This window comes from Triplophysa rosa, linkage group LG25 (genome assembly GCF_024868665.1).
Source record: "Triplophysa rosa linkage group LG25, Trosa_1v2, whole genome shotgun sequence".
Taxonomy (NCBI): domain Eukaryota; kingdom Metazoa; phylum Chordata; class Actinopteri; order Cypriniformes; family Nemacheilidae; genus Triplophysa; species Triplophysa rosa.
Window position 1 is genome coordinate 9717577 of NC_079914.1, and position 288358 is coordinate 10005934.

At 38.8% G+C, this 288358-nt stretch overlaps 17 protein-coding genes and 2 long non-coding RNA genes across 32 annotated transcripts in view; 8 read left to right on the top strand and 11 right to left on the bottom strand.

The window, feature by feature from the left end:
* Positions 1-2391: 2391 nt before the first annotated feature.
* Positions 2392-20016, top strand: LOC130549173 (uncharacterized). Its single transcript, XR_008962145.1, has 3 exons — positions 2392-2652; positions 3664-3700; positions 19904-20016. It is a non-coding gene; the product is annotated as an uncharacterized LOC130549173 (long non-coding RNA).
* An 11671-nt stretch (positions 20017-31687) lies between these two features.
* Positions 31688-39264, top strand: cirbpb (cold inducible RNA binding protein b). Of its 5 annotated transcripts, XM_057325480.1 has the most exons (8): positions 31688-31788; positions 33212-33320; positions 33397-33503; positions 33596-33713; positions 33927-34143; positions 34242-34300; positions 36655-36744; positions 38569-39264. In XM_057325480.1, the coding sequence occupies exons 2-7, from the start codon at positions 33221-33223 to the stop codon at positions 36657-36659; spliced, it is 606 nt and encodes a 201-aa protein (XP_057181463.1). In that variant the 5' UTR covers positions 31688-31788; positions 33212-33220; the 3' UTR covers positions 36660-36744; positions 38569-39264. The 5 variants fall into 5 exon arrangements, with proteins under 5 accessions (XP_057181463.1, XP_057181465.1, XP_057181464.1 ...); XM_057325482.1 differs by lacking the exon at positions 38569-39264 and having other exon boundaries at positions 34218-34300; positions 36655-36719; XM_057325481.1 differs by lacking the exons at positions 36655-36744; positions 38569-39264 and adding an exon at positions 34664-35581 and having other exon boundaries at positions 34218-34300.
* Positions 38734-41515, bottom strand: LOC130548611 (granzyme G-like). The gene is made up of 6 exons (XM_057325474.1): positions 41063-41515; positions 40665-40809; positions 40225-40345; positions 39872-40099; positions 39628-39787; positions 38734-39307 (listed from the first exon to the last, which is right to left on the bottom strand). Exons 1-6 carry the CDS (start codon positions 41115-41117, stop codon positions 39243-39245), a joined length of 774 nt encoding a protein of 257 aa, XP_057181457.1. The 5' UTR covers positions 41118-41515; the 3' UTR covers positions 38734-39242.
* Positions 41516-41709: 194 nt separating this feature from the next.
* LOC130548612 (granzyme B-like) lies at positions 41710-43253 on the bottom strand. The gene is made up of 5 exons (XM_057325476.1): positions 43076-43253; positions 42737-42893; positions 42413-42542; positions 42067-42294; positions 41710-41962 (listed from the first exon to the last, which is right to left on the bottom strand). Exons 1-5 carry the CDS (start codon positions 43128-43130, stop codon positions 41792-41794), a joined length of 741 nt encoding a protein of 246 aa, XP_057181459.1. The 5' UTR covers positions 43131-43253; the 3' UTR covers positions 41710-41791.
* A 162-nt stretch (positions 43254-43415) lies between these two features.
* LOC130548613 (granzyme-like protein 1) lies at positions 43416-48520 on the bottom strand. The gene is made up of 6 exons (XM_057325477.1): positions 48331-48520; positions 47492-47648; positions 46705-46825; positions 46352-46579; positions 45081-46267; positions 43416-44957 (listed from the first exon to the last, which is right to left on the bottom strand). Exons 1-5 carry the CDS (start codon positions 48383-48385, stop codon positions 46115-46117), a joined length of 714 nt encoding a protein of 237 aa, XP_057181460.1. The 5' UTR covers positions 48386-48520; the 3' UTR covers positions 43416-44957; positions 45081-46114.
* Positions 48521-50044: 1524 nt separating this feature from the next.
* Positions 50045-52525, bottom strand: LOC130549131 (chymase-like). The gene is made up of 5 exons (XM_057326302.1): positions 52451-52525; positions 52138-52297; positions 50737-50863; positions 50376-50603; positions 50045-50297 (listed from the first exon to the last, which is right to left on the bottom strand). The coding sequence occupies exons 1-5, from the start codon at positions 52503-52505 to the stop codon at positions 50145-50147; spliced, it is 723 nt and encodes a 240-aa protein (XP_057182285.1). The 5' UTR covers positions 52506-52525; the 3' UTR covers positions 50045-50144.
* A 15923-nt stretch (positions 52526-68448) lies between these two features.
* On the top strand, positions 68449-71569 carry si:ch211-212d10.2 (uncharacterized protein LOC557710 homolog). The gene is made up of 3 exons (XM_057325167.1): positions 68449-68866; positions 69303-69415; positions 70195-71569. The coding sequence occupies exons 1-3, from the start codon at positions 68695-68697 to the stop codon at positions 70291-70293; spliced, it is 384 nt and encodes a 127-aa protein (XP_057181150.1). The 5' UTR covers positions 68449-68694; the 3' UTR covers positions 70294-71569.
* A 975-nt stretch (positions 71570-72544) lies between these two features.
* Positions 72545-87955, bottom strand: cilp2 (cartilage intermediate layer protein 2). Its single transcript, XM_057325164.1, has 10 exons — positions 85144-87955; positions 81039-81134; positions 80265-80534; positions 79960-80142; positions 79208-79360; positions 78808-79125; positions 78521-78629; positions 78281-78438; positions 74702-77130; positions 72545-74613 (listed from the first exon to the last, which is right to left on the bottom strand). The coding sequence occupies exons 1-9, from the start codon at positions 85205-85207 to the stop codon at positions 74714-74716; spliced, it is 3768 nt and encodes a 1255-aa protein (XP_057181147.1). The 5' UTR covers positions 85208-87955; the 3' UTR covers positions 72545-74613; positions 74702-74713.
* Positions 87956-88079: 124 nt separating this feature from the next.
* Positions 88080-119792, bottom strand: yjefn3 (YjeF N-terminal domain containing 3). The gene is made up of 6 exons (XM_057325166.1): positions 119595-119792; positions 99320-99428; positions 94804-94914; positions 92762-92875; positions 92490-92640; positions 88080-88309 (listed from the first exon to the last, which is right to left on the bottom strand). The coding sequence occupies exons 1-6, from the start codon at positions 119651-119653 to the stop codon at positions 88113-88115; spliced, it is 741 nt and encodes a 246-aa protein (XP_057181149.1). The 5' UTR covers positions 119654-119792; the 3' UTR covers positions 88080-88112.
* An 871-nt stretch (positions 119793-120663) lies between these two features.
* tssk6 (testis-specific serine kinase 6) lies at positions 120664-122176 on the top strand. Its single transcript, XM_057325165.1, has one exon. It carries the CDS (start codon positions 121104-121106, stop codon positions 121923-121925), a length of 822 nt encoding a protein of 273 aa, XP_057181148.1. The 5' UTR covers positions 120664-121103; the 3' UTR covers positions 121926-122176.
* Positions 122177-122611: 435 nt separating this feature from the next.
* gatad2ab (GATA zinc finger domain containing 2Ab) lies at positions 122612-148113 on the bottom strand. 3 transcript variants are annotated; one of them, XM_057326108.1, is made up of 11 exons: positions 147733-148113; positions 132020-132278; positions 128772-128898; positions 128484-128612; positions 128257-128328; positions 128027-128140; positions 127600-127794; positions 127235-127490; positions 125557-125972; positions 125270-125468; positions 122612-124449 (listed from the first exon to the last, which is right to left on the bottom strand). In XM_057326108.1, the coding sequence occupies exons 1-11, from the start codon at positions 148073-148075 to the stop codon at positions 124316-124318; spliced, it is 2244 nt and encodes a 747-aa protein (XP_057182091.1). In that variant the 5' UTR covers positions 148076-148113; the 3' UTR covers positions 122612-124315. The 3 variants fall into 3 exon arrangements, with proteins under 3 accessions (XP_057182091.1, XP_057182092.1, XP_057182093.1); XM_057326109.1 differs by lacking the exon at positions 147733-148113 and adding an exon at positions 146308-146479; XM_057326110.1 differs by lacking the exon at positions 147733-148113 and adding an exon at positions 132967-133111.
* Positions 148114-153542: 5429 nt separating this feature from the next.
* On the bottom strand, positions 153543-189385 carry LOC130548634 (uncharacterized). Of its 2 annotated transcripts, XR_008962065.1 has the most exons (6): positions 189018-189385; positions 187849-187886; positions 178192-178255; positions 165826-166867; positions 165514-165735; positions 153543-154573 (listed from the first exon to the last, which is right to left on the bottom strand). It is a non-coding gene; the product is annotated as an uncharacterized LOC130548634 (long non-coding RNA). The 2 variants fall into 2 exon arrangements; XR_008962064.1 differs by lacking the exon at positions 165514-165735 and having other exon boundaries at positions 189018-189382.
* Positions 189386-194319: 4934 nt separating this feature from the next.
* tmem161a (transmembrane protein 161A) lies at positions 194320-199358 on the top strand. 2 transcript variants are annotated; one of them, XM_057325776.1, is made up of 12 exons: positions 194320-194427; positions 195570-195673; positions 195757-195840; positions 195963-196060; positions 196258-196414; positions 196560-196711; positions 196818-196878; positions 196974-197117; positions 197214-197327; positions 197486-197660; positions 197829-197925; positions 198260-199358. In XM_057325776.1, exons 1-12 carry the CDS (start codon positions 194425-194427, stop codon positions 198553-198555), a joined length of 1485 nt encoding a protein of 494 aa, XP_057181759.1. In that variant the 5' UTR covers positions 194320-194424; the 3' UTR covers positions 198556-199358. The 2 variants fall into 2 exon arrangements, with proteins under 2 accessions (XP_057181759.1, XP_057181758.1); XM_057325775.1 differs by lacking the exon at positions 194320-194427 and adding an exon at positions 194446-194842.
* Positions 199359-201735: 2377 nt separating this feature from the next.
* Positions 201736-213129, bottom strand: mef2b (myocyte enhancer factor 2b). Of its 2 annotated transcripts, none has more exons than XM_057326014.1 (9): positions 213035-213129; positions 208369-208456; positions 207765-207968; positions 207215-207343; positions 206511-206691; positions 204968-205113; positions 204503-204599; positions 204268-204370; positions 201736-203490 (listed from the first exon to the last, which is right to left on the bottom strand). In XM_057326014.1, exons 2-9 carry the CDS (start codon positions 208420-208422, stop codon positions 203166-203168), a joined length of 1239 nt encoding a protein of 412 aa, XP_057181997.1. In that variant the 5' UTR covers positions 208423-208456; positions 213035-213129; the 3' UTR covers positions 201736-203165. The 2 variants fall into 2 exon arrangements, with proteins under 2 accessions (XP_057181997.1, XP_057181996.1); XM_057326013.1 differs by having other exon boundaries at positions 204950-205113.
* Positions 213130-216855: 3726 nt separating this feature from the next.
* Positions 216856-220135, top strand: tmem221 (transmembrane protein 221). The gene is made up of 3 exons (XM_057326160.1): positions 216856-217564; positions 218283-218368; positions 218904-220135. The coding sequence occupies exons 1-3, from the start codon at positions 217275-217277 to the stop codon at positions 219386-219388; spliced, it is 861 nt and encodes a 286-aa protein (XP_057182143.1). The 5' UTR covers positions 216856-217274; the 3' UTR covers positions 219389-220135.
* borcs8 (BLOC-1 related complex subunit 8) lies at positions 217802-222198 on the bottom strand. Of its 2 annotated transcripts, XM_057326165.1 has the most exons (6): positions 222050-222198; positions 221560-221672; positions 221047-221111; positions 220838-220942; positions 220118-220203; positions 217802-218795 (listed from the first exon to the last, which is right to left on the bottom strand). In XM_057326165.1, the coding sequence occupies exons 1-5, from the start codon at positions 222084-222086 to the stop codon at positions 220140-220142; spliced, it is 384 nt and encodes a 127-aa protein (XP_057182148.1). In that variant the 5' UTR covers positions 222087-222198; the 3' UTR covers positions 217802-218795; positions 220118-220139. The 2 variants fall into 2 exon arrangements, with proteins under 2 accessions (XP_057182148.1, XP_057182149.1); XM_057326166.1 differs by lacking the exon at positions 220118-220203.
* A 180-nt stretch (positions 222199-222378) lies between these two features.
* On the top strand, positions 222379-224276 carry rfxank (regulatory factor X-associated ankyrin-containing protein). Of its 3 annotated transcripts, XR_008962123.1 has the most exons (9): positions 222379-222509; positions 222618-222735; positions 222982-223047; positions 223127-223227; positions 223315-223440; positions 223542-223608; positions 223676-223756; positions 223877-224045; positions 224164-224276. XR_008962123.1 is itself a non-coding variant. In XM_057326162.1 (8 exons), the coding sequence occupies exons 2-8, from the start codon at positions 222636-222638 to the stop codon at positions 224118-224120; spliced, it is 546 nt and encodes a 181-aa protein (XP_057182145.1). In that variant the 5' UTR covers positions 222379-222509; positions 222618-222635; the 3' UTR covers positions 224121-224214. The 3 variants fall into 3 exon arrangements, 2 of the variants coding, with proteins under 2 accessions (XP_057182145.1, XP_057182144.1); XM_057326162.1 differs by lacking the exon at positions 223877-224045 and having other exon boundaries at positions 224116-224214; XM_057326161.1 differs by lacking the exon at positions 223877-224045 and having other exon boundaries at positions 222380-222509.
* Positions 224277-224563: 287 nt separating this feature from the next.
* nr2c2ap (nuclear receptor 2C2-associated protein) lies at positions 224564-226490 on the bottom strand. Of its 2 annotated transcripts, none has more exons than XM_057326164.1 (5): positions 226411-226490; positions 226229-226319; positions 226017-226122; positions 225114-225182; positions 224564-224685 (listed from the first exon to the last, which is right to left on the bottom strand). In XM_057326164.1, exons 1-5 carry the CDS (start codon positions 226482-226484, stop codon positions 224564-224566), a joined length of 462 nt encoding a protein of 153 aa, XP_057182147.1. In that variant the 5' UTR covers positions 226485-226490. The 2 variants fall into 2 exon arrangements, with proteins under 2 accessions (XP_057182147.1, XP_057182146.1); XM_057326163.1 differs by having other exon boundaries at positions 226005-226122.
* A 28075-nt stretch (positions 226491-254565) lies between these two features.
* The window catches only part of ncanb (neurocan b), a 97098-nt gene continuing 63305 nt past the window's right edge, over positions 254566-288358 (top strand). Inside the window, exons 1-5 of the mRNA XM_057326154.1 lie at positions 254566-254931; positions 276585-276658; positions 284579-284971; positions 286649-286823; positions 287684-287811. Of these exons, the coding sequence (XP_057182137.1) occupies positions 276586-276658; positions 284579-284971; positions 286649-286823; positions 287684-287811 (769 nt within the window). The 5' untranslated portion in view covers positions 254566-254931; position 276585. The remainder of the gene's footprint in view (positions 254932-276584; positions 276659-284578; positions 284972-286648; positions 286824-287683; positions 287812-288358) is intronic.

The following is a 288358-nucleotide window of genomic DNA, read 5'->3' on the forward strand; positions in this document are numbered from 1 at the left end:
TACAGTGCTTTGGTACTGTTATTCAAACACGTGGATACTTAAAATGACTACCACAAATATGAAATACATTTAACATTTGACTAAGAATAACACTATTTCATCTATTCTAGACAAAAATTGGTGTCAAGGAACACAAGGTTTCGGTGAATAAGAGAATGTGTAATGTTTGTATAATAAATGGACAGAATGCTTAATTCTAAAAGGGAGGGGATTACTTTGTAGGTTTCATTGTGGAGTGCAGGCATCTCAAGCGAGATCCCAGTTTTTGTGTTTCGGGGGAAAGAAATACTTCGTCATACGTGTGTGTAACCTCTATCACAGAGAGAAAGAGCACAATTGAATTTTGCGGGAAGGGGCAAGTGAAGAAAGACATTTTTGTTTACGTAAATCATGGTGCACCAAGACTTAATAGTTCATAACAAAGACCTTTGCATCTTAAATTACAGGCTCGGTGCGTGCGCTATATGCTTAGCTACGTTGTGCATTATTCATAGAGACTTGAAAATCTCAATTATTAATGAAAATAAAAAATGAGAGGAAAGGGAAAGAACTGTGTGAGGAAACATGAAAGAGCAATGATGCAACATGGGGGAAATGAGAAACTCAGTAAACTCAAGGTCAGAGGAGGGTATGGCTGTGAATATCATACTAATATCCTACTTCTACTATGTCTGTGTAGATATTGTTTCTGCTTGTCTTGACCTTTCATTCGCAGTGTGACGAATAAACGGGAAGTAGGGGTGAGTGGGGTAAGATGAGCCAGTGGATAAGTTGATCCACCCACCGTATCTCAGCGACCGAACACTTTTGTTGTCATTTGACCACACATTTTGGAATCGCCCATTATTTCTGCCAAAATGTGAAGCACATGGGAGAATTGGACAGCATAAATTGACTTTAAATGCTGTTTTTGGCATGTCAAAGTAAATGTTTTGCATATCAGCTGTAATGGCTGGTACGTCAAAGCAAATGTAACGAGGTCTAAAACTATATATGATGCATGTTGGTGATTTACCAACTTATAAAACCATGAAAATAATAATTATTATAAATAGTCGCCTGAATTTGTAATCTAGCTAGTTTTTCATAAGTGGCAGCCAGCTATGGGGTAAAGTGATCCAGTGTCGACACTTAAGTTAACTTCAATTTCAAATGTTTAAACCTGTGTCATAATTTCTATGAAACTTAAGTCACTAATGGCCTAACATGTTTGGCATTAAAAAGCACTTTATAATGCCAAGAATCTACAAAAACAGACATAGTGAGAGCAGAAATTCACAAGACAAGTTATTTCAGAAATGCATACCGAAAGTATTTGCAATTGCAATTTAAAGTAAATTGAAATGTAAAGTTTATTTAGTTATTTTTTGTTTAAGTAAAAAATAACTATTAGTATTTGTAAGGGAGAATAATGATTGAATTACTTTTTGAGAAGGTAAATCTTTAAAAACATGGTCTTTATTCAAATTCCGTTGCATGCTCAGTATATCCCCATATGGTTCAACTTACACCCTGACTCGGATCAACTTACCACTATCATGGGGCAAACTGAGCCACAGGAGCACTTTTTTATAAGAAGCCATATTTTTAAAACCATATGTCATAGATGTGTTCTTATCATTTAGATTGATAGGAAACATACTGAAACTAGATACTTTTATTGCACTTATGCCTCATTTTCTTTCATCTTGAGGACCACATAAGTAAAAAAGGGCTCATCTTACCCGGCTGTCCCCTAATATTAGCTGCGATTTGTGATCCTGTCTGTGAAAACCCAAGTCTTTTTTGGTGTGATTTACAGTTTTCTACAAAAAATCATTCTAGATAATGTAAAGAACATTGTGTGGAAATATAATCTTGATACATATTGACTGAGTAAGGCCATGTCGAAGATTAAAATGATAGTGAAATTAATGGTTAAAATCAAATTTTGACGCTTGTTATCTCATAACTAGACTATGAGACTTGATACATTTTTTGATCAGATTGCCAAAAGTGAAAGCATTTTAGCGCAAAATACATAACCAAATAAAAGTTTCACTTACTAAATTGCACATATAGGTCATGTGACAGACAATATTCACATCCTCGAGAGATCAAGGTTTGGCAAGAATTATAAAATCTGGTCATTTTTCCCATTAAAATGCTTTGTTCCAAGAAAAACAAACCAAAATATTGATGACTCATCCTGCACTCCCTTGATTTTATTCGAATACCCCCGCAACCGACTACCAAATCACTGTTATGTCAATTAAAGAAGGGACAGTGTGTGGCGGGACAGTGTGTGGCAAAGCATTGTGGGAAATGGGGTTAATACGTTGTAAAGCCTTTGAGGACCTATTTTTTATTAAAGCTTTATGTGCGTATGTGTGTGTACGTCTGTTCGAAGAGGCTCAGGGCCCAGACACTTGGAATCATTTAGAGAGTATGTCGAGTGTGGGTGGAAAGGAATGCGTGCCCAGATGAAAAATAAAAGAAAGTGAAAGAAAAACAGAGGGGAGAGAAGATCTGGAGTACGTGTGTGATAGACGGAAAAGGGCAAACAAGTGTTTCCAGCCACCTGAGATAGAGGAGCGTTTTAAGTGGCGGAACGCGGAGAGCCTCGACGGAGTAGAGAAGGTGAAAAAAAGGACATCGAAATAAAGAAAAGAGGTGGGTGAGGGGGAACCGACGGGAACAACAGACAGGGGAGGGGAGTGTTCGGGGGGGGCGAGAGAGATAAATAGAGAGCAAAAGAGAGAGAGTGTAAAAAAGCAAGCAGCCCACACTCTTACCTACTGTTCTCCATCAAGCAGATTTCAAATGGCTTTTGCAGGTCTCGCTTAGGGGAACATCTATTCCTATCACAATGCTGCCCACACACCTCTCTCTGACAGCCGTAGGGAGGGGTAGAGCGAGTAGGAGAGAGGGGGAGAGAAGGAAAAAAGAGAAAGTATAACACAACACACGCTCGTTCGGGCCTTAATGGTGCACAAGTCGAAGCTTGAGGCTGTCCTAATCTCGGCAACAACATCACCGACGAAAATTTTGTTTACAAAGGATTTGGGGATTCTGTCAACGTTAATGTTAAAATAAGGCATATATGCATAATGATGATAATTAAGAGATTTGAAAACCCCTACGAAGTAAAGACATTTAAGACTTTTAGTGAATTAGTTTTTAAATGTTGACCAAATTCACCTTTAGCTGATAAGCATTTAAAACATGCAGTCTTTGAGAACGAACCAAAAATGTTGATGACTCATCCTGCACTTGCGCAGACGCTTGTCTAATAAAAAGCATTCTAGAAGGAAAATATCTATTTTCCACCAGCAATCGACTAGAAAGCTGCAAATTATTAGTTCATGTCTGTTTAAAAATGTCAGAACTCAGTGTACAAATGTACAAATCTCAGTAACTTCTTAAAAAGTAGCTACTACTTCAATGCATGCATTGCGTATTATATCAGAAGCTTCAAGGGATAGTTCGCCCTAGATAAAGATGCTGTCATCCTTTATTCAACCTCATGTAGTTTAAAACCTGTATATGACTCTTTTTTTCTGTGAAACACAAAAGTTATTTTGAGTAATGTCTTAGTGGTTTTGTGTCCATACAATAGAAGTCAATGGGAGTGGTGTTGTTTGGATACCAATGTTCTTCACAATCTTCTTTTGTGTTCTGCAGAAAAACGAAAGTCATACAGGTTTGGAATGACATGAGGGTGAGTAAATGATGACAGAATTTTCATTTTTCTGTGTACTATCCCTTTAACTGCATTGTATCAAGCCTATCATGCAATGCCATTCAATTCAAGCTAGACCCCACTGCCCATGAGGGCCAAACATGAATTGCAATTCATGTTCCTTCCCACTAAGCTATCCATCTACTCTCAACCATTTTTTTACACTATCCCTTTCTCAGGGCTTGACATTAAGCATTGTCATGTGGTTGTCCTTCGGACAAGTAAATTTGTCATTCACTTGTCAGAGTACAAATATTACTTGTCCAAAGATAAAAAATTAGATGTCATTTGATTTCTCAATATAACTGTTTCGGATTTAGATGTTTGCATCTAAGCATTTTAACTAGTGTCCGCTTTGGCCGCCTGAATTCAGTTATAGGCCTATTTTTAGTTTACCTAAATTTATTAAAATTTAAAAAATTTAATTTGTTAAAAAATTCGGTGTTTTTCATTTTTTACTATACAATAGTGGTATATTTGTCCACATAAATTACTGTAGTATACTATAGTATTTACTATAGTAAACGGCAATAAAATAGTGTAACTATAGTATACAGTGTTTATCAATTTACTACAAGGGCACTAAAATTTTCTCAAGTAAAATTCTCTCTCACTTGCCCATACAAAACATTCACTTGTCCCGGACAAGCGTTAACGTCGAGCCCTGCCTTTCTATTCCGTTTCGAGCAACCCGTTCCCTTCTCCATCCCTCCCCCAGCCCATGTGACCATGAGAGTGACTGAACCACTGGGGCTGCCTCCACTGCCAACAAATTCCATCGGAATACCAATGAGAACCCAGCTTTTACGAGAAGTGCAGTCACAAACTGGGAGGACAATCCACATTCAAACACGCATTGATGTGGTCTGATGGACCACTTTGACCGATTGACAAATACTCCAAGCACTGAAAGCAGGAATAATTGTACAAGGAATAGATTTTAAACAGAGATGGTAGATGCTTGAATACCCTGAGGGTCTTAATAGCCTGTGTATTTGATGCCACTGCGCATTTTCTTTATGTGATGGTTTAATATTGACCGTCTGATCAATAATAAAGATTGCATTCATACGGCGAGCCCGATCTGAAATTGATATAGACACAGATGCTGAACTTGGATATCTATTGAAAAATATTTAAACCTCACATGTTACATGATAAACAAGTACCGTATCGATTTGTGAAAGGAGAAATGGAGCTCCAAACCAAGGACGACCGCAGAACATTCGAACCCCATGGAGTTAATCTATACCATATATAAAATATTTCACAATGTTGAAAGAATCCAGTAAAAACACAGGCCACGGCAAAAATATTTTTTTTCTTTCTGAATTTACTATTTACAGTCTAGGTACGTTTAAGTAAAATGATCTTTTTTTGTTTCATTCTGTGAATTAGTAACAAGATTTATCCCAAATTATTATTATTTTTTATTTGCAAGGGACAAACTGGTTAAAATAACAAAAAGTGCAATGTTTGCCGATCTTAAATACAGCAAAGAAAACAAGTATTCACATTTAAACAACACAAAACCCTTTTAATACATGTATTTTAGTAGGATCAGTAAAAAAATGAATATATAATGGTAAAAGCCAGTTTTTTTATGTTTGATGCTATTTTGTTTTTAAGAGGTTGAATTTAGTGTCCACAAGCTAAATCATCACAATCTCAATTTTATGAGATAACTAACTATTATATGAGGTGGCTAATTCGTATACAAACTCCCTTTGTCCAAATTCAATTTCATGCGAATGAAAAACATTTTTCATGGGATAAAGCTGGCTAAATCACACACGTTGGCTGTTGTGGACCTCATCTGGCATCTCCAGATTTCACAGCGCTCTTTATGAACCGACCCCAACCCCCATCATCCCTCATCTCCAGGCCTCAGACCATCCAGCGGCACTGGATAATTAGCAGATGTTCAACCGAGTCTGATCTTCACATCAGTCTATCTGCAGTCTGCTCAAGAGCACGCCGAATCTTGCTGGAGCATTCACGGCCAGCTGCTCCTCCGAGGTGCCCGAGGCGTCGCGAGGGCCGATGCCCATGCCCTTTCTCTTTTTCTCTGATCTCACTTAGTCACGACACCGGGCGCCACAGGACTGCGTTTGAGTCACGAGAGGGCTAGGGTCAGTCACGCTACCTCTATGATGCAGAACACGTCATTTAGGGTTCCGACTCATGCGAGGTCGAGTTTCGAGGTTTGTGTAAACACGACGAAGGAGCTTCGCCAGGGGGATTTGTTTGAGTCTCCGAGTTATTGTCTGTGCGTGGAACGTGGTTTGTCTTGTGTACTGGCTCATAATCTGTGCCTCAGTGTCTTGTTGAAAGGGTGGGAGTGTTTGTTTTCGCCGTCTACTGAGAAAGCGCGTTTTTGTGTGAGAACAAGGGTCTTCTGTGTCCTGATCTTGTTTCTACTGCTGTAAAGACGGTGGAGGATGCTACTTCATCCTGACGTCAGGCTGCGTTTGAGATTACCTTCACAATGATCTCATTAGGCTTCGTCTGGAGAGGCCGGTCTTGGATCAGCGTAGGAGAGAGGAGCTTTCATTGCGGCCATGGAAACAGATGTGACATTCTGGATTAACAATGAGTAAACACGCACGAGCCATGTGGCGAATGAGCCAACAAGACCACACAAGAATTCGAAAAGCCTCAGATACTATGCAAAATTTTCGTTTGTACAGCATCCTGTTGTATAAGCACTATTTTTTCCGTATTTTAGTTTGTGATTGTGACATTTCGTTTAAGAATTAGAGGAGAATTATTAGTATTAGTGTTACTATTAATTTAATTTTATGATTTTATTTGTAAACTGTTTTAACATAAACGTATCAAAATTCGTTCACATATATTAATGTACTCATTTACCAACCCTCATGTTATTCCAAACCTGTATGACTTTATTTCTTCTGCAGAACACAGAAGAAGATATTTTGAAGAACTTTGTTAACCAAATAACATTGACCCTCATTGACTTCCATTGTATGGACACAAAACCACCAAGACATTTCTCAAATTAAATAAAAGATGAAAGAATTTTTCCCTTTAACATGTACTTGACCAATATTATATACCCCAAGAATAATAATTTTCCAGTAATATTGTTTCATAATACAATGAAATGCCAAATCCGATATCACCCTACATTAGTCATTACTAAAGAATCTGCCACACATAAAAACATGTCACATTACATATTCCGCTTCATGTTGCCTTTAAACAAACAGAATCATCCCAAGCTAAATGTCTAGAATTCTCTATGACGACAGCGATGTGAAAAACATCACAGTGACCCCCTCGGATCTCACTCCCCCTCCTCTCCATCTCTCTCTCTCTATGCCCACCTTAGCAAAGACAAACTCATTTCCATATAAATGGAGTGTAGGCCTGCAGCCCAGGGACCAGGCAGAATTGCAAATATTTCATCTCCTGCCTGGAGAGCCCACCGCAGTGTCTCGGTCGCTATGAGCCTTTGCTTCATTCGGGCTCCCTCTCTCTCATCAACCACTTCATCCTGTTGCTGTTATGCACACCTGACTACATCACTCATACACCTGCAGGGGTCAATGAAGGCTTTCTGGCTCTGATCACCCAGCAGCTGGACACTTGAATGTACAATGCCAGGTTTGAACACAGGGGAACCAGGCGAGGTTTGGCACACCGTGTGGCGGAGCAAAAATCTCTTTCCTCTTTCTTGTCCAAATGTTGCCCTCTTATAGTTTGGGAGATATAATGGAGTTCTCATTGAAGGTCCAGTGTCCAAATTTAGCAGCATCTAGTGGTGAGGTTGCAAATTGCAACCAACGGCTCACTCCACCCCTCCCTTTCGAAGCACTACGGTGGCTGACACAGCACTAAGATGTCGTCACATTTTCGCTTCTTTGCCGAAGGAGATAACGTATTTACGAAATGCTCTCTGTAGAGCAGTTTGTCCGTTTAGGGCTTCTGTAGAAACAACATGGCCATTTCACGACTTCGCCTTGCAGCTAATGAACTGGGACGGATAAGTATGCGTGTTTGGCGTGCTGTCCCAGGCCGAGGGCTCCGAGCTCGGTAATCCTCCTCGAACTCGGAGCACCTGCCCCTTGACCGGGGAGAGGGCCCCGTGCTTGGTGTGTGCCCGGAGCTGAGGTAAAAACCGGGCTCGTGGTGTGGAGGAGGGATGTTGCGAAACATCCGAGAGAATGGAGGCTTGACTACTTATAGGCTGTTAGGATGATTGCTGTGATTGTTTATCGAAAGCCAGCCGAGTTAATTATCTGCACGTGCTCCTCCCGAACCTTGTTAATAAAACATCATTCCATGTAAGGAGACCCGCGGTGTATGTAGATAGAAATAGTTCATTCAAAGGTAATAAAAACATGAGACATGAAGACAGTTATGTATAGTGTATTGCATTTCTGTCAAAAGATCCTCCAAAAATGACACACTGGACCTTTAAGAGAGCTTTCTACTCATTTTTGTTGTTACCTTGGAGAAAATACTGTTTTCTTGAAGAGATTGTTTTTGATTTTTCTCTCCCTACCCTTCACCAACCACCCACAATGCCTTGCTGTTTTCATTCTACCCCCTCTTCCTCAAGGCACCTGCCATCCTGATTTAAATCTTTTTGTTTATGGCCCAAAACCTACGAATCTCCCCACACCAGCATTTGTCTTTTCCCTGCAGATGTTACTCCAATGTCATCCGCTAGAATGTAATCGGCACAGACTGTCGGTGTGTAATACAGTTAGCTATAGTTACGCGAATGGCAGCGGTTCAGATTACATGATCTAATTTCCTTCTCGGTGTGCGCCTCTTTGTCACACTCCGTGAATTGCAGTGCTCAGCGACACACTGTCCACATTCACTCGCCTAGAGGAGAACTGAAGAACGAGACCGCAGAAGGAAGTGTGAAGCCAGCAAGGTTGCAGTGAGTGAGTGGGGGAGAAAGACAGCGTCTAATTGAGGAAGCGTTATTTTTCTACCAGGCGAGTGCAATAAAAATTGAATGAGGAAATAAATAATTCAGTTTTAGTTTCCAGCGAGAAAGCGGCTTTTCTCAGACTGATAGTGGAGAAATCGATGCCGGTGTAGTTCTTGTGTGCTCAGAGCAAAGATTAGGGGGTGCGGGGGTGCAAGTGTGCAAGCAGCAGAAACTGTTATTAAATATTTTAGTGTGTCTCAGTGATGAGCGATGACAACTAAGACAGAACTGGAGAAAGAGCAATTGATTTCATATGAATATGACAATACAGGGAGAACTGAATCTGAAAGGAACTACATGTTGGATCGAATTTGAATACTAGAGTTTAGATAGGAGAAAGGAAGTACATCTCATCATCATCATACTTGTATATCCAAATTTCAGGAAATGGAAAAACACTGTACTTCTTAAACGATTAATACTGTGTTGTCAAAGTTAACAAGCACATGTTTATACTTTTTTTTGGTTAGATATTTGCAAAACCCAGTGACAAACATAAAGAGCGAGTAATAATAATGAATTATGGCAAAAAAATTAAATCACGAAATATGGAGATACAAGGTTTCAAAAGGACAGCAGCGAAATTCAGGTGCCACTTCACAAGGTTATATTTGTTAACATTAGTTAATGCATTACATTAACTAACAATGAAGAATACTTCTACAGCATTCATTCATCTTCATGTTAATTTTAGCATTTAACATTCAACATTAGTTAATGCACAATGTACCAAAATGAATAATTGTAGTAACTACGGGGGCAGTCGTGGCCTAATGGTTAGAGAGTCGGACTCGTGACCAGAAGGTTGCCGGTTGGATTCCCAGGGCCGGCGGGTAACGACTGAGGTGCCCTTGAGCAAGGCACTCCCCGGGCGCTGCAGTGATAGCTGCCCACTGCTCCAGGTGTACGTGTGTTCACCACTTGCTGTGCGTGTGTTCACTATTCTCTGGATGGGTTAAAAGCAGAGGTCACATTTCGGGTATGGGTCACCATATCTGACTAATAGGTCACTTTCACACTTCACACTTCACTAACATTACGAATTAAGATATGCTGAAAAACTATATTGCACATTGTTGGTTCATTTTAGTTAATGCATTTGGTTGTGTTAACAAACACAACCTTATTGTAAAGTGTTACTGATATTTGTGAGCAGAGAAAGCAATGTATAAAAACAATTTCAAAAGAATTCAAGCCTTCATAATATGAGACTTTGGATTCCAGACTAAGAAAAGCTGCTTTCACTGCTATACTTTCTAAGTTTTTTTTCTTTTTGAGATCCTACGTTTGCAGGTTTTCGGCAGAACGGAGATACGCAGTCAAATGAGCTGCGGTGGAATTCGTTTTGCTTAGTTTTCTCACAGGCGTTTCGTTATTTGTCAGCTGTCATACTCAGAGAGTCATTCATGCAAGTGGATACACATGACAGACTGACTGCAAATGAAATTACAAAGAAATTACTATATACAGTAAATCAGAATGGTTAAGATATATAACATAAATGAAAAGCAAAAAAAGACTTGGTGAAAGTTGTGAATAAGCTTGTTTTAATGCCATCAAAATGTGTGTGTTAATTTTTTACAGTGTCTGTATTACTATTTAATCTGCAGACAAAGTATTTATTCTCATCGTTTTTTCAAATCCCTCTGTTTGTCTTCTTTACTGGATTTCTGTCATTTTACTGTAAAAACCCGTTACCTGTAAACCGACGATAAATATCACGTGTTTTATGCACAGCTTTTGAGTGAAGTACAGGAAAATGCTGCTGCATCCGAAAGCCAGAGGGCGCTCTCGTGCGGAAACTCCAAATACGCACTGCAGAAGAAGACCATAACACGTTCTAGAATCTAGGAAATGCCTATGGACATCTTTTTATCACTGTTTCTCAAGCCTCATCAGGTATTTTTATGATATAAAGTATATTTATAATGATCATGTTTGACGGGTGTTGCTTTTTCAAATGCACATTATAAGCGACTCAAACTCGCACTGCTTTTAGATCGAGCAGCATTTCTACTGATCCCAGAGACGTGCTTCACGGACAAGCTACTCATGAAAAAAAATCGACACATTGCATATTGCAGCCAGTTTGATTACAATAGGATTTGGTGGTATCGCGATAAATTATCGTGCAGCCTTACAAAAAGGGAACTAATGAAACTTTCCTATTTTAAATCTGTTATTCATAGAGTAAGTATTCTGTAAATCAGTGGTCTCCAACGTGGTGCCCGCGGGCACCTGGTGGCCCGCATTAACGCTGTAAGGTGCCTGCCAAACACAGGGCTCAACAATAATGCTCAGGACAGTTGACGATTCTGTGACTATACCGATCAACCAAGTGCTACATCGTCATGAAATGTTATAAATATGTTATTATAAGCACGTGTTTTAAGCTTTAACATATTCAAGTGCAAAAATATGTGAACGAAAACTCAATTTGATCCTGTGAGCCAAAAAATAATGCATCACATGTTTAAAGTAGTTTGAAAGTATTTTATCAACAAGTAGCCCTCGAGATGATTTTATCACTTCAGGTAGCCCTCGCTTACAAAAAGGTTGGATACCCCTGCTGTAAATTGATCCTTACCTTAAAATCCAGTTTTGAGGAAACTAATGCAAATGACCAATCTTTGATCTGTTTTCCCCCCTATAATTATAGTGAATATGTCGGCATATTGTACATTTTTAGAGAATGTTCTGAGTCCGGTTTTGAGAGAACTGATGCAAATCCTGATGTTCGATTTACTGTCATTTTACTGTACATTTTAGCATACTGCAAGATCCAGTTTTAGGGGAAACTGATGCTGCTGCAATCTTTGACAGGTTCAGGGTGTCATTATGAGTCATGAACTTCCAGAACAATATTACATAATCCCAGCACCAAACAGTCAGATCATTCATTTAGCTATCACAGTCTTCATTACCACACAGATGGTATGACTTATATATAACTTGAATTATAAGAATTATGTAAGTTTTACACCTCCAAAAAACAATTGTGACAGCCGAAGCCATTTGATCTTACACATTATTGAGGCTGTACGTATGTGAGCTGCGAGCGTGGGGTTGAATTTACCCTTTTCAGACACATGCCGAATCCACAGGCTACAATCTTGTTTAACAGTCTGGGTAACCCAAGCAAAGACAATGCAAGCTTAATGAACTGCTCCTTCGTCTCGCTGGCGTCACTTCTGTTTATTTAAAATATAAATTCTCCTAAGAGAGACTAAGCAGGACGGAGGCATATGGGCAAAAGAGTGGGAGCGCCTGGAGAGCAAGAGAGAGTACAAAAGAAAACAAATGGATGATGCGCTAATCCTACTCTAGCACCCACTCGTCCTGCTGAGCCATCATTCCATTCTTGGAAAGAAAGTCGAATCTGTTGTCCTACCTCTGTCAGCCATTTCTGTTCGTCGTGCGTTGTGTTGTTTCTCTCTCCCACTTTACTTCCTACTCGGAGGTTCGGAGGTCACATTTATGTTCCACAATGTTGATTGGACTGATCATGGGGAAAAAGGGATAGTTCACCCAAAAATTTACTCGCCCTTATGTCATTACAAACCTGCATGACTTTCTTTCTTCTGCAGAACACAGAAGAATATATTTAGAAGAACGTTCGTAACCAAACAACATTGGGGCCCATTGACTTCCATTGTATAGACACAAAACCACTGAGACATTTTTGTGCACAGAACAAAGTGTCACATACAGGTTTTGAATGACATGAGAGTGAATAAATGATGGCAAATTTTTCTTTTGGGTGAACTATCCTTTTAAACGTAGACCACGCAGTATATATTTATAATGCGAATGGGCTGTCAGATGCTGCAACACAAGCCACAAAATTCACATAATATGTATCGTAAATGTTTCCAAGAACATCGCATTAGAGATACATTGCTCATCCTGTATAAGATTCAGCAATGAGTAAGTCCCATGATGCATCTGGATGAATCATGCCCACCAGGTGGTTGGTATGCCTGAACGTAGGTGTCTTGCCTGACGTTCCTCTCCAGTCTCACGTGGTTTCGGGTGATCTCAGAGAAAGTCGACCAGACCAATATCATTAGACGCAGCACGTGTACGGTGCAACTCTGAACATTATTCACTCCTGGAGACTATTAACGAATCTACAGAACGGTGGGTTACTGCCGTTTTCAAGGTTGAAAGAATACGCTGATCAGCGGATTTTTGCCTAAAAGAGTGTCAAACTCAAAAAAGTTATTGAACTTCAAAGAGGAAAGTTGCGTCTTCCCAAAAGAACGCCAAACCTCTTACAATAGTTGGGAATTAGCTAGGCTAAGGTTGGGAAACTGACATGACGCAAGGCAACGGTGGACAACAACGCCCTTTCGCCACACTAAAAGTAGAATGAGGAAACTGAGCAAATAAATACCAGCCTGTGCATTCAATAACTGTAACCTCATATTCCTTTGACTTCAAGAAAGTTCCTGGAAAACAAATCAACCTTTTCTCCATGTCTTTCCACGGTATAGACGTACAACGTGGGGCACATCCCAGCATGCCATACATGCAAAGCACACGGGAAGCAGGAAACAGCCAAGCGACTCAGTCAGAAAGAACTTGCATTCAGACCACAGTCTTGATGTGACTCAAGTAGAACATGCGTCACTCATCGTGTACCCTAAGCCTGCCTAAGATGACCCAAGACAAGGGCCATCTTGTGCCTTTCACGACAAGTCCCATCATGACCAAACATCTTCCAGTAAGACGTGACCACATGGGACGCTGAATCAAGAACGGTTTGGAAATAGACCCCTAAAAAAATGAAGCATGAACTTTATGGAATCTGTGTAGCCAGCTGTTGTGTGTCAGTGAGTTCTCAAAGGATGGCAAATTACACTCAAAATACACACATGCTTGTAGAGACATATTCCGTATGACAAAGTGGTGACTGTGTCCTGTGTTCTTTGGCGACGCAGGTGCTGTGATGAAAAAGCAATTTTCTACTGAAACAAGCATGCAGATCACAAGCCTATACACTTCACCTAGGTCAATACAACACATTTCAGATGTTTGTGTATGCCTCACGGCTCCAAATATGGACTGTTTTATGGCCTCAAATAGACATCGGTAGGTGTGGCTGCATTTGTCCCTTGACACAAGTTGACGTCACTTCTCGATTACAGGTGTTTCAAAACTACCGGAAACAAAAGAGACGTGTAGCGAATACAAATAGACGACCTTGCAGAGTATCACTGGTCTGTATAAACTATAAACATGTGAATGACACATATTATAAATATATGAATAATGGACCAAGCTGACAGTGTATAAAGTTAAAATAAGCTTTTAAAGATACTTTAAAGAGAAATTCTTGGTCAGGTTAAATAAATGGTCAAACAGAAAGAAAGAAAGAAAGAAAGAAAGAAAGAAAGAAAGAAAAAGAAAGAAAGAAAATAAATACTCAGTTACTGCTATGGAACATGGGGTATATTTAATATGTATTTAATAAACAATTACAATAAATAAAACAATATATAAGAATATAAAACCATAAATTGACATCTAAGGACACTTTTACAATGTCGATTCAATGCTTTGTCTGAAACAATGATGCAATGTCTATAAATTGGGACGTTTGGGAGCTCAGCCTTATCAGCAAATATTGATTTACATGAAGAATTGCAATTAATGTAATTCATTGCATCATTAATTCAATTAAAAAGTTAATTAATTGACTATTTGAAATTTATTAATTTGACTAATTTAAAGTGATGGGGCCATAAGTCCAGCTTCCCCACAATTCAAAGCTAGAAATCTGGACATATCCTACTGAATCATATTAGTCTTCCTCTCATATATAGTTTCTACATTTATTAGATGAAAAAACTTGACTGTTCATGTAAACATTCATTTCATTTGTTCAAAAGGTGTTGCATTGTGGGTGTGTTTGGCATGAGTAAAAGCTCCATCGGGGGAATTTACAAAAGTGGACACCTCCAATTCAGCGTTTCCACACCAAACCACTTAGACGTGCCTCATCTTCTAACATATGAACTATCATGAATGGGGGAATTAAAAATGTATGTGTGCGTATTAGTGTGAGAGAAAGGCATGTTTCTATCAGGCTGATCGCATCTGCTGCGCGTCGGTTTGTTGTTGTTGTGTCAGACTGGAGTGCTGCGAGTTCTTGGCACAACAGGCCTGTAATCACAACCCACGCCCATAACCCACACAGTACAGAGTAACACCCACCCACGCACACACACCAGTCACATGCACATCCTGTCATCCCCCTGAACAGGACTGGACAGACCGCAGGCATTTACACCCTCTGACACACTCAAATGCTCGCATACTTAGTGTGCCTGTTGTAAAAACCGAAGAACATGCCGTGGACATGAACACGACACAGAAGTGACATTATTACCCTCCTCATGTATTCACTAACTATCCCACCTAAATGTAAAGGAACAATTCACCCAAAAATAATCTGCCATTAATAAACCTTTGTTATTTTTTATTTGAAAGAAACAAAAGTCGTATTTTCTTTTTGTAGCTCTTGCCATTGAACAACAGGTCATGGTGATTGTAAAGCTTAAAAAATAAAATAAATATCTACTTATAAATAAACAGTACTTACGAAACAAATAAATACATTAAACACCATAAAAGTATCACGCAGTATCGTGTCTCATGGATTTTGGCAACATATACAGTACGTTAGTGTTGTGTGAAACTATGTTGTTGTCATGTTGTTGATTCCCATAAAAATGAATCACGGAAAAATCACATCTCTTTAATATCTCAGTTATTACTCCTAGACATTAATGAGAATAGTAAATGGAAACTTTTGCTTTTGTCTCCTGTGTCTCAGATATTTCTCATGAGTAAAAAGACCCAGAAACCTCTTAAGAAGAGATCTTAAAAATCTATAAAAATAAAACATAAGAATGTCATTAAATCTCATGAGCTCTTCAACTCCACTGAACTAAGTAAATTAAAACAAATGTTTACACATTGAACTTTTTTTTTTTTACAGATTTATTCAGGCATTTTTGAATTCTATTTAAAAAAAATAAAATTGCAGAAAAACGTGGCAAATTCACAACCATGAAAAACATGTGATTTTACATGACAAAACTGATTTACAGTATTTTCCTGGCACCCCAACTGCCAGCAAATGAAAAAGATGTACAGGATTTTTTTACAGTGTACTTTTTTAGCGTCGCTGAGCTTCGTTTTTGTGAGCTTTGAATGGCAAGAGCTGTTTTACGATTCTTTGTAAATGAATGAGGTGACCAATGACAGAATTTGCATTTACTGGCGCACTATTCCTTTAAGCTGCATGTTTTGATTTCCTCCTTGCCTGCTGCAAAACTCCCCCTCGCATCTTCCTGTCACGGGACGGCGGGAGGAAAGGTGATTGAGTTGTATCCTTTCTTTCCATACGTTTCCTCCTCCTCCCCAGATCGGGCGAGCCAACAAATCAAGGTCAGTCTTTGACGGTGACTAATGCTCTAGCTCGACAACTTTCACAACGTATGACTCACAAACACGCCACAATCGGATCTGTTGCAGTCGAGGGCGTGCTGACCCTCTCGCTCACTTTCTGTTCTTTTTTGATGCTCACGTTTTCCTGATTTGCTTTTTATGAGCTGGCCCGCTCTGCATATGACTCGCGGCAGACGAATTTTGGAATTAAACCGTCCAACCGAAAGTGAGCTCATCCGAGAGATTTATGATAAGGCTGGATTTTATTTCTGCTTTGATAATGACAATGTGGCAGTACAGTAAACGGTAAAGTCAGAACAAATTCCAAGGTTGGCATACCAAATCAGATCGACTCCAAAAGTATACATTTGGGTGTCACTAAAATAGGGCTTGAGAAATCACACCTGTCTCTGTGTCAATAAAAGAGTGAGCAGGTGACAATGGCCCAGTTAGTCATTGCTGGTAGATACCGTAACTGCACTTTCCTTTTCCATTAACCGTCATTTAACAAATATAATCTGTAAACTCAGGCAAAGCTCATGAACCTGAACTTTCCGACCAAAAACTGTTTGTCTGTGCTGCATCTGGACGCAACCAGAGGCAGCTGGACAGCGTCATATACTTTTGCAGGACGCTGTCCGGAGTTTCCCAGGCTCCAGCAGTCCTGCTCTTCATCCCGGGCAACTTCACAGGGCCTGACCTGGAATCTGCTGAAGGTCTTCTTAAATTGTTTTCAGCAGCACACCGCAACTGAATAATTTAAGCGACGCAACCCCTCCTGGCTCTTGAAAGCAAAGGGTCTCTTCTTCAACCTTCTCTCGGAAACTTTTCTTTCGAGGCTACCTCTTCACTCCTTCACGTTCCTCCCCCCTTCGCGCACTCTTTCTGCCCACGGGCGCTACACCCCCTTTTCTGTTAGACAGACTTCCTCCTACTCTTTTGCCCCCTGGCCCCGTCCCCGGGGCCCCGCGCACCCCTGCATTCTTTAACGCTGACATGCCGTGTTTACATGGATGTCGAACTGGAAGCGCGCTTCCATCCCTTACCAAGTTCAAGAATGACATTCACGCAACTCGGAATTCCTTCAGCGCTGCTTATTATTCCCATTTAAGGTTTTAAACTTGGAAATTGAATTCGGGGAGTTAAAGATAGAAAGGGAGTCTAAGGGGGGATACAGCACAATAACAGTCTTTGTGAACTGACATTTTGAAGTCTGCTATTATGCATCTTATTATTTTGTTTTGCTTCACTGTAAGTTCTCAGAATATCCAAGTTTGGTGTTTTTGAGAAGTCGGAGTACATGCTATTCATACAAAACACACTGTAGTTTAAAAAGAGCACCTTTACCTTTTTTTAAAACTTGGCATTTGTGACTAATTAATACGGTATACTTGTTTAAAGAGACACATTTGGCAGACGTGTTTTTGGCAGACAGGGGCAGGAATGCACAACGTGCGTTTGCAGTGCCCCTATCGAGAAGGTCATCTTTTTCCATCACATACACATGCATGTTGCCACAAGACAGTCAGCACATTCAAATGTCATTACCTGCCGACTTGTTGCGTAATTCGTTTTGAATAGAAGGGTCACAGAGTTCTTAGTGATCCTGGCTCCTTCCCATTGTGCAATGCCTTACCTCCAATTTCTTTGAAATATGTTATCGGGGTGTCATTTTGTAAAGTACAGTGATTTAAAAAACTAAATCCAGACATCTTGTACTATAAGGCCAGTGGGCCATCTTTAAACATGCGCAAACCACACCATGACCTTCTCGAATGCGTAACCACATGCTATACACGTGAGAGTTTCCTTGTTTAAAGGCTGAAATCTACCAACAATAAAAGTGCAAATGTTCTGATCCAACATTTTTGTGCAAATAATAAAAGAAAATGACGACATTTTGGGTTTGTTGCCCACACTACAGTGCATCAGTACTGACTACTGTCATGATGTCCGTCCAAACTAAAAAAAACCTCCTTTTGTGTTCTAACTTTTTTTGGTACGCTGTTCCTTTAAGCTCAAGTTCAAGAAGATATTTCAAACGTTCTGCTTTCTCTTTTCCAACCAGACATACATACTCATTCCAGCAGCGTCTCTGGAGGCGGTTAAGTACAGACGCGCACATTCAAAGACCGAGTTGGAGTGTGAAAAATGGGGAGGGGGGATTGCGAATGGGGAGTGGGAGGCAGCCACAGTAAGCGTCCAGCTCAAAGGTGACAAGGCTCAGGGCCACCGAATCGGCTCCGCACAGACGTTGCCCTTTGCACAGAAACGCCCATGCACCACCATCCCGCCTACACCCAGCTCTCTCCGCTCTAAACGGAACGCTGCACCCTCTCTCTCTCCTCGTTAACCGGCGTCGCCTGTTTTGGGTCTGGCTGAGGCGTCCGGCCTTCGTCGAAGAGAAGCGCGCGTGGTCCTCAAAGGCACTTTCGGTTTGAGTAGTCATGAAGTGAGTGGGAAAAATAGGCCCTCGCGAAACATGGATTTATGTGCTTGATGTTAATCAAGGGCTCAGCCTGTGTTTTTCCAGCTTAGCTTTGACTCATCGTTATGTCGTATTAAAGTAGCCGTAAAAATTCATCTTGGCAGAGAAAAGATGGGTAGGGATACAACGGTGAACTTAGATGTAGGAACTTAGATGTAGGCCTACTACATGTTAGTGCTATTCAAACCAAACAAATGAGAATTTTTAGTTATACTACTAAGTTCAAATATGTAAATTACAATGTAAAAAAAGTACATGCATGTGTAGGCTAAAGTAAAAATGTAATTTTGTGCTAAAAAAAACAACTATTAACAAGTACTATTCGCAATTTTTGGGAACGCCGTTCGTTTAAGTCACTCACTTATACTTTATACATATTATTGCTGTTCAAACCAACCAAACATGAAATGTTATAGTTATTTCAATTAAACAAAGTTTCACATGTGACATGAAAATACAATTCCTTCACTAAAATACATGAACTATTAAAGGGATAGTTCACCTAAAAATGAAAATTCTGTCATCATTCATACTGCTGAAGAAAGGAAGTCATACACATCTGGGATAGCATGAGGGTGAGTCAGTTATGAGAGAATTTTCAATTTTGGGTGAACTCTCCCTTTAACATGTTTCTTTTGCTGTTCAGACACAACTTCCATACTTTCTCCTGTCACAGCTTAATGAAAGCCATATACAAAGGTTAATTTATTCAAAAAAATAAAAGAATTGTTCCATATCACCATCAAGTTTTAAGATGAACTAAAGAGCTATTCATAAAGAATATGAAAAACAATTCAAAACCAAATTTTCTTTTTTTTTAAATGACTAAATAAGCTCATAATATCACTACTTTCTCTCACAAACCAGTTAATTTCAGAACACATTTTTTAACACTTAGTAACACATTGAGTGTTAATACACATTTGGAGTCCCATATGAAAAAATAACATCACCATTTTAATATCAAGTATTTCGTTTGTGTTCTGCTGAAGAAAGGAAGTCATACACATCTGGGATAGCATGAGGGTGAGTCAGTTATGAGAGAACTATTTCTTTATTACAGCTCTCTTTGCATAAATACAAATGAATGGGCTGACTCGTATACAAAAATGTGGGAACAACCTTACTCAGCCCACTGCATAGATACAAGTAGCACGGAATGACACTCACATTCCTAGGAATCTAAAGAACAGTACATATGATATCCTAGGTTGACCTGTGCTTTGCCTAGAATAAATCTTTAACGTCCCACCCTTTTTTGTAGGATACCTCAAAGAGGAGAGGCCATGCAGAAGGCCACCTGTGCCTAAGGAGGGGTCATTATGTCATCTGTCAACACCACCTGCCCTGGCTTGTGTGGACTGAGTTGAACCCTTATGCCTCATTCGTAGTTGTGTTTGTCAAGGTTCTTTGCATCCCGTTTGGAAATTACCAGTCTTGCATCCCAAATTCCTTAGCATTTCTGATAGCAAATCGTTCACGCCCAGTGCAGGCTGGACGCTAATTATTACAGACATTCCCCAGAGTTCCTTAAGCTTTACGGTTGCACATGCAAAGAGGTCAGAAATGCAATAATTTCGATAGAAGCGCTGCGAAAAAATGCTTGTTGACACAGATGAACTAAAGAATAAACGTGCTTATCTTTTTTGCTATTTAAAAGTATTTTCTATTTACAATTAATCATTTAGTGTCATTTACCGAATTTCAAAAGTACAAAATCTACAGCAGAAGTGTAAAACAGAGAAAAGAAAGAAAGAAATATATTTTATGTTATCAAGTTACAATGTTCTTATTTATCTTAATAGAGTTTTCCGAATTTTAAGTTTGCAAAGTTAGATCAAGTTGAAACATTCATCTAAAGCGTAATATATTGCTCGGCTTTGAAATGATTCATGGCTCTCCTGACATCAAAGGAATGTTCTGAATGCATACATCGGCCTTCGCGAGCATATTGTTCGAGATGAACTCTCGCTCTCCAGATATTGTCTGCACTGATGCGATTTTCCATCTGCAGACAAAAGCCCATGTGTGTGCGGAGTAAAGGCATGCAGCATGACCTGCGGGTCCATTTTGGTGCATGACAAAACAAGCTCGAGTGTAGAATGAGGCACTGATCGGGGACATACGAAGAACCGCGGTTTGCTCTGAGAATCCCTGTTCCCCTTTTCAGCTCAAACTTTTCTCATTTTCGTACTATTCCTCTCTGCCCCCTTGCGTGGTCTTCTCAGATCCCCCCTCCCCAGCATTCCTTTGTGTGTGGGTGGAAGGTTCAATGGGCATGTGTGAGCCCAAAGGGGGCAGACGAGGGAGTCACCAGCATGCGGAGAAGTGGGCTTTGGGGGGAGGGCAGCTGTTCTATTTCCCGCGAAGAGGGCTACCGTGCAGGGATCCGGATTGCTGCGAAGTCCCTTCAGTAGAAATAATAAAGAACAGTGCCTTAGACAGCCGTTTTCCACCAGATCGGTTCACAAACCAGATACCCTAGTAATTCCTTTTCCGGGACCATGGGGGTGAGGTGGTTGGTGAGAGACCCCTTCTGGTGTGTTTGCGCTACTGCAACATCATCAGAGAACATCTGTGGTCCACTGCACAGTAGTCTGTCTTGTGAGTCATGAAAAATGAAATGGAAAATAGAACGGAAAAACAAATACTTGTCAGATTAATGCAAATCATGTATTTAGAAGACGGCTTTGGACTTGTACCACAGGACGCTCTTGCACTTTACAAATATTTACTGTTCTTGCCATAATATGAATGAGGAAGTACAGCAAGGATTCATATGTACATACTGTCTACTAAAACAGACAAAACGTTGGAACATATATTGACGTTACTGAGCGAATCCATTAGGAAAAACAGACACAAATATCAATTTATACACAATTTATAACAATGTCAGGCCATTTCGATTAATCTACATAGGCCTCATTAAATTTCTGAAGCCTGCACCTAACCCAGGTTATATGTACATATATGTACATATACAATGACGAGCTCCGCCTCCCAACGAGAAGTGGTTCATCAGGTCAAATGAACAGCATTGTTACGTTGTGTAAATAAGGGCACCGACTCAAGCACCTTATCTCAGAACAATGGCAAATGATGCAGAAAAATAAATGAATTCTAGATTGTTAGGCAATACAGGGGGGGGGGGTTGCATGTCAATGCGATGTGTCACCTGCACCTCCCTGTCTGCCTTGCATTCTCCATCATCTCCAATTGTGATCCGTGGCGAGCCACTCTGTAGCCTTCAATCTGTTTGTTTCATCGCATATTTGTTTGGTTTCATTTCCTCGGCCACAATCAAGCAGGTTTTTTAGAGGCCGAGCCAGTCTGTGGGCTGCGATGGGGGGGCGGGACAGGAAGAGGTGGGCGACCAGAGAATTGCATTTCCTTGTGTATCTCCACTCCCTGCCCTCGGGTTATCGATTCAGCTCCTACTAAAACAGCACACACCCACGTGGGCTGGCGCAATACACACGCGTTTGTTTGGCGGCGGACTCTCTCGCACATAGAAGAAATACACATGTACGTAACGCACTTGATCCTCCGAGCTCTACAAATAAAAAGCTTTTTGCGTTTTGGCTTGTTATGCAGTTGTTCATTTTACACCATTTTCTCTCCCCCACCTCACACATTAGAGCCCACACAGATATGATACACGCGTACGTGCACACACACACACACACGTTCACATGCCTGTTCATTCAGACAGCTGATCCTAAGGGACAGTGCATGGAGTGAAACATTATGACTCATACAGCCTAATTATCTAAACCAGAGAAAAGGTGTTGGATCAAATCAGGACAGCATCTATTTATACTTCTCTATCCATTTATATTTCTCTCAAACTGTTGTACATGCAATTAGACTTTAGCAGAACATGTTCCTGATGTCTTTGTTTGCCAAATATGGTCAGTAAGTCGGTTGTGGTATGCGGTAAATACTGTTTACGGTTGCAACTGTTGTAACCGTTTGAAGGGACAACCCTCATTTCAAACAAAGAGATAATTGCATGTTTGTGTGTGAAGATGCAAGTTGACTGAATCTCAGGAAAACATTTGGTCATCACCCAATAAATAAATAAATAATAATAATAAATACATGAAAGAATGAATAAATCAGAAGTAAAAATGCACATTTTTGAACCATTAAGATTTTTATATTAGGCCATTTTCATCATTGCGATATTCACCATTTTTTCCAAATTTGTAAAATGTTGGGGCTTTTTATTTAAAAGTAATCCTTTATTTTCAATTAAACCTTTTTTGAAAATTTACAATTTAATGAGCCCACATTAAGGTAGAAATATCAAATCTATAACATGTATTTATAGGCCTACTGTACAAATTTAAATAATAAAACTAGTGTGCTACATACTACCACGGTATGTATAAAAAAGAAATCTTAGCGATCAAAAACAGACTTTTATAAAATTAGTTCTATTTTATATAAAAAACAGATTTTTATATTTTACATAAAAAAAGACTTATATTTTATTATATTTTATAAAAACTACCCAATTGTATATGGGTAGTTGACAAAAAAAACATGACAGCAAAAATGTAGAAAAAACTAACAATGAAGATAAATCTCTCTTATGCTATTTTATATTATGCATATAAATATTAATAATGTAAAATAATATATTATTAACAGTTTGTTTTCTAAATTTTGCTGTCACACCATGGGACACGTGGTACGGTTTATTTGTCAACTACCCATATTTCTTTTGATCCTGTAGTAAAATAGGACCATGGCATGTTTTCTGAGATTCACCCAAGTAGGTTAGAAATAATATGAATCATTAAAGGAGCTCTCAACCTGTCAGGGTTGAAATGTTCCTTTCCCCCACCCCCAGGTAAATTATCAACCATCTCTGACATCAAAGTAGCTTTTTATCACATTAGCATACTGTGGGGCACAAGCACACATCTTGAAAGGCTTTCCGTAAATTCTTGATTAATATTGCGTCCATCAACCTAATGATGAGGACTCTCGCAATGATGAGGAACTTTCGCAATGCTGAGAGAGATGAGGGCAAACGTGAAAACAGGAATGTTTCATTGGCATCAGCTAGTGTATAATTGGCTTGTAAAAGTCTAATTAGTCTTACAACCTGCAGAAAGGCAATGAACACAAACAAAATTATAATATGCAATGTGCTAGCTGTCAGGCAAGTGTTTTTCAATCAGCAAGTGTCAATCATGCACGTATGCTTACATTGACTCCGAGCAAATTATGTTTGACAGGAGAATTTAAATAAGCTCTGTCTATCTTTCCCTTCATTATTTCATATTTGTTTAGCATTTTTAGCATTGCTTAATTCCCGTGTGCCACATTTGCTGTAAAATTGGTTTGGCACAGCAAACTGGAGTGGGAGACCTGGGTTAGTTGTCACTGGGGCTGTAACGTTATGGTTTTGAATAAAACATCTAACAGTTAATTTCACAAGTGCTTTTCTCTAGCAGTACAGCATATTTTTGTAATACCAAAGTCTGTTTGTTTACATTTATATATGGACTATTGCTTTGACTACAATACATCCATAATAAAATATTATATACGTGTATTATATCTATATGGTGTTTCCTGTTATAGAAAGAAACCTAACGTTAAAGGTTAACGTTACCTGTATTTTAAACAAAATGCCACAAAGAATCCGATTAACTCCCGTGATCGTCTCATCGGCAGGCTGATAGTCCCAAAAGTGTCCACGTATGAAGAAATGTTTACGTATTCTCATATATTTACTTCACGTTTCCTAAAAAAAAAGTTAATTTTCTACTAAACCAAGTAATCGGTCGAGATGTTACGTTTATACTTAAATACAGGGGGCGACCACGAGCTGTTTTGAATAGCATATGAACAATAGAAGAAGTAGTCAACCGTTCACAAATACGTCATATCCTGTGAGAGCCTTTTATGGGTATCCGACAGGTAGATGTACATCGAAAAGACGAAAATTGCGATAGTATACGTTTGTGTATCTTCCTCGGCAAAGCGCTTTCTAGTTTTATATATGTTGTTAAACAAAAGGAATGATATGTTTCAAATATACCGCATTTTAAATACACACGCTCCACAAATAATATATTGTTATTCATTCAATAATGATGTTTGAAGTTCTTCATTCCAAACTACCATAAAGCTTTGATGTTCATTATAACATGTCTGTAATAAAACATATACCTTTTATATCTGTTGGTTGCCATGGCAGCGGCGTTTGCCGTAAGCCGCAACTCACGTTGTATGAATGGAGACCTGCGAAGCTCGAGTAACAGAGGGTGGAGTGGAAGTGCGTCAATCACCAAGCGCTGGTACACGCCCACGGCAACGAGCGTTGTTTGTGTCTGGCCCAGGATACAGAAAGACACAGCTGCCTTTTTCCCAGATTTCACCCCACAGCGTACAACAACAAGCCAACACCCTTCAGTGTTCACATCCTGTCGATACTACCCCCTCCTTAATTTATTGCTTATTTATTTGCAGTGCCAATGTTCAATCCATATGAAGTGTAGGCCTATTTATGTAAGCAGAAGTAATGTGCATTATCACCACAGAGAGACGATTATGGCAGAGGCTACTTTTGTTGAGTTTTTTGTGTCATTTAGTGTTAAAGGGATAGTTCACCCAAAAATAAAAGATTATTTCATTTATGCACTCTAATGTCATTCAAAACCTGTATATGACTTTCTTCTGTGGAACAAAAAAGAAGATATTTTGAGAAATGGCTCAGAAATGTTTTGTGTCCAAACAATGGAAGTCAATGGGGGCCAATGCCGTTTAGTTACTAACATTCTTCAAAATATCTTCTTTTGTGTTCTGAAGAAGAAACTAAGTCATACAGGTTTGGAATGACATGAGGGTACGTTATGATGAAATAATTTTTGTTTTTGGGTGAATATAGACATAAAACAGACGTAGGCAAATTTAACTTAATAGTATTAAAGTTAATCCAATTATTTAAGTTTTTATTAAATTTCATAATTTGGTGCACATTTGAGCACAATTTTAAGCTTTAAAAATGAAAATTCTGTCATCATTTACTCACCTTCGATTTGTTCAAAATCTGTATAAATGTATTTGTCCTGATAAACACAGAGAAAGATATTTGGAAGAATGCTTATAACCAAACACATCTTGCCCCCGATTGACTCCCATAGTAGGAAAAATTACTTAATCGTTTTTTTTCTTTTTTCTGTTGAACACAAAAGAAGACATTTTGAAGAATGTAGGACAGCAAACAGTTCTAGGGCACTTTTGACTATCATTGTATTTTTTTTCTTACAATGGTAGTCAACGGGGGGCAAAATCTGTTATAAGCATTCTTCCGAATATCTTTCTCTGTATTCATCAGAACAAATAAATGTATACAGATTTGGAAAAACTCGAAGGTGAGTAAATGATGACAGAATTTTAATTTTTGGGTGAAGTATCCCTTTAAGAATTACACAAGAAATATGCCTGGTTCATCCTGTTATGCCCTATATATTATATCGCATGACAATCCGCTCTTCAGGACTGGCAGGTATGACCAGTTGCTATGACAACATGCCAGCATGTACTCTTCTTCAGTGGTGGCGTGGTGCTATCGAGGGTCTCTAGCATGATCATGCGAGACACAGACAGGACGTACAGTTGGAGAGGGATACAACAGCCTGTGCCCACTCAGAACAGCGTGTACTCTCGGTGGATGGCAGGATATTTAGGGCTTGGCTGAGAGACTGATACACAACTGCTGCTTACACCTGCACAAGAGAGTAATCGAAAGACAAAGAGTCTATCAAGGCATTGTCCATCAAGGACATTTTGCAGAGGCGAGTGTGATTGTTAACTGCTTTTGCTAAAAGCTTATTACTGAGACGGTGGTTACGTCATCACTAAGCAATCGGGTCAAACCAGGTCGCTTCTTTAAACTAAAAGTCTATCACCAGCCTTAGACAATGATGTCTGATATGGGACCGCAGTGTTACAGTAGGACAATAGTCTGGACTGAAAAGCAACTGAGTCATAGGTGTTTGAATATATATATATATCTACAAACACACTTTGTCATCATGAGTCTTATGCACCCGATAACAGAGGTGTAAAGAGTACCTGAAAACCATACTTAAGTAAAAGTACAGATACTTTGCAGTGAAAATTACTCCATTACAAGTTACAAGTCACCAATTCCAAAACGACTTGAGTAAAAGTCTTTGAGTATCTGATTTTAACAGTACTTGAGTATTTTACTCATACTGAATGTAGGCTCAAAGCAGCACTAGTCCTCAACACTTAAGAGACACATCAGTGAAAAACTAGAAACAGTTGATTTGTGAGGTGAGCAATCGCATTTATTTTCTTAAATCATAATAAGACTGAACACCTCAAAATTGCAACAAATCATGGTCGACACCATAACCTACGTCATTACAAACACCCTAAGTCTCATTTAAGCTCAAGTGCTCATAAGTAAACCAAACTCCTTCAAAAAGGTCTCTTCAATATAACAGATAAATAAAATAATGTTAAGTAGAATTAAAAAGTCAAAGCCTTTTTGCACTGGACATGCTGGTTTGGGCCTCATCGCCAGCTGCAGTCATGTCCTCATTTCACATACACTGTTAGCCCTTACCTGCCATTTCTACAGTAATACATTGGCAACACTGTTGCCTGCTAGTTACTGTAGGTGTTTTACAGTAAACTACTGCAATGGCTGTTTGAAGATACATTATTAAAGAATCTATTAACGCACTTAAGTCACACAGTCTTAGATGAACAAGTGTAAATAACAGATGAACACAATAAATCTGTCAACATTTCACCAGAGGAGAATTCAACACAAACATCAATAACATCTTCACATATTACAGACACCACTTTCACTTTATTTCTGTCATCTGTGTAAGATCTTATTGAGATTTAACTCTAGTTCATAGTGGTTCAATTATGTTTTAAGTCACCATTATGGCGATCAGTGTTTGCTTTGGTTGGACTCTTTGACTTTCTTGTAGCTTTAAAATGTACACTTATACAATAACACTGAAAGGGACTTTACAGGAACCGCAACTTTATGTTTGCTTAGTAACTGAAGATACATCTGAAAGAATTCAATCATTAAATAATAATAATATAGCATTTAAGATTTATTAAGATATGTTTGGTAAAGTGATTACATGTTATAATGGAAAGATCTCTGTCAGAAAATCTTTCTTTGCAATTGAGACACAGTTAGACACTTGACATACAAACCTCATCAATGGTGACAAACAATCATGAATGAGTTTTGTACTATGTACCCAGCATGCATTGCAGCATGAAGCTGTTCAGTTGATTGTCACCATTGTTGAGATTCATATGTGAATTGTTCATTTCTCTGTGTCCGACTCATTCTATAGGTTAATATTTTGTCTATATAGTGTGAGAGCACTTTTGAAAATTGAAATACTATACATTCTTTTTACTGGTTTACATCACTTCATGGCAATAGTCCCACCATATGGTCAAATTTTGAGCAAACATGTTTAGAGCACATTTAGGAAGAGTTAGTTTTAAAAATATGAGCTTTTGTAGATGTGTGACCTACAGTAACTAGCTGGCAACAGTGTTGCCAATATATTACTGTAGAAATAGCGGGTAAGGGCTAACCGTGTATAAACCGCCAGCGATTGACATCTACCTGATACTGCACTCATATTCATATAAAGAAGCCATGTTGACAAGTTTTTGTAAGTTATGGCAAAATCCACAAGATTGTAGTACCTTCAATGCCCTGTGAATGGCAATATTAATTATAAGATAGGTGGCATGCAAAATGTAATGTGTAATTGCATTAGTCATTACAAATGTAGTGGAGTAAAGAGTACATATACTTGTTCAAAAATGTAGTTAAGTAGAGAGTAAAAGTTGCTAATATCTTTAATACTCAGTACAACTACAAAGTAGCCAAAAAGATACTTAAGTAAAGTAACTAAGTACATTTACTCCAATACTTTACACCACTGCCCGATAATAATAATCATGTGAGAATGAATAATGTCTTGCCTCTGCATGCTGACAGAATCAAAGTGTCCCATTTTGAAATATAGTCACACCTGATTCAGCCATGAGTCATCTTTTCCCATCACTGATAAGTCTGTGCAACAAACCTGTTGTAAATGTTAAAATGTCTTCACTTTTCTCAAAATAGGTACAATGGCTGAATTCTAAGTTAATGGATGTGTTTTGTGTTATGAGTTTAATGCGAAGAGCCGTGATGCACATAAATGTGATTCTCGGAGTGTTATGTAACAAGTTTTCGATGTGAATGAAGATACGTCCCGTACGCATATGCCAGCACAGCACAGTCTCTACTGTGCAACCAACAAAGGCAGTAACCACGGTTCATCCACCCCCGCAGTGAGCTTGTAAACAAAACAAGAGCTCACTCCTTACCTCTTAAATATACAAGCTGTAAAATGTGAGCTTATGCAAAATCCAATAAGTACGGCCCTATGTAAGTGATATGAGCATTTTCAAGTGATGATAGTAAAGTGGAATGGATTATAGCTCTGTGCAGTCTCTCAAGCGACTTTATATGGTGCATCCTGTGATGCTTCTTAAACAGGATTAGGCTGTTTTTTTACTGAGATTTTCAATCCAGTCTAACCCTAACTAATTAAAAATAGTTTAAAAGATGACGTAAATAATAAAACAAACAAAAATGCAATGGCACAATGTTTTATTTTGTCTACATACTAATGGTATTTAATTATAAGCCTTTAGGTCTGATATGTTTCAAATATCATGGAAAACAAATTCAAAATGTGTTTCAAAATGATTGATTTTTAGAATCATTGCAGAATAATATATTAGAGTCATTCTCGCTGTGAATATCATCTCATGTTTAAACTTGATATTAATCTTCAAGGTAACAATATATGATATGAGACAGTCAACATGCTGACCATGCTTGATAAACGATGGCAATACTTCTGAGTATGAATGCACGTGTTCTGAGACACGTGCATTTACTGCCCTCCACTGGCTAAATAGCAAATTACAATGTTGAAAATGAAGATTTCAGACATCTACAATGGCAACTGAGTGCCAATATAATGGCATTAGTACTGTGGTTCGGTGAAAAATAAATACTAAAAAAAAATATTATTCTATTATTATTGTTGTTGTTAAATATTTAAGCAAATTATATCATATTGATCAGGCTGTGTAGTGGTGGGAGTGTATGTTCGAGAAATGGAAAGTTGTGGTGAGGTACAGGAAGAGCATGTGTGGGTGGTTTAAGCACAGGACCGCTCTTAAGGTCCTGAGGCTACGATATTTATAACCCGACTGGTTCACCCCTGTTCTAGCATGCTTTCGCTTGCCTTGTAGAAGCAGCATCTTTATCCAGGTCACCGCACAACTCTGAGTGATGATATTTATAGCCCCTTGCAAGAGCAGATAAGTATTTTTGTGCATTTGAGTCAGGGCCACAAACATACCATGCACAGTAATTTAAAATATGAATTTGATATGATGCTACGAATATTTGGTAACTACAGAATATAAAAGATTTGATTTATCTTACAGTTTTAGCAAAATAGGTGCAAGCTGTTTGCTTGGCAAAGCTCTTGATGTGTCCTCTTTCAAGGGTCATGGCAATGTAAAACAAAAGGATGATTATGCATCAAGCTAGCCCCATCTATTTGACTGTTGCAGGATGGTACAATGAGTGGCAAATGTTCACATTCACACTTTTGGGTGGGGTCATTGCTGCCCTGCAGGGGTCCTCAGTCTGCCACATTGTTCAGGATGCTAAAGAGATGCATGAGAAGTGGCTGATTCCATTGATGTGATAATGTTATGGAAGAGCAGTGATTTTCTGTTGTGGGCCATTACTTAGTGATATCAAGGCTGGTCTCCTGATGAATTAAATTAGCAAATTAAATTAGCAGTACTTCTTGAGAATACTTCAATACTTCTTTTTCAGCATAGAATCTGCAATCAAGTTTTTTAGACTCTTAAAAAATAAGTATCGAGGTCTATACTAGTAATAGGTAAATTGCAAGGAACCTTATCTTTTTTTATCTTTCATCATCAATTCCTAACAGCCTAGAAACCAAAACAAATCTTACTCTAACAAACAAACTCTGTTTTTCTTGATGGTTTTATTTAAAAAGCAAGAACTTTTACGTTTTTCATTCCCTTTGATTTTTTGCAGATGGTAAAGCAGGATTTGTTGCTTGGACATTTTCCTCGAATTATGATTTTGCTGAAGAGAGGTTTAAAAGAGAGTTTTCAACTAACTAAATAAGGCCCGGTTTCACAGACAATGGTTAAGGCTAGTCGTAGCCTAAAACGAATGTTTGACCTTTCTTAACTGAATATAACTTGCCCTGAAATTTCTTAAAATATATCAGTGCTATTGTTTTGTCTCAAGATGCAGACCAGTAATGTATTTTTCTATAAGGCATTTTTATAAAAGCGACATAAATATCTTAATTCCACTAAGGCATAGTCCTGGCTTAAGATAAAGCTTTGAAACCGGGCCTAAATCTTTTTATTCTTACCCAATCTAAACACTTTAAATCTAATGGCTTGCGACACTTTTAATGCTAATGGCTTGCAACACTATAGGCCCTGCCAACCCCCCATTTGCGGTGCTTCTAGGCATCTGGGGCTAAAAATGGAAACAATAGTGGTTTCTGTAGGCCTATAGAAAGTGAAAATAATGATTTAAAAAAGAATCATATGCTTCATACATTTATATGCAAACATTTAAGATAGTGGAATCTAACTTCTGAATCGTACACAAGGTTAGTTTAATGATCTTTATTTATATCAACGATTAAAGCTAGCACTTCAAAAAAAACTAACATTTAAAATATTAAAAGGTTACAAAAGAACATTTTAGTTTATAAAACTAAAATATTTTCAAGACTGTGTGTGATATGAACGGAAAAGTTAATTCAGTTCCTGTAGTTGAATTAAAAGTAACTGTTTTACCATACAATGACCGTCCTTTTTCATGTTAATCAATGAAGGCTGGCGACGTGATCACGCCCACCGTGATTTGCATCACGTGATGCCTTTAAACTCGCGCCATTTTCTCAACACGTTCTCATTCTGTCGCAGTCTGCGTCACGTTCAGCACCCGTTCTTTGGTCCCGAGAAAACTCTGAGGTAAAAACTCTTTTTAACGATCTTGTATAGGACAAATAAGCACAGTTTTGCATTATGCGTGTGCCTTTTATGGTTTTATTTTAACGAATTTATCGAATAATTTTGGCGTATTTATCGTGTTTTAACGTTAGGAATTTCCGACTCTTAAAACCACAAGTCTTTTTGTATGCTTCTGTAAATATTTTGTTTCTCAATTGCTGCTTTCTTTCAAAGTTTACAAACGCAGTACATTCGATTTTGTGACACCTGTAATCTTTGTAACGTTAGGTTTCTTTGTTAGCAACGGGCTGTAAGCCCAACAATGTCTAACCTAGTTCCGCTGACCTATATTTAACTAAAACGGAATATGCATGATCTAGGTATGTAATGTTTGTTTTTTGCGTTTTCCAAGATAAATGGCGTTAGATTACTTGCACAATACAGCCCGGGAGGTTTTCGGTAAAAATGGTTTCTTTGTGGTAAAATGGCTGCTGCACGTTGTGAGGGTGAGATGAAGATGGGGAAAAATGGCGATTCGTTGTGGCGTATTTTCAAACACGCGTTGCGCCTAAAATACGCAGTTTCTTTCATAAGGGTTCCACGATAAACAACGTTAGATTAACTTACACGATACAGCCCGGGAGGTTTTCGGTTAAGGTCGTTTCTTTGTGGTAAAATGGCTGCTGCACGTTGTGAGGATGAGATGAAGACGAGGGAGAAAATGGCGTTTCGTTGTGGCGTATTTTCAAACACGCGTTGCGCCTAAAATACGCAGTTTCTTTCATAAGGGTTCCACGATAAACAACGTTAGATTAACTTACACGATACAGCCCGGGAGGTTTTCGGTTAAAATGGTTTCTTTGTGGTAAAATGGCGCCTGCACGTTGCGAGTATGAGATGAAGATGGGGGGGGGGAAATGGCGTTTATTTGTGGCGCATTTTCAAACACGCGTTGCGCCTTAAAGACCGATGCTTTCACGCGTTTTCCACGATAAATAACGTTAGATTTACCCACACAAAACAGCCCGGGAGGTTTTAGGTTAGTTTCTTTGTGGTAAAATGGCTGCTGCACGTTGTGAGGATGGGGGAGAAAATGGCGTTGCGTTGCATTTTCAAACACGCGCTGTGCTTAAGTTGCAGTTGCTTTCATGCGTCTTCCACGACGAATAACGTTAGATTAATTTACACAATACTGTCCGGGAGGTTTTCGGTTAAGGTCGTTTCTTTGTGGTAAAATGGCTGCTGCACGTTGTGAGGATGAGAAGATGGGGGAGAAAATGGCGTTTCATTGTGGCGCATTTTCAAACACGCGTTGCACTGCAAAGACGCAGCTGCTTTGACAAGATTTACATTTTAAGCTTGGGTTTGCGGTCACATTTTTATTCACTTTGCTTTAACTTTATATAGCTTTAATGACATTTTTCCTTTAATTTTTTGTTAATAGATTTTCAACATGTCTGACGAGGGAAAGCTATTCATTGGTGGCCTGAGTTATGATACCACCGAGCAGTCTTTGGAAGACGCCTTTTCCAAATATGGAACAATTGCCAAAGGTTCGTGACTTATTTTGAGCTTTTTTAATTTTAAAATCCCCCAAATTCAGTTTTTAACCATGCATTTTTTTTTTAGTCGATGTCATCAGGGACCGAGAAACTGACCGTTCCAGAGGTTTTGGCTTTGTAACATTCGAGAATCCCGAGGATGCTAAAGATGCCATGGCTGCAATGAATGGGAAGGTAAAGGGACAAGTCTTAACTTTTTTTTTTCTAAGCAGCATGGCAGCTCTTAAGATGTGTATGTTTCTCACAATGGTCTGTTCTTTTTGTAGTCTGTCGATGGCCGTATGATCAGAGTTGATGAAGCTGGCAAGTCTGGTGGAAGATCTGGTGGCTTCAGAGGTGGTTCTGGAGGTGGCAGAGGCTTCTTCAGGGGTGGCAGAGGTAGAGGTGAGTTTTTATTCTTAAATGCAGAAAGGTTTCTTTGTCTTAATGTGAGGTTATTATAAAGACCACTGAGGCTTGCTGCACAGTGAGTGAAAATTAAGATAATACAAAAGACACGATTGACAATGGAATTTAGAAAGATTAAACCTGTTATGTTAACCTTATATTACTGGCTGTTTAAGACTCCACATTGACTTTGCTTAATTTTTTAAACAGGTGGTGGAAGCTATGGTGGGGACAGAAGTTTTGGTGGTGAGAGGAGCTATGGTGGTGACAGGAGCTATGGTGGTGACAGGAGCTACAGCGGTGGTGATAGAGGCTATGGTGGTGGTGGTGACAGGAGCTACGGCGGAGGTGAACGATCCTACGGTGGTGGCGGATACTCCTCCAACAGGAGTGGAGGCTACTCCAGTGGCGGATACAGAGACAACAGGTGAGTTATTTCAACATGCAATAGCTCTACATGTACTAGTATTTTACATATTGTTACTCTAACACTAATGTTAGTTCTTAATCTCGCTTGAATTGTAGGAACCAGGGAGGTTACGACCGTTCCGGTGGCTCCTACAGAGATAACTATGACAGCTACGGTATGTATTGATTTGACCGAATAGCCACGGGAATATATTCCTTTGGTTTTAGTTGCTTTATTTTTTAAGAATAACCTGGACCTCTCCCAGTCCACTGAGTTGCCGTAGAATACAAGACTGCCATTTTTGAACGTTTTGAGATCTGGTCTACTTAGTTGCCTTTATCTCGGAATAGCAGGCCAAAGTTCAAAGCGTAAAACATTTCTCTATGCGAGTCCAGTTGGTTCTATGATCAAGTAAAATCAAAAAGACCTTGTTCGAAAGAATCGTGAAAATGGGTTGTCTTGATGTCAGTTCACTGTTTGGAAAGGATGTTGAAAATGCTCCAGTGCCTTTACACTCTTGCCTACTTCTTGTCCTCAGCTTCACAGTAAAAAATTCCTGATTGCAAGATCATCACTTCGCTGGCTGTATTTAAAAAGATGTGCTCTTCGAAGACCTTTTATTTTTTGCTTTTTTTTGTTTTCTGGTTCAAGTGTTCTATTAAAAAGACTCCTTTTTTACTGTGTTAAGTATCCGCAGGATGTTCCTCTCACTGAGGCACTACCTAAAAATCCTTGAGCAATTACTGTAAAAGCCTGTTGAGGTTCCTGTACCCATCATTTTACCTTGCGATGCGTTATGGATGCTCGCAGGGGCTTGAAATTGTCTTTGTTTTTCCATTTTAGTATGTGTTTGAGAAACTGTCTCTGAACCATGCGTGAAAATTTGACCTGTCCAACACAGCCTGATAGCTTCTAAGACCAATTGTTTTAAAAAGATCTTTTGGACCATTCTTTAGTCGCTCACTAAAAGCGCCAAGGGTCATTAATGTTAAAGGAACTGAGTTTTAAAGCGGCAGTTTCGCCACAAAATATTCTAATCCGATCCTCAATAGAAGCTTGATAAGCTGTGATGTGTTCTTTATGGCTCCTTGCCACCTCCATTTTGTGATGCATTCCTTTAGTGAAGCAAGGCAGGCATATTGCAAACCTTGACATTGCTAAAGATTTGTAAATATTCATCATCCAAAGAGTAAACTACACAAATGGCTTATTTGGCCCCTTTTGGGGGCTTTGTTGTATTCCTCTTCATGTCCCGGGGTACTTTGCTCTTTGGGTAGTCTAAATTTTTTTTAAGTATGCTCTACTGTGGACTGAAATTATCCTCTTAAATGTCAAGATTTTGTTCCTTCTGGGGGAAGAAATGTGCTCTTTTCTGTATATCAACACTTCAACAATTCCTTTTCTTTTTTGTATTAATCTGGCTTCATGAAGCCCATTAAAAAGTGGATGGAAAATGCTCTGATTTCTTGTGCCTCTTATCAAAATTCTTAAAATGACCTGATGAATGTGTTATTAGGCTTGCGGGGAATTGGTTAGGACTTCAATTACTTTTTTGGGTGTTTTAGGCCCGGTTTCACAGGCCTGGCTCTGCTTAAGCCATGGCTATGCCTTTATTAAATTATATGAAAGTCGCTGTTAATGTCTTGGATACAAACATTACTTGAAATAAAACGATGGCAATGACATGTTTTAAGATGGGTTTGGGCAGGCTGTTTTCAGTAGACGGCTCACTTTGATTTTAGTCTGGGACTAGTTTTAAGTCTTGTCTGTGAAATCGGGCATACAAATATTAAATTAGGCTAATAAAAAGCTTAAGCATTTAAAATCAGCGTGAAAGCCTTGCTATTATGATAAAGCAAACAATGGTTCTGTATAATGCTTCATTGAATCCAAGCGTGCTCTGCTATCAAATTTGGAAATCAACAATGTCCTTGGAGAATGAAGTGTTGTGCCTTCCGACTCAAGAATCCTGAGATGAAAGCTGCTCTCTTGGCTAGGTCAATTGTGGAAATAGGCCTGTAATGTGAGGTAAACATTTTGCTCTCCTGTACGCATCCAACAGTTCTCATTGTCCATGTTTTCTTCCACTAATGTCTTGGCCAGTCGATCTATTAGACCTCCAGACTTTGTTCCACAACCCCTCCATAAAAGCTGCATGATAGTATTGGTAGCCTAATTGTGTTGGTGGTAAATTCTTCATGTGGCCCTTGAAATGAGAATAAAGTACATACCTGTTCTGGTGAATATTATATGCACCCGTTTGAAGGCTCTTGTCAGTTGAGTAAATAACTCGAAATGAAATTAGAAGAATTTGAAGAAATGTAGTCTGCATCATTTGCCCTTTGAGTGCATCTCTATGGAGCCCTGTTTAAAAAAAAATCTGCCTTTCAAATTTGTGCTGATTTGTCTTAAACACATTTGGATTTATAAAATCTGAACAGTACTTTAAAACTGGGTTAATCACTTGTAAATGCATGAGTTTTCAATTCTTTAGTTTTCTGTTTAATAATAGACATTCTTATTTTTCAGGCTGAAATCCTGATGCTGGAATAGATGGGAAACTAAACTTGTGAAGTGCTCTGATGTAAAGCGCTCTTCTTTCGTGGCATTGATGGACAGGTATGTATTTGCTGACATTAAATTAGTTCATGACCGAAGTAAAATTTCCTAATAATTTAGTCGCCCATGTCATTCTTCAGTCGAAAAGAAATGAGTTTAATGAGGAAAACATGACAGGAATTTTCTCCATAAAAAGGAAGTTAATGTTAAGGGCAAATCATGCTTTATGTAAGAAATATTCATTGTGGTCAAATTTAAGACTGTGTTTACACTAGGGTTGTGTAGCAATCTGCTACAGGAAAAATACCAGTGCACATTAATTGACCCTGCCTGTGAAAACCTAGCTTTTGTGCACAATCCTACATCATCTACAGTGTATTCTGTGAAAATGTGAGCTTTATATCTTTAATATTGACCAAGTAATGCTGGGGCCACACCAAAAGATAATCGGGCTGATTTCTCCCCTTCCGACAGTCCTAGGTAAAGTCCCGATGATCTTAAATGGCTCTAAAGATTATCTTGTCAGATTTCCCTGTGGTGTGTGTTAAGAGTGAATGAACCTGATCGGAAGAACATCGGAGCCGCCCCGATCGCGAATCTTAAATATTCAACATGTTGAATATTTACGATCAGAAATCCTGATGTGTGGGGGAAACCCCGAGGACAAACGCACAAGAACTCTGTTGATTGTCATGTGGAACAAAACAATATCCTATTAGAAAGCCAGCTGACAGAAGTATAACAGACGTAGTTATTACTTAAACAAACCCTTTTCTTTATTCTGTCAATTTTCTGTCAAAAGCATAACAAACACTATCATTGCAATATTCTAATAATTTCAATTAAAACCAGGCTATGTGGTAGTCCGAGTGTGCGGATGCAGAAAAAATGGGTCCAGCGGAGCCAGTACACTCTTTCGGGTGATAACGTCAGCAGCTATTTTTTACAAAACGTAATATTATTTTTAATTACTGTGAAGACATAAATACAACAATATTTGAGTTGCAATAAAATTATATCTAGTGCTGTGCCACCTTAAAGGCTTTAGGCGACGCTGCTTGAGCAAGTTCTCCATTTTAAATTTTAGTATTGACTGTTTCATCGGACGCATGCGCGCCTGACCCCCGTTAACTTCCCGTTTGTGTTTGGCTAGTGTCTAATAAAATAACTTTTATAACGCAATAAATATTAATTCAAATTAACAAATTATTAATAAATTGTATTAAACGATTTGTTGAAGGGTCCTGTAATTTGGTTGCATTTAAAGAAACATTGACATCTAGCGGTTGAGCTTGGTCTAAATAAAAAATCTTGGAGAGACAAGTTTAGCCAAGTAACTGTTATTCTCGGATTCTTTTGATTGCTATCAGAAATAATCTACAGGCGTGATGTGTACAAACCGGAAGTAGGGTAAACGCTTGTCTGGTCAATGCTCTAGCTCCATTCACTACACAGAACAGTTGCGGGGACCAGAAGAAGTTAGGCATGTAGCGCTCCCTTTATGCTGATTTGTCTAACGTATTGACAATAAATAAATCGCTCAAAAAACAATGTTTTTGTTCCCTATTTTTACATCTCCCAGTAAAACATGATTAAGTCGGACAACATATGCTACTTTTGATTTTGGTGAATAAAAGGAATGCATGTGAGATAACAAGCTGAATGAATGGCTATGACCGCAGGGCCGGAAAAACTTTTCCCCATGTCGCCATTTTGTGAAATAGGTGAATTGTTTGTGAATGTGTACCGGAAGTTAAGGTGGAGTCACAAAAGTGCTCATGGGCAGTAATGTTTGTTTATGTTGTTAAGATGAAACCGTCTATAAGCACTGTATTACAAATACTTACGCAGGACCTAACTGAACTGCATTTTTCCATTACACAGGTAATTATGATGGGTTTATGCTTTGGGACGGGCCGTATTAATGCTCCAAACCCTCAGCCCAAGTACCCTTGGATCAACCTAGTGGCAGAGCGGCAAGGAAGAGAATTGTGCAACACCATTTCGATTACTCATCTTGAATAAAAGGCAAACCAAACAAGCTTGGGCCATGCTTTTTATTTGTAACCATCTTGGATAACAGGCAGTATTCAGTATTTTACCTGCAGCAAGATATATTTTTATACACTGTAAACGATGTTACTCTGTGTCCAATAGTGGGTTAGCACTCTAAATTTCCATTTGTAGCAGCCTTATCTCCAGTCAATGTCTTGGTGGTTTTAGGCATATATTCAATCTTTGATGACTCTGTTTAGACAAGAAATGAGTGTTACTCTGTGCCCCTTTTTCTAGAAATCAAATTCACAATATATTAAAAAAGCAAAAGAAAAATAACCCAATGAGGTCAAATTAAAAACCCTCACCTCTGTACAAGTTTTCTCTGCTGACTCTGTAGTAGGCCTTTCCGTTGATGTGGACTCCTACAACAGTTATTACCGTCAGTAAAAAGTTGAGTAAGTGAATTTATAGTTAAGTAAAGGACAATCATCTGAGGGAGTTGCTTCAGTGTCCTATGTAATGAATGTAAATGGCTATCAAAAACAGGTGCGCTTTATACTTTAATAAAAAAATTCACTTACTGCTTTTTCCACTTGCTTGGTTACTGGTGTGCAAGTTGTAGTACCTGCAATTGCACAAAGGGTGGGAAACACAATCTCATTAAAATAAACTAAGGAAAAAGCTATGGAGCTGCCTCTGCAATCCGTCAGTTCACATTAAGCCTCGTGCAAGCTCTTCTGCCAGGGTATAAGGGAGTGTAGTGATGTAGTATTGCCACTTTGTTTAATGTTCTTGTAATGAACACTTGTTATACAAATAGATCATGTAGATTATAAAAAGCAACACTTTAAAGGAGTGCTTTTGAAAGCTACATTACATATCAGATGTAGTTTCCTTAAATGGCTCTAATACTAAATGTATTGACTATATCAAGCTTTGCCTTACCGCGTTCTATCCGATGAGGTGCTGACATGATTTCATTAATCCATTGAAGGTGCTGAGAAACACGGGTGTATCCTGTAAGGTAGCCTTCGGTCTTCTTCATGTGAAAAGACACGATACCCATTGCGATACCGCCACAGATAAGAGGACCTCCAGAGTCTCCCTGTTATTGACGTTCAATGAGCCGTTATTATACTATTAAAATACAGCAATACAACTTCAATGTAAAAGCTTATGAAATGCATACCTGTGAAGGGCCGAATGGGTCTTCATTGCATATGACGTCAGGTTCAAAACAATTTGTGAGGTCTTTCAGAGTGACCTTTAATTCTCTCAGGACTGTCGATGGAGAATAATGATCATATTTCGTCGAGCCCCATCCCATGACCAAACAGTCCTTTAAGATTTTGTCATTCCAAGGATTTGGCAGGTCAATGATAGTCACAGTCTTGTTCAAAGTTGCTCGAGTTTTAAGCTAAATGGGAAGATGGGATGTTCTTGGGTGAGCAGTTAACTCGTATAAGTTTATTAAAAAGGTTATGAATTAACAACCTGAAGGAAGTTTTGGTTAAAAAATATCTGTAGACGTTAAAGACATACCTTCAAAAGCATGATGTCATTACCGGGCTTGTTCTCGAAACATGGATGTGGAAAGGAATCAACCTCTATACCAGTGGGTAACAAAGTTGTGTCACTGACGCCCAAATACACCTTAAGATGACTAAAAAATAGCAAATGAATGTTACTATTGAACGCCTAAAAAAAGTTTAACAAAATAGTTTTTTGACAATAATTTGGTTTCATAATTAACATATGTCCAACATCTAATAGTGTATAAGTGTAGTCATTAAATAATTCTTATGTGAAAATGTATTGGTTATAAAGTATCTGTAGTCAGGACCATTTCAATTTCATTGTCCACATAATAGAAAAATCATACATTTCAATTAAGTACTTAAGCATATTTAGTTAGTTCCAGTGAATTCAACACACAGATCTTTTTACGGTAAAGGTGTCTTATAGTACTTTTTTTTATTCACCTCATTTTGCAGTTGGCGGTTGTCATCACAATATCTTCTCTTACCAAAACACCACAACACGCTGATTTAGTTCTTGAGTCTTGAATGTAGACCAGGTAAGGTCGGCTGTGTGGAACGGACACATGACCCCCGACAATACAGTCACCTTAAGAGAGATTGTTTTAAAGCCAAACCATTTCCTGTTTATATTAATTCATGTGGTAATTTATTGAATATTATTCGAATTAATTCATTATCATTCATAATAAGCAACATCAAACATATTAACAAAACCAAGGATTGAGAAAAAAACTGATCTGCTATATTTTCAAAAATTCTTGGAACTTGTTATGAACTTGCAATTTGGAAGGTTATAAAAAATCTTCTGGGTGTAAAAACTTGTGATATGAAGTGTTTACCTGGATTGCAGGAATGCAGCAGTAGCAAGATAGTTATAAACCAACAGATGTTCATTGCAGTAATGCTACGTGTAAACCACACTAAAGTATAAATGTTTTCTGCTTTTATACGGAGACAGAGGACACGTAGCAGGAAGATACATGGTAGAAACTTGACCACATTAAATTCAGATCATTTTATCTAGATATCCTTTGCTGATGTCTCGTAACGTAACCACAGCTAAAAAATGCATACACGGGAGGAAAAAGTGTTGCGTAGTAGGTTATTTAGGCATTATTCACATTTTTCCTAAATATGTTGTCTCCAAAACAGTTTTGTTAATGTGGCTGCATGGTGCTAAACAGCCATGCAAACCACCATGTAAAATGCTTCATATAAAAACTCTTGTAAGACGTTACATAGTAATTCATATTATTATGTGGGGAATATAATAATGAGTCATAATAATAAAGCTTTAATTTCATTACATTAGTGTCGTTGCATTTTATTCCAAACCCTTTTTTATTTTCAATTGTAATTTCTTAAATGCAGGGGTTATACCCAGTGCTTATTTCGCAGTTATTTGAAACTGACCACAAAATGGCGTTGACGGTTGTAATGAGGTTGTATTACAAATGGAACACGTGGAAAAGAAAAAAAACATCAATAGACTTTCAAAGGAATGCTAAAAGGTAACTTTTATTTGAATCTAGTACATTTAATTGCAGGTACACATATTTTTAAATGGCTCAAATGTTGACTTTATCAGCTTTGTTTGCCTTAGTCATGACTGCATTAATCCATAGTAGGTGCTGAGATATACGAGTGTATCCTGTAATGTAGTCTTCAGATCTCTTGAAGTAGAAAGACACAATGCCTTGTGCAACACCTCCACAAATAAAAGGGCCTCCAGAGTCTCCCTGTGAATGACATTAAGTTAGTTGTAAATATATAATCATTAAACAATGATACAAATAAAGTGTTCCCATTCAACATAAAAAGTAACATTTTATCAAATGCATACCAGTGATGGCCCAACTTTGCCTTTATGGCATATAATATCAGGCGTAGCACAGTTTACGTCACTTGTAAGAGTCACGTTTAATTCTCTCAGGACTGTCGATTGAGAATAATGATCATACATCGTCGAGCCCCATCCCATGACCAAACAGTCCTTTGAGATTTTCTCGTTCCAAGGATTTGGCAGGTCAATGATAGTCACAGTCTTGTTCAAAGTTGCTGGAGTTTTAAGCTAAATGGGAAGAAGTGCGATGTTCTTGGGTGAGCAGTTACCTCAGGTTTTTTAAGGTAATGAATTGTACACACACATTGAAAGTTTTTGATGCCAAATAAAGACAACAAAGACATACCTTTAGAAGCATGATGTCGTTACCGATCATATTGTTCTTAAAATATGGATGTGGAAAGGAAACTACCTCTATGCCATGGGGTAAAAACTTTGTGTCGCTCACGCCCAAATACACCTTGGGATGTCTAAAACTAACAGAAAAGTCAGTGTATTTTGTAGTTCATTAAATAATTCTTATGTATAAAAATGGAGTCAATTACACATAATGTCCACATAATACAAAAATCATTAGTGTCAAGTCGCAACCATGCGTCTATGCAGTGAAATATCAACACACAGATCTTATCTTTTAACGTCATGGGTCACTTGTAGCATGTTATATTACTTTTTTTTGCAGTGGGCGGCTGTCATCACAAAATCTTCTCTCACCAAAAAACCGTCACAATTTGAGTGAGTTGTTAAGTCAAGAATGTAGACCATGTAAGGTCGGCTGTGTGGAACGGACGCATGACCTCCGACGATACCATGATCCATGCCGTCCCCTAAAAGAAATTGTTTTGATGATACTCGTTGTCCTGTTTAGTTAATGCTTATAGGCAACATTAAACATATTAATGTGACCATTAACAATCAGATCTACTGAATTCCCCCCCTTTCTATAATTTCCTCCAAGTCTAAGAAACGATTTAAAAGATAGAAATCCAGAAATGTATAAAGTGTTTACCTGGAGTGCAGGAATGCAGCAGTAGCAGAATAGTTACAAACCAACAGATGTTCATTGCAGTAATACTACGTGAACCACACTAAAGTATAAATGTTTTCTGCTTTTACATCGAGTCAGACGACACCTAGCAGGAAGATAGATGGCAAGAACTTAACCACACATTAAATTCAGGTCAGTTTATCTAACATGGCATCGCGTCTTTTGCTGATGTGTCGTAACATAACCACAGGATGGTGACACAAAGCAATACGCACTGGGAGGACATTTTTTTACTCATCTGATTTGTGTTGTCAGTAATAGGCATTACTTACATTTTCCCAAAATATGTTGTCCCCTAAAAAACGGAAATTTTCAAAACCTGGCTTGATATAGTAGTTATCCTGTAGTTAGGGACTACCTGTTATTTATGAAAACGTAAGAATGATTTTTTTAAAACCCAGTGTGGGGTAAAAATCCCGCTGCCATTTTATTACTGCATTACCACCTTTTGAACATCACATCTTTTGGTTTTCCATCAAATCTAATCTAACCAAGTGGTGTAGTAAAAAATATTGATTGATTTATTCTGTTTTCTCGTTTATTTACTATTTGACTGATTTTCAGCATGGTTCATTAATTCATGTTCATTCGTGTTTATTTACTGTTAATTTGGGTTTGATTTTTTTAAGCTAAAACTGCTTGTACTGTAAATGTATTATGCAAATCGTGTTGCCAGAGTTGGGGCATTTTACCCCACCTGTGGTACATTTTGCAACTTGGCACAAATCTAAAAGCATGAAAACTACCAAACCATTCTAGAAACATTTAACTTACACAATCCTTAAGGGGATACTGAAAACAAAGGTTTTGAAAGAACTTTAGAACTTTAATAAATCAGTATTTTATTAACTTGGTGGGACGGAATTTTATTTCAGGCCTCTTTCTTTTAATTGGACATTTTGTCTATTTGCTTACTTGGCAGTTCTTGGATGTCTTAAACTTCGACCACAAGGTGCCAGTGGTGGCCAGCTGTAGTTTTTGTATTATCTAGCTACGTTTTATCATGTGGAAAAGAAAAACATCAACAGACCTTTGAAGGAATGCTAAAAGTGAACCTTTATTTTAATCTACAACATTGCAGATACAGATCTTTTTTAAATGGCTCAAATGTTAAACATATTGGGGCAGTTTCCCAGACAGGGATTAGTTTAAAACAGGACTAGGCCTTAGTTAAATTAGGATGTTTAAGTCTTTTTAAAAACATACTTTACAAAAAAACATTACTGGTGTGCATCTTGAGACAAAACAATCGCGCTGATATATTTTAAGATATGTCAGTACAAGTTGTTTTCGACACCTCTAACATTTAAATTAGTCTGGCCCCATAGAGTTTATCAGGTTTTGCCTGTTCACTTATGGTTACTCATGACCCTTTGAATCCATAGGAGGTGCTGAGATATACGAGTATATCCTGTAACGTATAGTCTTCAGATGTCTTCTTCACGTTGAAAGACACGATGCCATGTGCAAGTCCTCCACAAATACGAGGACCTCCAGTCTCCCTGTGAATGACATTCAACGAGCCATTATTATACATCAGTGTGCAATAACAATAGGCCTATACCTTAAAAAATCCCATTCAACAGAAAAAGTAAGAGCGTATAAAATGCATACCCTTGATGGCCCGACTCTTCCGTCTTGGCATATAATATCAGGTGGAAAACAGTTTTTTATCATTTTTTAGAGTCACGTTTCCTTCTTTCAGCACTTCTGATGGAGATACCTTATCGTATTTCTTCAAGCCCCAACCCATAACCAAACAGTCCTTTAGGATGTCGTCATTCCAAGGTTTTGGCAGTGCAATGATACTCACGGTTTTGTTCAAAGTTGCTGGAGTTTTAAGCTAAATAGGAAGACGTTCATATGTGAGAAGTTACCTTACACGTTTGTTAAAACGATTTAAAAATGAAACCAAAAGAAAATGACAGTAAATATAGTTTAAGATATGCAGACATCAAAGACATACCTTCATAAGCATGATGTCATTACCAGGCTTGTCCCTGAAATTTGGATGAGAAAAGGAATCCACCTCTATTCCATGGGGTAAAAAATGTGTCGCTGACGCCCAAATACACTTTCAGATGACTAAAACAAATAGGAAAAAACAAATGCATAGTCATGTGTTTCTTATAGGCTATGTAAAAATGTGTTGAGTCAATAACATTTTCAATGACATTTTCCACGTAATACAACAGTCATTGTTTTCAAGTTGCAACTAAGGTTTAATGTGACTTATCCACACAGAGATCTTTTGATATCATAAGTCACTTATAGCATACATGAAGTGTTTACCTGGAGTGCAGGAATGCAACAGTAGCAGGATAGTTATAAACCGACAAATGTTCATTGCAGGCTTTGCAAAAAGACCCATACCAGGAATACAGATTGTAACTTTACCACACTTTAAATTCTGGTCAGTTTATCTGGCATCGCATCTTTTGCTGATGTCGTAACGTAACCACACTTTCGTGATGAGGAAACTGTACACCCGTGGGGAGAAACAAGTTTTTCTAGTCAATAGGCTCTATAGACATTATTTACGTTTTCCCAAAATACGTTGTCCTCCAAACAACCTTACTATGATGCAATGACAAATCGTGACCTCTGGATTGAGGTTGCTGAAGGAGTTGTATCAGGGCTTCATATCAAAAGTCTATGAACGTTAGACCTGAAAAATATAATATAGCTTCTTCAAGTTTAAGTTACAACTTCTTTACTTCGGTGTCATTTTACTACTTCCGTTGAATATTGAAGAATACGCTCAATTCTCCACTCACTGTATTTGAATCTGTGTTATAAACATTCACCAGTAGGTGGCAGTATGACCAGCTGTAACGTGAATACTCGTGATACAGATCATGTAGGTTGTAGCCACAGAAAGTCAACAGACTTTGATAAGATGAAGTTTTATTTGAATCTAGTACATTACATTGCAGATGAAGAGCTTCTTTTTTAAACGACGTTAATGTTAAACATATTGTGTTTATCTGGCTTAGCCTTTCATATGTTGTTTTTCTTCATGATTTCATTAATCCATTGAAGGTGCTGAGAAACACGGGTGTATGCTGTAAGGTATCCTTCGGTCTTCTTCATGTGAAAAGACACGATACCCATTGCGATACCGCCACAGATAAGAGGACCTCCAGAGTCTCCCTGTTATTGACGTTCAATGAGCCGTTATTATACTATTAAAATACAGCAATACAACTTCAATGTAAAAGCTTATGAAATGCATACCTGTGAAGGGCCGAATGGGTCTTCATTGCATATGACGTCAGGTTCAAAACAATTTGTGAGGTCTTTCAGAGTCACGTTTAATTCTCTCAGGACTGTCGATGGAGAATAATGATCATATTTCGTCGAGCCCCATCCCATTACCAAACAGTCCTTTAAGATTTTGTCATTCCAAGGATTTGGCAGGTCAATGATAGTCACAGTCTTGTTCAAAGTTGCTCGAGTTTTAAGCTAAATGGGAAGATGGGATGTTCTTGGGTGAGCAGTTAACTCGTATACGTTTATTAAAAAGGTTATGAATTAACAACCTGAAGGAAGTTTTGGTTAAAAAATATCTGTAGACGTTAAAGACATACCTTCAAAAGCATGATGTCATTACCGGGCTTGTTCTCGAAACTTGAATGTGGAAAGGAATCAACCTCTATACCAGTGGGTAACAAAGTTGTGTCACTGACGCCCAAATACACCTTGAGATGACTAAACAAATAGGAAGAAACAATCTAAAGCAACTAATCTAATGGCAACTACTCATGCCCTAAAGAAAAGGTTTACAAGATAAATTGAAAATGCTCAGGTTTCACCTTTTATATGCGTTAAACACACCGACCATTTTATTAGTAAGTGTAGGTTGTAGTTAGGGATGCACCAGTATCGGTATCGGGCCCGATACTAAGCACATGTACTCGTAAAAATGCACCGATACCAAAGACCGATACCTCATGTGACATAACTGACAGAAATTTGTTGTGAAATTACTTTGAAAGTTTGTGAAAAGCGCGTAAAATTATATTTTTAAAAAAGTATTTTTTCATAATGTGTTTGAGGTGGAGTTGTTTGTAACTATGAAGCTATTTTATTAGTCTCACTGTGTTTTGAAAGGGTACAGGCATCAGTATCGGCGAGTACCAGAAAAAATTATTGTAGTACTCGAGCTTTAAAAATTGGTATCGGTGCATCCCTAGTTGTAGTTTATTGTCATTAAATAGTTCATATATGTGAAAATGTATTGATTAAATGTTTTGCAAAGTTTTTGCAATTTTAAGAAAGTTTGTCCGCATATTACAAAACTTAGCTTTAGTTACTTAAAGTGAATTATCAAAACAGATCTTTTTTGACGTCAAAAGTCACATCTATTTTACTCACCTTTTTTTGCAGTGGGCGGCTGTCATCACAAAATCTTCTCTTACCAAAAAACCGTCACACGCTGATTTAGTTCTTGAGTCTTGAATGTAGACCATGTAAGGTCGGCTGTGTGGAACGGACACATGACCCCCGACAATACCGTGATCCATGCCGTCCCCTAAAAGAGTTTATGGATGTGACATTTTGCATTATGGATGTGACATAAAAACGCTCACACCAGTATACTGAATCGTTTGTTAATATTATACTAAACCCATGCTGATAGAGTTTAAACATCAGAAAAATATCACTTTATGGACGAGTTTTCTATTTTAAAAAAGGGAAATACAAACATTTGTTTAATGGATGTGACAAAAAAAGGACACGACAAACTTTGTAGGATTTCTGTCAATTGAAATGCACAAATCTGAAGCAATTATACCCAACCAGTGGAGAAGAGATGCCTCGTTATAGATAGTTACTTTATTTTAATGTTCATGTGCCCCTTTAGGAATATGTGCCGTTATGGATGTGGCAATCCTGAAAATGGCACTTACCTGACTATGCGCATTCACTAAAAATAAAACAAATGCTTTAAAAACGTGAAGAGAGACATGGGTATGTGAACCATCATGTTATATCTGTGCTATTAGTATAGTAAAACCCTTTGGTTCAAACTTTTCATAAGGTTGACATTTTCACGGAATTGCCCAATTGTTTTGATGATACTCAAGCAACATTAAACATATTAATGTGACTGTTAAAAAAACAGATCTACTGAATTTCCTCCCTATCTATACCAACTTAATGTAGACAGTTCTACGAAACAATGAGAAACTTTTGTGATATGAAGTGTTTACCTGGATTGCAGGAATGCAGAAGTAGCAGAATAGTTATAAACCAACAGATGTTCATTGCAGTCACTGTTCAGTCACGCTACCTGTGAACCACAATGAAGTACCCTTCTGCTTTTATACTGTGACTGAGGACCCGTACCAAGAAGATGATGAAATGATAGAAATGTAACCACACAATGAATTCAGTTTAGATTTTTGGCATCTTTTGTTGATGTAATCTAACATATAACCACACTTTAGAGATAAGACAAAACCACACTGGTGAGAAGAAATATGTTTTACCTATTATGTGTTATCTAATTGACTCTTTAGGCATTATTCACACTTTCCTAAAATACGTTGTCCCCAAAACAGGCTGACATTTTCAAAACCTGGATTCAGCAATGCTGAAAATACACAAAAAATCAATGATAAGATATCTTTTTCATGGCAATGTTGGACAGGTATCTATTTGATGGTAGAAATCAAAAGGCTGATTTCTATTAGATCAAAGCTTTGCAAATGCAAGCACAACCAGCCATATAAGTGCAACGTATTGCCTCTTACAAACAAGACATATATGGGAATATACTGTGCTGCATATTCTATATATGTTATTATATTTTATATCGCTGTCCTTCCGAAACCTCGGATGTCCAAATTCACTGTTTTTCAGAAAATGAAAGAAAAAAACACTGTAGGCCTACTTTTTAAACAATTAAATACTGTGTTGTCAAAGTTGACAAGCACGTTATAAATCATTTTTATTGGTTAGATATGCAAAATCTAGTGACAAACATAACTGTGACTAATAATAATTAGATCTTTGATCTTTGATCTTCTTTGATCTGCTGCCCTCTGGCCGGCGCTTTAGAGCACCAAACACCAGGACTTCCAGACACAGAAGCAGCTTCTTCCCCCAGGCAATCTCCCTCCTAAACAGATAACTGCTCCTTAAGAGCAATATTCCACTTCCACTACTCCTATAGTGTGCACTATAGTGCCTTATTATATCTACATCTTATGTATACATGCATATAACACTACCTCTACTTACAACATTATCCATTTGCACAAGTGTACATACAATCTGTTAATATGTTTATTCTACTATATACTACCCTGTACAATGTCTCTTATATGTTATTATCCCCCATTTTCTGTAAAATAGTCTTTATTTTATATATGCACAATTTAGAATCTTTCAGACTGTAAATCGTATTATATTGTATTGTCATTGTGTTGAATGTCTGTACTAGAAGCTTCCAACACCAAAGAAAATTCCTTGTGTGTGCAAGCACACTTGGCAATAAAGCTCTTCTGATTCTGATTCTAATAATGATTTATGGCAAAAAATATGGAGATACGAGGTTTCAGAATGACAGCAGTCTTGTTGTAATGTATAAACAATGTATTATACGTATTTTCAAATGTATATTTTGATATTAATATTTTGACAGGAAAATATATTTACTTTACAGAAGGGGTAGTAAATCGGGTGATTAAGGTGGTTTATTTTTATTGACTTGGTGCATTATATTCCAATATCTTCATTTAAACTGTCATTTATTGGATATTTAAATTAACCCTCAATGTTTATGCTCCACTTGATTCATTGCTATCAACATTTACAACTAGGTGGCAGTAATGGGCAGCTGTGGCATGAACGAGTTCGATACAAATGAATCATTTAGGTTGTAGCCACAGAAAGTAAACAATTCGACAGACGTTAATAAGATGAACCTTTATTTTAATCTAGTACATTGAATTGCAGATGAAGAGCTTCCTTTTTAAATGGCTCTAATGTTAAACATATTGTGTTTATCTGACTTTGGCTTTCATGGTTTGTGTTGCTTCATGACTTTATTAATCCATAGGAGGTGCTGAGAAACACGTGTATATCCTGTAACATAGCCTTTAGACTGCTTCGTGTTAAAGGACACAATACCCTGTGCGATACCTCCACAGATAAGAGGACCTCCAGAGTCTCCCTAAAAATGACATTCACAAAAATAATACAAGTTAAGTTTCCATTTAACAGAGAAAGTAAAAGCTTATGAAATGCATACCTTTGATGGGCCGAATGGGTCTTCATTGCATATAACGTCAGGTTCAAAACAATTTGTGAGGTCTTTCAGAGTCACGTTTAATTCTCTCAGGACTGTCGATGGAGAATAATAATCATATTTCGTCGAGCCCCATCCCATAACCAAACAGTCCTTTGAGATGTCCTCATTCCAAGGATTTGGCAGGGCAATGATACTCACAGTCTTGTTCAAAGTTGCTGGAGTTTTAAGCTAAATGGAAAGATTTGGTGTTCTTTGGTGAATATTTACTGCATGCGTTTTCTAAAAAGGTTATGAATTGCATAATGACATAGACAAAACGTTTTTGGTGGCAAATGAAAATCTCTAGACATGAAAGACATACCTTCATAAGCATGATGTCATTTCCAGGCCTGTTCTCGAAATTTGGATGTGGAAAGGAATCCGCCTCCATACCATGGGGTAAAAACTGTGTGTCGTTGACGCCCAAGTACACCTTGGGATGTGTAAAGCTAAGAAAAAAGAACAATTTCGGTTTACAAAATTTATGTCGAAAGTACTTTGGTTTTACCTTTTATATACATGTATGTTAAACACACAGTGTTTGTTATATAGTTTATAGTCATACTGTAAGTTATATGTAACAATGCCTCAATACCATTTTATTCTATACTTACAGTGAAATATCAACATACAGAGTCAAGTCAAGTCACTTTTATTTCTATAGCAAATTTAAAAGCAGCAGAGTTGCGCCAAAGTGCTGTACATTTTTAAAACAGAGCATACAACACTTCTTACATCAAAACAACGAATCTTAATCAAACGCTAAAGAAAATAAATAAAACTTGCTAGTGAAGGGGCTAGCCTCACATTAATAGGAAAGCTATTCCAGAGCCTGGGAGCTGTAGCAGAGAATGCACGACCACCTTTTGTTTTGCAGCGACAATGAGGGACGGTTAAAAGAGACTGATTACCAGATCTTGAGAGCCCTTTGAGGAGAGTAGGGAATCAGAAGATCAGAGATATATTTTGGTGCCTTACCCGTCAAAGCCTTGTATACAAGAACAGCAATTTTAAAATCGACCCTGAACTGTGGTAGCCAATGTAAGGATGCTAAAATTGGAGTGATATGATCCCTCTTATTTGTATCAGTGAGAAGCCTCGCTGCAGCATATTGAACAATTTGCAGACGTGAGATCGCTGTTTTAGGCAAGCCGCTATAAAGGGAGTTGCAGTAGTCCAAGCGTGATGTTATGAAGGTGTGGATTACAGTCTCCAAATCTTTATGGGACAGGAGCTGTTTTAATTTCGCAATTGATCTCAAATGGAAGAAACTTCACTACGGCACTAATCTGTTTCTCAAAATTCAACAACGAATCAAATACAAACCCGAGATTTCTTACATGAGTTTGAACACTAGCAGAGAGAGAACCCAAACCATAAACAGTCATAGGCCTAGGTTGGCCTAAAATCAGAATTTCACTTTTGCCTTCATTTAATTGCAAGAAATTATTAGCCATCCAGCATTTTATCTCTTCAAAACAGTCAGAAAGCGTGTCCCAGGAATCACTATTATCGATCTTTGCTGGAAGATAAAACTGCGTATCATCAGCATAGCAGTGGTATGAGAGCTTATATTTCTTAAAAATGGCACCCAGTGGCAACATATACAGTGAGAATAGTAAAGGGCCTAAAATGGATCCTTGGGGAACACCGCATGACAAGGGAACTGGCCGAGAAGAGATCTTCACAATGTAGATCACTTACAGCATGCAACATTACTCACCTTTCATGGCAGTGGGCGGCTGTCATCACAAAATCTTCTCTCACCAAAACACCGTCACAATTTAAGTGAGTTTTAATTGAGTCTTGGATGTAGACCATGTACGGTCGGCTGTGTGGAACGGACACATGACCGCCGACGATACCATGATCCATGCCGTCCCCTAAAAATATTTTGATAATGTTAATTATGTTAATCTGACTGCTAGCATGGAAAACATCAGATCTACTGTATTGCCTTCTGTTCTAAGAACTTATGGGCAAGTTTATGAAACTGTTCAAAAGGTAATGAGACAAGTGTGATATGAAGTGTTTACCTGGAGTGCAGGAATGCAGCAATAGCAGGATAGACATAAACCAACAGATGTTCATTGCAGTCACTGTTCAGTCACATTACCTGAACCAAACTGAAGTATAAAACACTTCTGCTTTTATACTGTGACAAAAGGAAAGGAAACTGATAATCTTTTGCTGATGCTTCAAAATGGAACCACACTTTCAGTCTTTTTTCTACTGAACCTATAAGCATGCAGATATGATTTATTGTATTGGCATCATTGTTGAATGCTCTAGTAGACTATTATAGTCAACTAGATGTGTTTATTGCTCAAGATGTTTCACCACTCATCCATGTGGCTACATAAACCGTCGAATGATGATAGAGATGGGGATTTACCATGGGGATTTATCACACGCAATGACATATCAAGACATGTTAATGTTAATTGTTAATGTTAATTATTGAGTTGTCGCAGAGATAAAGATTACAGTTGTTCATTGATATGAAACTGCAGGGGTGAAGATGAAAGGACGGTGTTGTGAGGAGCTGACAAATGGTGTCACATCCTTTCTGGCCTGCTGTGTTGTGATATCTGCTTGCACAGCGATGTACAGTTTCTGTATATTCCTCATTACGCTGTATCCACCTTATTTTTGGACGCGGAAGTAAATGACGTGACGTACTTCCGTTTTGTGTTAAGACCTCCATATTATTAGCCGGCCAGTGGAAAACAATGGAAGTGTGTCGCTGCGGGAGCACGCTCAAAGCGCTTTTAAAACAGCTATGATGAATATTTTTCACACCCGCGATGTATTACACAGTGGGAAGATGAAGTGGCCTGATATATCTTATGAGGATTTATTCAATTACTTCGTATTTTCTCTCGGAGTTGACGGGTCTTCGATGTGCAAGCATACAAGCACAGACATACCAGTAACGTTACATGCACAGTGGGAAAGTCTGTCGAATTTTGTACATGACGAACCACGAATTCGTGTTTTTAAAAGCAGATGTGAATACCAGTCAAAGTGGCAGTCAAACTAATAACATAAGAACGGAGGCGGCAGGTCTCCACCGAGCTGCAGCATCCATCACAACTTTTTAAAAACAACTCAAAACATACTAACCAATAACTGTCTGTTTTTATGTCTATTAAATAAAGACAATGATTCATGCTATTCATTCTCTCCCTTGCTTGCTTCAGCTTTAACCCTCCTAGTAACATGGTCTGGTAAAGGCTAGCAGCAGTAGCCTACTGTATAGCGTGTTGACAAAATGTTAAATGTTCTTTGGATAAAAGCGTCTGCTAAATGAATGAAAATGTAATGTAATGACAGGCAAGTCCTGTAACTGTTACTCATGCAGCTGCGATCCTCTGGCAGGTACTGTAGGTTTGCTTTAGCCTATTAAGTTTTTAACTGATAAATACATATACAAATGCTAACAGCTACATTTTAGCTACTGCTAATATTATTATACCACTATACTGTTTTAGTTGTGCTAACTCTCCCCGTAAACTCCTGCCTTTTAACGTTTATTAATAAAGGTTAGTAATAGTTTATTAGTAATTGTAGTCAAGTAGGTCATTTGTCCAGGAGAAAGGGAATCCAGTAGGCTAATGAATAAGTGATGCAGATCATAGGGTGCGCGACATCCAGATTCAGCTCTGGTGCGTGTATTATGGTCAAAGCAAATGTTTTGTAGACTTTTTTTGCGTTTGTACCGGCTATTATGGCAACCTCTAACTGCACACATTACGCTTGTACCTTTGGGTTCCATAATAAATATTAACTTGCCAGTCAAAACAGCACACTTGTCTCACTCGCAATACGACTGTCATTAGCTATAGTGGCTCACCGGAAGTCTAAACACAAACAGCTCAAAGATGGCGGCGCCCACATTTACGCCAAAAATAAGGTGGATACCATACTATTTTATTAGGAGCTTGTGACTGGTTTGGAGTTATTTCATCTGCTTTTCCCTCGGTATTTTAATCGGACATTTAGGGGTGTCACAGTGTACTGGTTTTGCCAATAACTGTGATATTAAAATCCATACAGTAGTTATCGTAAATAATTCAACACCTATTCGAAAATTGGCTTTAAGAGCCACAATATTTACAAACTGTCTATCCACCTCTCTAGACTCTCTAAGTATGATTCATTAAAAATATAAAACAAAATAAATTTGATGATTTTGATTGATAGCATTATTTATTAGAATTTAACAAAAAAATATCTGCTATATTATATAGATATCACGATAATATCACCACCAAAATAGTTAGCAAAAATAATTGTGTAGTGAAAAATACAATATCGTGACATGACAGCACTACTCGTACTGTTATGTAACAACTAGTGGTGTAACAAAGCACTCAGCTAATGATTTGATACAAAACGCCTGCAATAGTATCACAATATTCAAACAATAAAAAAACCTGAAATTCAGATAACAGATTAATTTCTTAAACATTATCAATTTTCAATAACATTTTAAAAATAATTTATCATAAAATTTGGAAAAGAATTAAGAAAGCTAGACCTGAAGAGAAAACATTTCAAAGCATTAAATGCATTACATGCACATAATAAAATAAATAAAACATTGTGTTGATGCAGGTCAGGTTTTGGAAGGTCAACCAAAATGATTAGACAGACTGACGCCATATCGTTAAAAACCACCATCGCTCTACGATACATATGAAAAAATTGATCGTATTACAATTTGGCGCAATATATCACGGTGTATCGTTAGCATCGTAGTGGCTACTGCGATGGACTGGAATGATACAGAAATTGTATAGTACAGCAAAGCAACATCAATTAAATTACATTTGCCTGTCAAAATAAATGACTAAATAGTATGTAAACCAACAGGCTGCCCTTGAAGATTTGCAGCATTTTCTCACCTCAGATTACTCTTGTGTAAAGTCTTTGTTGTTCGACAGATTGAAATACTAGCAATCGTAAATTCAGCGGGCCAAATTTTGGAGGTTTTGTAGCTCCTTGTAGAGTCTTTCTAAATAGGAAATCCATTTTCGTGGCCTTCATTACACGTCTTTGGTGAATGCAGTAAAATGCAAAATCAACAAAAATGCTGTTCTAAATAGCCCTTAAATTAGCGATGCGGTCGCATAGTTCCTAAATGCTGTAATGCTATATGCTTGCTTTAGACATGCAAATGCGCCAAGCAGCAGCACAGGAATGCCCATTAAGAAACTTGCTACGTCTAGACGGAGGTATGTTCTTCTCATACCTGAACCACAGGATGTTATTATAATTATTGTGAATGAAGCACAACCAAGGTTCGGTGAGAGCGAGATGTTGGGGAATGGTCTGCCCGCAGAAGGCCGGGTCTTCAACAGTAATGGGTATTACAGGAGGAGGCTTGGAGAGGCCGATCAGAAGACACAGGAGGGAGCAGGGGGTGTTCAAAAGAAGGTTTACCATCAGACTGTCAGCTTTATAAGAAGCAGGGGGTTGACTGAAGGATGGTGAAGCAATTAGACGTCACGATGACAGTTGTAAAAAGTCCATCAATCACGGCGCAAATCGCGATTAATACAAGGAAAAGGGAAATGACAACAGCGTGGTTTCAAATAAGAAAAATCAATCTTCGCGTACCACGTGACACACTTCTGGCCCCTCTTAACAGAAAACACGTACGAGAGGCCGGGGGTTTAGCCAAGTGTTTGGTTTGTGTGACACAAAATGGTCCACGTCTTTTGCTTTGTAAGGATTTCAAATGATTTATGTTGTCTGACAAGAGTTTCTGACTTCACTTCATAAATGTTCAAGCTATCTGCCGTATCGACATCAACGCTCACTCTATCATCTACCCAAATGTGGGAGCTGTCCACTTTGTTTCAAAATGTTTCGAAGATGACCACCAGATAAAGCTTCCGCAGAGTGTTTCCACACAGTGTTTGCTGTCGCGTGTTTGTGGTTTCAAACGAGTCTTGTCTTTGACTTGTCTGTGACCCTTATATGTAGGTTTCTGGTCTCTGTACTGTCAAGAAGACGATATTAAGAAAGAGCAACATAGCTTTCCAGACGCTGTGCTTACATCATTTTTTCTACAATATTATTCATAATGATCAGATGATTCTATCCCACTGTAAACATTTTATATAATAAACTAATGTTAGTCCGTTTAATATAATGAAAAATGAAAATGAAAAATCAGCCATCATTTCCTCACTTTCTTGTCATTTCAAAAGTGAAAATTTTGTCAGCTTTTACACTAAAGTTAACTAGGTGAAATTTTTCACAGTGTAGTATAAAAGCAGACACTTCAGTGTTGAGGAAATCATACTTCCTTAAGACATTAAAAATCAGTCAAGCTAAGTTATAAAAGCATATCGAGTTCGTTTGGGCCCTGTTTCTTCCAATGTTATATAAACTTGGACTTTGGTTAATTCGTTTAGGCTTTTCTTTCACTTAAATAGGACCCAAATTTAATTCTGTACTGTCTATTAAACTTGACCTACAGTCAAGGCCCCAAAGTTTCAAGCCCCATTCATACGATTCATTTCTCCACCATCGTAATATGACTTAGCTGTTTATTTAACGGCCTCGATTTAATGAATCACATTTCATTTGTGTGCCTTGCAGACCGACGGTTCTCATTGTTCATGAGATGGATATGCAAGGTGGGAATACATTCTATGCCAATAAAATTATGGCCATTATTTTGACAGGAATTGAAATGAACATTTAGTCTTAAATCTAAAAGGCCGTGCATGTCTAAAAGAAGTTTAACAAAAACCAAAGGTACACCGTGGTTTCCTACATACCCAAAATACGCTGACCAATCAAACTTTCGTTGGCCTAGTTAGTAAATACCTGGTGAAAAAACAGCATATGCTGGTTAGTTGAAGAATGGTAGCTGGTTTGTGCTTGTGTAAACTGGTCATGTGCTGGTTTAAGCTGGTCCTGAGCTGGTTTAGGACCAACTATGGACCAGCTCAGAACCAGCTTAAACCAGCACATGACCAGCTACCATGCTTCAAAATCTACCTTACCAGCATGCTGGTTTTTTTAAACAGGGATATGACCTTTACATGCACGTTTACAAAAGGCTATTTAACCCTTGTGTCCTGTTTTCAGTTGTGTACTAAAAAAAGATGCACAAATCGTTTTTTCAACCTCAGACATTTATTTGTGCAGTTTTTAAGATCATTTTATTTTTAATTCTTTTTACTTTTTTAAAAATGTGATTTAACAGAGGTATATATAGGTATAAATAAAAACCATATATACTGTTTTGTAGTCATGATGTGAACATAGTGGGTCTGCTAAACAAAAACATGAACACCATATAAGAGTTTTGTGTTGTTTACTGTCACTAAAGCCAAATGACATACATCACATTTTTGTACAACAGCCCAGTCATACATACCAAACCAGAAGATAGGATTTTTATTTTTAATATATTTCTCAATACCCAGGATTAGCTATTCAGAAGCTATGACAGAGATTGAGCAATATGTGGGCCGAGCTATCAGCCAAAGCGCACCGGGGCGATTTTTGTAATGTTTTGTACAGTTTTATTACTTTCCCCTGGAAGACGGACCACGACACACTTTCTCACATGCACCCGGCTGTCTCCTTCTCTTCCTCTCAGACCGATAAGACATCCATCACAAACTGCGGTTCAGGGTCTGATGTTACAAAATGAGTACATCAACTGCGTTTTTATAGCTCTGGCAAGGATCAAATGTGGAACCGTAAGTGGATGATCTCATTCGGTAATGATGCTGTAAACAGAGAACCTGCTTCATCTGTTTTTATGTAGTTACAAAGTCAGGTTGGCTTTGTTTCTACTCAAAACAGAGAAAGAGGGTTCGCTTCAAGTGTAGCATCCGCCATTGAACTAATCATAAGGTACCAATGGTTAAAACAGTAAGGAAGCCATGCTTTACATTGCAACTGCAATGGTGACGCTCGATTAAAAAACATTTCCAAACTAAAGCTTCTCTAACAAACCCAAGTGACCACGAACAAAACGGTCGATGACACTGAGCGAAGTAGAGGGGTATAAATGATCAAACTCTTGGATGGTCCTTCCACATTTGATCTGTAAAACATATGGTGTCTGTCCACTTCAAAGAAAGTCATAAACCAATCAAATGAGGACCAAAAAACACATCGCAGAACTTTTCACATTGATAGTCCCGAGGCCAAATGAATGACCAGAATTCAAAGGCTTGTTCTATGAAACATCTCCATCTTTTTGCAGATGTTAAAGGTTTGGGTTGATGAGAAAAGACTGAACTTTGAGAAAGATGAGATAAATGTCTAAACCGCCAAAGCTTCGAGCACTGCGCTTATGTTTCAGTTTAAAGTGATAGAAATGTAATGAAACGGACTCATTTTGCAACCACGAGATAAAGGAAAGTTCAAAAGCAACGTGCAACCCAATTCCTCGTATTCATAACTTTCGGAATTAACACTCTAGAGTGTTAAGCTTTAGCTCATAAAACTTTTTATAGTTGCATAGACGCATTTATCTTGTGGCCTGGATTCGCTGTAGACTTGTTTTTAATGCTTATCTACAGACCAGACAGACATGAGCTCGTGCTGGAGGCGTGAGAATGGAGTGCCGTATTTTTAGCAAATCTCCTAAATGTCATTGGCAATTATCTGGTGATGCAAACCGATACCTATATTTAGGCAGTTCTTTCATCATTGTTCAGACCAGGAGGGTAATGGTTTGTCCAGATGCGGTCTGGACCAAAAGAATGCAATCGGTTAGGGATTTATATATACATGGAAGATAAAGAAGGATAAAAGCTGTCGGTACAGAAGCCAGTATACAGTAACTATAAGAACATCAGATGACATATTCAAACACTGAAAGCATCATGGCTGTCAAATGAGCTTTTCTTAAATTAAATTTAATAACAGATGCTTTTTAACAGTTGAGCAAACTCAGTCCCCAACCCACAATGCTGCATTTATCATTTGTCTGTTTTGAGAAACTCCTGGAATTTGTTTCTCTTATGGTTTTTAAAAAACTCATTTTGTGAATTAAGTGTTTCGTAAAATCCAACATTTAGAAAGTGTTTTTTAGCATCTGGGCTCATTTTTGAGTCTCTAAGTGAACGTTAACCCAAGAACTTTCTTCGGAATTGCTTCTTTTGTGTTTCGCAGACGAAAGAAATTGTCATGCGGGTTTAAAATGACGAGATGGCGAGTAAATGATGACAGAATTTTCGTGTTTGGGTGAACTATTGCTTTAAAAATGGACGCTTCATGCACCAGGTATTCTGTGAATTTGAAAGAGAAGTGATGCTAAAAGGAATGAGAGAAACAAAGAAGAATGGATCGTGTGGTATTGTTGGGGGCGGTGGGAGGAGTCTAACGGAGCAGACAGTCTGTATTGGTCATTAGTATGGAGAGGATCGAGAAAACATCCTTCAGTGGACAATCCTCAAAGTCTGTAGTAATGAGAAGAACATTATGTGCTTCAGTTCCTCAGATATTCTATCATTTCTTTTATTGTTGTTATGATGGACAAACACGACTTTTATGCATTTGTCCTTTTATCCAAAGTGACTTGCAGTCAAAGTATAATATTTTTATTGGTATGTGTGCTTCCTGGAAACCCTCTGAGCTAAGAACACGGTGTATGACTCATGTCCACTTTAGTTCAACCAAACATAAATTCTGTCATCCTTTATTCACCCTCATGTCATTTAAAACCTGCGTGACTCTTTTTTTTCTGTGAAACACAAAAGAAGATATTTTTTAAGAAATGTCTCAGTGGTTTTGTCTCCACACAATGGAAGTCAATGGGGACAATGTTGTTTGGTTATCAACATTCTTCAAAATATCTTCTTTTGTGTTCTTCAGAAGAAAGAAAGTCATACGGGTTTAAAATAACACGGGGTGAGTAATTGATAAAAGAATTTCTCCTTCATCCTTTTTGATGCTCTGTTTGAACTGTTTTATATTTTTTAAGTTCCTCTCTCTTGCATCATTTATTACCTTTTGCATTATGCTGAAGTAAAAGTACAAAAATGAGTCAACGCGAAACCATCTAGATCAGTATCAACCAAACACTAATCACCACAAACCAGCCAAGACATGCAAATATACAGTAGCCAAAACTGATCTTCATGGTAGGGTACTTAAATAAAAGCAAGGTTTAACAAAAATAATCTGATATTATTTATGGAAGCCAATCTACAGTAGTGTGGCTAGACAATGTTTAGGTCTGACAAGCCTTGACCAGCTTTAAGTACATCTGTATTCAATTTCAAGGAGACGGTTCTACCTCATTTCAGCACTCCAAACCTTTGACCAAAATAACAATTCCTGTCCAAATGGTAGGACAACGGAGAATCCATTATTTAATACTGCTCTTAAGAGACTAATGCCCCAAGACTATAAAATGCTTTGCATAACCTCAAAAAGCAACCGTGACTGAGGAGCGGTGTGTATTTGCACTCATTTCTTCGGTGGTATTGTATTAGTTTGACATTTTCAATGTGAATCAGTATCCTGTTTGATGATTCATACCTCAGATGTTTGAAAGTTGGCTGGCTTTTCATTTTTATATTGATTCGAAGTTGTCATTGCATTCAGATGCTGGTGGCCTAGCACAGAGACTTGATTTAATGTTTAACCAATGTTGTGAATGAGGTATCCTCAACATTGATTCAACAATAAATAAATTACCCATTCACCAGACAGACACGTGCCCTGGTCTTTGTGCACCAACCTTCAGATTGTAGATCTAAGGGTTGGTGCACAAAGACATGGCCTGATGGACACGTGTCTGTCTGAATGGGTATAACTTGTGGTAAAAAGCTCTGATTGAAAAACTGTCAAAACTAAGACATGGGCAACTGTAAAATAACCCTGGAAACAGCAGCATTTAAGGTTTCATACACATGATAAAATGCTCTCAGAACCTGAGAAGGCAGCCAGCCCTAAAATGCTTTGGCTTTCACCTCCACACCGTCCCGATGTTGTCGGTGTGGATTACTTAGTACTGAGAACTTCTGCGTAAGTTCAGGTAAATTTGCGGGTGTAATGATTCAGCTGCGGTACGAATACTTTCTTATAATATACAAAAATCAAAATTTACGGCTTTAAATTAATGGAGAGAATGGGGAAAGAAGAAATTCGACACAGGCGTTTGCGCGAGTCATTTATGGCCTTTGGTTCGGGTTTTCCACTGTCCAGAACTGCTGAATGATGGAACAACTAAGGCTGCCAAAGTTAACACTGAGATTAATGGAATACGTCTAAAGTTGTTGGATATTTTTGCAATTTAGCACATTTACCCAATTTTAGGTGCTGACATTAAAGAGAAGGCAACCAGAGGACAGCATTAGTATTTGTTATTTAACTTAAAAAAAAAACATGTCATGTGTTAAAACCTAATGCACAACATTTGATGGAAAAAAAACAAATTTAACAACTGCCATGAATTTAACTGTGAGACTTTTTTAAGCTATTGAGCGCTCTAATGATAATAGGATGTGATGTTTCATGTATTATCTCAGTTCATCTTGAGCAACTTCTGATGCAGTTTTATCAGCATATCCTGTAATGTAGATGCAGATAAAGTACTGAGAAAACTTCCTGTGTAGCAAATATCATCAGCACCTTTTACAAACCTAAAACGTAGATACAGTGTTACCCACATATAAAACAACTTCAATAAGATTTAGATATAATACAATTGAAAATGTAATTTACTAAAATTTAACATAAATACACGAAAAACAAATTGGCCAAACTCATTAAGTACCAACCTTAGGATTTAAAGGTTTGTAAAACCATCTATACATCAAAATGACGGATTTTATATGTTAAAGAAATGTTATCGAGGAATGACTGTCTGGAAAGCGGATCCAGTGTATTTCAAGGCCTGTTTCACCCCCAGCAGAGATGGACCGCCATTAGGCTCCATCATTTGTCCACAGGCTGGCTACAAGCATTTGTCATTCCCATAATTTTTAGCTGTTTTACACTTTTAGGTTCCTTAAAGTATGCGAGATCCAGGTCGAGCGCATTGTTCATCCCATGTCTCTGGGGTTTAGCGTGATGAGCTGCGGCTGCATGCAAGTTTAAAATGAACTGAGGGGGAAAAAACCCCTGACACAAGCCTTAGCCGAAGATTTATCGACCTAACTGACTTCAGCTGAGAAAGACGTGTTTTGACATCTGTCTGAGGGCTGAGAAAAATGAGCTTGGCAGGACTGCTGGAATCGAATGAAGAAGTGAAATAAACTTTTGAGGCTAATGTCCTGTCACTCTCAATTAACAGTAAACCATGTTATGTCATAATAGAAAATGATTCTGATTGACAGAGGGCTGTCCCCTCAGGTTTACTTTGTGTTTGGTCCACAGCCGAGAGCAACAAGTTACATTTGTATTTTTCAACAGTATTTTTCACATTGTGTTTTAACTGGTCTACTTGAGATCTGCTTAGTTTTTGTATGGTTTTATTGGGTTATGGAGTATGGAGGTGACTAACCTACAGTACATTTTTCAGTAGTGTGACTCAACTCTTTTCACAATACTGTAACTTTTCAGTAGCAAGCCAGTGACAAATCTTATCGGCTGGTGCCACCACAAGTCTTTGTAGCAACAACAGCTTAACCGACAAGGTTTCTTTAGTCAACCAGTTTGACTAAAAAGCCACAATGGATTATGAGCTTCACTGACGGTGAATTTAGCTAAAGAGCATGATCTAGGCAAGTCTACATGTCATACTATCAAGAAATTAAGCTTCTTACCGTGTTGAATATAACCCATGCTGGGATGTTTTAACTCATTGTTGGGTCAAATATAAATTTTGGGGAGGTTAATTTAATTCAACGGCTGGGTTTGTCCCTTTTTGACCCAACGCTGAGTTGAAAATAACCCAGAATATTTAGAGTTGTCAAGCTATAGCTTACCCAGCATTGTGTGGTGGATAGACCACATTCTACACAATAATGGGTTATTTTCAACCCAGCGTTGTGTCAAAAAGGGATAACCCAACAACTGGGTAAAATGAACCGTGCTGGGTTGTTTAACCCATTGTTGGTTAAAATATAAACATTTGGGTAAATTTAACCCAATGGCTTTTTTTTACTGTATACAGTACATTGGCTTAATTGCAACCAATAGAATTACAATTTGGTTGACATGGACTAGGGCTCTTCAGATTAGACCATAAACACAGCTGATTGCACATGGGCTGTTTGCCGAGGTTTTTGTGCAAGGACCAGAAAAACAATCATGAATTATGCATGCAGAGATGAAAGATGTGGTCCGTATGAGAAGGGGCACTTGCAAAGTATTACTCTCATGATGCTGTTTGACCAAAGAAATTTTACTGATTACTATTTACAAAATCCTGCTGAAACCTGAACACTATTATTCTTTACTGAAGACCAGCAGCCAAATTATATATTGGTGACCAATAGAAAATGTGTATTGATTCCTCTCTTCCTCTTTTGATAACAGCCTTTTCCAGATAAACAGACTGCAAAACTGTATCTGGATATAATTATGAGTGAGGAAAGGATGAATCGGGGATGTACTGATCATTTCAGCAGACACAGAGGCAGAGAAACAGAGGTCAGCAGAGGCCGGCGAATGAATATCTTCCACGCTCGCGTTCATGATCTCCCTTAACGACATTCATCAAGATCCAGGCTTGGTCCTTTCTCCAGGGTCATTTCCACACCAAGGTCCTGTCAATATCTCCCAGCGAAAGCACTGCAGGCGCTAGCAGCTGGGCCTCATCATTCATGCCTTATGGGGTACAAAAAGTTGGCACGCTTTGACGCTCGGAACGTACAAAGTCTGGTTTCACGGTTCGAGAGCCGTCTCGCTATTGCGTTACCCGCAACGTTCCCCAGAAGAACCATGTATCGGTTTGTGGTTCAGACTAAAAAGAAAGTCTCCGCAAGGCCACTTCCCATCCAAAACCCCACTTAGCATCGGAAGGTTATCGAGAGGTGGCAACTCACAAACAGGACACTTATTTCTTTCATTTTAATTTTGGATAAACACACTTGTACCGAGGTTGAACCCCAATCAGCTGGTTCTCAAAGGAACGGTTTTGTTTCTCGCAAAGCAGTAAACCAAGTTTTCGTTTCCTGTGGAATTCACCCAGCATCTCGCTCACGTCTGGATAAGAAAACTAATGGCAGCAGAGGAGAATGAACATCACTATAATTCTCCGGCCCCTCAGGGGTATCGCAGAATTTAACCTCTTTAAACACCAGACAGGTGTTCTCGAAAATTATTGATATGTTTTTCAATCCATCTTATACCCGGCGGGTATAAGGCGCACTAATTGCAAACGACAAATTTTTGGAGGTGAACAAATCATGCCGTTGACTGATTTTTGTTGGTGTAATGCAAGCCTTTAGCAGGTCTTAGAGTTCTGTGTATGAAAACCATATTTTTGGGAAAGCGTCTACGCTAAGTCAGTACGTTAAGAGACTTATATGAGACGACCATATTTTTGGGGCACACGTGCACGTGGTACATGATCGCAGTTTGTACAAGAAAGAAAAGCATTTTGCCTGAGCCTTCATTGACGTTGTTGCCAAATTATATCTCATCAGTCACGAGCTTGTGGCAATTACTGATGAGCTTTTCTGGCCAAAAGTCATTTTATCTGTCTGGCACTTTTGCGTTGTTACACAAGCAGGTTCTAAATATCACCTTACTATTAATTTTCAGTTCTGCCAAAATTGTGTCCTGGCATGATATCAGTTCTATGATATCATCATAGTCCACACTCCTCATAAAATAATGTAATTGTAATAATGCAGAATGCATGCAATGATGTCATTCAAAAAAAAAGAAGCAAAAAGGTCATATTGTTTTGCAGAATCATTACATAATAAAGTAGGAGTAGCTTATGTAAATATAAATGAGGTAATAGGTTAAAATGCCAAAATATACGCATTGGGAAGTTATCAATATTAACATTAGAGATTATCTGGTTATAAAAAATCATTAGCTTCAAGCTGTGTGAGTTCATCTGCAAAAACAGATAACGTTTTGTTCAAGAATCATGTTTTAATCTTGTTATGTTTTATTGTGTTAGTTAGCCATATTTTTTGAGGTATTAATACTTCATACTAAAACAATCCAACAGATATTACTTTGAATGCACATACAAAAAACATGATTTGGGGCCAAAAATAAAAATCACAAAATATGGAGATACGAGGTTTCAGAAGGACAGGAGCAATATGAGAAATATTTATAGATTCGCATGCCAAAACCCACAGAATTCTGATGATATGAGTGTGATGCCTGAAGGGTAAGTGAGCAGGGAGTCGCTGCGTGAAACTGCACCAAGCCTGAAAAACTCTGAAACTACTTGCGTGCCAAAAGGCTGGTACGCGTTCACTGCCTGGCTTGTTTCAAGCAACGGAAAGTCTGTGCAACAATTATTAAATACAATCAAAGCAACAAGAGTCCTCATTTAATGCAATAAACTGCATTTTTGCAAGCTCGCGCAATCTGAGAAATGTTAGCAAATGGGAAGATGACAAATGAAGTTTGGCTTTTATGCCAGCTTGTTTGCTGGTTAGAAACTCGTTCGAAAAAGCGGGTCGAGCAGAACCGTTACAGTAGTGCTTTGAATCGAATCGGAGTGAAGTGATCTCCAATATAAATTTCACACCCTGATAGATGCATCAGCAATTGACGCTAGGGGTCTTTATCCATGAGCAGTGTCCCCAACTCCCATGCTTTGAGTCGGTTTAAAGCATCCAACAATTGTAATTCAATTACAATTAAAAAAGATTCATTTTTGAAAAAGCATAGCACAGCATGACACCTATTGAGTTATTCTGACACATTACTTCTAACAGTTAAACTGCGTAAGTGCTGTAGCTTATGTAAGTAAGTACGTTTATTTATAAAGCACATTTAAATTCAGCCTTCGCTGACCAAAGTGCTGTACAGAGACCACAATAAAATTACACAATCTGTCTAAAAATAAATATAAAACACAATATTGAAAAAAAAACTAGGCTGGGAAAGCCAGTGAGTAAAAATGTGATTTGAGCCTTGATTTTAAAACAGAACTGGAAGGATCACATTTAATATCAAGGGGGAGCTGGTTCCAAAGGTGAGGAGCGGCTACTACAAAAGCTCTATCACCTTTAGATTTTAGACGAGACCGTGGGATATGTAGGAGAGCTTGATTTGAAGACCTAAGAGGCCTAGGTGCTGAGTTTAATCTGATAAGATCGGCTATATAGGAAGGTGTCTGTCCATTTAAAGCTTTAAACACAATTAAAAGGATTTTAAAATGAATTCTAAACTATACAGGGAGCCAGTGAAGAGAAGCCAAGACTTGGAGTGATATGGTCATGGTTTTTTATCTTGTGTGTATTTAATCGTAGGAACTTAAACTCTTTAGATTCTCAAACATTTTCATTGGCATAAGAAGGATCTCCAAGAGTTTGTCTTGTAGAAATGAGTTCTAGTTGAATACAAATGATTGTAATTAGATTAGGTCTGTCAAATCGATTAATCACGATTAACACATTTATTATATAAACACATTATACAGTATATAACATTTATTATGGAATTTTATAGCCCTATATTGTAACTTTAATATTGTACCTTTTGTGTTTTAAATGACTTATGTTTTAAACAGTATAAATAGATCATTTTATGGACAATATATATACAGTATATACTGTATATATATATATATATATATATATATATATATATAATCTCTGTGGGGACAGTATAGGCGTAATGATTTTTATACTGTACAAACTATATTTTATCCCCTACCCCTATATGTAAAGATAGAAAACTTTTTGCACTTTTAGATTTTCAAAAACTATGGTGCTGTACGATTTATAATTTTTTTTGCCCATGGGGACCTCAATTTTGGTCCCCACTGTGATACGAGTCCCCATGAGTTGGTGTGCATTCAGGTTTACGTCCCCACCGGGATATAAAAACAAAGCCACATACACACATATATAAACAACTACGCCTAATATTAATAAACACTTGACATACATCAACTGGCCAAATACAGAAATACACAAAAATACTTATTAATAACTGTTTTTAAAGAAAAGAATGTGAAATTATGCTTATAGTGATAAATAGGCCTAAGGTGTTTGTCTATAGCTTGGATGTATTTTTAGTGTTTAATATATTCCATCCAGTAAGAAAGCTCATTATAGGCTAAATGCTAGACAACATCAATTTAAAAAATGAATTATTGGCACTGTATAAAGTCAATTCAGTTGGTAGAATGAAATATGAAATTGCACTGTGGTCTATCTGCGCTTTGGTCGTGCACTGGAATGGCTCATGTTTATGAAACAGATCGTTTTGTTCCTGAAGAATTCATAAGATGGCGAAATGAAAAAGTTGATTACGAAACACACAGGTGGAAATCAAAGAAATCTTTGAAAAACACCACATCTGCTTTGGTTATTTTCATTGTTTGCTGTTTGAATCACTGAAAGCATTTTTCTTAGATTTCCAGTTCTCTGTATTGCAATATGTGACTTAATCTGCCAGATCAGATTTCCTAAATTTAGTACTGTTTTAATTTAATTTTACATCTCAATATTTGGAGTGCTTTCATAATTGTTACCAGAATCGCTTGTTTTTTTTTAGTCAGGCTACTTCTTTCCTAATTTTGTTTTCATTCAAAACAGCTTCCAAAAAACAGCCATTCTTTTAAACAAATATATTCTGATGTTTTGTCCCATAAGTGTGTTGTAATAAATTGAATACTACCAGAACCCTCAAAATATGACCAATTTTTCAGATTCAGTGGCGATCAATATGTCAAGAACATGCTTACTATATAATTTTACTATAATGACTTCATGGTAAATTGTATAAGGGTTTCACCAGAAGGCACTTTATCATTCTTCCCACAACTGTAGCAAATTAATTTTATACCAGATTACAACTGTACTTAAACTAAAAGATTTTAATGCTGGGAACAGAATTCCCTCTCCAAATTATCTTAAATTAGCCCAAAATTGTGGTCGGTATGCTTTTACTACAAATACCTTGCTAGTTACTATACTATAATATGTATGTTACCGTTAATTTCCTAAGGGCACAGTTTAGGAGTTCAGAGTCTTTGGAGACCCCCATTCGGTGGCAATGTGCAGTACAGCATCCAGGAAGCAACATCCCGGTCCATGGGAGTCGAGCCAGACATCACCAATCCGAACTGAATTATATCGCGTTTCCACAAAAAAGGAAAGAAATAAAACGCATTAATGACCACGCTTAGCCCACCTTTATGACTTCCCCAGATGACAAGAGTTTTTCCTGGAGGCAGATAGGCCCGTTGTCTGAGCTGTCTAGGAAAAAATGCCGACTGATGTATTCATCTGATGGACGCGACGCGGATGTTTGTCTCTTCTACGTGAGCGGCGAATTCTTCGCGATGGACGCGCGCTGTGCGCATTCAGGTATGATGTGACATCACTTATTTTATTCGTTTGTATGTTACTCTGTTGGTATGTAAAGCTAATTTAGCTAGCCAGCTAGCTGTCAACGATGACACACATGGTAAACATGAATAGACGTTTTGTACTGTACTGTGGTGTTGTGTCAGTCACGCGCTTAATTCTTTTGGTCCTTCAAAAAATACTGCATTAATATTGAACAACTCGTCATTGTTCTGTCCATTTGTAAAAAAAATTGAATGGCTTTTTTAAAGTAAAATGACAGTGGTGCCCACCAAGCCTATATGTACATGAAGTCCAACAAGCAGTTTGGCCATGTTTTTGGTGGACTGCATGGTTACCTTGCGTATTTCCATAGTTTTACAACAAATATCATGGTATAACTATAATTATTGTTGTGAGACAATGCTAAGTTTGTGGTTAACTATGGTTTTACCAGGTGGTCCTCTCTGTGATGGAGATATTGAGGAGGCTGATGTTCTTCAGGTTTTCTGTCCTTGGCATGACTATGACTTCAACCTCAGGACAGGGAAATCAAGCACAGGTTTACAGGTAAACACTTAAAAATGTAACTCATAACTCAAAATTTGATCTTTACATATCATAATTTGTACTTTAAATGTATATAAAATACATAACTTACAACAGTCTCCTGAGTCCAGTTATGTTGCATTGTCTTGAATCAACGTGATGCCCTCATTGGCAGAAGATGATCATTCCATTGCTCCAAAACCTTTACTTGCCAGTTAAGGGAAACCAGCCATTTAAACATTATTAGTTTGGACTGAGAGAGCAATAGTCTGTAATTCAGCGTTCCCGGCAATGTTTTTGCATTCAAACCACATTTGTTGTTCCATCACTTTAATTACGTGCTACACTAAACATTATCTCACACAGTAGTGGATTACACATCAACAGAATCGTACAGAAATGAGCACCGCCAAACAGGCATGTGGAAAGTCTCATTTCTACGAATCGAGCCGCTCTCATTTTGGCATTCTTTTCAATATAGTCGAACATCTGCTCTTTCACTAAATGAAAAACTCTCACATTGGGAACGTAAATAATCGGCTGGTTAGATGTTACGGTGACCTCAGTCCAATCAATATAAAGAAAAGATTTGGTAAAACAATCCTCGCTGGGGGGCTCGGTGCCTTGAAATCTTCAGATTTTAGACAACGGTCCCAGTTCCCACCACTACTTACCATAAGCCATGCTTGTATATCACTTTTTTAGCATCAGGATTTCATCTACATCTGCAGAAATAACGCCGTGCAGGCATCCTCAGTGTTTTTCATCAATCTCTATTTTTTACTTTTCCTTTGTTTTAGCAACAGGTTTATGAAGTGAAATTGGAGGACGGTACTGTGTACGTCAAGCACGCCAGTGATCTGTCATTGCAGCCTTTCAGCCTGGTCAAAGAGAACTAAAGAACCATCAGTTTGTATGTATCACTTGCGAAACATTCAAAAATGAAAAAGTGGCTCATTTGACTAAACGTCTTTAATGCAGTTAACTTTTATTTGACAAATATAGTATTCATTTGTTAAATGGTTCCCAATACAAATGACTTGAAATGCCACTTTGATAAACGACACAATTCATTTTCTGATAATACTGTATTTTTTTAATATGAATATCTTCAAAGTTGTAAGATGTTTAGTGAACTCAGGGATAATGTGCTCAATGTGGTTATCGCAACTTAGTCAAAATTTGAACTAAATTAGCCTTGATTCAGATGCATAATTGTAAACACTCATTTATTATAAAATATCATTATAATATTACATTCCATGAATGCTTTAACAATAATGCAAAATGAAATACATTTAAGCTGCTGAACACCGAAACAAGCTTGCATACATCAAACAGTGCTTAAAAGCTGCCATTTTGCTAAGTCTTACACTATAGACATAGTAGCCTAGTTTTTGGTCAGGAATCTAATATATTTAGTTATAAAAATTCTAAATGTTTCCATTATAAAAACGGTGGATTAACATGTCATGCGCGCTTTGGTTTAAGTGAGGAAAGAGACTTGGATGATGATTTTTTTAAAACTACACTGTAAATGGATAGAATGTGTTTATTTATGTAAGATTAAAATAAATAGGGCTGTCAAACGAATAATAGTGATTTATCGCATCCAGAATAAAAGTTTGTGTTTACATAATGTATGTCTGTGTACTGTGCATATTAATTTTGTATTTATAAACACATACACATACATGCGAGCTGTATATTTAAGAAAAATATAAAAATTAACAAACGTTTATATAAATACATCTAAATAAATACAAAATACATATAAATACAAAATGAATAGGCACAGTAAACAGACATATACAGTATTATGTAAACACAAACTTTTATTCTGGATGCCATTAATTGTTTGACAGCCCTAAAAATAAATAAATAAACAAACAATTACAAAGTAATGACTATTGGGCCCCCTAGTGTTCTGGTACCTGACATACTCTGCACCCACCGAAATTGCATCTTTGATTCGACCTTTGCAATGTTTAGTCATTGGCTTTCAGGAAAGGACAGCCATTAACATCTGTTGAGAATGCAAATATAATCCCCTTTCACAATTTAATTAGATTTTTTCGTTTCAATTATTTTAAAATGTTTACATGTCTTACAAACTTGTGTTGATGCCTTCATATAATTTCTAGTCTTCTTTAATTTATTATCTTCACCATGTCATAAGTTATATTATGTTGTATTTATGTTTAATATAATAAAAACAATGTGAACAGAACGTGTTTGGAAGAGATCTTTATTTACATTCCAGAAAAATGGACATACACATTGTATTCCACAATGGGGTATATGCACACGAACCGATGACGACCTTCCGCTAAAATCTCTGCCAGCTCTGTTACATCCGGCGTCATAGGGAACAATGGCGTTTCACTTCAGGATGCACATAGGATTACGATCAACAACGTGAGTCTAATTATTCAAACACGCCATACGTCGACAACCAAAAAGGAGAAGCACTTCAGGCTATCCGTTTCAAGGTACATCAACAAATATGACAAAAAAGGAAAGTGAACTTTTGCGCTTACTAGAGGCATGATCACAGAGGCACTTAAAAATGCTCACCCGTAGTGCTGTCTGTTCGCCGAAATTTGAACGTTTTCTTACATTGTTATCACTTGGTGAAAAATTCCCTTAGTGCTATGCGAGCGGAAGTGACCTAGCTGGCAGCGATTTTAGCGGAAGTACGTCATCGTCCCGTGTGCATATACCCTATTTACACATAAAACTGGCTTTTGAGAATGCAAGACGGGTAATTTCAGGCACTTTCATTTACATTCTTATGGATTTTTCAGGAATTGATTTATGTAACATGTTCAAGAAGCAGGCATCTATTCAACTTTCGGATCGCAATGGAGACAACGGTAGTGTTAGCAACACATTTTGCCAAAGGAGATTCCTGGAAAAGTTATACTCTCCCTGAGACCATCCCGACAGTTGAACAGAGGACAAACACTCTTTTGACAGAAAACTGCGGAGGCCAACTAAGTTTTAGCACCATTTTCATTCAGTATCCTCCCACTGATCTCTAGCTTGCCTATGAAGAAAAAGCAGTACAGATTGTAGACCAAAGATGCTGTAATTGGATATATTACAAAATTACAAAGGTTTAGATAAAGTTATTCAAGTTACATTTGTATGACTCAGAATCAGGTGAGACTGTCTGGGACGGAAACATTATTAACTTGTTTAAAGATATGTGCTTTGGTTATAGCAAAAAACTGGAAAGAATGTAGATGAACATGATGTCCACGGCACCACTCGACTTATGGGTAAAAATGCTTTTTATGATACATTATATATACTTTTCACATGAAAAATCTTTTACAATTACGTCTGGACTAAGCATTACAACTTTGCACTTTTTGGTACAATTTTGTTTTTATATTTCATAGAATATTTAATTTGATTTTACTCCATAGTGTTGTTTAAACTTGACCCACATTAAGCTACCCATCTCTTGATACACAGGAAATTAACTTTTGCACCATTATTTATTCAAACGTGCCTTTAATCCCACAATGCAATTTGAAGCCTTAAAATCTCTTGCTAGCCTGTGTTGGTGCAAACCATAAAGGGATTAGAGATGAATTACAATAATGAAATCCAATTTGCAACGCTACCCACAAAAAGTATTTCAATAAATACAGTTGACCAGCGGCTTCTCTGATTCGTTAAATGTTTAAAAGACGCAGTTGGATTTTTAAAACAGTTTTCGAACAATCCCAGGGATACTTCATAAACTGCAACTGTGTTTGTTGCATTGTCAGCTGGCTGAATATGAGAAGAGGTTGCTTTTGCTTGGCAAGATACTCAGATTCCCACGCATGGAGTAATTTGAAAATCAGATATACACTTACTAAGGGATTGCCCAACGTTTTAAACAGACCTATGGTTGATTGGCTCATAACATAGACTATTTTTGTTAGGGCTCTCAAGTCATTGGAACAAAATATTGCACTAGAAAAAAACAAGACAGAGACCCACAAAAAACTATATACAATCAGTTTTATCATACGAGTAGAACACCTGCACTGTGTTTTCATAACAAAAGAAGACTTTTAATTAGGCCAGCCATAACAGTTTTGCCATATTGTAGTTTGTGTTTGAAGTTATGCTGTAGGACCATAATATCATTGATTACGTCTCACCGCAGATTTGTTTAGTTTGAAAATCCGTTTTGCTAAAGGATGCTGTTTTTGGCTGGGGTCAGTGGTGGTTTGGTCAGACTGAAGGGTGGCTAAATCGTAACTGGAATGTCTTTGCGGCCTCAAGTTTGCTTTATTGCATCCAGTTTTTTTAACATACAATGTCAACGACAACAAAAGTTAGCAGCCATCACATCTGACCTCAACCCCTTGTTTGGCTTACTGTCAGACACTGGTAGAAACTGGTAAAGGGTTGTCTACATAAAGATTGATGTTGACTGTACTGCTGTCACAAACTTTGAAATAATTAAAATAAATAAAATCATCCAGGATGAGCCTTTTAACCGGTTTGCACTGATCATACAAGAAAAATCAGTAACACTTTATTTGAAGGGAGGTTCATAAGACTGACACGACACCTTCATAATCTAAAGGAGATTTTATGCACGTCTATGACAACTGTCATTAAGTGTCATTCGCTGATTTATGTCATTTTTAATGCAAAGATGACATTGTTTGAGTTGTCTTTGTTATGACAACTTGACATAAAGCAATACATCATAACCTGTCAGTGTCTTTGTCATGACAACTTGACATTACCAAGACAACATAACCTGTCATAAACATGTTAATTCGTACCACTGTAGTTGAGGTCAAGAAAAGTATTCATGACACTGTTATAAAACCATTTTTTCATACCAAACCATACCAAACAATGTCATCTTTGCATTAAAAATGACACAAATCAGCGAATGACACTTAATGACAGTTGTCAGAAACATGCATAAAATCTTCATATTCATGACATGTGTCATGTCATGATTATGAAGGTGTCATGTCAGTCTTATGAACACACCTTCAAGTAAAGTGTTACCGAAACATCTTAATGCAGTAAACTTTGAGTAGGGAACTGTGAGACGACAGTTCTCCATACTCAAGAAGCAAGAGTTTAAATGTGTTCAGATAAATCAAGTCTGAATTCACCAGGCTGACCAAGTTGTGGATTTCGATAGCAGGTTTTGTAAACCTTTCTTCTTTGTTCTCTTAAACCCGAAAGACCTAAACGAAAATAACAAACATAAACGTGATTGTGGTTAAAGTTGTAATGTTTAATATTTCCTGTGTATACAAAGTTTAGAAAACTCACCTAGAGGAAGATCTACTTTCTTGGTTGTGTCCTTGAAATGGGTCGTCTTCTGTTAGTGTTCGTGGCTCTGCGGTTCTGGCTCCTGCCCTGTTGGCCGAACGGATAGGCCACCATTTGGGTTGACCCTCGTCTGACTTGAAGTCCTTGGGACTCCCTCATCTCCCGGGCCATCTGTGTTAGTGTTAGGCCAGGATTTGTTTGCAAGCGCTGAAATAAACTCTCACGATTCACAGTTCTTTTGGGGCAGCTGAAAGTAAGTGCCACTCCAGTATTTGACTTCATCTCCCTGGAAAAACCATCTGAGGTGCCATCAAAGCAACGGCCTATGGCGATCTCTTTTGCAACGCGTGGGTTCTGGTCTGTGACGGTGTATATTCCGTAATTGTGTCCTAGGGGATCAACAGGAGCTAACATATTAAATGCGTGAGACTCATTGTTTTGAAGAGCAGGTGGGTGCTTTATGAGATACTCTTGCAGGAGGTTGTTGATGCCTATCCGACGGCAATTGGCTTGCGGGATGATGGAAATGACTGTCCTGTCGACAGTATCTAGATCAAAAAGCATCCCGCTACACTTAAATTCAAGACAAGCGGCGGAGGTGTTCGGTTGGTGTAAGTCACGGGTGCTTCGAATGTCTCTAATGCCATACATCTGACCTCTGGTCTGAGGGTGAGTGCCACCAAGGTTCCTTGACCTCACCATGATTTCTGAAGCTCCTTGAATTTTAACTTTGATGTAGCAAGCCCTGAACTCCTGCGGGTTTGGCCACCAGGAAAGATAATCCCCAGTCCATGACGTGAGGTCGCTCTCTTCAAAAGGCACCACGTTATACTCGTATTTATCTTTTTCAACACGGAAAAAGCGAAAGTGGTTGGCAGCAACAGGTGCATTTTCACATGTAATTAAATTCTGGTAGGGATATATTGGCCCGTTCGTTTCATCAAAATTATTAGGGTTGGGTTTGGCTAGGTTAATTTGGAATGCCGTTTTTTTAAGTGCCGGATCTTCGTGATCCGATCTCTGGTAATCCAATTTCCCCAAGTATGGCTGAGACACACCAATAATGTTTGGGTTCATTTTTGGTGATGAGGGAGCTGCTTCCAGTTCCTCACCCCCCATTAAGGCTGTGATGTAAGCGGTGTATGCGTCAGCTCTCTGAGCATCGCAGAAGGCTGGCAGACAAGCACCATTTGGTCCTGTTATCACACTGTCAAAGCGACCCCAGGCCCTCGGATTTGATGAGTAGCCAGGCTTGGGCTCCAGGTTTATCAGGTTTATAACCACTCCTTCTAGTTGCTCAGAGGGTAGGAACTTGTCGCTCATATATGCCCGCACCTTGACATAACATCTGCGATTTTCAGGTACATCCAGGTTGAACATCCTACGTTCCCTGATTTCCATATTTCCTATCAGGAATGTGCGCTCCTCTCTTTTGTTCCTCCCATTACCAGTGATTGTAGTTTGTTTGGGCTGAAAGCCACTCTCCTCCTCCCAAATGCCTGTGTCCGGATGAAGGGACCAGAGTTTCATAGCAGGGATATGCTCCTGCATTTTGACATGCTCTGTATCAAGGAGGACCTGGACTCCGCCGGCACCTAGAACCTCCTGGTTTTTCTCATCTCGGAAATCAACCGAAAACATTCCATATGTCCTGAGAGGAAGCATTTCTCCCTCATCGTCAACAAAGTTGAGGTCACCCGGGGTTGCAGCGGCCGTGGTGATGTTGCGCGGGTCAAGGAACGTGACGCTGGCCTTGACCGTTCCTTCGTACACCTCCCCTGTGTTTTTGTGAAAAGAGTTTGGAGGTATAATCAGCTGACCGATGGGGTCCTCTCCTTCAATTTCTCCTAGATAAATTGTATTAGTTTCTGCAGCGTTGATATCAACAGGTTCCTGCTTTCTCATCACTTTTACATCGTGATAGACCGACCCTCCTCTCTTGTCAAAGATGAAGACTTTAATTGTATCGATGAACTTCTGAGAGGGGTCCACAAAGTTTACCACAAGTCGCTGCGTGTCTGGAGAAACCTGAATTGTGAACCCACCCTGATATCCTGTCGTGCCTACCCGTTCTTTACCCAAGTAAATGTGTCCGAAACGCAAGGGTTCGTCATCATCCGCTGCAACCACCCTTCCACGTACAAGCACTTTGGGCTCCACGCAAGTCTGACACCCACACTCCTTCACAACCTTGATAGGCAGGTTGTACCGGCCACACTTGATCTCTCGAGGCTCCATTTGTTTAACCCCACAGCAGAAGCCGGATCCGTCTTTGCAGCGCATGTCAAAGTCCAATGACCCAGGACATTTGTTGTGTGGACAGCGACCTGCATTGTAAAACTTGGAGTCTGTTCTAGGCTGCCTGCAGTCGGAGGGCAATTTGATCAGGTGAGTTTCAGGTGTAGCATTGCATGCTGGTGTCCCTTTAGCTGTGAAACATGAAATTTGAGGTTAGGGCGCTACATTTTCCAGGCATACAGAACATTTATGGAAGTGTACAAAAACATAGGGGTGGTTAATTTCATAATTTCTTTTTAATTTCATGAAAGTGTTTACAGAGGAATAAACCATTGTATAAAGATGATCAATCAAAACATGTTGGCTCACTTAACTACAAAAAAAAGTAATGTGACTGAAAGGTTTTGAAAAGCCAAAAAAACTTCTTGAAGAGGGTCTTAGTGTGTTTACTGCAAGAATGTAACTCTTGGACAGATGCTGTGTTTCTTTATTATGTAAGAATTGCAAAAAATATTAAACACAGCAGTTGATCTCACTAATCAACTATTAGGTTATGGGGCGGTTGCCATGTCATATTGCTATTATGACATATACTTATGATGTCATTGTGGAGTTTAATGTCTCCATGTTACTGACTTGAGTTATTATTGCAACATTACTACTGTACTGTAAATGTGGTTCATTTATTCATAAGAACTTTGTTTTTCCTTGTAAACCGACGCTTATTCGAGACCGCAGCCATGTAATTTCATTTGAGGTTGTGAAATCTAATTTACGGAAAACTTTCCCACTGTAACAGTTGTTTAGAAGCAGGAGCAAATACAAAATACATTAATCAACCTCCATTAAGTATCCTGCTGTGACAGGTGGTAGAATTTCATATGCCACAATGATTAAGAAGTGGAGAAGATTCCTCAGACGAAACCTAGCGCTGATTGCTTTAGCACAGTTCTTGGCAGAATCTTCCTGACAATCTATGTCTCGGGTAACAAGCATCATGGGAATTTACATTTTGTGTAGTGGTTTGCGTGAATCTGAAAATGCATACTTGTCTGAGAGTAAAACACAGGATTTATTGTCAAGCTTGGATTTCACTTTCATAGGAGAGAACTCTAAATGGCTGAGATTTAATGATTTTAGAGTCGGCCCACTGTGACCTTTTGGCAGTTGTACCTCGTTTAGAAATCAGTCTTTCTACCAGCTTAAACATTATGAAAGACTGTACTCTACATTAGAAGCTGTAATAGTATTTAATGGGGTTATTTTTCGTCTTCAAAAACATTTAGCAAAAACGCTATATTGACCTTTCCATGTTCACCAATAAAATGGTTCTGCACTTACCAAAAACAGTGAGAAGGGCTGATGTAGACTTGATGCTTCCTGCTGGACTGGTTGCTTTGCAGTGATACCGTCCTGACTGTTCTTGTTTCAGGTCCCGCAATATTATTTTTTCATCATACTTGTATATGGCACGATCCAGTAAAGTTCCATTGTGGTACCTTGAAATCAAACAAAGTGATATCTTCAATAAACTAAGACAATACTGGGAAAAAATGTAATGAAATGCCATTGTTTCTCTACCAGTAATATTTGTCAGGTTTAGGCATTCCAGTTGCTGTACAGCAAAGACTTGCACGCTGTCCCTTGTACCGTACTTTGTCCTCTGGATGCTTCACAATATAAGGTTTCTCTGATAGGTGAAAAACAGAGGAACCACTAATGCAATATCTTTGATACACTCTTTGGAAAAAAGCTTATTAAATCAAAGTGGCATTCCCATGTAACATACATGAAAATTAAAATTAAAATTTAAGCATCACTAATGCAAATGTTATTTGCATTTTGGTTAATTCTTTCAATATACGTACCTGAGGATCGTAAGATGGCCCGTACCCAGAATGTATCAGTGCTGTTACTGAAAACAGGGACCGTGACAGGAGCAAACTTCTCTTTGCTGACAATTACTTTGGTCTCCAGGGTGGAACATAGCTCATCAATCTTAAACTGACCCTGGGCATCAGTTTGAGCACGGATGATTTTGGCTTGGTTGGCTAGAGCCACTGTAGCATTAGCCACTGGTACACCTGTGACACTGAAGACCTCCCCGTGTAATGTCGGTCCTTGACAGATACAGTAGCTGCAGTCATTACTGGGACGCCCCACAGTACAGTCAAGTTTACACGCCACTGTAAAACACACAACACGGCTTTTTAACAGTAAAAGATACAACGGGTTTTCAGAGTTTGTGACTTTTGTCATACACGATACCTGGACATGCGTTTCCACACTTCTGGACCTCTGTGGGTCGTCCTGTGCACTGGATCTTGGTTGAAGATCTGTGACAGTTTCTTCGTCTTGTCCTGCGACCTTTCCCACAGGTCACCGAGCAAGCGCTCCAGGAACCCCAGTTGCTCCACATGGCTGTTTATTCAAAGGACAATAGTGGTGAATTAAAGAGACAGTTTAGCTTTAGCAGAACAACAAAATGTATACATATTTGGAACAACTTGAGGATGAGTAAATGATGACAGAATTTCCCTACCCCTTAAACATACGTGATAGCAAATTGTGTCAGATAGGTAAACTGCATTCTAAAGCAGCTTTGCCAGTGTGGTTGCATTGATTTTCTGATCAAAGAAAATGAGGCAATACACACACAGGACCATGTTTCGGTTAAGCGAGCTAATTTGGGCACCATATGTGTCATGTAAATGTCAGTGGGATGTGATTGCGCTCGAGAAAATAAAGCTCATATTTGAGTCAAGTGCTGCCAGCTGATTTAGCCGTATGACATGTGGACACATCTGATGTCATAAGCAAACAATGAGCTTGCAACATCACACTGCTGTCTATTAATACTGTATCCAATCCTGCTGAATACAACTGAGAGAAATGAAGGCCTGGGAATTCATGTTATGAGAAGTTTATCCTAAAAATGTGCTTTTATCCAAAGTGAGCGGCGTTATGAAGAACATATTCCAATAACCATCAAGCTACAGGAAAACTGTTAAGACTTATACCTTGGCATGGCGGGGTCGAACACTCTCTCCGCTCTACTTGAGGACCCACGCAGATGGGAGAAAGCAGTAACGGAAGAGGCTGCGTGCTCATGCATTTCCTCTGACGAACTTGGATTCCGACATCATTACAGGCGGTGGCAGAGCAAGGCGTCCACCCGCCCCATTCGGTCCAGAAGGAGTGAACTTAAGTGACAAAAAGCAACAGTCATCCAACCTCATCTCTCCAACAGACAAATGCACACTCATATGCCTCCATATGGAATACACTTTACTGCGTTGATGGATTGTGTCTTGACTAATTGTACCTGGCGGACACTGGAATCGCACATGGTAGTTGGAGCAACTGCGGCCATATGGCTGCTCCTTATTGATGCACCAGAAGCCTTTCTCCAGACTGGAATGTACCACCTCCCCTGTATCCGCAGCTGCGACCCAGTCTGTGGTACGGGCCTCCATGGCTACAGGTCGTGCACATACCCTTTCCCGATAGTAGAAGCGAATGGCCTCCAACCTCTCGTAGTCCCCATTTCCTCCTGGATGATCGATGTTAAACCAGGATGTCCACTCGGTCACGCCTGCGTTAACCAGAACAGACAACAGTAAGACATTTATGAGAACGATCTGGCGTTGCCAATGACCCAGTGATGGGCACTTGAGTGATTTCCGTCAAATTTCTGCATCGCTTTTGTCTGCTCGTTTTACTTTGTCCCAAAAAATCTGACACAAGTGCTTATTGCTTCGTGTCACGATCTCCTGTGAGAAATAGGAACTGGATGAGGTTATTCAAGTCAAATCTTTCTGAATTGTCTCAATACAGGCAACTTATTCTCTCGGTCAAATGAAGAGCATGTGTAAACTCATTTGTACTTCAAACAGTCAATGTTTTGTTTTAGCAATAAAGTGGCGAACAGTTTACATCATGATGGTTCGTTTAATGAAGACGGATTACTCCAGAAATCCAGATTATTTCATTGCTTACATCACTTTTTAAAATCCAACTTTTCGTATCATCAAAAAGATCCGAAGTGTGGTTTGGATGGAGTCGAACACTGCAAATGAGTTGATTTAACCATAACTACCTGTGGTCTGTGGTTCTAAGAAGCTGTTGTACGCCAGTTTTCTGTTCCTGTCTGTTTGGTTTAATCTTCGAAGATGTGAGCTGTCCCAGATAGGCCCTGTGAGAAAGCAACATTTATTACATCGTACTCGACACAAAAAGGTGCTACCAAAGGAAAACTGGCTGCTTATTGAATTACCGAAATCTGCAACCCTTTAGGGACTAATAAAATCTGCTCTTAAAATGTGTTGAGAATTGGTTGATCTATTACAGTCCGATATCATTTCAGTGTTAAAGATCGGAACAACGTATTCTCTGCAAGTTCCTTAGACTGCAGACATGTCTGTAAATGTGATTGGAAAATCTTGCTTGGCTTTGCAGTAACTGGAATCTGTGCAAAAGACATTCAATATTAAAGCACTGCCCCAAGGGTGTCTGATTTTATTGTGTGTGTGTGTGTGTGCGCTCTCGGTATTGGTGCCACTGGAGTCCAAGTGGAACGACTGGCCTACTTTTATCAGCTTAGCATTCAGCCGTTTCCTCAGTCTAGTGACCGGCCTGAGCAGGACACACGGTGTCTTGCTGCACCTCTCGAGGTGACACGCCAGAAACTTTGAAACTCACACTGTCACATCTGGAAAGCACAATCGTCTACACAAAAGTAAAACACACAGTGTGCTTCACAAGCGGATTCCCTTCATTCAGAATCAAGCTGGAGACACTTACAAACCAAAGCCCCAAAGAAGAAAAGGCAGGGACAAACACGTTTTCTCATGCTTTCTAGATGAGAAATGATCAGAAAATCTCGCTTCCAAAAGGAAGACAGAAAACCTCCAGTGCTGCATGCGAAGCTCACCGTCCCGTGTGCCGACAGTAAATCCCTGAATTAATTTCCAGAACCTGTTTATAAATGAACAAGTGTAATGTGATAAGGAGATTTGGTCATTGGATGAGGGTTTCATTCAACGTTTTTTTCCCCCAGGGGTGACGTGTCTAGACGTGTAGCCAAGCCTAACATCCTCAAGTAAAAACAGCACAGTGTCTTGACACTGGATCATTACTGGCATTACTCGAAGTACACACACTGAAGCACTTATCTGCAACAGATATGTCAATCAGAAGCTATGCACAACATCACAAGTCTATTTAAAAAGTCTCTCCTGTTGAGTTAGCAGCCATATTTGCAATGAGATGCAATGCAGAAAACAAATAAAAGCATCTATGTTCGCGTAGCTGTGTAGAATACTTACTTAAACAGTATTTAACAGTTAAACAGCACCTGACCCCATAAAGTAGCCATCAATATAACTGCAACAATCATCGGGCCACTCTACTCTAAGACAGAAGAAGTACCGACTTATAATAGAGCGGTGTCTGACCTCAATGGAACCTTGTAATATTCCCACCCAGTTACACTGAGTTATTGGGATCAGGTGGGTGAAACCTATTTGCTTTACAGTGGAAACAATTAGTTAACTGTACCTAAAAATACGCAACAGTCTATTTGGAGCACATCAGTGAACTCCCAACATAGACTGACTCTCTGCCCTCCCATAACAAACAACTCATGACGAGTTTATTTTGGAAGCTGGCTCGCGCACAAGATGCTGCTTATAATTCGGTTCAGCAATTGGATGATTACTTTGTACCAATATTTGTGCCAGGAGTTTTATCCCACAATATAAAGTTCCGTATCATTACTCTTTTAAGACATCTCGCGCCACCTCATAAAGCTTACGGCACTATCCAAGTCATACACAATTAATCCATTCACGCAAGTGTGCCCTTTTATTAAGACATTCCCACTTTTTAATGTGCATTTGGAGTATTGCAGTCCGAGCCAGAAGCGAATCAAGACATTATAAGGTTGGGTTTTATTAAAAGCTCTACGTCAAAGTTGCGGCACAGTGGTTAGCGCGCATGGCCTATATACAGTGAACTATGTTGCTTACGCAGGCAACGTGGGTTTCGATCCCATTTCCACTTGCTGTCGTCTTAATACTTTTCTTTCTTTTTTCTCCTGTCTGAATAAAATCATACAAAGAAACAAAACAATGAAAACATTGTCAAACTTTAACCGTCATTAGTGCTTTATGCAAATCTCCGAATTTTCCAGGCTCTTCCTAAAAGGACATTTCGGCACGTTATGTAATTCCTCACTGACTCTCCCATGCACTTACATGCAGAAAGCACGAAAATGTCTTTAACAGGTCACTGTCTTTGACATCGGCAACAAGCAGGCATTTGTTTGAAATCAAAGGCATTTCATTTAAACAGGCACCGTGCCCGGGTGGTGGTCATGGAAGCGCATTCCACATCCCATCATGCTTTAATGGATGCAAATGAGCGCACTAAAGTGGTTTTGTGAGTGTGTGTGTTTATCCTGGATCGGGAAACATGTGGTAGTAGTTTTGCGCATCTGGCGCGTGTACTGACTGAGGTGTGCTCTAATGGAAGACTCGGATGGTGATCTCTGTCTGACTGGGTTGAGGACAAGATTAAGAGCCATTGACTGTTCCATAGACCCTGAAGTGAATCTCCATTATTCTCAACTAAACCCTTTCATTGTCTCCCTTGTTGTAAATGTTTTAGGTTGTTTAGTTTAGCCGTTAAACAGTTTTTTTTCTATCGTATTGCATGTGTAGAAAAAAAGTGAAGATATCAATAATCTTTATACAGAATTACAGATAAACAGACAAACAAGTTTCGCGCGAACCTAGAAGCGCGTTCAGTCAGGTGTCACGTGACCGCAACATCGCGACGGAGCGCAAGACGTCGCGCATATCGACTTTGATCACTATTTCCCTTTTTCACACCAAAGCAACAGAGATCGACGTTGCTGGGCATCAGGACTTCAGAGCAAAGCGAAGCATCTGGTGAATGAATCGTTAAGAGATTAGAAAGCGGTAATATTTACTTTGGAGCGCTGAAAATGACTCCGCCGTGCCCTGGACGAAACTGGCACAGATACGCGGGTTAGAAGCTCATTACTGGTGACATCTGGTTATTTTAACCCAGATTTTGAGATCCTTAAGGTTTCATATCCTTTAAAGCCTCCAAAGACGTCGCGCGCGATATTTTCCGTGCCACGGGCGCGCGCGCGGAGGCAGAGTCTGTCTGCTCGCGTTGGGAAACAGGTAATAAATTCCAACGAGCGCGAGGTGGACAGGAGGCGAGAGTGAGAGAGAGAGAGAAGGTAAATAAGGAGCAAAGATTAATAAAACCCCGGCGACTTTCCAGTGTTTTGCGACTGTCAGTCTGAAAATAATAAATTCCTCCAGTGTCGTCGCTACATGGTTTCCACAGCAGAGGTTCTTGGGGAGATGCTGGGACAGGATTCAGAATCTGAATGAGTTTACACAAACACTTTTGCGGGAGGAACCAAAGGCTGCTGCACATTTGCCATTAAATATTACATAACAGTGAACTGTGAATGATTTTTCTTTCATAAATGTCAGAATGTACGCCTGTCCTGCCATTTAAAATTCATGCCAGAGTTGTTTTTGAAACTGTGTAAAATCACTTGGAAAATCAACTGTATTATAGTAAAAGTGTAGTAACCATGTTTTGGGGGTAAAAAACATTTGAATTACCATAGTTTTCCCACAAACATCATGGTCTTGCCACAATAAATTGGTTTTACTACAAATAAAACCCCAGTACTATGGTAACTAGCCTTACTATGTTAAACCATGGTAAATTTAGTAAGAGCAATAGAACAAGGTGCCATTTCGACTTGTTTGGGTCTTTGAGATTGAAATCAGTGAAAGTTTGTCAATGTTTGTAAAAAAAACAAATTTGATCACAATTCACATCATCATCACCAGCATCATCTTTCATCAGCATCTTTTTAAATTTACAGCAATAGTTCAAATCTTCCCCTCTAGCTGTATTACATAATATCCCATGTTTTTACAATATCAGACAATAAAAGTAGTCACACAAATTATTAAGCAAGCAAAAATTTTCGTGACTTAACATTACCCTTTCAATACAGTTACAGTGCTCTGCTGTACAACAAACAATCCCGCTGTTTCTGCAAGTCTCAGGTGCTGACAGCTCTGTCCAAACCTTACATAATAAAAAATCGAACTAAATAAATAAAACGTTAAAGCCTTTTACATTACCTTGTGCCAGACACAATACAAACAGAGTAGACAGGACCAATGTCACCACTGGGATGTTCCACATACTGTCACTGACGGGACACTGCTGGTAACAAAAAATAAATAAATAAAAGGGGGAGAAAAAAATGAAAAATAGATAGTTATGTCAAGTTCTTGCGTGACTTGACGGAAAAATCTGAGTTAATTTTCCCGTGTCCTTCAAGTCTGATGGAGTTCTGTGAAGTACCCAGAGTTTTAAAAGACAGGATGGAGTGAAGAGGGGTCCAGCCCGGCCCCCTTTTGCTCGCCATTGGCTGGTGCATTAACATCTGTGTCTTTATATCATTCCAGCAGACAAAGAACAACACACAGATGTAGGAGAAAGGTGAAGGTTGCATCAGAAAAACATTATGTTTTTGTTTTTCATCAAGTTCATTACTTCATCTGCGCGGTTAGGAGGACAATAAATCACATTGTGTGTCTTATGATGTTCCTGGCTGGCATCCTACTTGAAATAGTTGTCAATTTGATTACAAATAAAGACATTAACGCGCAGTATCGTCGGCAGATGATTTCAATTTAAAATTCATTTCGCAGCAGATTTTCATTTATGTTTTGCTATGCCGTGCAACTTTGCAATACAGGGGGGTATCCAGTCTTGCTCCTGGAGGGCCACCGTTGTGCAGACCTTACCGCACAAAAACCACCTCAAACCACCAAAGTTCCAGGATGGCTTGGCGTTAAAGGTGTGTTTGATTAAAGTTGGACTTAAACGCTGCGGCCCTCCAGGAACAGGACTGAACATCCTTGTAGAGCATTTCCGGAATGCTCCTGAAACGTACAACATGACTCATTAACAGACCGTGACATGAAGCACCTGCTTGGTAAAAATAAACAAGCCAAAAGGTGGGTTGTAAACAACGGAATGGTTGACATTTTGTAATACATCATCTGTCACGGATCCCGACTCACAATAACTCTTTCACATTGTTTTAAGGTCCATGTTTTTTGGAGAATCTATTAACAGAAATGCAATATGCAAATGCAATATGTATATAAATACATACCTATGTCTTCAGACGTGTATTAAGACTTTACATAATGAAGCGTTGTTTTTATCACCTTCAAATGAGCTATGTCTATCTACATACACCACGGGTCTCCTTGCATGGAATTCACCATGTTGTTTCTACAGTAGCCCTAAACGGACAAACTTCTCTATGCGTTTCGTAAATACATTATTTCCTTCAGCAAAGAAGAAAAATCTTAGTCCCGTGTCAGCCACCGTAGTGCTTCAAAGCGGAGGGGTGGAGTGAGTTTGTTGTAATTCGTAACCTTACCACTAGATGCCACTACATTTTATACACTGGACCCTGTAAATGTTTTTTTTTGTACAATTTGTCAATAGCAGATGGTTTGCTTATATTGAGTCGTAAAATGCAAGATGGCTACGTTGGAATGGGGTGTCTGGTGGGCCAGAGCTCAACACTCAAAACTTTGAAGTCTCATGGCTCATAAGCAGAGGTAATTGTGTCTAACTATTTGTACTGTAAATGTTCCCATGCATGCAACATGTACAGTACGGTCTGGAACAGAACACATGTTCATGGACCAACTTCGATATTATTTTGGCTAAAAGAGTCAATCATGAGGAAAATTTGATATATCGTGTTGCAAATTGAGACATTGTGGTCTGTGACGGGACATTCCTCAAAATGAGTCAAAATCAGAAATCGCGAAGGTCAAAGATGGCAAATGTAATCAAAACCGAATAAACAGCCAAGTATTCAGTGCAAGCACAGACCAAAATATTTTCCCGATTCTTTCAGTCTAAACAGATCTTCATATTTTCCTTGTTACCATATTGACCGCATATGACTTCTCTTGCCTGTCACCTTTTGTAGGCTCCCTATTCTTATTAAATGACAATAAACTTACATTTGGCCTTCAGACGGGGTGGACAGAAATGTAGAATGTGTACTTCAAATATCCCTGTATGTCTTGTCTATAATAAGCTTTGATTTTGGAGGTCGTCATGCCTAATTTTGGGATCTCACGTTTACATCCCTAAATGGCCCACAGGGGCATTTATAATGCGTCATTAAACTGCTACTGCTCACCTACTGTAACCACTCCTCAAACATTCCTTTATATCACCCACGCTTTTTCCTGACTTTCGAGTAAATCTCTGGGAAGAAATAATATACTGTACGGTCTAAAGGTCTTAGCTACCCTTTTGTTCCCAAATATTGGCTAATGGGCCGCATATTCCAATAGCTTGCCGATCCAACACTCCTGGCTAAATAATAACATCCGCATGTTTTCAACTTTGAATTTCCGACATTTGAATTTCAATTAACGTGGAGAACTGTTTTTACATAGATAATTTATTTGAACTTCAGACCTCTCAACTTCATTCAGCTTGTAAACAACTAGGTAAACAAATGTGTACATTGTACAGTAATAACAAAATAATATACACACACGTTTTTCATCGTCAGAATATCGTCGACTAGTTTGTATCGGAGTAACATTGGTTTTTTAGGTGTTGTATACATTCGGAGGCACTATCAGGGTAATGCACTTGGAACATTATCCAACATTAAAGGTGAAGTGTGATTTTTTGCGACAAATTAAAATAAACAATTTGCAGATTGATTTGCTTAAAAAAGCGTAAATGATTTTGTAAACACATTGGATCTGTGATGTTATAAAACAACTCGAAAGGTTTTGTTATGGTGACAATGTTGGCGTAGAAATGACACACTTCACCTTTAAAGATTTTGTGTATTTTTGAATTGGAGACCTCAAGAGACTTAAATGTTTCCTCAATTCTGCAGCTTCAGTTGGTCATCGTAAACCCATCTCCTCAGATCTACCTAAAGTATGTCATATTTATATTTGTAACAGAATGCCACAGAACAATCTATAAAATACAAAAGGGGAAAACATGATCCTTTTTATCCAAAATACAGGTTTATTATAATCCGCTACAGTTGTATAACGCAATCCGTGCCTGGAAATTCTGGCAGATTCAGTTCATATTTTTTCTGAATGTCATAGGGCAGGAATCGTCCTGCCAGAAAATGCTTTCCCGAGAAACCTGTTGCGCACTTTTTGGGGGCTGTCAGGGAGACGAGAACTTCTGGATTGATTCCATCTTTGTCCGGTTCATCCGCATCCCAACCTTCAAAAAAAGAGAAGAAGACAAGAAGAGTACGCTTGAAAAACAATAGACACCTTCGTGCATGAAGTCAAACATAACGCTGTTTCCGGATTCGTCCAGATAAGAGGTGGAAAACTGGCTCGCACAGATCATTCATAACATTATGGTCATCTGGAGAAAGGCACAAAAAAATGCAATGTGTAAGCCATCAGCGGCAATTTTCAAATCAAGTATCCGGATGACATAATGGTTGTGTTTACTTTTATTTGATAATTTGTCTGCTATGCAAACACTTAAGGGTCCAGGACAACAGATTTGCACTTAAAGGTCAACTCTGGTCAAATTATTTATCTGAGACGGCTCCATAAAGTCCAGATTCTGTCATGGAAATGTCTTTAGAGGTGTTGCAGTCCCATTTCTCAATTAAATAATGACCATTTCGTATGCTTACAAGAATGTACCACCAATTAGTAATCCAGTATACGGCTGTATTTCTCTAGCATTATGTATCTAACAGATATTTGCAAGTATACTGATGTTAATGCTAATTATTAATACAAAACTATATTCACAAAAACAATAATGATTTCAGACGGATTTTCTCTAATGCCGTCAGCAATTGGTCGACCAAACAGATAGCTCCGCCCCAATCTAACAGCTTTGATTCAGCCTATATTGTCAGGCAATGTTTTTAATAGTGCAAGCGAGGCATACAATGCATATAGACAGGAAACAAGTATCTTGACATAAAAAATTACTCACTTCAGCTTTAATTCTTTAATTTCAACTGGTGGCTGGTTAAATTGTTTTAATAGCATTTACGAGGTAAGTTTCACCTATTACAAGCGCCATGAGACTCACAAAGCACAAACGTACAAAGTAGCAGCAAACAGGATTTAACACCTAATTGTGTAAATGAAGATTTCGTACATGGTCAGTGGTACATAAAATAAGCTGTCACGAATTACGCAAATAACGTTCAGTAAACATAAATGTCCACACATATTGTGCTACACATTTTTATTAAATCATTATAATCATTCAACGTTTTGCTTTCATTTATTTACCCTAATGTCATTCAAAACCTGTATATGAATTTCTTATGTGGAACACAAAAGAAGATATTTCGAGAAATGTCTCAGTGGTTTTGCGTTCATACAATGGAAGTCAATGGGGGCCAATGTTGTTTGGTTCCCAACATTCTTCAAAATAACTTCTTTTGTATTCTGAAGAAGAAATACATACAGGTTTGAAATGACCTGAGAGTGAATAAATGATGAAAGATGTTTTTTTTGGGGGTGCACTATCCCTTTAAAATCTAACCTGTTTGTTAAAAGAAGATCTGTTTTGGTTGTTTTGCTAGCATCTTACTTACATGTGCTGAAGAACTGAGCATTTTAATTAGCATTTCTGTAATGATTACCTTACCTGAGGTCAAAGCAAAAGAACCAAAACAGTCCTCTGAACAGATTGAGACCATTTTCACAAAATGTTTTCTTCTGTAAGCTTTTGCCTAAAGGTCCAGTGTGTCATTTTTTGGAGGATCTATTGACAGAAATGCAATATAATATACATAACTGTCTTCAGAAGTGTATTTGTCATGGTCCTGCCTTGTTCATGATTTTCTAGTCTTGGGGCAGGATCGTGACAGATCCCTTATGTTTAGTGTGAGAAGCCATGGGGTGTTTATCTTTTGATATTCCATGTGCCTTCTGGTGTCTTGTCATTGGCCCCGCCCCTCTCGTTTCCTGTATTGTTTCCCGGCCGTGTTTCATTACCCTCACCTGCCCTGTGTTATTATCCCTCGTTTGTGTTCCCTTTATATAGTCGTCATGTTTCATTGTCTTGTTGCTCGTCCATTGTACCCTGTACGTGTGCATCATGCTTATGTTCCTGTGTTGGTGTTACCTCGTGTTCATGCGTCCTTGTCTTGCCTCGTCCTTGCATTTGTTTCCTGAAGAGTGAGTTTATTTAGTTTTGCCTTAGTTCTGTTTTGCCCCACAGCGGGAAGTTTTTCTTTGTCTTTTTGAAAAGCATTTTGGTTATTGTGTTTGTCCCCCACCGAGGGTTTTTGTTTTGTTTCCTGTTTTGCATTTTTAATAAATCTTGTCTTTCTGTTAACCCTGTAACTGCCGCCTGCATTTGGGTTCTTTCCTGTTGACCGTGACAGAATGACTGAACCTACACAGAACCCAGTAGGCAGCACTATGGGCGACGCAGAGTCGATCCTACGGGTTTGGGTTCCATCAGGGGGTTCATGGGACTCGGAAGTTCGCCAGGGCCTTTTCTTCGGTGGCAAGGGAGTCTGACTTCGGGGAGGCAGAGTTAAAGGTAATCTTTGATGGCTGCCTCACCCGTCGTCTCACGCCATCGGAGAAGAGGATGCTGAGACCCCTGGGGTTCGATGACATGATCAGGTTCGTGATCAACCGGGACGGCCCTGAGTCTGGGGTACCAGTCGGGGCACCCGCTCCGTTGGCTAGCGTCCCGGGGGATTGCGTCCTGGCCGTCACCGAACTGGGGAACTCAGCACCCCCTGGCTCGAACTCCAGGGTTTCGGCTCCGCCTGGCGGCATCCATGGCGAGCGGGGGAGGAGAGCCTCGTGGACTACGTCTGCAGACCTCCCCGACGCAGAACCGCCTCCATCTCCCACTGATTCTATGCAGTCGACCACTAATCCAGTGGTTCAGAGGAGGGGTAGGAGGCGTCACAAGGAGGTGCCCAGTCCGGTGCAGCAGCCGGCGCCCCAGCAGGTGCAGCAGCCGGTGTCCCAGCAGGTATCCAGTCCGGCGTCCAGTCCGGTATCCAGTCCGGCTTCCAGTCCGGCATCCAATCCAGTTTCCAGTCCGGCATCCAATCCGGCATCCAATCTGGTTTCCAGTCCGGTTTCCAGTCCGGTGCTTCCGGCCTTCCAGCCGGTAACTCAGCCGGCGTTCCAGCCGGCGTTCCAACCGGCCTTCCAGCCGGTGACTCAGCCGGCCTCAGGCCGAGAACTCAGCCGGCACTCCAGCCGGGGAGTCTGCCGGCCATCCGGCAGATGTTCCCCTGTGGACTTTGTTGTTCCCCCTCCCCCCCCTTGTTTTTTTTTATTGTCACCCCGACCCCATGATCTTGCACTTTTGTCTGCCCCTGGTCCTGTTTACCATGTCTTGTTGGATTTTGTCTTTGTCACAGTCTGTCTTGTCCTGTTTGTCACCTTGAGGAGCGTCAGGATATTGCTCCTTAAGGCGGGGGTTCTGTCGTGATTCTGCCTCATCTTGTCATATCTTTCTTGATCTTGTGGCAGAATCACGGCAGGATCCCTTGTTTCATGTGGAGAGAGACAGTTTTGGTCCGCCATACTCTCTCTCTCCAGGTCTCGTCTCTGTTCCTGCCCTCGTCTCTGTTCCCGCCCTTTCATCTCATTATTGCTTGTTAATCAGTTCATGTCCTGCACCTGTTCCCTCTTGATTTACTCCCCTTTATATGGTCCTCATGTTTCATTGTCCTGTGTTTGGTCATTGTGTGTGGTGTGCTTACCTATGAATTCCCCTGTATGCTGTGGACTTATGTACTGCTGTTCCTGTTTTCTGTGACAACCCCAGTCAAGTGTAGTAAGTCTTCAGTCTAGTTTGTCTAGTGTTGTTTTTCAGTTTAGTGATAGTTAGTCTATGTCCTGTCTTTACCCCGCTTGTCTTGTTATACCCCACCGTGGGTCTTTGTTTTGTGTTTTTTGTAATAAATATCCTTTGTTAACCCCTTCATCCCCGCTGCCTGCAATTGGGTTCTTTCTCCCTGTGTAATCCATGACAGTATTAAGGAAGCGTTATGTTTTTATTATCTTAGAATGAGCTATTTCTATTTACATACACCGCAGGGTCCCCTTACATGGAATTCGCAGTGTTGTTTACAGTAGCCCTAAACGGACAAACTGCTCTACAGAGTGTGTTTCATAAATATGTTATCTCCTTCGGCAAAGAAGCAAAAACATGATGACATCTTAGTCCTGTGAGAGCTGCCGTAGTGCTTCGAAATGGAGGGGGTGGAGTGAGCTGTTGGTTGCAATTCTCCACTAGATGCCGCTAAATCATACACTGGACTTTTAAGAATAACTTTACTTTTGTGAATGTAACACCATTTGTTGTTATACCAAAACACCCATAAGGAGCCACAGGTAGAAATAGTCATAAATGATGGACAGTGTGTTTAATGAGCAAATACCTGAGGGCACGTCCACACTAACGATGGGGACTTTGACCTGTTTCAATGTCACCAGCATCCCAGCATAAGGCTCTTTTACATCATTGTGGTCAGCTTCTGGTCCCATGATGGCATCGATCACCAGATTGTAGGCATCGTTTAACAGCTGGACCTGGTCAGCAGATCAGATGGGAGTCGGTTAGGATAAAAAAGAATGAGCATCAGATTGACATTTCTGACAGTCGACTTAACTTTTGTCATTCCCAATTTGCCCTTTTGTTTGAAACACCTACCTCCGTTGGAAGATAGGAAAGAAATGGGATGTCCATTTTCTCGCACTGAATGGTGAAGTCCTGGTGCAAACTCTGAGTCGAACGCTTTGGATAGAAAATAGTGGGCTCGTATTCCTACATGTGAGAAAAAACACTTTCATTATCATTTCAAATTTTTCAAAATGCTTGAGCATATGATGTGAGATTTTTTTAAGAAATTGTTTTTTCTTTTAATAAGATCTCTGTGTAAGGACCTTCCGGGCACCGTAAGAAACATGATAAAAGAAAGAAACGGAATGAAGTAAACAGACATGGTTGGAAATGTATTATGTGGCAGCCGCACATGAACCAGACAGTTGATTTGTTTAGTCCCCGTGTGGATATGCTGGGAGAAACGGAAGAATCTGAGCTCATAAATCAGCCTCATCATGTAATTACCTCATCATTTTATTTCAAAAAACCATTTGAAGTGATTCATGAGTGCTAACATTTACATTTCAAAACTTGCTTAGGACAGCGATCCTTGATACGTGTGCTTAGGCACGTATTAGTAAAGGATCAGATTATGTTTTGAACCTACAAAACAAATATAATTAAGACAGAAATATTAAAGATGTAAAATATTATTTAATCATTGTTTTATTTTATTAAATATTTATTATTTACTGGGCTGCGGAGGTATAAAGAGCAAAAAGGAGAAACACTGGCTTGGGATACAGGATAAAATCCCTGAGTAAGTTCATTACAATCCAGCAGTAAAACTTAATGTATTTGTTACATAACCTCGGTGCAGACACAGGAGCCTGTGCAGATGTGTACTGGGAATGTATAAACCAGCAGACATCATGTGACGATCCACTATTGTGTTCCTCTCTTTCCCTTGGACAGAGAGATGAGTGTTTTATTCATTCCAAGTATCCCATAATGTAACCAGCCAAACCTCACTTCTTGAGAAGGGAATAACTTTAACAGATATGTTTAATAGGGGAATACTGATGCTTCGTAAATCGACCCTCACAGAGGTGTATGGTGAACTTGAAATAAACATATAGATGCAGTTTATTTTGAATAAAAAAAATTTGCGATAGGATGTGGACTGGTTGTGAAACACTGATGACAGCAACTTAATGGCCCACGAATTTACAGTCAACATAAAATGGCTTTTCAAAATCAATAGCTTTTCGAAAGACATAATGTGACACACTATTTCTGAACGAAACAACATTTTATTTCTTGGAAATAGATTTGATTGTGAATGAGGGTCTCTACATGACGTGGTTGTAGGAGAGGGGTTAAATAAAAAGAGGGCTTGATGGCATCAGTTGAAAAGGAAAGTTGTTTAAGTGGTTCAAGTCATAACATTTCAATGGAGATGAAAGATGGAAGATTTTCTTTGGATCAACGTGCATCATTTACAATAAGAACAGGAGCTTGTATTAAAACATAGGGTCATATTCATTTTGTGTTAAAAATAGAAAATACAACTCATTTAAATAAAAGTACTCATTTTTCATTTTACTTCAGTAATATTCTTTAATGAATGCATTGTTGCTTTCAATTCATTTTGTGTGATTCTTAAAGGAGATCAAGAGGTTTATTAAAACCAGACGTTCATGAATCGAACAACGCAATCGCATCTTACACTGTAAAAAAAACGTTATTTAAAGAAATTTACTGTTATTTTTTTACAGATGTTTCACGTATAATGTAATAAAATGCTTTTACAGATTTTTCCTCATACCTCTGGAAAATACGATAAAAAAACATCAAATTACAGAAAAAGACTGCAAATTTTCAAGAAAAATGCTAAAAATATGCAATTTTACGTGAATTTTTATTTTATTTTATGGTTTTAATGAAATGTAGTGCGGTTTAAGAATGTGGTGAAATACATATTTTCCAAAATAAAAAGTACTCTAATAAAGTACAGATACTTAAATGTCTGCCTGGTTTTATCGTTAAACATTTCAACAAGCTGCTATTATTTAAGACATCTAGCGTACATTCACCACCATCCAGCCCTCCATGCCATCATCGTTCCCTTCCCTGTTCTCTGTACTTACAAATATGCGCAGATGGCGGGCACACACCAGACCGATGGAGCCGTTCTGCTCAGGGCCACAAACAACCAGCAGGGTGGGCTGCTTTTTACTTAAGGAGCTCAAGGGAAAAGCCTGTGGAGAGGGAGAGAGTGAATCAGGGAGAGAGGCATTAGAAAAGCCAAGCCATTCATACTTGTCAAAAGTTCTTTGCATTTGGACCACTGCAATGCTCATCACAACAACCCAGTAACAGTTGCAACAGGAATAAAAAGCCAAGCAGACGACACAGCGGGACACAGTCTTTAAATAACACACTTTCTGTCAGGTTTCGAAAGTAGGCCAGTGGTTGTTCAGATTTTCCAACTGAGCCCTTGAACACACACACACACATTTCTGTTAAACAACTCACATACAGTAACTCCATGTTCATTACTTTTTCTTTCGACCCATACATTATACGGTAAGGATCTAGTTATGATCGGACTAATGAAGTAAACACATCCGTTAGGTAATGTGCGTGTTATATTCATACCCAATTAAGCGGCTGAAATATGGACAACGGCGCAAGCAAGAATGACTTCCAAATCAGCTGTGAGAGCGGGTGTAACTGCGGACTTCCGAGGCGGGGAGGAAGCGGAATGCTAATGGGAGAAAACGATCAGCAGACTTGAATGTTTCATTAGCCAGCTGATGAGTTGAGATTACATTAATATTGCTGCTTGTCTTTTAGTCACAGAGCTGGTAAAACAAGACCGCAATTCGTGCCCGAGTGTGGAAAATGAGCGTCTCCATCTTCATCTGTCACAGTACGAAGAGAAATCTGTGGAGATTTTTCTGCCCTTTTAACTAACATTAATCTAACGGTGTGTCAACGTTTAACTAACCTTGTGTCAGGTTAGCTATGTGCAACAATATGCAACAAAGCTACAGTTTATAGCACGCCCCAAAATATTTTTTTTGTCATCATTTATTCACTCTTACATCATTTAAAACCTGCATGTGACTCTTTCTTCTGGAACACAAAAGAACATCTTTTGAGAAATGTCTCTTTGGGGGTCTGTATTGTTTGGTTACCAACATTCTTCAAAATATCTTCTTTTGTGTTCTGCAGAAGAAAGACAGTCATACAGGTTTGGAATGTCATGAGAGTGAATAAAGGATGAAATAATTTTTCATAAACATAATAAACATTTTTAGGTGAACTATTACTTTAAGAGTCAAGTTTTTAAGATTTATTCCAGGAAATGGACAATCAATTCGCATGCGGCGGTCATGTGAGCATGTGTGCGGACAAAATAATAAACTGGATATCTGTTTCTCTCCGTCTCTCTCCTGTCTGTTTCTCTTTTTCCTTTACTGGAAAATGACATGGAATAGAGTGTTCTTAAGAATGGGAGCCAGAGGATGTTCATTTCAGGCCTGCTGCAGCTGTGCTGGGATCGACCGGCATGTCGACTTCTGCCAGGAATCTGGAGACCGTCGCTCTGATCAGCCGCTGTTCGGGGCCGCTGAACCCCCAGACTTCGCTTCCACGCTTCCAGCAAATGAGCTCCCTTGAGGATTCGGCCTAATTGCTATTGCAGTTTTTGCCTCCTTCCACCCCCAACCTGACACACTTTCACATACACGAATACTTGGCCATCAAAACGGGAACACACCTTTGATTTCCATCGTTTTCAAATAAAGAAGATATTTAATATAGACGTATGCTTGTTTTGAAGTTTCCAGCGAGAATAAATGAATCTGTTTAGGAAGGATGTGAAATGGCTTGCCGTTATGACACAAACACAATCACAGCCAATCGGAAAATACTTGATATTTTGTATACAGTTATGTGGAACAGGATTTTGACCAAGGAGATTTCACAGTAGGCGGGGCATGGTGAAGTCACAGCTGGTTAGGAGAAAAACTTTTGCTGTTTGTTTTATTCTTTTTACTTGTTTTGTTTATACACAGATTTGTTTGTTGTTTTATCGCACCAGGCTTGAATAAGACATAAAGCAGTCCAAACACAAATCCTAGACAAAGAAAACATTTGGCTTCTTTAGAATTAAAAGAAAGAAAAATATTTGACTTCATTTATAAATACATTTTTAAAACCCCGTATACGACTCTTTCTTCTGCGGAACACAAAAGATATTTTGAGAAATGTCCGTACAATAGAAGTCAATGTTGTTTGGTTACCAACATTCTTCTAAATGTCTTTTTTGTGTTCTGCAGAAAAATGAAAGTCATACATGTTTGTAACGACATGAGGATGAATAAATCATAAAAAAATGTATTTTTGGGGAACTATCCCTTTAATTCATGTATACAGACAGTAAAAAGGTTTTCTGTCACATGAGTCTATCTTCCTATCTCAAAACACAAAGAACATTTCACAAATCTTGGGAATACGAACTTCCTAAAATATAAATGAGGTAATGATCACAGACATTCATCTTGACGCAGCTCACACCAAAGCACTTATCCCCCCAATGCAGACAGATGACGCTGTTTTTGGCATCCAAACCGGGGTAGATGGTTTGCTCATGAAATCACACAGTGGTAAAATCGACACATCCCCCCGCCAACCAACTGTGCTGATGTAATGGCGGTCTCTGAGCTACTGACCGGCGTGTTTTCTTAAGCTGCAATTTATGGCGACCTCACAGGGATCACGGTACGGGAAGCTTTGCTGATACTAACTGCGGAGGCTGCCTGTGAACGGGAGCCTTTGAGAGGTGTAGGGTTCAGCATGTAAAACTCATCTAACGGGGGTCGGATATTCACACGAGCCAAATCAGGAAACGATTTGAGACTTTATCCGACTCCCAGGTAGGTCAGGAGAAGCCCCGCGCTGCCTGTCAGCCTGACTGAATCCAGATGGAACGGTCTCTGTTGCGTGACCGCAGCGGTCTGGATCGGGCCTGGTTTGGTTCTGGCTCGGCTTCTGTCTGAACCTTGAGACCGCCATGAGGACCCCGCAGGCCCTGAGACTGCCCGGTTACAGTCCGGCCACAAACAAGACACTTTCAACACCTTCAATGATAGTGCTGTGGATTTGTCAGAAGGGATTTATAAACTGGGGTTAAATTATGCATGGAGGTTTGGAAGCTTAAATTTGGGATAAAACCCTAGGGATAATATAACATGATCCACATTGTGTTATTATTAAATGGCCCTGCATTTATTTGCTACAAAAAAACAAAATCAGTAAAAAATGTACAGACATTTTTGAGACAAATATACAAATACCTTACATGACACAAGTCAAGCTTTATTAACAGGGCATCATTTTACTGTAGTTGATCCTAAGTGCTTTTTATTGGGAGATATACAGTCTGATATGATGGGAATTTGTAACTATTGTATGAGGTGGCTAATTCGTATGAATCTGTACAAAGTGGATAGTACAAAAATGTATGCTTACTGGAAAAAAGCAATAATGAAGCCCCTCCCCTAAACCCGCCCTAACCGGCATGAAAGCAGATCATACTAAAACATACAATGAGATTCGTACGAATTCATGTGCATTAACCATATGAATTGCCATGAGATTGCATCTCATAAATAAAATGTAAATTCAAAATTTAGTCAGTATATAGAAAACATTTATAATAATGATTAATATTTAGAAATAAAATGTAAATTCAAAATTTACACACATTGCATGAAAAAGAATACATGAAAATATTTTAAATAATAATTATTGTTGAATATTTAACAATTATAAAACTTATTTTTTGAAGTCTGTATTTATAATAATTAATAATATTTAAAATAATTTCATTAAAAACTATATATAAAATGTTTAAAATAACTATTAATATTTAATATAATTATAAAACTTGTTGATGTCAGTATATAGAAAATATTTGAAAAAATATATATATGATAAAAATTTTTTTTTTTTGAAGTCAGTTCTAATAAACCAATATAAATCTGGACAAATATAAGCAATGGGGGCATGTAACATATATTTCCAGGGTACACCATATATATTGCGTTTAACATAAAAGTTTGGTTGTACATTTGCTAAATACAGACAGGATGTGTGTAGTTGGTCAAACACAAATTGGTGCACAGTAAGAATATAATTTGAATCGATAAAGCTTTCTGGTAGATAAATTAGTACAGCAAGTTTATGGGTTTGATCCCTAGGTATCGCACAAACTCCTAAAAACGTATAGCATTAATGCAGTCATTTTGCATAAAGCGTCTGCCAAATGCACAAATGTGAATTCTGTTTTGAATCTCAAGTTAAACAGAATGCCTGGATGTTCTGGCTCACTTTAACCCCTGCTTATAAAAAACCTCCAGAGCTGTAGCCATATGCTGAAAAGCCCTCCAAAGCAACAGCATGATCAAAGATTTCCAGCTGTTTTCATCATCACTTTGAGCAGAACCCGTCTCTCAAGGGGATTCAACAAATGCACAGATGCTGACAGTGGTAAATTCATCCGTGTGTAATGCACGCACAGTAAACACCGGATTAAAATTCAGAAATAGGATTTAGGCTTATTAACTAGCACACTCGCTGAGGCGTTTGACAAACCTTAGTGATGGCAACGGCGCAAGCATGACCCCATATTTCAATCAACTGCTGCTGCCCAAAGCGATAGTCCCTCAGGAGCTCTGTCTCGATGGTCGCCACCTCTGTTTTACTGTAAAAGACAGACACAAAAGACAAATTAGTTTGGACATGTTAAACGGCAATGATAAATACATCACACTTCACGTTTAGCATCAACACTGAAGAGGGTCAGGTGTTTGTCTCTGCTTTAATGTGCGTTCAACAACACGTGGGGTTTATGTTACTTTGAGTTTAATGGGAGCACAACCCGACTATAAAATCCAGGTTGTTGCTTCACAACCAAAACACGGAGCCTTTAATAATAACCGTTGGAGATGTTACTCCAGAGCCCCCTGCTGGAGTCACCCGGCCGGACTTTGCTCTTGGGGTGCAGTCTGAATTTTTCTGAACGTTGGCTTCTGCTTTATTAAAGGTGTTGCTGTGTTATTTATTATTGATGGCTTTAGTTTTTCTGTGTGCTCTATGTTAGTTTTAAATAGCTTGTAGGTCTTTTTCGGCTTGTTATCTTACCCCAGAGGCAATTTCCGCAGCGTTTCCAAGACAACAGATGCATAGTATTGCTTTTGTTGTCTCTTATTGCTTCAGGCAGTTGAGAGAACAGAAGAAGAGCTGTTTATAAAAGTGATTATATATTATCGAGTTCTCTGAGCTGTTTAAATTGGCTTTATGGTGCAATTTCCATTTTATGGGAATATCTTTATACGCTGGTTTTCTCTCTTACTTGGCTTTTCTCTCTTGCACTTTAGAGAGAAGTCAAAGATATATAATGAGCCGGTTTTCTGTACAGACTGTGTGTGCGCCAGACTGTCAGATTGGGTTTGTTATATTGAGGACATTTCTGTAAAAAAAAAAGAACGTTCATTTGTACATCTATCCATCCATCCATCCATCCATCCTATCGATCTCTACCGGTCACCTAGCATTTATTTGGGTCAGCACTGATGCACTCCGATCACGGGCATCACGACATGCAGTATTGCAGCCTTCTGGCATTTACGGTCTCCAATAGCGCTCGACTGCTCTCAAGCCGAGTTTGCAGAGGGAGATTTCCTGGCGTACTGTGACACAGTGATATTTGTAAAGTTCAGCTCAGTCTAGTGCTTATGATACTTCCTTTCTCAACCACCTGTTCAGGGAACTCAAAAGATGTCCCAAGGGCCACACATGAAGATCCTGTACCAGGCACAAAAAAATGCAGACCTCAAAGATCACATTAAGATAATATTTAGAAGGTTAGAAAAAGTTGCATTTACAATACATTGGACAATTATATTACATTAATATTATGCTTTCAAGCTACACGTGAAATAATCAAATGTGTTCCTGGGAATTCAATCAATGACATTGTTTATAGCCTAATGCTACCAGTTAAGCTATTCAATTAAGCTTCATAAATGTATATTTCCAAAATCTGGACATATAATTGTTATTTGGAATCAGTAACATCAGCAGAACAATTCTCAGAGCATTAAACATTAATACGTCATAATAAATATTTATTTTACACGTCACGCACCTTCGTGTTGTGCAGAATGTAATGCGCAAACATCACCACAAGGGGGAGGCGTAACCCAGACTGTCCTCAAAGCACCCAGCTCCTCTGTCACATAATACTGCCTTATGTTATTTAATCTCTACCTTGCGTTAAATTGCGCTGTTCCCTGTCTTGTCTTGTACATTCGAGCAATAAAAAGTCACTTAAGATATATTTAAGCACATCTAGATCCAGTAGAAAGTACTTCTGTCACGGAGGTCCCTGAAGGTGAGAACAATTTTGCACAAGCATCTTCTCGAGACGAGCACCGATATTCCACAGGGCTACGACTAATTGTTCTTGATAACTCTTTTAGCGATACACAGCCAAATGAACAACCGTATGAGCCCACGCGCTCCCCGGACCCCGCCTCGAGAGTCTTTCTAATTTCCCAACGAGGAGTCGCGCTATCCGTCAGCAGCGGACACTGCTGATTAACTGTAATAACAATTCCGCTAATGAAGTTGTTTACATCCAGCCCACGAGATGAAACTGTTTCTCTTATTTGCAAAGATGTGCACGCTTCACGACTTCAAAACAACCCAGTGTCCCGCTGGAGGCTTAAAGAGAAGCTACAAGTACTCCTAAAGTAGGTGTGCTGGCATTACATGAATGCGTTTATCCAAAGCGACTTACACAAGGATTAAAAATGTAGGCCTATTCCTTATTTGCAGTGTGTGTTATATGGGAATAAAACGTACAAGCTTTGAACTGTTAACATACAATCTCATGCCATTTAGTAAGTATTTTACAAGGTGGCTAATTTTGTATGATCTGCTTTCGTGATGGATGAGTTAGGGGCGGGGCTTTCTTTCTTTACTTATTTATTTATAAATCTAAGTTTTTTCTACTTTTCACTTTGTACAATTTATACAAAATGGTCACCTTTGAAGATGGTTACGAAATACGAATAGGGCTCTCACTAAATCCTTGGTGTTTCGAGTCTGACGTCACCACGCAACCGTGTTTTTAGGCAATTTTAACAATTATGGGTAGTTTAGATGGTTAGAGAAAGGTTAGGGTAAAGGTTTCGTAAGACTTGAAACACCAAGGATTTAGTGAGAGCCTACGAATAGCAACGCAGTAGATGATACATTGAAATGAGTCAGAAAAGACGACGTTACTTTTAAAGGGACAGTACACCCCAAAATCTGTCATCATTTACTCACCCCTCATGTTATTGTAAAACTTTTGTTACCGTTTGTAAAACACAGCAAGATAATTTTAATGAATTTATCAAATCAGAAATTTGTTTTCTTCACTTTAGAAAAACTTTAAAGGTACAGTGCGGGATGTTTTGTATGATCTATTAACAGAAATGCAATATAACACACAAAACTGTGTCTTTAGATGTGTATAAAAACCTTACGTAATGAAAAGTTATGTTTTTATTACCTTAGAATAAACCAGTTGTATCTCCATAGGGAGCGGGCCTATCTACATGGAATTTGTTATGTTGCGCAGCCATGTTTTGTACAGTAAGCTCTAACGGACAAACAGCTCTACAGAGCGCGTTTCGTATATGTTGGTCTTCGTGTGTGTTTTTAGACGCAGCTTGCGTCATCACTGAGTTGAAGACGCACAAAGTAGTAAGTCGTAGTACGGAGAGGAGGAGGAGTAGTCGTCGTCTAGCTGAAGCAACTGATTGTTCTGTCTTAGAAGTTTTGATAAAATGGAGGACCATGCGTATTGTGCACAAGCGCCGACAGAGCGTGAATCTCCGTCGTCAAAGAAGCGCAAACGTGATGCTGCCAGACGAATTAGAGACAAACGGCGGCAGAAATCCAGGATAAACATCGGTGTATCTATTACCAGATGGAAGGCACTGTTGAAAGACAAATGTTTTCAAGGCGACGCCGAAGTTGCCTGTTTTCTGCTAGACCGGTAAGATAATTCAACATTTTCTATGTTTCCACATTTTCAATGTTTACCAAACACCTGTTTTGTTGAAACGGTAACGTTAGCATTTTATACAAATGGCCATAACCTCCGAATAATAATGTTTTTCCGTCCCTGCGGTATGTACTCCGGTTGTTCCTGACTTTACAAAGGGGGAGACAAACGTCTACTAACTTACACCTAACTGCCTATGTCACTGTCAGATCAAACGCTTTGAACAGCGTTGCTATTTACGATTAGCTAACTTTAGTTACTTCACTACTCTCAGCGTGTACTAGATAGCACGCAAGAAATATATCTAATTATAGAATTGTAACAGTAACTTTCGCAATAGAATACATGTTAAATTATTAATTACGTTAATATATTGCCTTACCTTTGCAAAGAAACATCGTTGCTTGTATCACTGCTATCCGCTGTCTCAGTAGACGACATCTTTTTTTACTGTTGCGGCCACCGTCATAATTCGAAAGGGAGGGGTGGGCAAATGACTCAGAGATTCGTTGCAAAACTATAATACAACGCTAGTGGCCGCTGATTTTCAAGAACTGCGCCTTTAATGTACTGTTTTATTTACAGAATTTTGAAATGCGGCGAAAATGTTCAATTATAGAAATAAAATGCTAATTTACAGGCTTGGTGTAAAACAACATGAAAACATGTTATTTTACGTACACACAAAAATGTTATTTTACGGTTTTTTTTCTGGTGCCCCAGCTGCCCGAATATAACCCATTTTTAATATTTTAATTTTTTTACAGTTTAGAAGTAAGTCACACAGGTTTATAATGCATGAAAAATGCCAATTTTTCATTTTTAAAAGCCTCATTTTGTGTGATGCAACTCAGCGTTTAAAAATCACTTTGCTAACATTTCCCAGTTTCTCATGATTTTCTACCACTGTAATTAGCCCAGTACACCACGAGACAGCTAAATAAGCACCTCACCGCTTTAAATCAGTGGTCTTGTTTTTTGGGGGACCAGCAGCTTGTGACAAGTATCCGGTCCACAACCCAATATGTCTAGTACGTACTGATTTAACAAAGGAAACAGTGGAAGATAATGATATAAAAAGCATGTAATGATAGTGCATTTTGTACTATTTAGATGAATGCAAACATCGCCTTTCTAGGTTCGGGCTCGACTGCTGGATGGAGAGGATTAAGCCGGGGGATGGGCTACACGCTTTGCATCGCGCCTGACATCTGCTAATTTATTCGGTACAAAATCGTTTTCACGCGTTGTCACATGCGTTCTTTAATGTCAGCTGATGGATATGGGCCCTGCTGCGAACACCGCCACAAGCATTTGCTTGGGTGATTTAATGTAACATTTGATAAAGGTGGAAGAAATAAATTGCTTAAAGGTCATTGTGCAATTGCACATTCATTTCAATCGGGAAATGCATGAAATGTCAGTTAAGTCACAACTAATTAAAGCCAATTGGAAGTTGTAACACCACTGACAATAAAACAAGATATAATTTTGATAGTTATGTTGATTTTTATAATAGATGAACGTAAAATAAAAGTTATTCAGTGCTTTTGATGTTTTGCAAGGGTTTTTGTAAGTACTGTAACAAGGATTGACAGATGCTTAACTGTTAATATTTGTAATAATTTACATTATTATTACAGAAAATAAATGTAAAAAATGAAAACAAATATATGTTAAAAAACAGTGAATTAATATAAATTATTATTTATTAATTAAGATTATTAATAATCAAAATTATTATAAAATGATTTAATAATTAAAATATAATAATGATTATTACAATCACTGTAATTTAAATATTTAGGGCAATAATATTGTTTGGCTACTTAATATCAGTATTAGTAGTAATACATATTATAGATGAATATTAATAATGAATATTATTATTATTGTTGTTATTATCATTATCGTTTTTGTTAATATTAATACAATATTACCTTTTTGTAAATATTCATTATAAAAATAATTTATTCTATTTTAAGCAACAAATAAAAGTATTTTAAAACATTGAAGTTTCCTCCCCGTGTGGAAACCATTATCAAAGTCGATAAATACGGATACTAAACCGTTCGAAAAACAACATTTAATGATGCTGAAGTTCCAAAGATGAACTATCACGTTACACTTCAAGCAATTAAAATTGTCTAAAAGGAGGACGATGCTTAAGTTCTGGCTGCTAATGAGTGTCTCAGGTTCCTGCTCGGTAATGACATAAAAGCAGATTTAAGCGATGGAGCGGTCATAAGGGCCTATGGAGAATTTACTCAGAACTTTATGTCTGCACATACACCTGAGAGTTAAAAGCTTCGGCTTGGGAGTGGTGGGAGACCCACTTACATTTTTAAATCAAACAGTGTCAGGAGTTCATGGAGAATCGAGAAAGCGTGCAGGAAGGCATCTCCGAGCGGCCTTCTATACTGACTGGTGATGACATCTGCTGTAATTCATTGAGTCAGCAGACACATTGCTTGCAAAAATAATTTCAGAGCCAAAGAACAGTGGGCTGAAGCATTGGACTGAGCTGAGATCAGCGTCCCGGAACTTCACAGCTCTTGGCAGTGAATAGCCAGGTTTGGTTGACATATGTTTAGATGGAGATTAAACATACAGTATATCGCGACACTGTTATTCTAAGATTAGCTCTGCTTTCGACATTAGTAGGCCAGGGAAGTGGTATTTTATAATGACGAACACATTTAATGTGCTTTTTATTAACATCTGAAGATCGTTCATGAGCCTGTCCACGTATTTTAGACCCAGTCTATCCTTTATTCAGTCTTCACCCTCATGTCATTTAATACGTATGTATCTTTTTTTTCCTGCAGAACACAAAAGAAGATATTTTGAAGAATGTTGGTAACCAAACAACATTGGACCCCATTTGACTTCCATTGTATGGACACAAAACCCTGAGACATTTCTCAAAATATCTTCTTTTGTGTTCCACTAGGTACACATACATCACCCCTGAAAATGCTATCAGCCCAGCTGGAAAGGCCACCGGCCGATGACTTTCATCTGGCCAGATGAACCGGTACACAACAGCAGGCCACAGCGGACCTCAAATCGCATGAAAGCGAGGAGCCACTCTAATGTTCCAGAGAGAATCATCATACGGCGTCCATTTCTCATGCACCGGATGGGAAAATCGATAAATGGGTCACGGGCATCATCTCAAATCCTATCGCTGACCCGTAAACTCATCTCTGCAACACTTCAGATGGGCTTGTTAACTCGATTTGGACAGCCATCGCTGAAGCAGCTCAGCTTGCCCCGCAAAATGACAATAATACATCAACCGCACCATTTTCGGAGCCCTGGGAGAGAGCGTTTCTGAGAACCTGGCGGAGTGTAGACTTCTTCAGAAACAAGCCTGTTTTGCAGCCAGTCAGGTCCGGGCTGAATGCCCGTCTCCATGGCAGCGTTTCGGTGACACTGGGATTTTGATGAACTGTGTTTGGCGCAGGGGAGTAACTTCAGGAGAACTTCATTTGGAGCCACACTCGAGTCCAACTCCCAGGGTCTTGCTTCACATCCACGCGCAATAAAACAGCGCATGATAATGAAAGCCCCATCGAGGGAGACGTTGCAGTTTAACACAGGCCATTTAGTTCAAACAGACCAGACATCGAAGGACCAACGACTGGTTTTTCTAAAACTACGAGCTTGCCAAAGATGGAGAAACCGCAAAATGTGATTAGCGACCACAATGCATGGCTTAAATCCATTAGTCCCCCTTAGCGATATTACATCAAATGTCATCAAGTGGATCTGATGCAACATTTCGACGGTCATGCGCTTATGTAATTATGAATTGTGCCAATTGGCAGGTTGTGAAGTAACTCTGCTAGATATAGCTAGAGGACCACATGAGACCTTGCAAGTACAGGAAACCATGGTAACAAAGAGAGCCAGGTCGCCGAGCTTACTGCGCCCGCAGACAGGTTGAAGGAGGTAGGGATGAATAAAAAAATAGAGAACGAAACGAAACAGGTTTATTTAAGGCTGTCAGGGAAAAATAGAACAAGTTTGTGAGTTTACCATCTGGAATTGACCAAAATGCTACGCAATATTAAATGAAAATGAAGTACAGTTAAAGGTAACTAAAAGTTTTATTGGATTGATTACATCAGAGACAGAAATTAAAGGGATATTTCACCGAGAATTCAGTTTAATTTACAGCCCAGTGCTGTTTTCTTTGTATATTGCTTCCTATTGCCTCTATCTTTGACAAATATGGAGTATCCTTTCACTTATATGCCGATGATATGCAAATATACCTCCCATTTCTGCATAATGACAAAAATTTCCTACAACCATTGTTGGGGTGCTTAGATGAGCTAAAGCTATGGTTGACAAGTCATTTTTGAAATCTTAATGAAAACAAAACTGAGATTATCCTCTTTGGTCCCAAGGAGATCGGTGATCTTAACTTCAACCTTGACTCCCTTTCTCTATACCAAACCCAATGTGCCAGAAACTTGGGCTTTTTACTAGACTGCAGTCTCCTTTTTGCCAAAATTAAGCCCTTTTTATCCATGAACAAATTCGAAATGGCCATTCATGCATTTGTGTCACCTCGCCTGGACTATTGCAACTCACTTTATGTTGGTGTCTCTCAGTCCTGTATCTCGCGTCTTCAGCTAGTACAGAATGCTGCTGCCAAACTTCTTTCAGGGAAGCGCAAGCGCGATCATGTCACACCCATCTTACACTCACTGCACTGGCTTCCTATCAAATACAGGATTGATTTTAAAATCGTATTGTTTGTTTATAAAGCCCTTAATAATCTAGCTCCTCAATATTTTACGGATCTCCTGCTCCCATACACTCCCCCCAGAACCCTGAGATCTTGTGAGCTTGGGTTACTCATGGTTCCCAGATCAAGACTCAAAAATCGAGGCGATCGCGCCTTTGCCACTATCGGCCTGAAACTCTGGAATGGCCTTCCATTGCATGTTAAAACTGCGCCATATATCTCAATTTTTAAAACCAGACTCAAAACACTCTTATTTTCTGTTGCTTTTAATGTTCCTTAATTGATTATTCTTATCTTATTTTTGATGTTGTTACTGAATGTGCTGTAATACTCTTGCTTAAGTAATTTTATCTGCTTGTACAGCACTTTGGTCCGCCTCTGTGGTTTTTAAATGTGCTATATAAATAAACTTTGTTTGATTGATAGGTCTTTTTCCAATGCACATTGATTCAAAGCCGTTTTAAAGAGCCAGTTTTCCCCATTTATTTACCCTCATGACATTTCAGCCTTGTGTGACTTTCGTTCTTTAATCGAAAAACACAGAAAGTTTTCCGTATAATGAAAGTAAATGGAGACTGCAGACAGCTGTGGTAACCTTTCACTTTTTATTATATGGAAAAACACAGCATGCGCATTCCGATAAATGACTTAATAATGGACGTAATTTATTAGAAATTATGCAGGCATAAAGGACCAATCATATAAAGTTAGTTAACTGAGAAATTAAAATTTTATTAATAATTATGCACTATATTTCAGGGGTGTAAATTGGACAGTTCATCACAATACGATGCAATAACGATTTTCTCTGCCAGTGATGCAGATACCTTGGAAATTTTTGCCGTACGATTTGATTCGATTAATTGAATCGATATTTTGATTTTACTTTCCTAGTTTACACAAGCAGTTACATTTTTAACAACTCACAAATGCAACCAAAATATTTAAGATGAACGTTTAATTGAAAACTGCACACTCTCTGTCCCAAATGGGACATTTACAACAATAAACTAATACGTTTATTGTTAAACAATTGTTAAACAGTTATACGGACGTAACGCGAGGAATGGGGACGTGGAGAGTGTCAAAATAAGGGTACCTCATATCGATATTTTACCTGTGCCATCGATGCATCAATCCATACCGATGTATTGTTACATCCCTACTATATTTGTGTTAGACGGATCCCTATTTTAGTTCAATTCAAAAAGGATATCCTGAAAAGCATATATTTTACCGAAGTTTATCAACGAAAATGTAATAGGACATAGATGACGAAACTGACTTCAGAACATAAATACAGTACAGATCTCAAGTGCTTCCTGAAGGCAGTCTCAGATACATGACAAACTAAGCCAACAAGGCAATGTATTACATCTGACCTCAATATGTCACTGCTGCTTGTGTAGTGATACTAATATACTCCTTCCACAGGCTTCCGCAAAACACAAATGTGACATTGTGTTGCTATTATGACGCAAGATCACAGCTAGCATCTTATTGGTATATGTAACGAAAACATCGAAGTCTCATTTCACCCCAAATTAAAAGTCAAGAAAAGGCGTATAGGGCTAGCAAACATTCTTAGCAATATTAGCAAACAACTAAGCAAACAATTATTATTTTGTAATTCACACTTTAAAAATGATATTAATAATAATCAATTGAATCAATTTTGTAATCAATTCAAAAATAAGCATAAATGGAAAACAGTACAATATAAACTATCATTTATAAACAACGTATAGCATTACAATAATGAGAATATTTTTTTTTATGGTAATGAGAATATGGGGAGGTGGTGCTTAATCTTAATGACAAAAATCTTAATGGTACTAGAAATGGGCCTCGGGGTGATGAGGCGAAAAATGAGCTGGACATGTTCTTGATGGGTTTTTTTAGATAAACCCTTGCAAATTTTAATATCTTCCAGAAGCTAAGCTTGTAAATGAACTGCCTGTGTTAAAACACACACTCACACATACTGTACACAATGACAAAATCTCTCATGTTTGAGAGTCACCAATCCGACCAACAGCATTGCTCCTGTCGTGACCCGGCCTGGCCTGTCAAGCAAATCAGAGCTCATCCGCTGAGGCTCTCTCTCAATCTTCCTCCTCGAACCAGCTCTCAAACCACACTGTGATCGTGCCAGATCGCCAAGGCAAGAGTCCATGTCCTCATCTGGCTCATCACAATTTACCCTGAAAATAAGTCATGTTGACAAGTGGACCGTCGTGGCGCAGCTTTGTTATGCTGTTATAGCCACACGGCAGATGGGAAATGTGTCCTCAGATGGTCGCAATCAGAAATTTGAATCTGTATTAGGAACATTGTGATGAAGCATCTCGGTTTAGAAGAGCTTGCTCAGTTTTTCGTCTTACAAATCATGAGGCTTTTACACAGAAAACCAGAGCGTGACCGAATGTGCCAGCATGTTACTGCCTATGCTGAATAAAAGCTTTGTTCCATCACTGTCTGTCTGACATTCTAATGTCTCCTGCTGCGAGTGTCTCGATTGAAAAGAAATTAGCATTTTCACATTCATATTCCATCAGCTGATCTTCTTTTGTGCCCCCAACTCTGATTCATAACATCTCTGGTAGAAATCAATTCAAAGGCACTACAAAGATGCCATCCTGGAATGGAATTTGGATACATGGAGTGGCACCTTGTGTAAAAAAAAATGTCTCCACATTGCAAAGTAGTTCACCTGAATGCATTTACCAAAGCTGTGGCATGCAGCCAATCTTTCTTAGAAGACAGAATGCATCAGTATTGTAAGTTATTGGAGTAAAGACAACTGGTGTCCTCATTTGAAGGCTATTTTTTCAATACTACAACAAAATAAAGACTAGAGTACACAAGCAAATAGAGTTTAATTTAATTCGTCTTTAAGAGCAGTGAAATAGTGCCCTGGTTGAATAATATAATCTTAGTTGTGTATATATTTTTTATTTTAAATAGTTGTAAATATATTTTATATAATTTCTGTTGTATATTTAAAATATGTGTAATAAAAATAAATAATATAAATAATTTAAAATTATTAAGATTATTTAAAATCGAAAACATACAACTGAGATTATCTAATTTAAAATAAGAATTATACTTAAAATGTAATTTTAATAATATTAATATGACTTTTATTATTTATTTTAATATTAATATTCCTTTTTATTATTTATTTACAAAAAATGCTGGGTTGCATCAGATATGGACAAACCCAACCGTTGGGTTTGATTTAACCCATGCTGAGTTGTTTCAACCCATGGTTGGGTCAAATTTAGACTATTTCTACATTAATTTAACGTAATGGTTGGGTTTGTTCATATTTAAAGGTTCTGTGTGTAGATTTTAGCGGTATCTAGTGGCGAGGTTGTGAATTGCAACCAACAGCTTACTCGTGTTTATAAAGAGGTGGCACTCATGATGAAGTGAAGGAATCAGGATGCATGACAGTCGCAGTCAAAATACAGAACCTTTTAATTGTGCAAACAACTTGTAACTACACAATGTAAACAATCTATGTAAACGTAAAGTTTAGACTTCTTTAACAACTGAATAGCATGCAAAGGTAACTTACATACATAATATTTAAGCAAATAAATAGAGAACAGGGCTCGAAATTAACTTTGTTCCTTGGTAGGACTGGTTTTCCCAACTTCAAGAGTTAGGAGCACCCACCCGAAAATTAATACCATGGTCTGTCTGAATAGTTGAATACAAAATAACAATTTACCATTAAAACATGCATGTGATGTCTGCATGTGTTTTAGTCACAATGTCTTCATGATTTCCTGAAATCATATTTTTTAATCATAAAACAAAGGTGTGAGAGGAAAGCGATCGCATCACGCTGTCAATCCTCCTTCCTCTACTGACCCTTATTTCTCATCATAGCATACAGAGAAACAGTTCATAAACACTAAAAACACATCATGTCATATGCTTATATTGAGCAGGTATGATGGGAACACGATCGCTTTTTGTGTTACAGATCGTGTTACAGTCATCCGCTGTTCAGCCGTGCGGTGCATGCTCCCATTGCGACCCGAATGGAATATGTAACGTTACCGCTCATGCGCAAGACGCAAGTGAAAATCGGAATGCCTCCATTTAGCACATGTTTATACAGAAAAAAAATATGATAAAGTAGTGCCGCGGCATAGAAAGAAGCATTCTGTGTGAATGGCCGGTCACTGTAGCTCACAGCATGCACATACTGTGTGCAGTATTAGCGAATGCTCTGTACAGTATACTGAAAAACCAAAGAACCTCCAAACAACAAACACTTCTCCTCTTTTTGGCAGTTCTTCTGTGTCATCATGTCACCACAGTGCAACAGTGAAAAGCGTTCCACACGTTGTTTAAGCGGCATACACCGGTAATGCGGTATATTAAAAATTCATATCATAGCAAAAATACACACCAGTTTTCGGTATGAACCGATATATCGCCCAGCACTAAGATAACGTATTTATGAAACGCGTTCTGCAGAGCAGTTTGTCTGTTCAGGGCTTCTGTAGAAACAACATGGCCATGTAAGGGGACCCGCGGTGTAAGTAGATAGAAATAGCTCATTCTAAGGTAAAAACAACATAATGCTTCATTATAAAATATAAACCTCCGAAGACAGTTATGTATATTATATTGTATTTCTGACAATAGATCCTTCTTAATATCAAACCTTTAACCGAACCATAGATTAAAAACAACCCCACATTTTTAGTGTATAGTTTAACTTCATTTAAACTAAAGTTTGTCAAGCTACAGGACAAGCTGGGGATTGCAATTTGCTGATGGAAAGACGCTTCCCCAAAACTAGCCGAATTATGTTTATTTGCAGCCGGGAACAACGTTGCAGCCAGGAATAGGTGATATAAAAAATGAATGATTAACACACGTCGTGTGTAAGTAGAGAGGAAAATCAAAGCGAGCACTATTTTTAACCCAGTTTTGGGTCAAAAAGGACGAACCCATCTGTTGGGTTAAAATAACGGTTAAGTTTGTCCCTTTTTGACCCAATTCTGGGTTGAAAATAACCCTGAATTTATTAGAGTGAGAAATAGAAAAAGATGTAAAAAAATCCATTCACGAGGTATATGGCTGCCATGGGGGACTTCAAAGGAAAATTACATGCTGGAAGAAATAGTCTATCTTGCCTAAGACTGGCATTTTTACACACAGAGATGAGTTAAAAATGGCTGACCGGTGTTTGCAAATTGCAGCAATGTTCTTCCACAAACGTCCTTCATTACTGGAACATCACACTGTGGAAAATGTGTGTTGCGTGGGAGCGTACAAACAACCCAGGTGCCAAGACTCCGCTGCCAAACCCTTCGTAATTAAAGCAAACAGCAATGCATGCGACATTCAAAGCCACCTCCCAGTACAGGTTTTGCATATCGCTGACCTTAGAAAGCAGGGTGCTTCGCCGGGCATGTGAGGAAAATATCAATGATGGTCATATAAAGCCATTTGTCGGATGCCACATGTTGACTGTTGACAAACGCGAGGGCCTTGAAGGCACGTCACCTCTCTCACCCTCAGTCACGATCACTCGGATCACAAGACGGCAAACTGCCTTGAGCACATTCACATCAATAATGTGGAGATGATGAGGTTTAAATGCCTGGTAAAGGGCAGGGTTTGTTAGAAAGACACTTCAAACAGACATGTGTTTGCCCGACAGCACTTTTCACAGATAAATAACAAATTTGTGTACAGGCTTAACAGTCATAATGGGTATTTTTTGATCCCAGAAGGGGAGAGATTACTCAAGATATAGATAAGAGAAATGGCAACAGATGCTTCAATGAAGGGATGTGGAATCGGATGCACTGGATTAATAATAAAGATTAAAAGATTACAAAATTAAAAGTAGAGGGGGGGTCCATTTGTGATGTGGATAATGGATAATAAAAAAAACAAATAATTACCAAATATAATGCAAATTATATAGTATATAAATATTTATCCCATGGTCTGTTTAAATAGGCCTACTTGATTCTGATTGGGTGGAAGGTGTGCATTAAAACAGTTTAATGCATGGATAGTTCAAGTCAGTTTGATCAACATTTGAAATTAATTGACCAAAATAATCATTTTCACCCGTCTGATCAAAAATTACACTGTAAAGATCAATAACAGCTTTTACTTGGCAATTGACCATGTATAAGCAGGATAATCCATGGCTAGCCTTGCATTTAAAGATTTTAATCGGGTGGTTATTGGCCTCCACGTCATGCATTAAAATCCTTTAATAATGCAATGGATTATCCCTTATGTATTAGTGTATTTTTATGATTTGTTAGATACAAGGTCCAAGGTAATGAAATTTAGCAGCATCTAGTGGTAAGATAGCGAATTGCAACCAACGGCTTACTTCACCCCTCCCTTACGAAGCACTACGTTGACTGACACAGGACTAAGATGTCGTCTCGTTTTCGCTTCTTAACGTATTTAAGGAGATAGCGTATTTACAAAATGCGCTCTGTTGAGCAGTTTGTCCGTTTAGAGCTACTATACAAACAACATGGCCATTCCATGTAAGGGGACCCTAGTTATGCATATATATTCCTTTCAATAGATCCTCCAAAAAATGACACACAGCACCTTTAAGAACAACCTGTGAGCAAGAACAACCAATATATACATTAAATGAATTAATAAACAGATTCTCCATTAACTTTACATCTGAGATTTATAAAGTGAGTATTTTAGAGGAGCAGAAGTAGACATTAGCCAAATTATAACTCTGGGTTTGAGAGAGTCAGCTTTTGCCAGAACGTAATGGCTTTGTAATACGCTCAACAGAGCGAGACAGTGAACTCAATTAGGCTGTCTCTGGCAAAGCAAAAAGGGACAATTTAATATAGCCAAAACGTCGGCCGCTCACATCAGTCAAACTTCTCAAACAACTTTCTGTAAATTTATTCTGGACAAAGTTGCAGAACTGTATGACAAAACTCCTAATAAAATGAACACTATATTTTTTCTATATTTTCTCATTCTCCCGGGGTGTGACTGGTCAACTACTGCAGTTTCCTTCCTCTTCGTGCACTCAAATATGTCATTTTAGGAATATGATGATGATGCAGCCTCACTGTTTCTATGGTGATCTGGCCATACATCAATCCCAGGATCGCAGCTGTTCTCTGCTAATGGAAATTGTAGCGTGTGCTCTTGAAAAAAGCTGCTTCTTAAACCGTTGATGGTTTCCTGCTACCTGTTGTAATCTGTGTCTTGAAATTATACATCTCATACCTGATGTGTTTTCCTCTGGGGTGCTGAAATTACCCTTGCACCCCCTACTTCACTTTTATTCCACCCTGCGGGAAAATGGGCAAACTATCAGGTAAATATAAATAAAAAGACTAAAACCTGTTTTCTAGCATCTACTGTTCACTTAATACAACATTGCCCTGTACTTTAAAGTTTAAGTGCAACTGCAAGATCATCAATATTTGGGATTGGGACCCACTAAAGGCTCTTTATAAACTTTATGATTTTCAAATACTAGAATAAAGGACAAAAAGGGGGCGAGATAGAGAGAGCGGTATGAATAGGACAATTACTCAAGGGTATTTCAATCACCACCAGTTCCTCCATCACTTGAGGTCCCCGCGCCTACATGGAAGAAGATGCCTAGCTCATAAACAACACACCTCCTCCACCTCCAACATCTCACCTAGTCTATCAGAAATAGAAGCACTTCATTACACAGTGGCTTGGAAGTGAAGACACTCTTTAAACGCATCAGGGGGAGTAAAAGAACCACTGTCAAACCCCCCACACACCATTCTTATTCAACCCCCTCAACTAAGAACAAACAAGGAAAAAAAACAACCAATCTTTACCATTCGTAATTGCTATATCTTTGTCGCACACTGATTAATGTGAATGATGAACATGAACATAATTGAGATTTATAATTATAATAGTGGGATTTGATTTGATTAATACATGGAGTGTTACTGTGAGCTGGGATCTCTTAAAACTAAACAGACAACAAAGCAGTTCGTTGATAATCCCATTAAAACAGAATTAAACTTTTGTGGCTGTTATGCTAGTGTACGTCTAACTTTTTCACAATTTTCTAGCAGATCTGCATGAAATATTTACTGTTTCACGTCCATGAAAGGGCAACAAAATCCTGATGACTCATGTTGCACACAAAATTTGATCCAATCAAATGGTTTCCTGAATGAGAATGCCCCTCCCACTAATGCCACCTGTCATCATCAAAACGGTTCAAAATCAGTTTTGCTAAAGCGTATATTTGCAGGGAAAAAACAGGCTTTCTAGAGACTGGTTACACTGAAAAAGATGTAAATATGAAGATGAAAATAGATGTTACCAGTCACTAAAAGAAATTGAGTTGAGGCCTGATTGTTTTTACAGTGTCAAGAGACCAGGCACGCAGATTGCACTAAGGACGGGGGCGACACGACCCCCCCCAGATTCATAGTGACACGATCCGTCCCCCTCACTGTCCCTACGAAAGGCGACAAACATCGGTAAAACTGAGGATTAATCAGGGTTTCCGCTATGTACATTAGTCTAAGTGGCGCACAGGCCCGCCGCTCCTTAATTATTTTGCCGTCACTGCTTCAGAATCGGGTCGGCCACCAACGTTTACGTTCTCTGTGCTCTCTGTGTGCTGCTGCTAGCCTGCTACGACTCCTGACACCCGGGGTCCTATGAGGAGCTGTTAGCTGCCTTAATTGTGCCTGTAGTAGCGGTAACCATAGTGATCAAATGCCATCGTCTATCACTGAGCTGGTGATTTGTCTGGACTGAAAAAAATGGACTGCATAACTGCCACATAGAGGCAAGGAAGAGACAAAAAACAATCACCTCGTTTTTCCAAAAACCAAACAATGTAAGTATCCTATGCCTGTTGACTTTTCCCAGATGTGGCAGATTAGTTTTGTTATTTATTTGTATAGCTCGTCTTTTGCACTTAGAAAACACAGCAAAACGTATGACTATGCAGTTAGATGAGTGGACAGAGGCAAAGAGCGAATTAACACAAAAAGAATGGTTGGATAAACAATGTATCGTCAGGAAATAATTGTTTCATCTGGACTTGCAAAACTAAATTAGGGTCCTGGCATAACATTATCATCTAACCCAATGTACTGTGTAAGTTGACTGAGGTCCATTTACTTTGCTAGTGTAGATAGGTAGGCCTTTGTTCATTGTTGTTTATCCATGATTTCAAATAAGAATCCTTCAATGGCTTTTTAGTGCAAACCATTAGCCCAAATTACGCAAAGTAACTACTTGAGCACTAGTAAGGCCCAAATTATGCAAAATAACTAACTGAGTTGAAATCATTTGCTGACAGCTTGGTCCCCCCAGTTAAAAATCCCACCTGCACTGCTGCAAGAGACACCACAGGCTATTTAATGTTAAAAGAAGAATGTGAAAAGAGAACTTAACTGTGTTTTACTGCAGCAGAGTGACATAGTTATTCTTCTTGTGATACATACTGTAATATATCCTCTTTACAGCTCAATAAATGAGGCGCTTTATGAGCTGACTCAGGTGAGACAGGACTCGGGTGGATAAACAGGAACTGAAAAAAGTCCTGCTATGCAAAACAAGCACATTTACTGTGGTTCTGTTCTTGACATCCATTAAAACGAACGGTCTGAAACAAAAAACTGTGTGTTTCAAGGCATTTTGAAGTGATATTAGAAATATATTTACTCAATAACCAATATATTTAGGTTTTAAGCCGTTTTCCCACAATACTCATTTGCGTTCAGTAAAATTATATAAGTTATTTCCTAAGAATAGCAAAAACATTATTTAAGACTAAAAATTATTACTATATGATGTTACCATTTCCAGATTCTATAACCCCACCCTCCTAATATTCTCAGGATGTTCCCCTCTAATGGTTTCAGCATGTTCAGTCTTTGATCTAAGGGACACATTTGATGGACGTGGATTGACCGTCCTTCAAATGACTTCTGGCATCATTGTCACAAATACAGACAGCGTTTGACAGTATTCTGCTTCACCAGCTGTGGAAAACCATGGTGTGACACACCTTAAGGATCCTGTAAATCTCCTCCATTGGATCATTAGCCATTAAAGGTCAGCATGTAGGGAAGGCCGGGGCTAGTTGTCACACTTCGAAGACACACTTGTCACACAGAAGTTTTATTTTTTTACTAGGATAAAAATAAACTGTCAAATGTTTCTGGCAGCATGTTATGGTTTGGCTACAGATGCAATTCTTTAAACACACGGTGACCGTTTGTGACAACATGCCCCAATATAGGACCATTAGCAGGAATACACAATTATTATAATTTGAAAAGAATTTGAAGTAGATACCACAGAAATCCACTGCTATAGAAATCACATTTGTGCATTTGGACTATTTACTTGAAAACTTATTTATCATGATAGCCATTCCCTTTGACAACTAGACCCGTTTCCCTCTACTCTTGTTCAACCGATTTAAAATACGCAACCGAGCACATCTACATCACAGCCACATCCCTCTTTTTCTCTCAGTTGTGCACACACACAAACGCACTTGACAGACCGAAAAAACTGAGATCTCGCCTCCATAATCTAATTTTAATGGTGGCCACCATTAGAAGTATACATTGCCTGGTAACAAATCACAAATCATGCAGGCAACCTCTCACTCAATTATTACATTTCGAGTCCTCGCCTATAAATAAACTCCGGCAGCAGAGAAGATGGAACAGAACTGTGGAGAACCACAGTGGAGCAGTCACGACGTAGATGTTATGAGCCGTAATGTCACGGTGGGCCAAACCTTCATTGCATATTCCGCTAAGAAGTGTGTATTTATTTTGTTTTTAGAAGCTAGAAGCGTACTTACACCTTACGCCATCATTGCTAATGGATGTGTAATTCCATAACCCGGTTTTTGAGTCAATCACCTGAGCCAAAAATGTCATGTGACTAATCGCTCCAGAGCTTCAGGAATATTATGACATAACAACTATGAGCTGTGCTTTCAAAGATAACGAAAATCATCCATATTGCACTTTTAAAGGCACTAGTGAAGATATCTACTATAAATAAAGTTTGGAAATCTTGATGTCTTGGTTCGGCCAGAATGACAAACATCTCACCAGTGCTTCCTCAGATTCTTGTGGTTTCAGCGTCAACAGATGAAATCAATGAAAGGATACAGAGGCCATTCACACACAATCCCAGGACACACCCAGGATCCACAAATCAATCCGCTCGAAAAACTATAACAGGGCGGCAAATTGTTCAAGTTACTTGTTGTCAATACTATTCAATACAAAATCTGTTGTTTTTGCCTCTGATTTCAAATCACGTTACCCGAATGTCATTTCAAAAGAAATGCTCTGGCTACACCGACGGAAGTGAGCCTGATCTCATCATGCTCAACAACTCCTATATTAGATAAAGGTGTCCCTGAAGAAATACGAGGCAATTTCTCAAAGCAACAAAGGAGGTGATTTGTTTGTTAGATTAAATCGCACACAGTTGGACACTTTTATTTGCGGTATAGAACCGCTTTGACGTGTCCCATATATCACTCTGAACTACAAGGGGCAAGGATTACAAACAGGCAACCCCTGCTCAGTCAAAGAGCAAATCTCTCGCCCTGATGTTGCCATCACAACAACCAGATGGTGAAATGTCACATCACCTTTGTCAAGGTGCCTAAATCACACACAAACTAGTGCAGGGACATTTCGTCCACCTGTTATGTTGAATACAAGACACGAAACAAGAATTCACAATGAAATATGTTGTTTCCTGTCAAGCTACAAGGAATCAGCCATAAAATATGGCGAGATATTAAGTTACTGTACTTTCTGCAGGCAATATATAATAAAAATGAAGACGACATATGAGAAATGAAAATTTACATCTCTGTGAGTGAGATGACTCAATTCTTTTCTCATCCCGAACAGCAAAAATGCATTTAAACACACCTGAGCATCTCCAAAGGTCTGAATATATATCTGGTGACATAATAAAGAAAATACAATTCAATGTGTCAAACATACCTGAGATAATGGAGAGGCTCTATGGTTTCAGGTTCTTTGTCATTGGAGCTGTGATTCATCTTGATGGATCTGTGATGGTTCGATGCAAGCGATTCGATGCTCTAGACACCCCTTGTGTTATCTCACTCGGCTTGCCCTGCTACTCTCTGTCTCCGCTGGCTCTCTGGCTGATGGACCAGGCTCCACGCGTACATCCGCTACTCTTGCTGGAAGTGTCAGCCAATTAACAGGCGGTGAGATAGCACGGGTGCCGTCTGATTGGCTGAGAGGCCCTGATGCTGGACGCTCAGTCGACCGTAAACTAAATCCTATTCACATGCAACATGCCCAGTGACACAACATTTATAATACAATTCACATTCGTGTTCATCAGTCTCAATTGTAATGATGATGTTTTTGCTCATTATATGTAGACATTATGACATCATAGTTTATTTTGCATAATAGAAGACTAAACATGCATATTCATACACTGAGCATAAAATATTAAATCTTTAAGTGTTCATTTTTATAGTGCAATTTCTAATAATTTGTAATGGTTTAACAATATTTTAAGTCTAATTCAAATGTATAATTGTAATATAAAAAACAACAGCGTTTTAAATAGCCTAATATCCAATAAACTAATGTAAAGCTATTATTATTCAGTTTACAGGAATTGCCATATCAATAATGGACATTTCACAAAAGATAGGTGTAAAGATATGTGGGTTTGATATTAAAAATAGTAGTCTAATATGCTCGATTCATTTAAATAAAACGGGAGATGCGCATATTATGGGAAAATGCATTCAATATCGCCCTCTACCGTTTATATGGCGTCAGCGCATCTATATTTACATGCGGTTACAATTGAATCAATTTAGTGACGTAGCTCAGCTCACACCAGCCATCAACTCGATGTAGCGGTGCGTGCAAAATATATGTAAAAATAAAGTTATCGACTTCTCAACTTCTTTAAAGCAACAGAAACAAAACCAGCGCCAGGGAGAAAAGAGAGAGGTCCAAACAACTATCCAAAAATTAATTGGCCAAATGTTTAAATAGGCTGGTAATGATGATGCCTAAAATAATCATAGAGATGTAAACGGGGGGAAAAAATCATGAATGACGTTGTTGTTTTTGTGGGCCAGCTTAGTAATGAAACAGAGCAGCAGGTGAGAACGAAACGCCACATTATCTAGATGGGTTATAAAGTAAAAACTGGGTGTATAATTGCAATTATAGACGAGATTACGATATGCCGTTTTTTTACATTTACAGACGCTTTTATCCAAAGGGACTTCATGTGCATTCAAGCTATAGAGCCTACATTATACAAATGTTTATTCCTAATGGTCATCATACGTTAGTTGTCCATTAACACTCCCAGCTTGTAGATTTATTACATTATAGAACAGAATGTGAATGTCTGTATTATGATGGCAATTGAATACTGGGATGCATTTCAGTGCAAGGAAGAAACGCTAACTCAAGGCATTATTTGAAATTTCGCACTAGAATTAAAAAATGCCTCTCGACAACGCTTTGAGAAGCATGGGCTACAAGTGCATTGCCACAATTGGCGAGGGCACTTACGCCAAAGTCAAGCTCGCCACCTCGAAGAAACATCAACGCAACGTGGCCATCAAAATCCTGGACCGTGACAAGAATCCAGATTTTGTCGAAAAGTTTCTCCCGCGGGAACTGGCTGTTATAAGACGAATCCATCACGAGAACATCATTCACGTGCACGAGTACTTTGAGGTGGGCCGCAAGTACGTGTGTATCGTGATGGAGGTCGCGGAGAAGGATCTCCTTCAGAAGATACACGAGGATAAACGCATCCCGAAAGAACAAGCGAAAACCTGGTTCTCTCAGATGGTTAGAGCGGTGAACTACCTCCACCAGATTGGCATCGCCCATCGAGATCTCAAGTGCGAAAACATTCTCCTCACGACCGACGGGCGCGTGAAGATCTGCGACTTCGGTTTTGGGCGCTTTATGAAAGAAAGTTTTGAGCGCAGTCACACCTTCTGCGGTTCTGCTGCCTACTGTTCCCCTGAAGTGCTGAGGAACACGCCATACGACCCAAAAAAGTATGACGTATGGAGTCTTGGAGTGATTTTATACACCATGATCACTGGACTTTTGCCGTTCGATGACACAAACATGAGACTGCTTACAAGACTTCAGGAGATGCCTTTGGTTTACCCGGATAACGTTGACGTTGAGGAGTCGTGCCGCGCTTTCATCGCCACTTTACTCCAGGTCAACCCTTCCGCACGTCCAACCATTCAACAGGTGGCGGAACATCCGTGGCTGCAGGTGGCCGACAGCCAGGACGGTTAAAAGCCGCAAATAAAAGTGTTGAAAATGCACAGAAAACGGTGTTTTCACGATCTAGTAATATTGCCGCGTTCGAGACGACGTCGAAGGTGGAAACGTAAATGCCTTACCTAAAAACCCCTCGGCACATTAAAGAGCGCCAAAACAAAATGTATTATTTTCATTAGTATTTACAGAAGAGACTTTCTTAATATCGTTTCGAACTGTAAAAATACTTTCAACTTTGTTAGTACGTTTTTTACACAAGATAGGTCCGCGCAAATCTCACTGTAAGCATCTTGGGCGTGACGTCAAATGACGCGTCTCCTGAGGTCAGGGTTGATCGCTCGAGTTCAGAGATCGGATGTACAGTGCCGCCCCGGACGTTTATTTACGTGGTTGAGATGGGAAATATTTTCATTTTTTGAGCAATTTCTCAATGTTCCCCACATGTAAAAATACAGTAACCTGTAGCAAATTCCAGAAAACATACAGTAATAAAACAGAAGCACACAAATCAAGGTATTAATGATTTGAAACTACACATAGGCCTACTGCCAAAATGTGAAGTAAATCGAGTAGTTCTATAATAATTACATACAATAATGGACAAAAATTGTAGGCTATGTAAAACTGTCTTAATATTTCAAATGACAATCTGAATTGGTAAACAAATAATAAAACCACAGTCACACTTTAAGTACACTCAACAACACACAAGCCAAAACAGGCTAAAATTAGTTTTATTATAATTATTAACAGAGATCAGAAACAGATGAAAAAGAACATTTTTTTTACAATTTGTAAAAGGGATGTTACACAAACAATGGCAGCATCCCAGGGAAAATGGAATGGTGTTAGTTACCAGCAGCAGGCAGTAGTCACTCAGAGCAGCCGTCTAAAACACAGGCCCCTGTCACAAACACTGCACAGGCATCGAACGGATCTCATCTTGAAAACCAAAAGTTGACATACAGCATAACTGGATGTGTTCTGGACTGCAGAGACTAGGGACCCGAGCTTTTGCATATAATACACATGAACTGTTCAGCTAAAATATCAAGCATACTGCTAGCAAATCAATCCAGAACAAAGAAAAAAAGAGAGATGGCAAAATAACGCAACCAACACCTAACAGGCAGGTACATAAGGAATTCACTTATCTAATCACGCAAGATTGTTTGCTACATTCTTTAAGCAGTAATGCTTTCAACCCAAACATTTCCTTTAAGGAAAGATTCGTTCATGCCAGACTGCACAACTTGCAACAGGATCTAAAACGAATAAGTTTCTAGCAAACAGAATTGCAATCTTTAATTCGCAACTACAAAAAGAAATCTCCGGGATAAAAATTCATTCAACTTGGGCTAATAGTATATCCTTCATCTAAAGTGACATTTATAAATAACGAAACATCCAAATATTACCTGGATGCTGTTAGAAGAAAGCTTTAAGGGGGTAAAGATCACAATGAAAGTTTAATGTAATATCAGCTCTACCATCGGACTCACCTGATATCGACAAATTGTTCACACGCACACACACGCAAGTCTACAACAGTTGTCCGGTCACGGCTGCTGCTTTTGTTAGTTATGACCATCTCCGTTACTATCCCTGATGCGGTTAAATGTCTTTTGTAAGCTTACAAAGAAAAAAAAACAACCCAAAAATATTCCAAAACACACACTACACCAGCAGATGTATAACCACCTCAACAGTTTAACAATTTCTTGTATATTTGAAGCCTGTAAAAAAGGCCATTTCAAAAAAGGGTGGAATGAGCCCACGGTAAAAAAAAACCACACCAACAAAACTAAAAACAATTTATTAACAAAATACGCAACATACACACCGATGACACAGTGTGCACGTCAGAAAACCTAAATCAATCTCGTAGAGCGTAGATGGTCCGCAAAAGGTCAAAAGAAAAAAAAAACAATCCCTGGTTTACGCAGGAAGTCAACAATCCCGTCTCCTCCACTTCCTGTGGAAAATGTGTCCGTGAGTCCCTGGAACTCTAATGGAGATCCATCACTCCACTTGGCTCCAAATAAGAGCCACGGAAAGCAAGCGGATGGGTGACATCATCACGTGTATTAGATCACTCAAGCCCACTCGGTTCTGGAGGGATTCAGTAGATACATACAAAGGCCTGTACAGAAGATCTCTGGTGTCTCTTCGATCACTGATCCTGGTACAGTTCTGCTCTAGGATACTTTTTGGCCTATGGGTTTCTTGCCTCAAACTGTACAACTAAAGGTCTTGGAACAGAGATGAAATAGAAAGAAAATATATTTTTTCATTTTTATTATTGCTTAATGGCTGGTTCTCCCATATTGATAACCAACCAAACGTCCAGAGACAGGATTATATTTATGAGAAATATTAAGATGGTTGTCGTCCATCACAGGGCACTATTTCCATGTGTTTGCTGTTTGGGAAATGGAGCGAGAGGGGATCATGTCTAAGAGGTACTCGCGTTGACGGTCTACTGGAGACGTCGTCCTGTGCACAGAAAGACTGGAGTTGCCATAAGCCATGGCGACACCTGTCGCAAAAAAAGTATAGTGGTTCACAATCACTCAGAGTAAATTAAGCAATAAGGCCAACAGATAGATTTCCAGTGTGGCTCTGACACTCAAAGAGAGAAAACCAGGAGTATTTTGGTCAAGAAAAAGGTTATTTGCTATTCATTTTACGGATCATTCTATGAAACGAAAATAAAAATTTTAAGTAATGTGCGCGCATTCAAAAAATAATGGTGCTTGACCAAAGCAGGTGCTTGACCAAAATACAACTCAAAACCCCATAAAATAATGAATTAACATTACATCATCATTTAGGAATGTGTTGACTTGACCGTAAACCATTTGTGGGTCAAAAAAACACTGGAGAGCAAAAAATATAGTAGTGTGCCGGTTCTACTGCATCTCAATTCATTATGTGATATTACCATGTTTTTGTTTTTTAATTTAGAAAATATTATTTTTAATACAGATTTGCACTTTATAACATTTTATGGGACAACATTACGTTTGCTTTAAATTAAAATATATTTATTTATCGTGATGCAATTTCGGATTTGAAACTGATTTGCAGTGTTATGGTTCATTTAAAACAGATTCTTAAGGAAGAAAATTTATTTTTTCATTTTCATTTAGGTTTTTCAAATCAGAATTAGGAAAAGCTAAAGAAAAAAAGAACCACCAAAGCAATGAATAGCTGGCAGCAACTTTCACCAAGTGATTATTTTAACCAAGGTATTCCCTCTGTTGTCCCAGGACAGTACACACCGAAAAAGTGTGCAGATACAAGGAGAGAAGAAAAAGGAAGGGGCAGGTTTTTTTTTTGCATTTGCCATCATCTACCTGTGGTGGTGCTGTTCTGTTTCCTCCAGGTATTGGTGCTGCTGCTGCCCTTTTCCCCTGCCCTCACGGCATGCTTACCTGGCCTGCTGGCCAGCGCGGCGGCCGTGACGGCGCTCTGCAGCTGAGAGGTCGTGGTGAAGTTGTGGCGTGCGCCCGCGCTCACCGCCTGCTGTACGCTGCGTGACAGCTGCCCTGTAGTCTGTGGAAGGAACGGTTCGTGAACAATTTAGCAAAATTATTGTGTACTACTAATGTTAAAGTTTAAAATCAAAATAATAATCCAGTACCCGCTTGATGGTGTTGTGGTAGTGACCCACCGATGATCCTCTACTGGTTTGCTGCTGTTGGAGAGACGTGCGCACCTGCTTGTACTGCGGCGACACCAGCACGTGATCCGACTTGATCACGGGCGAGGACAAAGATGAGCTGGTGGACTTGGAGACGGGCGAGGCGGCCTGCTTCAGAATGCGCTGCTCGATCTCTTGCTCCTGCTGTAGGGCTTTGACGAAGGCGGCCTTCAGACGGTTTGTGTGCTCCGCCTTCAGAACCTTCTTGTGGTTGGAGCTCATGCACTGCTCACAGAGGATGGATCCATTGCTCTTTTCTTGCCTCCAGCGAGAGGTGAAGTCCGTCTGACATTGGGTGCATGTATAGGGTTCTTTGGGCGATGGGGTGGATGCAGACTCGGCCTGCGGCTGCTTGCCTGAGAAGCAAATAGAGGTAAACAAGTAATGTAAGACCACCCACAAAATGTTTATTCTATATTATACATTATACAATTCTGATTGCTAGATTCCATTGCTTTTATTTTCGGTTATGATTTAAGTTTTAACCTTAATGGTCTGTCCACACCGGGACGATAATCGCACGTTTATCGTCGACGTTTAACGTCTCGTGACTAAACAAAGTGCGCCAATGTGAGTGTGCACACCGACGCGCAAAACAGCAGGCGTAAAAGCGTCTTTAAAAAAAAAAAATGCCTCAGGCTCGTTTTTTTTTAGTTTGACGCGCCGCATTAAAAACAATGAGATTGGCGAGCTGCTGAAGTTACAGTAAAACACGACTTGGTGGCGCTCAAGCACAAAATGGTCTTGCCGAGCACACACTGACGAAGAGGAAGCAAGATGAATTCTTCTTCTGTGTGGCAAGCGAATGTCAGAAGCATAAAGTTGCGCAGTGCCACCTTGTGTACCAGGGGTATTTCTGTTTTTCATTAAAGGGGTCATATGACACAGCTAAAACTAATGTTATCGTTTGTTTTAGATGTAATGCAATGTGTATACACGATTTAAGCTTTAAAAACACTGTATTTTCCACATACCGTGCATGTTTGTATCTCCTCTTTGCCCCGTCTCTCTGAAACACACGGCTTTTGAACAAAGCTCATTGCTCTGAAAATCAAGGTGTGCTATGATTGGCCAGTTAACCAGTGCGTAGTGATTGGTGGAATACTGCAAGCGTGTGACGGAAATGTAACGCCTCTTACCATATTTGGAACATCAGGTTCCAAAGCAATTGTACTGACAGGTACGCCCACCTTACTTGCGTATACATTTGGGCGGTCTTAGTCAAATCATACCACGAACTGACGTAGATTTGTGGGGGTGTGGTTACACGAGGCGTTTCAGGCAGGTCTGGGTGAGCATTCGCTTTTAGATAGAATGCATCTTTTGTTCCCACACTTTAATTTTTGCAATTTTACGAGTCTAATGCATGCATGGGCAACTTATAACACACCAAAGACACAGAAAAACACGTATTCGCGCCATATGACTCCTTTAAGCGGCATCTATGTCAGGAAGTGAATTTGCACGTTCACTCAGCTGATCGCCGGTGAAAATCGCTTGGGTATGAACGTTGAAAAACGTCTCGAAAAAAGCTGGCGATAAGCGCGATTATCGTTCCGGGGTGGACAGGCCTTTACAGTGATGCTTAGCAAGTATGTGCTACAAAAGCTGTACATACTTTTAGCCAGTGTATCTAGTAGATTCTGGACCACCATCTCCAGCCCCACCAGGTAAATGAACTCATTATTGGCTGCCGAGGGTAGAAAATTAAGCTCTGGTGCAGGAGGTTTGGGTGGTGGGATCTCGAGGAGTGTTTTCTCCAGCTGTTTCCGTAACGCGAGCTTGGCGGCGGCCTGGCGACTGGCAGGAGAGTCGTTTGCGCTGGAGCTGCTGGTGCCCAGACCAGAGTTCACAGAAGAGCTCTTCGAAGATGCCTGGATGTGGGAAAACAAAAAAGTTCTCATGACAATTTTATCAGGTAGGTTTAGCAAGGTTATAATCAGAATTGCTTAAATTGTGCACAGTGCTTCTAACTGCATTCACCTGTGCAACCAGGACGTTTGCGTTGGCTACGCTAGCCACGCGGATCAAGCCCTGCTGGATGATCCTCTGGCCCTGCATCTGCACACTGGGTACGGAGGTCCGCGGGCCCAGCAGAAGCGGAGGAGGTCCAGAGCCAGAGTGCTGTTGCTGCTGCTGTCGCAGCGACGCAATCTGCTGCGGGGTCCCGGCGATGGGCTGCAACACACAAAAAAACACACGATTTTAGGGCGACAATGATGCCAATACTAATAAAATATAGGCTTCTAATACATAATTTTACCGCAATTTACACTATTTAAACTAAAACAAGAAACCAAAGTTTATCAATAATCTGAAAATGGCCACTAATACTAATGCGACATAAAAATACTTTTCAAAATGATGTCTCAAAATTTTATTCACATGAATAAGGAGTGGCAATACATACCTGTGACCCTCTGACTAAAGGTGGCATGACCACTGTGGAGCCGTGTTTGGAGACCTGGGTCCCACCTCGAACCAGAGGAGGAGGAATCACTGTTCCTGAGTTTCGGTTGGACACCTCAACACACATATTTAAGCACAGTAAGCATATAAAAAAGCATATAAAGTCTTCTGTTATGCCCCGTTTAGCTGTTTTGTGTGTAAACAGCCCCTTAAAACCCGAACAGCACTGACCTGTAGAGGTCCTTTAGCGGACAAGATGCTGCCTCTTACAAGAGGTGGAGGTGCAGTCACAGAATTAGTTGACTGCAATAGTGACAAAGACAACAATGATGGAAACTGTTATTGGAATCTGTATGAAGTCTCTAACTGAAGAATTAGTCTTGCTTTTGTCAACATTGGATGTGTGCTATATTGCTTTGAACAATCTTATTGTGACGTCTAACGTTATACTTGGTTACCTTTTGCGCGACGTCTTTTTGGGTCTGACTGTGCCGAAGTTTCTTCAGCAAAACGAGTTTGGCTTCCTGCAGGCGCAGCTCTTCCTGCAGCTGCTTGATGATGTGTTCACGCTCGGCCGGGCTGCTCTTCTGCACAAGCCGCAAAGAAAAAATATCACTTTAGCAATCAAATCATACATTGACGTTTGATTTATACGCTTTGAGTGCAACTCAAGTTTTATGACTTGAATTACTCAAGTGTAAAAAATGGATTGGCATATAAATGTATGTCCCAGTATGAGACATTACCATCAGCATTTCTGTATCTGTCTTCTTGAAACTGTGGCTGACCCCATTCATACAAGGACTAGAAGGCTCATTGTCCGACAGAATGATGACATCATCAGGCGTCAGAGGACGCTCCTTCTTTATGTCGCTGTGAAAGAAAGAGGAAAATGTAAGCCAAAGCTGAAAATACAGTGACCCACTTTAAGATATTTCACGTCTTTCTTGTGGCTATGTTTGCAATACAGAAGGACACTACTCATAGTATTTCTAAAGTATTTAGTATACAGTGGTGTGCACCACACACAACAATGGGATGGGTACTATAATGCAATATGCATTTAGCTTGTATCCAAACAGCTTACAGTGCATTACATTATACATTTTATCTGCATGTGTGTTCTCTAAACCAAAATATTGAGCCACATCTCTTTGTAGGTAAACTGATTGCAAAGATTTAAAAAGCATCATTGCCTACACTGCCCACAAGAGGTCGCCATACGACCATGGAGTTCCCTTCAGAAGTTGCTTTCCAAGAATCTGCTCAATAAGTTTGTCTAAGGTCAGAAAATGCATTATCGTATGATCATACAAAAATACAAGAAATGCATTAACAACGCAAACCCACATCAGCCATCAAAAATATGGCAACGCTGGTCTCAAGTTGACTTCAGGACAGTAGCTCTGTACCCATTGTATGCCTGCATCCCAGACTGTATGAGCCGGGGTAAGGGGGGTGGGTATGGCTAAAAGCCAGGCTATTGTGTGCACGCCATCCTCGACTTTAACTGCAGGCAAGTCACTCGCATATCAAAGACACCCTCCTTCATGCATGACATGGCAGACTGTGTACTACTGGCCACCGGTGGACTTGCACGGGCAGCCGGAAATCTGGTATTGGCACAGGCCTATTGTTGCTTCTGGGATAAGGGTCACATACTAAGCTTGCTGTACTAACGCACGCACGCTTATCATCATTAGCAACGACAACTTAGAAGCTGAATTACATTTAGAAAAAAACATGAGTTCTTGTCTGTGCAAATCCTGCATGTATAAAGTTTCTATACGGTTGCTAGGGTGTGCCCTGGTGGTTGCTAAGGCCTAAAACGCTAACTATAAAGAAGGTTTTCTAAATGTAAAAGAATAAGCGGAGGCAACACCACAACTGCAACATTTTTTCAAGTTTATAGTTTTACTGTTTGTGAATGGTGGCTCGGATGCTGTTAAATGGTTACCAGGGTGTTCTGGGTGGTTGCTTTTTGGCCTAAGCCAAAATAGCCCATCAACAAGATATTCTAAGGGATAGTTAGTTCACCCACTCTTTCTTCTGCGGAACACAAAAGATGATATTTTGAGAAATGTCTCTGTGGTTTTGTGTGCACAGTGGAAGTCAATGACGTCCAATGTTGTTTGGTCTCCAATGTTCTTCAAAATAGGCAACATAACCCAAAACCGACCTAATCTTCCCTCACGCATCACTAAAAACAAGATGACAAAGAGAAGGTCAGGTGAATCCTCCAAATGCAGCCCATTCTAGAAAATTGACAGGGTAAAACATCACGTATCCACTGTCACTTTCTTAACCATTGAGTGTTCCTTAAAAGCAAGCCAGCCAATTAAATCCATCCCTCCATATAAAGCGCCCAAGTTTACCGTAAGATCATAATGCGAGTTCTTCACGGGAGTGCTTTTCAACTTTATTTGGAGTGCCGAGTCAGTTTTCAGGTCGAAATTACAACGATGTAGTAACCAGAACGTTACCAGAAATGACCTGTGTGATTTCCTGTGTATTTACAAGCACCAGAGAAAGATCACATGACGCAAGAATTTCCCTCAGGTCACATGACTCACACCCACCCTTTTCTTTAACTGTTCCTGCCAGTGTGGAAACCATGGCAACGGCCGGCTGAAACCAGTTTGTGACATAGGCCTCGGTTTGAGAAGTCAGACAGGGTTCAGGTGCGACAGAAAATGGAGACGCTTCGAACGTCCTAAGTGGGGCATGACACACGAAGGAAGATCGAAGTGCTGAGCCGGCACGTGTATAAGAACGTGTATGGGAAGTTTACAGTATGATGGACGTGTTTGTAGAGTGCGACATCTTTCACACGACGGCCTGCCCCTCCCCCACCCCGCATGGCATCAGGCCATCCCCTTTGTCCTTTTCACTTTATCACAAGCTCGACACAACTTTTGTTGTTACTTTTAACTTAAACAAATGAGAACTGCCGCCTTCAGAAGATCGGCAGTAGGTCAGCGTTCAGATGCAACATTTAAAGGGATAGTTCACCCAAAATTTACTCGCGTCATTCCAAACTTGTATGACTTTCTTTTGCAGAACACAAAAGATGATATTTTGAAGAGCCGAACAACATAGGCCGCCATGGACTTCCATTACATGGACACAAAACCACTGAGACATTTCTCACAATATCTTCATTTGTGTTTCACAGAAGAAAGAGTCATATACAGAAGAATAACAAAAGGGAGATTAAATGACAATTCTTATTTTTGATCGCCTTTCATGAACCCTTTCAAGCGAACATTTCTTAGCATTTGAAGACCAGTTTTTTAATCTTAAGTCACTTAAATGGCTTATACTTTGAAGTCAAGTAAAAATATTTGTTTTTATTCTGCTTAACCCCCCAAAAAAATATATTTTGAGGAATTTAGGGAGGCAAAACGCTCTGGGGCACCTTTGACTACCATTAACATTTTTTCTGCTATGGTAGTCAATGATGTCTCAGAAATGTCAGTTGCTAACATTCTTCCAAATATCTTTGTGCTCAACCAAACAAAGAACTTGATACAGGTTTGGTACAACTAGAAAGTGAGTAATTCGTGACAATTAAATTTTTTGGGGTGAACTATCCCTTTAATATCATAATTTTCTTCAATATAACGCTGCTCTATACATCCAAATTAGTTTGGATCCATAAAATGTAATATAAAAAACTCAAGGCACAACCAGGCAACTCTTTCAACCCAACTGAACCCAAGAGGTGCAAATCTGTACCTGTTTTTTTGCGTCTGCTAAAATGCAAAGCAAACTATATCAAGCAGATGTTTTAGATTCACAGCTTCTAGCAGGAAGCGCCTGGGCTCAGCAACCTGAGGTTAAGTGTCCTCATCGAGAACTCAGCAATAAAACGACAGGTCTGGGATTTCAGTAATTCACAGGTCATCGCTAGCCAGCATCAACATGTTACTACCTCTATTTTTAATGAAAAGCTCTCATATGCATCGGTTTCCGAATACAGAGTGCTGCCCACCTCTTAGAAGTGCTCATGTCCACGGGTTCATCTCCGGTCTGCACCTCCACCTTGATGGTTGCCTTCACCTCTCCGGTTCGTAGGATGTTGGCCACCTTGTTGGCGTGTTCGCTCTTGTTCTTCAGTCCATCCACGGTCACCAGCTCTCCCCTCTCCAGTTTGACCCTTTTCAAGTCGGCCTCGGTAGTGGGGGGTTCCTTCTCTAGTGCCCGCTTCTGACTGCGCGTCTGACGCACCACGTCCTCCGACATCTTCTCACCTTGGGAGAAACATCAGTAAATGAGCAACACGTATTTAGAAGCTTATACCAAACTTAGTCTAAAAGGGTAAAACAATACAGCCTATAACACTCTCTAACACAATTTATAAAAATTACAATGTTTTCATTTATTAATAATATAATGAACACACAAAAACTTGTGGGAATATTTCGGTTACATAATGTCTCTTGAACGTTGTTGGCTTCATGGTTTGACTCTGGCGAGGGCATGTCACGCAACCTGCCCGTGTTGGCATCTGTCTAATTTGACTACTTTTCATAGAGTGACATCTGGACCTAAACCAAAATACCAAAGATATTGATTGGACAAATAAGACAAAGCATGAAAGGATGGGAAGCATTTCTCCTACACATACAGCGCACAGTTTCTGCAACGTCAAAGAACACCGGAGTTGTGGCCGTGTGTTCAAAACAAGAGCCTAGACTCCAAAACCTCAAGTTTGGAGCAAACTGCACGAACAGGAAAGACATCGCACAAAGCAGAAGAACCCTTGAGAGAATCTAAATATTGAATTGTGACACGCTGTCAGAACAAGTCAAGGAAGCTTCCCCTGAGGCTTAAAATATGCATGCAAACCTCAAGCAACAGCCAATTTACAGGAAACAAATCTATAACTCGGCAACGTACAGGTTACGATCCCCGTTCTGTCTCTACGTGCTGACCTACCTGTCTTACACATGATATCGGCCATCTGATAGCAGCAGAGCTGACTCAACACACAGGCCTGCTCTCATCTGCTGTGACATCACTGGGGCTCCACATGACCCTTCCCAAGATTCCATGGGACACATAAAGCATTTCCCTGAAAACCAGTTCAAACCGGTCGATGGACGCAGCCGAGAGACTAAAGCAGGTTTTTAACCCCTTGAGATACCGGCTGGCAGCAAATGCGGCCACACAGACGCAGTACTCTGCCAGTGGGGGATGGGCCGTTTGCATTCCAAAACACAAGTCTTTTAGAGATGAGTAGGAAGTTCGCCCCTTTGTTGACGGCACGATAACAACCAACGCAGATGTCTCAACATTACACGCGTTCAATAAAACAAATAAGCACATTAACACGTGCATCGAGCTAACATTATAACACACTGTTGTCAAGGATCCTTGTTAGATGAAAATGTTAGATTTGACAAATCATTGGTTAAGTAATTTGTTGCGTTTGACATGTTTTAAGAAAGGACTAGTCAGCAGATGCTGGAGGAATACTGAACCGTGTGAAGTTACAAGTGCTGGCCTAAACATATCTTTCGAAATCAAGCTAAATCTCATTCCAGCCGACGGACGTATTATACAGATATAATACTTTATGTAAATAAGCACAGGACATACAGCTTAAAACAAGGTCAACCAAACCTCTCAACTGTGCAGTGGATATTGGTTGACTACGTTTCAAACTAGCAGAATTCCTACTGACAACAAACTCAGATCCAAAAATTAAGAACATATTGAATATTTTGTATTAGTGTTGTCAAAAGTCCCGGTACTTTGGGTCCAAGTCGGTACCTAAAAATTAAAAGGTTGGCCGTCACCTAATTTTCAATTTTTTAATGTTTTATATAACTTAATAATTGTAATTTTCATCTAATTTTATTAGAACTTTTAATGTCAAAGTCACACTTTGGTTAATCCACTTAAAGGTACAGTAGGCCTACGTGTGTGTGTGTACAAGATCAGGATGGCACCACCTCCGCCTCATTTTGAGCCAGGAAAAACCCTGCTTTGATTTCAGAAATGAAACCTAGGTTAAAGAAAGGCATGCCTTTCTGGTTTATAATGACTGCAAAAAGATTTAAACAAGTTAAAATAGGCAAACAGAAGCATCCACAATTACATAAGAGCAAATCCGGTGTTATGGATGTGACATTTGCAGTCAAAACCTAAAATATAAATTCTCAGAGAATGATTCTTCAACCAATATATTGAACTATGAATTATGTTTTTTCTAATCCCTTGATGATTGAGTACGGACATCATTTTTTTTGTTTATTTCCCTCATATTAAATATAAAACACATGCGTTATGGACATGACAAACAAGGGAGACAACATACATTGTATGAATTCTGTGAATTAAAATGCACAAACCAGAAGCAATAACACCCAACAAAAGGAGAAGGGATGGCTCTTTATAGAACATAAAATATTCATTTAAAAAAGAATTGTGCGCATTTATACGAAAGAAACAATGGTATGGATGTGAAATGTGTCCATAATGGACGTGACGATTATAAAAGCTGCACTTACATGGCTATGGAAAATCATTTCACATCTCACATGGGTATTGAAACCACGAAATACTGACATCTGAGACATTGACATTAGTATGGTACAAACCCTTAAGGAGCTGCGTGATAAATCGACATGAGCTCCTGATGATGCACGCATCGATACATCTGCCTCCGTATCGATTCTGCAGCACTTTTAAAAATTAGCCAATTATTGCAATTAACAATTAATAGTGATGTAAAGGATCTAATCTGAGTTTACCCCTGTTCCGTACAGATCGCATCCTCACAATTCTATATGCATGTGACCCGCGGATTAACTGCAAAGTTTCACCATCATAAAGTGAAAGTTTAAGAGCGCGCTCTCTTACCTTCTCTCTGCATCCCTGTATACATGCAAGCGCATTCTCGTATCATTCACAAACGGTTGCGTTTAAGACAAAGTGTAAAGTTAGTGTCATGATATGTAGGCGCTAATTCAACACACACATGAAGCAGCACTGCTTCTGCCTAATCCACTATAAAAACTATTACACGCGATTAAAATAAATGAAACTCCCGCCACTGAAGGGATGTAGTGATGACGTGCCGCTAGCTCATAATACAGTAACGCTTTTGAAAAGACGTGGAAGAGCCACAGTAAATCTGCGTGTAATAGAAAGTGAAGAGCAAATCTATTCACTTAAATCTTACAGCACCTTTACATTTAGAATATTAAATCTAGAAATCGGACATCTAGAAACCCGTCATCTATTTTAATTCAACACATTTCTTTTTTAATTAAATCTATTTACTCTGATTGCACGTTTATGCATATTATTTATTCGTTATACATATAGTCTATTTGTAAAACACATGCATACATATGATGTAGCCTAGAAACCCTAGAAACTGTTTTAGAAACAAGGGTCTGTATAAGGACTTGATCTTCTGCAAGTTTATACTCATTCTCAAAACTACTTTATGCATTGATTTGTCAGATTGACTGATTAGTAGTTATGAATGGCAATTTTCTGCAAGTATATTTTGATCTAAATCTATCATATGAGAAATCGGGATGTATCGGGATGAGTATCATATCGTATCGTATTTGATATAATGCTTGAATCAGCAGAGCATAATAAATATAATAAAAGATGACTAGCACTAGATGTTTAAATAAATATATGAATGACTTAAGGCTTCCCCCAAATAGTTGACTAAACATTAATCGATGTGAAGGAGGCTTGGTCGAATACTTTTTCATTGGTCGGTTAGTCGCGAAAATTAAATAAAAAAAAACTCACGTGACGTCACACAGTCAGTATGCTCGTTAAAGCTTCACAGCGCTGCGCAGCTTGGTCAGTGTATGACATCAAAAGAAACAACGCGAGATCAACGCAAACAGTGCCTATGTTAATAAATATGAAGAGACGCCATTTGGTTCTGCACGATGATGACAGCCTGACCACAAAAGCACTGAAGATACAACTCGCAGAAGAAATTGACAAGAGATGGGAATTGACGGGAAATCTGGCGACCAGCATTTATACACAAGCTGCAGTCTTAGACCCACGTTTTAAGAGCTTGTCATTCCTTGACACTGACAAACGAGAAGATGCATACTCCACAGTGTCGGATCTGGCAGAAAGTTTATCTACAGAAGCTGCGCAATATAGGGATCATGTCAGCATTAGTACTACAGTCTACAGAGGAGTGTGAGCCCGCATCAAAAAAGTAAAATCAGGCCGAGATATCCATGCTGATGGCCATTTATGAGGAGGAGCATGCAGAAGAGAAGAATGAAATAAAGATGTATTTGGCTGACAAAACAAAGGTTGATTCGGGACCGTTGACATGGTGGCAAAAAAATGAAGAACGATATCCAAAGCTTGCTAAAGCAGCCAAGCGACTGCACTGTATCCCCTCCACATCCACACCATCAGAGCACAACTTTTCGAAGGCCGGTTTCATTGTGAATAAGTCAAGAATCTCACTTCTTCCCAACTATGTGGACAAGCTGGTGTTTCTGATGCGTAATATAAAAAAAAGTTTGGATGGAAAAATAGTGACAGTAAGTTAGCTTAATTTCCCCTTTTTGTAGTGTTTCTGTTTGCTATCTGTTTTTTATTTTTATTTATTCGATTTTATATAATATAGAGGTTGTTTTTATTCTGTTTGGAAATTTCAGACTGGTTTTTCTATTCGTGGTTTCTGGTCAAGACTCATCCGTCGGCTTTATATGGCAGTTTGCGCTGATATTTTTCTTGAATGGTTCCATTTGATTTGTATTTGTTTTGTTTCAATTATTTGCTCCACGTTTTGTTTAAAATATATTTGTTCTAAACCATTTAAGCAAAGAACTTATAGGCTTTTTATTTGTTTGCGTTGTTTTGTACAAAAACTTATTTGTTAGTAGCCTGTTCTTTTTTATTCTAAGGTTTGGCGTTTGCTGCGTTTATTTGTTCGTTCGTTTTCGTTAATTTCCCTCTTCAATATAATTTTTCAGTTAAGTGTTTTTGCTATTTATTTATTTTGTTTTCCTTGCTTTGCACAAAGTTGTTTATGACTTGTCCATAGGCCTGTTTTTTTATTTTATTATTTACTTTATTTGTACTTTTTACTCTTTTTCTGCTTAATATTTTATTTTGTACTAATATTTTAAAGAGTTGCCGTTTGCGGCAAATAAACAAATAAATGTTTATTTATTTGTTTATTTATTTGTTTCCTTTAAAAAAGAACAAAATTTTCAGTTTATTTTATTCAAAAGGGTGTTTTATGTTTATGGTTATTTTGTAGGCAAGTTCATTTGGCATGTAACTGATGTTATAGTTTGTATTTTTTTTAATAAATTATTTAAATGTACAGGCAGTCTCCTTGCTGCTTTTCCAACACATGATAATTATAACTAAATTATAACTGCGGCTCATTTATGTGTCAATTTAAGCGCTTAATTACGCTTTATTATTATGACTTAGCATTTCTCTGTAATATGGAAGTGTTAAAAAACATTTTCTCAGCCGGTAAACTTAGACTATTTTTTTCCTTGTATATATATGCAAGTAATTATGTTAATATCATAAATGTGCGATTATTCGACTAATTGCTGAAATGAAGGACTAGTCGACTAGGAAAATCTTTAGTGGGGGGCAGCCCTAGAATGACTCCATAATTTCACGAGCAAATACTGCACACAACACAACACACTAAGAGTAGGGCTGTGCAATTAATCGAAAATTAATTGTAATCGTCAATTTTGGCTTCAACAATTACAAAAACAAAATAATCTAGGTAAAACGATTATTGTTCCACATTCCATTTTGCAAGGACTCTCTTTTTTCTCGTGGTATAAATCCACAGCGCACCCCCTTCTTTTACAGTGGTTCAGCTGTGCTATTTCTTTACATTGCTTTTAAACTGTGAATTCAATTGAAAAATAAAAGTTATTTATTTTCTATGTTGTTTTAAAAGTTAATGAGAAGTCGTGTTAAATAATCGGGATCTCAATATTGGCCAAAATAATCGTGATTATGTTTTTTGTCATAATCGAGCAGCCCTAACTAACAGTTAGCACCACTCCTGTAAATGTGATTCTCTGAGCATATAAGCTTTGCCATGTATTCACACAGGGCCACCAGTTCAGTCATACACAAGCCAATTGTTCATGCTATGAAATGGATGCCTGTCGCTAAAGCTGCGGACACGTGGCTCGCGAGGCCTCATGGGAAACTGATAGCGAAGAGGAGTTACCCAGATCTGAGATGAGTGCCTCGGTATAAGCTACAACACAGCTTTCAGAGATCAACGCTATTGAAAGCTTCCTCTGCAGAACCAAAATGTGGTAAGACTGGAGCTACCATATACACACACCACTGAAAACCCCAGCTAAAAACATGACAGTGTTATGCAAGGCAGGAAGCTTCATATTTTCATATGCAGAGCATTATCTTTCTGTTTATGTTTGAGTTCTATTCATCAGATTTAGGATGTGATGCCATTTAAACTTTATGGCCTACCACCTTACCCCACACAACAGATTGTAGATTTTCTTTATCAAAACAGACACGCAACATGTGAATGTTGATTACCGACCCTTTTGGGTTACACAGAAACCTCTTTAAATTGTGCATGTTAACATGTCGGCTACATCTGCATTTACTATCGCATTAACTGCAGTGTATTGGATTGTTTCGAGGCGAGTGAAAAAACATGTCTATTCATGCCACGCTGTGGCAAACTGGGAGTGCGGTGGCTATCCTCACGGGACCACTGAAGATGCTTCGTCTGATGTAACGGCCATCCCATCGGGTGCATTTGGTGCGAGACAATAGGAGTCTTCAAAACGCTATACAACAAGACATGATGCCAATATAACCCACAAAACTAAAACAACTGTTGCCACTAAGGTGTTTCTAAAATGTTCAGATTGAGTGTTAGGATGTTGTTAGGGGGGTTATGTACTGGTCCCCAACCATTACCACTACAAGTTCATACACTTTGGCCAATGAAATGAGTGCCAAAGTTTAATACTTAAAGGAACAGTTCACCCAAAAATGAAAATTCTGTCTTCACTTACTCACCCTCAAGTTGTTCAAAACCTCTATACATGTCTTTGTTCTGATGAACATAGAGAAAGATATTTGGAAGAATGCTTGTAACCAAACAGTTCTTGGCCACTATTGACTACCATAGTAGCAAAATAAAATTGCTTTATACATTTCTTTTTTCTGTTGAACATTGGGCCACTTTTGACTCCCATTGTCATTTTTCCTACTATGGTAATCAATGGTGGCCAAGAACTGTTTGGTTACAAGCATTCTTCCAAATATCTTTCTCTGTGTTCATCAGAACAAAGACATTTATACAGATTTGGAACAACTTGAGGGTGAGTAAATAATGACAGAATTTTTATTTTTGGGTGAACTGTTCCTTTAAGAGTTAACACAACTATGAGTAATAAAATAGCGATAATAATGTAGCTATATTATCATGAGTCTGATTTTAAACAATGACGAGAAATGGTAAACAGGCCAAAACAAGCAACAATTCCCCAAGTGGGACCCTACACGTGGTTCACAAAGCTTGTCCAGTTTAAGATTTCCTGATCGTGTCATAAACATCAAAATATCTGATCATCAGTATTAAACCCCAATCCAGGTGAGATACCAAAGCCTGACATGCTACAGATGTTCCTCCAATTCCCTAAAAAACAACACGTCTTCTCACCCACGACAAGAAGTGGCTGCCAAGAGGGTTGAGTGAAAGATGCCCCTATTGATTTCAGACCTGCATATCAAGGGTTAAGCTCTGCCATTTTAACACCACAGATAGATCAGGCCTCGAGGGTGTTACCTAACAAAATGGACGTCGTTAACCCTATAACTGCCAGAGGATCCACCTGGTATGCCCCCTAGCAACAGGACAACGCACACACGCAAAGCACAGCTGATTGCTTTTCACATGGGTACAAAAGAATGCTCGTGCAGTAAGAACAGTCGCAAGCAGACAGCCGCTCCACACGCACACACATAGACACACGCATGCATGCTCGCGCATCTACCCATCCCCCACTGCCATCTCAAACAGACTACAGTGCAAATGTACACTGACGCACACACACTTGCACAATACGAGGCTCCTCTTGGATCACGTATAGTCAAATTGTTAGATAAGAATAACCAGTGGTGTGGCAGCACCAAAATGCATTGAATTTGTGTCACAGGACGCACTCAAACTATTTGAGTTGTTTGATCGTTCACAATATGCAAACAATTCTAAATGAATTGTTCACCTTTATAATCTTGTTGTCAAACTTAACTAATCGGCTGATGACTTGGTTTACAGCACTTAGTTTGAATGGCAGTCGGATTCTGAAGTTAAACTCTCTGTCTGACGGGACGAAATGCAGGTCTGTAGGATCAGATGGGGAGAATAGTGGTACACGGGTCTGGGCACAACCCAGCAGCAGTGAGGCCAAAGCAAGCCGGTGCATTACTGTCAGTGGTGTAAAGAGTACCTGAAAACCATACTTAAGTAAAAGTACAGATACCTTGCAGCGAAAACTACTCCATTACAAGTTACACGGCACCAATTCAAAAACGACTTGAGTAAAAGTCTTCGAGTATCTGATTTTAACAGTACTTGAGTATTTTACTCGTACTGAATGTAGGCTCAAAGCAGCACTAGTCCTCAACACTTAAGAGACATGTCAGTGAAAAACAAGAAACAGTTGATTCATGAGGAGAGCAATCACATTTATTTTCTTAAATCAAAATAAGACTGAACACCTCAAAATTGCAACAAATCATGGTCGACACCATAACCTACATCTATTACAAACACTCAAGTGCTCATAATAAACCAAACTCTTTCAAAAGGTCTCTTCAATATAACGGATAAATAAAATAATGTTAAGTCAAATTAAAAAGTCAAAGCCTTTTTGAACTGGACATGCTGGTTTTGGCCTCATCGCCGGCTGCAGTCATGTCCTCATTTCACATATAAACCGCCAGCGATTGACATTGATAACCCTATCTTAACCCTAATTGATAATGCACTCGTATTCACATAAAGAAGCCATGTTGACATGTTTTAGTAAGTAAGAGCAAAACCCACAAGATATAGTACCTTCAAAGCCCTGTAAATGGCAATATTAATTCTTCTGTATCAAAAATAAACTGCCGCAAAAGAATGATAGGTAGCAGTCGAAATGTAATGTGTAATTGCATTATTCATTACAAATGTAGTGGAGTAAAGAGTACATATACTTGTTCAAAAATGTAGTCAAGTAGAGAGTAAAAGTTGCTAATATCTTTAATACTCAGTACAACTACAAAGTAGCCAAAAAGATACTAAGTACAGTAACTAAGTACATTTACTCCAATACTTTACACCACTGATTACTGTTGCTCATATTTGCAAATGTGAATAACACTGAAGAAGATCTAGCGGTCAGATGGACTACTATGGCTTACGCCAGTACGCATCCACTCAAAACACCCTGACGACCACCCAGAACGCCCTAGCATTATGTCAGAAATTTAATTTGATCAAGAAACTCCCACCGTCTCGAGAAAGTAAAAGATCTTCTGTACCAACTGCTACCATCAAACACTCTGAAGTAGGGTTGGGAATCATTTCAATTTTATCGATTCCGATTCCAATTCTGATTATCGATTTCGATTCTTACCGATTCCCAGTTTCGATTCCACAGTTGAAGTAAAACATTTAGATATCAACCTGTATGGTCATTTAGCCTGCTTATTGACTTGTGTGCAAAATATATATATATATTTATGAGCACCGTTTTGTGTATATTTACACATAGAAACACACCTTTTCTGATTTATTACAATTTGTATTATCATAGTTGAACTACATCATGGTTAAACTGCAGTTACTATAATTCAACTATGGTTAATTTGTGATTCCTTTGCTTTAATGCAAATTCTATAGCTAAACTATGCTTACTATAGTAAAAAATATCGATAATTTTCATAAGGGCTTTTATTGAGATATCAGCAGATCAAGAACGCATTTACTTTTCTGAAAATATGCACACAGGAATTGATAAGAGGAATTCAAATTTTAATCTCAAGTATCCAATTCCTATTCCTTTCGATTCCGATCCGATTCCTAGCCTTTCGATTCCGATTCCAAATTGGAATTGATTTTCGATTCCCAACCCTACTCTGAAGCAACAATGTTCGCCGACACAATTCACATTTCTTACATCATCCTCATGCTAGGACAAAACACTTTGGAAAAACAAATCCAACCCCATGTGCCTGATAGGTCCAAGCCCCCGTAAGTCTTCACTCCTGGATGAATACCTTAACGGCGTATTCATGTCACTACAGCACACAGACCTTTCCAGAGTTGCAGCGTTAGCAAAGTCCAGCTTTGACACACTGCAGAAAAAACTGCTGGAGAAACTCTAGAAAAGGATAGAATTAGCTTCTTCGTTCATTCAATGAATGTTTAGGCCCCTTTCCCAAGCAACTGAATTCACAGGAACGGTGAAAGTGAAAATTTTTCCTCAGGATTTATTGTAGAAATCTATGTACATACAGACAGCGTCAGCGGCAACAAACATTATGTGGCCCAAACTTAATTTCTGGTAGATCTCTGCAAAGAATCAAACTACAGTTGAGTAGTTTTCATTTCATTTAATATCATTAAAATATTAATTAAATTGTTATATTATAACCAAACGCAGACCGGACGTTAACTTCTTGCCAGGCACGCGAGTCCGATAAGACTATATTTAATAAACATGTTACAAAATAGTAAAAAAAGACTTACATTAAACATCCTTAAATAAAATAAGTGTCACATTGTTTTACTAGTATCTCTGGCTTAACTTGCCTGAGGTTAAACACACGCTGCAAGAAGAAAAACTTGTTAATGATGTTCAGTGTTTTTTCATTCATTTGTACCATGTTGAGAATTCGCTAGAAATAAGTCATAAAATATGTGTTCTGCTTGCTTTAACTATCGATAATGTTAACAAATATACAAAATGTTCAAGATTACAAGTATGAATCCAGTACAACTAAAGCTAGATAATGAATAATTAAAACAATAAATAGAAAGTTACATCAAAATATAATCAAGCGGACCACTGTGAACTGAATTGAAACTGTTATAATGACAGTGACTTCCAAGAAACCCACTGACCAAATGCACTCTTCATTATGAGTCATGATTCTCCTACACTTTTGAAAACGTCGAAACCATGCCTGACTGACAATGGGTGGCTGAAAGTGAAACGGTCGATTTATAATACAATGGCGTCTACTTTTGGATGCCAGCCAAAACAGGAGCGATCCCAAAGAGTCAAAAAACACAGCTCATGCGAATCCACCTTGGCACCTTCCTGACAATAAATCATGTCTCTCTTCCAGTAACCTCCCTCATCTGAAGTTTTTAGGAAGTTGGTATTGAGCAGTAAAAGATCTTGCTAGATTGCTATGGACCATGTGTCAGACTCCAGCCCTTCCTGTTTACTACAAGCCACCATCTCAGATACAGCAGCTCTGGTGTATTTCTCAGGTACGTACGACTGGATGCTTTACACCCTAAACACATTCAGTCAGAGTGCAAAAAAGTTAACCTCGCTTTGTTTTTGAGTTGTGTCACTACTCAATCACCTATCTAGCAAATCACTATGAAGTAGACATAGATCTCATGTATGCTTAGTACACTTACAACTCAGACCTTCAGACCTGGATGCTAAACCCCCAGTGAGCAAAGCCACGCTTGTGTGGTCATATTATTGTTCGACAAGTCTCTCACAGTAGTCCTTAAATCTGTCCTTGGTAGGGCATGAGACTCCGAGAAACATGCTAGTGCTCACTAAGAGGTGCCAAGTGGCTTATCTGGTTGCCTAATAGAGGCACAACGTGGCATTGCATGATTCTGAAACACCTGAGCACATATACTGGTTGCGGCGTATAGGGATGAGTCAATACAATCGTTCTTGAATTATTCTGGGTGGATTGTAAAGCTATTGCAAAGGCTTGCACATCATTTTGGCATGACTGTCTGATCCAGGACAGACAAGAATGTATAAAAGTAGTTTCTTTACTAAGAGTACAGCAGAGGAAACTTGACCTAACTGTTGACAGTATTCCTTGTGACAATGTTCCTACGCTGGTACCGCCCAATTTATTGACAAAAAAGCCACATCATGGGTTCTCCAAGACAACACAACTTCAACCACCACCACCACACCCATGAAGACCCACCTTGAACTGCACCTCTCCTCTATCATGAGAAACAGGACAGGAATTTAAGCATTAATGAACAGGGCCATGACATCAACAGATATCGTACAGTCATCTTTTCAGCGCTGACAAACAAACTGGTCAGTTAAACTACACACAACAGTCCAAAGTCTCACACCAGGCACAGCTGGAATTTCATAGGTAACCCTAAAGGAATAATTTATCTCGGGTCAGTCTGTGAATGATACAGAAGGTTTACCACAGCGAAAAAGGAATATTTATCCAAAATAAAATATTTGGTCATCAGATGTCTCCCTTATGTCGTTCAAAACCTGTATATGACGCTATCGTCTATGGAACACAAAATAAGATATTTTGAGAAATATCTTGGTGGTTTTGTGTCTATACAGTATAGGTCAATGGGGTCCAATGTTGTTTGGTTACAAACACAAAAATCATACAAATTTGGAATGACATGAGGGTGAGTTTAACATTACTTTATTACTTAAAACTTGGTCATTTTAAAACTTTTGGAAAGTTGACATGTCAAGAATATACTTATACTTGCAACAAGTCAAATCAAGAAACACTGAACTATGTCCTCTCTCTTAAACTTATAGGGATACTTCACACAAACATGAAAATTGTCATCATTACTCACCTTCGAGTTGTTCCAAATCTGTATAAATTTGGAAGAATGCTTGAAAGAAGACAGATTTTGCCCCCCATTGACTACCATAGTAGGAAAAAATACAATGTTAGTCAAAAGTGCCCCAGAACAGTTTGCTGTCCAACATTCTTCAAAATGTCTTAATTTGTTCAACAGAATAAAAAAACGATTAAAGTATTTTTTCCTACTGTGGGAGTCAATGGGGGGCAAGATCTGTTTGGTTATAAGCATTCTTCCAAATATCTTTCTCTGTGTTTATCAGAACAAATAAATGTATACAGATTTGGAACAACTCGATGGTGTGTAAATGATGACATAATTTTCATTTTGGGGTGAAGTGTCACTTTAAGTGTTTATTCAAGTGTTTGGAAATTGTTGCTAGTAAGAAAAGTGGGAACAAACCATTTGAGGCAGAAACTGGAATAAAACCTATGACCAAAACACAAACCTTTGAGTTCAACTACTTCTACTCACTAGCCAGACATAAGCAACAATACTATTTTTCAATACCTTACATTTACAATATAACCCAATTGTCATATAATAAATAATTGTTACGTAATTTGACACACAGAGGTGTAACGAAGTCGCTTTGATCAAATCTAACTATGAATATGGGACATTTAGTTTTTTTACCAACAGCAAAATACGTTAAGCAAAAACCGGCGATTTTACTAGCAAGAAAGCAAAACTAGTTAACGTTAGCTATCCCGGCTAACAGCAGCTAATGCTGACTAACTTATCAACTCAATTAGCAGAGGAGCTAAAGGACTAGTTCATTTTCCCAAACTGATAACAATTGACAACTTTCCCATTTAAAGTGGATTATTACTTCACTCTTGGGCGTTATCAATACAATTCAACGATATCTGTCAAATGCACACGCTAAAATGAGGATTAAGTTTGTAAATCCTCTATTTAACTTAACAGTCCACTTGCTAGCGAAGCTAATGTGAAGTCCACTGGACCAAAGCCAGCTAACACCAACAACATCATCAAAATACACAACATGCATTCTCCTGTCACAACAAAATACTCATCCTTTTAGCAAACACACTCAAAACTAAATAATGCTATGTTTATTTTTATTTTTTTTCTGAATTAGGTGTTAATGTATTGCTGAATGTATCTGGGTTACTAGCCGGCTAAGAGCGGCTAATTAAAACACACACACACACACACACACACACACACACACACACACACACACACACACACACACGCACACACACGCACGCACGCACGCACGCACACACGCACGCGCGCGCACACACACACTGTCGTGTGATAGCTTAGCTCGCTATCTGGCCCATCTCTACCTTTAGCAAACTTGTGACCAACTTGGACTCAATCAAAACATTGTTAACCCCCCCAAAATCACTCAGTCCGCCTTTCAAAGTACTTACCGAGAAGATGAAACTCTTTACAATCTTCTGAGGGGTCTCCACGCTCACGCTTTTTTTTTACCCTAGTCTTTTGGTGTAAAAGTAACGCGGGTATACTCTCTGTGTATCTGCCCTGCCCGCTGTCTCTCCGGTCGCCAAATAAAGATACTCGCTGCCTACACATGGACCCGAGTCACCGCGCATGCGCACTAGCGCGCTCTGGTGTACACGAGGAAGAACATCCCATCATTTTGATTTTGACCCCATAGTCACCCATACAAATATTTACCATGGCAACCGTTGTTTTAGGCACGATGGCGTATTTACATTTTCAGTAATTGTTGCTACAATAGAAATTGCGGTGTGTTGGAAGTGGCCACTAATGAGATGCTCCTTTCACTTTGTATTTTTGTAATAGCAATATTAGTTCAAATGATTGTTCATTTTATATAGTAATGCAGCTATTTAATTAGTCTAAACCTGCCATGTAAAGACAATGGTAAAAATATTACAACTGTTAAGGTTAAATCTAAGGGCCTTGCTATTGAAATATCTAGAGCTCAATTTTCCAAAGTGCTGTTAAGTATCAAACTTTCAGTTAAATAAAAGAAGTCATCAATAGGTAAGAAAAAATAAATAAAAAGAATCATTAAATATCCTATCACAATTTTACAAATCTATGTTTTGTCTACAGACTTTTGTAGATCAGTCCTATACTCCATGACTTCTTTGTATTGTTTTAATGGTATGCATGATTTATGTGCTTGTTGTCAATTGTCAATATATATTATTAATCATCATATTATTAGCCTATTACTACCCACCCTTTCCTGAGCATAGAAATTGAAGCCATTTTATTTTTTTAATACTTAATTATTATTTTTTTTTTAATACTGTACAAGATGTGCAACATCCATGTTTGTCGATGTAAAGACGCACATATACCTAGAAATAAGGATTATCTGCAGATAATCTTTAACACTTTAATAGGACTTGTAGTATACTGTGTGTAGTATAGTAATAAAACATTGAGCAGTCAATGTTGCGAAGTTATTTTACCGTACCAACGATTTTATCCTCTAGGGGGAGCTCTATGGCTCAAACCCACTCTTTTAAGTCGCGTTTAAATTGAGTTTTTTCCTAAATAAGGAAATTTATACGCGAAAACGTCTAAGGTTTTAAATAATTTGTCGCTTACAAGTAGAATCTAGCGACAGAAGTGTTTCTAAGAAATTATTTATTTCCCTGAAGCCAAAAACTACTATGATTGGCTCCCCCTGGTCAGCGGTGAGAAAAGAAACACGTGACGTAACAACTGGATGTAACCCACAATTACAAAGTAGATGTAAACAAAACTAATCTAATTAATTGGACACTATAACAATAAAGAGGTATTACACACAAAACAGACCAACAGAGCATTTTAAACGAATTTTATAAACTTACCGTCAGATCCGTCGGCGTCTTGATCTTGTTTTCGTTTGCTTTGATCCGGTCGATTGTGACCCAGGTAAAGCTCCGGATCGGGATGAAGTTCCGTGGGCTTTTTATCTACGAAATGAAATGAACACACATAAACTCTCTTTGGAGGACTCTTTAATTTCATAGCCGCGAGCCACGCGTGTTTCCTTTCATTCTTCGCGGGCATGGAGTGTAATGCGTACGGTGGCAGGCACGGACATTCATCCCTTATTTTCTGGTGAGCTACACAAATACTTTCTTGAAAACTCTTCAGTTTTTTCGAGTTGTTGTAGCAACCGGAAACAGCACAAGTTGAACCAGAACTCATTTTAAATACCTCAGTTTTGTGTACGTGTGGCCCAAAAAGATTTTTAGAGAGACCGGAAGCAAAACACCGGCAAAAGGAAATAGGGAGACGTCACGGAAAGTTTTCCCTTTCCAAATTTTTGTTTAGAGTTATATACTCTTTTTCTTTTTTTACCACAGCTTCACTGTGTTATAGGCCTTATAACGTTAGTCATCTGTACACCCCTTAGAAAAACTAACATTTGTTTTACGTTGTTATACCAGTTTAGCAAAAGAAAAACACGGTGAAACTGGTTACTATAGTGAGATGGTAAATTCCTAATTATCATTATTTTAGGGGGAAATCAATAGATCATTATACAGTTATTCCATATTTATTCTATTTTTCATAACTATGAAGGATTAATTGCTAAAAGCACCAGTTTTTAGTTTTTGTGGATTGTAAACAATGACGAATAATCTGAAACAATAGTCTGTTTACCCATAAGCCCCAAGGCCATTGCATTCATTATTTTGAATCATTTGAAGACGACGCTCGTGACACACATTATGGTACAATGACGACACCTGCTGGTTGTTGTACGGTATAGCAACTTTTACTTTCACCAATAGGAGGTCGCGTCTTTCAAGTTCATTGAAATATATTTAAGTAGGCTATCATTTAAGTAATTATTTGTTAAACTACGATTTTAATTTGAATGTCATTCTTTTAGTAGGCCTATTATTATACTGAACAGACAACAATTATTCGTTGTAGTATGTTTATATCAAGGTTACTTACTTCCTCGTTTTTGAAGCTGCAGAGTAAATGCAAGAAAACATTAACCAGCAAGAGTACACAACAACTATTGCTGTATTCATATCCAACTAAAAAAAAGTAACATAATGACTGATGAACCCAAACTCTTTTTTTGCCATCTGGTTTAATATCCAGAAAGTCCAATATATGCATTAGAAGAACTGTCAGGGCTTTTATGTACATAAAGTTTGCTTTCAGAAATAACTTGGCAGTGTCAGAAATGCAGGATTTTATAATAGTAAGTCTACCAAATGTGATTGTTTTTCCACCTTTGTCTGGTTTAACTGAGTTTTTTGTTACTATTTTAAAACAGTTGAAAATACATTAAAAATTATATTCGACACATTATTCTAGATCCTTTAATCATTTGCAATGAACTGGAGAGGTGATTCAACAGTAACTTGTTTGACCACTAGGGGGAAGCATAAGATAAGATAATCTTTAAAATGATCGATCAGAACATTCATTCTGGTGAGGAAAGGGGATTCATCACTGACTACAAAGAATAAAGCATGTACATTTAGTTTTAAACCTAGTTTACGTCTTGCAACAGCATAAACGTATCCATTTACACATCGTAAACGTTAGCGTTACAGACATCCTCGCGTCAGTCTGCCCACTGCCACTAGGTGGCAGTATAATAAAACAATTTTGTTGCCAAAACCCCGATTAGACTGTAGCCTGAACTTGACCTTGACGGAGCAGCACATGTGCCCTTTAACTACAACATATTGCAACATTCATTTCTGTATTATGTTTATTTCATTGACATGCTTAAAGGGATAGTTCACCCAGCATTCCAGACCTGTATGACTTTTTCTTCTTCTGCAGAACACGGAAGACATATTTTGAAGAACGTTGGTAACCAAACAACATTGGACCTCATTGACTTCCATGGACACAAAGTCACACACATTTCCTCAAAATATCTTCTTTTGTGTTCCACAGAAGAAAGAGTAAGATGCAGGTTTTGAATGACACGAGGGTGAATAAATAATTACTTTGTTATATATAATATTTTACAAATAAATTATGAAATTAAATACACAATCGCAACTACTGTATACTTTTTCATTTATTAAAAAACAATCCAGTGTTCCAACAATATTTATAAAAAATACAGCAAAATACAATCAGAAACAAAAAATGAATCATTCACCTATACTATCATTTATTAAATCTCCTGCCACCTCTAAACATAGAACTATAACTGAAACTGAAAGGTTGTGTGTATTGACTTTCAAAGTTTATCTGGAAGCAGTCCTGCCCCTGTCCTGTGTGATAGTGCCACTTCACCTTCTCCTGTGACTCTGTTAATTAATCAGCTCAGTGGACATGAGAGACGTCTGTCTGTGCTGAACTTTCAGCTTTTCTACGCCTTAGAGGCTTTGGGGCTACAGAGATCCTCACCGAGCAGGGACGTTGCCATAGGTACCTGGCACAGCGCCAGGGAGGAGAGAAAGCTCATTTGCATGTATTTAAATGATGCTGGACGTCGAGTGCTTAGGAAAAAAGTCACAAGCTTCAGGCCAATATTGAAAGCCTAAACATACAACCTGTGTTTACTTTCTAGGAAAGAATCAAATACTGCATTGCTTGTTACATGTGAGCGACATCCCATTATGGCCATTCTGGCAGGTTCACAAGCATCCAGTCAGCAGAGCCCTCCATAAATTTTCCCACATTAAAATGCCCTGCACGGAAAAAGAAACCCGTAAAAGAAAAAGCAAGCTCAAATGAATTCTAAACACAAGACAAATGGCATATTTAGAGAGAAATCTTTTTATTTACTTGGCCCGTATTTCCACACACTTAGCTGCTAACCTACATCTACCCAGTCTTTGCTTTCACGGGCGTCTTGTTAATTTTATATAAAAGAACATATCGCCACTTATCAGCGGGTGGTGCAGTAAAAGCATTTCGGGTCAAAGCATTACTGAACCCTGATTGGTCGTTCCATTAGAAGAAGTGTGCTGCTCAAATTCTCTCTAGATCCAATCAGACGCAGTCGGCGCGCTATCCAAATGTAGGTGCATTCTCTTATACTCTTCTACATGATTGGAAAATAAATTGCACATAATTAAAGCCCTAGAATAGTGACCCTTTCCTCCATTCTGAAGATTATAGACCGCTAGGAAATGTTCTGCGGTTTGGGCTTGGTATATAAGCACCTGATGTATCAACAAGACATAGAAAACAGACTCACACGTATATCCGTTGAAAAGAAAGCAAGAGCAGGAAAAATGGGTTTATTTGGAAAGCTCCTGACAAAGCCATGCATGGGCAGAAAGGCAGTACATGCAAAATAAGGGAGACGCCGTTTTTTTAATCCGCAAGGACAAAATTGGTTTCTCAGATATGGACAGAATTACAATTTTATTTGTACATGAGTAACACATATTTTGTTTTTTTTAACAAGTACCAAAGTAAGAAAATGCTGAAATTTGATTGAGAGTTAAATAAAATATATATAATACATTTAATTCAAAATATTCAACCTCTGTTTTATTCCATATAAACAAACATTTAAACAGATTATTTTCAATGTTTCACATGTATGAGATGCAACACTTGATTATGATTTTATGTATATGTATTAAAATATATATCATCACTGTCAATAAAATGTTATTTAAATTCGTATTAATAGTAATTTATTAACAGTTATGCAACATTAATTCACAACATTCCTCATAAATAAATAAATAAATATAAACTATTAAGGAATACATTTCTTCATTGCACATGGCGATCTGATTTCTCAGAAATATATGGGAGCCCCCTCAAGTACATTGAGAGGATGGTTATACAGACACATGTATGGATAGGAACCCAGGGGGTGTGGGGTCTGACTGGTTTTGCATTAAAAAAGACGGGGTCCTGTGAACGTTCTGCTCCCTGCTTGTGAATTCAATAGCTCCACCATGGTTAGCATGACAAACTGCTCTTCAAGTTCATAGAGTAACCTCCCCCGTCCCTACACACACACACACACGCACACACACACACGCACACACACACACACGCACACGCACACGCACACACAGACTGTTGCCCCCACCCACCCACTCCCTTCATTCAATTTCAAGTCAAATGCAAATCATCTTTCTGAAATTCCTAGGCATATTTTATGAAATTGATTTATTAAGGTGTTTATGATTTTGTTCGCACGGTTATATAATATTTGTGTAAATGAAAGACACACCAGTTAACAATTTATACACAAATTACTATACAACACTAAATATCCATTTATAATGTTTTGATATGTGTATTCTGGCAATCATAATGCTGTATTAATGTCTTTGTATATTGGAATATTAACTGTTTCAAGGAAAATGTTTGCATATTCATGTTAGACATTGTGTAAATTATTGTTTAATGTTTATATTATAATTATAAATTATTTATAAATTATAAATTCTTTTTTCATTATTAATTACTTTTGCTTTTATCTGATTTTTTGGTATTTTCATTTACTTCTTTTTGACATCTACCTATTGTTATATATTTTTTGTCCATTTTTCGCTCTTCATCTTATTTAAAATATAAACACCATAATATTAACACATGACTTCGTCATTTTAATTTAATCTACTAAATGGAACACAGCCCTCATCAAAAAATATAAAATAAATCAAATCAAATAAAACAAAAATGTAACACAATGTATATTTTTAAGTTTTATGTGTAAGTTTATTTTATAAGTTTTGATCTTTCAGAGGTATTAAATTGCTTCATTTCATTATGTTAGAGGTACTGTATATACACACAGTACACATTAATAATAATAAAACTAAATAAAGATGAATTTTACAACATAAACATAAACATTTTTAAGGACACTTTATAGCTGTCAGCAATAACGACATAATCAATATAACTGTTACTGATACCCATGTTTCACTGCTAACAGAATATAAAAACATAAAACATGCTATACTTTGGTATTTGTCCAGTTTTTTTTTTGAAAACCAAAACAATTACTATTCTCTCGTTTGTTTACATAAACACTGAATGCATCTTGGCCACATTAAAACCTCTGTCCCCTCATGATGGCAAAGACAATGAACATCTGCAATTTGTTAGTCTGGTCTCTGTGCAGAGAATGGTCGAGGTGTGTGTGTGTGAGAGAGAGGGTGCACTCAGGGACATGAGCTGCCACCCTAATCTCTTACAAAGAGGCTTGTTCTATGTGGGTTTATCCCGCTCAGAGTAAGGGAATCTGCCATGCTCAGTAAGCATGTATATCGGACCATCTCATGCCTCAATGGACTCTCCATGGGTGGCCCCTCCTGGTCAATACTACCGTATTCTCTACCGGACCGGCCCAGGATGGGATAATCTCTCCTCCTCGCTTCCTTTCAGGCCAAAGTCTGGCCTCCTGGTGCCTGAGTCACGGCCAGGGCGGCTTGGACCTGATCCCAGGTCATGTTGTGTGAGAGGGGCTGGGTGACCAGGAGGGCTGGACAAAGGGTTGGAAATCAGGGGCAGGTTTCAGTAGGAGCAATGAAGCGCACTGGAGCAGTTCTCGAGCTGGCAGTTAGAGGAAAACAATAGGCAGGGGATTGCCACCAGAGAAGTGTGTTTGTGTGTTTGATCTATCAACACATTCCATCAGAAATACATTTCACCTTATATCCAACTCAATATATTAATTTGGGAAAAAACACAACAATGAATGTTTGATTCAGCAATTAAGCACTTTATTGTTTTTTTATAAGAAATAAGGCAGCAATTAGTTAAATGCAATAGTTTACTATATTACTTATAGGTTTATTTGCAGAATAAATCTATTTATTACTTTCAGTATTCATACTAAGTCAAATATTTTCATATAATAAACTGCGCAAGTCACATCACTCTGTGGTCTCTTTATACTTACATAATAAAATAATTATTCAATTCAATTTTAAATTTAATATACAGTTATTTCATTATTTAAGTATTTAAGTGGCAGTGTAATAAACAAGATAATGCAGAGTCAGACAGTCATAACTGTGAAATAAACAACTTTGATATTTCTTGTTATTGTTGTCTACGTATAAACAACGGCTAAATAACAAGAGATATAGATTACAAATAAAATGAAATAAAATAAAATAATAAAACAACATTCAGGTTTTAATTCATTAAATTAAATGAATAAAACCAAAATCTGAAAAACGTACATTTTCTATGTATAAAAAAACTTACCTGATGGGGCATGAGGTCCAACAAAAGGAATAAAGTAAAATGATTAAATAAATGTACAGTAACTAAAGAAAATATCTCAGCTGGGATGGTCTCCAGTTCAAGGCACCGTTTTAGAATTTTAAAGTTTTACTTAATTAATATTGCATATAGGAATTTATAGTCTGTTATATTTGACCTGTGCTTCTCTCTCCTTTATCTTAAATGTGTGCTCTCAGTGTGTGTGCGTACCTGTTTGTGTACGTGTGTGTGTGCGTGCGAATCCGTGTGTGTGTGTGTCTATGTCTATGTGTGTTAGTATGTGTGCATATTGTGTGTGTGGAGTGTTTTGTATGTGGGTATGTCTGTCTTCTGTGTTTTCACCTTTTTCTTGTTTTTACAGGTACAACTTTAATTGTGTTGCTTATAGTCAATATGTCTTATGTACAGCTGCTTTGTAACAATAAAAATTGTAAAAAGCGCTATATAAATAAAGTTGAGTTGAGTTGGATTCAGCTGTGGTTGGCGGCTCTTGCGTTCACATAAAACCTGAGGGGACAAGACAACTAAATTAGTGAAAAATACCTTAGATAGATTTAAGAATTGTTTAAGAAGTTAGGGAACACATAAAGCCATTAGTCATCAAAAAGCAACCAATTTCACACAAAATTCTGCGTACAATTTCTTAAATATTTTCTTTAACTTCTAAATTTCATGCTGGTCCATATTAATCCAAAGAAACACTGTTTAATATAAACAGACTTAAGATTGTACCATCTCCGTAAACTGATCTAAACATATTTAACCCACATCAATACCATCAAACACACCTTTGTAAATTAAAATTATTTATTCTAGCATGTCTGTATATTGTTTTGGAAGGGAAACGGACAGTTCGACAAACCTCCAAGGTGTGAGAGGTGTAGCCTAAGCACAGAGGCAATAAGGAAAGGAAGGGGGATGAGAGATGATTGACAGCCCACGGATGCAGGGGTGCTCAGCATCACGTGAGCGGGATGACGCTGAGTGTGCTTTTCCTGCTTCCGCCACGTTATGGCGAATGGCTTTGGTGAGCGTTCACCAGCATGCAGACTTTATCAGCCGTGATGTTTGACCCCGAGCCTAAAGCCAGACAGAGGTCAGAGGAAAGATCGTCTGGGCATCGGGTTTGACCCCGAGGCTGTGGGGGTGGGGGTGCTTGTTGGTTCCAGTCTAGGGTCTTTAATGTCACCTCTGGGGTTTGAGGTGCAGACAGCTCAACGGCTGACCCCACGTAACCATTGGTGCGCAACGTCTGGTATGTCTGCTTGGTCATGATGTGAAGTCATGGGGGCTGAATGTGTTCATTAAACAGGGGTTGTAACGTCTCAACGACACGAGGAGGGAAGCTTGGCTTTTCCAAAATACCACTTCTGAAATTTATTTACCCCCTTATTTAAAATCTGTATGACTGAGAAATGTCTCAGTTGTTTTGTGTTCATACAATGGAAGTCAATGGGGGTTGATTTTGTCTTCGATCTTCAAAATATCTTCTTCTGTGTTCCGCAGAGTCTAGTGTTTAAAACAGGAGGCGTTTTATCAGACAGAAGAACAAATGAGATTCATCTTAAATCTTCAAACCGCAAGCGAACAGTGCACCTGCTAACTAGCATGATGCTAGGCTAGCAGCGCTTTCGGAAGACACATCACGCCAAAGCCTACTGTCAGGAGACAGGTCTAATGTACTCAATGTTGGCTAGGGTGGGGGTAGATGGGGTCACCAATTGTCTGTCTGGGACCTCCCAATACCGCGTCGTCGGAAAGACAGCGAACGCGACTGCACGTGTGTTTATTTATATTTTGTGGAGGGGGGTGGCTAGTCCTCGACTGTCCTGTCTGATGTCCCATTAAGATTGGAGCTCAAAACCAGAGGGTTGGTGGATGGGGGAGTTGGTTTACCCCCGGTAGACTCCTGCTACAGCTTCAGAATCCTATTATGTGAGGCAAGCTGTTGCCTGCATACTAATTCTGCATCAGGCATGAATTGGAGCTTGTACGAGCAGCATAGGGTTTGAAATAAAGGCGGCACAGAAGGGTGGCCCTGTACGGAAGGGAAGAAGCTAATGCTGATGAAAACTAGAGACAAATGTCTGGTAGAAAAAGGTTTTGCTTGGTTACGGTGGCTTGTTAACTGGTTAGTTGCATCATTCTGATGGAGAACAGGAGAAACAATGACTTGCATTATGAATGATTTTTATTTTAATTTCTGACAAGTAATGTTAATGAGAGAGAGAGAGAGAGAGAGAGAGGGGGGAAATGATGGGGGATAGAGAAAACGGAAGGAAGACTGGCATAACTTGCATGTCCGCATGATCACTGCACATTCTGAATAATAATAAATTAGAAATTGTTATAAAAAATAAATAAATACAAATATATTATTATTGTTATTATTGTTGTTGTTAATAAAAACCCTAATAACAGTTAAAAACAACAACAACAACAATAATAATAACTATAATTGTTATTATTATTATACATTCTAAATATAAATAACTACTATTAAACTAATAATAAGTATATTTAATAACCTCAATACATTTTTGTTTCAATTATACAGTAATAATTCTCTAGAAGCTGTCCTGGTAAAGTGCAAGTTTTTTTGAAAAGTTGTTAAAGAATGTTTGTTATTGGTAACACAATTCTTTAACCATTTGTGTCTATACGGACTGCAATTTAAGAGTGGCTCTGTCAGAAACAGGTCTGGTTTTCCCCCACCGGCCATCCAACAAAGCGGAAATTTTCAGTATACCAAGAAACACATGCCATTGGATCACATCGTGCTTGAATCGGGTTATTCTGCCGGGCTATAAATAACCATGACCAGTGGGTGAATAAGAGACAGACGCAAGGCAGGACCGGTGGAGGGTTCAATTCCCAACAGAGCCGCTCTCACCGTAAAGAGGCCTCATACGGGGCTTTGTTCTCCTGTTTAACCCTGATTTTTAAAAACTGAGAAAAGCGAAGTTTAACTCTCTCACAGTCTCTCAAGTCTCGATAGATAGATAGATAGATAGATAGATAGATAGATAGATAGATAGATAGATAGATAGATAGATAGATAGATAGATAGATAGATCAGGGTGTGAGTAAAGCTAGACGTCTGACCATAAAACAAGTCCCCGTGACCTTGACCTCTAGGGTCCTTCCTCACCTGCTACTGAATAGAGCAGCTGTGTCGTCTAGCCTGCGTATGACTGAATATTTTACACTTTAGCTCGTTCCCACGTTCAACCGAGACAATATTTAGACAGTCTTTGTGCATGATACAATACATCATCTTATTTAGTTATATATGCGACATCTTAATAGCAGAATATGAGGCACAGTAAAGAACACCATCATTTGAAGACTTAATACTTCTTGTCAACAACAGATAACATTTGATATAGAACAAAGCTACAATTTACATTTTACATTTACATTTATGCATTTGGCAGAAGCTTTTATCCAAAGCGACTTACATTGCATTGTATTATACATTTGTTTCTGACTATGTGCAATCCCCTGGGATCGAACCCATGACCTTGGCATTGCTCGTGCCATGCTCTAACCACTGAGCCACAGGAAAAACATCTGGTGCCCTGTCCCAATACATCAAAATGAGTCACATAATTTATCAATCCCAAAATATGAACAATGTCAAAGATATTTTGCTACAAAACACTAACACCCCTGAGCAAACAAAGCGGCAAATAAAAATAAATTAGAGGTGGATGGTGACTTTGATCAAGCAGGGTAAGAAATATTTCAACAGCCGCTTTATAAAACAAACAGTCTGAATGATTCTGTGACATCACTCAAACAGGAAGTACAAATGATGAAAAAAATGATGTTAAAAATGCCCATAGCATCCTATAATGTGAACTTCACATGGTTTTCCCAAGTCCACATCAAGGATTACATCTAATTTTTATCATCTTCATCTATTTTAAACCCGAACAAGAATTTATTATGAGTTAAGAAGCGAATGATATCAAAGGAATATGACGTATTTAGTATTCTGCACCATTTGTAGGTCCCTTATCAAACAAGGAGTCCATGACAGCTTAAGTGCATCCTTTCATTGGAGCAAAGGTTGGACATACCAAATATTAAGAAAATCTTTTTTAAATCAGATTTTGAACTCAAATTGTGCTACTGATCATTTTTGACAAAAGCAAACAAATAAAAATGGTATCAAATTAAAAACATGCATTTTGTGGACCTGAATGTATTCATTTCTGATGTATACATTTACAATAATATACTGCCATGACATCTGAAACCTTTAATTTTATTGACTCATTATAACATCACATTCTGAATGTACAGTATATGCGCTGAACACGGCGCAGCTCAACACGCTTCCCCCCCTCACCGTCTCTCACTGGCAACATGAGGACCCCTGGGTACTTCCTTTTGGCTGCCTGCAACGTGCCTGACTGAAAGGCAAAACATGTGACCTTGTTGACGTTCAACCCAAAACTGCATTATTCAGCGCAGATCCTGAAACATCGAATGAACGTAATTACCTCCACTTCCCATTTATTGAGGTTTAACTGACCTGTTCTGACAATACAGCCACTTTTCTCTTATAATCTAACGCTGGGATGCGACTCATCCTACAGGCACCTGTATACCACCACACAAGATCCAACAAAGCAGGTGGTCTCCCCGCATGTCTTCATTTGAATACATTTGCATGCAAATTGTGCTATGCTGGCAGTCGCTAAGCACCGCTGAGACTTCGGCGAGCTAGAAGGTGTCCAAAAAATCATAATATACAGGCAGATCAGACAGCGTCTCGACGGAATCAGCCACATATTTACCACAGTGTCATGATCTTACCGTAATCCCATAATTACATAATCATAACACAACCATCCAGATGGGAAAAGAGCCTCTAAGCAGGAAGAAACGTGGCGAATGCATTTTGAGTATTATAGGACATTTGATTCTTCATGAAGAACGAATGCAGATTCATCGTGGTGTGTGGATAGTGTACATAATGCAAACTTATACAGAAACACATAGATGCATGGAAGGATAATAATATTGGTGCTTGGCTTAACTTTAATATTGCAGGCGGTTTTAAAATTGTCTGAAATTGAGTAACTAATAGATGATGTAATGCTGATCTGATATAAATAATTCAATTTAACGCTGCAGTATTTATTACAAAGCTTGTTTCTCTATCACCATCTCCGTTTAAAATATAAAACTGCAGGTCGCTTTGTGTGCTTCTCTTCATATGACAAATGACGCATCCTGCAAAATAATCGGAATCGGTCGATAAAAGCGATTTTTCGGCCGATAGTTTGAAAATAGCAGATGACCAGGACCGATATATCCTGTCGATCAAAGGAGGACAGAAAAATGCAAAGAATTTGTACTCTGTAAATAGAAAATGTTAAAAAACGTCACCAATTTGATGTTTAATATTAATAGTCGTTATATGAATAACCAAACTGTCGGTATCGGCAGATATCACGCTGAAAAAATGGCTATCGTATCGGTGGAGAAATTTAGTATTGGTGCATCTCTAATCTATTCCAAATTAACTTTTGAGTATAAATCATTTTTCAGGATTTCCGAAATGACATTGTGTAAAATAAACAATGAAAAATAGAACAATTGAAAGTAACTTATTATTTCATAATGTTCATGTATACACATTTTGTGCCGTTTGACATCATAAACAGCTCGAAATATCGTATATTTTCAACTTTCATACAGTATAATAAACGCAGTGCCATAAACAAAAAAGAAATCAATTCTTGCTACACCCGACTCACTTATATCAAACTAACATCACACACTTAAACTAGAGTCCAGACAGAGAGCCGTTCTAGAGATGGAAGAAATGAACATGTGGGGGTTAGTAAGTAGGAGGTGAAACCCCAGAAGCGAGCGAGTGTCAACCCCAGCTGGGCGGACATTTTGTTGACATGCTGATAGGGATTTAAGCAGTGGGTGGGTGGGTGTGTATGCATGTGTGTGTGTGCTAGGTGAGAGAATGATGCTGAAAGGGAGAAAGAAGGAGAACGGCTCACAACAGTGGCATTTGTAAGCTCGATTCCAGCGCGAGCTGAGACGATTAGGGCAATTGGGGAAGAACAAGGAACCGGGGGGCTCTGTGGAGGAGACGGGGGACTGGTCCATTGAGATGCTGGAATAGGGGTTTAGGTGGTGGGGGAGACTTTTTTCAGCTGAGCTAATGAAGCATTGGAGGAGATGAATAATGGAATCTTCCAGAGGGTGGGCCGGTGTCTTCGTCCGCTATTCAGAAACTTGGTTTCTTTGGAGAAACACGTCGAGAGGGAGAAAAGCTCGCCTCTTAAAGGGATATCATTGTTTGTGCTGTGAGGGACCAGCAGCGGGGCGCGATGCGGCGATGGAGATGTAAAATACGAAACTGCAGGATTCATTTCGTGTCTTGCCACTCGTGCTGTAAAAATGTCTATGGACGTGAAATCAGTTTAAAAAAAGAATTCAAAAATATGCTCGTAAGAAATAAAGATACATTTGTTCACATGTTTTTCATTGGTTGGACAGATAACCCACCCCACACCTCATGTTACTGGTTGGGCCAATATTGGTGTATTGTATTGACAAAATTCTAAATTGTTATTAATGGCTTACTTGCAATTGTCTCTAGATATTAAGTTGGCATAGAAGAAAGCAATTAAACATTACACACATTTAGCAAATTTTAACATTTTAACAGATTTTCTAGGGTTGCCAGATTTGCAGTACAGCGCTGCAGGAATAAACGACCCCTTATTTGCTCAACAAATACATTTTGGGGTATAGCTAGACGTCTGACCATACAAGCCCCCATGACCTTGACCTCTAGGGTCTTTCCTCACCTGCTACTGAATAGAGCAGCTGTGTTGTCTAGCCGGCGTATGACTGAATATTTTACATTTTAGCTCGTTCCCATGCTCAACAGAGGCGATATTCAAACAATGTCTTTGTTGGTGAGAATAATATTTACACCGCTATATTGTGCTGGCTGGTTCTACCTTAAAATATTATTGCCTGTTTGGATTTATAAATGCCAGGTTTTCTTCAAATAGTCAGGAAACAACAACAAACAATGATGTTTGTGGACAAATGTTTGTAAACAGCAAGAAAAGATGATGATATCAGATGTATGGCTGCCGTCGCATCAGCCAGGTGGATGCTGCACATTGGTGGTGGTTGAGGAGATTCCCCCCTTCGATGCAAGGGCTTTGAGTACCCAGAAAAAAGCTATATAAATGTAATTCATTATTATTATTATTATGTTTACAAACCCAATATAAATCATATGTGACTTCAAGTTGTTGTTTGTCATTTGGGTTGTGATGTGTAATACAAAGCGAGTATCCGAATACACTTGTTTTATTCATTTGTTTTATAAATCGTGTTTGAAAAACTATATTGTACCTGTGTACAGCATAAACAAAGTCTTAAAGGGACAGTTCACTCAAAAAAAATCCTGTCATCATTAGATCACGTTCGTGTTGATTCAAATTTAAAAGACATTTTTTCTTCTGTGTTTCCTCTGAAAATAAAATGTCTGGGCTTTCATTTAAACAATGGAAGTGGATGGGGACTAGAGCTGTCTTTCTCGACCATCTTGCTTGACAACCATGTTCACAATTTTCTTTCATTGACATAATAAAGAACTGATTTTGTGTTCCACTGAACAAAAAAAGGAATGACATGAGGGAGAGTAAATAATGCCATTTTTATTTTTGAGGCCAACTGTTCTATTAATGGCAGAATAAGAGGCACACGAGTCTAATTTCAAGTTTACATGTTCAATCACTCACCCCCACCTTTCACTTCCTGTCTACATCTGTCCGCATCCTGCGCGGCCACAAAACCATTTGCTACGGAACGGTACTTTCTCATTCCCTCCGTCTTTCTCGCTCGTCTGTCTATCTCACTCTGCGTCTCCCCTCTCCTCTCGCCGCGTGGACAGACCCGAGCCGGGTTGAAGCCACGTTTCGAAAGGGATGGGGTGCAGTTCGGGGGCATTTTCATTACGGTCAAATCTCGGGCCCGGCTCTTCAACGTGGCCTGTGCCACCGCGCCGACAGTTTAATCATACAAACAGCACTCCATTCCCATTTCCCCCACTCCTTTTCACACACTTCATAATTCCTCGCCCCACACGCTCCATGCGAAGCGTTGTGTTTTGGGGGCTTAAAAATGACATAATCAGTGACTTGGATAAATGCCTGTTTTCCTACCAACTGTAATCAGCCGGGGTTGACGCCTGCAGATTTTTAAAGGGCCAATGTGGCTTTTTTTACAGGGGGTACTGCAGCCCATTGAAGACCCTATTTGTTAAAACATTGTATATACTCAGTATCTTAATCCAGCCGTGGCGTGTATACAAGGTAAACGTATTTTTTAGTAAATGCAACCACATGCAATGTTACGTGATAATCAGCTTAATATAGCAAATGGAAAAATGCATAAATGCTTTATAATACGGAACATTCTGTGGTAAATCTGTTTAAAGGGATAGTTATATTCATATATAGATAAGATATTTACCAACCCGCCTGTCGTTTCAAACCTATATGACTTTCTATCTTTTGCAGAACACAAAGAAAAAAAATTCATGCAAGACAATGGGTACCCCCGTTGTTCGGACCAACATTCTTCAAAATATCTTCTTTTGTGTTCTACGGAAGAAAGTCTTCATACAGGTTTGAAATGACAAGACGATGAGTAAACGATGACAGAATTTTCATTTTTGGGTGAATAAGGTAAATAAGCTACTAACATGCTCAATTCGATAAATTCATATTTTGCGCAAACGTTATTTAAAATATTAGCTTTAAAAACACTGTCAGATCCAAACAAATTACTGTGACCAATACATTTCAATACAACTCAATCTGGTTAGCAACCAAATTAGTTCAAACTATAAGTATAAAAATGTATTTAGGTTTAAACAAAACACATCACAACAGCACAAAATCGGTAATGTTACATAAAACATTTTTTATATCAGCTTTATATAACAAACACAAAAAGTTAAATGAGTTAAATCCTCAAATACGGGACATCCTTCTGTAAATTGGCTTTGAATATTCTACATCAAGCTAGTAAAATGCACACACGTTCAGCTGGATACACACACACACATTACGCAAACACTTAACTTAGCTAGTCACTTGTCAGATCACAGGTGGAACAAAACAAAATAAAATGAAAAAGGCCGCACGTCACGCCGGCAGAACTGAGCAATGCCAATAAATGCTTTTAGCAACTATTACTTCTGTGGGTAGACCACGTTCAATCAATACCCAAGCAAATAAAAACAGCGGGCACTCGAAGCATAGAAACGCTCTCAAAACGCGCGACGATGGCAATTGAGGCACAGCTAACGTTGAAACGTTAAGCATACGAGCCATGTCTTGGCACAGAGGGGAACCAGACCCCGCTCACACGATGCTACTGCACACGTACAGTAGAACGTAAAAGCGCTCGGACTGTTTTTCTTCAAGGCTAATCGGAGAAAAGCTTATTCGAGACAGGTGGGGGAGGGATTTTTTATGTTGTGTTTTCTTTCTATATATGTTTTGATGGAGTGTTGGAGCCTGTATGGCACTCGTGTGAGACAGTGTGGCCGTGTTATTAAGCTTTAAGACTTTAAGGCCTTCAAGGAGGAAGCATAAAAGGTTTACAAGTATGTAAGGACTGCCAGAAGGCTTTGTGTTTTTTGCTGAGAAAAACATCAAGCCTGCTAGCTGTTGCTATACACATTATAAAAGAGTGCGGCTCTGATCATTTCATTTTAACGGCTGCAAATGTTTTAAGTAAAAAAAATTTGAGAAATGTGGTTTTGCGTACATACAATGGTTACCAACATTCTTCAAAATATCTTCTTTTTGTGTTCTGCAGAAGAAAGAAAGTCATACAGGCTTGAAATTATATGACGGTGATTAAATAATGACAGAATTTTCATCTTTGGGTGAATCATTCCTCTAACGTAATATTAATAACAAGTACCACAAACTAGAGAAACCTAAACATTGCCAAAACAACAGCTTGTGACGCCTAAATCTTGTGCCGTCCTCCCCACTTGCACCTGTGCAGAAAGGGTGGGAGGTTAACATCTCGTTGGGTCTCGCTGAAAATGTGGCCTTTATTCTAATGGGCGGAACATTTCTGCGCTGTCCCCTCCCTTCTTTTCCCGCCCCTGCAGGCTACTAACAGGATTTACAGTAGTCAGCCTCTCTGGCCAGCTTTGTGTTGAATTATGCATAATTGCTCTAGTGTACACTCACACATGGCTCGACGTGCAATTAGCATAAAAGCTTTTTTGTTTTTCCTTTTTGCCAAGGTGGGAGGAGGGTATTTTTGTGTTTTTGTGGCGCGAGATTTGCGGCATGTGTGAGACAGAATATTTGTTTAGGGGGGCCGTGGGGTGTGGTAGCCTCGCTGGGGTGTCAAGCTATATATAATTTTGTCTGGCTCCGGCGAAAACATATGGGCTCCACAGCTGTTGTAAATATGCAAATATGGAACGATCGCAGACGGGTTAACCCAGACGTACCACTCCGGTGCTAATATGCGCTTTTGACATCTAGTCACCCAGACACACAAACGTATTCTCCTCAGTCCCGAATATAACAGCCCTCCTATCCCAATTTACAACAGTCCACCCCACCAACATGACAAATCTCACCTATAACAACCAATTGAGAGTAACGTATTTTAGACAGCTAACATCATCACTGGTTCTCATTAAAAGCATTCAACACACTAGGTGAATCAAACCAAATTGCTGTGATCCAGAATTTATAACTTTGCAACCATCTAATTGTTTTAAGTTTATTTTTTGAAAGCACAGAAAACCAGGCATTACTTAAACAATGTAATTGGAATCTTTTAAAAAATCTATTTCACTAGCCTACAAAAACAGTCACGAACATGCATCCGGATATCTGCATGACCGCTCAGACTAACAGCCTAAGCCCCTTTCAGATCTTCAGCTTGCCTGACATGATTGTAATAAAACAAGTGTGAAGTTTTGTATTGTAAGGAGGAACACAATGTTGCCCGGTGAGCGTCTGTGTGAAGGGTGCGGATTGTCAGGTCCCACGGCACAGCGGTGCGCCGGGGCCTACGGTGAGGAGTGCTGTGCATGCTAATGAGGTCATTATGGGAGGCTGTCTGGACCCAGGCCCTGCGAGTGAGGGATTTACGTGGCGAAGCCTGGCTAGACTTCCCGGTCGCAGATGTCACAGATGGCACAGGCATCAGATGCTTTGTATGTGTTAACGCTGTATTTTTCTCCCATTTCGAATGACAGAATGTTACCGTGGCTTAATGTAAAGGAAGACAATGTGTAGAAGGATATAAATGACGTGTATCTTGTGCACAGTGGTGTGAGGCAGCATGTTGTGCTGCCTCGACCAATCGCTGCGAGGGAAATAAGCATATGTGAATGCAATTACCTTGAATCTGCATATTGGCAGCTGATTAGGCGGGTGAGCAGCGTTTAAGCTGGCGCCATCTTGGCAGGGGGACAGCTGGCAGGCAGCGGCAGCCATTTTGTCGAAGTCGCTGCCCGTTGGAGACTAAATGGCATGGCGTGCATCTAGCGGTTACGGCGGCCGTCTGGCACTTGGCATCGTGTTAATTTCTAACCTTCAGCTTAGCATTTTACAAATGACAGCCTTAAAAAGGACATCCCAGTGCATCCCGTCAGCTAGATGAACAGTGCATGAAACAATCAACACATGCATAAAAGATTTCTGAAATCTTACCGAATTCCTTCCCATGGAGCATCCACTGATACAGGAACTATCCACTGCATCAATGCAATGCAATGATGGCATTCATTCCACTTTTGCACCTTGTTTAAGGGACATTCAAGAGTCTTCCACTTCCCAAGCCGATCTGTGGCCTGGTTAAAGTTGCTCAAGAGGGCCTGTCAGGAGATCAGGCACTTGCGCCGTCCTTCATTGGTGTGCAACGATAGTAATACCCATCAAATGCCATAGACAAGGACTAAAACTGTTTTGAAGGAACCAAGAAAGGTGACCGGCAAGTTCCTTTATATGAACAAGTCCTTTCCCGAACCCTCAGACGGTGGCGATTATCAAAAAATGAAACTAAAACCACTCTGGAAAGGGTAAAAAGAGTTCAAACTGTTCACTTATCCTGGCCCATCTGTTGTAGAGCACTTTGTGCATGCTCGGGAGAAAGACAGCTAAAATAAGAAGGCCTCTTGATTTAGCGTAAAAGAGATCTCCGTCAAGCACTCATTCAAACAGTCAGGGGGAATGTGCACTCAAGGTGGGAAAAGAATCAAAGATGGGGAAAAGAAAGACCTTTGACATTCTTCTTCTGCTTGTTCTCCAGCAGGCACAGTTTTATCAAGTGATGCTGGGTCTGTAAAGGCCCTCCGGCAGAACCACACACACTCATGAAGAACGTCGTAGCTCTCGGACCTATCTTCAGCTGATGTGAGTTGACTGAGATCGGGTTGAGAGGGAGAGAAAGCCTAGTACAGGGTCTCCCATGGCTCCATGGCTGGAGGCTGCATTGGGCGACCCCTGGCAGTATCTCTTCTCAGTATTGATTTCTCTCCCTCCTCGTTGCCGAGGAGCCAGTAGCCGGCGGGGGAAGCAAGCCGCCTCGCCTGCCCACTCCGACGCTCCCTGGCTGGCCCCTGCTGTCTCTCGGAGACCCGAAGATGGAGAGCTGGGACCGAAGGATGAGAGCCCATGGCGGTCTGCAGCTGTGTTCACCTGCTCCGGGTTGACTCCTCCACCATGATCACTACTCCCACTCTCTGCTCGTCTTCTGCCAAAACAACAGCGCAGGAGAGAGAAAACAAGTTCAGCTTAACTTTCAGCATTTCGCCCATTGCAAATGTCAATCCAGAGCTTTGATCAGGGAGATGTGCAAGGTGAATGTTTTGGCATCTGCTCTCAGTTAGTAATGTGAACTTTCTAACCTTGGAATAAAAAAAGCTGAGGCAGGAGATTTTTTGAGTTAAGGATGTCAGACTAAAAGAAACTGTCTGCCAAGTGCACTTATACAAGAGCCCTTATACTGATGTTCGCCTCGTACGGCATAAGAAGCTGTGACTTTAAACTTTTTCGCAGCTATGATACTTACGACATCTGTGACAGGGACAATATTTTCTCATTTTTGTTTTGCTTCTCTGTTATCTGGACTCATTGAAATGACTTTGGATGCCGGTTGTCATGCAAATTAGTTCAGAAGAGGACATTCCTTTATGGAGTGACAGACTCTTTGTCTATTTAAAAGTTGAAATAAATTAGCTAATGTTAGCAACTCAAGGTTCCCACAACTTTTGACAAATAAATTGTCAATGGACACATTGGGGGAACTATCCCTTTAACAATGTTCACAGTGCAGCATAACCAGAGAGGTTTTACACACCAAAAAATCACAATCATAAAATTTACAATATATAACCTTAACCCCTTAGCGTTCCACTGTGCCCCCTGTACTAAAAAATTAAATTCAAAAAGAGATCTTAGGAACGCTAAGGGGTAGATATATATAAAGTCTTAAGATGACTTATAGTCTAAGGATGACTTTATTTTTAAACATGGAAAACTGTTTAATCACCACTATTGCAAATTGGAAAAAAATTTGCTCCCAAAATGACGTTGGCTTAAACTGGGTTAAGTGCCGAAAAGTGGGAAATTGAATGGGAGCTGGGGGTAGGGTGCAACCAAGGGGGCGAGCTGCATGTCTCAGACACAATAATACTATTCATTGGGTCCAGACATGGGTGTTAACGCCCCTCTGGCAGCACACAATGGGGCTCCCTGGCATTGACACAGCCTCGCTGATATTGTTAGTTCAGGGCAGCGTTCGCCCGAACGCGGGAGAAAGCGTCGGCATTGTGCCGGGCCGGCAGGACAGGCTGAGGGAGGTGAAAGGCAAAGAAAGAGAGAACAGTGTATCTGTCAGCTCAGAGGGAGAGGGTTGGGGGAAAAGAGGGGGTTGGATGGGGAATGGGAAGGTGGCTGGTTACCCCATGGCATTGGACTTGTGAAAAAGAAAAGAAAAAATTCCCCAAAAAAGAAAATGGGGGTGAGAAAAAGATTGCACTATAAATATTATTGAAGGGAGGACGGAGGGGCCGTAAGGGTCCAAAAGGAAGGCTGGGGCCCGAGACCCGCTTTCAGCATTTAGATGCATTTCATGCTTGCCATAGTTACAAAGCACAGGGGAACAATGAAACTGTGTGGCGATGGATAAAAAAGAAAAAAATATTCAGGGAGCTTACGAGCGAGATCGTGAGAGAGGGAGGCGCCGCAGCAGTCGAGATCAGGCACTCTGACGTACAGCTACCGTGAGATGTACGTCCCCCCTTCTTCCCTTCATCTTTACTCTGTGTCCACGTGTGCAGTAAGAGAGCAGAGGGGAGGAGAAGGAAGTGAAAACGCATTTTAGCGTTGCACTAAATAATAAATCATAATAAAAAAATAAAGGTTGTAACCACCATCAAACCTGGGACCCCAATATTCAAAATGGTGGTGAACATATAATGCTTTATCTGTATGTATTCCGAAAACAATACACACATAATGCTATAATGAACAAAAGATATAGGCTACAATATTTTACATAATGCTAGACAAAATGCTGCGAAAAAAGAATATGAAAAAAGCTGTACAAATAAATATGTTATTGATTATTAACTTTTATTATCATTCACAAAATTCAATTGAAAGTTGTGGGAAATTTTTCATTATTAAATAAATGTTTTTCTACAATAATTTGTCACAATTATTGGCCCAGTTCTTGCAACCTCCATTATACACGCACTCCAAAAATTAAACACATACTTTTTGCCAGAACAGAATTTGCCAAACAGAATTTTACTTAAATACACTTACTTAATTTAAATAAATTACTTAAAAAAAAAAAAAATAACTGCATAGTCTTTAACTTTTGCAACAGCAAGCTCCCTGAGTTCTTGCATGATATTGCAGAGGTTTAAGAAGTCTCAAATCTCTAAATGCAACTTTGACAACCAAACAACACAATACATTGGCCTCGGTTCTTTCTATATATAAATAATACAGGCACGGACACCCACACCTCTTTAAAACAGGCCTGCATCACTTGCACACATTTCCAAAGACCATTCGTTTCGAAGCATTTTCCCTCTCTATACAGCAGCCCTGCTTTTTAAGAACACTACTTTATAAAATGCTACTGTTTGTTTCCCTTCTGGTTAACACCGAGCATTTGTTCCCATGGCAACCTCATCTTCTCTTCCGTCTCTGACTGATAGCGGGGCAGCAGAGGTGTGGCCTTCGCTGAGGACACACCCACTCCATCTCGCTGCAGCCCATGGAGGAGAAACACTTCCTCACCCCAGTCAAACGGTTCATGAGAATGTGCTTCGGTTATTCACATTATAAGGATACATTTACTCTTTTACCGCAAATTGTAGTATGCAAATGAACAATTTAAAATGACATACAGTATATTACGAAAACCTACACTGAACAAGAAAATATACTGCACTACATCCACAGCATCGTCGTGTCGGAAATAATCGTCACATCACAAATGTTGCAGCTCAGCCTTAGCATATCGCAGTACAGTACACATTCGGCTAAAGCCAAGTTGTAGGCATCACTCGCTCTGATAACAGGCCACATTATTGGGACAAGATGTTTGATGTAGAGGTCAGATATCCCCTCAGCGCTGCGACACAGATCACAAGCACCAACCGGCATAGGCTCTGGCTTTACTAACTCCGCACTGAGACCACATGGGAGCTGTTCCACTCTACACGTCAGTGTAGGTCTCTACTACACTGTTGTTTTATCTCTATGGACCGCCTCTCGGGCCGACATTAATACGTAACCGGCTTTGATGTGCCGGGTGGTGTTAGCCGTTAGCCGGGCTGGGTGATCGAGGCTGTGGTGCTCAGATCGAGGGGGCTCGCTAGTCGGTGGGCTAACGTACCCTCTGTGGCCTGTGGGCAGGTCTATTGTCCCAGTGGAGGGGATTACACTGGTGGGAGAGGGGCAGGACAATGTGACCCTACGGAGAGGGAGGGGAACCTGCATTCTCTGCTATTGAGCAGGGTGGTTAACTTTAAACCAACTCAATTACCTAAACAGAGGAGGAGCAGAGATCCAGCAGGAGAGAAAGTCTGAACACCTGAGCGAGAAAAGGAATGGAGGTAGTCGAACTGCAAGATTAGTCAAAAGTTAGAAACTGAGAGGAAGAGCAGGTCTAATGTGGTTTAGAACAACTAAGTAATAAAGCTAATCTGTAATCGCAATCTTTAGGATTTGACAATTCAAACCCATACTGTTGTCACAAATCCATTTTGCATTTTTGTTCTTCTGTGGAACACAAAAGGAGAAACTTTAAAGAACAATCATGCTTTGCATAGTCTATCTCGTCATGACATTAATTGGTTGTCGCATATCTCATAACTGGCAACAACAGGAATGTAACTATACACCGTAAAACTTTGCTGTAGTTTTGCAGCAGGTTTGCCAGTAATTTACTGTAGATTTAATTTACAATTTTGTTTTAAATATAAACTTACATATTTCTTATATTTACTTTCATGAAACAAGACTTTTTATCTTAGGTCACTTTTCTTGTTATGTAAATGTATCGTAATTAAAGAAGTTTTAAATTTTTTTACTAAAAAACAAGACAAAAGTGCATAGGAAGAATGTCATTTTTTGAAGTGTTGCTGTGATAATGCCAGTCTTTTCTAGCTCATTTTGAATCTCAAAAGTCAAAGTGTTTTAAGTGTTTAAGTTGCATTTAACTCAAATTGAAAACAGTACTAATAGGAAAATAATTAAATCTACAGTAACTTACTGGCAAACCTGCTGCAAAACTACAGCTTTAGTACAAGTACAAGTTACTGTACACAAGACTGACTAAATTTTTATTTTGGGGTTAACTACATCAGGCGAAAAATCACAAAGTACTTATAATGTGACCTTTGGATTGCAAAACTTAAATGAACAAAAAACATGAATTTACAGCTACATAAATATAAATATACATTTTATCTTTCAAAAAAACTTTTAACATTAAAGGGAAAGTTCACACAAGATAAAAATTCTGAGGTGATTTATTCACACGCATGTGGTTCCAATCATATGACTCTTTGTTCTGTGGAACACAAAGAAGATATTTTAAGAAATGTGTTGGGGATTTTGTGTCCATACAATGGAAGTCAATGGGGGCCAATGTTTGGTTACCAACGTTCTTTCAAATATCTGCTTGACATCAGTGTAAGTAAATTACTAAAAAAATTCTTTTTGGGGGGCTAAATATCCCTTTAGGACTAAGATGGTAGACTTAAAAAACAAACATCTTAAAAACAAAATGTGCCCTATGAGACTTTTGAGACGCTCCCTCAGACATAACAAAAAGATCTTCCTAAGGCTAACACAACAGACACGAACATAAAGCTCTGGCCACAGATCATGTTAAATCTTAGAAATCTGGGTATCAACATGTGTAAAGGCAGCGCTAGCTACCAAGCACACTTAAGACTCTTTATGTCCCTGACTAGAGCTTTCCTACACCCACCACCAGCCCAGATCTTTGCTAGTCGTATTGATCACGATAAGGAGGAGGGGCGGGTTTTTCTTCTGTACCTACACTGTAACGCAGGCCAGTCACTTGGCTGTGCTCTGCGACCCCTTCATCTCACTCATCAAGATTAAAGAACTCTCCAGAACGAGGAAGAGAAAGCTAGCGCGGTGCGCAGCGGAGGGAGAGCGGGGGGGATCGTCATGATCTTATCCGTCTTCATGAAAGTGGCCGCCTCGGGGAGCCACTGTAACAGAAGCAACCTGAATAAGCCCCTCGCCCAAACATAATCACACCTCCCACTCAAACCAACAGAAATAGGTTTACGGAAAGAGACGGCGGTGAATCACGGCACAAGAAGGAAGCGGAAGGCTGCGGCTTATGAAGATCACGCTTATGGAGCGATCTTTGTTTAGATGAAAACACAAGCAACGCTGGACAACATCAAATGTTGCTTTCTGGATGTGTCCCTACCAGACTCTTCTTGGTTCTTGTGCAAATTCTTATGACAACTAGACAAAAGACATGTAAAAACCAATGAGATTTGTATTTCGCCATATTTAGCAACCGACTGCTCTTCAAATTAACTTAAAATATTAAACGGATAGTGCAGCTAAAAATTAAAGTTCTGTCATCATTTATTCACTCTCATGGGGTTTAAAACATGTATGTGACTCTTTCTTCTGTGGAACACAAAAGAAGATATTTTGAGAAATGTCTCAGTGGTTTTGTGTCTATACAGTGGAAGTCAATGGGGTCCAATGCTGTTTGGTTACCAACATTCTTCAAAATATCTTCTTTTGTGTTCTGCCGAAGAAAGAAAGTCATACAGGTTTGGAATGACATGAGGGTGGGTAACTTATAAGAATATTTTTTCATCTATATTCCTATTCTAGTCCATCACTAAATCACAGAAAATAATGCACAATCTTCTCAACATGGCGCCTTGAACAAACAAAGAAAACATGCATCCGCACCTTCGTGCAAGAGGGCTTGGAACACTTTGGCTTTAATTGAAGCGCATCTGATCTATTACGGCGGCCAGCCGCTAAACAAAAGGCTATTCTGGGCCCCGGGAAGCTCACTACAGCCCCACGCTGAATTAACATGCTGTACGTTTCCCTCATTGTGCCGGGTGATTGCCCCAATGCATCTTCTCGCTCAGCTAATTAAGTGAGTCTCTCTTTTGTCTTGCTGTACTCCAGGAGTCTCCCAACAGAAAGGGGAGCGAAAAGAGGAGAGAGATTGCCGGCGCATGTGCTTGTTTATCAAAAGAATGGGGCTTATTGCCGGACAAATGTGCCATAAAAGAGTGTAAATGGCACAAGGTGGGTGGGGAAAGGCAGAAAGGCTGTGACACAGCGGCACAGTTTGTAATACGCCTTTAACAAGATGGCACTGTCTATTGAAGATGCAGAGTGGGGTCTATATTCGCTAATGGACTACACGTATAGGGTCGTAAATGTTTATTCGAGCGGGTGGGCTGTGGCGAAACTAAAAACAAACATGCAATTAAAATCAAGGAACATTTTGTAAGAGCTAATGAAAACATAAATAAACAAAAACGAACAAAGCACACAGCTGGAAAATGGTTGCTGGACAAATTGCGTCACCAAATGGAATTGCCCAAAAAATTAAATAATGCATACTGTATATATTTTATGCAATTCACCACCTTAAACCACAATGAACGGAGCAGAAGTTTTATCTAAAGTCTTTTTTTATAAGTTGCTGTGTGCTCTCCTCTCACTATTGTTTCAAAGTTTCTGTTTTGTACCCTCGGCCCCAAAGCAGGCAGGTCTATACCTCAGCCTTCAAGGGAATCGTGATTCAACAAAATCTTCCCAAAATCCACCTCTGCAGTACACAAGCAACAATACAAGCTTCATCTGACTCAATTCTTGCTAAGGTTTGGACAAGGCCACTGGCTTCACCAAAGCAGCCTGATTTTGAGATGAGAGATCTCAAGCATCAGGCTGCATGAAAACGACAAAAACAGCCATTACAAAGCATGCACAAACACAAACAATAACAAAACAAAAAAAATGCACTAAATATGCCTACCAGGAACCAAAGACGAAAAGAATCAAGTATTTTTGTGTACATTTTGTCTTTATAATTAAATCTAAAATAAAATAAATAAAAATATTCCAAATCTATCAACATACATATAGACGTATACAAATCAATACAATCATGTACATTATATTCACACAATGTGTGTCAATATTTTGGGAACATCTCCGATAAGCAGGTGTCTACTTGTGCGTGTGCATTCACAAGTCCCCCCGGTTAGCTTGTTAATTTCCACAGTCTAGGACTCTCGGCCTAGAACTAGACAATGGCCCCCAATGTGACCGAAATTAGTGTCAGGGTCTTTTCTCGCTGCCCACCCCGTCTGCGTCTGAACGTGGCTGTGTACACACGAGTGCGGGTCTGTCTGTGTGCACACACCAAATAAATGAGTTGTGTGTATGCATTGTCCGGGTACACAAGCCCAGTGTATATATTAGCAAAATGACTTGACCCTGGAAGACTCCGGGCAGTGTTTCGCCCCTTCGCTGGGTCGTGGGAAAAAGGGGAGACCTTCTTTCACAGCTGCTCCGGCCGTTGCATTGAAGCGATGGAGGCGCGGACCCTGTCGCCCCCCTCCCCGCTGGTCCCATTCACATCGCAGCCTGCTGCCTTTTCATAACGTCCCCCCCGGTCTAAACCGCCCTCCCTCCTCTCGCCCTCCACCCCCTGCCCTCATCTTCATAAATACACTTCACTATTGAGGCAGTGTTTTGCATGGCAATGTGTCACTGAGGCCTTAACCGGCGTGTCTAGCTATTCACTTCTTGAGAATCGACTCGCTGCGGACGTTACCGGCGCACAGTAGCTGCTTCAAGCGAGAACTTTGCGTTTCATTAGCTTTTAATGGAACGAAACATCAATCGGTTTTCTGAGTAAAAATATGGAGGTTAATTTATGTTAGCATATGCTAGCGCAACCAACAAAACCCTCCGTTAACGCACGCCCCTCCTGATCTCATTCTCTGCATTCATTAAAAGAGATTTATTTCCTATCGGGCCGTATAATGCAGGGGGTATATTTCAAATGAACTTACAAAGCAAGCTATCGAGCCCCTTATATGAATTCAAATCTATAACGAATTTTCGTTTCTTGTTTGCAGACCGGAGGCTTTCAAACAAATGAAAACTACCACGAGTAATATATCTGCAATTCGGTTTGGATCGCTGCATTCTATACAGCAAGCCGAAGAAAGCCGCTCCATAAATCTCGAAATGAACTGTTGCTGAGAAACTTTCAGCCAGTTGACATCAATTTACTTCACAAAGGGAATCACAAAGTTTATGACGCAACACTTTTCAATTAATAATACTAGTGCTGTTACAATTACAAGGCGGTGTTTATCACCAGAAAATCTCATTGAGATAGACAAACTACAAAGTAGAGGAAAAATCAAAGTGACTAAACTAGATTTTTACTTTTTTAAAGAGTAACTTGTGGGGTGGTTCCCCATGCAAACTCAATGTTTGATGACTTGAGAATGTTCCTATTATTTGCCATTGTCAAGGTTGTTTGAGTGATTTCCAAGCCACTGTTTGGGGTTGTAGATGGTTGCTAGGGTGTTTTTGGTGGTTTCTAAGGTGTTCTGAGAAGATGCTATGGTGGTTCCCTAATGTCCAAGGTCAAAAGACCAAGTCCATACTAAAAAACTTGGTTGTTTCAACCCATGATTGGGTCAAATCTGGACAAACCCAAATGCTGATTTAAATTAACCTAGAAAATTCTTGGGTTTGGGTTTGTCCATATTTGCCCCAACGAACATTTTGATGAAAATGAATCATACCTGATTGTTTAGAAAAATATCTTAGAATAATTTAGAAAGTACATCTTTTCTCATACTATTTGAGGTATCATTCATATTCACGGCACAAACAACAGGAACTGCAGTTCAGGCTGAAAAATATAAAAGCTATAATAAAAATACTCATGTTTGACTAAGAGCTGATCTAAAGCCCCACAGCTATGGGGAATTCCTGCTTTTCCATCGCAAGTTTACCCACCAACATTCGAGCGGGTGCGAAATTTCACAATCTGGTTCAGGCCGTGCGCTGTATACAAGTTCTAACCGAACGTCAATAATTCCTGATACATTTTCAAAGCACTGCACTAACAGCGCAATCTTCTGTGGCATTTACAAATGGTAATGGTGCAAGTCAACAGACAGCGCATCTCGATATTCAGTTCTATAGATTTTTGCGTGCCGAGAATTTGTTTATACACGCTGCCTCCTCTCTCCTACGTGCATCATTTCAGAAAGCATGCCTCGGATTGAACTATCGGACCTTCCGAGTACCATATTGAGTTCCTCCGTGTAAGTGGAGGCTGGTCCGAGCGCGGGGAGAGAAGGGAAAAGCACTGGTTGAAGGTGAAAGGTGGTTAGTTGGTATGGAGTGGGGGGGCTCATAGCCACGGGGTGCTAAGTCCCCTCTGATCCTCTCTCTCTCTGATTCTTCAATTCAATTCTTCCTCCGGGCAATCGTGATCTAGAACTAGGCCAATGTCACAGACTGTTTTTCTGGCTTAAAGCACGGGGGAAGAGAGATTCTCTTTCTCTGCTGTTGACTCATTCTATGTTTCTCTTTTCAATGGAGCATCATCTTTGTCTTGGTGAGCTTAATCTCATTGCGATGACTTTAGGCAGCACTTTTTTGTACAGTTAGCAGTGTATGGTTGTGGAATGGTGTTCAATGACTTACAAAGAGCCTAGGTCTGGTCTATTTAATAGATGAAATAGATGTAATGGATCTTTGTGTCAGTTGCATCTCTATCACAAAAGACAAGTCGGCTATTATTATAAACACAAAGCCGTTTTCCTGAAAAGACTTTCATACTCCATATATTCTAGATTTTCACGGAACGATACTGCATGAAATTATATGGACTGCTTTCCGACTTGCTTGTGCCACACTGCCTTCACACAGGAGTGCCATTAAATATGGCTACTTTCTTGTGTGGCCGCGTTGGCTCTCTGAATACACTGCGTGGGAGAGAGTGGGTGAGTTTGAGAATTCCGTGTTAAGGCAAGAGAGACATAGAGGAGAGAGAGAAAAAAGTGCTCATTTCTTTTTCAATCTGTGTTTCACAATGCATGTGTGCCAGGAGAATTGCAGCTAAAGTTCACATGGGGGAGGGAAGGTACCTGCCCCCATCTTGCAAAACCCACTAGAGTTGGGGGGGAGGCAAAATGAAAAAAGTGCCATTGAACTCTGACTTGAGATTGTGAACGGAGAGAAAGAGAGAGAGTGAGAGTCTGAAGAGGGTTAGAAAGAGGGCTTTAGGTGGGCGGGGGGAGGGGGGTACGGAGGTTGCCGATGAAGGTGGGAGAGAGAGAGAGAGAGAGACAGAGAGAGAGATAGAAAGAGAGAGAGAGGGAAGGGAATTAGTAAGGTGAAGGACTGAGCCACCCTCATAGCCTTTCCACATGAGCACACCTTATATACACACACGCCACCAGGACCCCCGCAATATTTTAAAGGGATAAGGGTGTGAACAAAAGAATTTAAATATAGATCACACAAACGGCCTTCCCGTCTCTTGTCCGGCAACTGTGGGGAGACAAATTGGATCAGAGCGTTATGGAGAAGAGTATGAAAGTGAGTGGGCAAAGGGCTATGCTGTGATATACAGTATATAAAACATACTGATCGCAATCGTTATGGTTTAAAACTAATAATGAACTAATACAACTCAACTTTAAGCCATCGAAAATGAAACACTATTCTTATAATGACTTAGTATTCGATTTAAATAACAAAGACCCAAAATTATAAAACATCAAAACCCAAGGAGACAATTCAGAAATCCTAGAGATGTACATAAAAAGCAGTAAAATAATATTAAAGTAGACGTCCTGCTGGAGCCGAATTAGACATACTGTAAATATCCTGTACTACTGTCTTCTCCTTGTTCCCGGGAACACGTAGACATAAATTTGAGCTTTGAAAGAAACACGTAAGCCAATGCCTTGCAGGATAAAGCTCTGACTGGAGTCATGTGACATAAGTCTGCTTTACTCCTTACCACCAATGAGAAAGGGCAAACACTGTTGCCATAGTAATCCCTCCTATGTTTGCCATCCAGCATTTTTTGGGGGGGGGACAAACACATTTTTATGTAAATCGCCATAAACAATTTATCTCACTAAAATGCTCCCCCGATATAAATACAATCCAAGCTCAACATCTAGCTTAATTTAAAAACAAAGATCATCTACTCTCATTTTCTAAATATGCATAACATGTGTTCATTCAATAAACATATGGTTCAATGATTACTTTTTCATGCTTAGACTATACATTAATACTTAAATTCTAGGTGCATAATGTGCTTAAATAAAACCACTATCTCTGCCAGGTCGTGTAATGTATTCAGAAAAGGTGTTACATATTTTACTGTTAAACACATCCGCATGCAGCCCCATGAAGTGGAAGTCAAGGTCGTATCGAGAGCGCATCCCTATATGCCTTAGGGGCCACAACACTCACCTGATCTGTAGTCATTTGATTGCGAAGTTTTGTCATTGACGTGTAGCACCTCAATATCTTGTTCCTGCAAAAAATACAGAATGTCACTGCTTAGTAAATATAGCAAGAATGAAAATATAAACACTTTGGTATACAAATACAGGCACCTTTACATAATATTTTACTGTGGCTTTAGCTTTTTGGGAATGTTTCATAATAATGATGGTATTATTTTGCTTGAATTTTGCTTCTTTGTAAGGTTTTGCTTCCTTGTGTGATGCCTTGATGACCATCCATAGAGCTATACTATAAAAGCAGATATGAGGAAAAACCTTTTCGTTTTTATATGCATCAGTATGAAGTCAATAGAGGCAGCTTGAAAAACGACTTTTTAGTTCAACAATACTATTTTTGTCATCAGGATTCAGAACATAATGAGATGCTCAAATACTGCATGAGTCAAAGGAATAAACTTGCAGATAAGAAGCAGATGAAAAAGCTCCAACTTCACAACTTATTAGGCAAAAAGACCCAAAATAAATCATCAGAATTGAATCTCTGGAAAGCAACCCTGGTTTTAAATGTATTTGTGATCCCAGGTTTAATAAACTAATTCTTCAAAATAATGTTTTTCCTCACACATTATATAAAGGTTATATTTGAAAAAACAGATAAGGAAAATAAACTCAGGGCTTCTATAATGAACAACGATAGCCTACCAGTAATATGAGATGCAAAGAAGTAAATGCGCAATGCGTTTTAAAATAAAATAAACAAAAATGATTTGCCAGATGGGTGACTGTTTTTTGCATAAAGTGCATAACAATGTACAGTAACTTTCTCATCATCTTTGAACTCTTTCTAAATATGAACTATTCCGGTTAATAAAAACTACACGAATATAAGAACTACACGAATGAACTTATTAACTTAATATCCGTCCTGTATCTTGAATGTGCAACACAAATGCACCTCGACTGGAATTCAATTTAAAGCGTATTTTAAACATTTACATCTGTAGAGCGCAATATACACTTCAGAAAGACAAAATATTAACGTAAATGTTCATCTTGCATGTGACTAAATGTATATGGCTCGTTTAAACTTCAACGAATGAACTTATTTTATGAGGCTAACGAGAAAAAAAACGACTGTCACCCTTTATTGCACCGAATGCTCGTATTTTTTTTCCCAAAACAAGGGAGCTGTCTACTTAGGAAGCATTTTTGGACACGTTGGCTACTATAGGAGAGTTCTACATCAGCTGAGCGCGAGGCGAATAGTTGCGTCATACGCTTTCTAGGCAGCACTGTAGATTTTAAAACGCAGCCGTCGTGCCTTTTTATTAATTTTATGTAAATTATTAATAAACGTCAAGTAAAAGAACTAATTCTTAAAATGCAAAGAAAGCAGTTAAACATTAAAAAGCAATCCCACTATTTACAAACCGTACATTTTAGGCATCCAAACATTCATTTTAAAATGAAGTAAAACAGAAAAAAGGGGCCTTCTCCACGTGCTATTTTCATGCTTGCCTATATTGTAAGCTAAGCCACTATGCTTATAAACCATGTTTTACGTAGACATTTCATATTTTCCCCCATGATTATTGTAAGATAACCCGAAGGAAATAACGTCTAGCAATATTTTGATACAGCGCTTCACCAAGGCCCTGCAGGCTCATTCAGCCCGACTAATATTCCGCCCCTCCAGATAGAGAGTTTAAAAACCTGGAGTCTGTCGTGTATGTAAATTATTTTCATATAATGTGCTGGACCCTTTTAAATCTGCCAATGTAAGACTCCAAATAAAGGACGATTTTCGTTTCCATTTCGTTGCTTGGATCGGAGGCCGTTGCTAAGCTACCGCACTCAGAATTCATAAGTTCAGAGGAGAAATGATTGACATTTGCTTTTTGAGGTAAAAATGAAAACTGAATAATAATAGATAAAACGTCCCGTTTTATTGTGGCTACAGTAGCAGTTTGAAGCCTAATTTATTTGAATGAAATTCATGACAGCACACTGCAAGTGAAACCAGACACAAAACATAGTTAAAAATGCGTGAAACCTGTTTAAAGAATAGAACATGTCACTGACACAAATTTTAATAATACAAACATAACTCATCCATAGCAGTGCTGCCTTTTTTGAGATTGCTACTGGATTGAAGAATGCAGGAAATCAGTAATAAAAACAAGAGAAACAGTATGCACTGGTTATTAATATTTAGCATCAACTATTACTATCAAAAATGAATAATAATGCATGCCTATAATGTGCATTATATTTCTCATACAAGCTGAACTTGCAAGGAGTCAACTTTGAAATAGCTGTTTACAATTTATAGGAAGAGAGCAAATGGGATGCATTTTATTAGCTCTTGCCTGACTGTAAATTAACCGTGTCAACATATGCATGTTGTCCAAAAGCAGCCTGTATATATCTTCAAATATAAGCTAACACCCCCTCAAAAGCATTAATTTATGCCACTCGCAGTCCTAAGAGAATCAAACTACCACAGTAGCAAATCTAAAGGCCTTCCACAACAACTGTACATTTAGATATTGTACAATAACGCACAAAACACACTATATACAAATAAGAGCATAATAAATTCAGAAACACAAAAACATTATTTCTAATGATGTCTGAAAAGGGGCAGTTTTCTCATATTTCAAAGATATATAAAGGCAAAAGGAATCAAAAGCCAAATCCTAAAATTTACGAAGTACTCGCCATACAGGCTGCATATTTTAATCTGACGAGAAATTGAGATTGGTTGGTTACATTTAATTCAGATTAGTATTAGAGACAGACAATGGCAGTGCTGCATATGCCAGGTGCTAAGACAAGACTCCATCTGCTGGGGCCCCTAACATAGGACCAGACACATATTAATGTGGGAAAATGTCTGGGGTGCCTCTCAGCCAGGCCCCTCACTGCAACTCAGACGCTATGTGTCATGCATCAATTACACATCTGTGCCCACTCCCATAAATTTACAAATCTGATGATTTGAACTTGGACACATGAAACTAAAGCAATGGTTTACCGCTGACACAAATACTGTAAACTGATACTGCAAACAAATACAGATAATCAACATAAATGAAAAAATACACCTTAAAAGCATTGCAAGCCCTTTTGGATAAAAGCATCTGCCTGATGCATAAATATAAATACCCTCAACCAACTATCTATTATTGTGTCGTGTGAGAGAATACTAAAGTTGTTATTAACTATAAGATAATATAGTTTTATTTGTATTGTGGATGATTAAAGATTTAATGACTTAAGTGGTCAGATAGTGGCTCACACAAAAACCCAATGTCTAACATTTCTTTTACCTTGTATTTATTAAAAACAGACTTAAAAATGAGCATGTGTGATGTACCGCTATGAGGCTGAGACGAATAAATGACAGCAACTTGGAGACATATACAGTTCTAAAAATATTAGGCACCATGAAACAACAACTAGATAGGCCTATACAGCCTATAAACACCAGAGTGGTTATCAGACGAATAGGCCTTTGTAGTTAAATATGGTCTAAGATTCCTTATATTTTGAAATGACATAAGATGATGGTTTGTCACAATGCCTGCATGTGTCACAGAATGATGTCATTAGAAGCCCGTTTAGAATAGCATTGTGACCTCAACCATGCCACAAATGATGTAACCATGAAACCAAAAATGTCCAATAACTCTAAAATTTGAATGTAATATTAAATATTCATTGAAAACAGATTCAGTATATTATTTCACAAGGTTGGTTTAACTACTGACAGGTGTACAAAGAGGACGTCAGTCTTATGCCTTTCGTCGCCCTTTTGTATAGTCAATAAACCTTACAGAAAACATTCTACAAATTATAGGCTACTCTATAAAAACACTATTTACACATTATTGCCCAGTTATGGCAGTACAAAATTACAAAAAGACAGTCGAGCCACACACACACACCTCTAAGGTTTGACTACGCGTTCTCATATTATATGATGACCACGTGACGCACACGGTCTGACCAATCGTATGAAACACCTCGATTAACCGATTCCTGTCATCCCGAATTCATACACCAGCATCATCATCACCTCTATGTTGGAATGTTGCACAAACACACTTCAGACTGAATACAAGCCTATTTCACTCAGGATACGGAGGAGCTCTCCGTGTCAGCCTGCTCCCAATGCACTAACGCACTAAAGCATCCCTATGTAGCCGGAGGCAGATTCCAGCATGACCGAACATAGCGATTAAAATCCATCTTCTTCACATAGCTTTACACATTCCAAGCCAACCAGACCATTAAAAACCATCAACACAACGCGACCTGCACGCCTACCGGAGTGGATGCTCTTTGTAGTGGACATCGCCGTCTTCCCATACCCCGGCGCTCCAGATCCCCCCATCTTTCGGCTTGATCCCATCCCTTCCCATGCAAAGCGCTCCGAAGTCTTTTGGATTAGTTTATACTTTCGGTTCTCTAGCTTTATGATATCACATAAACTCATACAGCTAGATAACCAAAGAGAAAAACTAACCCGTGTCTCTTAAAGGGACCGCCGCGTACGCAGATGCAGCTTCAGTTGTGGTCACATGGAGCTATTGCATTTGCTGCTGCTGTGTGTGTGAGAGGCTCCGATACAGTCGCACTCGCTCACTTACACACACACACACACACACACACACACACACACACACACAAACACTCACTCACTAACACGTGGGCTAAATTCGCTGTCTGTATTTGTGGAGATTTGTATGTACATTTTAGGGTCTGTGAAGCTAAATGCGCACCTTGTGCATTTGGATGTCCACTATATCACAACAATTTTAAACGCACTTTCAGTTGTGTGCGACTGGCACGTCTTTTATTTGATGTTGGCCTGGCAACATAAGGGCTCACAACGTTCAAATGGGGGCCTAAAATCTACGTACACCGTAAAAACTGTCAACGATCATACTACGTAAATAAATGAAACACTCAGATCTTATGAAATCTCCAAAATTGAGCTCCGTATGTCCATACTCGTCTGTGTTGCCATTTGTATATGGCATGCTGTCAGTCTCAAAGCACTTGTTCAAATATCTACCACTTTCTCCATTTCATTTCAACGATTAAAAGAAAAAACACTTTCTAAAGAATAATTTAGTGGGGTTCAGTGAAAAATCTAAAGCAGAATTACGCACAGTATCCATACCCTCGATAGGGCAGCTTTAACCATATTTAGGTTGTCAGTTTATTAATAGGCCTACACTGGAACTCTCAACTGATCTCAAACAACACAAGTTTTTCACGAGCTAAAATAGTATTTACAAAATGTTCATGATCTACAATTGCATTTAACCTGCTCTGCCCTCTTAATTTGTAACACATTACATCTTCCAGAATTGCATCTAAAAGAAAATCACGCAAAATGTCAAATTAAAAATAAATCTAAGACAACTTAATCTGTAAAACGGATCCTTATCATTTATATTCTATTATATTTTAATATATACGTCCACCTCTAAATCAATGAGAACATCTCAGGCTGTAGTCTATACGACTTGCTTAAGATAGAGTTCCCTAAGCAACGGAGTTAACTTTGAAATAATAAATACACAAAATAAAACGACTTCACACATAAAATAAAAACGAAAACCTGCATACAAGCATTAAACAAAGTTAAGCTTCAACAACAAATAGGCTAACAGATAAAGATCGTATAACTCTCAAACAATGAGCGTCAAATGCCACAAAAAGAGATACTCACAATTTCATTTCACATCCATTTTCACAAAGTACATCTCTTAATGTTTTGTCCCAAATGTGCACTTGCTCAAAAACGAAATCAAACATCCTTTTCATTCTAACGACAGCACTGGCAAAAAGCCTCGGTTAATGTCGCACACTTGAGATTTACGGTGTCTTTTCGATGCATTGGCGATTCATATACCAACGGAAAGCCTTTAAAATGAAAATAAAATTTTTTTTGGTAAAATCCTCCAGCTACAAAGCAAGCACGAGTAAGCGCAAGGCTCCGACAGCAGCACTGAAGAGGCGAACGGTAGAAGACTGAAGTGAGGGGCTCCTCTGGGCAGGGCCACGGGGGTCACACCGCCAACACAACTGTGATGTCACCAGTATTAACCATTAATGCTTATTGATACACATGACTGAACAGGACTGAGACACCCTGAGTCGCGCCCGTGACCGAACACTGTTCTCACCATTACGCTAAATGATTTTTAAAACTTGCAACTACGCGTAAATTATAAGCTATTGTTTTAAAGATGGGCCTACTATAAACCTTACATAAATAAATATAATAACCAGTATACGTATATATATATATATATATGCACGTAGAAGCTGACAATACACAAATGTTAATCCACTTATTCACTAGCTTTATTCCAAGTTGTGAATTTCTCGTGGCACGTCTCGTCCTCTAAAAACACATTTAATTAAAAAGATTTGTGCAAATGCAAGCAATTACAGTTTTGCGTTGATAAACTTCGTTTTAAATTAATTCAAATAGGCCTTTCTCTGTCTATTGTATACATTCAATGAGAATATACAATGCCTATATTATAAAAAAAACTCAAAAGGTTTAAATCCAGTTTCTGGTGTTTCTGGTTCTTCAGGCGCAGGATATAAGTTGCTGTTGTGGCCAAAGGTTTATTGCTATGGCATATTCGTTTGTTTTAATGTTAAACATGAAACTCGTAGTGCGCGAGAGCAGCCTTTTCAATCTTTTCATATGGAGATGCCTTAAGATTTAATGTGAATGCTGGTCACATACTGTACATATCCTCGTATTGTATATTTGAAAATGAGGTGGGAAAGCAAGAGAGTGAGCCATAAAAATACACTTATTCAAGGGTATTCTGTAAAGCGTGAAGGCCTAAGAAACACAAAGCAGTTTTTGAAAAATATACATATTTCATACAAATTCTGACGCCACATAAATGTTCCTTAAAATAATAATAATAATTATTATTATTATTAAAAGTGTGCAATCATATATGCAGACATCACACACACACACACGGCCATGGGCCTGTCCTTCTTTACCATTAAAATATATTCCCCAGTTCATGTGAAAATGGGATCTCCCGGTTTCTCCATGTAAAATGTGGAATGTTCCATTTAGCAAAAACAAGATAATATTTCGGGAGGGGCAAAGTAACACCATGCAAAGCAATAACTGAAAATGTCGGCTGGTATACAATTATGGATTTGTATTTTAATTTAAGGAAAGACAGTTTTTGTTATGAATTTCAAATACGCGCTTGCAAGCTTGTGCAAGAGCTAAATGTGAGAAACGAGAGAACTCGAAAATAGATATTGATAGATTGTCAAATTAAAATTCAGAATCAGTTCAGTAGTGCCAATGTCTTTGTGATTGAAATTCGGAGGTTTGTTACAGTTTGCAACTACGGGTTAACACTGTTTGAGCAATAATAAAACCTGTACAGTTACCTAGTTAATTTGACAATAATTCGACTTCAAGAAGCAAAAAAAATCCTCAATGTTTTTAGATAAAGAAAAAACACTAGACTTAAAAATCCTTTTGCTTAACTTTAAGAGAGGTCTGAAAAAAGCAATAGCTATTAATGCTATTAATATTTATATAAAATCATTTTAAGTATTTACAATAGTCCGAAGTTGGTCTTGGAAATAATGTGTCTCTAATAAAGTCCCTTGCATTCCAAGTGACTGAGTTGTATCAAATACTGTAGTTTGTGTTTTACTGAAATGCGACCCTGTCTCAAAATCGAATGAGCAAAGTTTGATTTCAGTCATGCAATTCATTATTTCAAATTTTACATGGCCTTAATATTAAATACATCATATATGGTATATTTCCACATAATGTTCTTTACTGTAGAAAACAGTAAATGACAAAAAATGATTTTAGCTGGTTTCACAGGCAGAGTCACAAATTATTAAAACCTCACAGGGTATAAAAGTGAAACAATAAAGTGTTAAACTATATGCTTTGAATAGCCTACATTGTTTTGTTCTAGCGGTATAGCCAATTGTATTGTTTAACTAAAATGTTTAGCTTGTTGTATTTGTGCAGTTATATAGCAAACTGAGATTTGTCTATTACACACACTATCAGAGAGAGAATGCAGAATACATTGCATGTGCACGCGCGAATGCAGTGTGATGCATATAAGAAAGACTAATGACATGTGTTATAATTTAACAATCAAAGTGAAAACCCACAAAAAAGTGACATTGTTTAAATTAAACAGAATCTATATTTAGGCTATTTTTAATTAATGTTTTTAAAAAGCTTCCGTGTATCTCGTGTATATTTTGTTTAAACATAATAATTATGCCATTCTTTTGCACCCACAATTCGGAATTTAAAAACTAAACCTTGCCACGAAGACTTTTGAAAATAAACATTCGATAATAAAACTTTCAAAGGTTCAATTTTATTCTTACATTAACCACACATTTCTTTTAATACCACACCTAAATATATGTGTAACTATGAAAGCTCTGTGTCTTGCACCTCACACCTTCCATCTCAGATTTTGCCAGTCCCTCCCTCTGGCACAAACACACCTACACATGATTCTACCGCCCTTTGCGTCATGTCCTGCTTCAATAATTAACTTCTCACCATGCTTAAGCTATATACAGTACAACCTGCAGGCTACAATAAAGGCCTATTGTTGACTATCATCATTTTTTAATCTGAATTATATACTTATTTTTTCATTGTATACTTTTCCATTAATTTATTTTAGATTGTTTCGTTTAGGATTTGGTATTACTGTATTTGAGCAAGTATCGTTCATCTTATACCTAATCGTTTCATTTTTTAAATAAATAAAAAGGTACAGTAAATTATGAGAATTACAATGCTTCGAGGTGTAATTTGCAGCATGCTTTGCGATCTGAGATATCTAAAAGCTCACTCAAATTCAGGGAAGCAAACAGGTAGAAGAGAACTGTCCTTGGTCCTGAAATTCAGCACCGCTAAAGTTCTTACATACAGTAGCTTTCACAAACACGTGTTTCACAAACTGAATAGGCCTATACCTCAGTTTCACACACATCTTTTTTCATATCAATTTATTTTTCAATAAAATAGAAAACATCTATTAAAATTAAATAGAAACAGCTAGTTAATGTAACTTGTTGGTTTAATATTGTGTTTTATTTAACACAAAGAGGCAAAGTTATCTAAATGTACACATTACAAAATAAAAATGATATGTGACTTAGTCTATTGAAAATTCCCATGTTGTTTCGAAATTCGCCTGTTGTTTCGATAAACAATTTAACAAGACAAAACAGAATGAATCTCGTTTAATACCATTCATTTTTCAATTATTTATTGTCTGTTGATGGATTTCTATATTTATCAACATGTACTGAAATTCTAAATGTTATAGATCTGAATCTGGTAAATCAGATTTAGCAACCGAAATGTGAATGTTAGTGGCTGAAGTGTTTTATTCATATATTAAATGTGAAAATTCCACAGCCAAACCTTCTACAACAAACGTTTACAAAGCTTTAATGTAAATTCTAAACATTCCACTTAGTATCTGTAAATATTATGTTAATTTTTTTACTTATACATTAGACATTTTAAACATTGGTGTATAGCACAAAACAACAAAATAAGGTATATCTGACAAATCTTTACAAATCTTACCTGTTAGCAGAGCGTGGTGATCTTTAATTTCTAAATACCTGCAAAATAAGAGATATATTTTGAAATAATATGTAATCAGATGAGAAAAAACGAACACATGGGCCTTCCTTGGTCAACTATTGACGCTGGTGTATTTATTTAGATTTTGTACATATAGTGATTAAATGTTTTTTTATTAAAACGTGTTCCTGAAACCGAAATCATTTGAAAATAGGCGTATTACCAGACTATTAAAATCACATCTTATCATAATGTTTTGGTATGAAGCACAGAAACGGCAGCAGTTTACAAAGAAGCCTGTGAAGAGCACGTGTTTTACTCTCTCTCTCTCTCTCTCTCTCTCTCTCTCTCTCTCTCACACACACACACACACACACACACTCAATACAACCTTGTTTTCAAAAACTTCTCCAAACACCACTTAATTTTCAGGCATAAATTATATTAAAAGATATTCATTTGTTTATTTTAAATAAAATAAAAATCACAGAGTAAATAAATATATAAGTGTATCTGACAATGAAATAAATTCTTAAATAGTTGTATCCGTCAATGTGTTGGGACTGGGTATAATAGTCGAGAAAAAAAGATGTGGGGCCTTTTGTGGGGTTCCAGTGTTCCTCTTGGTCTCTATTGTTGGCCTCTCCAAAAGCCTGATTAATTAATTTCACACTGTAGACCCGGAGAAGATTTTCCCACAAACAAGCGACCGAGAGAAATTCAGCCCTAAGAAAGAAGTCAACATCAAGTTCAACAACGTGCGGGCTGCTCATTATCATGACAATAACGTCTGGGAGCGCAGAAGTCTTTTTAACAAGAGGGTCTGGCGTCAATACACTCCACCTCCCAGACCCCGGAACATTTTCCCAGGCTCCTCTAACAATCGCACAACTGTTTGCTCCCCAGGCTCGCCTAATGATCACTTCAAACAACGCTCAAAAGATGATTTAGTTAAAATACGCTACATTAACTCTGACAAATGAAAACTTTTTTTCATCTAAACAGAATTTGAGAATTAGAAAGTATTAATAAATGCTCAAAAGAAAACATATCAAATGTAGTAGACTATTATAATATATGCTATTTTAAGCTATGTTTTAAGATATTTTACGCAAAACGAGTTAAACTGTATTGCTGCTCCATACGTCAATTTAAATTACTATACTCACTTAGCAAGTTTGGGATGATCCATCACACCACACAATCTAATCCAAAGGTGAAAACCCGTAAACGTACCAGTCGCAGTGCATTTGGTGGTAAAGAATGAGGAGCTTTTCTTCTGAAACTGCATAAACGCACATCCACGCCTACTGTGTACTACCATGCAACATAACGTATTTTTCCTTTCAAACTGACCTAAAACTGCGTTAGCAAATGTACAGCTCCGTTCTCTTGATGTCTGCCAAGTATCCAGTTTCCCTACTCCGGAAGACTGGGACTAAGTCTGTATAGTCGATCTCAACGCGAGCCCGGCGTGCAGTGGACGTGCGCAGAAACTCAAGCAGCTCGCGCGCAAACCGCGTCTAGTTGTGAATTGATGAGTTATTGTTCCACGTGCATGATCCATTTAGAGTAACGCCCATGTGATCTCGCTCCCACGGTTGGCATATGTGCACAATAATAAAGAAAGTTGCTCGTTTTGGTTAGACATAATTTATTTGACTGTGAGATTAAATAAACGCAATTTATTTGCTTTATGAACTCCGATTTTAAACAGAAAAATGTACGAAGCTTTGCAAACCAGCATCTGCAGTTCATGACACATTAAGATTCCTACTGTCAATACACACGCACACACATTGCACACAACTTTGAAGTCTGTGTGTGTGTGCAGTGCAGGCCTAAATACGTTCGTGTTATTTATTGACCATTTTCCAATAGACAAGGACGCAATGCTTAAAGCGTCGCGTGCGTAAATTTCCTTTGATCACGTTTTGCGCATAGCCTTTTTAAGTCCACAGATCACGCACATTTGGGAAACCACTGCGACGCAGAGAGTTGTGAGATTTGGTGATGGAGGTGTATATTCTTATGCTGAGGGGGAATCTGGCTGACGAGTCAGGTTAGTATAAGTGGATGGTTTCGTCTTGACGTCATAGACCTGGAAGGGTCGTACGTAAAATATAATCGAGCTCGATGGGTTCAGGACGTCATTATGCATTTCCAGGCTTCTTTTAGAAACATGGGACTAAAAATAGACACTCAATTCGTCTATATAAAGTTTATGGATCATGACAGCTCTTGGAATTTCCAATACATATGAACTGTTGACAGAACGAACGTGTTGCAAAAATATTGCTGAACTGAATTAGCAGTTAAGCCCATTTACTTCCATACATTTAGCCTATATAATAAAATGTTATTTATTTACAGTGCACATGCTGTCAACAGAGTAAGAGAGGTGTGAAACTAGCTAAATTTAAATATATAATAATAATTTTCTTTAAAAATATTTTTTTATTTAAACACACATTATACATTATGTAGCCTATAAGAAATTTGCACCGCACGACGAAGGCCTGTTTACTTATTCAGTAAATTATTCACAATAAATTGGTTAAAGTGTTTTGTTATACATTCTTACCACTTTTAGGCTAAATATATGTTTTTTTAACCTCAGCCATTAGATAGGACTCTGTATTTTATTAAGGTTTGAGTGAGAATGTGTTGACTTTAGTGAACCCGCCAGAAAACAGCGACACCCTTCGGTGTAAAGGCGCACCAAGATTACACAAAGAACAAACGTGCTGTCGTTAGACTAGGCTAATGCATGTTTAAATATCATATCATATCTAATCGTGCAAAAATACATTCTTCAAATATATTTTCTATTATTTTAAAACAAAGAAAGAAGATATTTAAATATTTACCGCGTTAAACCTCTATAAAGATTAACATCTGATTTCTAACAGGCCTAGATTTCAAAAATATGAATCTTAAAAAATAAAATTAAAATTTGGGAGCACTTCAATTAAACAGTAACAATTTAATCAACCTGTTCTTTATTTTTTTCAAGATTAAAATTAAGCAAGAAATAGTAATATTACCAAAGAACCACATGCTATACAACGCATGTCTAATAAATAAACAAAATTTGCTGTATAGTATGTTACAACAAACACGATGCTGATGTTAAAATTCATTGGAAGAGTTCTGATTATCTTAAACTTAATTAGAAACAATGCAACCGTCTAACATTTATAGGCCTAATATAAATTTTAGCTACACTATTTATATATAACTGTATCGTATCGTAACATTTTAAATGGACAGTAAAGAGACTATAGATAAAGATTATTAGCAGATTATGAACAGTTTGATTCATCCTCTACATTTACCCTCTACATTTATCATATCAGAATTCCTCAATGTAGCCTAAATATAGGCTAACATGTTTAAAACTAATCTGTATGTAACAATGATGCTTAGGCCTATAAACAATTAAAAAACGTGTCACATCAATAATCCGTTATAGGCTATATGTAAAATAGTCATTATGAAATCACTACGAGACGATATTTTACTGTGCGATACAGTGCAATTTAAGATACATCAGCACCGAGAAAGATTGTTCAAATGTGCTCTTCATATAGTCATAAATGCACGAGCCAAAACGCACTGTACATATTAAAACATTTTAACTGACGTTAAAAACACCTCGGGCAAAATATATTAGGCTATTAATAGGCTTTGGACACAGTAAACCAGCAAAACAAAAAATGAAAGCTAAATGTAAAAATATTATCCAATTACGTACATAATAAACTGTCTTGCTTATCTCTATGTAGGCCTATGTCTCACAGGTTGCACTTGACCCTGTGCTTAAATTACAGAAGTTTCAGAGTGACCTGCAGGTCCCAAGGTCGAATGCAAAATCAAAGTCTGAGCAAAATTTTAAGTTGAATGATGTCTTGTCGTGACACCATAATAAATACCCATTGTATACGATCATTCAGACCTTGTGCGATGTATAAAGTTCTATGGAGAAAGTCATAAATATATTGACCAAAGTCCTCAAATTTTTTATATAGTTTCCTTTCAAACAGCCAGTTACTTCGCCACACCCACAATTACAACAGATGTTTTGCAGATCTTGCAGAAGTTTAAAACATAATCAACATTTGCCAAATATACTAAAGTGAATACAAATAGCCTAATAAGCACACATGACGTCATGAACGGTCATATTTAACAATAAACGTAATATTCGAAGAAAATAATTGGCAGTGAGAACGAATGTTTTTAATGTTTTCAAAATGATATTGGAACCCATGGTGGATGCAAAAATATTGGATGCCATCAATGAATATTTCAAAGAGACAAAAATAAATGATTAAAAATAAAGCAAATCATTGCCTTTGTGAGCTAGGAAGTGTCAGAAAATCTCTAAAACCTGCATGAGAACAAAATATTTAAAACGAATATACATACATACCCAAAGTTTTAGCGTTGTGGAGAGATGTTTCTACACTGGCTGTTTCGTGGGAAAAGACTCGCCTATGCATCCACAGTCCTTTAATTGGAGACGGGCTGGATTTTATGGAAATGAGCATTGAACATTAGTCTTGCCGACTGATTGCCACATATAAGAAGAGTGCAAGGGCCACATTCACGTCTTTTAGCAACGCAATTCAGAAGGTCAAGTTCAAGCGCATATCTCAGCTCTTTCAATGTGTGTGACCAATTATCATGCAAGTCGCGTAAAAGCCATGTGTGTGTGAAAGCCCATATACAGGCTTTGAGCTGAAAACACTTCAACTGGTCGAAATCTTCAATAAAATGTGTTTTAAAAGAGGGTAACAACTTTGCAACTTTTATTTGAGTTTACAATAAGATTGAACAATATTTTGGGTAAATTACAATGAAAATACTAATACAACATGTTCCATAAGATGATTATTTCATTTCAATGTGGTCGTATCAAATTGATTATGATTCATTTGTTGGTTGATAATCTCCTTAGGCCAACAAAGACATGACAGGCAGCCAACAAAGACAGAAACAATTTTTGGAGAAAGAAAAAGTAAAAGGGTAAATGTTCTCAAAGGGTCTTTTAAATATAAACTATTGTGTACTCCTTAAAGTAAAGACTCTCATTATAACCAGGTTTAAATCTTTCACAGAGATCTTTTAATTCTGTAGTTCTTTGGAAACCACCTGGTACTGTAAAACCCTGAGATCTCAAAAACAGCCTAAAATGATTATTTGTGGTTCTTTATTGGATCCAATAAGCTTTACTTTGAAGAGAGTTAATTATATAGTCCTAAGGAACCTTTACATTTTGAGTGGACTATGACCAAACTGAATTCTGTTAAAATCATATATTGTATTTAAAGAAAATTTTAAAGGCTCGGAAATTCACTCATAAAAGCATGGGGCTCAAACCGACAAGGAAAGAGTAACACACCTTAGCAGTCATTTACCTTAACCACTGAGCATACAGCATCTCATTACAGCTGAACCACTAACCACTTCTGATTTACTGATTTAAGATGTATCAAAGCTGTTTCATTATAACCATCATATCTTTATTTGCTGTCCTTCCGAAACCTTGGATGTCCAAATTCACTGTTTTTCAGGAAATGGGAAAACACTGACAACACAGTATTTATTTAAAAAGTACAAAGTTGACAAGCACTTTTTAATACTTTTTATTGGTTAGATATTTGCAAAACCAAGTGACAAATATAAAGGGTGACAAATAATGATGATTTAGGGCAAAAAAGAAAAATCACGAAACATGGAGATACGAGGTTTCAGAAGGACAGCAGCGATAATCCTTGAATGCAGTCACCTTTTCAAACTACATTTTTCAAATTGAGTATACACAAAATGAGAGTCAACCACCTTGGTCCTAGTACTAACGTTAATGGGGAAAGGTAATATGCATATGCTCTCAAATGGGAAAATTCGGATAGCCAAACCTGAATGTTCGTGGTTAAAGAAACTTTCATTCAATAAATTATTTTAAGAAATGCAGAGACATGTTAAAGTTCTTTTTCATATGCATGTTGGCAGTCTTAAACATTCTTACAGTAATTATTTTTTTGCATCAACAGAGGGAAAAGACATTTAAACACATTTGTGCAAAGTCACAACACTGGCTATAAGCAGCAAAGTAGATAACGCGTTTTGAATCTGAATCCGAGACAGAGAAATGCTTTAAATTGTAATGAACTATTAATCAGTATATTATACTATTAATCTAACGATTCTTTCTGCAATTTTTCAAAATAAAACATACAATGGGAGGATAAAAAACGTTGGCTTTAAAAGTCTATGTTGACACAACACCTCACATTATCTTTACACCTGCTGACCCGCGTTATTTCTGTCCTTGAAGAAAAACTGAAGACATTTACGGTTTCGCGACGGGTGGCCAATCAAATCGCAGACGCTCACACTCCTCGACCAATCGAACCGTGCGTCTCATGCGTTGCCGATATGGACCAATCAGAGCGAGCGTTCGGTGCTGGCGTCATCAAAACACTCTTTCAGCTGTTTGAACATTGAAGTGTCACCACGAGTGCGCCTCTACATGGGTGAAACCTCATTCATTAAACTCAACAATCGAAAATGGTCAGTATGTTTACTTGAGTTACTTTAAAATCGACTAAACGTGCACTTTAAACACGACTGATGCAGTTGTTTATTGTTTGCAGACTCGGTATTGTTGTCTTGTTAGCATTAATGGTAACTTAGCTCAGGCTGATGTGTTGGACTGGTTTGGCTTTGCATGTCTATTTTTGATCCGTAGCGCACGTGTTACTTTTTAAAGTGACTGTGGCAAAAGATTTGGCACCGATCCCTGCAGAGGGTCCCAGTCGTCGATTAATATTGCAATATCGGGTGTTTAGCTGTAGCATGTTAGCAAACTACCCATGCATGTCTCTCAATGGGTTGGGGGTTTGAACTCGCCACCTGTGCTCCAACTTTGACAGCATGACTCCATTGCTCATCTTGAGTGACTGCCACAGTCTGGAGTTGCTTAATGGTAGGTAACGTTACTACATTTAAGTCTTACAAAAATTTACCACTGTTTTTCTACTGTAACCACTTTGAAACTGTGGTGTTTGTAGTACAAAAACAGCAACCTCAAATGGACGATTTTGTTTACTGTAGAAACCACAGTTCAACCGTGACATTTGTTAAATTATGATTATATACGGTCTGTTCCCACAAAAAAATATTTCGACTCTTACCTCATTTGGCAAAACAAACAAATTGCCTTGAAATACAAGTGCACTTGGAAACACTGCATCGTGATAAACGTGAAAATACACGATGTTTTAAAAGTACAGCCTTAATAATTAAATATTAAACGCGTTAAAGAGAGACTAATGCGACAATTAACATTTTAAGTTACAAAAAAGTTATGTTCAATCTCCCGAAGTCATGAAACATTCAACGTCCGCGCGAATCGCGATGCGCAAGGTGACCGTTGACGTAGAGAACGATTCACTCACAACCGGAAGTTCATCCGCCTATCACAATAGTACCGCTAAAATGATGACCCCAAACCACTTTACATCTCAAATAACATGTATATTTGTAAATAAGAACAAATATAAACACATGCCCTGCACATTTTTGCTTGTAAACCCTCAAGAATATAATTCAGTTCCAGTGTAGCAGATACTGTTGGTAGTCAACCTAAATAATAGTACACCTTTAAAGATCGATTTCTATAGTTAAATGTCTTTATGTTGTTGTCCTTCAAGGCGCTGATGGGTGTTCAGTTGGTGGTGAGCTTGCTGGCGGTCAGCATTATGCAAAGGATGGCCCCCCATCTCTCCTTTGCACGCTGGCTTTTATGTAATGGCAGGTATGCATATACATTGTATTCTATAGATCAACATGATCTGGCTCCTGTTTCTTTTTAATTTCATCTCCTGTTTATTTTCTCAGTCTTTTCAAGTTCAAACATCCGTCTGAGGGTGAGCTGTGTGCTCTTGCAGGAAAGCAAATTCCAAAGACGGGAAGACGAGACAGGTTGGAGCGGCTTACGTCGGTTTCATTATATACAACTGTAGTTGACTACACATCGCATTTATCTTAACATGGATAACTGGATTGGTACACCTGTTAATTCACTGATCTCTTATGGTTTACAGGAGACAAAATGGACAAGGAGAATCCAAGCCGCTCACGGTTCCGAAAGACATCGATCTTCATTTGGAAAGTGCTCCTGTTGGTGTCATGGATGCTCTTGGTAGGTCTTGAATGATCCACGAAAATATGAATTGCTTAGTGTTCCTGTATCTGAAACGCTAAGGGGAAGTAGTATTTCTTCTGTAAGATTTTCACTATATATTCCCCATGTATGCATGTTCCATATATTCCATATCCTCTTTTTCAGACTAAGTCCATCTCATTCTATTATCTATCTTGGTTCCCTGTTTCCCACAGTTCTACGGTTCTTTGTGGAGTATCAGTGGCTCATTGACTTTGCCGTGTATGCCACGGGGATCTACCTTTTCACCGAAGGCTATTACAGCGTGGTGGACGCCAGCAAGGAGGTCAATATCGCTGCCATCTGGTGTGTGCTGACTATTTTCTTCTGCCTGTATCCTTCGCCCTAAACCACCATAAGTTCTTCACCTGTATAATTTTAGGACAGTTTAGGAAGTCTTGCGAGCATTGCTGCCTGCGAAGTTTGGTTCGAGTCTCCTTTGTAGATTTGTCTTGTCCTCCTTGACTGAAGTTCTCAGGAGGACCCTGTATGTTCTCACGAGCCACTACTTCAGTTCTGAGGAGGGTGGCGAGCGTTCGGTGTGTCTGGCTTTTGGCTTCTTATCGCTGCTTGTGGCCATGCTGGTTCTTGTAGTGAGAGAAGACTATCTGGAGTTTGGTCTTGAGCCCGGTATGTCCCGGCTTCTATATTCCTAATGGTGTTTTGATGTTTAATATCTAGTTGCAACTATTGTCATTGTAATAAAACATTTAAATTTGTTCATTTATGTTTGAAGGTTTTACAAATGTCTTTGACAATTTTGAAGTCTTCGCCAAACAGCACGGCTACGAGTGGTCGTAAGTAAAACATTGATGGTTAGACATCATTACCCCTTCAAATATAGTTATCATCAGTAAATTCAGGATTTATGTTTTGATCTGTCTTGGTTCAGAATTCCATTCACCAAGCTCTCCGTAAAATTGGGTCTGGCTGTTATTTGTGCCTTCATTGGAGCTCTCCTCGCTTTCCCCGGACTTCGATTGGCCCAAACTCACCTGGACGCGGTTCAGATGAATGCAGACCGTCCAATCATTCAGTAAGGCGACTGCTGATTTTATTGCAGAATTATTTCATGTAAATTGAGAGTTTGAAAGTTTGACTGTTATGATGAGTTGGATTTTTTTCTTTTCAGAATCCTGTTACAAATGAGTTTTCTGTCTCCACTGGTGGTTATTGTAATGTGGATCAAACCTATTGCTCGAGACTTCCTTGGCAACGCCCCCATGGGAAAGACCTCAGTCACCCTGTAAGCATGTTCAATCAAATTTAGTTCACAATTGAACGTTTAAATATTGACTTGGATTTTGTTCCATTTTTCTGCTTCAGAATGACGTTTCAAAACGTTTGCAAAGCATTTGCAATAGACCTGCAACAGAAATGTTATGTTTATGTATAATTTTGCAGGCTTTCCAGTTCGGCTTTTAACTCGGTGCGTCTGTGGACGATTGTGGTTCTCTGTGTTTTGCGGCTTATGCTCACGAGGTACCACCTGCAGGCCTACCTCAATCTGTCTCAGAAGTGGGTGGAGCATATGAGGAAAGAGGCGGGGCGTATCGCTGCCATTGACATCCAGAGAAAGGCAAGATAAGATTTCAAAGCATTGTTTGACTTCACATTTAGTAAACATTACATGCCAGTTTAACAGAGTACACAATGTTACGTACTATTTACAGTTATTCTTAAATACAATGTTACTGGGTTCTTTTACATTATCATGTTATGATTGTTTTTCCAAACTTGTGTGCAGGTGACACGAGTTTTCTGCTACCTGACAGTGGTCACCCTCCAGTATCTTTTGCCCATTCTGCTTGTACTTTTCTCCACCTTGGCGCTCAAATCTTTAGGTGGGTCACTTGACTGTTAAATATCGGTTTATATGTAAAGATTTGGTGTCCTCTCAGGTTGAAGAATTTCAGAAATGCCTTCACACGTACTGCTCAGTGTAACCTTTAAAAGTAACATTGTATCGGTATATCAGTAATATCTGCTCATATTTAAAACTCTGTAGAATGCTTTAGCAACCACATAGACACACATTTGTTACCATCCTAAACACGCTTGTATTGTGACGATGACCAGTGCATGGTCTGACCGGTCAATCGGCATCGATCTGATTTCGGAAGGAATAAATCAGCATCAGAATCTAGTTATAATTTGTTCCATCACTGTTCTCCTCAGGTGACTTCTCATGGGGGCTCGGAGCAGAGACCCCAGGTGTGACCCCCGCTCCAATCCTTCCCGTCACGCCTTCGCCGGCCCCCAGACTCGAAGACGACGAGGACATGGAAGACATGGAGGAAGACATCCAAGCCACCGTCGCCCACCTGACCGAATTATTCGTTGCCTTACGCGGGGTCTTCACACCCCTCTTCTTCAAGGGCATCTTCGCCTTCCTCACTTGGTGGGTTGCGGCCTGTCAACTCATCAGCAGCTTGTTCGGCATCTACTTCCATCAGTATCTAATGCACAATTGAAAAGTGTCCTGAAATGAATATTCTATGCACTAAATCCAGTTTGTGAAATATAGAGGTACTGCAGCATCATCATGAACTGCCTTGCAACACCATTTGGTGCCATGAGAACAAATATTCATGCCTGAATCATCAAAACCTATACAGTACTTCATAATCTTTATTGTTATGATTTGGCACATTGCTGGTACACAAGGGGGGGAAGTATTTACTTGGTACAACGCAAAGATGCTAGTTATAGATAAGCTGTTTCAAAAAAAAGTTTATGTTACGATAACATTTGAAACTGATCTAAACCAATCAACAATTGGTCAGATGCCTCATTTGCATAATCACAGTAGTTGCCTGATATGGCAGCCTTTGCATCATGATGCAGTTCTGAGGGCCTGTGAACTCAGGGATGCGAAATAGTGTTTCTTTCACCAGCAAGTGCAAATTTCTTGAGCGCAGTAGTCAAACAAATGAAGATTTAATTTCATTTTGTATGTTGCCTTGGATTTTTTTTATCAGAATATTACCGTGTATTTTAAATACCGCGTTCGCTATATAGCCGATGACTTGTTATGTACAGTTCAGTGCGGTGCTTGACATTTTTCTTTGCGTTTCATTGTAGTTTCATTTATTCGGTTCACTACATTAGCTGCCAAACTACTGTCCGAGGAAGTCATCAGGGATTTCAAATAGTTTAGAATTGCAGTCTTAAAACAAGCTTAACAATGTTTTACTGATTATGTTCAGATTTATTTATTCATTTACTAGTGTCAATCAACATCTCATTTGATTCCTAATAATAAATTATTTTAAAAAAGGAACACGAGTCTCGTTTCTATTACGATTTAATGGAATAGCTCATCCAGAAATGAAGGTCCTTTAATCATTTATTCACCCTCATGTCATTCCAAACCTGCGACTTTCTTCTGCAGAACACAAAAGAAGATATTTTGAAGAATGTTGATAGATAAACATTGACCCTCATTGACTTCTAATATATGAACACCACAGACATTTCTCAAAATATCTTCTGTGGTTTGAACACAAGGGTGAATAAATTGTGAATACACGTTTTTATTTTTGGGTAAACCTTTTGGCTAAATCTTTTTAAGATGATTTGACTACAGGATACTAAATATACTCATTTGCAATTAAGTTTATTGGCTGATCATATGAATAATTTGGTAAGATGCACATAAAATCTAAAATTGGTTTATCACTACTAAATAATTTAGCGAAACTATTTCTTAGAAACCCATAAATTGTTGGGAAAACTCACAAACCGGTGCTTGATTCTATTCTATTGATATGCAAAACATACATAAAATAATTTTGTCTGGTGTGTTTTTGCCTCTCATGTTTTAGAGTTGCAATTGCATGCCGAACATTAACATCAAAAACGTTTTTTTAAACACTTCAGCTCAGCCCATTTGTCTTTATATGTCACAGGTTTTAGTGTTTAGTCTGAAAGATGATATGATTCCTGGCTGACAATATCAGACTTCCAGTCAGAACAGACCAAGGTGCTGATGTGAGGTCACATGGTTACTGTTAGATCTTGGAAAATGGATGATTTGAACAAATTTTGCCACTTCACGTCAAATTAACAAAATATTTGCTCATTGTTATCGCTTTTTTCTTCATTTGTCTTTTGTAAAAACACGCTTTGGGTGAGTGTGTACAATAGTATTTTTGTGGGCACATTTGAGATTCACATTCATAATTCTTCTGTGATCGTTTTTTCACCTTAGTTAGGTATTCACGGACAAGTCTGCATTATCCAGTCTCGCCACCCAGACCCTCCGTCCCACCAACGTCTCGTCTCAAACTCAGACGTATATTTTTTCCCATGACAAGCAGGGCGATGACACGTCTGGAAGTCATGTCTGGCTTAATGAAGTGAAGGGTGACAGGGTTGACATATCTATATAATCACATTAATTATGTGCATCTGTCAGGAGGCCCAGTCTGAGACTCATTGCGGGCCTGGCTGTTGCTATAGGGACTGGACCGAGGACCATTCAGACGTGCCCTCCAGACTCGTCCCATCTGCCCCTCGGGACCTGCCCAGACATGACCTCCGTGACCCTCTTTTCAAACGATGTAGGGTGGGCCGTGCTGACGATCTGGAGAGATGGGTGATTCCAGGAAATTTTCAGCTTTTTAATAGCTTAAGGGTTTGGAGGTGGTGCGAACGGGTGTCTGAGAAATATTTGAATGTAATTGAGTACAGACATAATAGATATGTGTGTTTGTGATGGCGGATGTGCGTCTTGATTTGGAGTGTTATGGTGATTATAATAGTGTTGGATGTAGTAACAGGGGTCACAGATGAAATCAAATGCTGATGAGTTGGATGTATAGAGAAAGAAAGAACAGTGCTGGTACTGTGATGGTCTCACATACACGTTGCATTTAACTGTGAGGGATTTGATGTGCCGACTGCTTTGAACCTTGATGTTGCTTGTTAATAATATTTACAGTATATACTGTAATGTGTAGGTAATAGTATCTTAAAACAAAATACATAGGTTCCCTGGAACCTTTTTTGGGAGACTTTAAGACCGACATTGATGTATTCTGGATAAAGGAAAGCAGAATACTTTATTGGTGTTTACGTACACTAGGTAGTAGTACAGGCCTTGCAAACATTTTATTCAAGTATGATACTTCTTTTCTTTAGCTATCAAAAAGCCATTTCTTGTGTATTCTTGTGAGGGTTTTGACAAAAATGTGGGAAAATAAGTTTCAAAGGTTCAAATCTTGTTTTCCACGCATTAAGACTAACAATACAACACATAGGAAAAGAATCCTGAGGCTGTGATAATTCATGCAAGAAAGGGTTAAACTTCCCTTTTATGTACTTCTCAGAAATATACTTTATCTAATTTTCAGAAAAATGAAGTTGTAAACTAATCTTAACCTTTTAACGGTCACTAAATGTACTGAGAATACACACAGAAATGTAAATGTAATGTAAACTTAAATGAATGTTACACACCTAAAGTTAGTCTTTTATGAAAGTAGACACTTGGCAGATTATTGCTGAGCAAGAAAATCACTTAAATAGTAATTATGAGAATTAATTTATTTTAGACCAGGTACTTTTTCTGCATAGTTTATGTTATAATAAACTGGTCAAATACTTATTCTAGAGACGTACACCCAGTGATAAAGTTTGATAGGCTTTATAGAATTTAATTGTGAAAATTTTAAACAAACCCAAGGGTTTCACCAAAGAAACAGTGACACTTAAAAGGCTAAAGTATACTTAAATGTATGCCTTTATAAACTACAAAGTGGACCAATTTAGTCAAAAACAGTTTTAAAATGGTACACTTACAAGTACTTGTAGTACTTACTCCATGAAGTACACTTTGCCTAAAATAAACATGAAAAGTTGGGTCAACATCTTTGTCGACCATGGTACAAAATTCAAATAATGATTGGTTTACAGTTCATGTGTCTTACAAACAGGTTACCCTGTTGAAAAAAACAGCATATGCTGGTTTGGTATGTTTTAATGCTGGTTTAAACTGGTCCTTAGCTGGTCAAACCAGCATCAAAACATACATAACCCATAATAAACATAATACATAATAAAATAAGCATATGCTGTTTTTTTCAACAGGGTAGGTGCTTCTACACAATTTTTATATCACATATTGCCTCTAAAGTTTAAATAAGAGTTTAAATGCCTTGATACCATTGCGTTTTAATGTATGATACTGTTACACAAGTACAAATGCGGTTCTTTAAATTTTTTGTAGAAGATTACAAAGTATCGTGACATGAGGAAACAAGTTTTAAGAGGCGCCTGGTGTATTTTGAGTCACGTGCTGCCCTCTTGTGGCCACTGCAACGCACTTCAACTGAGAATACTTGAACAATGGTTAGGGGGCACGACATGAACAGCAAGAAGTTACACATTATTCACACAAAACTCATAAAACAAGCTTAAGTAACAAAGCAAATGGCAGGTGGAAACAATGCAACGCAACTGAGTGTTGCATATTATACAACAGAATAATTTGATCTTGACAGTAACAGAAAACAGGCACGAAAAGGCCTCAACAGTTTCAGATACAGTTACATAAAGTACTGTACATAAAAACATCGGTTTAAAGTTAGAAAAGGAGCCTGTCCTGAATAAAGATCATTTTTACATGAAAACTAAAAATCCCAATTCTAAATAGGAGAAGCATTGATTTGTGAATGCTGCTCTGGTGAAAAATCTGATGATATTGATGAGAATACCTTTGTGATTTTTATCGGTTCAATATAAAACGGATCACATTTATTATGTTATAGTGACAATTGTGTACATTGCATTCAGTCTTTTAAGCGACATGAAAAATATGTGACGCATCACCTGTTAAATATCATTTGCATCACTGATTATAATGAAGCAAATGTGATGCGTGTTTCTTTTAAACGTGAAGAAAGCTGCAAACAAATTAAAAAAGAGCCCGAGCTCAAGTTTCTGTCTGTTTAACATGTAAAAACCAAACACATCTTTCCAAAATGAGGCATTTAGAACCAGAGCCATTGCTGGATAATGCTGATTCTCTATAATTCTTATTTTTTTATCAACATTTATCTGCCATAAGAGACATGGACTACTATCTTATCCATCCATTACTGATGTCACGTTGCTTCAGAGACGGATCGCCTTTCCCTTCAGGGTCTCTGTGTGGACAGTGCTGACTGGAGAAACCTCCCTTCTGTATCTCCTCTCTCTCCAAAGCAGTATATTCTTTCGGAGAGTGGCTTAACACTTTGGGTTCTTCCATTGGCGAGTGTTGCACCATGTGACCGGCGGGGGGCGTGGCTGAAAGCGTGTGGTCAGGAGTGGTGCGCTCAGATTTGATGTTCAGGTTGAGGGAGGGGTGGGGCGAGGAGGTGGGTGAGGAGCTCTGGGATGTGAAGCTTCCTCCTGAGCCCATCCTACAATGAAAATGACAGACACCTGTTACCTGAGACTGTGTGTTTTGTTGGTTATACATAGCCTACATTAAACTCCCAGTGAAATTAAATATTACAATTCCTTTTTTTCATGAAATATTGCCGCGTTTATTGTAAACATCAAACATCAGTGTCATTCTCTTTTTAAAATTCATGTGCCCTCATAATTTTCAGTTAAAATCTGAAAATGCACTTCTGCCCTGTAGTGATTATCCTTCTCAAATGATGTAAATTAGACGGCTTGGGCGGAGCATCCGTTAACTCCTCCCCTTTAACTGTCAGTCTGCTGCCAGTTTCATTTCAAAATGCAACGGCTGATTTTATACATCCAAACAGTTCACAGTAAAAACACAAGCCGCACCCACTATTTTTCTCATTCGAAATTACTTTTCACTCGGAAATGCATCAGAATATAGAAGTAAAAACAATCGCAACTTCCATGTTCACAGGGACTTTAAATATGGGCTTATATACATATTGTGTACTCTCACAAAACTAAAAATTTATACAAATTTTTTTTAAGTACCATACTATTTTATATTTTTACAATGAAAAAATGGCATACAAATGAAATTAAACAAAATGTATTGATACGAAACAAAATTTAATTTTAAATACAGTAGTGTAATAAATTAATAAATGTTATAGATAATACAAATTTAGATAAATTTAGAAATTTTAAATGTCATCATTTACAGTAATAAACACGTGCGTTTTAATATTTCATGTGTTTAACATAAAAAATAGAAGACGTCTCACCCTGGGCTGATCATGGATTGGTGGCCGTCCTGATGAGGCAAAGGTTGCCATGTATTCATAGAATTGCGCTGATAGCCCACAGCGTAACTGGGGTGACTGTAGTCTGTTAAAATAAGCAATTAATGTCTGCAAATAGGCTATAGTTATAACAATAAAATATGAATGTAATATACAAAAATATACATAATTGCATTACATGTGTGTATGTGACCCAGTATTTTTATTTGGCTCTCACCTGAAGCCCCGTAGTTCGCCAGACTGTGACCCAGTAAGCCCGTCTTGCCCATCGTCATCATGTGTCCCCCAACGTGCATACTCTGATACAAAGCTCTCTAGATAAAAAACAAAAACACACATTTTTACATTAGAGTAGCCTATATTTGCTTATACTGTATATATAAAAATATATTTTATGGAATGATGGTAACCAGACAACATTAGACTCCACTGACTTCCATTGTATGTACACAAAACCACAGAGACATTTCTCGAAATATCTTCTTTTGTGTTTCACAGAAGAAAGAGTCATATACAAGTTTTAAATGACATGAGGGTCAATAAATAATGACAGAATTTTTATTTTGGGGTGAACTCCCTTTAATAGAACCCCAAAAATGTCTATAATATCACAATTACTGTTGTAACATCAAAACAAAACACTCATGGATATGTAAATGAGTACTTTGGTGGACTCTCTCACGGCATTGGTCAGATTGCTGCGAGTTGCACACAGCCCGGCGTGCGGGTCGATTCGCCGTCCATCTCCGGTCATACTCAGAGGGGGCGGAGTCTTCATCTCCAAAGCTCTGCTCAGGTTGCCATGGGAGAACATCGAGTAGCCCAGACCTTCACAGTCATATGGGAAGTGAAAAACAAGATGTGGGTGCGATTTTTTTTAGTTTCTCTCTCATTCTCTCTCCCTCCTTCTCTGTCGGTCACTAAAAGGAGAAGTCTTCTCCACCATATGGCCTTTAATTCACTATCTAGGTTCGACACCTGCACAAATTCCACTGATAAGCGTGAACCTGCCTTGATCTGAGGATTCAGACGTTGAGAAGCCTGGCCGTCTGCTTCTACATCAAAAAGGATTCATTTGTAAGACCGCAGACACAATTAGAAGCTACGTTCTGTGCTAAACGCTGAGCTTTAGCGCTGGATGCGACCACAACATAACGGGCAGGTACTGTAACGCGGCTTTCCCATGATGCACCACTAATAGTCACACGGATGATGCTTCATAAACTTCAGAAGGTGCAATGTTCTACTCTAAACCACAGCTCGCCATTTAGAGACTGTCTCATATGTGTATGTGACTGAGAAGCGGGGTCTGTTTCATGCATAAGACAACTTCCTGTGAACAAAGAACTAAGATGCTCCATTCGGGGAGCGTTATGTATACTAACCCATTAAAAATAATCAAATAAACAATTGCTATGATATAATAGATATACCAGTATATTCAGTTTAATGCAGCAGGTGAGTCTCTTCAACAACAAAAGCCTTTAAATGTACAGAATTCACGAATTCATTTACTCACCCTCGAGTTGTTCCAAATCTGTATAATTTTTTGTTTTGGTTCTGATGAACACAGAGAAAGATATTTGGAAGAATGCTTGTAACCAAATAGTTCCTGACCACCATTGACTATACACTCTTAAAAATAAAGGTGCTTAAAAGGATCTTCACGGTGATGCCATAGAAGAACCATTTCTGGTTCCACAAAGAACCATCTCTTTCTTACCTTTTTATAATCTAAAGAACCTTTTTTCGCCACAAAGAACCTTTTGGGAAACAGAACGGTTCTTTGGATGTTAAAGGTTCTTTATAGAACCATTTAGACAAAAAAGGTTCTTCTATGAGTGTAATAGGAAAATGGCAATGGTAGTCAAAATATCTTCTTTTGTGTTCGACAGAACAAACAAATTTATAAAGCAATTTCTCCTACTATGGTAGTCAATGGTGGCCAAGAACAGTTTGGTTACAAACATTCTTCCAAATATCTTTCTCTGTGTTCATCAGAACAAAAAAAAAAGATTTGGAACAACTCGGGGGTGAGTAAATGAAGACAGAATTTTCATTTTTGGGTGAACTGTTCCTTTAATAAATATAGTAGTTTGGTTATATATGGTTAGCATATCTAATAATACAAAGTAGGGTTAAAAGCCTGATGCATTCTTAAAATAAAGGTTGTTTAATGGTTTCAAAAGAAACGACCTCGTGTTTTTAAATGATATGGGCTTTACCTGAGTGTGGACCCCCGAGTGCCGCATGAGAGTTGGAGCCAGTAGAACCGGCTGAGCCAGGTCTGGTGCACAGAGGTTTGTAGGACAATGTCCTGCCAAGGTTTGGATTAGAGGAGTTGGCGTAGCCATTTTCAATACTTGAACCCATCATCTGAGCTTCTGTAGAAATGACTGAAGGAGCCTGGGAAAAGATTTCAAGTGTTTAAACTGAGACACATTAAGTGAGCATGGTAGAAAAACAAATGCATGCAAGTAGGTATATAAAGCATAGATTGATTAAAGGGACAGTTCACCCAAAAAGAAAATTCTTTCATCGTTTACTCACCGTCATGTCATTCCAAACCCTTCTTTCTTCTGCAGAACACTAAAGAAAATATTTTGAGGAATGTTGGCAACCAAACAACACTGAACCCCATTGACTTCCATTATATGGACACCATAAACAATTTTAGACATTTCTCAAAATATCATCTTTATGCTCCACCGAAGAAAGAGTCGCATACAGGTTTTAAACAACATGAGGGTGAATAAATGACAAAATGTTCATTTGAGGTGACCCATCCCTTTAAGTATAGTTTGCATGCATTTCGCATAAACAAGTGTATATGTCTCACTGATTTATTGCAGGTAATGTTCACGATGTAAAAGCATTATGAAACCACAGAGTGACCACAGGTTCTGTCGTAAGAATGATTTAAACTCACATAATAGCGCTGGCGAGCGATGGATAGATCCATGCCGTCGCTGTGCTGATATTTGTCTGTTCCGAATGACAAGCTTTCTTCATGATCGACCTCAGAACTATCCAGCCCCAATCCTTTCCTTCTCAAAGTCTGGAGAGAGAGTCATGGGATCAGGACGGAGGACAAAGTTGAACCTGTACCTCCCACATGAACACCACAGCCTAACAGACATGGCCAAAAGTGACGTCCTACTTTGAGAAATAAATGCTTTTTATTCAAACACATTATTAAAGACGCATACAAATTGTATGCACGTTGCATAGCTGTGTTTGGAGTGTAAACTGAGGTTCAGCTTTGGGAAGAATTTTGCACCTTACACCTCATATTTTGATGCTTTAATATAGCCTGAGGGGGCATTAAAAGCATACGTTTTGGCCACTATTGTAGTTAAAGTTGAAAAGCTGATGGTAGTTGAATTGATTCATTGAAATGAAATCAAATGTAAAACCATTAAAGCAGAACATTTTATTCAATGACATAGAATTTCAGAAAGGAGAGATTTGGCTTGTACCTCCAGTATATCAGTGTTGGTACGGCTCTCATGAGGTTCACTGTATTCTGTGTACTTCAGCAGGACTTTGTCCATGTCGGTGCTGGCGTACTGAAAGAGGCGGTTTGTGCTGTTGAAGATGATGAGAGCGATCTCGCAGTCGCACAGCACGCTCAGCTCGTACGCCTTTTTCATCAGACCGAATTTGCGCTTGGTAAATGTCACCTTCAGGGGGACAAGAAACCACAGCACTATTGTTACAGAAACCACTGACAGACCCCACAAAGATAGCATGGTTTGACTTCTCGCACTGAGTGTTATTTTAAACACGTATTTAGATCTTAGCGAGCCTGTGTTTCACACCTTGACATGTCCGGGACCCTGGATTAACATATCACATTCTAAAGTAAAGCTACAAAACCAAGATCATTGGGCTCGACCTCTACCAAGGTGTGAAAAATATTAATTGCAAATGTCGCTTAATTTGCATTTATGGACTTTAGCAAACGCTATTATCCAAATTTAACCCATGACCTTTGCAGCGTTAACACAATGCTTTACCGGTTGAGATACAATAAAAAGTATTACTTGCTTAAAAAAAGTGGCTTTGAAGAAGCGTACCAACCTGACGATTGCGTTGGTCAAGAATCCGAGAAATCTGTATCTTCTTTCGGCCCATAATATTGTGTGTTTGGAGCAGGTTTTTACTGAACCTGTAAAAAGGTGAAATGTAAATAATAACGTTTACATTGTTTTTTATTTTATTTTATATTTTATACAAAAATATAATTGTGCCAATATTTACATTTCTTCCCAAATTTACAAAAATAAAAAAAATTAAATAAGTGCCCAATAATGAAGAAAAACAGGCAATAAGACCCCAGAATAGATGGGAAATCTATACTGTTTAAAAAGCATCAAGTAAAACTTTAAGAAGCTGTTTTTAAAATGTCAAGATTACATTTTTGCAAATTATAGGCAATGGATGACATTAGTGTTACATTTGTTCTTGAAAACAAAACAAATATACAAGACTCTTCATTTTTCATTTGTTCTAAATGTAAAAATCCATTTCAATTTAAAGGGCTCTTGCAAAATAAACATCCGTTATTGTCCCCTGATGTGAATGATGCCATAGTCATCGTATAGTTATTATCCTTGGTGTAAACGTGCCTTAAAGGGATAGTTCACCCAAACAAATTGTCATCATTTATTCACCATTTTGAGAAATGTCTCAGTGGTTTTGTGTTCATACAATGGAAGTCAATGATGTCCAATGCTGTTTGGTTACCAACATTCATCAAAATATCTTCTTTTGTTTTTTTCAGAAATAAAAAAAGTCAAACAGGTTTGAAATGAGGGTGAAAAAATGATGAAAGAACTTTAATTTTTTGCGTGGACTATCCCTTTAAGGCTGGAATACTTGAAGAAGTCTGTTTGAATGTATTTATTTGGCTTCAAATCAAATTGATCTTTATGTGGAAACAAACATAAAGAGTGATAAAATGGCCCAACTTTTTTTAAGTAACATATTTGCCATTGCCAGATAAGCACAGTTGTTTATTAATACTCATATTTCCATAATTCACGTGTTATTCGTATAGACGTTTCATCGGACCGGCGTGCGCCTGACCCCCAGATAACTTCCGGTTTGTGTTTGGCTAGTGTCTAACTATTTATTTTATTTTGTTTATGTTAATATTAATTTATATCATTATTTTATTGTATTAAATAAACTAATTGTTGAATTTTGTTGTATGTTCATTTTATTAAATAAACAATTTGTTGAATGGGTCCTGTAGTTTTGACACATTTAAAGAAACAGTATGGTACATTGACATCTAGCGGTTGAGCTTGGTATCGCAGTCTAAATTCAAAATCTTGGAGAGACAAGTTTAGTCAAGTAACTGTTCTTCTCGGTGTCTTTTGATTGTTATCAGAAATAATCTACAGGCGCTCTATTGTTTGTGAATGTGTACCGGAAGTTAATTTGGGGTCACAAAAGTGCGTATGCGCAGTAACGTTTGTTTATGTTGTTAAGATGAAACCGTCTATAGCCGATATCAAACTACCACCCCAAATTCACAACAGTGGGCCATTTCCGGGAGAAAATGGCTCATATGGTCAGCCTAACAGTGGGTCACTACTCTGTTTACATAAACCCCCACAGAGACTGAGTTGAGAATAAAGTTAGCAGGCTAACACCCCCACAGTCTGGGTTATCCCAGCACAAACACGAGCATTTCCATGAGGCGTGGGTTAAAAATATGTCATCTCCATTTAAAGGTACAGTAAAGTTAGCATTAGAGTTACAACCGCACTTAGAATAATAGTGTTTCAACGAAGGGAAAGTTGTATCCACCCCCTGCTCTCTCATGAGCCAAACGGAGACAAACAATCGATTTTGGCGTTGAAAGGTTTCACAGGTTATACACACTTCATCTGTTGTGTGTTTGTGTATTGAACAAAACGCTCCGGTGTTGCTTCCCCAAACCATGTTTTATAGTAAAAAAAAGGTTTTGTATTTACATACAATATTCATTAGGCAAACACTTTTATCTGAAGTGACGTACTGTGAATGCATAAGGTATACATTTTTATTAGTATGTGCGTTTCTTGGAAGTCACACCCACGCTTTTGTGTTGCAAGCGCAGGATTTTACACACAGGAGTTACACACAAAAAGGCATTTTTCCTACTAACTGCCAATGTAAACCCCCAGAGAGTTCAGCCATCATATCTCATATTAGACATGTGACCTCAACTATTTTTAAAATCTCAACGCCAATGGTTTGCGGAGAGAGTGATGATGTTCCCACGACCCGCTGGTGCCCGTTGCCCTCACACCCACCCCCTGGCACAAAGGCGGATGACCAAACAAGACGATCCTTCGTTTCCAAAGATAATATGGACATGATGCGCAGGTGGCTTGTATAAGGTCGGCCGGTAAATCATGATATATAGCCTAATTATAACGCGAGGAAGTGAAATACATTGGTGAAGAGATCTCTATCACCAAACTAAGTGACGGGCGCTAATTTTAGTGTTCCTCAAATTTGTAAACGCATTTGCTGATAGGAAGGCTTCAAACGAACAAACTGTAATATGAATGTGCTTTTAAAGCAATGGACATGAAAACAAAGTATGAATATGATGTTTGGTGTTGCTTTTAGTGCAAGAACCTGAGGATGTGGGCGGGGCTACATGCCTGGCCGACCAATAGCAGATGAAGTGTTTTGGAAATCTTAATTTTTGCATTTTTTTCAGGAATTATACTCAATTCAGAAATGTTAGACTTTTGGGAAACAAGGCCAGTCTCGACAAGATGCTGTGGTAAACATTGACAAAGATACAGTTTTAGATACGCGTTTCATAATGATTTTTGAAAACTTTTGAGCCTGTATTGAATTCAAATGTTTCTCATGCATCTTCACGTTTAGATGGTTTGTGCATGAAATTGCAAAAAAAAAGAGGCTTAATGTCACTATATACAGCATAAAAATTACATGTATTTTATTATAGATTATTATATTATAGATTATTAAATATTAAAGAACAATGTGTAACCAAACAACAGCGGTACCCCTTCACTTCTATTGTATGGACACAAAACCAATGCAAGTCAATGGGTACCGCTGTTGTTCGGTTACCGAAATATCTTCTCTTGTGTTCTGCAATAGAAAGAAAGTTATACAGCTTTAAAATGACAGATTTTCATTTTTTGGTGAACTATCCCACCATCACAATATGCACATTTGCAATATTTCAGTGATTCCGATATAATGCACAGGCCCACACATCATATTTCAACTGTTGCACCTCTGGATCCACTTTGTGCATGTTCAGCTTCCTGTGAGATTCTCCCAGAAGCCAGACAGTGGAAAGAGTACACACAAACAGAGGCGACTCAGTGCCCCTCAGCGGAGCTCTTACTCTGGGGCAGGAGGGGAGTAATTGCCTGCTCCCTCATGGGGGCCACACTATCAGAACACCAACAACAAACACCTTTGTCAAGACAAGTCAAAGCTGTTGGAGCCCGGGAACACAATAAATGAGCTCTGTGCGAGCGTATCATTATTTGCTAATGGAGGTCAAAAGTGTTTCAAAACCAGACGCAACTGACACCTGTAGCGTACAGGCAGTTCAGCTGTTGGGGGCTGAACTTGATGGATGGTTTTTGTATCGGTGGATGAGAAACCTATGTGAGCCGAAAATAGCAAGTAAGACTTGTATTTGCATACAAAATGACAAGAGGAAACTTGCAAGAGAGAGGCCTGAGAACTTCAAGGAGCTAGATGAACTTAAAATGTGCTTTTGAAAAAATAATGCTGTTGTTTTTAGTATTAAAATGAGTCAATGAATCGAAGTAAATGAGCTTGATTTATTATTTCTGTAGTTTGTGAAATGCAGCATAGTCTATGGGTTTATGTTAGACGTGCCTGAGAATAACTGAGATGTGGCATCCCTGTAGCTTAATTTATAAACTAGTTCATGGAGTCCCAAAAACCCCATAAATCTGTGAACTCACAAGTGCCTAGACTGATATACAAAAGCTGTGACAAAGTGGTGAGAATTTGTGAATAAAATGTGTTAATACCACTTTGTGTAATATATAAAGTTTCAGTTGCCAGCAAGGTTACGCATTGATCGTGGTTTCAACAGCTTGTAAGAAATTCATTGGGCGTAATGTTTATTTTTGATTAAGTCCAAATATTATTTATTGTATAGAACTGTAACTGTATGAGTTAAATAGTCACAAAACAATACAAATACAGTATGGATTTGATTAAATATGAGGTAAAATAAATATATCAAATATGCTGTAGAGAATGTGCACAATATAGACAGTGCACAGCTTCATAGCTTTCATGAGAGTATAAAAGAACCGCAACAAACGTTTTTTTACAGTATACGAACTTTGTGGACGGTCCCCCATAAAGCAACCTGGACCAACCAAAAACCACAACTAGGGGTTAAATGTCAAGACCAAATCACAACAGAGCAGGTTTTGGAGATCGCTACTGCAGATCATGTGCAACCAACGAGATTGTACCAGACAATTAACTGAACAGTTATATGCATAAATATGACATTAACATAAACATAAGATATACATTTGGTAAAGCTAAACTTAACTTTTGTCATTTAGCTCTGAAGTCTAACGTTAGTTATAATATCTTGTCATAACGTTATCTTGTTTTCTTTAACTAAATATACTCGAGGAAAGTGACTTTTACAAGTAGTATTTTCACTTTCCCAAATCGGCTTTGAAATGACAAAAACAGATCTTACCTGATTTTGAACTGAGAAAAATCACACCAAAATAATAATTTAGATGACAGGAGGTTTTGTATTTGTTAGCATCACCTAACAAACGTCGAGCCCTTTTGACAGGCGCGCGTCTCCTGCTGTTCGTACAGTTGAGTAAACGTCCCACGCCCCCACGCAGTTTCCATTGGCTGAAGAAGACGTCAATCATCTCCAGCTTTTCCTGCAGTAGCCGCATCTGTTTTGGTAGAAAAGGCCGTATGTCCCGCCCTCTTTAAATTCCCATTGGCTGAGAAAGACGCGAATCATCTCCACCTTGCGCCCTGTTATTTATTGATGAATGTACTCCTAGATATCCTTTGCACATCGTGAATAAAGAACGCTGAGGCAACTAACAATTAAAATATTTTCGTGTTTATCTATAGTTGATTAAACGTTATAAAAATTACGAATTACCAATAATCTATTAGAGGAACTTCAACAGGCAATGGCCATTGGGAAAGCATTGATTTAATGTTTCATAAAGGGTTTTTATTTTGAGTTAAAAAGGCACACTCTTCAACCTTTATTACAATATCCATTTTCTGTGTTAGGTGTTTGGATATTTATGAGCTAAAACTTATTCAACTTCTTAATATCTGTGCTACAGTAAACATTTTCACGCAACAATATTACAAAATTATGTGTATTTCCAAAATAGATTTTTATATATAAAAATACTTTTGTCTTTTGTCTTGTTTTACCCCAGTTATTGTGATGAATGCAGATTAAATCAAATAAAAAATACACTAAAATAACTGTTTGCAAGACCTTAATGTTTACTAATAATACACTTTATTACAAATAAACAGTGTTGGGTAAGTTACTCTGACAAAGTAATTAATTACTAGTTACTAATTACATATTCAATAGTGTAATTAGATTACTGTACAAATTACTCTCTCCAAAAAATATTTAGTTACTTATTACTTTCTATATCCTATATCAACCTTGATTAGTTAAGTGATTCAAGGATAGGCATGAAAGGGCTCTTTTAATTCATTCAAATAAATAATATTAAACTACATAAAGTACTCTTATTAACTGACCAAAGTATTACAAATGTGAGAATTATACATTAAAGCACAGATTTTAAAGTTAGACTTTGAATTTTGATGTCAATTCCACTATTGCACACACATATATTACACAAAGTATTTAGTTTAATTACATCAAAAATAACTAATTAAATTACAGAAAAAATAAGAGTAATCCCTTACTTTACTTTTTCAAGGGGAAAGTAATTAAATTACAGTAACTAATTACTTAGTAACTAGTTACACCCAACACTGCAAATAAATCTATATTTGTGTGTTTCCATGTTGTCAATTTGTAAACCAGTTAAACACACACATCTCATTCAACTTAATTTTTCAACTTTATTACTAAAGCAACTTTTTCAAATCATGTATGCCAATCTCTAAGCAGAAGTGTAGTACAATGCAGTTTATTCATAATATCTGCTGTATAAAATTGTACTTCTATATATATTGCCTACTATAATAAATACCACATAAATAAAATTAGTAGTATGTAAAATACATGTGGTAACATTTATATCATAATATAAATAGTTAATGAACCAAAGATTAACCAGTGACCATTTTTATGGTTAAAACTATTATTATATTTGTCCTGTAAGATGTATCAAAGCCGACGTCTGTGCAGTATGTAATATACCGAAATCTCACAGACCATTTCACATATAAAGTAACAACAAGATACACAACAGAACCACTGTACATGCCGTAAAGCTGTTACCACTCATATCTCATCATGAACACAGTTTCCCCTCGAGAATTTAATCTGCATGGCATCTGATGCAAGAATTAGCAACCTCCTGCCATTCTCCGGAAAGTCCCCAAGCATCCGTCCTGCAGGAAGCTCAGGGTACCTGGATTTCTTCACGTCTAGAGAAAATACAAATAAACATGGACGAGGAAGATAAATGCTGTTAACAGAAGATGTATAAATAAAAAAAATAATGGCAATAGTAATAATTGACTGTCTCTTGAGATCAGAATATTGATTTCTGGGTGCTTTAAAGCAGTGGTCACCAACCTTTTGAACCCATGATCCTCGGAATTGTTGAAACGCAAGATCTACCACTCAAAAAGTTGAAAATAAAAACAGCCCAGATTGAACCTCCAGTTTGTGGCCTTTTATTTAGCCTATATAATTGTGGGTCTATTTGAATTACCTGAAATTCTTTGTTCCACTTTTCAGATGCAACTAAGCAAACTCTGTAACATGTTGCCACTTTCAGTGTGCCAAAATGAGGTGAAAAACACCAATTCCAACACCAGTTCAAGGACTTTAATTCATACATGACAGCTTGACATTAAAATGAGGTTAAGAATTAGTTGAACAAGACCCTCATTTTTAGGTATTTACTGTATAAAGATTTGTTATTTATGATGCATTTATTTGGTTTACTTTTATTAAGTATAGTATATAGTCTATATTAAGTATATAGATGGAAATGTTATAAATAGACAGCATAATGTCTAGGGTAATTTAAAATAGTGCAAATAATGCACAATGCATTTCTTTGGGTATGTACTTGTACTTGTGCATAATGACAATAAAGTTAAATCTAATATGAATATAACCTACAAAAAGAAAAATATATGCTTTTTAAATATGTGCTTTAAATATAAACAGTAGTACTGTTTGCAAACTATCCATAAATAGTTTAAATAATGATAATTTATGTTATACAAGTGTAAAACCAGAGTAGTTGAAAGCTGGACTTAAAATATAACTTAAAATACCGAGGGATAGGTTTTGTGACAACTAGCCCTCGGTGTCCCCTATATATAAAACAAACGTATAGTCTTATGTTTATTTAGTACTTCGAATAACTGTCTGGGTGTCACGTGTGGGAAAACTCTGGAAAGTGTTGTGTGCCATCAAAACTTTTTTCCTGAAACTTCTCACTTCTGCTTTTGACAACATCAGTGGCTTTAAGTTTTGCACTTGTGGTAAGTCTCTCGAATTCAGAAATAGCCTCTCTGGTCAGCATACACGTATAGGTGATTCTTCAGGCGAAGGTTTTTTTAGTCTCTGGCTTATCGCGTAGTGCACAGCAGCAGACCTTGAGTTCCCATCACCCCATTCTGAAAAAACCCACCTGCTCATAAGGTCTTTCACCTTTATGGGCTGAAATACAATGCACGCTGTATCTAGATATACCACTGAAGAGATCAACATACCCGTATATTATATCCAGAAATCTAAAATAATAGATTTTAACTCTTTAGTTTGGAACATACACAGAACGGTACAACATATCTTCTTTATATTGTTGCTGACCATGTGCACTCCTTATGACCAAAATGACACATTTATAATATTACCTTCCAACAGAAAAACCTCAATGTCACAAAATTCAGATCATCTAAAACTGTAGTCACAATCTCAGACAAATGTTTCCAGTACTTTTCTGTATATGTGAATAATTAAAGCACCAAAAGAGCTCGAGGTGTGCCTAATAAAGTGGCCGGTGAGTGTGTGTGAGCTGTTCCTCAAAAGCTTTTCATTGACTCAAATAAGCATTCTCTGGAGTGCAATGCTTGTCTCTGAGGCAACCAAAGCTTTATCAGTTTTAAAGCAACTGCTGCCCCTATTTTCACCACTTTCAAAACACAAAAAAGCTTTTTACATTACATGTGTGCTTTATGATAAACAGTTTTTAGAATTTAAGAACAATATTTCTTATTTACTTATTATAGGCCTATGTGTATTTGACGACAGGTGTTACAAATTGTAAAAGAATCTGCTCATAATCTTTCATAGAATTTAATGTTCAGTGGCTTAATTAGACTTGCTGTACACCTGCTGAATACCACAAGAATGCGCAGTGTGTTGGCAAACTCGGTCCTTGGGGGGAAAGTTAAACAGATTCAGATTACAAAAAGGACCAGAAAGTTTGCATCCCAAATAAATCGCACTGCCCAATGCAAATAAAACTTCCATTGTTGCACGAAAAGTTGTTAATCTGGGGATTTAAAGTAGATCACATGTTCTGACTGAACAACAACACGAGAGTACGCGCATTCCAGTGCGCGCTTTTCGTGCATCGTTTTGCATCGCAAACTGCGCTCAAAAAGAAAGTAGGCGTCGAGATTAAACCTTAAAAAGAGACGTATCGATGGACTTTTGCGGAATTAACGTTGTGTTTGTGCGGTAAAGTTTGGGCAAAACTTTTCATTCGCGTTTGAAGATGACGCATTCGTACAGCCAGCGGTCTCTGGTGGTGCTCGCGCTTTTAGGGATTTTATCCGCAATAATGTCGGTATTATCCGTCATTTTGATTTTCCAGCTGCAAGCCCAACAGGCCAGCATAAAGGATTCTCCGACTTTTGTGTCGACTGAGATTATCGCAGTTTTATTGCCCGTTTCTACAGTGCTGTCAGCGTTGTCTCTAACGCTCAACCTGAGCTCTGTGGTTTTGTGTCTGCTTCATAGTTATTTCACAAATGAAATATGCAGAGGGACACAAGATACACTAAGGTATGCTTTTACCTGCGCATTGCACATATATGGATTTAAATATGTTGTATATTCACTGTTTGTACAGTTACGTCACACTCAAAATGAATGAATGTCATTAGACACAGAGTAGCAGGTGACACTAATGCATTACATCCTCTAAAATAAACCTGAGACCAGTCGGTTAAAATGTTACTTCTAAGTACAAGCACAAATTATCAATAGATAACAATATTTTTAATCTGATGCAATGAGATGCATGCATTTTATTTGTGGGTGAAGCGAGCAATTTTTAGGGAAATTAACCATGGTTTTACTACAGTAAGCATAGTTTAACTATGGTAATTGTAGTAAAACCATAGTAACCACAAATTTACCATTGTCTCACTACAATAACCATAGACTTAACAGTAAAACTATGGTAATACACATCTGCAGAAAAAGAAAACAAGGTTACTGTAATTTTACTATAAAAAAAAAACATGATTCATTGGTATAAGAAACTATAAAAAATGATAAAAAGTTAAATGAAAGTTAAAATAGGTTGTGGGATCCCACCTTTAAACTTCATACCTTATTATGTAATTCTAAGTATAGAACGTCTTGTTTAATGCTTTCCCCTTTTGCATTTCAGGAAACAGGTCTTTTAGACAATTCTGACAATTTGGTTTGCAAATATACATGCAGGTACTAGTTCACCGAATAGGTAATGAACTCACATTTTTGTTTGCATCCTAAGGGCCGACTGGTTCCTCTTGGATAGCAGGGCAGTCCGACACGTGGCCATTGGGCTGTTTTGTCTTGGCGTTTCAGTTTACCTAGCTGGCAAGTATTACATTGTGGCCTACCAAACCACACGAATGTCATAACCCACACATTATGCACAAAAAGTTGAATTATTTAATTCAGTATATACAAATTTACAGAAGGCAATCACATGTTGACCTCTTTGCATCACTTGTAGAGCTTGTACATGATTTATAGTGTACAAAGAATTACTTTTGTAAAGCAGCTTAAACATATTGCACGTACTTCCTTCCTTAGATCATTTACACGTACTGTAAATGAAAAGGGTTGCAAAACGTTTCATTTTCAAATCCACAATAATCATCAGAAGTTGTAGTAGGAGATGGTAGATGGTCTCATTCAGGCCTAACGTTCCCTCATTAAGCTCAGAGATGCACTGGTTTATATCCCAGAGCTCTGCTTTTCTCCTCCATCCTTAATCATGCCGGAATCCACAGCTCTTTTCCTGTTAAAACACAAAATATCAGTGCTTATTATTCATAAACATAACTTTAAAGTCATACTATAATGTATAACCTCGACTGACTTCCACATTTTTATTTTCCCATTACAGCTATGTCCATTTACATGTTGTTGGTGTTTGAGATCGAGACTGGAATAGCTGGCGCTTGCGTGCTCTCCGCTGGCGTTCTCTTCCTGCTACTCATCGTCATTCACGTCCTTATACAGGCTGCCTGTAGCACCAGACGTTTCCGCAAAGAACACCCTCATACCCCGTACCAAATGGACCCCATTAGCCCATCTAGAAATCAAACGTCGAGATTCACGGACCAGCCAAGAAGGCAGCACAGCTTAGCCAGTCTGCATGCGCATTTCTCAAATCCTGCTACCGTTGAACCCAAGCAGAAACAGCAGTACTCTCCATCCAATGGGCCTCATGGTCACTCCAGAGATCAAGAAGGTTACGGCGGTGGCGGCCGGACACACCGGACCCTTACGAACGAGTCTATCCAAGGCAAACCGTGGACGGGGGTGAACAGCGAAATGAGATCCGTATTTGCTCGCAAAGCTACAGTCAAGGACTCTACTTTAGTATAAATGGGTATTTATTTAATATGCTATATATATCATAATAATGATTATAAAATGAATTGATGACTGAGCATCTGTATACTGTTGTCCTAGATTCTGAGGGCCGAGATATTTATGTGACATGAAAAGATATGTGAAATTATTTCTTGTACATGTAATATAACATTAGAGGTGTTAACAATCCACACTACATGTTAAAAGGTTAATTGTTGGAAAGTTACCGTTTAGCAATAGTGTAGCTTTGTTTTTAGTAGTTGCAAGTCTTTTTCATTACATTATGTGTAGTCATCAAGTTATTATTAAATTTAAATAAAAGTACACAGGCTGAAATGAAAAGTCACACTTAAATTCCACATAATAACACAATAGGGTTGCAAGTCATTGAAGAAAAATGCGCTAATAAAATAAATAAGTAAAATCTGCCAAATAATGGGATACACGATAATGCTTAAAGTTTGTAAAATACATCTGAACTACATTGAAGTATATTTAAAAACTGCAGCGATATGCATATTTGCGATGTTTCAATAACTCTGATATTTCTATGACGTGGTTTAAGTAAACATGGTAAAAGACAGTCCAAAATGCCATTTTTAATTTCTATCACAATTCAACAAAAATAGTACTACACAGACTCCTGCCCTATAACAGCTCGACTGAAGGTTCTGTGTAAAAACCACAAGAAAACAGCTCACTTCTCAAAGTAGAAACTCGGTTGGCTGAAGACAAACTAACCTTGTAGAAACACTTCCATGAGTCAAGGTGGTGTGACTGTGGCATGTGTGGGTGTATCGTTTGGATTATTTGCAGGGTTCACAGCACTGAAGCAACGTGCATGTTCAAAAACAGAAAAAATAGCAAATTAAAACTGTGAAGCAAACAATAGAAGAAAAATTAAACGGCTCCAAAAAACAATCACACTGAATCGTGGCACTGAAATTATAAATGACTAAAAAATAAAGTGACAGGTGTTGCAAAACTTTGATGTGAAGTAAATGTGTAACAAGCAAAAATAAGAATACACAGTCTCTTTAAAGCAATGTATGTTGCGCGGCCGTATCATTTTCTCACCCTCATGTCATTCCAAACCCGTATGACTTTCTTCTAAAGAACACAAAAGATAATATTTTGAAGAGTGTTCATAGCCAAACAACATTAGCCCCCATTGACTTCCATTGTATGAACACAAATCCACTGAGGCATTTCTCAAAATATCTTCTTTTGTGTTCCACAGAAGAAAGAGTCATACACAGGTATTACATGAAATGAAGGTGAATAAACGATGACAGAATTTTTATTTTTGAGTGAACTATCCCTTTAATGCAGACAAGTTAGATATAAAACAGTAATTTTAAATATCTATCTCTAGAAGATATATATAATATCTATAAGCACAATCTCTGGAAGGTTACTAAAATGTTTTTTTTTTGTGAGCAACATTTTTGAGTCTTCTACCTGCGTCCTTGCGAGCTGATCTTTTCCTTTAATGAAATGGCTTGTCGGAGGAGCCCATCTATGTTCTTGAAATACAGGCTACTATTTGTCATGCTTTTCACAGCGCTGAAAACACAACGAGAGAAAGGTGTTACACCACTAAGAAAGTGTTGAGTAAAATCATTAGCAGCCTTAAGCATTTTATGTTCGTCTAGATAAGCAAATCATACCTGCATGCATATTCAACACTGTATATTGCTCCCTGACTTTGCTCTTCCCAGCTCTGCATATCTGTCTACAAAAAAGAAAAATATGTTAACATGACACAGTAGTCAAATTGTAAGCATTTTTCTAAATTGCTTGCGTTTTAGAAAGTCTGTGTAATGTTTTATTTGAAAATTTAAGTAGTTTTCATGGAACTTATAATGCTGATAACGTGTTGGGTTCTATTGGTGGGATGGCAGACTGGAACCAAAATCACAATTAAATCCTACAGGAATAAGGCACAAACACACTACATAAAGGATCTTTACAATGGTTTCAATCGTAAATGTCTCATGTACAGCTGCTTTGTAACAATGAAAATTGTAAAAGCGCTATATAAATAAAGTTGAGTTGAGTTGAGTAAACTGGCTTTTGGTTCATATGGCATTCATAATAACAACCATTATATATTTTTTAGCAAAGACCAACTAAATTTTAACAGATCATCGGGTTTCAGGGTATCATATCATATAATGCACCTTGTGCTGCACCAGTTCTGGTAAAGACCTCCTGACATGTTCTTGTAGTCTGTACAGGGCTATAGACGGTTCATTGGCCAACACGTACATACTCTCCGTGAATTTATCAGTCACTGCGACACAGAGAAATAAAACACAGTCAATATCTCTCCATTAGCTTTATTACACTGAGTTTACTGCAATCACAAATCACACTGTTGACAATACATACGTACATATTGCAATTAAATTCATTCATTTCTTTTAAGTATGTTAAATAATGACGCTTTACATTTATTTATTTACTATATTAATGTGTTTTCAGTTATATAACTTGTATATCGTTTTGACAGATCTTTTTATCTATACTCGGTTTTCGTGATTTGCAACGATGCACATTGTTGTGCACAATAGGCCTTTATATTGTTTGGAACGAAAAGGCTAATTATTATGTTCTTGTAAACTAACGTTACATAACAAACATCAAACGTTTTGAATCTAGCCATAGTACCTCTTTTTACTTTCAACTGCATTTCTTGATCGTCCATTTGTATCGTTTAAGAACCCGTGAATAAATGTAGGATACACGTTTACTGCTGTTATCATAGCGCCGCTGTGTTTTCCTATGGGTGGGTGTGCAGCAAAAAGGCCTTCCGGAGAAGCTCTGGCCAAATAAATAGTTCCTAGGCACACTTCCAAACCTACTTTCTAAGAACGATGGGAATAATTTTGCAACCAAAAATCGATTCTGTTTTATCGTAAAGTATTGTTTTAATTTCATACTATGATATGATCCGTCCGTTTATCATTGTGGGTGTTACGAGTAACGCACGTGAACGTATTCTATTTCAGTTTCACTTTTGCAAACGAATGAGGAAATAAAAGCAGCATATATTGGACAAGCTCGAATAACAATAATAATTGCTATAGTGTTTATGAGATTTAGGACAATAAAGTGTCAGTAGTTTAAGGTAAGAGCTGTCAACACACTTTTATTTTAGGATTTCATATTACATGAAGTGCCATTGGTGATGTTGTAGTGTTATGTTTTTTTTCTCTGTTGTGTACTTTTAAAACAGGTGTAATGTTCAGAGATTATGGAGAACAGACATGAGGAGAGTGCTTTAAATCACTCGACCACTTTGACGAACAAACAGCGTGGGAACGAGGCCACAGTCCGACCGGCCACTTTAGATGGTGAGTCCGCACGCGCACGTAAAATTACCACATTAACTATAACTACAAAATACCATAGTTACAAAAAAGTATCATAACTTGATAAATCACCAATGTCATAAAAACATTTTGAAAATGTTTTGTTCATGTCCAAAAATCTTTGCTACATTTTAAGTGTAAGGGTAATTTTTGTATTTGTTTCTATTTGATAATCCTTTAACATGCTATTTTAATATAACTTTAATGCGTTTTAATGTTCTCTTTTAGTCCTCTCCATACATCAGCTGTCAGCCCAGGGAGAAATTTCCCAAGTAGAGACTCATCTAGCCAAAGGTACAATATACAATACACCATCATGCACTATTTAGGGAACATACAGAATATTTGATGTACATTATGCATACTTTTACAGACAGTTTTCTGCTGAACAATCATGATGAGCGAGGTTTCACGCCGTTGATGTGGGCTGCTGCTTTTGGAGAGATAGCCATGGTGGAGTTTCTGCTTCAGAAGGTGAGAAAGACATCTGCCTTAAGCCGTAGGACAGGACAGGTTGAGAAGGAGTTAGAAATAATTGTTGTTTAACTTGTTTTCAATCAGGGGGCTGATCCAAAAACGCTGGCCTGGGAACGAGAAAGTGCCCTGTCTTTGGCCAGTGCTGGGGGATTCGCAGATATCGTTAATATTTTGCTGAAACATGATGTTGATATTGATTCCTATGATTGGGTATGAACATTACTTTATTAAAAAACATTTTATAAGAATTTAAACACAACACAGCTGTTGAACAACTAAATATGTGAAATTGCTGTCACATTCTAACATAGAATGGTGGGACTCCTCTTCTGTACGCGGTTCGTGGGAATCACTTGAAATGTGTTGAAGCTCTCTTGAGTAAGTCTTCTAACATTTATTTTTACAAGTATATTTGTGATGAAAGTTAAGGTAAATTTGTTTTCAGGATGTGGTGCAGATATCACATTTGAAGCAGATTCTGGATACAGCCCTATAGCCCTCGCTGTTGCTCTGGGCCACAAAAAAGGCAAGTACTACTTATAGTCTAAACAAACAATTAAAGTGAAAGTTCTCCCAAAAATGAAAATTCTGAAATTAATTTACTCACCCTCTCGTCATTTCAAACCTTTATAACTTTCTTCCGCAGAACACAAAAGAAGATATTTTGAAGAAAGTTGGTAACTGAACAGCATTGGACCCCATTCACTTCTATTGAATGGAAACAAAACCAGGTCCAGTTAACAACATTTTTCAAAAGATCTGCTTTTGTGTTCTGCGGAAGAAAGAAAGTCATACAGGTTTGAAAAGACAAAGGGGTGCGTAAATGATGATAGAATTTTTAATTTTGGGCAAACTATACTTTTAATTTTACTTTATGAATTTCAGAATAGACTTCATCATGCCAAGTTGTTGAATCTTCCGATTCTTTTGCAGTGCAAAAACTCCTTGAAGATCACATTCTGAAACTGTTTCGGGAACCAGTTTAGGTATCGAAAAACACATGAAGCATAGGACTACTTTTAAAACACTTTTTCAATAGTCATGCATACTGTATAGCTTTACTATGAAATAGGAGATGTAAAGAGCAATCTGTTTTTATATTTTTTTAATAAAACACATAATTAATCTGTATTGACTTGAAATGGCATGTGAATATGATGAATTGATATCAAATCAGAATCTCTGTATTACAAATACAAAGAAAATCACTTTTGATATCCCTGTATGGGTGGAAAGTGTTTTCAGCACCAATCGTGAATTTAAGTCTCTCAATCACCAAGGGAAAAAAGACTGGTTGGCATTCCCTCCTCTTCATACTTCTTTTCTGAGAATGTCACAAAATCTTTTCCCCCAGGATATCCAAAGTGTAAACAATTATTCTTCCAAAAAAGTCAGCGCTGTTTTCAAACACTATTTTAAGTCTCTGCACCAAAGGGGCATCTGGAATGGGAAAACTGTGGGTGAAGAATCAAGGATTTGATAAGCTTGGGATAAATGAAAGAAATGTACAAGTTGGTCATCAGCCAGGCACAAAAAAAAGAGCAAAAATTCTAGTACTGTTCCAAAAATGCAAGTTGAGTTCAGCTGGCAGACAAAATGAAGAATGATGTGATAATGCAACTACAGGCTAAAATACACTACAAGACTTTTGCTCAGATTTTGCCCAGATTTTCAGTCTGGACTTGTTGCAGAAAGTCTATGCCAGTCTGCAATTTGATCAGTTAGTGTGTTTCTATCTCAAACTTTCAAAAAGTCTGCAAGTGTATGATGTCTAGTTTAAAAAAAAATCTGTTCAGATTTTAAAAGTCTTGTAGTGTATTCCGGCCATTAACAAATATATTTAAATATTGTCTACGGCAGAATTGGTGGCACATGTAAGGATATCTGTAGACAGTTGTTGTCCTCCGGATAGAAGTCTAAAATATGTTTGAGATCTTCTTCTTCGGCACTACCTGTAAAACAAAATGTACTTCCCAATTCTGATTTACATGACTGGTTTTAACTGAGCCTATTGCTGACACACTCATTTTTAAAGGGACAGTTCACCCAAAAATGAATATTTTTTATTTACTTATTTTTATGTCATTACAAACTTTCTTCTGAAGAACACAAAAGAAGATATTTTGAAGAACGTTGGTAACCAAATAACACTGGACCACACTGACTTTCATTGTATGAACACAAAACCACTGAGACATTTTTTAAAATAACTTTGTTTGTGATACACAAAGGAAAGAGTCACATACATATTATATATAATAATTATTATAATATAATAATATAATTCAAACACAAGATTAATAAGAATACAAAATGAACACAATTATATCTTAACACTAATAAATGCTATATTTACAAAACTAGAGGGTTATGTTTGTAATTTCTTGCAAACCTTTGGGGATCCTAGTGCTTTATGGGAGTGGGCGATCCTACACTTTTTTTAAACCGTGATTTTACGTTTCAATGGTAACAAAGGCTTCTCTGGTTGGTTAATAACTGTGTATTTCATAGGCTTGTTCGAATTTAATGCGACGCAAAATTTAATGCGACCTTCCCGAGTCACATTAAAGATTCGTTCAACCATCACTAATACACAGACGTTTGCTTTTAAATGGCTCTCGCGGTACTTTGATGTCATCCGCCTGTCGGTTCTTGCGTCGCTTAACAAACAAACACAGTTCAAGTCACACTCGCATGTCTTCTGCAGAAACACAAACCAAGGAGCTCATGGTAAAAAAGTTGTAAAGCTTGGAAATGTGTGTAAGAGTTTTGACCTTGACGAAAACCTTCTAACTTGGAAGTTTTTCCTGAAAATCCTCCTTGAAATTGTAGTCGCAGCTCTGTCGCTTTCACTGGCTGTGGAAACTCCAAAATAACCCACTGACATCCTCCCTAGTAGACCAAATAATGATAGTTAAGTGTAACCATAGTCAACCATGATATTTGTTGCAAAATGCCAAAACATTGTTATTTTTTACTATTACAACCCATGGTTTACCTGGTCTGAATTCCAACATGTCTCCTCATTGGCATCAAACATAAACTTTTTGCCGAATTGCTTGACATCTCTGTTCAGCACTGAGCTCACTCTGTATAATATAAACTCATTTTACGCCATTGCATTTTTATAGTATAACAGCTATCGGTGCTTTTTATTAAGAATAACCCACTTTATCTTACCTGCTTACAGTGTTGTTACAAATCAACGAAGCTGCCATATTTCGACCTTTCAACTGTGAGCAAAATGACGACATGGCTGATGTCACTCCCTGTGTTAATATGAGTAATTCTCTTTTCCTACCGGTAGATGTCAATATTGCTCCATAATGGTCAGAACCTCTATGGATTTGGTTGGATTTTTTGGATTTATATACTGAATTTATACATAAAGGAGAAGAATGATAGTATGTCATTGTTTAAAAATGTCCTATTCAGACAATGTCATCCTTGCTGAAAAACACAATGCTACTTATAATGGTTTCCATTACAAATACAATGACATGACTAGCTGTAGCATTGAACACCTTTACAAAATTCTTTGTTTTGGGGATTATTCCAGCAGAATTTCTTCGTTTTGTATTGGTTCCCAGATGCCATACAACATCCCATGAACAGAATGCAACACATTACCAGTAGAAAAACCTGTAAAAAACATTAAAGTTAACAATAAAACCAGTACAATTCCCATTAAAACAATAAATTGTTTTGTTCAGCAGGGATGTCAATCATTCGAGTATTGTTGGGCCTATGAAGACCTTGGCAATGACCAGTGGTGTAAAGTATTTGAGTAAATGTACTTAGTTACTTTACTTAAGTATCTTTTTGGCTACTTTGTAGTTGTACTGAGTATTAAAGATATTAGCAACTTTAACTCTCTACTTGACTACATTTTTGAATAAGTATATGTACTTTTACTCCACTACATTTGTAATTACCAATGCAATAACACATTACATTTTGCATGGCACCTAACTTTTTCTGCAGCAGTTTATTTCTGCTACAGAAGAAGCAATATTGCCATTTACATTTACTTTTTCTTGTTTTTCACTGACATGTCTCTTAAGTGTTGAGGACTAGTGCTGCTTTGAGCCTACATTCAGTACGAGTAAAATACTCAAGTACTGTTAAAATCAGATACTCGAAGACTTTTACTCAAGTCGTTTTGGAATTGGTGACTTGTAACTTGTAATGGAGTAATTTTCACTGCAAGGTATCTGTACTTTTACTCAAGTATGGTTTTCAGGTACTCTTTACACCTCTGGCAATGACAAATGTCAACCCTCAAACACTGGCACTTTGCTGGACCACAGAACAGTAGGGAGTCACTGTTCTAACCCATCATAAATTGGCACTGTATAAAACGAATGCAAATAATTTCATGTTTTTGTTCTTTTGTAGGCGACGTTTGTAGCTTCACTCATTACTACAGTTCCAGGAATACAGTTCGGTCTTGTCTTACATCAGTTACAGCTTTAATCTAAAACTTTGTGTTTGTCTATTTTTAGATGTTTCTTTTTCCTGTAAAGAGAAGCAGGATCAGAAAACGAGAGGACTTTGCTGACAAGACTGTAAATGAGCTTGCCGTCTCCGGGCCGTTTGATTGGTCCTGAGGTTGACGATTTATGAGCACTTGAGCAGATTGCCTCGATAAAAGAACCGAAAGATTAAAAACCTCAAAATCACGACCACCTTTTAACAAAACTACACTAATTTCTAGCCAAACTTTGCTGTATTTAATACAGAACATTTTTTACTTTATAACTGACTTTAAAGGGACAGTTCACCCAAAAATGAAAATTCTGCCATCATTTACTCACTCTCAAGCTGTTTCAAATCTGTATAAATATTTTGAAACATGTGGGAACCCAAACATTTCTGGGAACCTGCTGACTACCATAGTAGTCTCGTTTCCTGGTAGTCAATGGTGACCCAGAACTGTTAGTTTACAAACATTCTTCCAAATATCTTCTTCTGTGTACAGTAGCATATATCAATAAAATGTATACAGGTTTAAAGCAACTTGAGGTAAATGATGACAAAATTAAATTTTTTGGGTGAACTATCCCTTCAATAAAACTTAACCACGCTTACTAATTAGACTACAGCAAATTTCTTTTTATGCAATGATCACACAGGCCATTTAAGATTCAAGGCGTTTATTTAACCGATTGCATTGAAAATCTGTGTAAGTTGGCGAGCATCAAAAAGACAAAATCTTTTCTCTTGCTGTTGATTTCCAATCGTTGTTGAAAATCATTGCTCAAGGGAAAATATATGGATGAGATTCCATTTTGAATGTTGTACGTTGATACAGTATTCACAACCAATCAATTATTTTCAACGTCTTTCGACGTGCCACAAAGCACTCGGAGCTTTAATAAGCTGAAAATGACTTGAAAATAGAAGACACATCTGCTTGCTCTAGATCAAGTAGTGATGTGATCTCGCTGTCTCCTGGTTTTATGGCAAGCTTGCTTCAATAGTAGCGAATTAAACCGTTTAGTAGCAAATGCATGCGCAAAAACACGCCCGGCTGCGTCCTTTACGAAGTGCAGTTTCTTCAGGCAAAGGATTTCCATTATTGTCCTTTTTCTGCACGTCTGGAAAACCTGGCAGTCATTATTCAAGGTGAACGTACGTGCTACTACCAGCACTAAATTAGAGGAAAGATTGATAGACAAGGGAAAAGTACTGATGAGGGAACGGAATATTCACAATTGGCTCTAATTGGAAGCTTTTAGTCACTCTATTGGATGTTTTACTCTGGTAATAGTGATGTTATAGGAAAATTTGCATCGGAATGTGGTAGTCGATTTTGATGTGCTCTTGTTTGCGGTTAATATACTGAATAAGTCGCCTTGGATAGAGGTGTCTGGGTATTGAATATATGTAACATTAGTCTGTAAGTGCATATGTGTTCTTCATTCATTCAACACTCATTTGCTGGCGGACACTTTTATCTATAGCAATATGCAGTGTTTGGAATGATATAAGCTCTGTCTCGTTTCGTAAGGCTGCGTCCTTGTGTCCTCCATAGGTATCATCCTCTAAAGCAGTGGTCACCAACCCTGCTCCTGGAGATCGACCGTCCTGAAGATTTCAGCTCCAACCCCAATCAAACACACCTTAACTATCTAATCAAGGTGTTCAGGTTTGCTTGATAATTACAGACAGTCTGCAGGACGGTTGATCTCCAGGAGCAGGGTTGGTGACCACTGCTCTGAAGGATGCTGTATACGGAGGATTCTCAACTTAGAATTAAACGAGACATCCTTCGTAGGACATACGGGCAGAAAAGGAAACAGGAAGTACCGCGTTGCTATGACAACACGTTGCACTGGCACACCTGTCAAATTAATTAAAATGATTTCTACATGATTTAAGAGGTAAAAAGTTGGTTACTTTCTACCCTAAACAATGCCAAAAGAGTTAAACAAATATAAAATGTTTGCCGTACTGTTTCAAAACGTTTAAAAACATGCCTGCTAAGATTAAAAAAACGTGACACAAATTGTAAACTGTTAACATTTAAACACCACATATGTGACCCTGGACAACAAAACCAGTCTTATGGGTCAATTTTTCGATATTGAGATTTTTACATAATCTGAAAGCTGAATAAATAAACTTTCTATAAATATATGAGTTGTTAGAATAGGACAATATCTGAGATACAACCATTTAAAACTCAGGAATCTGAGAGTGCAAAAAAATCAAAATATTGAGAAAATCGCCTTTGAAGTTGTTAATCAGGGGCACTGTGGCAGACCATCCACTCACAAAAATAAAGTTTTTATATATTTAAGGTAGGAAATTTACAAAATATCTTCATGGAACATGATCTTTACTTAATATCCTAATGATTTTTGGCATAAAAGAAAAATCGATCATTTTGACCCATACAATGTATTTTTGTCTTTTACTAAAAATGTTCCCGCGCTACTTATGACTGGTTTTGTGATCCAGGGTCACATATTTGATTGAATGTGCAGCTGTTGCCGTTTATTCAAATAACAGACGTTAGCCGACGCAAAGAATTGTGGGTTATCTCTAGCAACGAAGGATACAGCTCATGTATCCTCCGAATTCCTGTCAAAGAAGGTCGCATTTGAAGGGTGCCTCCGGAGAGTCCTACCTGATTTTATGAAACGAGACAGCCTCGATGACGTAGCAGCCTTCGAATGAGACCTCTGGAGGATGCAGACTTACGAAATGAGACACAGCCATAGAGTACCTCAGAGATGATGTATTTTTGTAGGCCAACCAGGAAGTTAATGCCGCTGGTTCCCTCGACCGAAAGCCTATTCATTTTTCCCATAGGATTTTGGAAGATCGCAAAAAATAAGATCTGTGATTAACAACGGTTTATGGTCTTTACAAATTAACACAACATTTGTTACTTTTGAAGCCTAAATACAATCACCAGAAGTAAAAAGCTAACATGAGGCTATAAACAGACTACACTACGGTCTATCGATATCAACGTCACCACTACCACACCTCCAACAACTCTTTCAAACTTTATTAAAAATATTTTCCCTGGTAAGTAATTACTCCATGAATGAATCCCCGTCCACGTTTTCAGAGATTTGTGCCCATGTTGCATTATTTGTGAGCTTTATATGTGTGATGATGTCTAACGTCCACTCCAAAGGATGTAGTCGCTTTTAGCAACTTGTTAGCAACCGCCGTTTTAAGACACAATAAAGCTTTGAAAAGTCAGGAGCGGGTTAGAACTGGTGTGTTTTATGTCATAGATTAAAACGTGAAAATATTTAGCAGTTTTGTAACCATTAGGGTGACCATACGTGCCATTTTTCTTGGGCGCTTCCTGGTCAGGATTTGGCTGCATCCTCCAGAGGTCGCATTTTTCGGGCGCATACGTTATCGCGGTTGTCTCATTTAAGTTAAAAAAAAACATTATAAAATTAACATTTATTTCTCTTAAGATGTAATCATTGTAGTTTCATGAAATGTTACGGTTGCTTTCCTGAAATAAAACCTGAAATAATAAACTTTGATGACGTATGTGCCGCAGATTTAGAATTCCTGTCCAGGACACGTCTGTTGCATGTATGATCACCCTAGTCTTATTTTAGGCAATTAACCAAGAATCCATAAAAAAAACATAGACTTTAAGGCGATGGAACCGGAAGTGCTAACATGCTAACTCGCTACCGGGGTTTGCATACAAAAATGCGTCATCTCTATAAGGTACTCTATTGTGGGTGAATAAATTATGAAAAATATTGTATTTTTAGGTAAACTTAATTAAAAACAGCTTGTTATATAGAAATGACTAAAGGGGCCATCCCAATACCTTTGTCCATATAGTGTATTTGAGTCACAATATGAATTTTGTAAAATATGTATAATTAGCCTATTCATAACTGATTATAATGCTAATCAGATGAGTTACATCTTGTGCAATACTTTACACGATTAAGGCTATTTCTATGGAGCGATCAGTGCCTTATATGTAGTGTGTTCCTATCACTTATAAGCTGTTATAAAGCAGCTGTCTATGTCGGCAGTGGACAGCCAAACAGGTCACTAGGTTTGCCAGAGCTCAGAGTGCCTGCATGCCTTCGGTTATTTTAGAATTATGTGAGAAGCAAATAAGAGGGCATTTGTTGCCATGGTGATTCAATTTGCGTGTTGTTAAACCCTTGCACTGTATGGAATCATGCATTAGAGAATATACCAGCTACAGATCAAATGGAAAACAAACATCTAGAGCGCAAATCAGATTAGCACGAGAGCTGTTTCAAAGAGCTGTTTAAAATCACCGTCAAGGATGTTTTACTCAAAAACGCCCTTCCAGATAAAACACTGGAATTCTGAGATGGCCATGTAGCGAGATGAACAAATTGATCGTCGTGTTCTTTTCGTATGTTCTTTGTACACTCTTTATTCGGTTGCCAGTCTCCCCCGACCCCTTATTGTTCCTTGAAGCCTTGAATGAAAACATCTGTTTCTCGCAGTCGCCTTCACCGGTGAGATGGAGTGAATCTTGCTGGTTTAATGCTTTTACTTGCACATCAGTTTTGCCTGTAAATTGCTTCTACTGCTATTATCAGGAACTAACACCTTGAATATGGAGGAATCCATCACATTAACCTCTGTGTACACATTGATTCACGGCTGGGCTGTTGATTCACAAAATATTACAGTCTGTAATATAATTCATACGGAGTCCACGGCTTTTAGGAACGTACAGGCACATCGCATGTCATGTATATGTGGAGTTCGGAGAGGTGCTGCTTTTGATGACCGACGTCTGCCGAAGGAACTTCATCACGTCTGGGTCAATTCGGTCGCCGTTAGCTCAATTCAGGGTCCAATATTGTCCAATCCAATTGATTTTCCTCTCAATGGTTCCAATTTCACCTCGTAAATGATCCCATTTCCATGCAAACTCCATTCAAACTCTTTCACTCTATATCCAATTTCTTTGGCTCATCCCCACATAATAGACGCCTTCACACTCTCATTGCCTCTTTTCAAATAAGCCCTCCAGACATCTGGACCTGTTCCGTAAGTACATTTTGTACATTTTGGCCTCCTATGAGAAGTTGGACAATGTGAGTGTCATTCGAGATGTACGTGAGCTGCAGTAATTAAGGAGTTACTTTGCTTCAACCCTGTGATATTGCCGGGCATTGCTGTCACAGGGTTACCTTTGTGCAAGTAATGATCACGGCATGAGTCGGTGTACTCCGCTTTTATAGTGATAAGATAGATGTTCATTTTTAAATGGTGTTCAGTACTCATTTTACCCTTGAGAACATCTTGCCTCATCTTATTAGTAAAGCTTCTTTTTTTATTTTAAATTGAATGTTATTTGCTCCTGGTGCTGTAACTGTTGAACGTTAACATAAGAGCATTAAAAAGTACCGTATTAGCTATCTGCTTGATTAGAAAAAGCCTGCATTACCTACACGAGTATCACTAAAATTAAACAACTACCACTAAATTTCAAGTTAAAAGTTTCAAGTTGAACGTTTCAAGTGCTTTAAATGCTGAATCGAAGCAGAAACATACTGAAAAAGTAACAGAATTAAAGTTAAGTTCACTTTAAAGGTCAATTGTATGAAATTTAGCGGCATCTAGTGGTGAAGTTGAGAATTATAACCAACGGCTCACTCCACCCCTCACTCCTCCCTTTTGAAACACAAACACATTAAAATGCCATCATGTTTTCGCTTCTTTGCCGAAGGAGATAACGTATTTACAAAATGCACTCTGTAGCGCAGTTTGTCCGTTTAGGGCTACTGTAGAAACAACATGGCGAATTCCATGCAAGGGGACCTGTGGTGCATGTAGATAGAGATAGCTCATTCAAAGGTAATAAAAACAATGCTTTAATACAGTATGTAAGGTCTTTATATACCTCTGAAGACATACTGTAGTTATGTATATTATATTTAATTTCTGTCAATAGATCCTCCAAAAAATGACACACTGGACCTTTAAAACACTAGAAATGCCATTAAGGGGTTAAAAATATTTGCTGGTAATAAGTTTGTGAGTTTCTGCTATGTTCACGTCACCAGCCAGAATCGAAAAAATAACAAACTCTGCTGGATATTAGTCTATAAATGGCTTTCTTATGGCCTCTACATATTAAAAGAAATTAACGTAGGCCTATTAGGAGAAATATAACATCAGAGCTTGCTCTGGTCTACAGCTATGAATCTGTACATTCCATGCTCCTTCCCATTAAAATGGGCAAATCTGTCCAAATATAATAAATGACGAGTGCTGCTATAAACTGTGAAATAAAGCACATTATTACAAATGTTATTACAAAAGGCTATTACAAAAACTGTAGCTACAATTGAACAGGATGGTTGAATTCAGTCGGTCTTAACACCACAGAGTTGATATCCCTTCCCTGCTTTAACCTGGCCATTTAACATAGCGCTGGCATTTAGGGGAGAGTCAACGGATCAATGGTTTGGAAATGTCACCTGACGGAAATGCTGTGATATGATGGAGAAGAGGATATTATTTGTGTAAATCCATCCTTTGTTCACAGCGTCTGGCACTTCTAGTTTTCTAGTATTTGGAAGGCAATCTCTTTCTGAAGAACCGTAGACCAGAAGAATGCGTCTTGGCGTCTCTATGGGATGGGTTGCGTTGGTTCCCTGTAGCTTAGCAACATTCTTGATCAAGTCCTCGCATGTAGATAAGTCAACATCATCACCGGTGAATTTACACAGCGCTAATACCTTAAATCCTGATGTTGACACGCTTGTCTAAGTGCTTCTCGTGTGTTAATATGAGCTAGCTCACAAAACCGCTGCGGAAGTGGTGTTTTGAAGCACAGCTGGAACAGCGTTTGATGTTTTTGTGAATTAAAGGTTTAGAAATGTTTGTCAGACCAACAGTGAAATGACACAATCCTGTATTGAGTGTGTACACTTGCATTATGGGTAATAACACGTTTCCATGAATAATAAACTGGCGAGTTAAAATACGATGCCGAATCAAATCAAATCGCGTACTTGTGTAAACACATTTTGATCCAATTATGTCAAATATGTCAGATTTATTTTAACAGGATTATGCTGTGACAATCCATGGCCCGCAAATCTGATTGCTTGAAACTGGATTAGAAATTAAATTGGATTTTTTTATATAAACACTATCCTAAATGACTTCTGGGTAACCAGGCTTTATATAGAGGATTTAAAGTCGGACAAACCAACTGACTCAGCAGCGTTCCTTGAGAACGTCGCAATTGTCTGCGGATCAGGTAGGATGAGAGTAAAATGAATAGACAAGTCTATAATAGACCCCCGGCGCTAAGTCACCAAAAGTTCTCGGCGACAAATTCTTCAAAGAGATATGTTCAAGGGCTATTCTGGCAGTAAAGAACAAATTAATTAGTTATGCCAAGGCCAGGACTTCATTTATTTGCAACAGAACAAACGCTGTCCTCTTCCGCAACCATTAAATGCTGTTCTTCATGCGGCGAGGCGCTTCGTTCGCTGCGAGGTGTCAGATACGTCTTATCTTGTTTGGGGAAAAATGGAAAGCGCATTACGTTGCGCAGGGGTTGGTTTCGTTTTTTTGCCCATCATTGAGTGGAGTGAACCTCATGTATTTTCGGTTATCTGGTGTGGACAGAGACACGGTCAGACATTATCGTGTGTTACACCCGGTGCTTGTTATCTTATAGCGATCTTTATTTTTAAGATTTACTTTGTTACAGTGATGGAGATGCTTGGCAGTCAATGATAAGAAAGGATGTGTGCTTTTCTGGCGTTACTAAGCGCAACAGGGCATAGGTTTGATTCCCAGGGAACGTACGTTTTTCTGTATAGAACATTGAATGCACTGTAAACGGTTTTGTGTCATATCTATAGACAAACATATTAAAATTCTGTCATAATTTAGCCTCATGTGGTTCAAACCTGTTTATTACTCTTTCTTCTGTGGATTAAAAAAGAAGATATTTTGAGAATTGTCTCTGTGGTTTTGTGTTCATACAATGCAAGTCAATGGAGTCCAGTGTTGTTTGGTTCTTTAAAACATCGTCCTTTTTGTTTGGCAGAAGAAAGAAAGTCACACAGGTTTGGAATGACAATAATGATGAGTAAAGGATGAATTTTTGGGACTATTATCCCTTTAAACTGTCATTTAGCTTCAGAGCCTAGACTTCTAGAATCGTATGGACTTGTATAGAAAAATGCACTGTGAATGTCATTCCTTATTCTAAAGCATCTCTGTTTGTGTTTTATAACAGAAAGAAGCTCATACGAGTTTTGGTGAGTACGTAACAGCATTCACATATTCTTTTAATAATACAGCTCACATCTTTTGATAGCTTTAGAAAACAAACACAAGTACACTACGCTCGTCCGCCATCCTTAAAGCCACGGACAGCTCCTCCAAACTCATCTCATTCCTGTTTGCGTTTTTGATGGATGTGCAGCATCTTGCCCCTAACCGCTTAAATCTCTTCGCAGCACTTGGTGGTTTGTGCTCGTGTCTTCTGTTGATTTATTTTTCCGTGGGACGGAGCACTCTAGGATCCACAAGCTCATTACGATGAGTCAGGGTCAGGGATGAAAGCATGACTGTTCAGTGAAAGGGGTAAATAAGCTTGATACTGAAGTTGGGTTAGGGAAGCGACGTACTCATTAAAAGAATGAGTCCCATTCTTACGTCTGTGATATGATAAGTCGTCCTTCAGAGACGCAATTTAGGCCTCACGTAAACCACCGAGACGCACAGGGTGGCTTTCTTACACCATTAAAGAGTAAATAAATCTCCCCACCGGCCACTGGAAGTTTTTTAGAGGATTCTTTTTATTAGGGGTAAGCAAGCGACGCACACGGCTGTGAAATCGCTGGAGATAAACCCAGTGTGCAGTAAAGATTTGTGGGAAAGTTTTCTTACAAGCAGGTTAAATGTTAAATTCAAACCCAGTGATCTTAAAATGAAGTGTTTGTTAATTTTTTATTCAGAAGCAAGGGAGTGTTTGATTGGAGAGAGAATGTGAAGGCCACAAGGCAGTTTTTTATTGTGTGAAAATTTGTACCTTACTGAACGGCAGTTTGTTAATATTCTTACTTTCCATAATGATTTGAATTTTATTCATTCTCTAAATTCTTTTTATTTTCAGTTTTGCATCCAATATTTGCCCTTACATATTTCTGAGTGAAACATAATATCCAATGAAAATCATCACACCAATTCATTTTATACCAACAAGTTCATTTGTTTGGAGGTTAGAGGTTGTTAAAACATCTGGCAAAACTTTTGCTGTGTAAGGTTCCAACACAATGTCAAAAGAATTCGGAAATTTTACGAGGTGGATAATTCGTATGAATTTAGTACGATTTGCTTTTGCGCAAGTCATGTTAGGTTTAGGGGTGGGGTTAAGGGAGGGGCTTTAGTATAGCATTTTTCGAATAATCGTATGTTTTGTACGATTCATATTGTACGAATTCATGCAAATGAACCAACTCGTAAAATAGTTATGAAATGTTTTTAAAGTTAATCCAAATTAAGATTTCGAGTTTTTAGAAAGAAATATATATTTTTAAAAATAGTTTTGTTTTTCATTTTTAAACCCGTCTCTCACCATGACCATAATCATAGAAGCTGACGTGGCGTTAAAAAAGATGTAATTTCTCTGTCACTGACAAAAAATGACTTCCGCTTGCTTTGTTTTCCTTGCAATTCACTGTCAGTTTGAACAATGTTACTCTAGTTTACTCGAATGTGTCATGATTCGGGGTGAGACACAAAGATACACAGACAGAGGCCCCAAGTGCAGACGGGAGGTAAGGGGTTAAACAAGACTTTAATAATATATAATTACAAAACAAAAACCCATGATGGGGAACATAACAAAACATGGAAACAGGAACAAGGACTAACTAAACTAAGATAACAACACTTGACATTAACCACAATAAACTAGACTAACTACAGCACAGCACAGGACAAGACAGGACAGGACAGGACAGGAACTCACCCACATGACACAAACATGACACAACAATGCAATGATCCAGCACAAGACAGAGGGGGCATTAAATAAGGGGACAAATCAAGAGGGAACAGGTGTGGGGCATGAAATCAATAACAAGCAATTAAGGAGACGAAATGGTGAGAACAGAGACGCTACACCGGAGAGAAAGAGAATGTGGAAGGCCAAGTGGGCCAAAACTTCTCTCTCCATGTAAAACAAGAGGTTCTGTCATGGTTCTGCCACTAGGTCAAGAAAAGCAAGACAAGATGGGGCAGAACCATGACAAAAGCCCCCCCTTAAGGAGCGGCATCCTGACGCTCCCTAAGGAACAAACAAGACTAGACAGACTGTGACAAAAAACCATAACTATACAAGACATAACCAAAAACATGATACATAAAAAAAGTCCAAACAAAGACATGGCGCCGGCTCGAAGGCCGGCTGGACAGAAAATGGCGCCGGCTGGAAGGCCGGCTGGACAGTACATGGCGCCGGCTGGAAGGCCGGGTGGACAGTACATGGCACCAGCTGGAAAGCTGGCTGGACAGTACATGGCGCCGGCTGGATGGCCGGCTGGACAGTACATGGCGCCGGCTGGACAGTTCATGGCACCGGCTGGAAGGCCGGCTGGACAATACATAGCGCCGGCTGAAGGGCCAGCTGGTCTGGACATGGCGCCGGCTGGAAGGCCGGTTGGACAGGACATGGTGGGCCGCACAAAAAAAAACGTTCATTCTCCCTTCACAAACTGACACATGTATACACAAACACCAGTAAACAAAGCACTTTCTATTTCTAAAGACTTTTCCATCCCTAAAAAATATACATTCATGCATGGCCGACTGGGAGGCCGACTATCACCGGCTGGGCAGGCCTGGATGTTGACGAGACGGGGCGGGAAGTCGGTGGCTGGGCAGCGCTCTCTGGTGGCTGGGCAGCGTTCTCCGACGGCTGGGCAGCGCTCTCTGGCAGCTGGGCAGCAAACAAGGACAGGAACAACACATAAACAGGGTGTCGACTCGACAGGCCTGGGTACCAGCTGGGATGCCGGCATGGATCTGTAGCGGGAACAGGACACCGGCGGCCTCAACCCTGGAGGGGAATCCGATGACCTTGTACCTGGAGGGGAGCCCGGCAGCCTCGACCCTGGACGGGAACCTGGCGGCCCCGACTCTGACAGGGAGTCTGGTGGCCTCGACCCTGGAGGGAAGTCCGGCGGCCTCGCCCCTTGAGGGGGACCTGGTGGCATCAACCACCCCCAAGATGGGGCAGAACCATGACAGAATGTGCATTTTAGGATATTAAGGAAGATCTATTGACAGAAATGCAATATACTATACATAACTATGTCTTCAGAGATGTATAAAGACCTTACGTAATGAAGCAGTATGTTTTTATTACCTTAAAATGAGCTATTTCCATGTAAATACATCGCGGGTCCTCTTGCATGGAATTCACAATGTTTTTTCTACAGAAGCCCTAAACAAACAAACTGCTCCATAGAGCGCGTTTCGTAAATACGTTATCTTTTTCATCAAAGAAACGAAAACGTGACAACATCTAAGTCCTGTGTCAGCCACCTTAGTGCTTTGAAAGGGAGGGGGGAGCAGTGGAGTGAGTTATTGGTTGCAATTTGCAACCTCACCACTAGGTGCCGCTAAATTTCATAAACTGGACCTTTAAATGTTAAAACACTTATTTTTCAACTGTGTATATAGTAAACATATTCAGTGGCTATAAGTTTACACATGCATTTGTTGCATGAGTCATTATCTTTTGTATTTAAATTAAATTTCTCAACTTGCAAAAGCTTTCATTTTCTCCTGAACAATTTTTATCTTCAGTGTCTTTTGAGTTTCCAAGTAATCTGATGCCTTCATGGCTCAGTCAATTAATTCATGTTTCTACTCTGTTTGTGAGTTTAGGAACGCCTTAATGGTTTGCGTAGGGACAATGCCAATTAGCTTACTGCTTTCTAGATGAAAGGGTGATTCAGATGAACGGTCAGGTTAACAAAGCCATCTAAATGAATAGAAGAAGGGAACAATCGTACTGTCACGGCTTTGAAAGGAGTGTTGAGCACGTGATGTGACAGGGCTCCTTGTTGCTAAATCAAAAGACCTGGAGAACCTCGACATGCACAGGGCTTTATGTCTGAGCGTGAATACATTTACACATTTTCAAATGTCTTATATCACAAAGTGAGTCACAAGATTACTTTGGTAACAGGTGCATGATGTTCAGATATACCTACATCAACCAGGCTCTTATATCTCTGTTCTTGCAAAGCATGACTTTGACGAACAGCAAGACCTCTTCATTTTTGCCAAACATGCACAACACTACAGAACCTTTTACTGTGAATTAGAATCAACCTTAGAAGCACTTTATTTTTATGAGAAATGCGTTTCTACTAGTGACACTGAGCAAAATACAAGATGTTTTTAAAGTACTTCTGTGGGCTGCACTTTAGAACAATCCATAACAGTGACTCATGCAAAGCTTGTGTTTGAGGGAGCAAATGTATTGAAGACTTTGACATGGTAAGAGCAAAATGTCAGCTGCGCTTGTCTGTACAAGACTCATGGCTTACGGGGTGGTTACCAAGCTGTTGCTATGGCAAAACTATTGTTAAGTATGGAGTTCCTAGGGAGCTCTGTGGGGTTGCTACAGTGGTGTAAAGTATTGGAGTAAATGTACTTAGTTACTTTACTTAAGTATCTTTTTGGCTACTTTGTAGTTGTACTGAGTATTAAAGATATTAGCTACTTTTACTCTCTACTTAACTACATTTTTGAACAAGTATATGTACTCTTTACTCCACTACATTTGTAATGACTAATGCAATTACACATTACATTTTGCATGCCACCTATCTTATAATTAATATTGCCATTTACAGGGCAATGAAGGTACTACAATCTTGTGGATTTTGCCATAACTTACAAAAACTTGTCAACATGGCTTCTTTATATGAATATGAGTGCAGTATCAGGTAGATGTCAATCGCTGGCGGTTTATACACGGTTAGCCCTTACCCGCTATTTCTACAGTAATATATTGGCAACACTGTTGCCAGCTAGTTACTGTAGGTCACACATCTACAAAAGCTCTTATTTTTAAAACTAACTCTTCCTAAATGTGCTCTAAACATGTTTGCTCAAAATTTGACCATATGGTGGGACTATTGCCATGAAGTGATGTAAACCAGTAAAAAGAATGTATAGTATTTCAATTTTCAAAAGTGCTCTCACACTATATAGACAAAATATTAACCTATAGAATGAGTCGGACACAGAGAAATGAACAATCCACATATGAATCTCAACAATGGTGACAATCAACTGAACAGCTTCATGCTGCAATGCATGCTGGGTACATAGTACAAAACTCATTCATGATTGTTTGTCACCATTGATGAGGTTTGTATGTCAAGTGTCTAACTGTGTCTCAATTGCAAAGAAAGATTTTCTGACAGAGATCTTTCCATTATAACATGTAATCACTTTACCAAACATATCTTAATAAATCTTAAATGCTATATTATTATTATTTAATGATTGAATTCTTTCAGATGTATCTTCAGTTACTAAGCAAACATAAAGTTGCGGTTCCTGTAAAGTCCCTTTCAGTGTTATTGTATAAGTGTACATTTTAAAGCTACAAGAAAGTCAAAGAGTCCAACCAAAGCAAACACTGATCGCCATAATGGTGACTTAAAACATAATTGAACCACTATGAACTAGAGTTAAATCTCAATAAGATCTTACACAGATGACAGAAATAAAGTGAAAGTGGTGTCTGTAATATGTGAAGATGTTATTGATGTTTGTGTTTAATTCTCCTCTGGTGAAATCTTGACAGATTTATTGTGTTCATCTGTTATTTACACTTGTTCATCTAAGACTGTGTGACTTAAGTGCGTTAATAGATTCTTTAATAATGTATCTTCAAACAGCCATTGCAGTAGTTTACTGTAAAACACCTACAGTAACTAGCAGGCAACAGTGTTGCCAATACAGTATATTACTGTAGAAATGGCAGGTAAGGGCTAACAGTGTATGTGAAATGAGGACATGACTGCAGCTGGCCATGAGGCCCAAACCAGCATGTCCAGTGCAAAAAGGCTTTGACTTTTTAATTCTACTTAACATTATTTTATTTATCTGTTATATTGAAGAGACCTTTTTGAAGGACTTTGGTTTACTTATGAGCACTTGAGCTTAAATGAGACTTAGGGTGTTTGTAATGACGTAGGTTATGGTGTCGACCATGATTTGTTGCAATTTTGAGGTGTTCAGTCTTATTATGATTTAAGAAAATAAATGCGATTGCTCACCTCACAAATCAACTGTTTCTAGTTTTTCACTGATGTGTCTCTTAAGTGTTGAGGACTAGTGCTGCTTTGAGCCTACATTCAGTATGAGTAAAATACTCAAGTACTGTTAAAATCAGATACTCAAAGACTTTTACTCAAGTCGTTTTGGAATTGGTGACTTGTAACTTGTAATGGAGTAATTTTCACTGCAAGGTATCTGTACTTTTACTTAAGTATGGTTTTCAGGTACTCTTTACACCTCTGGGTGCATGGTGTTTAGATGGTCTTTAGGTGAGAGGTTCACATATGAGTAAATGTAAACATCGCTGAGGTGGAGCTCTGACAGTAATCTGGCGGTTTTAAGTGATTCAAATATACGACGGTGGTTGCTGCAAGTGCCCAAAACATGTACAGGTGCTGGTCATATAATTAGAATATCATCAAAAAGTTGATTTATTTCACTAATTCCATTCAAAAAGTGAAACTTGTATATTATATTCATTCATTACACACAGACTGATATATTTCAAATGTTTATTTCTTTTAATTTGATGATTATAACTGACAACTAATGAAAATCCCAAATTCAGTATCTCAGAAAATTAGAATATTACTTAAGACCAATACAAAGAAAGGATTTTTAGAAATCTTGGCCAACTGAAAAGTATGAACATGAAAAGTATGAGCATGTACAGCACTCAATACTTAGTTGGGGCTCCTTTTGCCTGAATTACTGCAGCAATGCGGCGTGGCATGGAGTGGATCAGTCTGTGGCACTGCTCAGGTGTTATGAGAGCCCAGGTTGCTCTGATAGTGGCCTTCAGCTCTTCTGCATTGTTGGGTCTGGCATATCGCATCTTCCTCTTCACAGGGTTAAGGTCAGGCGAGTTTGCTGGCCAATTAAGAACAGGGATACCATGGTCCTTAAACCAGGTACTGGTAGCTTTGGCACTGTGTGCAGGTGCCAAGTCCTGTTGGAAAATTAAATCTGCATCTCCATAAAGTTGGTCAGCAGCAACTAACAAAATATTGTTAGTTCATAGCTAAAGCATTAACAAATGTTAAATAAAACCTTATAGTAAAGTGTTACTGAATTTTCTTTCACCATTTCCTGCACAATTTGTACTTATTTCTATTGCTTACATATTTTGTTATATGTGTCTTTTTGTGTTACAGTCTCGCCATTGCTTGTTTAGCTGGATTGGGTCATCTGTAATGTTCCCAGGTAAGTCATCCCAGGTTTAGGATGTCCAGCTACGACTGCAAGTCATGCAGTTTCTCGACTACGTTTCAATGAAATGATTTAAAAATATATTTTTGATACAAACATTGCTTGGATTGCCTTTTGATTCATAATGTAATTCTGAAGTATAGTAGTTTTACAACATTAATAAAACTACAGTTATAGATTTATATACTTAACTACTTATAATATATCATATTATTTGTAGGGATGTAACGATTCACTCAGCTCACGATGCGATGCGATTCACGATTCTGATCTCACGATGCGATTTATTCACGATTTACTCACGATTTATTTTTAAAAAATGAGTTGAAACAAATTAGAAATGAACAACTTCCCTTGCATTATTTCTTAAATGCTTTACGTTTCTTTGCATAATAAAATTATGTTTTATTTCAAATAACAAAAGTAAACTGCGATTTTATAACAAATTAATAATAGAAAAAGTCTCTTTAATATAAACAAACTAATACTGTCTGTGCTTTTCTTGGATTTTTTTGCATTTAAGAAATATCAGCATCCACGTTTAGGTTTGCAGTGAAAATAGCGGCCCCTGCTGTTCAAAGAATGTATTGCGATTCAGTTCAAGCCTCAACCGAATTGAATCGTTACTCATTATAACCGATTTTCAACCGGCTCACGGTGAATCGTTACATCCCTAATTATTTGTAATTATTGCAATAAGTAATAATTAATAGTAATGTGTCAATATAGGTATGACAGTAAAATACAGTATTGTAAAAATGCTGTACAAATAGACCAAAATACAAAAAATACAGTTAAAATACAGTAAAGTACCGTTTTGTAGCTATACAGAAATATTTTGTGTACTGTATAATCTATTACAGTACAGGTACTGAAAATTGAAATACAGTGACTTGCTGGCAACTGTACTGCCAGTAATTTACTGTAAAAATACAGGGAAATCGTTTACAGTGCACTTGAGTTTTTGTGTGGTTGTTGTGCTTTGACCAATAGTAAGTATTTTCTCCTGAATTACTGTTGCCGTCCCCCTGGCTTTCACAGTTTCCAGCCTCACTGGCTTAATGGGCACTAGTGCTCACAAAAGCTTCTTACCAAGTCCATCCACCTCTGAAAAAAAGGACCTCGAAACACAGAACCACACAGCGTTTCCCATTAACCCCTGAGCTTTCGCTCACACGTAATTGGGCGAATTGGTGTTTTTCTTTTATCGCTGCTGGATTTGAGGAAAAGTCTGAAAGTTGTCAGATTGTCCATCCGAAACATCCGCTGTAAGTAATCGTGTGGACAGCGGCGTCATAATAAACCGTAAATTATGAAATTCTCACCTGCGCCACAGAAAGCACCTTTTTATAGGGGCGCTACCAAAAGGGGCACCAAAATCATAAGTGACCAAGTAGGGGGTCCGCACTAGTTCAATGTTAGCATGTACCTTATCACAAATGCAGAATGTGTCATAATGTGTGTGTCCATGTCGAAACTGCTTTTTATTGTTTATTCCAACCTTTAAGATTTTGTATTGTAAGCCTGTATAGCTTAAAGTTTGTGTATTAAACCCGGAAAATTCCTTTCACAAGTATTGCCGGGGAAAGGATAATTGCAGATGAAATTTCTTTCTGTCTTTTTATAGATAACCAATTTTCCTCTTCAACAAGAAGTAATAGGACAGCTGGTTAAGGCTCCATCGAGAAGACATAACAAGAGACTATGGTTCTTTTCAGATTAAAGGGCTTCTTATGGGGAAAAACAGACGTTTCCGAACCGTGCGTCACAGAACATGTGGTTAACTCGCCACAAAGTGCATCTCGTAGAATATGGTACAGCCTTACTTATTACACCCCTCAAGCTAAAGACTATAATATAGAAAATAGTTTTTATTCCAAGGGTATGTCTGTGTGTAAATAGCTGTAGGCATATATTTGTATTTCTACGATTTGCATGTATGTGATGGTATGTGTGTGTCTGGCTCCAATGGGAACTCTGTGTGTGTGCGTGCGTGTGTGTGCATGTGTGTGTGTGTGTGTGTGTGTGTGTGTGTGTGTGTGTTTGCAGGCGGTAGAATTAAGCTTTGCCCTCTGTGTAATACAACTCAGCCCAAGGACAGTCTTTGATCCTGACATTGTCTAAGCCTGGAGGTAAAGATTCGAGCATAGAGAGCCTGATGGGCAAAATCTGCCAATTATGATTTCTTAAACTGACATCCACCCACATGGGTTGGCTTTACATCTGCTGCGAGGCCTGGATGTTTTCTGTATGGCTTATTCAGCATGCGGTATTTGTTGTGGTTTCCAAGGTAATTGTTTTTTTAAAGGTCCTGATCTTGGATCAGTTTTTTTTCTTTAGTTCAGGTTTATCATGTTTCGTTGTTAGTTAAAGACTGAAGGGTCTCTAAACACAAAGCTTTGTTCGACGTGTTGAAGCTATATAGACTGATTTCACTCCGCTGCCATGTTGAAGTCGAAAGTGAGGCAGAGGTGGGAAGAAAACCAGAAAGACAGATAGACTACAATGGATGGGCTACCATCGGGTGTCTGTGACATGAATAAACAAATGATGTGTTTAAAAACAACGTTAGATTGGCTGTGTGTGTGAATGAAACCCGCTTATGGCAGTTTAAACTGTCGTGATCTCTGATTTGTCGAACTCATGGGGAACCGTCTTGACGGCTCTCCACGTGTTCGGTGTCTACGTCACTAGCCCCGCCCCCGTGTCTCCCCTTCAGGCTTCCCCCCTCACCAGGTTTCCATCACCTACACTCCTGTAGCTCGTCCCAATTAGCAGTTCCCTTTGGTTTCTTATTATTATTCACCTGTTGTTCATTTTCCACTGTTTAGGTCCCCTCTATTTAATCCCTCTTGTTCCCTCGTCTTGTGTCAGACTGTTGCGTGTTTTTTGCCAGCTCTGACTGACTCAGTCTAGCGCATCCTAGTACTGTTCTAGTTCTTGTCCTGGTAACCTTCTGCTACTTTGCTCCAGTGCCTTGGCCTTTTGTTATTTTCCTCTGTGTCCCTCAGCACCCTGCTGGCATCTCGGGTCTGCCTCTCGTCACTACCAGGCATCTCTCTCAGTGATCACAGCCGTCTTCCGGATTCTGCCGGTGGGTCGAGGCATCTCCCCGCTGAGCGTTTACATCGAGAGGATTAAAGGGGTGCTGTTCAGATTCTTCTAACTTCTTACCGTGAGTGTCGTTGGGTCGAGCCCTCTCCCCACGAACTCACGAGGGTCCTATGTTCGAGGCCGGTGTCTGCTCATCATCTCTGGACTGCCTTTAATAAAAGTCTTTACATTACCGCAATTGAGTCTCCGAACCCTTCTTGAATCATGACATAAACAGTCACTAATATGTGACGCTACGGCTTAAGTTGTAAAGTAAAACAGCTCATGTGACATGCATCCTATGCTTATATTGTCACATTTGAGATCATAAATCATTTTAATAACTCCAGGTTGGTTGTCCAAACCCTTGCAGTTTATCTGTCCTTCCGGTTTTGTCATGGCTCTGCTTCATTTAGTCATGTTTTTCTTGGTCCTGTAGCAGAGTCATGACAAAGCCTTTGGTTATGTGTGGAGAGAAACATATTATTGTCCTTTTGACAATAATATACGTTCTCTCCAGTCTCTCGTCTCTGTTCCCGCCATCTCGTTTCCTCGTTATCTTTCCCTGAGTGTTTAATTACCCACACCTGCCCCGTGTCGTTATCCTTTGTCTGTCTTCCCTATGTAATACCCTCATGTTTCATTGTCCTGTGTCGGTCATTGTATGTGCATGGCATGCGTTCTTCGTTCCCCGTAATGCCTGTGCCTCTTGTTACTGTTTCGTCTGTTGTAGTAAGTGTTTAGTTTAGTTTAGTCCTTGTCAAGTCTATGTGGGTCTAGTGTTAAGTTAGTTTCACCCCATCGCGGGTTTTTGTTTTATGTTTATTGTTAAAATAAAGTATTTTGTTCTCCCTGTACTCCCGCTGCCTGCAATTGGGTTCTTTCCTGCCATAGTCCATAGCTGAGATTCGTGACAGAATGACCGACCCTAATCGAACCCAGCAGGCGGCTCCCAAGGACGGCAAGGCGTCGTCTCCCCGATCCGGCCTGGCCCACTTGCTACTGGGGTTCCGCCAGGGGAGTTATGGGGACCGGGAGTTCGCCAGAGCATTCTCGGCGGTGGCAGAGGCGACCGGGTTCAGTGATGCTGAGTTGAAGACAATCTTCAACTGCTGCCTCACCCGGCGCCTCACACCGTCGGATAAGAGGCTGCTGGCTCCTCTCGGGTTTGCGGATATGGTCAGGTACGTGGCCAACCGGGATGATCCCGGGAGTGGAGTTCCATTTGGAACTTCCGCTCCACGGTTGAGCGTCCCGGGGGGTCTCGTCCTGTCTGCCGCTGCCCGGGGGGACTCAGTACCCTCTGGCTGGAGCTCCACGGTTCTCGGTTCTCCTGGTGGCGACTGTGGCGAGTGGGGAAGGAAGGACTCGGGGATGACTTCTGGGGGTTTCCTCGACGCTGAACTACCTCCGGTCCCCACGGGTCCGCCAAAGATGGCTGCAGACCCGGCGGTGCGGAGAGGGAGGGAGAAGCGTCATGGGGGAACGGACCGTCCAGTGCAGCCGGCTACCAGTCCGGTGCTGCCGGCATCCAGTCCGGTGGTGCAGCCGGCGTCCAGTCCGGTGGTGCTGCCGATGTCCTGTCCAGTCCGGTGCTGCCGGCATCCTGTCCGGTGCGGCCGGCGCCCAGTCCGGTGGTGCGGCCGACGTCCAGTCCGGTGGTGCTGCCGATGTCCTGTCCAGCGTCCAGTCCGGTGCAGCCAGCGTCCAGTCCGGTGCAGCCGGCGTCCAGTCCGGTGCAGCCGGTGTCCAGTCCTGTGTCCAGTCTTCTGTCCAGTCATGTGTCCAGTCTGGTGATCCAGCCGGCGTCCAGTCCGGTGATCCAGCCGGCGTCCAGTCCGGTGATCCAGCCGGCGTCCAGTCCGGTGATCCAGCCGGCGTCCCAGCCGGCCTTCCAGCCGGTGTCAAGCCCTGTCCAGCCGGCCTTCCAGCCGGCGTCAAGCCCTGTCCAGCCGGCCTTCCAGCCGGCGTCAAGCCCTGTCCAGCCGGCCTTCCAGCCGGCGTCAAGCCCTGTCCAGCCGGCCTTCCAGCCGGCGTCAAGCCCTGTCCCGCCGGCCCCTGGGAAACTCCCAGGGCCAAAGACTGTCCCCCCCAGGACTCCCCTAAGTCCCCCAGGACTCCGCGCCCTCGAGCGCAGCCGGGGACTGGGACTATTCCCCCCAACCATTTGGACTGCCCCCTATGGCTCTTGTTTGGCCCACCCCCCTCCCTGTTTGTTATTTTTTTATCACCCCAATCCTGTGTCTTGTTGTCCTGTCTGCCCCTTGTCATGTTCACCATGTTTGTCTGGTTTTTGTCACTTCTCAGTCGGTCTTGTCTCGTCCGTCTACCCCTTGGTGAGCACCTGGAGGTGCTCATTAAAGGGGGGCTTCTGTCATGGCTCTGCTTCATTTAGTCATGTTTTTCTTGGTCCTGTAGCAGAGTCATGACAAAGCCTTTGGTTATGTGTGGAGAGAAACATATTATTGTCCTTTTGACAATAATATACGTTCTCTCCAGTGTCTCGTCTCTGTTCCCGCCATCTCGTTTCCTCGTTATCTTTCCCTGAGTGTTTAATTACCCACACCTGCCCCGTGTCGTTATCCTTTGTCTTTCTTGCCTATGTAATACCCTCATGTTTCATTGTCCTGTGTCGGTCATTGTATGTGCATGGTATGCGTTCTTCGTTCCCCGTAATGCCTGTGCCTCTTGTTGCTGTTTCGTCTGTTGTAGTAAGTGTTTAGTTTAGTTTAGTCCTTGTCAAGTCTTTGTGGGTCTAGTGTTAAGTTAGTTTACGTCTCCATTGCCTTATTGTTATCTTGTTCTTGTTTTCACCCCATCGCGGGTTTTTGTTTTATGTTTATTGTTAAAATAAAGTATTTTGTTCTCCCTGTACTCCCGCTGCCTGCAATTGGGTTCTTTCCTGCCATAGTCCATAGCTGAGATTCGTGACAGGTTTTCTTCCCACCTCGCTTTCGATTTCAACAGTACAGTATATAGGGTTGAACATACAGTACAGTATTGAGTAGCTCCTACCCCTTAAAAATAACCAATAGGGTTTAGTTTACCCTACAGCTTGAAATGTAGGCAGAATTGCACAATAAAGTCATAAAATTCCTTAATTTGCATTGGTGGATGTGAGAAACTAAGTTTTTAATGCTTAGTTAAAATTTGTCTATGTTTTGGAGCACAATAGTTCATAGAAAAGCTTAACGCTAGTATGTAAAAATCATGTTTTTTATTGTGTTATGTTTTTATTGTGTTTTGTCGTGTTTGTTGGCTGTAATTTCAATCAAAACAACCCAACTGCAGTTTGATTGATATTACTTGGAATGCACAATAAAAAAACATGGTTTTTAAACATGTTTAAAAAAATTTAGGGTAACACCAGTTCTCACTATTAACTAGTTGCTTATTAGCATGCCTATTATTAGCATATTGGCTGTTTATAAGCCCTTGTAAAGCACATATTCTGCACAATATTCTACATCTCTAATCCTACCCAATACCTAAACCTAACAACTACCTTACTAACTATTAAAAAGCAACAAATTAAGAGTTAACTAAGCAAAAATCATAGTTAATAGTTTACTAAAATCAATGGACCTTAAAATAAAGTGTGACCAAATTTAGATATCGATTTTTGAACTCTTCATATTCCCACAAAATTCCCCCAAAAAACGTCAATTTTGATTTCATGGGGACTTTAAAGTATTCTCCTTTGCTGTAGCACTTGAATCGTATTTGTGCCACACATGTACACTTCGTCAATGATGTGAACAGCATTCTTGTCTGTGAAGTGTTTAGTGTCATGGTCCTGCCTTCTTGTTCAGGATTTTCTAGTCTTGTGGCAGTTTAGATTGAGTTAGTTGGAGTATTATGTCATATATTGTGCACAATATCCCAGAGGAGCACCCTGGTTGACATTCCAGAAACAGTCAAAAGCAATAAAATAAGAACTTGTCTATCAATAAAATATGAGTTTTGTTTTGTAAAAGAACGAGGCCTCGGCAAGGTTAACACAAAAAGCACATCATGCCACATTTTACTGTTGTTTGTGCTGGAGGATGCTGTCACTCAGCTGTTTGTGCGACAGTGACGGTTAAATATATTTCAGGAGGGTGTTTTGAAACCAGGAATACTTACTTTTGATCATTGTGTGCTTATATGGTTTGTAGACTGACACGATAATTATAGACTTCAGGCGCTTTCCATCGTACTGCTGTTTTAGCGCTATTATTAATTTTTTTTATTATTCACTGCGTTTATGCCATTGATTTGATAAATGTAATATAATGAAAGAGTGTTGGTGAGGTTGATGACTACAATGAATTGTCTTTTGGATTTATTTGGCACAATACAAATTGTGACATTTTTATGCAGAGCTTAGTTTTTTTTTTTTTGTAGTTTACCCAATAGTGAAAATGTTGTCATTCTCATGTCATATTAATTGGGGATCAGGTATATTTTTGCTTTCTTGCAACACAAAAGAAGGAATTGTGTTAAATTCAAGCGGACTATAACTTTTTTGTGTTAAAGTCAAAAGTAATTGGTTCACACAAGTCATGCTGCCAATTATCGAATTTTCAGTTCAATTTCAATCTGTTTGACTGTGTGCTATATACCAAAACACATTTCTTTCATGTTTCATAAAAGGAAAAGTAAATGATGACAGAATTTTTTGTTTTTGTGGGAACTGTTCCTTTTTGTGCAAGCAATTGTTGTCAGTACGTTTGTTAATCTGGTGCCATGGCGAGGTTTTTGTCCGTCGCCTGATGAAAGCTCAAATTGCTTTAGATTTGCATGAGTGGCATATTATTACACATACTTACCTGCTTTGGAGTCTGTGTAATTGCCAATTAGCCAGAATGGTAATAAGTTGTACGTCTTGTGAGATTTCTCTTTCACATTGGGCATATTTTCATTTAGAATATTCTGTTAATGTGTTGAAGGGAATTTTTAATAAAGCCAAGCTCCATTTTACAGTTCTCTCCTATCAAACAACGGAGTAGGTGTGGTCTCTATACATACGCAATTAAAAATCCAACAGATGCATCTCTCACGTCAAATCGTGCAAACCGCAAGCTGTAATTTCTTGCCGCTGCAGTGTTTAGCGTTTACGCTCGACGGGTCTCTGCTCCCTCATCAATTATGGATCAGCTGGGCCCCCATCCAGGCGGCTTCATTTCATTCTCATTAGGTCCTCGTGCTGACACTCCTCTTTTCTCCACGCTCCACAGCTTCTCTGTGGCTCCCATAAAGGTCTTTAACCAGACAGCCAACCCAGCATCATTACCAGGCTTTGTCTGCCCCCCCTCCACCCCTCGAGCCTTTGGCAAGTGACCAAGATAAGATGGGCGACCGTCGTTAAGTGCTTATGTCAGCGGTTTCTGGGTCAAAGAGCCTTGCGGTAGGGCTGGCCTCATGCCAGTCAAGTCAACCCTTAATCTTTTGCAGTGTTGGTGGCAACAAGGATGTGAAACTTAGAACTGTGGTTTTTCCCGACAGTGTCGACAGTAGATAAATGGATTAGAGAGGCAATTTGTGGATTTGCAATCGATCACGAGTGTCAGTTGATGGAAGTCAATACAAACTCTGTAGAATGGCATTTAAATTACATTTCTTGAAGTGAGGGTTTTCAAAAACTTTTATCAATTTGAATGAAATCATATAAAGTCACTGTATTATAAAGCAAAAGCATTTTAAAGAAAATCTAGCTTTCTTACATTGGGAATCCTTGAATTGGCTGTGAATCTTTAGGGTTCCTTCAACCTTTGATGTACCGTTCCTTACAGCTTTATGCTAAGTTTTGGTGCAGTTGATATTTTGTGATCAAGCATGGCAATGTCCATATTTTAACACAAGCGTTTGTGGGATTCATATTAGCAGTTGTTGATACGTCTAATATGTTTCTATAGCTCTGTCAGTCATGCATGGAGCTAGCAACGACACAATCGGTTCAAATCAACACAAACTGATCCATATGTTTAATCTTTACTGTAAGTTGCTTTGGATAAATATGTCAACATAAATGTAAGTTCCCATATGAAGGCAAAGATAAATTGTCGCTAGTCTGTGCATGTTTTTCAATGGTTACGTTTTGTTCATTGGCTTGATTTGTTCTGTTGTTGTGGGTCGCTGAGATCAGACTTGAAGCGAAAATTGTAAAACATGTTGGTTTCAAAATACGTTAGGAATCGTCACTGCTAACACTGAGGACAGTGATATTGTATTGGGGTTTATGAGAGACGCCGCGAGAAGTCCTTTGTCCATTGTCAGCTGTTTAAATAATGGATTTGTGTGGCAGTATGTATAATGCCTCAGCCAATGTCCCTTGACAATACCATTTCGAGAGAGTCTGTAACAATGGGCATCTATATTTTGGAGGCTATATTAACGTATATGTCACCAGGGCATTATCCCCACAGCTGTTAGTCATAGAAATCTTTCTTTTCTTGCTATAAATCCATAGACAGCCATTATAAAGCCAATACTTTTTAAAGTTCCTATTATGGCTCTTCAAAGAGCCAAAGTTACCATGATTGTTATTATATTATGATTAGCATTTACTTATTTACTCTGTAAATAATCTCTTTTCAATAAGTATGATGGTTATTGTGTCCCCAGTGTACACTATTAATTTGCTTAATCCTGAGCACCAACATAAAAAATACAAAAAAGTAATGTTCAACTAGAACAGAAAATAAACAAGTAGTCTAAACCTCAAGCTGTTCTGCTCATTATAGGATGCATCATCACATTAAGGGGTTGTGAGCAGCACCATTGTGCTTTGTTGTGATTTGTTTACACAATAACATCTGTAATTGAATGACAGTGATAAATGTGATGAACGACTGAACAGGGGTAGTGTTAAGCGAGCGGGTCGGTTGAAATGTGTGTCAGTGGGCTGCGGAGTGGCCCCTCCGAACAGATTTGCAGCATCTCAAGGGACATCATTATTCTGTCATAAAACAGGAGGCAGGTCAGATTTTTTTCCAGCAATTTCCAAAGGCTCCTCGCGACGCCAAGATGATTTATTCATCCGCAAACAGAAGAACCGGTAGAAGGGTTGGCGTACAAAGACAATGGCTGTGGACATTTGTCAGATGTTGGACAGTGAAAAGATGAATCGGGCCAAGATGCACATAAAAAGGTTCAGTGAATAAAGCTGACAAATCACAAGCTCTATATCAATAGATGTCAAAAATTTAAATTTGGCGACAAATTTTGTTACTACATTTGACAAAATTGGTCCATTTTTTGTAATTCTATGCATCATTATTATTATTTACCCTATATATAAAGCCCCATGTGACAGATTAATGGTGTTAAATGTTATATATATTTAACTGTGCCTTTATTTTAGCTATGCAATCCAAGAGTACTTTTTACATTGCTGTTTAAAGCAAACACAAAACAACAACTTTATGTTGCCAAAGCTTTAATAAAGTAATATACTGGGGCCCCTCTAATCAATTTTTCTCGTTTGAAAGGCAATTCTTGTATTATGCACATATCTTAAATTCTTAAAATGGCTATCGAGTAATTACCACGGAAAAAAGACAGCTCATTTAACACAAAGTGAACTGATGTGATAGACATGTTGTTACACTGCATGGGGTCAGTTGTCACAATGGAAGCTTGCCATTAAACAACTATTACAGGCGTTTGAGTAAAATTTAACCAGCAGACAATTATGAAACAAAACATTGAACGAAATAGCAAAAATAAAAACTATCCAAAACAATCAAGCCATTGTATCTACTAAATTGATTAAAAATGAAACCGTGACATGCATGCCCCAATTTGAAGCTGAAATATGACATTATATGAAATTTCATAGGACAGATTTCACAATTCCAAATAAATAAGTTTAATCCTTTAGTTCAAATAGCTTTTTAGCAAACCAACCGTTCCTAATCCGATTTTTAATTTAATAAACGTAATTACTGAGATTCCAGTTATTTGATAGATTTCCCAATGTGACAGCTAGCAACGGTACTTACAATAAAAGTACACAATAAAATAACGCATTTATTTATGTAAAAGCAGTTTCTAAGATTTCCGTTTGGTGGACATCCAATACAAGTTTTACACTGACACATCACCATACTGAATCTGCACAACGAAATGACCAAACAAAGGACAACATTCTGAAATATCACGCACAGTTTTTCCACCCCCACGTCCACAGAGCATTGGCTATGCATTAGCATCACTTTCTCCCTGAGCATCTGTTCCGTTCACTCGTGAGGTAAGGTGGGGGGAGACTGGAAAACGGCGAGCATCAGCGCGCGCTTTTGTTCAGTTGATCCTCGCGACCGGCGAAGTGCGCGACGCTTCGAGCTGTTCTCCGCGCGAGCTCCGCACCAGAGACAGCCTGAGGAGAAATACCGTCTTTTTGCGAAATGCTTTCAATAAAATAAGGGCACTCTTTTTTTCTGAAGCATTTTCGACCTGAACAGATGTATACATTTTGAATGGTTTACCTCCGTTATCACCTGCTCTGAAGGCAAGCGGCGGTTGATCTGAGGCGACGCGGCATTCCTGTGGACTTTTGACAAGGCGACGCGCTTTACTTCTGAGAAGGTGAGAACAAGCGATATTTATTTGTTTAATTTAAGATTTGCGTCGTTTTCAATCTATAATATGGTGTAGGGGGTCTTTTATGCAGGACAGGTTAGATACAGACCCCTTGCCAAGCGCAGTACCTCTGTGAGGACAGTCAACCTCTCGAGGGGATAAAACGGAGCAAGGATATTAAACGGCTGTTCAGAGCAGAAGTCTTGCTATGAACTATTTGATTAAAGTATATTGTGGAATATAAAATATATATGGACTAGAATAGTATAACGTATAATTTCTAAAATCAATGATTTTCTCACAAGATCGAATCACTTGAGGCAATGCATTGCTCATAGTGTTTCATAAAGTACTAAATTATGAATAAATGCGACGTTTTAAATAACTGTGGTGCGTTGTTAATGTTAAATTTACCTGAAAATGTTAAGTTCTGTCCTTTTAATGAAAATAAATGTCTCCGATTTTACCTTGACATCTCTCCTCCCCAATAGGTTACCAAGCTGTCAATTGCAATGGTGCCTTGATGTGAAGTTATTAATAGAAAAAGTCACCAATAAGCTGCATTGCGACCAGAAAAAAGAGATCATTTTTAGAGAGAAAGAGAAACCCTGTATTGTTTCCTGTGCAGGTTGTCAGCTGGATGCTGTTTAAAGAGCGGAGTGCTGTCAGTCCAAAGCCTTCCTTGGTGACAGCGTCTGTCTGGTGGGAGATGTAGACAGACCTGATTTCTCTTGGCATTCTGTCGTGACTGGCTGCGCAGTCTCTATTCACTCCCGACCTGACAGATCACTCCAGGAGTCTGCAACAAGTGATGCACATAAAGAGTACAACAGAGCGATTTGTAAATGTGAATACGTGTGTTATTTGTCAAGGAGCATCCGAAATAGAAAGCGAGCCGGCTAGGTGCTCAGGGGAAATTTCTAGCAGCTGTGTGCTGCAAATTGGTTACTGTGGGGCAAGATTTTTAGTATCCTCTCCTCCTTTTCGGTTTTTCCCAGCTTACATCAATCGTTTTATTCAGTTTCTTGTTCACTGTTTGTCTGTGCATGCCTTAGTCACAAAAACTGGTATCTTGGAAAAAACAAGATTTTGGGTGTCTGTAACATTGTGTCTGAATATTGGTGACACCCTGTCACCTATAGGCAACGTGTACAGATCGCATTTGTGTGTTAGGGCAAGCTCTGTGATGCACCATCTCAGGTTCAAAGACTTTCCCTTTTTACCCCAAGTCCCAGCGCAGCCCCTTACTAGCCTAACCTGAGCAAACCGATATACCTTTCATGTGTGCTCCGGTGCCTCTGTATATCTCCTGAGGGCATCCATTTAGTTCTTTTAAGCCTCTCATTTTCCCTGTCTAATCGTAAATGCCAGAAAAGCACCTCGGAACACGTTGTCAAGACAAAGGAGGGACTTGGCTCAAAGCGTAACCTGTCTGGTGTGGCGTGACTTAGAGGGCACCACGTATTTTAATAATGCGTGTTTCCGCTCGCCTCCATTTGGTTTAGCATTAGCAACCTTACAAGCAGGGGTGCGACGGGAGGCTAGGTGGAATTGAAATTATACTTGAATAGCATCTAAACACCATTGGTATTTAGAAGATAATGTTCTTGTCGTAAATTATTGTGCTCCGTGCGGACCAAGAGTACTTCTGTGAAAGTGACTAAAATCACACAAATTTGTGCTTGATGCTGGACTGCAGGCAGGGATGAGGGATGTTTCTGAATGCTCATTTTTTACCTTTCTAGTACTGTATGACATGGTTGCGTTTACCACATAACTCTTGATGAAGGATGTGCACATCAGTTTTATCACAAAATTTAGGGTCTGTTTATGTTAGTGTGTGTACCCGTGTGTTGGTGTGGGTAGATGCCAGCAAATGTACAGTATCTTAATTTATTCATCCTCATTATGATCCCAGTCGTCCAGGTGTGTAAATGTCGGTGTGTGTGTGATTGACATCTGACAAGAAAGAGAGGTTCTGTCCAATCCCATGAGCCAGAGGAGACGGTTGGCAGCTGCTGTGTCAACAACAACATTGACACACTTAAGTGTCACCGCCAACCGCCTTCACCCAAACACTGAATATTTATCAGAGTCCAGACCTGGAATACATTATTCAAAATGGGCATTTGCCTCCTTAAATACCAATAAATGAATCATGACACCGGGTCTGTGTTTTGCAGAATGTGAAATTGCACTCCAATGCTTTAACTTCACTAGGGAAAATAGGTTAATTTTAATTTATTCCCATCTTAATTCTGTCTCAATTTTGAATAGATTCCTTTTTTTGGCTCGAAGGCTCACTCACGAAAAACGCACTACCTTACGCTTTAAAGATTCATTTAGAGAATGTTTTATCGCTTACCCGGTGGGAGAGGTCCAGAAGGGAAAGGAGCTGGATAATTATGCCAGCAATTTGCACAGTGGTGGTCTGAGCGCTTAGGCCTTCAATATAAGATTCCCTCACTCGCTCTGTCCTGTTTGCCTGTATTGTTAACCGGGATTGTATTTCAGCACTGGACAGCTCCCAAGCGCTTTTTGCTTGGCCATTGTGCACACAGCTGCCGATCGCTAATAAATGACACAACCAGCAGCACAGCAGAAAATTATATTTGCTCCAAGCAGTTCACCCTCTTCACATTTGCATTCAGGAAGACAGGGTAGAATAGACTGATGGCTGGCATTTCACTGGGAAAAATGGCTTCTTGGCTGCATTCGGATTTGCAGTTTCATTTTCCGCCTGTAATGTTTTGGATTCTCCCTTCCATGCGCTACAGATGTATGGAATTAAGCGTGCAAATATTTACTGTACCATATCTCAAGAAGCGAGGAAACCAATTGCTCTGGTTTGAATTATGCACTCTGATCCTGCCTTCTCTCTATCGTACTTTCTCCCCTGAGCTACCTGCTTTTATTAATCCTCTTCTGATTCTCTTTGTCTATGCATTAGAAGCACCTCAGTAACCTTACAACTACTGTCTTCACACCATGTGGCAGGCACAGGGAAATATAATTAATTTCTTTCAAATTCCTGTATTCCTGTTTTGAGCATCTATCTGTTTCTATTGTCAGGGTTCATAAATGTAATCTGCTCCGTATCATTCTGTCGGAGATTAGTTTTCGTTGACAATGAGGTTTTCGTCTTGCCAGATATTTCAATATATCATTCATTAACATGGAAATGACTTTTATAGAGGGTTAGATTGTGCTGTTGGGTTCATACTATTAGGTAGTATCAGGTTATCAGGACCTGTTCATTTTTTTCATTTATTGAATCCCTATGCTTGATGAGAAACATGTTGATGCATGTGCATGCTTACTGTATTTGCTTCATAAGCACCGAACACATTGTCACTACTGGAAAGTCTACTGTATATTTTCGCCCAATCCTTAAGGATTTCTCACACTAAGGATCCACTGATCTGTACTTAGACCAGTTGAGTGAGACTTGACAGGCAAGGAGCTTATGCCAACTAGTCTCTAGTCCTCCCAGAACTCGATCACAGCTGGGATCTGTTGTCCTAGGATCAGTTCTTTCTTAGACAACCCTGCCAGGCTGAAAAGCACACCATTGATTTAACGGCTCACAATTCGCCCAGTGGCTCATTGGTCAAAAGCCCCACAGAAGACTTTCTTTGCAGTCTATAATGAGATTTTCAATGCCACACTTGAGTGGTTTAACACAGGAATAAATTGTGGTTCCTTTTTACAAAATCAGTGCGAGGGTTATTAGCTCCTTTGTGAAGTCGAGGCTTGAAACAATGATGTTTTGTGTGTGGTGTGATTTATGTGAGAACACAAAAGCTTATGTTGTTTTGATGAAGAGCTGTGTGTTTTTTCTGTGCAGATGTCTTATTATTATAGATGAAGTGAAGATGGTGCTTTGGAAATGTAATTTCCTCTGGAAATATTACATTGTTTTAGTGATGCACCAACAGTGGCGTCATGACTTGAGAGCTTTTATCAAGTCAACAGGCCTGCAGTCTGTTAAACACTACGCAAGATTCAAATTCTTACATGTAGAGACAAAACATTACAGAAAAGATGTGTCTAGGTCAAAGTTGTCGGCCACTAACTCCAAACTGCAGATTTAACTTGTATTTTTGTAGTCTCCAACTTAAAAGGTCCCACTTTAATGCTTTTACAAATGTAATCCAGAGTATTAAAGCTGCATTTCTTTTCCTGGAGAACCTCATTTCTTGAATAATGGGCACCTCATTAAATTCCTAGATGGATTTTCTCATTATTGAACTCTAAGGTGCCCTTAAATCTGATGCCCTACATGTGCTGTACAAATGCAGAATATCAGAAAGATCAGGTTTCTGTATTGCTTGGTGGGCTCTCTGCCATCCCTCCACCTCCTTGCAATTAAGAAGTCCTGAGATTTGTCTCTGTCTGAGTTTTAATTATCTAGAGCCAGTGCCCCAAACTCTTTGACTTTTCTTGTTGCGTCCAGACCTTATTGACTCTATTTTGGTACATTTGGGGTCTGATTTTATTTTAAGAGGTAAACTCTGTTTTTAAGATATAAATAAGTGACTTGTGTTTTCTCCATTACAGATCATGAAGCATTGGATTTTGGTAACTGGTGACAATTGAATTAGCTATTCATGGTCTGCGTTTGCACCTGAGCTGGTTGGAAACCCATCCAAGAATAACAGTTATTGTTTCTTTGTTCCTTGCTCCTGGTTCGGGCACTTATCCTTCATTGCCGTCGGACCACATGACTGGAATTGGAATATCTTATATTTTACATGTAACACAAAATAACCTTTTTTCTCTTTTACATAATCAAAAATACAGTCATACCTCCTGCAGATTTTGCCCTTTGATTTTGGTTTTCCTTGCCAGCGGAGGATCTAGATTGTGCTTCATCCCTGTGACCTTCATTATTCAGACAGGAAGAGATCAAAAAGGGTCAGACCATCTTACTTCTTCCCTTACCTCAGAAACCAAAGAAAGGATGCTGATGATGGTATCTAGCGCCTATGAACGCTTTCAGTCGGTCAGATACTGTAATAAATGTAGGCTGCAGTGGAAAACCTCTGCCCACACATAAACCTGTCAGTCGGCATGCTGGAATATTATTAATTCATGTATTCGGTTTCCAAAATCTAGTGAGTTGTCTACATGTGCAGCTGGCTGTACATAGGCATCAACTCCATCCTCTCTATATATCGACTGGCACTTTGGCGTTGATGTTGCAAATTTTGTGATGCCCAATTAAGCATAAAATGCACATCACACAGAAACATTGGATAAAACAATACATTTTAATTCACACTTTTGTGTGTATCTGTTTGTATTGATGTGTTTCATTATTTAATGCAATATATTTATAATTTATTCTATTTTTTAATATTGACCTTGGCACAATGCATGTAAGTGCTAAAAATTGAATATTTGAATTGTTCTTCGGTGGATTCTTAAATTCTGCTCCTTCGGCAGAGCATTTATAAACATCCAGCATTGCAGGATGTTTGCAATTCACCCTACAGTGTTTGTCCTTTGTTGTTGAGTGAGAATTATAATGAACATCTTCAACGCAGACAACACAAATGCATCTTCTGGCACTCAGTAGGTCATCAAGAGAAGGTCAAAACGTTGCTCTGAGAAGTTGCTTAGGGGAGTTTAGTGTTTGAAATGCAATCAAGCCATTTGATTACGCTGGCATTCATCATCACTGCACAGAGTTACTGTCCTCATTCCCATCTCGCAATCAAAAGCAATGTCTCTTCATGGGTACAACGCATTCGTAAATGAGTGATCTGAAAGATGGACTGTTGGAATGATTGCGGCTGCTTTTTGTAATTAGCGACGCTGGTAAGAACAATCAAGAAGTACTTTGGTTTTAGCCATGCTGCTTTTATGGTTGAAATATTTGGCCCCACAGTGTGTTAAACGAATGTGTCAGTTTTTCCTTTTCGGCCCTCAGAGGCAGTGGAGACTTTATACTGGTGGCTGAGTGAATTATATGTTTGCTTTGCTTTGGTTGTGCAGTGATATTAAAAGGTCAAAGCTGAATGGTGTTCCTTAGGGCCTTTGTGTGTTTGGTGATGTTATACTGTGCTCTTCTACTCAAACACAGCGGTGAGGTAAAGTTTTATTCTTCATTGCGCCCTGTTGCAGCGCATTGCTTGGCCATTTCAAAGTAAGCCTCATTGCTAAACTCCAGCCTTAATAGGCCATTTCATGAAGCTTTTGTCAGACCTGTTTTTTCAAGCTGCGTTAACGTGACTCTCCCACTGTGTTCGTAACCAAAACCAGTGTCACGTCATTACCCCATGTGTCCCTCCTATTGTTCCTCCCTCATTCCTTCACAGCCATTGCTTGCAGTTGCTACTTTTCCCATTTAATTAGCCTGCAGGGAGCAGCGCTGTCTTCCTTCCTTTGAGCAGGATTATGTATCACTGTGTTGGGAGTGGAGCTGTTCTCCCTTCATTAATTATACACAGCATATCCAACAAACCGTCCAGTTGCTCGGCCAATAAATAAATAAAGGCCCCGTTATGGGATAATAAAGTCGACACGAAACCCAACCGCTCACAGCGGTCAGACTCAGCTTTTTAAATTTTTAGAGCACTGAGCTGAACAGACCGATTTTAAGCTGTGTTGGGTTTTACCGCTTTCTGGTTGTGCTTTCAGTACAGCGCTGTTCAAAAATCGTGGTCCAGAAAATCTGAATCAACTATTAACCTGGGAATAAAAGTTTAAAACCAACAATGTTATGATGTAAAATGAATTAGCAGTATTTGAGTTTTAAGATTACTAGGTCACTATTCAAAAAAACTAGGCTAATTTGTGAGACAGTCAGGATAACTCCTAGATTTCCTGGCTTCCATATGACTTGTACTTGGAAAAACATGTGGAGCCTATACCAGCGAATGCTAAAAAATCAGAAATTCATGCAAATGCAAATTCAGCCTCTCAAATTGTAATGCTTGTAATGTAATGTAATAACAACGAAATCAAGAAAAAGGTTAGAATTACCTTCACTGGTGGCCTCAGACTTTAGAAGAGTACTGTGGGTGTTTTATATTCATACAAATGTGTCCTACTAGTCTGCAAGTATGAACTGCATATGCATGTGCTGTGCCGTATGGCATGGAACATTATAATAACGTATAATGACACCTGCTGTTTATTGTTTCTTTTTTGAGGTAAATATGCTTTTGCCAAGGGTTATTTCCATCTGTAATTATGTACCGTACACCCACTCATACATTTTGTCGTAGTTATGAGGGCAGGGGAAACGAACATTAGCGGAAACTCTTTGAAAACATTTTGAAGCATCAGTAAAGATAGAGGCGCTCCCAGAAGGGGCTGGAACAGTTGGCATCTCTGACAGGATGACATTCATCAGACCTGTTAGCGCTGGATTGTTTCAGGTTCCTCAGAATGAGAGAGGAATCGCATACGGTCTCCCCTGACGAGCTGAGCGCAGGGCTTGGCGTGGAAGTGGGACTTGAGCAGCGAGAGATGATTAACACAGATCTCGACAGCACGAGCGCTCTGAGAGTTCTCGCGCAGCTTGAGTTGGCAGAGGAGAAGGTCAGGGACCATGTGACACGGTGGATTGAGGTTGGTGACTGTTGAAGGGCACGGAAGCATTTAAAGTTTCACAAAAATGAAAGTGAGTGTGATATGGTGTCTGATGTGTCCTACGTTATCTCTATTGGGCATTAACAAAAAAACTGATAAAAGTCGACTTCACAAGATTTCATCAGCACACAACAATTTGAATAATTCCAGTTTGAAAATACTTATTTAAGCTATTAAAATACATACAATACAAATTAGAAGAAGAATCCTAAAGGCGTTTCAAGGCTTTTTGTTTGCTACAGTGCTTTTTATGTATTAAACATTACTATAACTAAAGCTAACCTGAAAGATGTGGACAGTATTTATATAAGTAGGAATATTGTGTTGCTGACTTTCACATGCAGGGATAGCTATTTGCTCATTGATAGGGGACTGTTGATCGCTCTCTCACCTTATCAGCTGTCATCCCGTCTTCTCAACCTGTACTATGTCGGGAAAAATTGAGTGGGTGCAAGTGAGGTATGTAGTTAGCAGTGACCGGTTTGGCTGGTGGACGTCTAAAGAAAACCCTTGTGGTGTTGCTATTCATCACCCTTCTATACTACTATATCATATTGGAGCCAGCAGGAGAGAGACGGAAAATATAGAGACGGATGGGTAGAGGCTACAAGTGGCCAACTCGAAGTGAATTCACTTTCCTTTGTGTATAGCTAGTGTTGACTATAAGTATAAAGTTTGGTCCACATTGCAGCATATACAAGATGAACTGTTTATGAAGTGGGTTTTTTTCTGTTTATGACATAATTACGGTAGATGTCAGAGGAGGTCTAGCTATCAAATCAAACCTTATGAAAAACTACAACATGCTCATCAGTGGCGAGGTTGCATTCCTCGAGTAGAGGCAGGAATTTCCAATTACAAATCATCACTTAAGGCTTCATAAAACAAAACATTCTAGATTGTAATGTAATTCACCATTGCAATAGGTAAAGGATATAAATTTAATACAGAATAAGATTAAAGGCTATTACCTCCAGTCCCACATGCTTGGGGTTCAGGCAGCAGCATTATGAATGAGAACATCTGCCCTACCCTTCCAATCCCATCAATAACACTGTCTCTTTGATCAATGCGGCGCATGTGCCATGTGGGCTGTACCGTTTGCTTTGAATCACATTAATTAGGCCAGACCTGCAAACCCGCTGTTCACAGTTCAGATCTACCTGAATGACAAATGACCAAAGGCAGCATCATATATTCATTGTTTATACAGTAAGCGATTTTATATTGTCAGCGTCCAGTTTGTACCTATTGTTACATATGACCACATGTGTTTGGTTTTGTTTGTAATTAGTTATTTTTGAGCTAAATTAGTTTATGGTCTGGGAATAGCACAGTTTATGCCTAAATATTGAGTTAAAAATTAGTGAGTCTCAGAAGAGAGTGCATTAGATATTCATTTGGGCAATATTTATGTTGCACTAGTTTTATTCACTGGAATTCCCTTTTCTTTGTTTTTTAATGTGAAAGCATAAATATGAGAGCAGAAGCACAGTTATTTCCTCTTTATTTTATCTCTTGGAATACTACAGGTTAAAGTAGAACTCCCTTTTGTTTCTTCTTTATCTTGGCTATAGTAAGTCCTGATGTACTTGCATATAAGGAGTCCAATAAAAAAAATGACTGGCAAGAGTTGTATGGACATCTGTTAGATATATGTCCTGAGTTGTAAAGTAAAAAGACATTTTAAAGTAACGGAGAGAGAGGGAGATCTGTTAAATATTAATTCCCTTACAAAATAGAAGCCAACCTATGGTAGAGATATTTTAAAGGGGACACGGCACATTAAATTATTCCCAGCTCAAATGAAACAGACTCTGCACATTGTTATAAAGATTTAGAGGTTTGAATAAGGTAATATCACATCGTTTAGATTCACGGAGAAACCACCCTTTGTCAAAGTTAATGTGGAGCAGCTGTTTTTATGTTTGCATATTCGTTCATTATCATTTTTGTCGCAAGCCGCGCAGACAAAGCCCTTGAGATGCAGTTGCAAGGAATTTTTTACCACTTAGTTGCCCTCTTGCTGTTTGTCAAACACACTTTCTCTCTTTCTGTCTGACACTGTCTCTCTATTTCTCTGTCTGACTCTCTCTCCTTCTGTGTTTTTTTTGCAATACCATTCCGGTAGATCAAATTTAGGAAAAAAATGCATTAAACAGTGATACCAGGACTTACCTAAATTCTTTAAGACATGTTAAAGGGGCTCTTTTGCAAAATAAATATTAGTGATGCACGATATTGGATTTTTGCCGATATCCGATATGCCGATAATTTCCACCTCAATTAAGCCGATAGCCGATGCCGATACCGATATATGCTGTCTATCCACCAGGCGTTTTTACACCGGGCGTATCCACTGCGTGTCCGCTTTTGGGTGGCACATACCACTGGTGCTAGAAAGGTTTAAAGTTTGGTAGCACAGGCCAAACTATAGGAGTATAAATCGTCTGTTGTCATCATTAAAAAAATATGCAAGTACAGTTCATTATGAATAGACAGGTAACTGACAAAAGACATTAATGTTACATACAGATGAATAAATTAGGGCCGTATCATTTTTAGATTACCTAAATTTGTTTGAATATTTCTCAGTTGTGTATTTTTCCTTTTTAACTATACAACAGTGGTATATTTGTCCACATAAATTACTGTAGTATACTATAGTAAACTGCAGTAAAATTCTTAGATACTATAGTGTTTTTGAACTTTACTAGTTATACAGTGTTTATCAATTCACAATTTTCAAAAACAAATACTATAGTACTCCACAGTATTTTTTGTCTGAGTGTTCAATTTAACGGGACTTTTATTTTGACGGGTCTTCGGGAAGACGCTTGTTTGCAGATAGCTTCACTCAAACAGTAAAACGTTCGTAAAATAAACTCTCAGAGCAACTCTGACTGGAGATGAAGTTCATGTGTTCACATCCTCATACAGTGCAGACGCAGATAAAATCCTCGACCATTGTATGTTAAACTGTGCACGTAATTCACTCAGACACGCAGAACAGCCAGATGACACTTAAATAACAGGATTCCGCGTCCGCATGTAGTTACATGGACTCAGTGCGATGCGCCGTTGATTATTGTCACACACAACAAGCACCACCACGTCAAACGCACTACACACAAACACACAGCTCTGTCTAATGCACATATTCTTATTATTCTACATATACTGTATGTCGCATTGTTGTTATTTTTTTCAAGTTAGGCTACTTGTCCAGTCAGGCAAGTAAAGTTATCTCTCACTTGCCCATACAAAACCCCCGGACAAGCGTTAATGTCGAGCCCTGCTTTTCACATTTTAAAATGATGATAAACGAAATAATTTTAAAACATTTGGAAAATGAATTTGGTGAATATTAATTAAAGAATCAACAAGAGCATAGGTGTCTTAGAAATGGAGACTACAAAACGGCAGTGTGCAGAGACGAAAGTCACAGGGCGGCGCGTTGCATATTATGCACGCTTGAGCTCAAGTTCATAGTTTACTCCCGATGGACGATGGGCAGGATTCATCTTTTTTTTTACTCTGTGTTTTAGTTAAAAACATTAATCAATAAATATGCAGTGCGCGGCTGACGGGCGCAGAGATGGATTTCTTCGCGCACTCATGTAAGAATGTGCTGCTTTTACAAGCATGATTTAATTGCAGCTTCGGCGAGGCATATCGGCGTTATTTTCTTTATCGGGCCGATGCCGATAATTAATTTATAAGCCATTATCTGCCGATAATATCGTGCATCCCTAATAAATATTGACAATTGGATCAGTATTTCAGCCACAGTGTTGGTTATATCGCTTGCTGCCTCAAACCGTTATTTGTAATCCATGATTATTCTGGAACCAGACATTCCAAAAATCAGGGGTTGCACACTGAGCAGTCTTTTTACTGGTCATGTGATGTCAGGATGGCATCCCTCATCTTTCTTTTCTTTCTCCTGACCCTTGTCTCCCCTTTCGTTTTTCATAGTCAACAGAGGTGGTTAAATACGTGAGACTAAGATTCTTGCGAATTATTTTCAAAAAACAATTTACGTGGCATGTGGGAGTAATTTGGAGGTGGGGTTTATAAAGAAAAACTCTTAAAGAGTAAATATTTTGTGATTTTTAAAGTTCTACTTTGGTTCATGCTGCCGTCCAAAGTCAAAGCGCAGTAACTACACATTTGGTCAAAATTGAGTTGAGGTCTATAACAGGCTTTGTGACATCTGCTCTGTCTTGTGACAAAGTCTCCTGGTACAATCTTATCCCGTTTCTAAAAACGAGAGTGTAAAAATTGCAGTAACTACAAAATCCAAGCTAATACCAAGGCAAACCGCAGTAAGTGAAGTTACTGCGTTCTGGTTTTGTTTTCCCGGCTTTGACACCGCAGATACTTCGGTCTGCCTTGGTAGCCGTAACACTCACACAGAACCAACAAGCCAACCAGCTAGCCTACCATGGCACAATCCCACAGTCAAATGATGGTTGAACTCTATGGGATTACTTTTGTGTCAATAAAAATGAACGCAAACTTTAAAAAAACGAACAAAAATATACAATGAGAAAGAAAAAAAACACTTTGATAATGAAAACAATAAATTCAATTGCAAGAATGTGACATGATTTTCAAATAAACTGCTATTTTTCTTAACAATTTTCTAAGTTTCGAGAGTACATCTTGCCAATCAGTTTTTGGGATTTCACAGATAGCTATGAATCAGAATGAGAAAAACTTTGTGGTTAAAGGAGCATTGCGATAAGATGACTCTTAATCTTGCTTTTGAGCAATTTTAACATTCCCAACGAGCAAACATCAATAAAATTATTAAAGTTATTTAAAACAATCAACATGTAGTAAGAAACACAAGAAGAAAGCTGGATGAACACATTTAGTTTGTAGATATTGCACTTTGCTTTTGCAATAGTGTTTTAGTTGTCTAGGGTCATCCAAAGGCAGAGTGCAGTATCTGCATTTTGGTGGTCAAAGGTCACATCAGTGGTCATGATTTTATCTCTAAAAAATGTCTTCCTAATAAGGCATTGCATAAATGCATTACCACTAATCTACCCACAACAGGTTTGACTGGCTGGTGTAAAAACTTTAAAGGCATTTTTCTCAGTTTCAGTGTTTGCATAGTTACTGCACTTTGCCTTTGTAGGGCAGTATGGAGTGTCGATCAAAAAGTTTACGTACATACACAGTGTAAAAACACTTTCATTTTCTAATAATATGCAGTTATTGTTACCTTGACTGACTCTCAAACTGTCTAATCCCCTCCTTTCTGTCAGCCCATTCTGATCTGATTTGTCAGATGGTCTAGTCTGCTGTGATTGGTCTACCACATGCAGTGTCGCAAATGGAACGTAGGCGGGCATTACACGGAGTGGCGCAAATCTGACCCGTAACTAAAATTCGAACGACAGACGACTACTTCACGTGATTCAGAGTCGACTCCTTTTTTGCCAATCCAATAACTATGTTATTCGTTCACTTTTGGCTTTACAACTTGGCAGACTGCTTACATTCACACACAGCAACATTACACACTGCATGAAATGTAATTTTAAGGACATTGTAATAGTTACTCTTTAATGATGTTGTAGTTCAGATGGCTTGGGCGCAGACGTATTGGTTAAATGGTGTTCTGGGGAACAAAAGCTAGCAGCCAAGATAGTGTTTTGTGGTGGTGTTGTGGTGGTGTTTATGTTACAATACTCTAGAGCTCTGTGTTTATGGTAATGCGGTTGAACTCCATTCTTTAGAGTTAAAAAAACAAAACATCGAATTGTGTTCAAATTAAATTTTTTGGACCGCCAACACGCCGTTATTTTGACAGCATTTGCTCATGGCATAGTGCCATGCATCCTTGAAAATTAGGAAGCGTTGCTTTATTCGACAACTTATTAGGTTTTTCATCAAAACACTGGAGACGAGTAAATAAAAAGCTGCAAATGGAGCTTGTGTCTGTTGCTCTTTTTCTGATGCTCCTGAATCAATATGGCACCAGGGGTCCATTATGTCTGACTCCGACAAAGAAATATCGGTGTGACCCTTGGACTTTTGAATGATTTCTTTCTTTTTCCTTTCCTTAGCTCTCTCCTTTTCCGTCTATGTATATCTTAATTAGTCTTTAAAATCCTGTCTCTATATTCTGTTCATCTTACATTGATTTATTTTTTTTAATATTAACACCTCTGTCTTGAGCATCTGCAGTTTTATATCTCATTAGGAGCTTTAAGTGTGACTTTATATTTAATGAGCATAGCCACAAACAGGCCTTACGTGATTATAATAGATTTATTTATGTGCTATTTTGCATGTTATTTTTATCCTTGCAGCTGTGAAAAGGTCATTTAGGCCAAGGTTGTTATCATGAGCTAAGGCTAACAACGAAATGTATTTGTTTACTTAACGAAAATAAGATTGCAAGATAAAATATGAAAACGATGTAGTAGTAATCGCATGTACACTACAGCACAAATGAAATTGAAGATAAATTATTTTTTGTGAATTGAATTAATTATGAATGGTGCTTGATTTCTGACTAGTTAGATGACAAGATGTCTGAATGAAACTACAAATTATAACTGTTTGCTTTTTGTACAGTAAGGGATGTTTAGAATTAGCAACATTTTGTAAGAAAGAAAATGTAAAATAAGAATAACTAGGGAAGTTTGCAAAACTGTATAAAAAAACAGACTCAGACAGAACACAAAAGTCTATTATCTTAATATCTCTACAGCCACAGTGCCTTACCCATAATAAAGTCATTGTCTAGATTTTGGAATGTCTTTTGTTTTTAGAAATCTCTCATTTCTCAGCTCACACTCTCTTTCTCTTTTTGTCAATTTCTTGTGTCATTCTCAGTGTGTTCCATCATGTCCAGCTGACTACCCTTTCTCCCCCCTAAATCCATCACTTTATTTTTGTTGGTTTGTTTGTTTTTGCCCTGCCAGCCTTGTTTCTCCCCAGTGCATGCTCTGAGAAAATTGAATCGAAGCTATACAAGCTCATGTCACAATATTGCACAATAAGTATATATAATGCATCGTTTTAGGTTTTGGAATGTCAGCATAAAACATTTGTTTTCTGTCTGAATCTGTGCCATGTCGGATCAGAATTGCAATTCGGTATCTGGTCAGTTTGTTTTAAAGTCAAATCTGCTTTTTTACAGTTGCCTGTATCTGAAGTTTCATGTGAGCTGTGAAAGCCATTTCTAACCTTTACTGCTGCACAGCGTGAAAAGTCACGTGTGATTCAACGCAGTGGACTCATCGCTTCCTTGAGTGCAATTGTGTATGTGAATGTGATTTCAGGGTGGTTGGACTCTGTCCCAGCCCATCTGTCAAAATGTGTGTGCTTTGCTTTGTAGGTTAGAGGGGAATCCCTTTGTGTTTGCAATAGGTCGACTTGTCTAGCGCCAACCTGTCTTGTGATTATAATTGTGTGTGTGTGCTCTCGCATGTGCGATGTGTAGGAGAAACTGCAGTTGTGGTCCAGCCATATGCTTCGCAGTTAATAGTTGAGATTTGACTGCCTGAGTCGTGTTTTCATAAAGGGATTCAGAGAAGTAAATAGGCACAGAGTAGCTGTAAGCTGTTCTTACACCTGTTCTAAAAGCCCGGCTAATATACTTTACACACACACCTACACATTCTATTGTTTTTTTTGCCAGATTGTGGGATTCGATGCACTGGAAAAACAAAGCTGGCACTGGGTCTTCAGTGGCTCAGTCATGTTGAGGGATCCCACGTATTTGAACAGAAATGTTGAGGAAATGCTCATTAAAGTTCGTTGCTGATGTCTCTCAACCTTTTTCTCAGGTCTTCTGTATTTGTCCTTTTCACACTTTTGTCTTTCTTTTACCCATTACAGACCTTAAAAGAATGTTCCAGGTTTAAAACTGGTTGCCGTCGATTACCATCGACAGTGATTAACTAAATGTCAAATCGTCTGTAACATACAGTAGCATATTGCAGTTTGAGATTTTTGACATTGTATGAAAGACTTTAATGAGGCAATGATGTTACATAAAATGTTGTTGCGCATGCTTTTCCTAATAAAAATGTTGGCTTTTACTCAAAATGACCACGGTAGCCGCTCTAAGAACATAAAATCCACATCTTGGCCTCTTGACAAGATTATATCAATAGGAAGATGTTGCGCGGGGTCCATTTCTCACATAGCAATGCCATTGTGTTTTACTGGAATCTGCTTTTATCTCCATTTCTGTCTTACATCTGTCGATTTTGGTTTTCCAAGATTTCTGTTGTATAAACGTTTTTCTTGGCCCTGAGTTTAAAATCACAGCTCTGATGCATTCCTCGTGAGCTTTAAAAGCGACAGGCTAGCAACTTTGATTAACTGAGGCATCTTTACAGGTCTCAGTCGGCAGTGGTGGTGTAACCTCCAGGCTGAGCTGAGCAGTTTATTTCTGCTGCTTGTTGTTTGTTCAAGAGCGATTTGTGATACAGATGTGCATAACAACTATTTAAATTATGGAAAAGGCTTGTCTTGACGTGTTTTTGAAAGTTAGACCATATTTAAAATATATAGTTTTGAAAAAGAAAACGTAATGCAAATGGTATGACAACACAATAGGAAATGGCATCCATCTACCTATAATAGCTATAATGACAGTGCTTTAAAGACTATACTGTACTTTTACAGTCAGAACTTTTTATCGAGAGTGTCTTAACTTGTCAACTGTCTAACAGAGACTGGATAAAGTCAACCATCTTATAAAGTCAGTTGTTAGACAGTTGACCGTGTTGACCATTACTTACCTATCTAAGTTGGCGCCATGAGTTGTACGTTTCAGCTTTTTTAGTGAAGTGATTTTATCCGCCCCTTTGTAAACACCTCGTATTGATCACTCATGCGTGTGATGTGTAGCTGACACTTAACAAAGACATGTCACACCTATTTATTTCTCAACATCAACTCGTCTTATTCGCAGTGCTTTCTAGTCATTTTTCGGTTCCACGGGGAGCAGGCAGAGGGACCTTGATGCACAAAGAAGCAAGCTAAACATTTCCCGGTCGTCATCGCCTGTCAGATATGTCAGGGACGTCAGTGGGTGCAAATTAAAAGCGGGAAACGTTTGAAGTTGACAGTATCGAGCCCCCGCAAATAAGCTCTCATTTTTCAAAGCTATTGCTTCAGCTGCGATACGTGGAGATGGAGAGGCCCGTTTCTGCCGGTGGGAATCAGACAGCATGTCTGTGGACCACTAGGAGACAATTCAGCTGCAAGCAAGGATTGCCAAGCTCATTTTACTACTACTCATATTGCCATTTGAATAGCGGAAAAATGGGTAGACAATGACTTTTAGGGTCCATTTGTTGGTTATAAAATAGTGAAGACACCTGAAAACGCATTCGTCCTTGATAGGCCAGAAATATTATTGCTTTATGGAAACCCCACCCTATACACACATTTGGGAAACTATATATATGTTTTAAGAGGTTTTTTGCATGTCTGTTTTGAAGATCAAGCATCCCACTTACATTTAAGCATTTGGCAGATGCCTTTATCCAAAGCGACTTACATTGCATTATAGTATACATTTGTTTCTAATTATGTGCTATCCCTGGGATCGAACCCATGACCTTGGTGTTGTTAGCGCCATGCACTAACCACTGAGCTGTTGTCTGAGGTCTGCTTGTGACGTTCGCGTGGTTTTTACATTCAAAAACATCAAAATCACCCGGGTTTTGAGGCCGGCTCGATAAACGCCCGGTGTTAATGAGCGTGCCGCATTGAAGACTTGGAAGTAAACGCCCACTGCTATGATTGGATAGCAGTTTGCATAGTAAACTTAGTTTTAGCCTTCTGTGAATTTGGTTAGACACGTAACGTTAGGTTACACATTATCAGGACATATCAAGCGATCTCTAACAAAGCAATAGTGATGCATCGTACAGATATTTTTACTCACATAAGATTGCTACGCCATTCCTGTCGGATCCAATATTGTCGGCACAGCACTGCTTTTTAATCTAGTCTCTCTGCAAATCCAACGTCGACCTGTGCCTTGTTCACAAAGGAATCCGCAGTGAAATGAAGCGAACACACGCTCAAAGTATTACCCACGTGAGCTGGAACGTCTTTAAAAAGAATCCTAATGTCGGAATCCGAAGGAAGGTCATGCAGCGACTGTGTTCTTCCACAACCAGGCACTGCAAAATACTTTGCGATCTTTAATGGCATGTTTATTGCTTGCTCGCTCTATCTGGTTCCGCGCCACTTGTTACTTCAGTACTGTGATGGGCAAACCAGTGGGCGGGGCTAGAGAAGTAGTCGTTGATATCTTCTGTGGAGGCGGGGTTCAACCAATCAATGACGTCATAGATAGGTGCATTCCAGGACCTGGCGTTCGCTGGGCCTGGTGTCAATAAAAGTTGTCATTTCAGTGACAAGGACGTTTTCAGTTCTGACACTTACATGATGTTCGCGTGAATATGATTACCTCTTATATAACAAAAGCTCGGGTTAAAATTGATGTCTTAATTCATGACACCTTTAAAGAAGAAAGATGTGCAAAGATGCAATTATATTAAAAAGTTTGTCACACAAGTAAATAAATAATTACAAATAAATTAAGCATTGGTGTAGAATACTAAATTTGTTACACCAAATCAAATAGTTAAAAGCACTTTTTAGGCTCAAACTATAGACTTCCTGCAGTCGAAAGGAAACCGTAAAAAGAACAGATGTATTGATACTCCCCCAACAACAAAAAACAAACCCGCGTTGCTCATTCGTGCACAGGCAACATCCTGATACGTTACAGGCAATCAGGGCCTATTGTGAATAAGGCAATGGCTTGTGTGAAAACCACTCCAGTTTGTATCTGTGTTTGACAGCATCCTTTGACTATACCGTAGTGTTAATGTGTCAGACAGCCTCTGCCCATCTTCTGCTTAATTGCATCTTTTCATGCCGGTGAAAGAGGACGCACGCACACCCAAGTAAACACACTCACAGACGCATACATGACAGGCTGCCAGACAGGAGACAAATGCAGCTCACCTGCATATTCACACGCTTGAAAAGGCCAGTAATGAGGTGGGATGCAGGCTGTTATATTTCAATCCACTCCAATCAAATTTTTCACTAGGATGTCAATTATGTCAGCAAACATTTGAAATATTCATCCATTCGCCTGGTCAGGAAGTCGCATTTTCCCCAGTGTTGTGAGTCTGACCATATGGTGGATTGGAGCGGCGAGTCTGAATGCGTCTGCGGATGGAGGCTTACAGGAGAGTCCCAGATGGTAGAAAAATCCGTCTCCAACTTTCTCCAAATATGTTTTATTTAGTTTGCATTGTATTCATTTGAAACTCAAATCAGGCCTTTTAGTATCTGATGCATAATTGAATAAAAATGACATTTCATTAAGTTTACCCTTTGAATTCTGTTTTCCTGCTATCATATCAAGCTAGTCTTTTCATCAGCTTATTTTCTCTTTACCATTCACTACCAGGTCAGACCCCAGAGTGATTGACACTTCCTGTCTGTGTTGTCACTGATGTTGTTGCTACGGGAGAAGGGCCGACCCGATACCTGTGTCACCCATACAACAGAAAGACCACCGTTTTAGTCCTTTTCTCCATGCTACATATTCTCACTCTCTCCCTTTCATTTTCCCCTTTTCTCTTCTACACAAACACTGAGGAATGAATGGCTGCGATTCATATTATTTGTTTGTTTGGTGCATTTATGGTGCCCCTCAAGGCAAACTGTTGTTTATCTTGCGTCACGAATAGAGATATGGGTTTTATAAACGCAAGCTTTTAGCCCACTCACAAATTGTCTCTACATACAGTGGGGTCTTCGAAAAGACAAAGCAAAAGGAAACAATAAACTTAGGCTTTACAGAAAAGCCTGTTTTGTTTTTGAGATGAGCCATGAGAAAAGAAACTGTATTGTGTTGTGCAATAGAAAAATGATAACAGCTATGTAAGCAGATTGTTTGTTTTGAAAGTGCAGAGGAGATGTGAACAAGCCGTATTGAAAGTGTGTGTGTTTTAGGGGATAGCGATGTAATGCCTGATGCTTTAAGATGGTTTGTACCTTTTTGTATGATTTAGACATAGACGGATACAAAGACCAACAAATAAAGATCCTTTGTTCTTAAACACCAACTCGCATTAGTATTGCAGGCCACTAACAAGACTGACTCCTGATCAGTTGATGGAGGCCGGAGGCTGTGGGATTCTACGGAGGTTTGGCATGATGTGTTGCCAAGATCAGAGAGCTCGGGCTGGGCAACACAACAGGAGGATTAGTCCATGCCAGCACACAAATGCCTTCCCACAGTGGAAAGGGAGTGGGCAGTATCTTCAACTGTGTCTTTTATTTTACAAACAAAATCTCCCGCAACATAAACAGACTTACAGACAATACTCATAGACATCAAGAAGCTGAAGATTGAGGTGTGAGGGACTCATTCGGATTTTTGTGTTTATAGGCCAAGCTTACAATGCTTTTTGGTCTGCAAGCATGCATTGTTTTAAGTATGAGTTCCATTCGTGTGTTTGTGTATGTGTGGGAATGTCTTGGCTTGTGTTTGTGTATGCCTTTCTGCCTCTATGTAGGAGGTTTTCTGTTTGTCAGCTGTCACCATATCGTGACAGCCAGCGAGAACTCCACGGCTCCAACCTGCAGACACAATTAGGAGACAGACTCGCATGCTTCCCAGCTGTGATGGAGGCTGGGATGGAAGTTGCGGACTGACAGCAGGAAGGTCGCATGGTTGGGGGGAATGCAGAACATCCACCTGTTGGGAAATGGAAAAAGTGAATTGATAAAGGTGAAGAAAGACAGGTGGAGAGCATTGAAGATAGAGAGATAGGTTTGTACTGTAAAGAGTAACATTTGCTTAACATAAAGTTAAGCAAACATCTCAATTTGTTTTCATTTATTCCGAGACATTTGAGATTTGCTGAAACTGATTTGTAAAGTGCAGTTGGGCCTTGTGATGGTTGTGTGCATCAGAGGACTAAAAGTCTATAATAATCTAGCGGTCTGTTTCATAAATGAGTGCCAGGTGCACAAATCATTGCTTAATCATTGATCTGCTATGTTGTTCACAGTGTACAGAACACTGCAGACTTCAGTATCAAACTAGCTGATGTTACCTCAAGTATATTCGTCTTAAAGAAGTAGAGAAACTGGAGTACGTCACGATTCTTTTTACTAACATCAGTGTTGGTAAAAGAAGCATTATAGGTTGGTTGGGTTATGCATAGTTTCTTGAAAACGTTTTATTTTTGACATCGATAAGATACTTTTAAGATAATAAGATTCTACCAAAGATTAAAAATCATCAACAGTTGTTATTTCTGTCCTTATTGTGCATCCCCACTGTGTCATTAGGCTGCAAAGCCAGTATACTTTCACATTACAGAAAATCGGATGGAGAATCTATGACATGGTCATTATCATGCCACTCAGTCAATCAATAACCGTGGTTATAAATATGCTGCTCATTTAACCCATCAGACGACATCAAATTAATTTAGTCGGATTAATCGACTGAGCGGTCGCAAATTAACCAATTGTCTCATTCATTTTCTCTCTATTTGTCCTTGCGCTTGTTCAGCAGGTAGACGGGGCTGCTGAAACACATACACCAGTGTTATCCATGTTCAATCTCTCAGACAGCGGCTTGTATTTCGCCCTTGGCCACAGCGAATCAAAATCCTCTCCCATTTATTATTTATCGAGGACTCTTTATCTCTCTCACACTTGGCTTGTACTAAAGACTTTCTGCCTGCAATAATATGAAATGGAGCTTTCTGGCATTCGTCTGTATTACAGGCCAAAAACTGTAAAGCAAGTTTGTCATATATTAGCATGATGTTATCATTGGAAACGCATTTTCTTATTTATCATCCAGCATCTATTATGTTTAACATTTAAATAGTGTTAAGTTATTTTTTCATGTTATAAGGTTCATCTTTACATGCACAATCACATATAATTCAATTTTAAGAGTCGCGCTTGAAACTTTTTAATCCATTCTCTTCTCTCTTTTTTTGTGTTTCTCTCTCTTTCAGGATGCTGGGGGAGCTCTGCTCAACGGGCCTTCAGTCTCTCCTGGCTGTGTGTCTGCTCTTCACCCTTGAATACGGTGAGTCATTGTCTCCTGAAAGATTAAAGGTGTGATGAACTGGGCTTGTTTATTGTTTTACACTGTGGTATGAGGTCTACTTATGACGGTCGCGTGGTTTTTACATTTAAAAACATCAAAATCATTAAGTAATAGGCTATTTTCTACCCGGGTTTTGTGGCCGGCTTGACAAACGATCGGTTTGAATGGGCGTTCCGTCATGAAGACTTGGAAGTAAATGCCCACTGCCATGATTGGATAGCAGAGCCTTCTGTGAATTTGGTTAGAGATGTAACGTTAGGTTACACATTAGCACCATTCGCACGAGTTTAGCATTATCTGGGGACCTCCTGTGATTTATAAATGACCTCCCCACATCAGTATTTCATGTGACGCATTCGCACGGGATGATTTTACTCAAATTTACTGACTTATTTCCCGGATTTGATGGCAAGGCTTTGCATATAGTTTGTATAGCCTATAGTTGTATTGCGTTTAATGATATATGACCGTACCTGTCAGCATTTGAGACCCGTGATCGCGAACCGGACATAAGATCACCGCGATCACGGGTCTCAAATGTTACGAGAGTTTCCATGATAAATAAACAAACGGTAGACTCCCGGTAACTTATAGGATATCACCCAGCACCCGAAATAATACCAAAACACTTCAAAACAGCCTCCATTCGCAAACGGTGGATAAAACCTTGAAATCCCAATTCGTCTTATGATCACAGACAACCTCTGCAATTAATACAAATGACTAGAGGTCCCCAGGTAATAATAATCTCGTGCGAATAGTGCTCAGGGCATTTCAAGCGATCTCTAACAAAGCAATAGTGACGCATAGTACAAAAATGTTTTACTCACATAAGATTGCTGCGCCATTCCTATCCGATCCAATATTGACGGCACAGCACTGCTTTTTAATTTTAGTCTCTCCACAAATCCAGCGTCGACCTGTGTCTTGTTCACGAAGGAATCCTCGGAGAAATTAAATGTTCCACGTTTTTCCCATATGAGCTGGAATGTCTTTAAAAATAAACTTTAACCACGCATTCCTAATATCGGAATCCAAAGGAAGGTTATGCAGCGACTGTATTCTTCCACAACCAGGGATGGCACAATATTTAGCGATCTTTAACAGCATGTTTGTTTATTGCCTGCTCGCTCTATCTGGTTCCGCGCCACTTGTGTTACTTCAGAATTGACATGCGCGAACCAGTGGACGGGGCTAGAGAAGTAGTCGTTGATATTCTTTCTGTGGAGGCGGTGTTCAACCTATCATAGATAGGTGCATTCCAGAACCTGGCGTTCGCTGACCCTGGTGTCAATAACAGTTGTCATCTCAGTAACAAGGGCGACACTTACAGGATGTTCGCTTGAATACGATTCCCTCTTATATAACAAAAGCTTGTGTTAAAGTTGTGGTTTTAATTCATGGCACCTTTAATATATTCTCATTTTTCTGTTGTGGGAAAACACACTTATCTACCAAACTCCCTCATTGACCCCAAGCATTTTCTGCTTTTCACAAAATGTTCTGTATCAACTAGTTGTTTCAAGCCATTGGTGTGAACACCAGCACTTCTTGTTCAGACCAGAACCAGAAGGAATTTTTCATCCAGTTATCCACCGCGCCCCAGAGGAGCTTGTTGTTTTTTAAATCACCCTGCACCCTGGCGTCTGGCTATATCGTGTTCTCCACGAAGCTTTCCTCCCGTCCTTTCATCTTCTGGTAATTACCACAGCACACCTTTACCTGGCCAGACGCTGATGAGCCTTTTTGAACATGTGTGATAAATCGACTCAGCTGGATTCTACGCTTCCGCAGTAAATAGAGAGAGACCAAAGAAGACTTTTATCTGCCGAAAGCCTCATTTCCTCACATTGCCACCTAAAGACTCCTCATCACTCACTCTAATACCCGTAATGGCACTCAGCAGCAGCGATATTGCGCTCGCGTTCCCGTTGCAAGTGTGTCTGCCAAACCGTGAAAGAGGGAGACGTTGACGCAAAGCTTAGGAATCCCGCTCGATGCAGAGTGACACTACAATGTATCCTATGCTGTCACACGCATGGCACACATCAGCCAAACCCTGCTAACCCATTCCTTTGTAGATGCCAGAAGCCGTACGGATACTCAAAGCGTGAGCGAGGTGAAAGACCAGGTCCCAAGTCACAACTTTGCCAGCCTTTGTAGTTGGAACTTTGTTTCTCCGCTGAATTTTCTTAATCGAACAGATGCAGGGTTGCAAACCGGCCAGGCGGGGTTTGGACACCAGAGGTCACGTGGTTCGTGACCCGCCCGCTGCCATATGTGACAATTGCGTGGAATGCAGGCTCTTTTTAAGAATTGACGGCTCCTCAGCGAGCGAGAGAGATATGGGCAGATTGCATGCACAGCCTGCTGCGCATAATCTGCATAAAGATTTGCTTCACTGAAGCCTCTCCATCAAAACCGCTTCCATCGCCCAGGGGGATGCGCATTGTGTAAATAAAGCCGAAAGTCAATATTATATAATTAATATAATAAAGCCAAATTTTAATAAGTGCGCAGCTGTGCGTGGGCTTGGAATATAGTACGCGAACACAAAGCGACTCACGGTCAATAGAATATACTTTAAAAGGCCAGACTTATGCATCAAAGTATCTTCATTTGCCTACCAGTTTAGCGAATGAAAATGGAAAATGGCGGGGTGGAAGGAGCATAGAAAGGTTTTTTTTTAATGTTTGATGGAAACTTGTTTGGCGCAATAGCAGCGCTGTTTTACGCTAGATAAATGTGTCATTGCCGAGCGTAGGGTAGCAAATGTAGTGAAGCCTCTGGACTCTGAGTGTCTTTATGCATGCGTGTGTTTTGAGTAATACTCGAGAAGAGGGATAGGAAAACAGAAAGATGTTGAGAGCAGACAACCCTGGGCTCGGTTAATATTCATGGCGCCGTGAATACCGAGGGAACCTCTCGGGGGTTTCTGGGGGAGGGCATCTCAAGCGAGACTGATTCAGAATGGGAATGTCATTACAAAAGCCAGCATGCATCTGCTAGCAAGTAAGCACACCTGTTCATTTTTAATCCAATGATTTCCACTTCTCATACACTGTTTCGGAGGATGGCGTATCTGGAAGACACTGAAGTGTCACTTGAACATAGTGGGAAGAAACAGTGGTTCTTGTTTATTTTGGAGATGACACACGTGTGGATTTATCTTGAAGGGATAGTTGAAGGATTCACCCTCAAACCTGTATGTGTTTTATCTGTGGAACACAAAAGTAGATATTTTGAGAAATGTCTCAATGGTTCTCTGTACATACAATGGAAGTCAATGGGAGCCAAAGTGGAATTACAGAAAAAAAGGAAAGGACTTCATGTCTCTTGTTAGCTTTGTGTCCTTGTTGCCACAGCAATTGTTAAAGGATGTAAAGGAAGTAGGTAACATTCACAGTTTGCATTTACACATACATACGAGGGTGCTTTCATACTGTCATGGTGATTGAGATAAAAACCCTTTACGTGTAAAATAATTCTGCGTAAATGATTTCAGATTTGCTAAGCTAATGACACGATACTAAAATAAGCATAAAAAAGGAAACGGTTCAAAATCGCAGAAGCACCACAAGCACCGTGTCAATTTTTTTCTGCCTTTATTGTCTTTAAGTCAAACACATTAAATGCGTTGTTCCTTGTGGTCGATGTGGTAATAAAAGAGACACGTTACTTAATAAAACCCTCAAATATTACTGTAGCTGGAAATGAGTGAAATAACTATAGACGGCAAGGTTATTGTCAGCATAACCCTGGTCTGTAATCGATCAGTCATTTCTTGGCTGCTGGGTAATTGAAGACAATGGGACCACTGTCAGCAAGCAGCCAATTACATTAACCTGCAGCGAAAGAAAGGAGAAAGGAAAAGCGTCTGTGTGTTGTATACGCATACTGTTGCCTTGTGTTCCCTGTTTGGGGTGGATAACTTAATGCATTTCAGGTGTTCAGAAGAGATGACAAATACAGGAACAGACAACAATCATAATACAAAAACACAAAGTGGAAGGTGCGGTTGCTTTCTACAGTACATTTATTGTTGATTATTTATGGGTTTTTGTGTGTTTTTTTAGAACGGAAATTCTCGCTAGCACAACTTGCACCGCTATCACCTCACATAACCTCTTCTTTTATCTCGATCTCAGCTGGACGACCACCGATTAGAAGCAGCGGCAGCTTTACAAACAAAAGGATGATCTCTAGGGAATTGTGCTTGTAAAAACATTTCCATCTAAATGCAGATTTGCTATATCTTCAACGATTCCATGCTTCCTACGTTCATTATTTACCCATGTGGGACCAAAGCAAATTTTTCCTCGGCTTTGATTCGTAATTAGTTTTTTTAAGAATGTGTCTGCCATTGATTTCTTTCAATTCAATCTAGTAAATTGGACCATGCTTTAAAAACATTGGAAAAACACACAAAAAATTGCACAGTTCTTTTTTTTACCGCGTATGGAAAGCAGCCTAATTCACCACGTACCAAATGCATTTGTGTTGGCGGCCAAAGACTCAATAAGCATTGCTGAGCTGTTTGCACATGGGTCTGTGACGAGGGCTCGGGTCAACAGAGTCATGCTCTGAAGCCTTGCAAATAAAGACTGGCTGCTTACATTTTACTCGAGCATAAAATCAACCAACATGAAGTCATTCCAGTGCCTTTTAGTTATTAGATCTTTCACAAACCTGTATGATTTTCTTTTTTCTGCAGAACACAAAAGAAGATATTTTGAAGAACATTGGGAACCAAACAATGTTCCCAGTAACCCCCATTGACTTCCATTGTATGAACACAAAACCACTGAGACATTTCTCAAAATATCTACTTTTGTATTCTGCAAAAGAAAGAGTCATATACAGGTTTTTATAAACATGAGCATTAATAAAGAATGACTGAATTGTTGTTTTTGCTTGAACTATTGCTTTAAGCATGTGTATAATGTGGGACAGCATAGGTACCAAAATGTAGAAAATATTGGTTTTATACTGTACATTTTTGATGCTCCACCTCAATGTAAATTTTTGATGCTCCACCTCAATGTAAATTTTTGATGCTCCACCTCAATGTAAAATCTTCCTTTGCCTCTGCAGCTGATTCAGGATCAGTCTAACCTTTAGAACGCACTGAAATCGAATCATTCCTCTCCACTGACCGATTTGCTGCACGACATGTTTGTGAAGATGGCGTGTCGTGATTGAACAAGAAAACTGCGACTCCATTTAGCCCTCGCCATCGATGTTGTCAAGCACTCACTCTGTAGCTCTTTCACCTATGTACGATCTATTCCTGCGAGGACACGAGATAAGTGCCGTTCCCTGGCTGTCGTCAGATGAGTGGGCTCATCTCCACAGTCACTATTACCCCGTAAATGACTGTTGCCTGCCAGAGACAACATTATCCTTCATGTCTTAGCAAAATGTCATCACGCATGAATTTACGCATCATACTTAATGTTGTCGTGTCACTCTGGTGAGATGTCGGCAATGCTGGTTCACGTTTATCGGGATTTAGCTGTTTGTGGAGAACTGCACAGTGCAGTAATGCATAAAATCAAATAGGGTTCAAAGGTTTACTGTTTGATCATTTAAAGTTCTATTAGCACGGCTTTGATTTTAAAAACACAGTCTGTGGCAGAACAGCAAATTTTGTAAACAGGGGAGCACAGGGCAATTTATTTGTGGTAACGCAGCAGGACTTGCCAATTTCACATGAGACTCCAGAGCAAAGACAGGAACTTTAGCATTCTGCAAGCATGTGGCATGGACTTGTGCTTGTGGAGAACAGAGAACTGACGTCTCAAATGCAACGAAGTGCAACAATACGTTTGTACATGCAAAATACTCCAGCGTTTTCCACGGGATTCTTTAGAAGTCTTTTTGATTGATTTAGTAAAGTGGAAGATCAAAAACAGAGAACTACTCACCTTTCTGAACAAATTATTATCAAACTAATTTGACCACATTTTATTAAAGAAGTTATTAACATTTTTAGTACTTAAAAAAAAGAAAAGTTCACCCAAACCCGAACAACGGCGGAACGCATTGACTTGCATTGGTTTTGTGTCTATACAATAGAAGTGAATAGGTATCGCCATTGTTCAGCTACCAACATTCTCCAAAATATCTTCTTTTGTGTTCTGCATAAGAAAGAAACTAAAGCAGGTTTGAAATGACACGAGGATGAGTAAATGATGGCAGAATTTTTTTGGGGGGTGAACTATCCCTTTAAGGTTAAATATTTAGTAGCTTTAAAAAAAGCTTTAATGCAGAAAAGCAAATCCAGTGAAAATATATCACAGAAACGCTTGGTAGAAATGTTTAACCCATTTCACCTCTCATTAGTTTGCATCCTTGCAAAAAACACAAAAGCATATCAAATAAGAAGAGTAATTTGTTCTTGAATCAAGTACCAGTCTTGCTGTTTGTTTTTGCCTGCGAGGACGAAACAGTAAAAACATGTTTATTGTCTTTGTATTGTACCCAAGTTATTATTATTTTTTTTTTTAAAATATCGTTCAGTCCAGATTGCAAACTCTCAACATCAGGAAAAGAACATGCCATGACTCTGTAGATGTAATAGCGTTGAATGAAGCGCTTCAATACAATTTTTATTGCATTTTATTAATTCACAACTGTGAAAGCTTTATTGTAGATGATTGCAGAGATAGTATGATTTGATTCTAGTATTATGTGTTTCTTTGCAATTCTAGTTGGTTTTTGTGTCACATGGTTGAGGACAGCCATCACTCGCGTGTCTCGCACGGTAAACGGTCAGGTTTCAGGGGAGGCACACGTGCAGAGATGGCCGCAGTGAAATGGAGGACATGAGCGTGATGTTTCTAAAAAGATGGATTTAGAAGAGCAAATGGCAGTAAATGGGAACAGAACACATTCATTGAATAGTTCACCCACAAATGAAAATGTTGCTATTTTTTACTCAACCTGTCTTTAAATGGTCCCAGCTAGCATATAACTTAGAATACACCGTCATGTAGAGTTATATAGACCATTTTTATGATGCATTTTTGTATTTTTAGCTTAACAGCTGTAGACCCCTTTCACTTACTTTATATTGAAGTCATTTTTCAAGAATTCCCTTTTCATGTTGTAAGAAAGAAAGAAAGAACGGTTACTTTAAGCCCAGATGAGGACATTGTCATCGCATTTTGGTGGGAAGTTGTTGGAAGAGATGAAATTTCTCTCTTCTCTACTGTTTTTTTTAACAGGAAATCAAATCAAATAACAGCAGGGCAAGGATGCTGCGAGGTGCCGGGCGAAAGCCGGCTCTAATGAAAACGAATCAATGAATTTTTTCGCTCTAGCTCGGAACAGTCAGTGGCCTCTCTTCTTCAACCCCAACCCGTGCCATTCATAAAATCTGTCTCGCAGCAATTACATCCTCACCTTTCCACATGCAAGCGAGAATGATAGCGAGTGCCATGTGCGATAAGCTCTAATGCATGTGTATATAATATAAATTGCGTTTAGGGCATGCGTGAACTGCTATACTGTGCTTGGGGTTTCGTCTATGCATCAACTGCCTTTTTGTTCATGCCTGCTATAGATTTTTTTTACCTTAGAGGCAAAAAGGGATTATTACCAGTGAAATAACTGTCGGGTTGCACGAGTGCTTCTGCCAGGGTCTGCTGAATTTATTCGCACTGTAAATGCACTGTAAATAGAGTGAGCTTAAATAATATATGCTTTTGTATAATCTATTGATATTGATTTTAGGCTCTCTCGAACCGCAATGTCCTCAGATACGTATATATTGCTCTCCTCAGAATCAATGAGTGACCTTCAAGAAGGGCAGTTTGTCTTGGCAGGACAGAAGTTTACTGCCTGAGAAACTATTTTAGTGTTAAAAACCGTCTAAATAATCTTCTCTTTTTCTAGGGATGGTGAGCTGTGACACCGTGGTAAACATGCGCAAGGTGACCCACCAGAGGGTCCAGGAGCCGCTGTCGGGTACGGCTCTCCTGCCTTGCGTCTTCACTCTTCGCCCGAGTCCATCTCATGAACCTCCCCGTATCAAATGGACCAAGCTGTGGGGTCAGCGCGGCCCGGAAGGTCTCCAGAAGCAACAGTCAATTCTGGTGGCTAAAGACAATATCATTAAGGTGAAGAAAGCTTTTCAGGGTCGAGTCACGTTGCCGGGGTACTCTGAGAACCGGTACAACGCCAGCTTGGCTCTGATGGGCCTGCGTTCCAGTGACTCTGGAATGTATCGCTGCGAGGTTGTGGTCGGCATAAATGACGAACAAGACACAGTGCCCCTTCAGGTTACAGGTAATATATCCAATGTTGTGATTAATTTAGAGTAATTAGATTCATTATAAAGCTAGATGGGGTATACGGTTGACCTCTTATGGCTTCATTTTTTGGGGGACAAAGTCTTGGTTTTTAGGTTTCTGGGTAAAACATCCTCGCAAAATGACTGGATGTGTTATTTAATATGAAAAACTTGCATAATTATAGTCATCAGTGCCAAGGATTAGTTTTCCTTCACATCTGCTGTTTTCCGCGAAGGACTCTTTCAGATCACACCAAGGAGACATGGACCAAACAGCTGTTCCATTTGCTGAACGCTCACACTTGTGCCAAATTTCAGATGCATTTTGCTCCATAAGCTGTGTTAGGGAGCTTTCCTACACATTAATCGGCAAACCGCACCTCTTAGTTCATTACAAATTAGGTTGAAGTCCAGTGTTGGGCACCACCCAACAGCAATGGGACACTAAACGGGCCGTCGCCTCCCCGAGTGCTGTTGCTTAAAAATGAACAAATGTAATGTAATACCGTATATGTGGATGCTTGTGTGTTTTTGTGACTTGGAACAGAAAATGAGCTAAAGGAACTGTATCACTACTATCCTTATTTGAAGTTTCTGTGATATATTTAGGGCATTCAACAATATAACCAAGCAGACATGTATCTGACCTTGCTCGGATTATGTCTTCAGGAAGGCAGTTGTGGAAACTCTGACCCCCTTTTTTAATAAGATGTGGTCTCCCTCAGTGGATTGAAAGTCCCACGTATTATATTCCCAGATGTTTGTCAAAGACTGTGAATATTTCTTATGAACTCAGTCTTAATAGAAGGAAGATGAAGCAGGGAAAAATGGAAGGAAGGAAATAAAAAATGAAGGAGACGTCTTCCTTCCGTGCCTCTTTGAAGTGGGGCTTCATGGGTAACGGGTACGAAATGGGTGGTATTGCTCAGGAGACAGACTTCTTTCAAGACCACATCTGAAGTGTTCCACCATACTATAAATTAGCCTACCTGACTTTGAGGATACTCTTTGTGCCTTTTATGTTTGTGTGTTTTCTTGGGAAAGGCGGCGGGAATTGTGTGATGGTTGTGTGGAAGTGGGGTGAAGGGGAAAAAGATAGGAAGAATTCCAGACAGATGGACAGTTCAAAAGCAAACAAGGTTCTCATTACTTTGCGCATTGAGCTGGAATGGCGTCCTCCAACTTCCACTTCTTTTGTTCTGTGGTCCTGTTTTTTTGTACAAGAAATGAGCATTAGCTATCACTTTCTATTTAAAGTAGGATTTGAGGAATGACAGACATTTATTTGTAAAAATGTTTTAATGGAAATATGAAGGAAATAGACACCTTTAGAAAATGTGTCTCTCACAGGACCTGTCTTCTATTATTGAAGGGAAAGTTCAGCAAAAATAAAGATTCTTTCATCATTTAATCACCCTCGTGTTATTCCAAACCTGTACGATTTTTATTTCTTGCAGAACACAAAAGAACGTTGGTAACCAAACATCACTGACCCCTTTGATTTCCATTGTATGACCCCAAAACCACCTAAACATTTCTTAAAATGTCTTCTTTTGTGTTCCATAGAAGAAAGAATCATATACAGGTTTTGAACCACATGAGGGTAAATAAATGATGACAGAATTTCTTATTTTGAGTTGAACTTTTCCTTTATATTCTCTTATATTATGCAGGAGTGGTCTTTCACTACCGCACTCCTCACAACCGCTACGCGCTCACCTTTGACGATGCCAAACGGGTTTGTTTGGAAAACTCCGCCGCGATCGCCACACCCGCCCAGCTGCAGGCCACCTTTGATGATGGCTATGACAACTGTGATGCCGGTTGGCTGTTGGATCAAACTGTGAGGTCAGCATATCCTTTCTAGCGACTCAAGAGACATGGGTGTATTTAGCATTAAAACAGTGTTTGACTGTAGAGCTTTGGCTGTATGTTTATGTAATTCAGTTTCCAAGTTTATAATCTCATTTTCATATCATATTCAACTCTTATGAAACTATTACTTTGTAGATCAGTCGATCTTTTAAACTTCGAATAATTTTGATGATAAATTGACTATTCAAGTTTTGAAATGAAAATCCCCCTTCATGAAACAGAAAATCAAATGCGCATGAAATTCTTGCTCACAGCAACCTAACAATATACTGTAATATGATTTATTAAAAAACGAATAGCTGCTTTATTATGTGTTGGCCTTATAAGAGCGTATCGCTGTTGAAGACCTGCCATCTCCAATCCCATCTTCGGGGCTGAATGTCAGGCCGGCTATTGATTTCAAAATTCATATCTACCACGTATTGTCAGCTAGTAATTGAGGCGAGAAGGGCCCGTCCTCACCGAATGAAAGCAGGATCGGACTTTTTTGCCTGGGCGAGCTCTAATTGGGCCATCTCCAGAGAAGCTTTCCTGTGAAGACGCAAACGTGCAGTTAGTGCAAGTACATAGAGACATCAGAGATCTCTGGGCGGAGATTGAAAATATGTGGGCCGTTTTAATGGTTTTATGTTACTCACTCTAATATTTGGGCTGGACTTGAGAAGATGCAGGACGACCCCCCATGCACTACTTTCCTCCGAGGCCCAGGAGTGCCATGCATAATCACTTAATCAGACTCTCATCTCCGCTTTTCCAATCTATGTGCTTTAGAGTAACTACACAGGCAGTGTCTTTCACATTTATTCATATTCCTCAAAACAATTCTTTCTCAGGTACCCCATCCAGTCTCCACGACCCGGCTGCTACGGCGACAGGGAGGACTCCCCCGGCGTGAGAAACTACGGCATCCGAGCCCCCGATGAGATGTTCGACGCCTACTGCTTTGCAAACAACATACAAGGTAGGTACAGCCTTCTGTTACATCACCTCCAAGCTCGGTGTCTTTAAATGTCCTCGCGAGCCATGTCCCAGACATGTACCTGCCCGTGTCTCAACTCCCTGAGCATCTAAGTAGGTCACCATCCTTTCAGCACAGCCTCGCGGTTTATGTCAGAATGGGTACGGCATTACACGCTCCTGTTTGCAAGGTGCATGTCAGTGTATTCTGAGGAGGATTTCACGCAGAAACATCAGCCGGGCCTCCTGCCAAGAGTTTTTATTCTAAAGCGACATTTTTTCATGTTTAATGCTTTGCTAGTCACGCTGATAAAGAAGGCCCCATGCTGGACAGAGATGTTTAGTTATAAGGTTTATTTATAGTCTTCATCAAGAATGTTGTAAGCAAACGTGCTTCTGAAAAGAACGGGAATGGAAATGTAGCACATATCTTAAAATAGTAAAAGTAATTTCATTCAACTAAAGTGAATTCATAAGTCAAATTAGACCACTAAAGATAAAACGTCCAATATACCTGAATACACTCAATATGTTCTTTTTAAAATGAACGT

Coding starts and splice junctions, on each gene's coding strand:
- tmem161a (XM_057325776.1), top strand. Junction 195,674..195,756: donor TGGCTTTTATGTAATGGCAG/GTATGCATATAC, acceptor TTATTTTCTCAG/TCTTTTCAAGTTCAAACATC. Junction 197,328..197,485: donor GGAAAGACCTCAGTCACCCT/GTAAGCATGTTC, acceptor ATAATTTTGCAG/GCTTTCCAGTTCGGCTTTTA.
- nr2c2ap (XM_057326163.1), bottom strand. CDS start 226,484: ATGTCGTCATTTTGCTCACAGTTGAAAGGTCGAAATATGGCAGCTTCG. Junction 226,320..226,410: donor TGTAACAACACTGTAAGCAG/GTAAGATAAAGT, acceptor TATATTATACAG/AGTGAGCTCAGTGCTGAACA. Junction 224,686..225,113: donor GGACAACAACTGTCTACAGA/TATCCTTACATG, acceptor TCTTCACCCACA/GTTTTCCCATTCCAGATGCC.
- cilp2 (XM_057325164.1), bottom strand. CDS start 85,207: ATGTGGAACATCCCAGTGGTGACATTGGTCCTGTCTACTCTGTTTGTA. Junction 80,535..81,038: donor CTTAGAACCACAGACCACAG/GTAGTTATGGTT, acceptor TGGTTAACGCAG/GCGTGACCGAGTGGACATCC. Junction 78,439..78,520: donor AAACCTGACAAATATTACTG/GTAGAGAAACAA, acceptor TTTGATTTCAAG/GTACCACAATGGAACTTTAC.
- tssk6 (XM_057325165.1), top strand. CDS start 121,104: ATGCCTCTCGACAACGCTTTGAGAAGCATGGGCTACAAGTGCATTGCC.
- mef2b (XM_057326013.1), bottom strand. CDS start 208,422: ATGGGCCGAAAGAAGATACAGATTTCTCGGATTCTTGACCAACGCAAT. Junction 204,600..204,949: donor CCGTGAGAGAGTCCACCAAA/GTACTCATTTAC, acceptor TTTTTTATCTAG/AGAGCTTTGTATCAGAGTAT. Junction 203,491..204,267: donor CAATCCATGATCAGCCCAGG/GTGAGACGTCTT, acceptor TTTTCATTGTAG/GATGGGCTCAGGAGGAAGCT.
- cirbpb (XM_057325478.1), top strand. CDS start 33,221: ATGTCTGACGAGGGAAAGCTATTCATTGGTGGCCTGAGTTATGATACC. Junction 33,504..33,595: donor TGGCTGCAATGAATGGGAAG/GTAAAGGGACAA, acceptor TTCTTTTTGTAG/TCTGTCGATGGCCGTATGAT. Junction 34,144..34,241: donor GGCGGATACAGAGACAACAG/GTGAGTTATTTC, acceptor CTTGAATTGTAG/GAACCAGGGAGGTTACGACC.
- gatad2ab (XM_057326108.1), bottom strand. CDS start 148,075: ATGAGTTCTGGTTCAACTTGTGCTGTTTCCGGTTGCTACAACAACTCG. Junction 128,141..128,256: donor CCGCTAAAGGACCTCTACAG/GTCAGTGCTGTT, acceptor ATGTGTGTTGAG/GTGTCCAACCGAAACTCAGG. Junction 127,491..127,599: donor CAAACGTCCTGGTTGCACAG/GTGAATGCAGTT, acceptor TCCCACATCCAG/GCATCTTCGAAGAGCTCTTC.
- LOC130549131 (XM_057326302.1), bottom strand. CDS start 52,505: ATGAACATCTGTTGGTTTATGTCTATCCTGCTATTGCTGCATTCCTGC. Junction 52,298..52,450: donor GCTGCATTCCTGCACTCCAG/GTAAACACTTCA, acceptor AAATATTTTTAG/GGGACGGCATGGATCATGGT. Junction 50,864..52,137: donor GCCGCCCACTGCCATGAAAG/GTGAGTAATGTT, acceptor CTTTTTTCTTAG/CTTTACACATCCCAAGGTGT.
- borcs8 (XM_057326166.1), bottom strand. CDS start 222,086: ATGGACGATCAAGAAATGCAGTTGAAAGTAAAAAGAG. Junction 221,112..221,559: donor CAGAACTGGTGCAGCACAAG/GTGCATTATATG, acceptor TCTTTTTTGTAG/ACAGATATGCAGAGCTGGGA. Junction 218,796..220,837: donor ATCAGCTCGCAAGGACGCAG/GTAGAAGACTCA, acceptor GTGTTTTAACAG/GAAAAGAGCTGTGGATTCCG.
- si:ch211-212d10.2 (XM_057325167.1), top strand. CDS start 68,695: ATGACTTCCCCAGATGACAAGAGTTTTTCCTGGAGGCAGATAGGCCCG. Junction 68,867..69,302: donor CGCGCGCTGTGCGCATTCAG/GTATGATGTGAC, acceptor TGGTTTTACCAG/GTGGTCCTCTCTGTGATGGA. Junction 69,416..70,194: donor AATCAAGCACAGGTTTACAG/GTAAACACTTAA, acceptor CCTTTGTTTTAG/CAACAGGTTTATGAAGTGAA.
- LOC130548611 (XM_057325474.1), bottom strand. CDS start 41,117: ATGAACATCTGTTGGTTTATAACTATCTTGCTACTGCTGCATTCCTGC. Junction 40,100..40,224: donor ATGACATCATGCTTTTGAAG/GTATGTCTTTAA, acceptor CTTCCCATTTAG/CTTAAAACTCGAGCAACTTT. Junction 39,788..39,871: donor ACCCATTCGGCCCTTCACAG/GTATGCATTTCA, acceptor CGTCAATAACAG/GGAGACTCTGGAGGTCCTCT.
- yjefn3 (XM_057325166.1), bottom strand. CDS start 119,653: ATGAATCACAGCTCCAATGACAAAGAACCTGAAACCATAGAGCCTCTC. Junction 92,876..94,803: donor CCCGCCATCTGCGCATATTT/GTAAGTACAGAG, acceptor TCTCACATGTAG/GAATACGAGCCCACTATTTT. Junction 92,641..92,761: donor TTTCCTATCTTCCAACGGAG/GTAGGTGTTTCA, acceptor TCTGCTGACCAG/GTCCAGCTGTTAAACGATGC.
- LOC130548612 (XM_057325476.1), bottom strand. CDS start 43,130: ATGAACATCTGTTGGTTTGTAACTATTCTGCTACTGCTGCATTCCTGC. Junction 42,543..42,736: donor GCCGCCCACTGCAAAAAAAA/GTAATATAACAT, acceptor CTTTTCTGTTAG/TTTTAGACATCCCAAGGTGT. Junction 41,963..42,066: donor GCAAAGTTGGGCCATCACTG/GTATGCATTTGA, acceptor TGTCATTCACAG/GGAGACTCTGGAGGCCCTTT.
- tmem221 (XM_057326160.1), top strand. CDS start 217,275: ATGACGCATTCGTACAGCCAGCGGTCTCTGGTGGTGCTCGCGCTTTTA. Junction 217,565..218,282: donor GGGACACAAGATACACTAAG/GTATGCTTTTAC, acceptor TTGCATCCTAAG/GGCCGACTGGTTCCTCTTGG. Junction 218,369..218,903: donor CGTTTCAGTTTACCTAGCTG/GCAAGTATTACA, acceptor TTCCCATTACAG/CTATGTCCATTTACATGTTG.
- LOC130548613 (XM_057325477.1), bottom strand. CDS start 48,385: ATGAACATCTGTTGGTTTATAACTATTCTGCTACTTCTGCATTCCTGC. Junction 47,649..48,330: donor TCTGCATTCCTGCAATCCAG/GTAAACACTTCA, acceptor AAACTCTTTTAG/GGGACGGCATGGATCACGGT. Junction 46,580..46,704: donor ATGACATCATGCTTTTGAAG/GTATGTCTTTAA, acceptor CTTCCCATTTAG/CTTAAAACTCGAGCAACTTT.
- rfxank (XM_057326161.1), top strand. CDS start 222,636: ATGGAGAACAGACATGAGGAGAGTGCTTTAAATCACTCGACCACTTTG. Junction 222,736..222,981: donor CCGACCGGCCACTTTAGATG/GTGAGTCCGCAC, acceptor GTTCTCTTTTAG/TCCTCTCCATACATCAGCTG. Junction 223,228..223,314: donor TGGAGTTTCTGCTTCAGAAG/GTGAGAAAGACA, acceptor GTTTTCAATCAG/GGGGCTGATCCAAAAACGCT.